The 288,358-nt window shown below is 42.2% G+C and overlaps 6 protein-coding genes and 1 long non-coding RNA gene across 21 annotated transcripts; 6 read left to right on the plus strand and 1 right to left on the minus strand.

The window, feature by feature from the left end:
• Positions 1-6,634: 6,634 nt before the first annotated feature.
• Positions 6,635-53,883, plus strand: ube4b (ubiquitination factor E4B, UFD2 homolog (S. cerevisiae)). 4 transcript variants are annotated; one of them, XM_029719411.1, is made up of 29 exons: positions 6,635-6,960; positions 10,381-10,600; positions 12,642-12,777; positions 14,332-14,422; positions 16,248-16,395; positions 16,695-16,920; positions 18,553-19,017; positions 22,804-22,914; positions 24,464-24,605; positions 26,321-26,421; positions 28,515-28,629; positions 28,875-28,958; positions 29,616-29,672; positions 30,441-30,557; positions 37,226-37,324; positions 37,425-37,538; positions 37,812-38,010; positions 39,487-39,625; positions 41,576-41,675; positions 42,010-42,137; positions 42,615-42,713; positions 45,548-45,783; positions 46,064-46,190; positions 46,388-46,532; positions 46,637-46,771; positions 47,488-47,679; positions 49,015-49,189; positions 51,165-51,311; positions 52,266-53,883. In XM_029719411.1, the coding sequence occupies exons 1-29, from the start codon at positions 6,937-6,939 to the stop codon at positions 52,331-52,333; spliced, it is 4,140 nt and encodes a 1,379-aa protein (XP_029575271.1). In that variant the 5' UTR covers positions 6,635-6,936; the 3' UTR covers positions 52,334-53,883. The 4 variants fall into 4 exon arrangements, with proteins under 4 accessions (XP_029575271.1, XP_029575272.1, XP_029575273.1 ...); XM_029719412.1 differs by having other exon boundaries at positions 14,335-14,422; positions 52,266-52,471; XM_029719413.1 differs by lacking the exons at positions 18,553-19,017; positions 22,804-22,914 and having other exon boundaries at positions 52,266-52,471.
• Positions 53,884-54,968: 1,085 nt separating this feature from the next.
• kif1b (kinesin family member 1B) lies at positions 54,969-153,957 on the plus strand. 10 transcript variants are annotated; one of them, XM_029719416.1, is made up of 49 exons: positions 54,973-55,275; positions 56,514-56,677; positions 83,308-83,384; positions 83,709-83,888; positions 87,081-87,146; positions 87,647-87,825; positions 90,039-90,150; positions 90,565-90,642; positions 90,909-90,974; positions 91,133-91,150; positions 92,505-92,580; positions 93,058-93,136; positions 93,495-93,637; positions 94,918-94,959; positions 98,581-98,792; positions 100,921-101,000; positions 101,949-102,024; positions 104,747-104,826; positions 105,399-105,505; positions 106,586-106,669; positions 106,916-107,108; positions 107,295-107,367; positions 119,759-119,861; positions 120,430-120,578; positions 123,112-123,290; positions 125,745-125,882; positions 126,923-127,177; positions 130,727-130,845; positions 131,386-131,471; positions 131,771-131,900; positions 133,409-133,568; positions 136,124-136,214; positions 136,324-136,442; positions 136,906-136,961; positions 139,207-139,315; positions 139,446-139,512; positions 139,723-139,807; positions 140,147-140,252; positions 143,330-143,444; positions 143,891-144,024; positions 144,478-144,539; positions 144,904-145,049; positions 145,297-145,563; positions 147,244-147,315; positions 147,478-147,599; positions 148,695-148,847; positions 149,170-149,362; positions 149,598-149,716; positions 150,175-153,957. In XM_029719416.1, the coding sequence occupies exons 2-49, from the start codon at positions 56,572-56,574 to the stop codon at positions 150,215-150,217; spliced, it is 5,505 nt and encodes a 1,834-aa protein (XP_029575276.1). In that variant the 5' UTR covers positions 54,973-55,275; positions 56,514-56,571; the 3' UTR covers positions 150,218-153,957. The 10 variants fall into 10 exon arrangements, with proteins under 10 accessions (XP_029575285.1, XP_029575276.1, XP_029575277.1 ...); XM_029719417.1 differs by lacking the exon at positions 94,918-94,959 and adding an exon at positions 120,145-120,177; XM_029719420.1 differs by lacking the exon at positions 94,918-94,959 and adding an exon at positions 120,145-120,177 and having other exon boundaries at positions 98,659-98,792.
• Positions 153,958-160,463: 6,506 nt separating this feature from the next.
• pgd (phosphogluconate dehydrogenase) lies at positions 160,464-170,496 on the plus strand. Its single transcript, XM_029719426.1, has 13 exons — positions 160,464-160,619; positions 161,304-161,379; positions 161,627-161,806; positions 162,187-162,252; positions 162,347-162,465; positions 162,716-162,785; positions 162,890-163,024; positions 163,299-163,488; positions 165,803-165,933; positions 167,571-167,704; positions 168,604-168,703; positions 169,316-169,438; positions 169,904-170,496. The coding sequence occupies exons 1-13, from the start codon at positions 160,612-160,614 to the stop codon at positions 170,021-170,023; spliced, it is 1,452 nt and encodes a 483-aa protein (XP_029575286.1). The 5' UTR covers positions 160,464-160,611; the 3' UTR covers positions 170,024-170,496.
• A 2,294-nt stretch (positions 170,497-172,790) lies between these two features.
• LOC115166421 (uncharacterized) lies at positions 172,791-175,489 on the plus strand. The gene is made up of 3 exons (XR_003870320.1): positions 172,791-172,870; positions 174,363-174,511; positions 175,191-175,489. It is a non-coding gene; the product is annotated as an uncharacterized LOC115166421 (long non-coding RNA).
• A 9,615-nt stretch (positions 175,490-185,104) lies between these two features.
• On the minus strand, positions 185,105-189,625 carry tardbpa (TAR DNA binding protein a). Of its 3 annotated transcripts, XR_003870252.1 has the most exons (7): positions 188,853-189,624; positions 188,363-188,526; positions 188,121-188,261; positions 187,832-188,002; positions 187,629-187,713; positions 186,662-186,808; positions 185,105-185,946 (listed from the first exon to the last, which is right to left on the minus strand). XR_003870252.1 is itself a non-coding variant. In XM_029719428.1 (6 exons), the coding sequence occupies exons 1-6, from the start codon at positions 189,091-189,093 to the stop codon at positions 186,714-186,716; spliced, it is 897 nt and encodes a 298-aa protein (XP_029575288.1). In that variant the 5' UTR covers positions 189,094-189,624; the 3' UTR covers positions 186,006-186,713. The 3 variants fall into 3 exon arrangements, 2 of the variants coding, with proteins under 2 accessions (XP_029575288.1, XP_029575287.1); XM_029719428.1 differs by lacking the exon at positions 185,105-185,946 and having other exon boundaries at positions 186,006-186,808; XM_029719427.1 differs by lacking the exon at positions 185,105-185,946 and having other exon boundaries at positions 186,006-187,713; positions 188,853-189,625.
• A 15,383-nt stretch (positions 189,626-205,008) lies between these two features.
• On the plus strand, positions 205,009-206,799 carry ciroz (ciliated left-right organizer protein containing ZP-N domains). Its single transcript, XM_029720278.1, has 5 exons — positions 205,009-205,081; positions 205,434-205,561; positions 205,891-206,034; positions 206,298-206,336; positions 206,509-206,799. Exons 1-5 carry the CDS (start codon positions 205,009-205,011, stop codon positions 206,797-206,799), a joined length of 675 nt encoding a protein of 224 aa, XP_029576138.1.
• Positions 206,800-206,887: 88 nt separating this feature from the next.
• On the plus strand, positions 206,888-210,408 carry LOC115166422 (uncharacterized). Its single transcript, XM_029720319.1, has 4 exons — positions 206,888-206,990; positions 207,611-207,816; positions 208,925-209,042; positions 209,490-210,408. The coding sequence occupies exons 1-4, from the start codon at positions 206,909-206,911 to the stop codon at positions 209,960-209,962; spliced, it is 879 nt and encodes a 292-aa protein (XP_029576179.1). The 5' UTR covers positions 206,888-206,908; the 3' UTR covers positions 209,963-210,408.
• Positions 210,409-288,358: the final 77,950 nt, after the last annotated feature.

The raw sequence follows: 288,358 nt of genomic DNA on the forward strand, positions 1-288,358 counted from the left end.
GGACCAGGAGTTTACCAACGGGCTAGATACAAGGCACTGCAAGGTGCGATCCAGGCAACCTTAAGTCTAGCAAAGCCAGACTCCCAAGTCTTGCACTGGCTCAGCTAGGTCTGGTCCAGGTCATTAGTGAGAGTTCCTTCACAAACATTATGCAGTTGAAGTTAGTGAAGGAACGCACCCTAACGACCTGGACCAGCCTTCTAGTCAGGTGCGAGACTAACCTGACATTAACCACTTTGGTCAAAGATTAGATCATCCAAAGAATATTGAGGTTTCCATTAAAAGAGCAGTTGTGATAATGATTAGTGTAATTCAGCTTGTTCTAGCTAGCCTACATAAACTACGAGGTCAGTCTTTCAAAAATGATGAACATGCTTTTTGCTCTGTGTGTATCATACAGTCGCTGGTGTGGGAACAGATTGGGAAGAAGAATTGTGATTGGACTCTGAATAGAGAAGGATAAACTACATTCTCTTATGCATCTTATATTCCTACTCTCTTTTCTCAGGAGTTATACTGTGAAGGCCAGGTCTGCAAGCAAGTTTTCAAAAATAATGTGAAGGAATGCACTTTAAGGTTTCAAATTTCAATGTCACGTACACAAGTACAGTGAATTTCCTTTCTGGCAAGCTCCAAACCCCACAATGCAGTAATCAATATCAATGTTGCACAAAAAATAAAATGACAGAACAAAAACATGAGAAATAAGAACACGAGAAAGTAAGAAGCTATGTACAGGGTCAGTTCTGTTACCATAATTACAATGTACAGTGATACTAGAGTGATAGAGGTAGATATGTACCAGGGGAAGATGACTAGGCATCAGGATAGAAGCTGTTCAGGAGCCTGTTGGTGTCATACTAGATGCACCGGTACCGCTGGCTGTGCGGAGGCAGAGAGAACAGTCTATGGCTTGGGAGGCTGGAGTCTTTAACTATTTTCCAGTCCTTCCTTTCACACCACCTGATATAGCTGTCCTGGATGGCAGGGAGCTCAGCCCCAGTGATGTACTGGGCTGTCCACACCACCCTCTGTAGCGCCATGTGATCAAGGGCGGTGCTTATTGCCATACCAAGCAGTGAAAAAGAATGTGGACTACAGGAAAAAGAAGACTGAGCATGCCCCCATTCTCATCGACGGGGCTGCAGTGGAGCAGGTTGAGAGCTTCAAAGTTCCTTGGTGTCCACATCACCAACAAACTAACATGGTCCAAGCACACCAAGACAGTCATGAAGAGGGCACGACAAAACCTATTCCCTCTCAGAAGACTGAAAAGATTTGGCACGGGTCCTCAGGTCCTCAAAAGGTTCTACAGCTGCACCATCGAGAGCATCCTGACTGGTTGCATCACTGCCTGGTATGGCAACTGCTCGGCCTCCGACTGCAAGGCACTACAAAGGGTAGTGCGAACGGCCCAGTACATCACCGGGGTCAAGCTTCCTGCCATACAGGACCTCTATACCAGGTGGTGTCAGAGGAAGGCCCTAAAAATTGTCAGACACCAGCCACCCTAGTCATAGACTGTTCTGTCTGCTACCACACGACAAGCAGTACCGGAGCGCCAAGTCTAGGTCCAAGAGGCTTCTAAACAGCTTCTACCCCCAAGCCATAAGACTCCTGAACATCTAATCAAATGGCTACCCAGACTATTTGCATTCTCAGCATTCTCTTATCTAGGTGGGTGAGGGCAGTGTGGAGTGCAATTGCGTTGTCTATGGATCTGTTGGGGTAGTATGCAAATTGGAGTGGATTTAGGGTGTCTGGGATGATAGAGTTGATGTGTCATAACCAGTCTTTCATAACACTTCATGATTACAGATGTGAGTGCTACAGGGCGTTAGTCATTGTGGCATGAAACGTTGGAGTTCTTGGGAACAGGAACCGAACCCTAAGCATATGGGAAAGAAACCCAGGTCTAAGAGCTGTAAATTATCTGGCATTGTCTGGGGCAATATTACTTGACTGTTCATTTGATAGTCCCAAATGAAAAACGTTATACTTTTTGACCATTAGTGGACACCATTGGATCATTGTTCTAAAATTGTGCGGTACATCATTTGAAAAGAAGAACACAGCAGGGCTTGGTTGACATTTTTAAGAGGAGAATTCTCACCTGAATTAATAATGGTCTATAACCCTCAAAGTCAACTCTGGACCTCGAAACCAGTTCCACTGCATGTTTTAATTGTTCCCCTCTAATCAGGGACTGATTTAGACCTAGGACAACCGGTGTGTGCAATTCATTATCAGGTAAAATAAAAAACAGCATTCTCTAGACCTCGTAGGGTAAGAGTTGAGTAGCCCTGGTCTGTAATATGGATGTTTAAGAAAATTATATTCCACATTGTAAAGGCTTAGGAAATCTTAGCAGATATCAGTCAGTAACTGGAGAAGACTTTGCCGTATTACCGGTACACAAAGTTAAATTGTGTTCTCTGTTCTGTCTTGCCATGAGGCAAGGTAGGGAGCTGAGAATAATCTAAACATAACTGGATTTGATTTTCCCAGAGTCATTAGCCTTGCTGACAAAGTCAGTTTTAAGACAAATTCTAAAGACTTCAAATCAGATTTTATCAGTCACATACACATATTTAGCAGATGTTATTGCGGGTGTAGTGAAATGCTTGTGTTCCTAGCTCCAACAGACTTGCCACAAACTTGTGAATAAAATATCAAGCATAGACTGTATAATATGGAAAATGCATTTTACATGATGAAAAATACAAATGTGGAAATGTATCACTGTCAATTAGTTGACTCCATAAATCATACAGCCTTTATGATACTCTTTTATAATACTCTCTTTTCACTGCATTTTGAGCATGAGCTCATGTGTAGCCTATAGTCAAAAGGGCTGAAAAGCAGCAGCCTAAGGTTTCAGTGTATGTTTAGTGTAGATTTACACATTCTCTGAAGATGTTCTTCTTCTGAAGAAGCAGCCATCTTCATCGACCTGGCCAAGGCTTTCGACTCTGTCGATCACCGTGTTCTTATCGGCAGACTCAACAGCCTTGGTTTCTCAAATGACTGCCTCGCCCGGTTCACCAACTACTTCTCAGACAGAGTTCAGTGTGTCAAATCGGAGTGCCTGTTGTCCGGACCTCTGGCAGTCTCTATGGGGGTACCACAGGGTTCAATTCTCGGGCTGACTTTTCTCTGTATATATATCAATGATGTCGGTCTTACTGCGGGTGATCCACCTCTACGCAGACGACACCATTCTGTATACATCTGGCCCTTCTTTGGACACTGTTAACTAACCTCCAAACGAGCTTCAATGCCATACAACACTCCTTCCATGGCCTCCAACTGCTCTTAAAACGCTAGTAAAACCAAATGCATGCTTTTCAACCGGTCGCTGCCCGCACCCGCCCACCTGACTAGCATCACTACTCTGGACGGTTCTGACTGAGAATATGTGGACAACTACAAATACCTAGGTATCTGGCTAGACTGTAAACTCTCCTTCCAGACTCATATTAAACTTCTCCAATCCAAAATGAAATCTGGAATCGGCTTCCTATTTCACAATAAAGCCTCCTTCAATCACGCCGCCAAACATACCCTCGTAAAACTGACTATCCTACCAATCCTCGACTTCGATGTCATTTATAAAATAACTTCCAATACTCTACTCAGCAAACTGGATGCAGTCTATCACAGTGCCATCCGTTGTGTCACCAAAGCCCCTTACACGGCTCCCAAACCGGCTGCGCGCGTGCACCATCGTGCATGAATTTATTTTGGCCCCCTACACCAAACACAATCACGACACGCAGGTTAAAATATCAAAACAAACTGTGAACCAATAACATTAATTTGGGGACAGGTTGAAAAACATTAAACATTTATGGCAATTTCGCTAGTTAGCTTGCACTTGCTAGATAATTTGTCCTATTTAGCAAGCTTGCTGTTGCTAGCTAATTTGTCCTGGGATATAAACATTGAGTTGTTATTTTACCTGAAATGCACAAGGTCCTCTACTCCGACAATTAATCCACACATAAAAAGGTCAACCGAATCGTTTCTAGTCATCTCTCCTCCTTCCAGGCTTTTTCATCTTTGAACTTATATGGTGATTGGCATGTAAACTTTCATAGTGTTACCACGACGACCGGCAACACAGTTCGTCTTTCAATCACCCACGTGGGTATAACCAATGAGGAGATGGCACGTGGGTACCTGCTTCTATAAACCAATGAGGAGATGGGAGAGGCAGGACTTGCAGCACGATCTGCATCAGAAATAGAAAGGCCTTCTATTTTAGCCCTTGGCAACGCAGACGCGCGCAAGCAGTGTGGGTGCAATAATTGAATAACAGATTTCTACATTTATTTTGCAACGCTTGCGCACATGACACGAGCGGTGTAGTCTATGCTAGGAAAAGCTCTGGCTTATCTCAGCTCACTGGTCACGATAACAACACCCACCCGTAGCACGCGCTCCAGCAGGTATATCTCACTGGTCATCCCCAAAGCCAACACTTCCTTTGGCCGCCTTTCCTTCCAGTTCTCTGCTGCCAATGACTGGAACGAATTGCAAAAATCGCTGAAGCTGGAGACTTATATTTCCCTCACTACCTTTAAACATCAGCTATCTCAGCAGCTAACCGATGCTGCAGCTGTACATAGCCCATCTGTAAATAGCCCACCCAATCTACCTACCTCATCCCATACTGTTTTTAATTTACTTTTCTGCTCTTTTGCACACCAGTATTTCTACTTGCACATCGATCACTCCAGTGTTAATTTGCTAAATTGTAATTACTTCGCTACTATGGCCTATTTATTGCCTTACCTCCTCACGCCATTTGCACACTGTATTTAGACTTTTTTCCCCCTTTCTATTGTGTTATAGACTGTACGCTTGTTTATTCCATGTGTAACTCTGTGTTGTTGTTTGTGTCGCACTGCTTTGCTTTATCTTGGCCAGGTCGCAGTTGTAAATGAGAACTTGTTCTCAACTAGCTTACCTGGTTAAATAAAGGTAAAATAAAAAAAGATGATCAATGCTTCCTGAAGCAGACATGTCTAGGCCAGGACTCTCCAACCCTGTTCCTGGAGAGCTACCGTCCTATAGGTTTTTGCTTCAACCCTAATCTTGCTTATCAAATTCTAATAATTAGCTGGTTGATGAGTTGAGTCAGGTCAGATACAACTGTGGTTGGAGCATAAACCTACAGTAGGGTAGCTCTCTAGGAACAGAGTTGGAGAGCTCTGGTCTAGGCTATGACTTTTTTCTCCAAAACCCCTGTCCCAGTGAACATGTCAAGGATAGGTGGACGAGAATATAATAATAAAAGAGGACTGCCAAGACTAGTTGTTGTATTAGCAGCAGTCAAAGATTTGCCAATAAGAGCCTGTGTTACCAGTAATTATATACAATTTAGTTTGTAGATCATGTGGGGATAGGATACCCACCGGTTGCAAGACCAGATTTGGGATTTGAATTTACGACCGAGGTTGCTGGCCTGCGCCTCTGACCCTAGGCTACCTTCCCCAAAAAATTTAATCAGCTAAATGTAATTTAACCAAGATAATAACATAAGTTATCACAGTTTAGTGTAAACAAGTATCATTTTGACAGATAAACGACATGACCAAAAGTATGTGTATTTTCTGCTCGTCGAACATCTCATTCCAAAATCATGGGCATTAATATGGAGTTGGTCCCTCCTTTGCTGCTAAAATTGCCTCCACTCTTCTGGGAATTCTTTCCACTCGATGTTGGAACATTTCTGCGGGGAATTGCTTCCATTCAGCCACAAGAGCATTAGTGAGGACAGGCACTAACATTGGCCGATTAGGCCTGGCTCGCAGTTGGCATTCCAATTCATCCCAAAGGTGTTGGATGGTGTTGAGGTCCGGGCTCTTTGCAGGCCAGTCGACAATCCATTTCTGTATGGACATTGCTTTGTGCATGAGGGCATCGTCATGTTGAAACCGGAAACGGCCTTCCCCAAACTGTTGCCACAAAGTTGGAAGCACAGAATCGTCTACAATGTTGTTGTATGCTGTAGCGTTAAGATTTCCCTCAACTGGAACTAAGCTAAGGGGCCTAGCCTGAACCATGAAAAACAGCCACAGACCATTATTCCTCCTCCACCAAACTTAACAGTTGGCACTATGCAGTCGGGCAGGTAGCATTCTCCTGGCATCCGCCAAACCCAGATTCCTCAGTGGACTGCCAGATGGTGAAGCATGATTCATCACTCCAGAGAACACGTTTCCACTGCTCCAGAGTCCAATGGCGGCGAGCTTTACACCATTCCAGTCGACGCTTTGCATTGCCATGGTGATCTTAGGTTTGTGTGTGGCTGCTCGGTCATGGAAACCCATTTCATGAAGCTCCCGACGAACAGTTCTTTCGCTGGTGTTGCTTCCAAAGGCAGTTGGGAACTCGGTAGTGAGTGTTGCAACCGAGGACAGATGATTCAGCACTCGGTGATCCAGTTCTCTGAGCTTGCGTGGCCTACCACTTCGCGGCTGAGGTATGGAGATTGCATGGCTGTTTGCTCGATTTTATACACCTGACAGAAACGGGTGTGGCTGAAGTAGCCGAATCCGCTCATTTGAAGGGGTGTCCACATACTTTTGTATATAGTGTAAGACCTCCCGGTATTGGGACCTCCCTTTGTAAAGTGTCAGTCCCCAGTCACGTGACACATGATCCAAAATGGCAACCTTCGTGTTTTGATCATACCTCAGTGGTTTTGATGAATAATACTTTTGTGTTTGTTTCATTCTTCGTATAATTCGAATAGATAGCACTCATTTGAGGAAACGCACGCATCCCTTTTTTTATTTTTTACTTCGAGGCAATCAAGACAAATTGCTATTTGTTTCACGAGTTAGACTATGCACATTTGGTTCTATTAAACAGATAGCTAGCTGGCTGGCAAAATTAGTAAAGCTAGCTGAAAATAAAGGGAAAACGATGGAGGAGTTGAGTGCCGACGAGGTAAGATAACGACGTAATGTTGCTAAAAACTACTATTCGTTTTTTCCAATTTGTGTCGACAAAAGTCCATGTCGTCGTTGTTAACGTTACCCTTTCAAAGGCTAATGTAGCTAGCTAGTCAGTGACACTACAGTAACGCGTTAAGCATAAAGCCGGAGATCTAACAGTAACGTTAGCTAGCCAACACACATAATTTTAACGCTGGCCTTTTCGATTATAAGGGTTTGGATACCTTGACGTCCATTAATGGGTATGTTTTGATACATTAGTAACGTTACTGGCTATTTAGCCCACACTATGTAACTAGCTAGCCTATTAACTAAAGGCAGGTAGCTACGTTAGCTAGCTAGGCGACTCAGCATAACACAGCAGGCCACCATGGCATTGTGCAACCAATCAGGGCCCGTTTTCCAAAAAGCCTCTTAACGCTAAATTCATCATTATAACCTTTGTAGGCGCGTCCTTAAATCTTTTGTTGCCAAAACTAGTATTATTAAAACGCTCGTAATCTAACACCTGTCTCACAACACTCGTAGAACAGCCAAGTGCGTCGTTAGATGCTTTTTTGCCCTCCCGCGTCGCTTTATACACAGAAGAACTCCGCTAAACATATAATCACTTGGTTTATCCGTCTCTCTGTGACCGCCGATAACTAATGAACAAACTTGACTACAAATACAAAGTTGCCAATGTCTTTGCAATTAATACAAACAAGCGATGTATACAGATATGTTTCCAATGAAAACCGAGATGACTGCATAAAAATATCATTAGTAGACTATAGGCCAACTTTAATCATATGCATTACATTTTCAATGGAGTTCTATTTTGCTACTTGTCGGCTACTGTTTGTAATTTGTCAATATATTTCATAATGTGTAGGGTAACAGGTGCGCAGTTATGTACCAAATTGGTAATTTAGTGCGTTTTGTTATTGGGTAAGCATTAGCAGTGTTGTAGTTTTTCTTGTGGGCATTGTGTATACTCACTACTTAATCACTAGGATGCGAATCAAAGTAGTGGATGTATACACTCAATAAGGCTGATGGAACGGATCATAATGTTTAGCTTAAAGTGTTTATCAACAATTATGTCTTCACATTTTAAGTGCAGCAATGTGCACACGGTGGTAGGCCTACTCACATATGTTCCCAAATGCAATTTGTGCACCACAGATGCAAGCGGTCTCATGGACAGAGATGGAAATATCCATTTAGAAAGAGTGGAGATCTAAAGAGGCAATAACTATCATGGGTTGCTAATATGACTAGGATAATGCCTTTAGCTGCTTGACAATGAAAGAAAGATGATTTGGAAACCAATAAAACAGGAGAGCACATAAGAGGAAGTCTTTATAAAATATTTGCCTCCACGTTTCTATGGGGGGATTTTGGCAATAGGCTTATTTGAAGCAAGATGTGCCTCATGAAGGAAAACGTCAAGGTTTCAAACAATTAAGGAACAGGAAAAAGATTGAAAGGCTAACAGAAGGCCTTTCTCAAAAAACCTTCTCCATTAGATGTTAACTAGCTACAAAGTAGCCTATGCCGACCTGGAAGAAACGATATGATTATTTGCATCAATCCATTTGTTTTGTAAACACCATCTCATGTGCATTACAGAAACAAGACAACCAAACAGTGCTAGGTGCCTGAATTAAAGGGTAACTACACAAAAAATTCAACATTTCTTAGAATTTTCCCTAACCTCAAAAGTGGTCTCCTGATGTGCTAAAAGCACTGTTTGTGGACCTAGAACATCCAATTTGGCTGTTTTTCTATTTAAAAACTGACAGAGCGAAAACATTTGAAATATCTGAAACCTGAGAATTTCTGACAAAGCCTCATCTATTTCAATAGTAGGCCTATTATTAGCCTACCGTAAATTCCGGACTATAAGCCGCAACTTTTTTTCCCAGGCTTTGAACCTCGCGGCTTAAACAATGACGTGGCTAATATATGGATTTTTCCCGCTTTCAATTTTTTTTTCTCCAAAAAAACACATTCTGTGACGTGCTCAGTTTTTTGGCGGCATGAAGCTTTCATTAGACCAATGAAATTGCCGAACGGGTTAAGGTCAAACAACTTTTTTGTTTACTGTTTAGATTAAATCTCAAACTTCCCATCATTCTGATTACGGTAGTCATTTTGTCACCCTCATCATGGCAAAGACACGGAGAAATGTATATGATGCAGCTTTCAAGTTGAAGGCGATTGATCTGGCTGTTGGAAATGGAGCTGCTGCACGGGAGCTTGCTCTTAATGAGTCGATGATAAGACATTGGAAACAGCAGCGTGAGGAATTGACTCAGTGCAAAAAGACAACTAAAGCTTACTGCAAATTTTTTGTTACAAGCCGTGTTTCGTTAAAGCCTGTGTAAATTTCATTTGTTTCAATGTACCGGTAGGCACCTGTGGTTTATAGACTTGTGCGGCTTATTTATGTTCAAAATAATATATATTTTTAAATTCAGTGGGTGCGGCTTATATTCAGGTGTGCTTAATAGTCTGGAAATTACGGTACTTGCACAGTACAGCTTGGATTGGCCTGACTGTGAAAAAGAAATATGAAATTTGTAATTTTAGGTCATTCAGTGTTACTGTTTGTCATAGACTTTTTCACACAGCGCGCCATTTCTTCTCCAGGCACCACAACAACGCTGAGCATTAAAGTAAGCTGCCTCAATATTTGCAGCCGTAGGTGGTAATATCTGTCTAGGAGCTGATCCGTCGTCAGTATTGTGCAATATTTCTAATGCTACCGAAAGATTTGAATGGAGAAAGCTGATATCAGTATCGGCATGCTCCAGTGGCACACTTAGCGACCGTTGTCTCTGCGTGGTGTTTTTGGAAATGGATGTTTCATCTTTGGCAGCTGTCAGAAAGATGCATTGTTAAAACATTCATTAACCTAAGTTCCATCGCTATTGAGAAACCGGGCCCAAGTCAGATTAACATGCCGTTAGCTAGCTAGCTTCTTGCTGTCATTTTATTATTCCCAAAGATGTAGGCAAACAACACCTAAATAAATGTTATCGTCTATCAGTGTTTTTTTTTTATGTCCCTCTGCATGCAGTTTGAAGAAAGTTGCTAACTAGCATTTGCACAATGACGAAGTATATGGTAACTGCTAGCATGCTAGTAAATACCATAGTGCAATGACTGGAAGTCTAACACTAGTTAGCATTGGCTCACAAAACTACCTCCAACTTCCTTCATACTGGATGCAGAGACATAACTATGGTATACATGAGTTCATCTGACTCTGGGGAAGTAGATTAAGGGCTTTAATGCCAAAATCCCAATGTATCCCTTTGACCATGATTAATGATCAAACCAGTGTCTCATGTTGGTCTGTTATACTGTTAAGTAGACTGAATCATCATTGGGTAACTAGCTAGCTTGCTTCTGTTCATTACAGATCCGCAGAAGGAGACTGGCCAGACTTGCAGGAGGGCAAACATCCCAGCCCAGCACCCCCCTCAGCACTCCCCTGACGTCCCCACAGAGAGAGACCCCCCCCTGGCCCCTTCCTGGGACCTCAGGGGCCACACCCCAGCCCCTACCACCAGCCGCCTCACATTCACTTGGGCTCAATGTCCAGAGTGTCACCCCCGCCACCTCTCCTATTGGCGCATCTGGTATGAGCACATCTTAGACAGAATGTTTAAAGATGACCAAAACATTCAGCAAAGCCTCAATCTTTTGTTAGCATGTTTATAGTGTGTTCTGTAGCTAGTTTTCACAATCTCCTACATTGGGAGCTAAACAAGTTTTGTCAGATTGCTTGCAGGCTGTTGCTTGCTGTAAAGGCATTGCTGTAGGCTAATTGGCTTTATAGTGAATGAAATAGCGGTCAAAGGCTCACTTCAATAAAATTCCCTTATCTGCCCTGCATGGATGCATTTCAGCCTCACCATTCATGCTGAGAATGACAAAACACAGGTGGCCATAATTAGGCTATAGGTCAAGTTCAGACGTTACTTTATTTAACTAGTAAGAAGCATTAGTAGGCTGAAATACTCTGCCTCTTGAGTGAACATGCTTATGTACAAATGTATACTTTCCACTCAGTTGGGCTTAAAAGAACCAAAGTTCAGAAACTTTGGTAGGCAGTCTGGTTTTAAGTAGTTCCAGGACTCAGAGCAGATGCAAAATAGGCCCGGTTGGAGTAGGCTTGTTTGTTAAGTTGATCTTGAGTGGTTTGGAAAACCTGGTAGCCTCGAACAAATAGTGACCAGCTATGGAATCACCATGAACAAGCTTGGTCTCAAGCAAAACAAAGTCTCCCGAACCTGCCATCGTGCCCTTTACCAGAAAAGTGCACAGTCACTGTGCCGTTCGTGCACCAGCCTTGGCCTGAGTTCAGCTAAGGGCACAGATGAGAGTGCTAACATTCTCAGCCAGCGGAAGTCAGAGTGGAAAGCAGTGTGGCATTCTATAGGCTATTCCCAGATTGTGGGCTTATTCTTGAACATTAAATTCCTACTGCCTCTGCAGTTAATGGCCTATTTTAGGATTTTGCTCTGAAGTCCATGGGAGATATAAACTGTCCCCCCATTTGGCATTGGTGTGAGAAATGCTGCTTTCACAAACACATACAGTACTCTAGAACCTATACTATTGAGTCATAGATATGGATGAATATAGTCTCTCCCCTATTGTTTGTACTGGTTAGCCTACTCTGGCAAAGGAAGCTACCTTAATGACTGACTGATTGCTTTAAATGAGATTCACAATGTGTAATGATGTTGTTCTCAATTTCAAGTGTTTTATTTTAAATTTTTAAACATGATAGACCCAAAACCTTTAAGTTGCCAAAATGTAAAATTATTTGATATAGGCTTTCAATAAACATAAGCTAATTTCCAATAGCTGTTAAACCGATTTCCACATGTGGTATTCTATCTCAGCATGAACTTAGCTAGCAAATAAAAATGAAATAGGGCTTAGCCTACCTTTGTGGAAAATGCTGTTAGTTTACAGCTGTTCATCCCAATTGAACACAACCAAGGTCGTGTTCAGGAGGGTGCAACAAACAGCACTGGCATCAGGCTTTAACAATAACACCCTGTGTCCATGAACTGCTTTGATATCTTTTACAGTCAGGCAGAAGACATTAATTTTCAACGGAGGCAGTCTGCACCATTGTGGTCCAGCTGCCATACTTTTTTTTACATGTCACGGGCATGTCTGTTCTACACAACGTATTTCTATCCAGCTAAATGATGCCCTGCTGAACAAGGCCCAGGTTTTCCACATTATGTTGAGGGTTCTGTAGTCAGGTGGTAATTCCTGGTCTTTCTTTAGCCATTGGATATGGGCCTTAATCAGCTTTGTCCTTAGCTGTTGAGTAGACAGGCGTTCCAATTCACACACTCACACAGCTGTGTGTTCAAGTTCATTTCTGGTGGCCTAACTTGGCTAGCTGACAAAAAAGTGCTTGTTGCCAATGGACATACTGTACATATGCAGAGAAAAGCCATGGAGGTCTAGTCAAATATACTGTATTCCTCACACACTGAGCTCTTTGGATGTGTCCCAAATGGCACCCTACTCCCTATGTAGTGTACTACTTTTGACCAGGGCCAATGGTAGTACACTATATAGGGAATATGGTGCCATTTTGTCTCCTCCTGTGTACCTTGCTTATTTGTTTTCTTCCTTTCGTACCTGTCCCAGGGGTGGCGTACTGCAGTCAGAGCAGCGAGGGAGTGAGCTCCCTCTCCAGCTCTCCCTCCAACAGCCTGGAGACCCAGTCCCAGAGTCTTTCCCGATCCCAGAGCATGGACATTGACACAGCCTCCTGTGAAAAGAGGTGAGCAACTCGGACTGGTCGATTCAAAACCGATCCTTAGCCCAGTTTTTAGAGGTTTGGCTAGGAGGTGTAAGCAATATGGAGATTCGAAGGCAAGATGAAGCTATTGCCATGATGTTTATCTACCCCAATCCTCTCAGATCTACAGGACAGGAGTGTTTAGGGGTAAGAGGTCAATTTAGAAGACCACACTGGAAATAGTGGTGAGAGAGTTTGTGAACCCTTTAGGATTTGCTATATTTCTGCATACATTAGACTTAAAATGTGATCAAAGTCCTAATAAGTGAACCTGATTAAAGAAATAACACAACCTTTTCATTTCTTTATTGAGCAAATTGATTTTGTAATAGGAATATGGGACCAAATACTACACGGTTGACAAGTTTAATACATTTAATTAAGCTGATTAATCAAGAGGTTCACATACTTTTTCCAACCAATACATTGAATTTAAGATCAATGTGCTCAATAAAGAAATTCATAAGTACAATTGTTTTTATTTGTTTAAGCAGGTTCACTTTATCTATTATTAGGACTTAGATGATGATCTGATCACATTTTAGCTCAAACTTATGTAGAAAATCCTAAAGGGTTCAAATTTTCTCTCACCACTGTAAGTCTTCTGACTTTTTTGTGTGTTCGTCAGTGATTGTATTTGTTGTCTTTTGAAGTGTTTAAAATGGTCAAAGAAATGAAACAAAGTGTAATTCAACATAAGAGAAGAGGCTAGGATGATAGTCATCACATTTCAGCTCTGTTCAATTGTTATCGCCCGGGGTCTGTCTGATCTCGTGCTTAGTGTCTCCATTCACCCCTTATGAACTCCTTACCCAAAGCTTTAATAGATGTCACATGCATCCCTTCATTCCTACTCAAGTTAGAAAGTTTAAAACTAGATACAATGTGTGCAGTGGGTTATAAAAAGATATGTGTTAAAGCTGAGCTCCGATAGGTGAAACAGTGCCACTGGCCACCCCAGGCACGTTTTGTTTTTGTCTTGAGGAAATTAGCATCCAGCATTGTATAAAAAAATACTCTGCTGTTCTATCGCATGTGCAATGGCGTCCGAGCCGTTGTAATATCGCAAATAAACGTGTCAGGTTCACCGATAAAGATTGCAGCTGTAAGTTAAGGGGAATAGCACAAAACACGAAAGCACTTAAATGCACAACAGAGGCGTACGGATTTTAGCTGTTATGAATTTACCTTGAATGCTAATTGCACATCTTAACAACAAAACCGTGCCGACAAACGTTTAAAAGCGGTGGATGGCCACATAAGCAACGTAAGTGTAAGAGATCAACTGCTGGGTGTCAATGAATGGTGGCGATTCAACATGTAGAATCGTCTGGAAATGAACAGAAAATAAGACTATGCGCATGCGATAGGACCGCCACAAGCTGATTTTAACTGTTCATCGCCACAGTGTGTTTTGTCCTTTTTGAGTTGGAGTACAGTTGATAGCCTGTTTGTGTGATCTGGTGGAGGGATAAATTGGTTGTCCCTATCTATGTTGCTCCTCTCTCCCTCTCTGTCTCTGTGCGTGTTGCCCAGCAGCATGTCCCAAGTGGATGTGGACTCAGGGATAGAGAACATGGAGGTGGAGGACAGTGATCGCAGGGAGAAGAGGGACCTGGCTGAAAAGGTAGGCAGAGCTCCCATTCCACCCCCTTACTTGCTGTACTTTAATTAGTCACTTTGGCTGTGTCTAAAAAGGCACCCACCGTCTATTCCCATGCCTGAAGGCTCAATCTGAATTATTCCACTTCTATATCATTCTCTACATACTTCAGTCTGAATCTGCCATCATTGAAAGTAATTTGTGGTGGGGGAAAAAGTAAGGATTGGATCGTGTCTAACCAATCCGTATCAAAGCCAATTATGTACTTTGAATACGGCGCTTCATTCACGTGTGTTATGACTCTGGCGCAAGTCATTGGTTTCTGGGACAAATCAGACGGTCTGAATGTGTTCACATTCTAGAGGGGTCGGGGATGGAGTCAAATCCACACTCATTGCAGAGAAGAAACGTTTGTGGGCCTGGAGTGGCATTTGGCCGGAACAAAGAATCTGGGTAGCCAGTTAATCTATTCCCTATATAGTGCACTACTTTTGACCAGCACTTCGAAGTAGTGCACGATACAGTATAGGGAATGGGGTGCTATTTCAGACACGACCTCTGTCAAGAAAAGGATCTGCCAAATGAATGGAAGTCAATGAAACACTTTTTCTGTTGGAGACTTTGTACATCAATACTTTTCACCAAATGAGCAGTGGATTCATATACTTCAGCGGTTTCATTGTGTTCGTGAAAATAAATGTCCTTTTGATACTCCTGTTAATGTAGAAAAGGAAATATATTCAAAACTCTCAAAAAAAAATACATCTTAATTTTGGTCATAATAAGTAGGTCATTTTGGATGGTCAGAGAGCCATTTTCGACTTTAATATAAAGACCTTGCTCCTGGCTGATAAAACAAAAACAACACTTGCTTCAACATTTGGTTTTTCAATTTAAATTATTATATACAATTCTTTCTACCAACAGAATTGTATATATCAGTTGAAGTGGGAAGTTTATATACACTTATGTTGGAGTCATTAAATCTCATTTTTAAACCCCTCCACACATTTCTTTTTAACAAACTATAATTTTGGCAAGTCGGTTAGGACATCTACTTTGTGCATGACACAAGTCATTTTTCCAACAATTTTTTACAGACAGATTAAAACTGAGTTTTAATGACTCCAACCTAACTGTATGTACATTTCCGACTTCAACTGTATATGGGGCATACAACAATCTCAGCTCTGTAGATTTTGCTACGAAGAGACAGAATCAATAGATCATTTATTCTGGTATTACCCCTATGTAGCTTGTTTTTGGTCACAGGTTCAGGAATGGTTAAAAAAAATCACAACATGCACTTAAAATTAACCTTACAAATAGCAGTGTTGGGCAATTATGGAAAGCCGTAGTCAGTCAATAATTAATATAATAATACTCGTAGGAAAGGTTTTAATTTTTAGCTCAATCTGTTGATACAATACAATTAGAAAGTTTTTTTAAAATTATGTGAAACATCACAATCAAAATATATGGCATGTGGAAACCAAACGAGGGTGGTCTATATAGCAGAAAAGCTGTAAAATTAAAAAAAATATATATATATATATATATGTATGTATGTCCTCCGAAAAGTGTTGGATGGCAATTTTTTTAAATAATAGCAGCAATTCTAGCGTTAATTTTCTCTCAACATTTGAGTTAATAGGCTACTTTTTGGGGGTGGACCCTCCACCACTAAAAGCAGACATTGGGTCCTAATCACCCTGCTTTTACCCAAGGACATTTTTATTTAAATGTTTTGCCGCCTATCGGTACACAGCATGGCCCCCTGGTAACCAGTCTCTTGAACGGCAATGACCGCTCTAGTTTGTAATTCTAACTATTGCTGTATCTGTCCCAGGAATCCGCTGAAAACTCAGATGTCTCTGAAGAGCAGGCTCTGCAGCTCATCTGTAAGATCCTGCGCGTTTCCTGGAAGGAGCAGGACAGAGACGTCATCTTTCTCCCCTTGCTCGCCGCCGAGTTCCACCAGAGCAGCCTCAAAGACGGTATGGCAAAGATGCATGATATTTCATATGTAGCTATGTTCTTATTGAATTGTATAGCTTTTTGCAAAAGAGTCCTAGATTATGGTTTAGGATTTCCTCATCTGAATGCAATAGCTGTAATTGTTTTTTTAAATCTTCTAACCCAATGTTTCTATTGAAATTTGAACAAAATATTTGTATTAAATATAAATCAGTTTGTGTAGTCAGTCATTTTTAATCTGTCATGTATACTATTTATGAATTTGTTTACAAGTCATCCATGAAGTGTATGTTTATAGGATTTCTCTTTCTCCTCCCAGTCTTCTCTGACTTCAAAGACCTGATTGGCCAGATCCTGATGGAGGTGCTCCTGATGTCCACCCAGTTGCACGTCCACAACCCCTTTGCCAGCCTGACTGCCACGTCCGAGCCAATCGCTGCTGCCAAATCTCTTGACCACCACCTGACGCTGATCCAGCCCTCCAGCCAGGGCAGCAGTCCCATGGCCCCATGTGCAGGCTCGTTTGGGGCCAGCTCGTTGTCCAGGCAAGTACCCCCCCAGTGGCCCCACGACTAGCCCCCAGTCCTGGGTACACATAAACTCAGCAAAAAAAGAAAAGTCTTCTCACTGTCAACTGCGTTTATTTTCAGCAAACTTAACATGTGTAAATATTTGTATGAACATAACAAGATTCAACAACTGTGACATAAACTGAACAAGTTCCACAGACGTGACTAACAGAAATGGAATAATGTGTCCCTGAACAAAGGGAGGGTCAAAATCAAAAGTAACTGTCAGTATCTGGTGTGGCCACCAGCTGCATTAAGTACTCAAGTGCATCTCCTCATGGACTGCGCCAGTTCTTGGTGTGAGATGTTACCCCACTTTTCCACCAAGGCACCTGCAAGTTCCCGGACATTTCTGGGGGGAATGGCCCTAGCCCTCACCCTCTGATCCAACAGGTCCCAGACGTGCTCAATGGGGTTGAGATCTGGGCTCTTCGCTGGCCATGGCAGAACACTGACATTCCTGTCTTGCAGGAAATCACGCACAGAACGAGCAGTATGGCTGGTGGCATTGTCATGTTGAGGGTCATGTCAGGATGAGCCTGCATGAGGGAGGAGGATGTCTTCCCTGTAACGCACAGCGTTGAGATTGCCTGCAATGACAACAAGCTCAGTCTGATGCTGTGACACACCGCCCCAGACCATGATGGACCCTCCACCTTCAAATCGATCTCGCTCTGGAGTACAGGCCTCGGTGTAACGCTCATTCCTTCGACGATAAACGCGAATCCGACCATCACCCCAGTGAGACTAAACCGCGACTCGTCAACAGGCCTACAAGCCCTCAGTCCAGCCTCTCTCAGCCTATTGCGGACAGTCTGAGCACTGATGGAGGGATTGTGCGTTCCTGGTGTAACTCGGGAAGTTGTTGCCATCCCGTACCTGTTTGGATGTACCGATCCTGTGCAGGTGTTAGACGTGGACTGCCACTGCGAGGACGATCAGCTGTCCGTCCTGTCTCCATGTAGCGCTGTCTTAGGCGTCTCACAGTACGGAGATTGCAATTTATTGCCCTGGCCACATCTGCAGTCCTCATGCCACCTTGCAGCATGCCGAATTCACGTTCATGCAGGGACCCCGTGCATCTTTCTTTTGGTGATTTTCAGAGTCAGTAGAAAGGCCTCTTTAGTGTCCTAAGTTTTCATAACTGTGACCTTAATTGCCTACCGTCTAAGCTGTTAGTGTCTTAACGACTGTTCCACAGGTGCATGTTTATACATTTTTATTATGGTTCATTGAACAAGCATGGGAAACGGTTTAAACCCTTTACAATGAAGATCTGTGAAGTTATTTAGATTTTTACGTATTATATTTGAAAGGCAGGGCCCTGAAAGGGACGTTTCTTTTTTTGCTGAGTTCGGTAGGGTTGTGTCCAAAATGGCATCATCCAATGAAATTCCTACATTGAAATTGACAGAAATGGAATTGTTCCCTTTTTGTGTGATTTAGGCCTAGTCAATGGGAAGTGTTGTCTTTTTTTAACTGGCACTGTCATGGTATCATTGAATAAAAAAGACAGTTTTATATACCTAGTTATTTGACTGTTGATAAGATTGTAAAAGAGGAAGATGTAGCCCATTTGTCAACCCATTTGTTTTGCGATGTTCACAGCCTGTACGGGTGTAGTCCGCACTCGCTGGCTTTGAATGCAGCCAGGATGATCTCTCCACCTCTCCCCACCAGCCCATCCCTGCATCCAATGGTAGCCCCAAGTCCCCCTTCCGTGGCCAACCCCCCTAGGCTCTCTCTCAACCTCCCTTCCGCCCCTCTGCCCATCTCCCAGCGCTACCGGCCCTACTCTGTCACCTCTCCCTTGGGGATCTCCACCCCCCCTAGCCCCAGCCCCAGACTGGCTAGCCTCCCTGGGCTTTCACGTGGCCCTATCACTGAAGGTCTCCCGGTTCCGCCCATCATTTTGGCCCAGGCCCCAGCCCCACCACTACCAACTAGCCCCCAGTCGGTTCCCCTCCCCTCCACTAGTCCTCATCCGCCCACCTCCATGCCCCTCCCTCTGGTACCCCCCTCACCCAGATCAGCTGCCCGAGGAGCTGCCCTCGCCACCCGGATCCCGTCGAGGTACCTCCTCAACCACGTGTGACAGAGTGATGCGCAACAAGCTACTTACTAAAACATTAACCCTACCTCCAGCCTCAGCTCCATGGCAAAATGTGTAGAATCACAGGAAATTTGCTTTAAAACTGCAACATTTTCTCTCCACTGCATGGTAAAAGTTATATAATTGCAGGAAATTAGCTTTAAAACGAAAAAATGTGCTCCGCTTCATTGAGAAATTTGTAGAATTGCAAGAAATTCGCTTAAAAATGTTAAAAAAAAATCTTTATACTGCCAAGTTGGTGTCCTACATTTTTTTGCAGTGCTGATGGGTTGACCGCGCTCATTGACATGCCCTGCCCACCATCTAAACCCCTTTTGATCCAGAAAAACCCCTGCACATTTGGCCTACATGATAATGGCCTACTTATGTAGGCCTATTGCTTGACTTATTATGGACATGCTGTATATGGGTGGTGTTTTGCACATAATTCCCAACCACAAACCAACTCCAATGCCCTGATGATTTTCACAATTTACAATCATCCTCTTTTAAATAAATAAATAAATGTATTATTATAATAATAATAATAATAATAATAATAATAATAATAATAATAATAATAATAATAATAATAATATACAGGTTTGGACATTACTCATTTTAGAGTTTTTCTTTATTTTTACTATTCTCTACATTGTGGAATAATAGTGAAGACATCAAACTATGAAATAACACATGGAATCATGTCGTAAACAAATCAAAATATATTTTATATTTGAGATTCTACAAAGGACCTTTGCCTTGATGACAGCTTTGCACACTCTTGGCATTCTCTCAAACAACTTCATGAGGTAGTCACCTGGAATGCATTTCAATTAAAAGCTTCATAGAGTTGAAGTAACAGCCACATCTCAACATCCACTGTTCAGAGGAGACTGCGTGAATCAGGCCTTCATGGTCAAATTGTTGAAAAGAAACTACTACTATAGGACTCCAATAAGAAGAAAAGACTTGGTTGAGCCAAGAAACACAAACAATGGACATTAGACCGGTGTAAATCTCTCCTTTTGATGAGTCCAAATGTGAGATTTTTGGCTCCAACCGCTCTGTCTTTGTGAGACGCAGAGTAGGTGAGCGGATAATCTCTGCATGTGTGGTTCGCACCATGAAAGCATGGAGGTGTGGGGGTGCTTTGCTGGTGACACTGTCTGTGATTTATTTACAATTCAAGGCACACGTAGCCATGCTGGTTAACTCGCCATTCTGCAGTGATATCCCATCTGGTTTGGGCTTAGTGGGACGATAATTTGTTTTTCACCAGGATAATGACCCAACACACCTCTAGGCTGTGTAAGGGATATTTGACCAAGAAGGAGAGTGATGGAGTGCTGTATCAGATGACCTGGCCTCCACAATCACCCGACCTCAACCCAATTGATATGGGATGAGTTGGACTGCGGAGTGAATGAAAAGCAGCCAACAAGTGCTCAGCATATGTGGGAACTTCTTGAAGACTGTTGGAAAAGCATTCCTCATGAAGCTGGTTGAGAGTAACTTTTAACAAGTGCAAAGCTGTCATCAAGGCAAAGGGTGGCTACTTTGAAAAATGTCATAAAATATATTTTGATTTGTTTTACACTTTTGGTTTCTACACGATTCCATATGTGTTATTTCATAGGTTTGATGTCTTCACTATTATTCCACAATGTAGAAAATAGTACAAATAAAGAAAAACCCTTGAATGAGTAGGTGTCCAAACTTTTGATTGGGTGTGTGTGTGTATATACAGTTAGGGGGGAAAAAGTATTTGATCCCCTGCTGATTTTGTACGTTTGCCCACTGACAAAGAAATGATCAGTCTATAATTTTAATGGTAGGTTTATTTGAATAGTGAGAGACAGAATAACAACAAACAAATCCAGAAAAACGCATGTCAATAATGTTATAAATTGATTTGCATTTTAATGAGGGAAATAAGTATTTGACCGCTCTGCAAAACATTACTTAGTACTTGGTGGCAAAACCCTTGTTGGCAATCAGAGGTCAGACGTTTCTTGTAGTTGGCCACCAGGTTTGCACACATCTCAGGAGGGATTTTGTCCCACTCCTCTTTGCAGATCTTCTCCAAGTCATTAAGGTTTCGAGGCTGACATTTGGCAACTCGAACCTTCAGCTCCCTCCACAGATTTTCTATGGGATTAAGGTCTGGAGGCTGGCTTGGCCACTCCAGGACCTTAATGTGCTTCTTCTTGAGCCACTCCTTTGTTGCCTTGGCCGTGTGTTTTGGGTCATTGTCATGCTGGAATACCCATCCACGATCCATTTTCAATGCCCTGGCTGAGGGAAGGAGGTTCTCACCCAAGATTTGACGGTACATGGCCCCGTCCATCGTCCCTTTGATGCGGTGAAGTTGTCCTGTCCCCTTAGCAGAAAAACACCCAAAGCATAATGTTTCCACCTCCATGTTTGACGGTGGGGATGGTGTTCTTGGGGTCATAGGCAGCATTCCTCCTCCTCCTCCAAACACGGCGAGTTGAGTTGATGCCAAAGAGCTCAATTTTGGTCTCATCTGACAACACTTTCACCCAGTTGTCCTCTGAATCGTTCAGATGTTCAGTGGCAAACTTCAGACGGGCATGTATATGTGCTTTCTTGAGCAGGGGGACCTTGCGGGCGCTGCAGGGTTTCAGTCCTTCACGGCGTAGAGTGTTACCAATTGTTTCTTGGTGACTATGGTCCCAGCTGCCTTGAGATCATTGACAAGATCCTCCCGTGTAGTTCTGGGCTGATTTCTCACCGTTCTCATGATCATTGCAACTCCGCGAGGTGAGATCTTGCATGGAGCCCCAGGCCGAGGGAGATTGACAGTTCTTTTGTGTTTCTTCCATTTGCGAATAATCGCACCAACTGTTGTCACCTTCTCACCAAGCTGCTTGGCGATGGTCTTGTAGCCCATTCCAGCCTTGTATAGGTCTACAATCTTGTCCCTGACATCCTTGGAGAGCTCTTTGGTCTTGGCCATGGTGGAGAGTTTGGAATCTGATTGATTGATTGTTTCTGTGGACAGGTAACAAGCTGAGATTAGGAGCACTCCCTTTGAGTGTGCTCCTAATCTCAGCTCGTTACCTGTATAAAAGACACCTGGGAGCCAGAAATCTTTCTGATTTGAGAGGGGTCAAATACTTATTTCCCTCATTAAAATGCAAATCAATTTATAACATTTTTGACATGCGTTTTTCTGGTTTTATTTGTTGTTTTTCTGTCTCTCACTGTTCAAATAAACCTACCGTTAAAATTATAGACTAATTTCTTTGTCAGTGGGCAAACGTACAAAATCTGCAGGGGATCAAATACTCGTGTCTGTGTGTCTGTGTGTCTGTGTGTCTGTGTGTCTGTCATTGAGAAATGAGGAGAAAGACCTTTTGCTTGCCAATGCATTGCTTGTCCTGCATGTTGTTTTTGTGAATCTCATAGCTTTGGTACTCTGACAATGTTGTCTGTAGGAGCCTGTGTGTCCTCGGTGTATCTTCAGATGAAATGTATTAATGGACCTGTGACAAGGTCAGCACTAGGAGAGTAGTCTGGTGTTTTTATTCCACAGTGAATCACAACCAGGGTTCAGCTGAAGTCAGAGGGAAGGTGAACTAGTCACATCACTCCCTTCCTGCATCCTTTCCTCAGTGTTACACCTTCTTTCCCTATCCCATCCTCTCCTATCTCTGACCCATGTGTCTCTATTTTTCCATCTGTCTCCCCATCCTCCTCCTCCTTTATCCCTCGTTCCTCTTTTCCTCCCTCTCTGCCAGCCCCCTATCCCTCCTATTCTTCGCCCTTTCTGATATGTCTCAGGACAGCAGCGACGAAGAGCCTGAGGATGAGCAGGAGGAGGATTTTACGCAGGTCCAGTTTGGGTCCAGGTATACACCGCTGCACGGCGTGTGTTCAGTAGAATCGCCGGCATGCTTCAGCAGTGTGTCGAGCATAGCCACTAACAGCAGAGTCTGCATTTCACAATTGCCCCCTATTCCTTACGTAGTGCTCAGATTTTGACCATCAAAGGTAGTGCACTATAAACGGAATAGAGTGCCATTTGGGACGTAGACAGTGTTTCACCGTTGCGGCTCTGCTGCTGCAGGAACAGGCTGAGAAACGTCGAGCCTGTAGACCAGGGGTGTCAAAGTCAATAATAATTATTATTTTACTCAAACCACTCGCGGGCCGTATGTTTGACGCCCTGCTGTAGACTCTGGCAGCTTTACGACCTCAACTGTTGTAGTTGACGCTCAACCTCAGAGAAGTAGTCAATTTCAGTACAGATCGAGGCAGGGTGCTTATCCTTGTGGTACTACTAAGAGTCTGAATTGCAGTTCTGTAAATCGAAAAGAAATATTTGCTTGCAAAAATATTGAGAATTCATTATGACTAGGCTACCACTGCAGTAGGAGAATGATATCTGGTACTCAAGCGCTAGGATCCTTGTAAATCAGCAGCCTGAGTTTGGGCCAGGATTGTAGTTTCCCAGTGAATTAGGCCTGTCATGTACTGTAGCTAAGATGTCCAATTTCTCTAGCTACATTTGAAATATGAGGAAAGGACCCAAAGTGGAGTTTAGACTGTCAACACCAGGCAAATAACCCTTGCAAGTGCGTTTTTGAAGCCACTGTTTCACTTTTCTGCAAACAATCTTCAGGTAAAATCCAAAGACCACAACTGGTTTAATTGTGTCTTCAGATGGTTTCTGTTGCTGCAAATGCTGCTTCCTGCAGCCTGGATAAACAATCTGTTAGATTGGTTGAGAACTTGCACTTTCACTCTCGCAAGACATTCGGTTCCCTGTTCTGTGCACTCAAGTCTCCACTAAAAATCTTTGTCGAGTAGCTTTGGGCAGAAGACTTATCCACAATATTCCTGCGGACTGAGGCTGTGAATCTGCTCACAGGTTACCCACTGGTCTGTCTTCGATAACAGACGACTAACAATGCATTAACTTAGACCCCAGTGAACCCTTGGGTGTGATCAGTGGAGATTCCTGGGTTGTGTTCATCAGGCATCAATTTCAAAAATGTGACTGAATCTAAGAGAGCGGGAGCAAGAAACTTGCTGGAGTTGTCCAATAAGAAACAAACAATTTTGTTTTCCCTGGCAAAATGTGGCAAAACGTTTTGCCTGCCCTAATGAACACGACCCCGCTTCAAACTGCTATTGAGTGAGATTATTGGAAGAATTTTGTAAAATCTGAGGGTGTTTAGTTAGATTTCAGACTCAAGAATTCTTGTCAATGCTGAAACGCTGCCTTGCTATACTCTCGTTAACGTTTTACATTTTATTTCAGGGGAACTGAAAGAGTTGCTTATTTACCACATTTGTCCACAGGGATTCTTTCTTAAGGTGCCCTGGTTCTGCTCTCCTGTTGTCCTGTTACATTTTGACTTTCTCTCCCATTTCCCCCCCTCTATCTCTGTGTAGTCTGGGTGTGTCCGGAGGGGGAATGGCCTGGGAATCCTGCGGTGACCGGTTCACCATTGAAGCGTGCAAGGAGACAGAGATGCTCAACTACCTCATCGAGCGCTTTGACAGTGTGGGCATGGAGGAAAGGAAGGCGCCCAAGGTAAACTGGAAATGCTGTTAAACATGGCTGCCCACCAGAGGTTTGACCCGTATCTACTCATTTGGAATCTTTGTCCTTTTAAAAGGGCAGCTAAAAACCTAATTCAAACACCATTGTAACACATTGTCCCCAAACAATACTTACCTTTCAGCTATGCTTAGTGTGGCCTCTGGTTGTAACAAATGCCCTGGGAGGAGGCAAAGTCAAATTTGCCATTCGCAACACTTTATTTTTTTTTATCACATTTTTGTTGTTTATATTAGACATAGACATAAACTTGAAAAAAACGCATGGACATAAACCTCTCCCAACACTCATCTGGCAAAACCTTATTGAATTTAAAAATCCCGACCACAATACCGCTCACAATAGCTAAGGTTCCATCCAATTGGTGACAGATTTTCATTAGAATATTCAAAAATCTGCGTAAAGAAAATGTTTTTTTCACCAAACTGATTTGTTGTGGATCAATATCTGTGATGACGCAGTGCACACAAAATGTACATGTTCGTGAAGTTTTCACATACCGAATACAAATCTGAAGTTCCATGTTTTGTATCACAACTCCGATAAGTTTTGTAACAAACTTTTGCCTTAAATACCAAATGTGCCTACTCTGGTCTTGGCACGTGTGCTCTAGCTAACAGCTCACAGATACAATGCGGGTAGGCTAGTTTACTTGATGAGATTATGGTTAAGAGCAAAAATAGTTTTTTTGTCAAACGGCTGTCAAGCATTGTTCATCATGTCACCAGAATAAGACACTCAATATTTATTGAAAAGGTGCATCAAGCTCATCACAGTGCACTTTCATCACCCTGTGAAGTTCATAATTTCATCTGTAGCCTAATAAACTGCATATTTTACTGAGTCATAGTGGGAGTACCACACACACCATATCATTATGTGACTCCAAGTTTATTTCAGTATGATGGTTATTATATCACCATTTGTGTTTAAAGGTGTTTCCACTGCAATTTCTCATTTTCAGGATCTTTTCATGTCTGTTAAATTAATGTAAAGATATGCCACAAATTAACTTTTAACCAGGCACACCTGTTAATTGAAATGCATTCCAGGTGACTACCACATGAAGCTGGTTGAGAGAATGCCAAGCGTGTGCAAAACTGTCATCAATGCAAAGGGTGTTTACTTTGAAGAATCTCAAAAAAGATATATATTTTGACACTTTTTTTTTTAGTTACTACATTATTCCATATGTGTTATTTGATAGTTTGATGTCTTCACTATTATTCTGCAATCTAGAAAATAGTAAAAATAAACACCCTTGAATGAGTAGGTATGCCCATACAGCTTGATGACAACAAATATATATTGACATAGTAAAATAAATGTGTAAAAAGAACACGTGTATATATATATATATTTTTTTTATGCTGAAACTCTCATATTAAACACCATGGTTTACAAGTTTGTTATTCTATTTTCTGTTTTATAAATGGTCTTATTTAATTATTTCATATTTTACATGTGATAAGGCCACAGAGGGCCAGAGATAACTAGACACCTGTGATAATCAGAAGGTCCCAAAAGGGCCACTAGATGTCTTTTCATAGATGACATAAAATCCTTTAACAATACCAAAATTCTGGTAGTTTTACAGGTTGACTTTGAATGTTTCCAGTAATATACACTCCCTTTGCAGCCCTAGTCACCACGCTTAACTTGTTCTTCTCCCTCCTCTGTCTTCTCAGATTTGCAGCCACCCCAGTGTCAGCCAGCTCCTCAGCAACATACGCTCGCAGTGTATTTCCCACGCCGTTCTTGTCCTTCAGGGTGCCCTCACGCAGCCCAGGTCTGCCTGACACCTTCCTGTCGCCTCTCACAATACTGTGGTCCTAATACAGTATTATTCTGTGTTTCCCCTACCATTGGATAGGAGTGTCTAGATCCCTTAAACTCAACTCTAGACCTTGAAGCCAGTTCCACTACTTTTTTTTCATTGTTCTCCTCTAATCGGGGACTGATTTTATCTGCGCAATTAATTCAGGTAGAACAGAACCAGCAGGCACCAGACCTTGTAGGGTAAGAGTTTAGTGCCCCTGGTCTAGATGTTTAACGCTGTTGCCCCATGCCTACAGTTTTAGTATTTATTATTTAAATTCATAACAATTAAGTGCAATTATTATTATTATTATTATTATTATTCTTTTTTAAGCCCAAATATTCACCCATGGACACGTGAAAGAAAGCAGTAATGAACATGTCAATTGACAATTGTGATGCCAGAAAGGCTGGATGTTGCTTTCACCTTGCTTTCACCTTGCTTTTAACTAGAGGAAAGACTGGTGTACGTGTTTTTGTTCTCTTTTCTGCATTCTCGGCACCCCTAGCAGGAGCGACTAATCTATCACCATAGCAACCCTATCACCATAGCAACTCATCTATTTCTCCTGAAGTTCATGTCCACATTATTTTGCCATATCATTCACACCTTTTCTACCCACACTCTAGCATCTGGTACACCATTGGTGTGTTTGGAAAGTATTCAGACCCCTTGTCTTTTTCCACATTTGTTATGTTACAGCCTTATTCTAAAATGGATTGATAAAAATAAGATATATATTTCATCTACAGACAAGACCTTATAATGAAAACAGGTTAAGACATTGTGTTTTTTTTAATGAATTTGCAAAAATAATGTAGTTGCCTGTTGAGCTCCGAGACAGGATTGTGTCGAGGCACAGCTCTGGGGAAGGGTACCAAAACATTTCTGCAGCATTGAAGGTCCCCAAGAACACAGTGGCCTCCATCATTCTTAAATGGAATAAGTTTGGAATCACCAAGACTCTTACTAGAGCTGGCCTTCCGGCCAAACTCGATGGTCACTCTGACAGAGCTCCAGAGTTCCTCTGTGGAGATGGGAGAACTTTCCAGAAGGGCAAACATATCTGCAGCACTCCATCAATCAGGCCTTTATGGTAGAGTTTCCAGACGGAAGCCTTTCCTCAGTAAAAGGCACATGACAGCCCACTTGGAGTTCGCCAAAAGGCATCTAAAGGAATCAGACCATGAGAAACAAGATTCAAGTTAGAACTCTTTGGCCTGAATGCCAAGCGTCACATCTGGAGGAAACCTGGCACCATCCCTATGGTGAAGCATGGTGGTGGCAGCATCATGTTGTGGGGATGTTTTTCAGTGGCAGGGAATGGGAGACTAGTCGGGATCGAGGGAAAGATGAACGGTCCAGAGCACTCAGGACCTCACACCGGGACAAAGGTTCACCTTCCAACAGGACAATGACCCAAAGCACACAGCCAAGTCAATGCAGGAGTGGCTTCGGGACAAGTCTCAATGTCCTTGAGTGGCCCAGCCAGAGCCCGGACTTGAACCCAACCAACCTGCCAGAGCTTGAGAGGATCTGCAGAGAAGGTGAGAAACACCACAAATACAGGTGTGCCAAGCTTGTGGCGTCATACCCAAGACGACTGGAGGCTGTAATCGCTGCCAAAGGTGGTTCAACAAAGTACTGAGTGAAGGGTCTGGATGTAAATGTGATATTTCTGTTATAGATTTTTAATACATTTGCAAAAATGTCAACCTGTTTTTGCTTTGTCATTATGTGGTATTGTGTGTAAATTGAGAGGGTGGGACTACAATTTAATACATTTTAGAATAAAGCTGTCACGTAACAACGTGGAAAAAGTTGAGGGGCCTGAATACTTTCCAAATGCACTCCTGTATGCACTCTTGACGTTTCCTCTCACCGTTCTCTGTACCTGTTAGTATGTATCCTCTGCCACCGCAGAATGCATAATATTGTCAAAATATAAGTGTTCCCTCGAAAGCAAATAGTGTATTTTAAAATAGAATAGCCAGGTGACACAGTCCAGATATATTGTTGGTGTTGTGAGTAAAAGCCATCCTCCTCCCCGCTCTTCCACTCAGGAGTCCTCTGCAGCAGTCCTTGCTGGTACCCTACATGCTGTGCCGTAACCTGCCGTATGGGTTTATCCAGGAGCTGGCCCGCATTACCTACCAGGAGGAGGAGGTCTTCAGACAGGTGGGGTAGACCCAGACAGACAGGCAGACTGACTAACAAACAGAAATACACCCATGGTTTTATTAGTCTGACAATGAAATGGTAAATTCTAAAACATTTGAAAATTTGCTCGAACAGTTAAAAATAACCATGTGAAATGGGAACAAAAGTTGTAGTAAGTTGTCCTGTATGTTTCACCGTGTCAATTTTTAGCTGTATCGACTAACGCCATCCTCAAAATTGCTCACCTGTTGTCTGTATTTCAGATCTTTGTTCCAATCCTTCAAGGGCTGGGTCTGGCTGTGAAGGAATGTTCCTTCGACAGTGACAACTTCAAATTCCCCCTGATGGTAAGGTGGCAACGGAGAAGTAATGTGTGCTTGCGGTGCAGGCTAAGGGTGTGTCCCAAATGGCACCTAATTCCCTACGTAGTGCACTACTTTTGACCAGGGTCCATAGGGCAATGTGCCATTTGGGACGTAGTCTTAATGTGGTCTTTTTAGATGCTGGCTCGCAGCCGGTGACTGAGCCTGTCTAACTTATAGGGGGCCGTTTGAGATGTCATATTTATAATGGATTGACTTGAGGCTGAATCTCTGCTAGCGTGATGAGCCTATCAACCTTCAGCTGACCTTTAGGCTCCAACCATAGATATAGATTTAGTAGAAGGAGTATTTCCCATTAAAATCAATGTTTCTGTGATTTGGTGGACCGGTGGCCATATTGAGTGTACTCGTGTGTTCCAGACAAATTGCAGTGTTCTGAGGGGCTTTACCTGTTCTAGGAATTCTATTTTTCTATGGCTACAACTACTCCAACTAAAGGCTGGGTAACATGATTGGACATTTTTAACTTGTCTTGTCACGCCTGTCATACGATGACTGGGGGGGGGGGGGGGTTTACACCAGGGGACCGAAACCTATGGTCATTTCATGGTCAATGTTATTAGGCTATTTCTGATGGCTGTTCATTTAACGTTCACTTACAGCGTGTTTTGTTTTCTACAGGCATTAGCTGAGCTATGTGAAATCAAGTTTGGGAAGACTCACCCCATGTGCAATTTGGTGAGTGTGTTGGAAGAGATTGAGCCATCTTTCCTATATCTTTCTTGCTCTATTACTGAGGTTGCGAACAATCTCCTCCAGTGCACCTTGTAGTCCATGGTGTTGACTCGTTCTTCTCCTTCTAAACTGATACCACTGTAAACTTGAGCACACTTAATGTTGTGAAATCTGTTGTGAATGTATTGTAATGTTAAACACTTTTATAACTGCCTGAATTTTGCTGGACCCCAGGTGGGGACCCATAATAAATACAAATACATCAAAACAATTTCACAAGCCTTTTCCCCCCGATTTAGACCAACTGCAGACAGTAGATGAAAAACATTGTTTCCATTGGCACCATAGAAAGAAGTAGTTATTTTTCTAGCACTGGATAAGTCTCAAAGAGCACCCTATTCCCTATATAGTGTACTGTTTTTGACTAGGTCCCATAGGGTTTTGGTCAAAAGTAGTGCACTGAACAGGGTGCCATTTGGGACGCATCCACTGTCTTATGTGAAGTGTTCTGCTCGAGACTCAGCCGGCCCACTTTACAGAAGCAGGGAAGAATTTGGCTTGGTTATTTTATGACAGGTTTGTCTATCTCACATTTTCGAGGAATGGGAAGACAACAAGGATGCGTCCCAATTGGATACTATACCCTTTAAAGTGCACTACTTTTCACCAGGTCCCAGTGGTACTGGTGACTTCCTTAAGCAAGTATGGCTTAGTAATTTAATGCTCACCTCATGTATGTGCCTGTCTAAACTAAAGTGTGTGTGTGTCCAGATGACGTCTCTGCCCCTGTGGTGTCCTAAGTCTCTGAGCCCGGGGACTGGCCGAGAGGTCCAGAGACTCTCCTTCCTGGGAGCCTTCTTCAGCCTGTCGGTCTTTGCAGAGGATGACGTGAGTAATGGGAATAGGGTGAAGTTACCCCTAGACACTGATGCTGGGTCAGTTTAGCATTTTCCATACTAATGCAATCAGCAATTCAAACAATGTGTGTGGGGGGAAGTATCACTGTAGTGTGTGTTGGTAGAGTCTAGTGAGTTTGCAAGGGAGTCACTGCAAAACAGTTTAAGATAAAGAAATAAATAATAAAGGGGGTCAATGTAAATTGTCCGGGTAGCCATTAGAGCAACTGTTCAGAATTTATGGGTGCAGAAGCTGTTCAGGTGCCTTTTGTTCCCAGACTTGGTGCTCCGGTACATGTTGCCGTGCGGTAGCAGAGAGAACAGTATATGACTTGGATGGCTGGAGTCTTTGACAATTTTTAGGGCCTTCTGCTGACACTGCTTGGTATAGAGGTCTGGGCCGTACGCACTACCCTCTGTAGCACCTTGCGGTCGGATGCCGAGCAGTTGCCATGCCAAGCGGTGATGCAGCCAGTCAAGATGCTCTCGATGGTGCAGCTGTATAACTTTTTGAGAATCTGGGGACCTATGCCAAATGTTTTCAGTCTCCTGAGGGGTAATAGGCTTTGTCGTGCCCTCTTCACGACTGTCTTGGTGTGTTTGGACCATGATAGTTCGTTGGTGATGTGGACACCAAGGAACTTGAAGCTCTCAACCTGCTCCACTGCAGCCCTGTTGATGAGAATGGAGGCCTGTTTGGCCCGCCTTTTCCTGTAATCCACGATCATCTCCTTTGTCTTGATCACATTAAGGGATAGGTTGTTGTTCTGGCACCACACTGCCTGTTCTAGGACCTCTTCACTATAGGCTGTCTCATCGTTGTCGGTGATCAGGCACTGTTGTCGTCAGCAAACTTAATGATGGTGTTGGCCACGCAGTCGTGGGTGAACAGGGAGTACAGGAGGGGACTAAGCACGCACCCCTGAGTGGCCCCTGGGTTGAGGATCAGCGTGGCAGACGTGTTGTTGCCTACCCTTACCACCTGGGGGCGGCCCGTCAGGAAGTCCAGGATCCAGTTTCAGAGGGAGGTGTTTACTCCCAGGGTCCTTAGCTTAGTGATGAGCTTCGTGGGAACTATGGTGTTGAAAGCTGAGCTGTAGTCAATTAACAGCATTCTCACGTAGGTGTTCATTTTGTCCAGGTGGGAAAGGGCAGTGTGGAGTGCAATAGAGACTGCATCATCTGTGGATCTGTTTGGGCGGTATGCAAATTGGAGTGTGTCTAGGGTATCCGGGAGGATGCTGTTGATGTGAGCCATGACCAGCCTTTCAAAGCACTTCATGGCTACAGACATGAGTGCTACGGGGCGGTAATCATTTAGGCAGGTTACCTTCACTTCCTTGGGCACAGGGACTATGGTGGTCTGCTTGAAGCATGTAGGTATTAGACTCAGTCAGGGAGAGGCTGAACATGTAAGTGAAGACACTTGCCAACTCGTCAGTGCATGCTCTGATTATGCGTCCTGGTAATCCGTCTGGCCCTGCTGCCTTGTGAATGTTGACCTGTTTAAAGGTCTTACTCACATTGGCTACGGAGAGCGTGGTCACACAGTTGTCCGGAACAGCTGATGCTCTCACGCATGGTTCAGTGTTGCTTGCCTCAAAGCGTGCATAGAAGGCATTTAGCTTGTCTGGTAGGCTTGCATCACTGGGCAGCTCTCGGCTTGGTTTCCCTTTTGTAATCTGTGATCATTTTTAAGCTTTGCCACATCCGACAATTGTCGGAGCTGGTGAAGTAGGATTCAATCTTATTTGTGTTTTGTCTTTTCGCCTGTTTGATGGCTTGTCAGAGGACGTAGCAGGATTTCTTATACGTGTCCAGATTGGTGTCCTGCTCCTTGAAAGCAGCAGCTCTCCATTTTAGTAACTAAGCAGACGCTCTTAATCAATTAGGGCACATCAAAGTTTTTTTCTTCCCCTAGTCGGCTCATGGATTTGAACCAGCGACCGGTTACTGGCCCAATGCTCTTAACTGCTAGGCTACCTGCCGCCCTCTAGCCTTTAGCTCAGTGTGGATGTTGCCTGTAATCCATGGCTTCTGGTTGGGATATGGTCGTCGATGCACTTATTAATGAAGTCGGTGACTGATGTGGTAAACTCATCAATGCTATCGGATGAATCCCTTACATATTCCATCCAGTCTGTGCTAGCAAAACAGTCCTGGAGCTTAGCATCCTCTTCATCGGACCACTTCTGTATTGAGCTCGTCACTGGTACTTTACTGTTTTTGAGTTTTTGCTTGTAAGCAGGAATCAGGAGGATAGAGTTATGGCCCCAGTTGCCAAATGGAGGGCGGGGGAGTGCTTTGTATACGGCTGTGTGTGGAGTAAAGGTGATCTAGAGTTTTTATCCCTGTAGTTACACAGGTGACATACTGGTATAAATTAGGTAAATCAGATTTCAGTTTTCCTGCATTAAAATCACGTGACACTAGGAGTGCCACCTCTGTATGAGCATTTTCTTATTTGCTTATGGCCCTATATAGCTCGTTGAGTACGGTCTTTGTGCCAGTATTGGTTTGTGGTAGTAAATAGACAGCTTCGAAAAATACAGAAACTCTTGGTGAATGGTATGGTCTACGGCTCATAATGAGGTATTCTAACTCAAGCGGGCAGCACCTCGAGACTTTCTTAATATTAGAGATCGCACACCAGCTGTTAATGGACGCACCATCACACAATAAAAAAAAAAAGTTTATTAAAAATAAAAACAAATTGGTGGGGGGGGTGGATCAGCACCCGATCTTACTGGACATTGCTGTTCTGTCCTGCCAATGCATAGGAAAAACCAACTAGATGTATATTATCCTTGTTCAGCCATGACTCCGAGAAGCATAGTATATTAGAGTTAATGTCCCGTTGATAGGATAGTCTCGAACGGAGCTTTTCCAGTTTATTCTCCATAAATTCACATTCACCAATAGAACAGAGGGTAGATGCAATTTTATTAATTTGTCGCCGTAGTCTCATCAGGGTGCCCGTGCGCCGGCCTCTCTAGCGCCATCTTCTCCACCTTCGAGTGTCGGGATTAGGGCCTAGTCCAGGATAATCAATGTCTTTCTCGTCTGACGAAGTAGAAGTCCTCGTCCGACTCGAGGTTAATGATGGCTGTTCTGATGTCTAGAAGGTCTTTTCGGTCATAGAAAACGATGTTGGAAACGATGTACAAAAAGTTTAGATCAGTTAAAAAAAACAAGCACAATCAGGAGCCTGTAAAACAGCCTCCATTCCAACCGGTGCCATTCACTTGATGGTTCTGGAGACATGTACTACTCTCAAATTCATACAGAGCTATGTATGCAAGAACTAACCATCCATGAGATCAAAAGGAGTTTGAAGCTATACAGTGTTTGTTTACAATTACATTGTTTACAAACAATGGATTAAAATAAGCATGTTTGGGCCTCCCGAGTGTGCAGCGGTCTAAGGCGCTACACCGCAGTGCTAGAGGCGTTACTACAGACCCGTGTTCATTCCCGGGCTGTTCCACTACCGGCCGGGAGTCGCGTAGGACGGCGCACAATTGGCCCAGCGTCATTAGGGTAGGGTTTGTCTGGGGGAGGCTTTACTTGGCTCATCGCGCCCAAGCGACTCTTTGTGGTGGGCCGTGTGTCTGCAGGCTGACCCCGGTCGCCAGTTGAACGGTGTTTCCTCTGACACATTGGTGCGGCTGGCTTCCGGGTTAAGCTGACGGGTGTTAACCTCTCTAGGGCAGGTGGCACCAAATCGTCCCACCTACGTAACAGCCAGTTGAATCCTGTGGCGCGATTTTCAAATACCTTAGAAATGCTATTACTTCAATTTCTCAAACATATGACTATTTTACAGCTATTTAAAGACAAGACTCTCGTTAATCTAACCACACTGTCCGATTTCAAAAAGGCTTTACAACGAAAGCAAAACATTAGATTATGTCAGCAGAGTACCCAGCCAGAAATAATCAGACACCCATTTTTCAAGCTAGCATATAATGTCACAAAAACCCAGAAGACAGCTAAATGCAGCACTAACCTCTGATGATCTTCATCAGATGACACACCTAGGACATTATGTTATACAATACATGCATGTTTTGTTCAATCAAGTTCATATTTATATCAAAAACCAGCTTTTTACATTAGCATGTGACGTTCAGAACTAGCATACCCCCCCGCAAACTTCCGGCGAATTTACTAACAATTTACTAAATTACTCACGATAAACGTTCACAAAAAGCATAACAATTATTTTAAGAATTATAGATACAGAACTCCTCTATGCACTCGATATGTCCGATTTTAAAATAGCTTTTCGGTGAAAGCACATTTTGCAATATTCTAAGTAGATAGCCCGGCATCACAGGGCTAGCTATTTAGACACCCAGCAAGTTTAGCCTTCACCAAACTCTGATTTACTATTAGAAAAGTTTGATTACCTTTACTGTTCTTCGTCAGAATGCACTCCCAGGACTTCTACTTCAATAACAAATGTTGGTTTGGTCCAAAATAATCCATAGTTATGTTCCAACAGCGGCGTTGTTCGTGCGTTCAAGACACTATCCCAATGGTAAATAAGGGTCATGCGCACGGCGCATTTCGTGACAAAAGATTTCTAAATATTTCATTACCGTACTTCGAAGCATGTCAACCGCTGTTTAAAATCACTTTTTATGCCATTTTTCTCGTAAAAAAGCGATAATATTCCGACCGGGAATCTGCAATTAGGTAAACAGACGAAAGAAAATATATCACTGGGTCGACTCGGGCACGCGCCTAAGTCCTTTGTCCTCTGATCGGCCACTTGGCAAAGGCGATAATGTGTTTCAGCCAGAGGCTGCCTCGATATCGTTCAGCTTTTTCCCGGGCTCTGAGAGCCTATGGGAGCCTTAGGAAGTGTTACGTTACAGAAAAGATCCTCAGTCTTCAATAAACAGAGGCAAGAAGAACAACACCTTGTCAGACAAGCCACTTCCTGCATGAAATCTTCTCAGGTTTTTGCCTGCCATATGAGTTCTGTTATACTCACAGACACCATTCAAACAGTTTTAGAAACTTTAGGGTGTTTTCTATCCAAAGCCAATAATTATATGCATATTCTAGTTACTGGGCAGGAGTAGTAACCAAATTTAATCGGGTACGGTTTTTATCCGGCCTTGTAAATACTGCCCCCTAGCCCTAACAGGTTAACTTCTCAGGGCTACGTGGGACGCTACCGTCCCACCTGCGGGACATACTATTCAACAGCCAGTGAAATAGCATGGTGCGAATTACAAAAGCGCAAAAATCTCATAATTTCATTTTCTCAAACAATCAACTTTTTTACACCACTTTAAAGATAAACTTCTCGTTAATCTAACCACATTGTCCGATTTCAAAAAGGCTTTACGGCGAAAGCATAAAATGAGATTATGTTAGGACATAAACTTCACAAGAAAAACCACACAGCCATTTTCCAAGCAGGGACATGCATCACAAAAACCAAAGATACAGCTAAAATATTCACTAACCTTTGATCTTCATCAGATGACACTCATAGGACTTCATGTTACAAAATACATCTATGTTTTGCTCGATAAAGTTCATATTTATATCCAAAAACCCCATTTTACATTGGCACGTGATGTTCAGAAAATGTATTCCCACCAAAACTTCCGGTGAATGTGCACATCAATTTACAAAAATACTCATCACAAACGTTGATAAAATTTACAACAGTTATTGAAAGAATTATAGATATACTTCTCCTTAACGCAACCTAACCTCTGTCAGATTTTAAAATAGCTTTACGGAGAAAGCACATTTTTCAATATTCTGAGTACATAGCTCGCCATCAAAGCAAGCTATACAGATACCCGCCAAGTTCTGGGGTCAACTAAACTCAGAATTAGTATTATAAATATTCTCTTACCTTTGCTGATCTTCGTCAGAATGCACTCACAGGACTCCTACTTCCACAAGAAATGTTATTTGTGTTCGAAATACTCCATATTTATGTCCAAATACCTCAGTTTTGTTCGTGCGTTCAGATCACTATCCAAAGGCATAACCGGCGAGCGTAAATCCAGACACGAAAAGTCAAATGGTTCCATTACCGTTCGTAGAAACATGTCAAACGTTGTTTACAATCAATTCTTAGGGTCTTTTTAAGATAAAACGTCGATAATATTCCAACCGGACAATAGCGTATTCATTCAAGAAGAAAAAGAAGGAACAGCGCACTGGCGGGCTCGCGCATCACCAAGTCCTTTGTCTGTAGGCAGTCCACTCATTGACTGAGCTACTATTCTCTGCCCAGTAACAGGAGAAGGATGAAACGCGTTTCTAAAGGCTGTTGACAGCCAATGGAAGCCTTAGGAAGTGCAACGTGACCCCACAGACACTGTAGTTTCGATAGGGATTCAAAAGAACTACAATTCTCAGATTTCCCACTTCCTGGTTGGATCTTTCTCAGGTTTTTGCCTGCCATATGAGTTCTGTTATACTCACAGACATCATTCAAACAGTTTTAGAAACTTCAGTGTTTTCTATCCAATAATATGCAAATATTTGACTCTGGGCCCGAGGTATTAGGCAGTTTACTCTGGGCACGCTTTTCATCCGAAAATGAAAATACTGCCCCCTATACCTTAAAAAGTTAACCAGCAAAGAAATGACTTCATTTGTTTGGGGTCTTTTCCCCCTCAGTCCAAAGTTGGTGACAAGTACTTCTCGGGCCCTGCGATCACCACAGAGAACACTCGCGTGGTCAGCCAATCCCTGCAGCACTACCTGGAATCAGCCCGGGTAAGTCCCGCTCCACTGGGTCTATCATGGCTTTTCATTTTCCCAAGTATACTTCCCTCAATTTGGCATGACAATTATTTTTTGTGTTCTTCTTTGCCAGGGTGAAATGTTTAAAATCCTCCACAACGTCCTACTGAACGGAGAGACAAGAGAGGTAGCTCTCAACTACATGGCAGCTCTGGTCAACCGCAATGTGAAGAAAGCCCAGATGCAGGTAAAGTGATCTTATCCTATATTCATTAATCTAGGAAATGTCTGAATTGAGGGTTTCTAATGCGACCATTTCAAACTAGAATATCTGGCCCCAAAGTCTGAATAGACCCAATGCTATTCTAGCACATAATCTCCCCTCTCTCCCTACCTTTCCTGTTAGAACAGTGAAAGACTATCTGGAAAAGTGTGACTGCCCCACTCCTTAAATAACAAAAAGCTGAATTGAGCTGTTCTTTATTTTGTATCTTCCCTTTCTCCCCTCATCCTTTCGCAGACGGACGACAAGCTGGTGTCCACGGACGGCTTCATGATCAACTTCCTGTCGGTGCTGCAGCAGCTGAGCATGAAGATCAAGCTGGAGACGGTGGACCCCTATTATATCTTCCACCCGCACTGCCGCCTGCATGTCAGCCCCGAGGAGACCCGGCTCAAGGCCACCATGGAAGAGCTCAAGACCTGGCTGGGCGAGATGTGTGAGTAGACACTGTAGATAATATAACAGAGCCTCTATGCATTCGAATGGAACAATTTGTCTGCTCTTTATCTATGAGGACACCACCGTCGACGTCATAATATTAACAACAATGACGATAATGTGTAATGTATTATGTTGATCACACCTAGGTTAATGTGGTATTTGTTTTCTTTCAAACGCTTAAGCTGGAGTGTCACGAGGATGGGGTTAGCACTTTTGGGACTATTCCATTGGTTCTTTTGTGCCAGACAAGCGCAATCAAATGCAGTTAAAGTATTTGAAAAAAACTAAAGTATTTGTGTGGTTTAGTTGCAATTATTAACTGAACTTCCATAGTGAGTTTTTAAAGTTGCTTTGTGTGTGTCCTGACCACATTCACATAGAAATGTTAGTTGTCAATCTATTATTCACATTGAAAGCAAGTCTAAGCGGTAGATCTGTTCTATGTGCACTGTTTCTATGCTTCCTCTCCTCAAGTAAAATTTTTGTTTACTTTTAGTAAGCAGGCAATGGCGGAGTGATTTCTACATATTCAGTGTTGCCCCGCCGCTGCTAAATCGTTGCCGCCACTCAAAAAAAAGTTTTTGCTGAGACACACTTTTAAAGGGATAGTGCGAGATTTTGCCAATCAAGCCCTTTTTCTACGTAGCTAGAGTCAGATGAACTCATGGATACCATTTTTATGTCTCTGCGTGCAGTTTGAAGTTGCTTACTAGCATTACCACCAATGGAAGTCTATACGAACAGCTAGTATGCCCGTGAAGCTACCTTAAACTTCCTTCAAACTGCATGTAGAGCAGTGTTTCCTCTGGAAAAATGTGTAGCAGTGGGGGGAAAGGTCGCGGAGGGAATGGCGTTTTTGAGGTAGGGTGTCATTTTACCACAACTGTAACCCTACAATTGACTCATGTTACATTTAGCCCCACTCTTCCGTATGCGCTCACAGCGAATTGTGGAGCTGGTAACGTACTTAACCATGCCGCTGCTAAAAACTACATTGTGACTAATTGGTTACTACTTCTACTGAAGGCTACGATCAACTATTTCTAAAAGTCACTCCCTCTACTACACCAGCCTAGATTTTTCAACACTAACAAACTTTTAAACGTCTTCCACTAGATTCATCATCATATTTCTCTCCCAAAATGATAGCCAAATCTTTTCTGATTCTTTGAGTAAAAGTGTAGTAGTCTCGTTGTATGTGATCTAGTAGTCTATCAAAGTAATCAAACCAGATATTTGTATATATTTAACATTGACTATATTTCACTAAAGTAAAACGTTTCTAACTTCAACTACCACAAAAATACTTTTAAGGATCTGAAGGAGGCCACAGTTATTTCATGGATAATTACAAAGTCACCATCTACCGTAGTTATTATTATTAGTATTACCTGCCAAATAGACAAACTGGATGTGCCATTCACCTACCTGAAAGTTTCCTAATTGTTGTCCAAATTGTTTTTGTTGACAGACAACGACCCCTCCAAGTTCTCTGAGCCCAAGTTCCCCACAGAGTGTTTCTTTCTGACGCTGCACACCCACCACCTGTCCATCCTACCGGGCTGCCGACGCTACATCCGCAGGCTGAGAGCTATCCGCGAGCTCAACAGGTACATGCACACTCACACACATGAGAACAAGTGGCCACAGCCACTCAAACAACCTGGGACTAGTTGTCGTTTTCAGCCCGACAGGGCCCGACGTTACATAATAGCAATCCTATATTTTCAAAAGCATGTGAGGCTCGTGTTCATATTTCACAACCTCTGCAGGCTTTTGGAGTTGCCTATAGCAAAATGATACACCTGATTTAAGCTACGTTATTACATGCTAGATGAGCTACCACCTCCACTTATTTTCCCATCCAGAGATCAATTAACCATATATTCAGAAGGAGATTCAGTAAAACAATGTCACATTGATTGATTATCAGGCTTTTGGTCGAGGAGTATAGACTACTATGGAATTGAAGAGCAAAATCCCCTTAAGCTATATAACATGCTAGCAAAATGATCTGATCAGTGCTGATATACACTGAACAAAAATATAAAAAACACAATGCCATAGATGTTTTAATAGAGCGCGCAATTGGCATGCTGATTGCAGGAATGTCCACCAGAGCTGTTGCCAGAGAATTGAATGTTAATTTCTCTACCATAAGCTGCCTCAACATCGTTTTAGAGAATTTGGCAGTACGTCAAACCGACCTCACAACTGCAGACCACGTGTAGCCATGCCAGCCCAGGACCTCCATCTGGCTTCTTCACCTGCGGGATCATCTGAGACCAGCCACCCAGACAGCTGATGAAACTGAGGAGTATTTCTGTCTGTAATAAAGCCCTTTTGTGTTGAAAAACAAATTCTGATTGGCAAGGCCTGGCTCACTCATGGTTCCGCCACCTGCCTGGTCATGTGAAATAGATAGATTAGGCCCTAATGAATTTATTTCCTTAAGTAACTGTAACTCAGTAAAATCTTTGAAATTGTGGCATGCTGTGTTTTTAATTATTTCTGTTCAATATATGAGCAAACTAGACTGAAGATGATCATGAGCACTCGGCTCAAGTTAGCTAACATTTTTCCAGCATAATTGTAACCAAATATAATGGAAATTCTGTGGAAAATCTCAGATTTGTTATCACGACGAGTCCCCACACTTGTCTCAAAGCAGCTTGATGGCGCTGACCAAATCAAAACGGTGCTGAAATATCAAGCTGGCCACGCATGGCTATTGCTTTAAATGTATTATAATGGTTGGATATGACTTTGGGAGTTCCAGTAAGAAACCATTTGATACATACCTTCATTTGCATTAGCCTATAACCTATTCCAATATTTGCGTTATTCACTTGATCATAACTAGGCCTAAGGTGAGTTTTCCACTCTCATCGCATTTCTAAGACGAGGGCTGTTTCCAAGTCTCCTCACTCCACTGCTGCCCACCTCCACCGCATTGTCCTCAACACCAGTTTAAATCAATATGCTGTTTTCTAGAAATACTGTGTTTTTTGGGGGGTTCGGGCTCATTACATTTCTGTGATGTTGGACCAGGCCTGGGCTCGGGGCTTCAGCTCACCAGGCTTGGGTAATACCGGGCTCCAATTTTCAGACCCTATGACAACTCTACATGGGACCATAGAATTTAGATGTCCATCTCAAGAAAGGAGTTTTCAGAGAGATTTGGCTTCCGAGTTCCAAAAAGATATTGGCTTTGGTTTTTTAAAACTTGTAATAAATGTAATTTGGTAATCAACCAGTGAAATTCCAAAATGTAAATGTGTTCATACATTAGTGAGGAGCTCATTGTTACATTTCATTGGTGATCATTTGATACATTATTGGCCTATGAGCGGAGATGATTTCATTGTGTTAAGGTGTGTATGTAGTGTATTAGTGAGTATATGAAGGCTGGAGTGTATTCGCTAGGCTCCCAACGTTAAGAACATTGACTGAAACAGGGAGCGACAAGCTGAAGTTGTCTAAGAAAGGCTTGTTTTTGTTATCCGTTGCAAGATGTTTTGAGTACTAATGAATGCGACCCTGTTTTGTTGGCATGGCAGGACCGTGGAGGAGCTGAAGAACAGTGAGAGCCAGTGGAAGGACTCTCCGCTGGCCAGCCGACACCGAGAGATGCTAAAGAGATGCAAAACCCAGCTCAAGGTTCGCTAAGACATTTTTCTTTATTATTATAATTTTTTTAATCTGCCCCTCACCGTTTTCAGGCTGGTAGGACTTAATCCACTCTCTCATCTGCTTGTGTTCTGCTTGTCATAGGTGATAATGTTTTGGTAAATTTTAAGTGTAAAAACTCGATTTCCTATTCCAATCCCGCGCCATATTTGTTTTCCGAATCATCCGTTTTGATTAATTTCTTAGATTTTTAAAAAAACAGAAATTAGTGTTGCGAACAAGAAAATAAATAATTTCAACTCGTCATGAGTTAAGGACAATATTCACCAAAAACCCTTCTATCTTTGGTCTTTGGCCCTGACAGAAACTGGTGCGCTCCAAAGCCTGTGCCGACGCGGGGCTTCTGGATGAGAACCTTTTACGCAGATGTCTGCAGTTCTACAGTATGGTCATTCAGCTCATCCTACGCATGGTGGATCCCGCCTATCCACAGTAAGACACTGCCACAACCAGGAACTGTTTTAATGCTGCAATATGAGTTCATGGCTTACTTTACGTCATATCTGTCATAATTAAAGGGATTGTGTGAGATTTTAGCAATCAATCCCTTTTTCTACCTAACCAGTCAGATGAATTCATCGATACCATGTTTGTCTCTGCATGCAGTTTGAAGGAAGTTGAAGGTAGTTTTGCGAACCAGTCATTGTCCTAAAGCTAGTTACCAATTACACTAGCTATAGTTAGCAACTGCCTTAATACTGCATGCAGGCATAAAAATGGTATCCATTGGTAAGTAGAAAAAGGGCTTAGTTGCCAAAATCTCGCACAATTCCTTTAAACTGAGGGATGCAACTTTTTTTACTAAACTGATAATTATATTATTTAAATGTTTATATTAGATTCAGCTTTGTTATTGTTTGACATGCATAAAGTGGATCAAAAACTCATATTCCTGCCTTCCCTTTGCAGCATGAGTCTACCGCTGAATCCGGAGATTCCCAAAAGCTTTGCTGCTCTGCCGGAGTTTTACATTGAAGATGTGGCCGAGTTCCTGCTTTTCGTTGTGCAGTAAGTCGACAGATTGATTGTAATTGCACAAGGCCAGACAAATACCCAAGAGTGGGATTGTTGGTGTCTATTTACCCCGTTTTACCTAAAGCAAATGATTAGTTCCGTCTTTTATACATTTCTTGGAGAATTGTTTCCTAAAATGTTAACTTCAAAGGGATGTGGCATGAGTAGGGCCAAGAGGATTTCCTGACTATGTGACCCGACCTGGAGAAACTCCTGGCTCTCTCCATTCTCTTTCCTTTATTAATATATACATGAGGAGGACCATCCTCCTTTTCATCCCTGGACAAGCTTCCTCTTTGAGTTTTTCTCAATTACTCTCCCCCTTGATTCTTGCGTACGCTCTCCTCGCCTTTTTTCTTAAACCGCATTGGAGGAGAGGATCCAAGGTCCCTTCCCTCTGACCTTCTCCATCAATGCGTTTTGAGGAGGCGGTGAGCAGAGAGGTAGCGAGGAATCAAGGAAAGATTAATTGTTTTTAACACCCCTTCCAAATGGCTAGTTATACAATATGTATAAAAGGGGGTATACCTGCTGAAAAATTGTACACTGAACAAAAATATAAACGCAATATTCAAGAATTTCACAGTTCATATAATTGAAATAAATTCATTAGGCCCTAGTCTATGGATTTCACATGACTGGGAATACAGATATGCTTCTGTTGGTAACAGATACCTTTAAAAAAAGGTAAGGGTGTGGATCAGAAAACCAGTTATTATCTGGCGTGATCACCATTTGCCTCATGCAGCGCGACACATCTCCTTCGCATAGAGTTGATCAGGCTGTTGATTGTGGCCTGTGGAATGTTGTCCCACTTCAACGGCTGTGCAAAGTTGCTGGATATTGGCGGGAACTGGAACATGCTGTCGTACACATCGATCCAGAGCATCCCAAACAGGCTCAATGGGTGACATGTCTGGTGAGTATGCAGGCCATCGAAGAACTGACATTTTCAGCTTCCAGAAATTGTGTACAGATCCTTGCGACATGGGGCTGTGCATCATCATGCTGAAACATTAGTTAATGGCAGCGGATGAATTTCATCACGGTATCTCTCTGCATTCAAATTGCCATTGATAAAATGCAATTGTGTTCATTGTCCGTAGCTTATGCATGCCCATACCATAACCCCACCGCCACCTTGCTCACAACGTTGACATCAGCAAACAGCTTGCCCACACGACGCAATACACAATGTCTGGCATCTGCCCGGTACATTTGAAACCGAGATTCATCCGTGAAGAGCACACTTCTCCAGCATGCCAGTGGCCATCGAAGTTCAGCATTTGTCCACAGAAGTCGGTTACTATGCCGAACTGCAGTCAGGTCAAGACCCTGGTGAGGATGACGAGCACGCAGATGAGCTTCCCTGAAATGGTTTCTGACAGTTTGTGCAGAAATTCTTCAGTTGTATAAACCCAGTTTCATCAGCTGTCCGGGTGGCTCATTTCAGACCATCCTGCAGGTGAAGAAGTCGGATGTGGAAGTCCTGGGCTGGTGTGGTTGGACGCACTTGCCAAGTTCTCTAACGTTCAACATTAAATTCTCTAGCAACAGCTCTGGTGGACATTCCTGCAGTTAGCATTCCAATTGCACGCTCCATCAACTTGAGACATCTGTAGCATGGCGTTGTGATAACTTCATGTTTTAAAGTGGCCTTTTATTGTCCAAAGCAGAAGGTGCATCAGTGTAATGATCATGCTGTTTAATCAGCTTATTGGTATGCCACACCTGTCAGGTGGATGGATTATCTTGGCAAAAGAGAAATGCTCGCTAACAGGGACGTAAACAAATTTGTGCACTAAATTTGAGAGAAATAAGCATTTTGTGCGTATGGACAATTTCAGGGATCTTTTATTTCAGCTCATGAAACATGGGACCAATACTTTATTTTTGTTCAGTATGCGTGTTCTTTTGCCCATCTTAATCTTTTATTTGTATTGGCCAGTCCGAGATATGGCTTTTTCTTTGCAACTCTGCCTAGCAGGCCAGCATCCCGGAGTCACCTCTTCACTGTTGACGTTGAGACTGGTGTTTTGCGGCTACTATTTAATGAAGCTGCCAGTTGAGGACTTGTGAGGCGTCTGTTTCTCAAACTAGACACTCTAATATACTTGTCCTCTTGCTCAGTTGTGCACCGAGACCTCCCGCTCCTCTTTCTATTCTGGTTAGTGCCAGTTTGCGCTGTTCTCTGACGGGAGTAGTACACAGCGTTGTATGAGATCTTCAGTTTCTTGGTAATTTCTCACATGGAATAGCCTTCATTTCTCATAACAAGAATAGACTGACGAGTTTCAGAAGAAAGTTCTTTGTTTCTGGACATTTTGAGCCTGTAATCGAACCCACAAATGCTGATGCTCCAGATACTCAACTAGTCTAAAGAAGGGCTGTTTTATTGCTTTAAATCAGCACAACCGTTTTCAGCTGTGCTAACATAATTGCAGAAGAGTTTCTAATGATCAATTAGCCTTTTAAAATTATAAACTTGGATTAGCTAACACAACGTGCCATTGGAACACAGGAGTGATGGTTGCTGATAATGGGCCTCTGTACGCCTATGTAGATATTCCATAAAAAATCTGCCGTTTCCAGCTACAATAGTCATTTACAACAAACAATGTCAACATTAACAATGTCTGTATGATCAATTTGGTGTTATTTTAATGGACACAATGTGCTTTTCTTTCAAAAACAATGACATTTCTAAGTGACCCCAAACTTTAAATATATGGGGGGTCAAATAAAATTACATGTATTTTTTGAAAAGGTATCTTCTGTGAAAATGGCTTTTGACTGACGCTTAGCATCCCCTTTCTATCCCCTGCCAGGTATTCCCCTCAGGTCCTGTATGAGCCCTGCGTCCAGGACATTGTCACTTTTCTGGTGGTGTTCATCTGCAGTCAGAACTACATCCGGAACCCCTACCTGATCGCCAAGCTGGTGGAGGTGCTTTTTGTCACCAACCCGGCGGTGCAGCTGCGCACCCAGCGCTTTTCCGAGATGATGGAGAACCACCCCCTGTCCGTCAAACAGTTGGTCCCGGCCCTCATGAAGTTCTACACAGGTGTGACTACTTGGTGCAGCATTTCGGGAGGGGCAGAACTAGACACATTGCACAATTTTAACACTTTTGCGTGAACATAAACTTTTTATTGTGCTGGCTTGGATATTTTCTTCACATTGTTCTTTCCAGCATGGTTCCATCAACTATAGTGGATGTGTAACACACCATCACAGTATGGCTCGGCTTGGCTCCACTCAGTAGTGTGCAAAAGCTATTAGAGTGGAGTCAAGTGCACTGATTCTCACATGCAACTGACTCTTGTGTGCCTTCCTTTCCACAGATGTGGAGCACACCGGTGCCACCAGCGAGTTCTACGATAAGTTCACCATCCGCTACCACATCAGCACCATCTTCAAGAGCCTCTGGCAGAACATGGGCCACCACGGCACATTCCTGGAGGAGTTCAAGTAAGTGGGCTAGAATCAAAACTTAATAGGTATTGTCATCAGATAAATACTATGGTGATAGCCTGGTCTAAAAAGGTGCCCACTGTCCGGTCATGCTGAATGCTACATGTAAAATGTACTCCGACTCAGTTTGTGTGACTTCGACTTGCTTCCGAAGGCCTCCTAGTTAGTGAATCCATCTGTTTATTCCCCTGTAGCTCTGGCAAGCAGTTTGTGCGCTACATCAACATGTTGATCAACGACACCACCTTCCTGCTGGACGAGAGCCTGGAGTCCCTAAAGCGCATCCACGAGGTCCAGGAGGAGATGAAGAACAAGGAGCAGTGGGATCAGCTTCCCAGGGTCAGTACAGAATTACCGGGGGGGAAAACATGAACGTGTTACAAAGCGCTTATTAACGTGTTACAAAGTGCCGTTATAATTCCTTACGACTCTTTCTCCCTCAGGAGCAGCAGCAGAGTCGCCAGTCCCAGCTGACCCAGGACGAGCGGGTGTCGCGCTCCTACCTGGCCCTGGCCACAGAGACTGTTGACATGTTCCACATCCTTACCAAGCAGGTCCAGAAGCCCTTCCTCCGGCCCGTAAGTACCACTCTGACCAGGGATCTAACATATTTTACTCATACTTTCCAGTCTATAAAGGGATAAATGGACGCAAAAACATAGTTTGCAAATGTTGTATTCGACAAATATGCGGTCAGAATGACTTTTACTGGTTGTCAACAGCCCCCACACAGCAGCCAAATAGAACATTGACCATATTTTTTTTTGCTGGTGTGCTCAAATGGGTAAAAAACGAAGACCGTGGAGGTGCTCTTTAAAAAGGGTAGTCTATGACTGGCAGAAAAACAGGAACGATGGTAACCACTTAACCACTTAGTAAACTGAAAAATGTATTGTGTGCTTACTTTTTACATCAAGGCACTTGTTGATTTGAAAAAGATTCTTCATTTTAAAAAGCCTTGGCATTTCGAGAGAAATATTTAAAAACATGAAAACAAACCAACTTGTTTGTTCTTGGTATCTGCCTTCATCCATTTTCTTCAAGAGTGCCATGGTGGGAAAAGTAAGCCTCACAAAAACAAAATCTAAGTGTTTTGTTTACTACGTGGTGGCCATCATTCCCTTTCTTTTTCTGCCAACAATAGAACATTACTGTGCAGCAGCATGGGAGGGATGGCAAAGTGATACATATTACTGTATAAAGCCTTCTTCAACAGTAACCATAAACCACTCCTATTCATGGATGCAGACAATATTTTTCCTTGTGACCTAACTCCCTGTTCTGTGCATTCCAGGAGCTGGGGCCTCGTCTGGCGGCCATGCTGAACTTTAACCTCCAGCAGCTTTGCGGGCCGAAGTGCCGGGACCTGAAGGTGGAGAACCCAGAGAAGTATGGTTTTGAGCCCAAAAAGCTCCTGGACCAGCTTACTGACATTTACCTGCAACTTGACTGTGCCCGCTTTGCCAAGGCCATCGCCGACGACCAGGTAAACTGTAGTAGTAGCACACCTGGCTTTCAAACATTTGGGAAATTGATTCAAATACTTTATCTGTGCCTGTTGTCGCTGGCCTTGTTTAATAAACCAATAGAATAAACCCACACTGCTAACCTCACCCATCTGGCACTCCAGGCAGGCTCAAGCAAACCGTCAAAGTATTTGAAATGATTAAGTAATTAAACCCAGGTATGTGTAGTAGTAGGCCACAATACATTTTTGTATGCACGCTCTACTGTATGTATTATCTATACTGTATAATTTCACTGATGTACAGTATTACCAGGAAGATTATTTAAATGTTTTGACCATTCATGACAAATACATTTCTCATCTAATCTAAACCCCTGCTAAATAAAGCACGTAATACATTAAAACTACTCAGAACTTACTGCAACTTGATTGTTACACACACAGAAATAGAATTACTAGAATGGACATTCCCATTCTAATCACGTTTTGCGATGGGTGGCCCAGCTATATTAAGTGTACCCATAGCAGTAAAGCAGGAAGTAAAAGCAGTTCTAGTAATTCTATTTTTATGGTTACACATGACATAAGGTGTGTCATAATACCAGGTTTGGGTAAAATACTTATTTGATTACAAAATTCAAGGCATATTGTAGTAGTTAGCTACAATACAAATCCTGGGGAGAGAATGTGTACTGTCAGCGACTGTGCTCTCAGTACAGACCATGCTGACCTTCTCAATGGTGAAGGGTCATAACGATGGAGGAATTTTGATGTCATTATTTTAGCACTATCCACTGAGTTTTTAAACAGTGCACAACATGGTTTAACACACCGGGGGTGGGTGGAGAGGGAGGTCGGGGCTGGGTTGAGAGGGAGGGTTGTGGGTGGAGAGGGAGGGTGGGGAGGTGGAGGGAGAGGGTGAGTGGTAGGGTGGGTAGTAGGGAGAGAGGGAGAGAACAATATACTTTTGAGGTTTTTCAATTTGGGTTCATATAGTGTGCTAATGACAATACAAAAAAGGTAACAGAGAGCAATGTACAATAAGGCGGACTAAGCAAACAAGGAAGTTGTGTTAAGTACATGGAGGCTGCCATCTCCATGCACCTCTGCTATTTTGTCATCATTTGATAGAATGACACACTCGCATCCCAAAGCCTCTCAGGGATAATTCCTTCAAAATGTCATTCTATTCACTAGGAACCAAATAGAAGCAAATGGTGCAAAACTGGGCGGGATCTTCCTAAATTTGTCCAATAAGAAATGTTTGTTTTTCCGTTGCAAAACGTTTTGCTGTGGTGTGTGGTAATAAATACACCCCAGGCTTACATGGTGTTCTTTCTCTCCCCTTTCCAGCGGTCGTACAGTCAAGAACTCTTTGAGGAAGTTATTTCCAAGATGACGAAAGCCGGCATCAAGTCTACCATCGCCATTGAAAAATTCAAGCTACTATCGGAGAAGGTGGAGGAGATAGTCGCAAGGAACTCTCAGTCCGAAATGGACTACAGTGACGCACCTGACGAGTTTAAAGGCAAGTGTTCAAACTTTGCAATGTTCAAACTTCACTTTCTAGTGTTTTGACATCTTTATTTCTTGTGTTACTAATTGCCCCTGACAGCAGCGGTATGTTCATTTTGATGCAATGTCCCAGTAAGACTTGAATTGTGCAGGCAGGGCACTGTTCTCTCTGCCACATTAGTAGAGCACAGTGTCTGTTCTGTACAATACATTTCTATCTGCAATGTTCTAAACAGATTATTTTCATCACTTTTTTCAGGACTTGGATAAAGAGCTGACCCCAAGTCAGTTTGATTGGGACATAAAAGTAATGAGAAGACCCTCTATCGTGGTTAAATTTCTGACATTTTACGCAAAGACAGCTTAGATTGGGCTATCAAATAACCACTGATTTAATATACTCTGGGAGGGGAATGCAGGCCGCGTACTTCCTTTTGTGTGACTCAAACCCAAATCACATTTTATTTGTCACATGCGCCAAATACAACAGTTGTAGACCTTAATGCAAATTACTTACTTACAAGCCCTTAACCAACAATGCAGTTTTAAGAACAATGAGAGTTAAGAAAATATTGACTAAATAAACAGAGTAACACAATAACGAGGCTATATACAGGGGGTACAGGTACTGAGTCAATGTGCGGGGGTACCGGTTAGTCAAGGTAATATGTACATGTAGGTAGGGGGTAAAGGGATTATGCATAGATGATAAACAGCGAGGCGCAGCAACAACATAAAAAGGGGGGGGGGGGGGGGGGGGGTCAATGCAAGTACTCCGGTACGTCTTGCCATGCAGTAGCAGAGAGAATAGTCTGACTAGGGTGACTGGAGTCTGACCATTTTTAGGGCCTTCCTCTGACACCGCCTGGTATAGAGGTCCTGGAGAGCCAGAAGCTTGGCCCAGATGTACTGGGCTGTACGCACTACCCTCTGTAGCACCTTGCAGTCGGATGCTGAGCAGTTGTCATACCAGTCAGGATGCTCTCAACGGTGCAGCTGTAGAACCTTTTGAGTATCTGTCGGAGATCAGGCTTACCACAGTTGTCGTCAGGCAAACTTTCGTGGGTGAACAGGGAGTACAGAAGGGGACTAAGCACGCACCCCTGAGGGGCACCCGTGTTGAGGTTCAGCGTGGCAGATGTGTTGTTGCCGACCCTTACCACCTGGGGGCGGCCCGTCAGGAAGTCCAAGATCTAGTTGCAGAGGGAGGTGTTTAGTCTCATGGTCCTTAGCTTAGTGATGGGCTTCGAGGGCACTATGGTGTTGAACGCTGAGCTGTAGTCAATGAACAGCATTCTCACTTAGGTGTTAATTTTGTCCAGGTGGGACAGGGCAGTGTGGCGTGCAATTGAGATTGCGTCTTCTGTGGATCTGAGGTGTCAACTTACTATCCCGGGTTAAAGAAAACCCTCAAGTTTTATTTTTAAGTGTGTAACATGTATAAAACCCTCAGACAGCAAACTCAAGATTTCAATATAAGGGAATGGGGGATACCTAGTCAGTTGTACAACTGATTGCATTCAACTGAAATGTGTCTTACACATTTAACCCAACCCTTCTGAATCAGATAGGACCCAGCATTTAATTTTAAGCTCATTTAATTTTCTTAATGATTTCCTTGCATGTGTTTCTGAGAAGTCTATGCTTTGATTTGAGAATACAGACACATGCATGGAAATATACTTGCAGACTGCGTAAAAACACTGTCTGAAGAGAGGAAAGTGTGTCAATTTTTGATGAATTTCATTAATATATAAAAAAAAAAAAAAAAAAATCAACACCTCATTCAAATGCGACACAATTGTTCTCTCACATCCTGGTAGGAATACTTTTACACAGCTCAAGGCAAATTTCTATATTTTTATTTTTGCATATCACATTTAATCCACACAAAAAACGAATGTTGCATAAATGGGAGGGCTGCAACGAAGGCGAATAAATACATAATTGAAGATACAAATTACATTTGTGTGTGTTTGTTTCCACAGACCCTCTGATGGACACCCTAATGACCGACCCTGTGATATTGCCCTCTGGGAACATCATGGACCGAGCCATCATCCTCCGCCACCTTCTCAACTCCCCCACTGACCCCTTCAACAGACAGCCACTCAACGAAAGCATGCTGGAGTCACGTATGTGTACACACACCGGTATCAAAGTCATAACTACTTAAATTGCAACTCCCTATACTCATAGCCTGCCGTTCAAGATGTTAGTTTGATATGTGAGGAAAAGGAAGTACCCACCCGAAACAAATTTTACTTAATGAAAATTGAGACTTCTAAAGGCTTGGCGAACCGAACGAGTGTGCTCGCGTACACCCTTAAAATACCTTCGATTGAAAAACGAGAATACAGTAGTAGTACTGTTTGTTCATCATGTAACACCGTAGCCGGAAAACACTTCCTCAAAATAATGAATTTAAGATATCTCAATAAATTGTCATAAGTTGATGCTTTTTGCAGAGGAGAATGTTTGGTGCAGTATTTCTCAAGTGAAAAATGTGCATGAAAACGGGTCTTCTATCGTTGAATGACAACAAACACTTCATTGAAGAATCGCTACTGTTGACCAATCACGGACAAGGGCGTAGACTACCGATTCCGGACTTTGGCTTGCCTTGAGTGGAAAAAAAACTGCTGAAGAAACCCTTGTCGAAGGCCAAAACAAATAAAAACATCACAAAATGTTGTCATAATATATGCATGAACCGTTTTGGATTGGATGCATTAAGAACAAATTCTTATTTTCAGTGACTGCCTAGGAACAGTGGGTTATCTGCCTTGTTCAGGGGCAGAACGACAGATTTTTACCTTGTCAGCTCGGGGATTCGATCTTGCAACCTTTTGGTTACTAGTCCAACGCTCTGACCACTAGGCTACCTGCCGCCCCCCGCCCCTTCTCAACTCTCTTGCTTAAAAACATTAATTAATTAATAAAGTGGACCAGCACTCGACAGTTGGAATTGAAGTATTTATTTTTTTCTTTTCTTTTAGGCAACATGTCCTACTAGCACACTTTATTAACTATATGGGTCCCCATGGGTTTGTGCTCACATTCTGCTCTGTCATTGTCTTTATTCACAGTCCCTGAACTGAAGGAGAGGATCCAGGCATGGATGAGAGAGAAGCAAGGCCAGGGACGTTTCCTCTAATGACAGCCCAACTTCAACCCCCCCCCCCCGCCCCGCCGTCAGTAAGGGATGTTGCCACCATTAATTCACCATGCCTGAAGTAAATACCATCAAGAACGGGGGGAAACGCAAGAGAGAAATAAATGAAACCTGATTTTATTTTTCTTCCCTTTATCCTTATTTTTTCGGGTCATCATCTGAAGGCCCTTAGCTCTAAAATGAAACATAATAAAGTTAAGACTTTTAAAAGGTTTTTGCTCATGACTTTGTGTATATATCTACATATATACGTAACACTGCAAGGATAAGCAGTTGTCACAGCCTACAGGTCTTAGCAGCAGAATGCATTTCTTCATTCATTGTTTATTTTCCCTCGGTTTAGCAACATTATGTATACTTTGTTAGCTGAATTATTACATTTCAACTTTATGAAGGGGCAGATACATTTAGGATTGGGATACATTTTGGTTGTCTTGGTGGTAACTTTAAACAAGACATTGAAAAGAAAGTGGCTGAACTAATTCACAATATTGTTTATCATAACCATACAGTTTACAGCACAACATGCACACATCTTGTGCCGTTTGCTGACGAGGCTTGGGAAATGAGAATACATATTTAAAAATGTAGCTTGAAATGAGCGTGCTAGATTGTCTTGTAGACAAACGAAAACTAATTGTGGGCTTAATTTGATGAAAGTGGTAAGTGAAGCATTAGTTTAAATGATGTATGGTTGGTTAGTTTGGTTGTGTCTCCCTGTTGATGACATTCAAGTGAATAAAATTTTGTTTGCATGGCCTATAGTTCAAAACCTCCCCAAGCGCCTCATGGCAAACCCTCTTACGATGGAGCAGAACGGTCACAAGACAATGTAAAGCATCTTTGTAGCATGAACACCATTTGAAAAACAGCAGGATATAGGAACACATCTCCCACCTCAAGATGTCTCTCAAAGCTCACTGTTTCTTAATCCTTACCCAGGTTGCTGACTTAAATGCCCAGACCCAATTCGCTCCGTCCCTCTCCTTAGCCCTAAACCTTCGAAGTTTGCAGATCTGAAGGGTCTGGAAAGGTATAAACTGTGTAGTGTATATTGCTTTTACTTTATGGATTTGCAAACATCGAAGGGTCAGGGCCAAGGGGAAGGGTTAGGAAGTGAATTGGGAGTGGCTAACTGTAACCTAAGGTTCGCACACATCTCACCAAATGTTGATCTCAATGTTTTTCTATATGTAAAATCAGTTCGCAAATTAGGTTGAGGTGCCAAGTGCTCTCGGCCAGCAAATGTTATTTGTGCGTCTGAGCCCTTTAAAGGAAAACTCTACTCAGCAAAATGCATCAACATGACGTGGCAAGTGACACTTTGCTTCTTGATAGTCCAATATCTTAACTTGACTGCTGATAAGCTAAACATTTTGGGACTGTATCAACAATTGACTAATGGAAAAAAATGCCAATATAGTTTGAGTGGATTTTACCTTTAACTGTACAGGAATTTGTTTATTTTACCCACATACCTGTTTTGGAATCCAGGACTTTGAATTGAAATAAATGATGCACACAGGTTTACAGCTAGTGTTGAAATTACTTTTTCAACTGGGATCGGTTATTTCATTATATTAAGCAAAATGGGTTGTTTTATTGATTAATCTATAGAAATGGACCTTCATAATATTACATTTGGATAATATAGATCTATTGAATTCATATGCGTAACTGTAATGTAATTGTTTTCCAATTGGAACAAATTAAAAAAGAAGCATGTCAATGCAAATAGGTGCAAAGGTATTAAACTCTTCCTCTACTTTCAAAGAAGTTTGAGCACAGTCATCCTTAAATACTGCTTTATTCCTTTGAATGAAAGTTACCATTGTTTATCAATGGCTTGATTCCAAACTAATGTTCACGCACACTTCCCATGCGCCTGGTTGTCAAATACAAGTAGGAAGGCAGGGTATGTAAACACCTTGATTATTACTACCGGTAATTAACTAGCATTACAGGGTACAGGAGTTGTCCAGCAATTATTCAAAAATACATAAATACTATGCAATTGTACAATAAACATTTATTTATTGAAGTTATAATAGTCAGTCGTTCAGGCATTGAAGGTGTTGGGAGCCTTACTTTCCAGGCTGAAAAGCTGCAACAAAAGGGTTTGCCTGTCTCACTACTATACTACTACAGCTGTTAATGTTGTTTCAGTGACATGACCTTTGACATTTTTTTCAAGGATCACACTCTTGATCAGGGGCAATAATCATTCATATCTGTGGTTGGAGTTCCTATGTCTGTGGACTGTTAGAATCGGATAGGGCAGAGACGCATGCAATTGATTTATAGTGAAATCATTAGAAAAATCATGAGATGCTTGAGTCTGTAGGGCAAGGTCTATCTATGTCTGTGAAGATTTCTATGAATTACTGTGTAATACCGTGTAATTACACTAGTTCTTGTTAGGGGGCGCCTATACACTTTGGTCCCTGTCTAGACCTTCGTAGTGCGGTGACAGCGGTACGGGGAGCGGTAAGAAACCCTGCAGTATGGCGTCACGACCAAATGCAACGGCCCCATCGTATTTCTTGGAGTTCTATTGGCTCCCCAACGCATTGCTCATGCATTAGTCTGATTTCATTGGCTTATCAAACTGACAATCAGTCTAGTCGAAAGGGAGTTGACGTAATCTTTTCAGTAAATCAAGGTACTCTATCTGTTCTTTTTTTGCTTGTGTGCAGATATACGACCGCTTTTCATCTGAACTGGAAAATAACCTCATCAAGGAAGCAACGAATGCAGTGGAAGCCTGTCTGGTGGAGACTTAAACACTGCTATAATGGGTGTTTTTCATAAAAGTGGGCTTGACCAATTTTTTGCGAGCATACTCTGATGAACAATATTATACTTAATTTGAACGCTTATTTGTTTTCGCTACTTTTCTATGGTCTTCGTTTCGATCTTCAAAAGTAAGTTGCCTAAACATTACCTGTTTAATTTCATACCGTTTTTACTGTAGAGCGAGCGACTTTTTGTTGTTGTTGCTTTTCCTTAAGATTAATGTAGTAATCTATATTCTGATCGCAAACGTTTTCAAGACTTTGTTCTGATTTGATATCAAATAGACTACCTATGCACGATGGTATTGTTACAAATGATCCTAAATCGAATATCCTGCGCGTGAAGTAATTTTCGCGAACGGCGATATAAGGCCATTCAAATCAAATGTCTTTATAACGCCATTTTTATCCGCAGATGTCACAAAGTGCATTTACAGAAACCCATCCTAAAACCCCAAATAGAAAGCAATGCAGATGTAGAAGCCCCGTGCCTAGAAAAAACTCCTTAGAAAGGCAGGGACCTAGAAAGATCCCTAGGTTTGATTTCGACAGTACGATATCAGCTGGTTTTAGTAATGGGCCTACATTGTTTCACTTAATCTTACAAACATTTGGTATATGTTGCCAAATGCTTTGCAACAATTTCTAATGTTTTCCACTAGCCCTTTTCAAATTTCGAAAATATTTTTTTCTGCACATTTTTCAATGTGTAGCCAGGTCTCTGTGCGTTTGTATATACCAAATATGGTAGATAGAATTGCATGGGCGTATGCCTCGGCTAGTAAATGGCTGACTGCAAGGACATGGTGAAAACATCAGATTTCTGCTAGTCGATGCTAGGCCCTTTTCTAGAGATTGTACAAACTAACAATCCTAATGAAATTGTCAGTATGTAGACTAATAGCTAAGCCTAATAGGCAGCCTGGCTATTAGGCCGCTTACTGTCTTTATTCAGACATGTATTTATGTAGCATATCGGTGTAATGTAGCCTCAATGCGATGAGTCGGCCATATTGTAGGCTCCTCTAAACTAGTCTGAGCATTTGGCCTACAAACTGAGATAATGGGAATTAGGTTTTGTTATTTGACCCTTTAGTGCCCTATACTTGTAATCTGAGAGAGATGCATAACATTTCAGATTTTAATGACGAGTGACATCCACTTGAGACATTCTGTTGCCGTTTCTCCAGTTGCTTTGTATTATATTTAAATGTGATGCTATTTAACAGCTTGTCAACATTGTGGCCTTATCACATATTTTACCCCTAGTATCGAATCTAACAAATCATCCCTTTTTATTACTTATGACAACATGCATTGAATTTGTATGTAATTCAAAAGTAAAGTAATAGTTTTTCTTTCTTCAGGAGAGTCATTTTTGGATTCATACTACTGGGTACTGGGTGAAAGTCCTAAACTGCTGCCATGTCTGGGGCATCTGTGAAAGTCGCTGTCCGAGTTCGTCCCTTTAACTCGAGAGAGACAAGCAAGGAGTCAAAATGCATAATTCAGATGCAAGGCAATTCTACCAGTAAGTAACACACACACACAAACATACACACACATATGATATCGTCATGATGTTTTGGACCACCTGACAGATAGAAATCTAGCTTCATGACACATTGGTTTCCACATGCCCAAGCCAGCTCTGTACCTTAGGGGTCTTGGTTGAAAACAGTAGAATGAACAAAGTGAATGCATCAGTGTTGAAAAGAAACAGCCTGAAAAGGGAAGGGAAGCTGTTCTGAGTGAATTCCTCTTTGTAAAGAGATGCATGCCTGAGGAGCCTCAGTGTGAGAAATGCTGAGTTGGTCCATTCTGACATAGTTTGTGTCCCTAATGGAACCTTATTCCCCATATAGTGCACTACGTTTGACCAGGACCCATAGGAATCTGGTCAAAAGTAGTGCACTATGTAGGGACTAGAGTGCCATTTGGGATGCAAACAGAGCCTGCTCTTTGGGCTTTCTCCCTCTTTCTATTCATCTATGCATTGTCCCACAGTTGGGACTATTTGATATTGGTAGCAGGGCTTATCACTGGTCTGGAGTGTGTGGTTATGTCATCCCAGAGTTGACGTGGAATACTCCAGAAAACACAAGTTCTACTCCACCCAGCCTTTTGGTGCACCTTCGAGGACAGACAGTAGAACTGTTTTGAGAACATGCTCTTTTATATTAGGTGGATATTTATTCCTCATGATGGACTGTGTTCATATATAGAAAATAGACAAACTATGAAACATCAAAGTGGATGTTCCAGTATATGGAAAACCAACAGTTATGATATAAAGCAAAACTGTTTTCAAAGAGTAGTTGGACCTCTGTGCTGGTACCAGCTCAACCATAAGCATTCCTGTCATTTAGAAAAGCGCTCTCTACAAGATGTTGAGGTTGAAACAAACAAAATGACCTTAATTGCTATTCAGTTGCTGTGTCAGCAGATGGAATTTGTCCCCATCCAATAGCATATAATGGGAATCAATGATTCAGATGGATGTTGTACAGACATATTTAATGTGCTGCCCAAAGCTAAGGTCTAAGTGACAGCACAGCACAGCAATATCACATTTCTGTTAGCACAGAGAAAATGAGGATAGCGCTATGATGTTGAATATAGAGATGCGCTATTTGGAAAAGGAGACGTCGCTGTCATGTTTTTTCCTCCTCAGTAATATAGTCATTTGGATTTATCCAATGTAACAAATCAATTTGGACGTTTTTAGGCAGTGATTCACCATGTCCACTTGTGACTATGGGTCACCAGGTTTTTTTAAAGGGATAGTTCCCTCAAACGCATCCACATTTTTTCCCCTATGTACTGAAAGTGCTCGGTCTTGAAAACTTGACTGTTGAAATGCAAATAAAAATGGTATTGTATTAACAATGGACTAATGAACAAAATACGAAAAGGTACTTTTTGAGTGAACTATAGTTATTCCAAAACCTGTCGTTGAATGGCACATTAAAACCCTCATGAGACAAACGCCATCTCATTCATGTCATATGCCTTGTTATAATATTGACCTGGTACTAAGAGTCTGTAACACAACCCTTTTCTCAACCTGTTCCATGAACCGGTTTTGATTTGCCTTGAAGTTCAGTTGTCGCCTTTAGTCATTTGTGTTATTTCAATCACACCAGCTGGTCGTTGATTGCATCCATCAGTGCCACACTTGCCTGCACTTCCTAAGGACCAAACCTATCCAAAGGAAAGCTTTTAGCGGAATCCTGAATCTTTTACTTCACATCCTGGTGTTTTTTCATTAGGCCAATGACACTTTGAGGTGACTTGTGGTGTGTAGCTGAGCTGTGGTATAATGTTTTTTTGTGGGGGGTGAGTAGCAGAGTAGCAGAGGGGGAGAGGGAGGCTGCAGCAGTCGTGCCTCTCTTCCTATCACATGCACAGATTGCAGCGCCGTACTCCATTGCAGATGGTATAATGAGAATGTTGTCTTGCCCATGGCAGGCAGGCCCACACGCATTAATAGTCCAGACTGTCAGCCAATGAGAGAACATGCCTTTTATGTAGGTCACTTCAGTGTTTCCCTAACATTGTATAGGTGAGTCTCCCTACCGCCGCCTAAAAATGTGGATATGGATTCAGTTGAAAAATTGGGTTAACCCCCTAGAGTCGATGTCCGCCCCCCCACGGAAATCTAATTAGCGTTGGGGAAAACATCCCCATCAAAATCTGTCTGTTTAAGCTAGAGATATCTATTTTTTGCATGGGCTGCGTCTCAATCCACCACATCCGCCAATGGCAGCCTTCCACATCTGCGGTGGAAGGTGGCCGAACTACAGCGGTGTTTGTCAGACCGTCAGACATCCCGAAAATCGTTCTTCTCACAAACGTCTGTAGCGTCCGAACAGTTTGGGCTACACTCTAATATGGCCCCTCTAACGAAAGGTGAGACTCTCACAAATGCGTGTATGTCGGTTGTTTTGCTCTAATAAAAACAAATGAATGCAAGTGTATATATGGAAGTAGTTTAGTGCCAAAACAAATTGGTTAAATATGGGTAAATTAAAAATAAATAAAAAATCACTTCCTGTTCTTTCTTATCTCTCAGATATAGGACCGACACCCAACAAACTTCCTTTTGATTTCTTTGACTGTTTTTCCATGCATGAATCTGTTATTCATTGCTAATAGCATTAAGGCCAAATGCAATGTTTCATCAAATATTTATGCCTAAAGGGGTCCTAAAATTCAAAATCAAATAGCTAAATGATCCTTGGTATGATGATCTTAAAACAATTCCTTATATTAGATTAGTAGAACCCCTTTTTTTGCTGTGTGAAGAGCTCTGCCAAAAAGCATTGAAGATCGGTTCTCTGCAGTCTTCATTAATATACTGAACATTTCTGCTTATGCCCTATCCATCAACTGTTGACATGAGATTTAACCCTCTTAATACTTACAAAGATGTACCTAAGATGCTATAATTTTATTTATACAATTGTTGTATGGGAAACACTGAGTTGGGGCTATATAATGATGCTTCTATCACTACCTAATATAATGCGCCCCTTCCTGAAAATCTCGAAAGCCATTACACAGAGGAATGTTCTACCACTGTACACTTTGATGTTTTGGGAAGGTATTTCTCTCATAATTGAAGGCATTCTTTGATCATCTCTGTGGCGCTGAAGGAATAGAACTGAACAATTGAACAAAGCCTTCCTTCTGTTTACGAGGTTGTACATGAAGCACAGGTTTTGAAGACTGCAACATGTGTATATGGATGACATGTCATTGTTTAGCTAAGATTAACTTCGTTCCTGCAATGCACCATCAAATTATGGTATTTTACAGAAGTCCCACTTGAAAACATCTGGGCCGTATTCACAGTGTTTCAGAGTAGGAGGCACTGCTGATCTAGGATCAGTTGAGCCTTTTAGATCATAATGTGCCCCGATCACCCCTGTCCATTCACTATTATCTAAAAGGAAAAATCTGATCCTAGATTATCATTCCTACTCTGAGACCTTTAATAATCCAGGCTCTGTTTTCGTGTGTGTGTATAGCAAAATGTCCTTCGATTGTGTTGTATTTTTGCTAGCCTTTAGATATCGTTGTAATTTAAATGGGATGGAGAGAGGCCTGATTTACAGTAGGGTGTCTGTCTACGGATAAGCCTGGTCGGCTTGCTGAGAGAAAGCAGCTGTGTTTTTTTACTGGGCTGTGATGCTCCCCTTATTGGTGTCATTCTGCTGCCACCCTCCCTCAAGGTGTGTGTGTGTTCATTTGTGTCTGTGTTATTAAGGGCATGTGCCATCACTCTCCCTCTTTGCTTTCCTCTGATTATACAATGTGCAGGGGATGAATTCAAGGCCTCTGCGAGCGGGGTGATACTAAGCAAGGTCTCTTTCAGTGGAGACCTGTGCTCAGACATACCATTGCCAATGTAATTAGCCGGAAATGTCACAAAATGGGCTGCGGCGCTAGCTAGCATTGGCACACTGTATGTGGACAGATCGCATGAGTTTAAAGCCTACCCTTAATGATGAGCCTGATGTGCTGCTCACAATGGTCTATGTGTCTTGTTATGTAAGCCATGTGTTCTATTTCCCCCCCCCCCCCCCCCCATCACTCATATATGTAGCGGGGTGGTTTGCGGCTGTATCAAAGAAGGTTCACTGCTACGCTATCGCAAGGCTAACAGTGTTAGATTACAAATGTACTGTGTAACATGGTTGATTGCCGCAGCAAAGAAGGTCCTCTGATATGCTATTGCTAGGCTAACAGTGCGGGCTAGGCTAATGCTAACCTATTAAATGTGCATGACCAGATTCACGTCTAAGGTGCTTAAAGGGATACTTTGGGATTTTGGCAATGATGCCCTTTATCTACTTCCCCAGAGTCAGATGAGGCGTGAATATTATTTGTATGTCTCTGTGTCATATATGAAGGAAGTTAGGGGTAGTTTTGCGAGCCAATGATAACTAGCGTTACCCACAGACTTCCAGTCATTGCGCTATCTACGAGCATGCTAGCAATATCCCTATCAAGATGCACTATGCGGAAATCGCTCCACCATTTCTTGGTTGCAAAAATTCTAAAAGTTCACCTAATTTCAGTTTTTGTGACAAAACAAACAAGTATAGCGTAGACAATCATTGTTCCATCTAAACCATTGTTAAATATATTTTCAGCTGTTTTGAAGCTGGTGTACAAAACAAAGTAAAATATGCGAAAACAAAATTTAAGAATGGGAAGCATAGAAATGGCGCACACGGAACAGATCTACCGCTTCTTAGACTTGCTTTCAATGAGCGTGACAGTGCATTCGGAAAGTATTCAGACCCCTTGACTTTTTCCACATTTTGTTACAGCCTTATTCTAAAATGGATTAAATAAAAATAAAAAAATAATCATCAATCTACACACAATACCCCATAAGGACAAAGCGAAAACAGGTTTTTAGAAATGTTGGCAAATTTATAAGAAATAAAACAGATACCTTATTTACATAAGTATTCAGACCCTTTGCTATGAGACTCGAAATTGAACTCGGGTGCATCCTGTTTCCATTGATCATCCTTGAGATGTTTCTACAACTTGATTGGAGTCCACCTGTGGTCAATTCAATTGATTCAACATGATTTAGAAAGGTACACACTTGTCTATATAAGGTCCCACAATTGACAGTGCATGTCAGAGCAATAACCAAGCCATGAGGTCGAAGGAATTGTCCGTAGAGCTCTGAGACTGGATTGAGTCTAGGCACAGATTTGGGGAAGGATACCAAAACATTTCAGCATTGAAGGTCCCCAAGAACACATTGGCCTCCATCATTCTTAAATGGAAGAAGTTTGGAATCACCAAGACTCTTCCTAGAACTGGCCACCTGGCCAAACTGAGCAATCGTGGGAGAAGGGCCTTGGTCAGGAAGGTGAGCAAGAACCTGATGGTCACTCAGAGCTCTGGAGTTCCTTTGTGGAGATGGTTGTCCTTCTGGAAGGTTCTCCCATCTCTGCAGCACACCACCAATCTGGCCTTTATGGTAGAATGGCCGGACGGAAGCCACTCCTCAGTAAAAGGCACATGACAGCCCGCTTGGAGTTTGCCAAAAGGCACCTAAAGACTCTCAGACCATGAGAAACAATATTGAACTCTTTGACCTGAATGCCAAGCGTTATGTCACTTGGGCATCCGAGTGGCACAGCGGTCTAAGGCACTACATCGCAGTGCTGGAGGCGTCACTACAGACCCTGGTTCGATTCTAGGCTGTATCACAACCGGCCGTGATTGGAAGAGCAGAGCACAATTGGCCCAGCGTCGTTCGGGTTTGGTCGGGGTAGGCTGTCATTGTAAATAAGAATTTGTTCTTAACTGACTTTTTTTTAATGGTGGTGGCAGCATCATGCTGTGGGGATGTTTTTCAGCGGCAGAGACTGGGAGACTTGTCAGGATCGAGGAAAAGATGAACTGAGCAAAGTACAGAGATATCCTTGATGAAAACCTGCTCCAGAGCGCTCAGGACCTCAGACTGGGGTGAAGGTTCACCTTCCAACAAGACAACGACCCTAAGCACACAGCCAAGACAACGCAGGAGTGGCATTGGGACAAGTCTCTGAATGTCCTTGAGTGGCCCAGCAAGAGCCCGGACTTGAACTCGATCAAACATCTCTGGAAAGACCTTAACATAGCTGTGCAGCAACACTCCCCATCCAACCTGAAAGAGCTTGAGAGGATCTGCAGAGAGAAATGGGAGAAACTCCCCAAATACAGGTGTGCCAAGCTTATAGCCTCATACTCAAGAATACTCAATGCTGTAATCCCTGCCAAAGGTGCTTCAACAGAGTACTGAGTAAAGGGCTGAATACTTATGTAAATACATTTGCAAAAACAATTCTAAATCAGTTTTTGCTTTGTCATTATGGGGTAGTGTGTGTGTGTGTGTGTGTGAATTGAGGGGGAAAAAGTTTAATATATTTTTAGAATACGGCTGTAATGTAACGATGTTGAAAAAGTCAAGGGGTCTGAATACTTTCCGAATGCACTGTATATGCACTCTTCAGGTTTCTGCTCACCGTTCTCTGTACCTGTTAGTGTGCATCCTCTGCCACTGCAGAATGCAAGAATATTGTCAAAATACTAGTATCTTCCCTCAAAATACACTCCTATTTACTTTCAAAATAGCATTGGCCAGCTGACTCATTCCAGGTATGTTGTCTGAGTAAAGCCAAATGTATACACTACACCAGGTAGTACGCGCAAAGCTGTCGGGGGTACGCCAAATAAAAATGTGATTCACATAAAATGTAATTTTAAAAAAATCACATTTTCAAACAGTCCATTTATATTTTCTAACGGGGTGAGTTTTTTTTTTCTCGCCTGAGTAGCCTTGTTTCACTGCCAAAAATAAAATGAAACCCGTCTAGTGTTCAGCGAAATAACACAACGTCAAATACAGGTAGCCTAGTCAAATAATTAACATCCAATCACATTAACCGTTACTCACTCGCGGGAATTCCACTAATGGTCCGTATGTAGCCAAACATAGTTGCTGCTCATTCCGTTTGCTCGAAAATTGTTAAAAAAAAGTAAGGCCTGTGTCCATAGAGACACATACCAGCTCTACTGGTAGTACTGCTCCTACCAGCAGTACTAAACCTGCACCTGTTGGCACAAGTAGTTCTGCTTCCACGAGCACATCCAATGCTAGCATCAGTAATTCTACATTTGTTGTTAACCCAGCTAGGACAGACAATGACAGTTGTGAATCTGATGCAGCCAAAGAGCTACTAACCCCCCCCCCCCCCCGGGAAAGCACCGAACAACAGACAGGGACGTTGGACCATTGACGAGGCGCAAATATATGAGAACAACATTGATTTGAGGTTCACTTATATTGGGAGTAGTGCCTTTCCGCAGCCACAGTGTGTTATATGTGCGAAAGTACTTATCTCACAACTCGATGAAACCTTCACTTTTGTGCAGACATTTAGAAACAAAACATGCCAATTTAAAAAAATTAGCCACAGTTTTTTTTTTTTGGAGCGAGAATAAAGATGACTTTCAAGTAGTAAGACGTATAAAAGCAACAGATACCATTTAATAAGAAGGGGCTAGAAGTGTCTTATATGATGAGCTACCGAGTGGCTAGGACAGGCAAGCCCCATACTACGGTGAAGGACTTAATTCTTCCTGCTGCCGTGGATATGGCTGGGGGAATGCTGGAGGGAAAAGGCCCCAAAAAACTACAGACAATGCCTTCATCAAACAACACTGTTTCACGACGCATCAGTGACATGGCAGGAGATGTTTTGAAACAATTAGTGCTTCACATACAAGCCAGTGAATTCTATGCGTTACTGCTGGATGAGTCAACAGATGTGGCGGGCCTGGCACAGCTCCTGGTATATGGCCGTTACGTTTATGGGGGGTCAATTAAGGAAGACAGCCTCTTCTACAAACCAGGACAACAGGAGAGGATATGTTTAAAGTACTGGACAGCTTTGTGACATCAAATGGACTTTGGTGGTCAAGATGTGTTGGTATCTGTACTGATGGCGCAAATGCTACAACAGGGAGACATAGTGGAGTGGTAACGTGCGTGCAAGCAGTTGCTCCCGACGCCACTTGGGTACACTGCAGCATCCACCGAGAGGCTCTTACTGCCAAGGGAATGCCTGACTGCTTGAAAGACGTTTTGGACACTACAGTAAAGATGGTTAACTTTGTTAAAGCAAAGCCCCTGAACTCTCGTGTATTTTCTGCATTATGCAATGATATGGGCAGCGACCATGTAACGCTTTTATCACGGGGCAATGTATTGACACGTTTCTTTTTTTTTTTTAATTGAGAGACGAGCTTAAAGTTCTCTTTACTGACCATCATTTTCACTTGTCTGACCGCTTGATGACGAGTTTCTCACACAACTGGCGATCTGGGTGATGTTTTTTCTCGCCTGAATGATCTGAATCTAGGATTACAGTGTGCGGGACAAAATTGGGGCTATCATTTAAGAAGTTGGAGCTCTTTTCTGTCTGCATTAACAAGGACCACACGCAGGTCTTTCCATCATTGTATGATTTTCTTTGTGTGGAAATGAACTCAAGCAGACGGACGATGTCAAACGTGATATAGCGAAGCACCTGAGTGAGATGGGTGCACAATTACGCAGGTACTTTCCGGAAACAGACGACACAAACAACTGTTTGTTATCCCTTTCATGCCCTGCCTCCAGTCCACTTACCGATATCTGAACAAGAGAGCCTCATTGAAATTGCAACAAGCAGTTCTGTGAAAATTGAATTTAATCAGAAGCCCCTGCCGGATTTCTGGATAGGGCTGCGCCCAGAATATCCTGCCTTGGCAAATTGTGCTGTTAAGACACTGATGCCCATTCATACTTCTACATGGTGAAGAGGAGAGAGAGAATTATTGCAGTGGTATTCATAGTTGGGTTTGAATTAATGTATTTATTGGTTCTTTTAACTTTGATAAGAGAAATTAATTGAAGGTAATTTCTTGATGTAAAAAAATCAAAATGTCCCCTTTTAATAATTTCATTTGATTTTGGCAGGGGTGAGATTGCTAGAAATTCTGCTGAAAAATTTGGGGTGCCTGTTCAAAAAGTTTGAGTACCGCTGCATCAGAGATTATTCTCAGTTTAAACCTTAGAAGTAGTATGTCTAGAAGGGCATTCCCATTCTAGTCAAGGTTCTTTGATGCGTGTACCGGACTGGCGGCCATATTGAGTGTACTGTCAGTGCTGTGGTCTGAGCGGCTTAGTCCTTTCTAGTCATTCTATTTTTATGGTGTAAACATCATAGATACACCGTAGAAGGTAAGGTCACAGCATTGGTTCCACCACCATTTCCCTTCCCATGGTCAGCTAAGTGTGTGTCCAAGTTGACCTTCCAGAAAACCCTTCAGGCATTGACTGGGATACACCGTCCGTCAGTGACACTCAAATTGTGATGGCTATTTGCTTACATAGACGTCAATCAAAACCCACTCCACTTATATGAATGGGGAAAACTAAGGGTGGTTGATACAACACAAAGAGACGAGGAGGTGTCAAAGTTAAGCCCGGGCGAGATTGGCCAAGGGAAGGTCATAGTGCTATTGAGCTTTCTGCAGACGAGGACGATTGACCTGATTAGGAAGTGTAATCCTCCAGCTCGCCTGAGGTCGCCAGGTTTGGCAGCAAAGTAATCTTCCTCCTCGCAAGTGCACACACACCCACTCAGGGTGTGACATTCCTTGCCTCACCTCTTCCCATGCACCCTCAGCGGGGTCGAGACCACCGGATGCATCCGGTTTTCAGGGGAAATGGAAAGAGAGCATTTAATGCGACTTCTGCTTTTGGATGGTAACAATGGAATACTCCATCTTAACCCCTCCACATTTACTGGATTGGTTGAAAAGTTCAGAAGACAACCTCCCCCCGCCAGAAAGAAAGGCCGCTCAGCTGTTTCTTTTACCCCTGATACGTTAGCTTACATACTGTCATTGTTAGGCTGTGTCCCATCCCAGGCCCATTCCTGACACACATTTGAGAGAGGTGGATAAATAGACACGCGCACACACACATGACCTGCTAATGAGAAGCAGACAGACTGTGGGTGTTTCTCAATATGCCTGCTACCGAGCTCCACACTCTCATACTCTGACTGTATTCTCCGAGGACCCTCTCTTGAGTAAGTTCTTGTGAGGACGAGAGTGTGGAGAACATATAAAACATTACATTTGAAAAGCACCCTACTGTATTCCCTCACGCTGCACCTCCCAATTCACTGAACCTTCTTCAGCCAGGACAATGGCAACAATAGACGAAGATATACACAAATCAAACCTTTTACTTCATAATTATCAGCTAGGTATGTGAATTGGAATAATCTAACTGGCCAGATAAAACGAATGTTATGCAAGGTAGATGTCTTCGTGGCTATCTGGCTAGCGAACAGTAGTAGTTAGCCCTATTGACTTATTATGGGCTTGCGATCTACGGTATGTAGGCAGGTTAACATGCCAAAATTAACACTGTGTATTAAGTTAATGTATCAAGATAAAATATTTTTGTCAAGCAACATATGAGATGTGAATTAGAAACATTTCATTCTGAAGTTGGCGTGTATTTTATCAGACTTCAGCTCAAACGATGTCCGCCATTGATTGACTTTTTGCGTCCTTTTTTACGTGGTTGCATCATTCCTTTGCATACTTCCTGTTGAAGCTTGCATCGATGCATGCTTCAAAATATGTACTAACGGAGTACGTATTTGAGAAGCGTTAGTTCACACAGATGGTGTGTGTGTTCTTGGTTAATACTGTGCCAAGTCTTGAGCATGGTCCAGCAGCGTATTATGCACAGGGATAGGTCACTCAAACACTTCATCATTCCATCATCAGTTTTTGCTCTTGACTGCTGACATGCAACAAAAAGTGATTGTATCAACAGTGATGGTGAACTAGCCCATCTCTTCATGGTATACACATTCACTATATTATTTTGATGATAATGACAGCACAGAAATCCTATTTGAGTTCTGAAGTGAGTTCCAGAGTGTGGTTTGTTTTGGTGTAAATCTTTTTATTTTATTTTTTTTGTCCATGATGTCAGCCATGATGTTTTTCTCCCTGCCTTTTAACCATTGCAGCTCCAGTTTCTGGGAAATCCTTCGTCGCAGATGTTGAGTGAGCAGAAGGAATGCGTCACGTCTGCCTAGCAACCAGACATGCCTATCTGAATCAATAACACATCTTGTGATGGCTGTAGGAAGCCATTACACAGTCTCTGTTAACCCTTTGTTGATCTGAGATACTGTAACACACACACACACACACACTTCCTGGATCTCATTCAGGCATTAAATATCAGTGTTTTATCTCTGATTTTTAGCATATATCTAAGAAGCGTTGCCAAGAAATGAACCTTGATATAGAATCTTTGCTACTTCGCTGTTACCACTGAATGCTGCTTCATCAACAACTATTTGGAAAGTAAAAGTGCAATTGAGAAGAGCATGGCAGTATGCCTACCATAAATAACTGCTTGTACACTTGCTCCCCAGGCAGAGGTCAGAAAGGTTGAGATGATAAACAACTGCTCTCAGGACGTTGCTGTTTTAGCTTTCTAGCTGACCTGGCTTGACTTGTTGTGGTATTGCAACTTATAAGTTGTGGTGTTTTTCCCCCAACCACGTATCATGTTTAGTTTTGACGGGTATGAGTTTGAATATGCAGGCTAGTGCCTAATCCCAAATGAACCCCTATCCCCAACGCACTATGCACTTGTGGAGATCCAAGAGGATTGGATTGGTGTAAGCAGCTACTGTATGCACACTACAAAATCTTTAACTTTTGAGTCAAAATAACTAGAAGGCTACAGTGCTAGCTAAAATATGATACAAGTACCACCTAGACAAGGGATGGGCAACTTTTGATGGGGGTGGGGGCCACAAAAAAAGTCTGAATTCAACATGAGGGGCCACTGTGGCTCGCGTGTCTGCGTACCCACATCCATACCCACATGCAGCCAGAGCCAGCCCTAACCTAAGTGAATTGCCCCTTAGGGCCGTCTCTGACTGCCGATATTGTGGACGTGTGCCTGAGGCAGCGGCATTACAGCTAGACCAGCCAGGCCACGGAATATTGTATCTTATTGGCATAGCTTACACCCCAATATTTTTTTTTTTACTGAGGCTTGCATATTTCTCACCTTTTTTAGAAAATTATATTTTCCAATATTGAGGTTGTGTGCAACTGTGTTTTTTAGCTTGCTATCAGTTCCCTCCTGTAATTGAGTCAAGTGTGTGTGTGTGTGTGTGTGTGTGTGTGTGTGTGTAATGGAGAGCTGTGTTCCTTCTTGCAGAAGATGATGGATGTGAGGAAAGGCGCTAGAGTGGTAATGGGGGAAGGGGTATCCAGCCATGGTAGCAGCAACAGAGACGGTGAAAGTCGTGCATGAGCACAGAGGACCAATCACGTGCAGGGGAGCGTGAGGCAGCATCACACAGGCGCCCAGACAGAAATGATGGGATTTGTGTTAGCACTGCAGGATTTGAAATGCGAGAGGCACACACACCGTCGCGCTGAAGAGGAAAAGAACGAGTCGAAGAACGAGAGCGGAGCAAAAAGATTATATTCACTTTGTCCTCGCCATCTCGACCCCTAGAGGTTGTTGATTTTGTTTTTGTCTGCGACCGGCACGTCTCCCGCCCCTCGCCGCTTCGGTGGTGAAAGACTGATGTTGATTGGACACCGCTCCTAGATGGAAGCGTTCTTATTGGCTGTCAGCCACCTCATAAAGCAAAGCCACGATCCATTAGCTTTATTAATATGACTGGAGAGAATGGCCGTAATCAGATGGGTGAGCTCTGAAGATTACCTCACAACCCAAATCCCTCCAATTTAGAATTGTAGATGCAGTTTAGTTTGAGTTAGGAATGGAATGAGGAAGGTGGACTGATGTCCTTACCCTTGTAGGCATATGTAATGTGACTATAATAAGAAGTGCATGGCTAAGGGATGCGCTGGTCCAAAACAGAATTGGATATGAATTTGCATCAGTTTTAGGGGGCTGCAGTGAAGGAGAACCTGGATACACACTCATATTCAAAGTGAAGCTCTCTTGAGAGGAAGTATCCCTTGTAACGAAGGGATATACAGTACACTCTTAGAAAAAAGGTGCTGGGCCTCCCGAGTGGCGCAGTGGTCTAAGGCACAGCATCACAGTGCTAGCTGTGCCACTAGAGATCCTGGTTCGAGTCAAGGCTCTGTCGCAGCCGGCCGCGACTGGGAGACCCATTGGCCCAGCGTTGTCCGGGTTAGGGGAGGGTTTGGCCGGGGGGGCTTTACTTGGCTCATCACGCTCTTGAGACTCCTTGTGGTGGGCCAGGCACCTACAGGCTGACTCCGGTCTTCAGTTGAACAGCGTTTCCTCCTACACATTGGTGCAGCTGGCTTACGGGTTTAGCGAGCGGGTGTAAAGAAGTGCCACTTGTTTCAGAGGACGCATGACTCACCATTCCCGAGCCCGTTGGCGACGAGACGATTGTAATCACGAAATTGGGGATTTTTTTGTTGATTTTGTTTTACATTTCTAAGAGTATGTCTGCTTTGAAGAATGTAAAAAATTGGTCAAGTGAAGACTGGGGGTCTATCCAGCATGCAGGCATATAAAGTCAATTGCTCCTCTATGGAGAAAAATATATTTTACCATTGAATCCTTCAAATTATTCATATTCAGAAATATGATATTCAATTCTTTGGATTAATGCTGATCCAATGTTCACTTTATTTAATGAGAAGATTTTTTTGAATAATGTCTCTGACTAAAAACTAGTTTCGCCCATATCCATCTTCCCATCCCGATGATGCAATCAACTGCCTTCATTTTGCTGGACCCCAGGAAGAGTAGCTGCTGCTCTGGCAGCAGCTAATGGGGATCCATAATAAATACAAATCAACAGCAGATAATGGTGCATTTGTTTTGAGGTTGAGTCGCTCTGACTTGCGAGATGTTAGCTGCGTTACTTAAGGCTGGTAAAATGGCTCAACTTTCCCACATTCTCAGCTGAATGTGTTTTTGTCTGAGTTCAGACCAGCACTACAGTTCTCTTTGCAGACCTTGTTTCTTTTCCTCCCACAGACTAAGAGCTGAATGCAGAGACTAGTGGGGGAGCTTTGTAGTCCAGGCACGGGCTGCCCGGTTGTGGGGACCATGCTTATTTTGTATTATTCATGAGATTGGGGAGAGAGTGATGAGGAAGTGTTGTTTTTGAATCCTTAATTAATAAATGGACTATCTTCCTCCACCTCCCTCCGGTTTTCTTCTCTCACTGGAACCTCTGCCTTAAAAAAAACGGTGCTAATACCCTCCAGCTAATTGAGATCACACATGCACACAACGCGCGCGGTTCGTCATTTCCATCGAACACAGAGAGGATTCTGGAGAAGAAATTTAGTCATCTGACATTAACCTTTACCATCAACCTGTTTATCTTCCCTGCAATTATAGAAACTAAAACTACTGTAGCTTCCCTGTAAAACGTTTCCCTGCATTATCCAAGCCTTTGCAAAGTGTTGTGATTATGAAGCTTACATAAAGCAAGTCACTTTAGAGTCCGCCTTTTCTCAGAGGAGCTGAAGAAATTCAGGTCACTCCTCTGTAAAATGGGCGCATGTTGTGTTCGCTGGATGTCAGGAACCATGTACCACACTGGCGCTGCTGCCCACAGTGATGTATTGTGGGTGGAGTGTATGATGATTAACCAACCGAAAGCTGTGCAGAGTGTAGGGAAAACTAGTATATCTGGGGAAGACGTATTTTCACAAAGACAAATAAACAACTGAGATTGTGTACATTTGAAAAACTGAACCCCAAGTTATATTTATCCAATACCAGAATTACAATTATTTATCTCCATCCTTGTATCGTTCATAATGGCTTTGTGATCACTGTTCTGGAATGTCTAAGACGTTCCCATAGCTCCAAGGCCAGATATGTATGGTCATTTTAGAGATGACTACAGGAATATGAAAAAGTCAAAATACTTCCTGATGTGGTAAAAAAAAATCTGCCAAAAAGTCATCCAAACTAAGCAGACAGTCACCCTGTCATGTTCCCACCATCGTAAATATGAAGAGTACAATTTACCGCAATCCCTATATGCCCATTGGCCCACATTCAAATTAATTTCAGGAATTGAGCGTATGCCTTGGTCTTGGGCAGCATTGAAGGACAGTTTAACCTGTATCAGCTGGAATTCTTTCCAGGACAAGGAGCTAATTTTAAAGTGGTATTAGCTTTAGTCGAGGTACAGTGTGTCTTGGTGAGTGAACAACACCTCTCCTGGCATATCCAGTTTAGTTTTGAGGTACAGCTTGTGAGAACTCCTTGAAACCATTTAATTTAACAAATATTCTTTTCATCTTTTTTTGTTTTCAGTACTGAATTTTTCAATGTTAATGTTTTTGACAATATGGCTTAAATGAGAGCCTATCAGTCTAAACCAGATGTTTAAAATTATGATAAAATCTCCAAAAAAAATTCAATGATTTGTGTGTGGTCAAAACTAGGGCTTTAACTGTTGGTTGACTTTAATTTTTAAGCCCTTTTGAAGATAGTTTGAATGATGTTATTTTTAGGGCGGTAGATGCCAGACTCTCCTGACATTACTGTAAGGGTGTTACTGTAGACCTCGGGCAGCCTCACAGGACACAGGAAGTGTTTGGAATGAGCCTTGACCTGAGGGGGAAATAATATCCTCTTCTCCTTGAGGGGGTGCACCTGCAGGCGTGGGAAATAATATCCACTTTGGATGTCCTCCATGAGACCGTGTTCCTCTCTGAGCTGTGAAAACAGCTGACATCTCCCACATGTTTTAAAAGGATCCCCTAGCTATCATCTTCTATAATGTCATACAAAGGTACAAACGACATGTGCTTTGCAAATGTGTATTTGCTTACTATGGATGTTTTTCAATGATTAGAAATTGATGTGCAGTTTTCATGTATTTCATTTTCATAATGTCTGGTTGAATTTAAGGTTTACTTTAAAGATCAAATCCGCATTAGGGGAAATGGCGCCACTATTCTGCTGTCCTATCAGGTGTGCAATGATATCCGAGTGAGGAAAAACTGTTTGTTTGCACTAACTTTGTTGTTGTAATAGCCCAAAGGGACATGTCAGTTTCACAAATGAAAGGAGCTATATGTAATGTTTTTGCAGTGTAATTTCAGAAAATGTCCTTAATATATCAACAGTAATAGTGGAATGATAGTGTTTCACAATATTTTTTTCCCAAAAAATGTTATTTGGCCCACACAAAATTGCGTTCTTCTTGGTCAACAAAAGAATGACCATCTCTTGTTGTCAAATTGGCTGGTGCCGGCAAATCTCTTGTCAATTCAACAATGGGCCACGCCACTTGACAACGAGATTTGCTGGCCCCAGTCAATTTGACAACGAGACGGCTCATTGTTGAATTGTTACATGCAGTACCTCTTAAGGATTCCAGCTTTTAATGTTTTAATTGTAAAGTTGTGCAATGTAATCACTGTCCTAGAGTAGATACTTGAGCAGTTAGGGCCAACATTTCCCATCTTGTCACAAAACTATGCAAAACCTTTGAATGAAACATTGCTTGCCTTGCATGTTTTCTCTCAGGCCTGACGTTCTAGAAGCCTCTCTATAGCCTTTGTGATCCTGGCCTCAGCGAGCCTGCGTAAGCTGCTAATATCACTAGGCCGCTCGGCGTGCTAGGCTAGCAATGTGTCTGTGGGCTGGGGGGCTGTTTGGTCCTTGGGCTATAGGAGTGTAGATAAGTGTGTCGGAAAGGTTGGGCGGCTGAAATCTCCCCATTCCTTCCTGTCACTGACAGTCTGTCGGCATGCGAAGCACCAGCTGCCATCTGGTGCTGTATAAATAGACAGCACTCTCGGGCTAGAGCAGCTGTCGAAGGTTAGGCTGGCCCTGCTCTCATTCCCAGTGGTTTCCAGCTAGACAGACAACCCCACCTGGCCTTATCAATTCACCCTCTCTCAGCACTCCCTGAAGATGTCACACAGAAAGGCATAATACTCTGTTTATTATTTTGTTGTCATGGAGGACTGATTGGACTCGAGTTGATAAATGAATGGCATGCTTTGAGCACTACTGAAAAGTGCTATTTACATGTGAAAAGCGAATGCCATATGCTGCATTTGCTATAGGCCTATTGTTTGTTTACCTTTTAGTTGGTGACACTTTGATATCTTGCTAATATGCAGCTGTTTAAAAGGCAAATCCACAGATGAAACAAGAAATAGAACGGGTGCCCCGCCTCTGTTTTGGTAAAAAGCTGAGGGATGGGCCTGGAGATATGTAACCACTCAGGTTAATAGACATAGTAATGGAAGCAAGGACTGACCATCCATGATCTCAAAATGATGATTAAAACCAATGTTATGAGGCTATACAGTGTTTGTTTACATTTACAATGTTTACAAACATTGGAGAAAAACAAGCTTATATTTTGGGTTGTCATGGAGTGTAGCAGTTGAACTAAACTCATGAGGCATTTAAGTTATATTCTTCAAGAATCAATGGCTATACACTACCGTTCAAAAGTTTGGGGTCACTTAGAAATGTCCTTGCTTTTTTAAAGATAAGCAAAAAAAAAAATAACATCAAATTGATCAGAAATAAAGTGTAGACAATGTTCATGTTGTAAATGACTATTGTAGCTGGAAACGGCAGATCAAATAAAAAATTGAAAAAAGCAATATCTACATAGGCATACAGAAGCCCATTATCAGCAACCATCACTCCTGTGTTCCAATGGCACGTTGTGTTAGCTAATCCAAGTTTATTATTTTAAGAAGGCTAATTGATCATTAGAAAACCCTTTTGCAATTATGTTAGTACAGCTGAAAACTGTTGTTCTGATTAAAGAAGCAATAAAACTGGCTTTTAGACTAGTTGAGTATCTGGAGCATCAGCATTTGTGGGTTCGATTACAGGCTCAAAATGTCCAGAAACAAAGAACTTTCTTCTGAAACTCGTCAGACTCGCTCAAACTTAAACTTGCGCCTTTTTTCAATGTTGATTTGAATGTCATTGACAAAACAGAAGTGTCAATGATTCTCCCCCCCCCCCCCCCCCAAACATCCTTTCTGAATTCAAAAGTAAACCTCAAATGAATCATGTAGTTTTTCAAAAGTTTCTGTAGTCTGAGTACATTATTTTTGCTGGTAACGGATTACTGGTAATCCCTTTCATGTAACGTTACTCCTCAGCCACCCTGTCAATTGTCTACTTGTGTTCCAAATATTTTCGAATCCAACTTTTTTACAGCCGTCGTAAAGATAATTTGTTTTTCCAGTCTATAAACCGAGTTTACAATAAACGTGCAACTCTTGCAGCCTTTTATGCACAGTTTACATGGACCATGAGGGAGAAATGTGCTGTTGGCTGCAGTCACTCTCAAGCGCCAACAATGCTTCTCCATAGAAAGTTTCCTTTTTATTAAAGTGGCAAAGTAATCATAACGGGGGTACCGTAACACTATGTGAAAAGGGTCATTGTCGAGGGGAACCGGCCGCATAAAGGCCTGTCATAACAGATTACCTAATGTGTTGTACAGGCTCTGTCGTCGACAGCAAGTACTGTATTCACTGCATTGTTCTCGTGTCTTCCTGTGTTTTTCTCTCTCCCCTCACCCAGTAAAAGGGAAAGTGATGTGAATGGCATGCAGAGTGGAAATGGAGAATTCTTCAGTGGGGGATTCAATGCCTCCCCCTAGAGTTGCAATAATTACTCTTAAGTATTTCAATAAAAAGCAACGCTATTAACATTTAATAGGATTATACAATGTTGTCGTATTGGGGATGTTTCGGTTTTCTCTTTGCGGCTTATGGCCTACATGGTCTGAGCCAAAGTGTATGAGCAAAGAAATTAGATTTTGGTGGGACTGCAGATCTCAAGTTAAGGTAAACTCTTGGCCGCCTAGTTGTGAAAAAAATCCGCCCCACTGGCAAAATGAAGACGATACAAAACAAAAGGCTATTGTGTCCTTATCCTGTTTGGACCAGACTTTAGCGGTGGTTGTTTCCTTAAAAGAAAGACAATAGCGTACAGGGTTTAAAAGGCTTGGTCCTAGTATGTGCTGTATCCAAGGCGCTAAATCAAATCCCACACATGGCTCGGTCTCTGTTTTGGAGAAGTTGTGAGTCCTCTGTTGTGGCTGCGACACGCTCAGCTGTTTGTCGAGAGCATACGGCTGTTGGTCAGACACTAGTTTGAGCCTGTGGAGTTGAGCTGTGTCCAGCGAGAACTCTACCACCTGTGCTAAGGCCCTGAGCGACAAGCAGACCATTGCCAAACTGAGAACGGCACGCTGAGTATGTCGGCGGCGGGCGAGTCAGAATGTGTCCTGTCCTATTCTGTTTCCTCTTTTAAGATGGAGGGATCAGTATCAGTGTTGCTCACCCTCTGTTTTAAAACATGGACTCAGGGCTGTGACTTTTTACTGGGCCAATCATGGATAAACAGAAACCAAACAGTAACACACGTGTGCAGTTGACACACAGTATTGTATGGTGGATATATTCACTGAAAAGTATTCAGGGATTGAACCGTTACCTTACTCAGTCCATATGCACACAGGCCCCAGGGAAACCATAAAAATTGCTCTGCCTCATAGAAAGGAATGTATGGTAATTACAGTTCTCTACGGTTTATTATTTCAATGGATATCTGGGTCCTTTTTTAGGCGTTTTGCTTCAGTTTTGTTCTTTAAATATGAGTTTATCTAGCGACCTTCGCTCCCTATAACACTGCGAGCACTGTCAGCGGCGCATTCACTAGTGGGTATTGATCGAGACCAGTGGAAGCTAGCAGGTCCTTGGAGGGTCATCGGAGAGGCAGACGCGTTCAGCCATTTTAGGCTCTGCCTCGCCTGCCTGGTAGTCTCAGGTGCCTCTCTATCACCATCTGGGGCTCAAAGAAATATAGAGCCCAATTACTTGTTGAGCATCCTGTCACAAAATGGCTGCCAGCATCACCAAGCTGGTTGTCTCACTCACACTAAATTGGAGCCCCCCTGCATCACATCAGGCAACCTATAGGTTCTGGAAGAGGAACTAATGACCCCCCCCCCATTGCCTTTCATTGAACCAGGGCACTGAGTTGTGGGTATGTCCCAAATGGTACTCTATTCCCTATATAGTGCAGTACTGTTGACCAACGGTCCCTGGTCAAAAGTAGTTCACTATATAAGGAATAGGGTGCCATTTGGAAGGTACCCTGTGAAGTGCTTGGCCTCACTCATTCATTGTCACTCCAGCTGTGGTTTGTATGAACTAATGATCTTAATATAAAGAGGATGTTTTGGTGTGTACAGAGAGGAAGAGCCGACGCGAAAGGCTCCACTCCCGTCAAAATCTGTCCACGCCAGAATACAGCGAGAAGCAGACCAACTGGGGATTTTTTTGTATGGCGGTCTGTGAGAAAGTGTTGGCTTTAGTCAGCAGATTTGTATTGCTAATTTGCTAAGGCTTATTTGATCAAATGTACGTTTTGCAATGTTTAAGTTGTGACTAATGTACTGATATAAGTGGCCGCACATGGCAACTTTGAGGAAAATATTTTATATTGGTGTTGTCTGTTCCCACCTGATCTCACATCCTCCTGCCTACCTTTCTGCCTTTCCGACAACGACTCCTGTTATGGCAGTGTGTGTCCCATCCAAATTGTCATGGCTCATTTCCTGTGAGTGGGCCTGAAGGACCCGAGTTCATGCAAAAGGTGCCTTGGTATGTGCCTGATCTATAAGTCCATTTAGACTCCTTTCCATTTCACAAAAATCATGTTTTCGTGGCCCAGTGTGAAGGAGAATTTAGCAGGTGAAACATGCAGTACTTTCATTAAAATTGTAATGTATTTTATCTTCATATTCTGAAAGACCCTGTTTTTAGTTATTGTTTTTTAAACGCATAGCCTATGGCTCAGAGCCAGTATTCATAAAGCGTTTCAGATTAGGAGTGCTGATCTTGGATCAGACCCCGATCTGAAAGGCAAAACTGGTTCTAGATCAGGACTCCTACATTTTATTTGTCACATGCTTCGTAAACAACAGGTGTAGACTAACAGTGAAATTAGGGATGCACAATATATCGGTGAACATATCGCAATCAGCCGATATTAGCTAACAATGCCAACATCGGTATCGGCCTGATGTCAAGTTTAATGCCGACGTAATAACGCCACGTAAAATGTTGCGCTACACGTGCAACACAGCATTCCTAACCTAGCCCACACAATGTCTGCTGTGTGGATCGAGCACTCAACAAGTCGAGCGGTCATTTGAAATAGCTAAGAAAATTTCAGCGAGACAAGCTTTAGCTTGGTACCTAGGTAGCACCAATACAACTAGCCTGAAAACAATGACCTGTAGAAACTGCAGTCATGTTCATTATTCTTAGCAATGATTTAGGAATCCTTGTGAGTAGCTATTAGCTAGGTTGCCACTTGTTGTTTTCCTATTGAAATTGAACTTCAGTTCATGAAAATAAATAGCTAGCCAGCTGCTTAACTCTGTTGCCCAAAGCTAACGTTATAAGCAGCCAGCTAGCTTCATCTGGTTAACGCGGTCCGGTTGAGCATCACTATGTGTTGTGAAGCTAGCCACAATAAGGATTCTGCACGAGTGGAATTTGCGGTTTGCCTTCAAAATAAACGTATGTCATTGACAGTGATGCAAATGAATACAAATAGTAGAATTTATGCAATACTTTTATTTTAAAGTCTAACCGCTAAGTCCACTATTGTGGCTAATCCTTATTGTGGCTATCTTCACATAGATGGGTCCAACCACCATTAATCAAATAAGAACTGTCTTATAAATTAGGGTTATTTTAGATGACACCTAGCTATATAGTTAGCTAGCTACCTATAGCTACTGAAACAGATTATGTCGTTATTTGACACGTCAAATAGTGTTATTTGTCTTTTTTGACCCGCAAAGACCCATACGGCGTTCCATAGATATCCTGGTTGAGAATGAAACGACTGAACAAATGAATAACGAAACAGCAAGTAAGTGAAAGAAATAGGTTTTGATTATGTTTTACTGGTAATGGGGACATGTGTAAATGCCAACAAAATAACTTTTTGGTCAGTGTGGTGTGTAACCTATATTTAACTAGGCAAGCCAGTTAAGAACAAACTCTTATTTACAATGACGGCCCGGACGACGCTGGGCCAATATTGTGCGCCGCCCTATTGAACTCCCAATCACTGCCGGATGTGATACAACCTGGATTCGAACCAGGGACTGTAGTGACGCCTCTTGCACTGAGATGCGGTGCCTTAGACCGCTGTGTCCGTGTGTGTGTGTGTGTGTGTGTTAACTATTTAACTGTACTAGAATGCTTAAAGGGCCGCAAAAAATGTTTATCGGTTATCAGTAGAATTTTTGGGGGCAAGGAAAATATCGGTATCGGCCAAAAATGTAATATCGGTGCATCATTAACTGAAATGCTTACTTACGGGTCCTTTTCCAACAATGCAGAGTTAAAGATCAAGTAAAAATGGGAACAATGACACGAGGAATAAATGCACAGTAAATGACAATAACGACTAAAAATAACATGTTTATCTACAGGGAGTACCAGTTCCGAGTCGATGTGCAGGGATACGAGGTAATTTGAGGTAGCTATGTACATGTAGGTAGGGGTAAAGTGCCTAGGCAACAGGATAGATAATAGACTGAGCTGTAGCAGCAGTGTATGTGGTGAGTGTGAAAGATGCTTTATGAATATGGACCCCGATTATTAAGTAGCTTAATGTTGTACTTACGAATCCTAACACTTTCAAGGTGTGCCTTTTACGTGTTTAGCCAACTATAATGGATTGGAATGCTGAATATACCTCTGTGGGAAAATAATTGCATTTTATTGTCCATAAACCTGGATTTACTCTCAAGATAACTTTTTCGCAGAAGGCAAATTGGAATGTTGAGAGGGGGAGAATGAGAGAGAAAAAACACGGAAAGCAATGTGCAGCATCCTCCTGTGCCGTGTCAGCAGGGTTGTCATGGCAACCAGAATCCAGTCCCGTACCTGTTGCCATGGTTGAGATGGGCAGAGACGGTGATGACGTCGTTCATTAGACAGAAGGACATGTCTCCCATTTTAAATTCAGGATTTGATTCAGTGCAGTATTTTGCAACAAAAAAAGCAACCTGTGGGAGCCTATATTTTCCATTCTCTAGGATGTGCGTATTGATGAATATACCGGATATTACTTATTTTTTTGCTCCACTCTATCTTCTAAAAGCCAAAGATTTCCTATAACACACACACACACACACAACTCGCACACACTGCACGGTGTGATTGATAATCAAACAATGAGACTGAAGGGCAGGGTAGGTGAGTCATAGTGCATTACATGGAGCATTCTCCCTTTCACACACAGTATGCCCCCTGTCTTATTAACTATGGTTCAGGAGCTGCAGGACATCCAGGTCAAACACTCTCTCCTTTGGACATGTGATGATGACCACTTTGTGTTGTAGATGAGAGTAGTGAGGGGTTCATCAGGAGTAGTTGAAGTGTGGATCATTATGTCAATGTTTTTCTCCAAATAAAGAGTCCCTGTATCCTGCTGCCAGCTTCACATGGATGATGTCACCTTAGCCCCACCCCCAAAGGAAAGCGCATACAGTGAAGAATTATGATTTCAAGTTACATGTGTATCGTTGTGGTTGCTCGCCAGAACTGGAGAAGCCTTATAGGCTACCTCTGCTGTCTATATTGATGAGTACTTTCTGACAGTTGAAACAGTCAACAGGTTCCCATCTCAGTCTGCTTGTGAAGTTGTTCCTCTTCCAACAGACTTGTCTCCCTCCCTCTTTTTCTTTTTTGATATCCTGGCCCTATTAGAGTGACGCATGGCTAAGGCCAGATGGATACGAGGGAGCTGTTCTACTGCGAGAGAGGGGCAGGGATGGGGAGAGGGAGGGAGTGGGCTGAGGCGCTGTGGCAGGGTGCGTCGTGAGCATGAATCGCCTCCAAAGGAATAAAAGAACATGCGTTCCCTCCTCTAATGCAGGCTGTAGTGAGTGAGCCATCTTCCTCACTGATGCGGAAGGTCAGCCAGGCCCATCTTAGCCACAGATTCTGTGGGTTGCTTTCCAGGACACAGATTAAGCCTAGTCCAGGACTAAGAAGCATGCTCACTTGCTAAGTGGAGAGTCCCATTGAAAGTCCTTTTTAGTCCAAGATGAGGTATATAATCTGTCTGGGATACTGGTCTAGTGTGTCCGTCCCAGTGATAGCTCCCCACAATAATACCCAACTTTCCTCATCTCTTCTCCTTGACTGCCAACTGGAATAGAATTTATTGACGTGCACACAGACCGGTGTAATAAAACTAAAAGGGACGAAGCCCTCAGCCTTTTGACCTGTTGGAGTGGCGCCCTGTGCCCCAGTAAGGCAACATGCTGTACGCTAGACCAGGAACAGATGTGAGCATTGGCTAGCCTTTGCTAGCGCGTGTCACTGTCCTCATGCCCGAACCTGGAGCTGGGAGCCTCTCCTGGCCCAGACTCATCAGCTGTGTCCCAAATGGCACCATATTCCCTATGAGCCCCGGTCAAAAGTAGTGCACTACAAAGGGAATAGGGTACCATTTGGGAATGAACCATCATCAGCCTGTTATTACTGCTGAGTGGGCGGTGTGGCATTGGAACAGAGCGGAGGCAGTCCCCCTCATTAATAGCCCATGTGGATTGTTCCAGGAAAGGGGTAATAAGGGGTGTCTGTAACGTAAATCCTGTACATTTCAATTTCCACCCCCTGGGCTCCGGTTTCCCATTGGACATGGGTCAAAGGTGAGATCGGGCTTAATTTAGCCCCCTCGCCTCGATGCCCAAAAAGGAAGGGGACCTGTGACTAGATGATTAGCGAGGATAGAATTAAACTCTTACCTGAGCAATTTTAGTACGGCCCTTAAGAGTCTAATATAGGCTACGGAGGCCTAAATCGAGCAAGGTATGCTCGTTGACTATGCAAAGTTGATGGAGTTCACCTCTCTCTCTTCTGAGGAGACACTGACATTCTGTCGCCATGTGACATGATATGCAATCTCCTTCCTCCTCCATATCACTGCATTATTGATCAGTGCACCGCCATCTTCTCCACACACACACACACACACACACACACACACACACACACACACACACACACACACACACACACTGAGCACACACGCTGAACACACATACTACAGGGGATTTCTCAGTGTGCAGAGGCCTCTTAAGTACCCTCGGCTGAAGTACCCAGCTTTAATTGGTCCATTGACTTTGAATGCCATAGCCCTAACACTGGACCTCATTACTGTATTCTAACAACGACTGGGCTCTTGTCAAAAGTAGTGCACTATATAGGGAGTAGGGGGCTATTTGGATCACAAACTGTCTTTGGAATGATGTGATCCTTCAATATAGTTAGCTGGGTTTTTCCCCCAGTCATCTGGGCTGCTGGCGTCAGTTGCTGTTGCCACTCTGTTTGGTTCGTTGCTAGGCCCCGAGCGCACTCGTCACATTAGTCAGTATCCATTTTTCCGTTTGCCCTGCCCTCCCCTCCCCTGCCCTGCCCTCCCCTCCCTGACCCACCACTTGGACAACGGAGGTATGCGTTTGTCTGGTTAGCCTCAGCTAAGTCCCCTGGATTGGCACGAAGTCCGGCCAACTTGCGCACAATCTGTCAAGGGGACTTGAAGCAACAACCGGGTCGCTAATATCTTCAAATATCCCCTACAGTATATTCCTCTGGGACTCCCCACTCTACTCTACTCTCCTCCCCTCTGCAAGGGGCTTAGCTTTCTGTTGGTGTGGAATGCTTGGATATCTGTACTGGTGGGACTAGGAGTGCTTCCCAAATGGCACCCTATTCCCTACATAGTGCACTACTTTTCACCAGACACCTATGGTGCCTGGTCAAAAGCAGTGGACTATGTAGGGAATAGGATGTCATTTGGGAGGCAGCGTAGCAGGCGTGTTTGACATGCCAGCTAGGCTGGGCAGAGGAGAAATGTTGTCATTGTCATCCCGTATACATTGACACGTCAGGGGACAGATTAGCGAAACACATTGCTAGCTTTGCTGTGATGTGTAGAGACGGAGCATGTTACTGTATTGCCATTCCCACTGTATGCAAACATGTTTTAGTATCTGCACTGATTCATTAACAGGAACTTTACAGATGCATGATCTCTCAACCACAAGGAAATAGGCAAATATAGTTGCACATGTCTTGCAGTAGATATCTACCATGTTTTAATTTGATATTTGCAGATATCTCATTTGGATTATTTGAAGGTGTTATTTTGTAAAGGGGTAAAGATTTATTACAGAAATGCTAGTATTTTGTGTCTATTACATACTTTATAATATACATTTCCTGCTTGTATATCTCTGAGTGTAGACAGTATTTATTCTAAGGCAACAAAAATGCATTATTTTTACAAATACAGTAAACTCCAAATAGTTGAAATAGCCCAAACCCTCCATCGCGCATACAATATTTTGCAATACTTTGCACTTGAAGTTAAAATACAATAAATTGGAAGTGGTTAAACTTATCTCACTCTTACACAATAAATGTTATCAGCCTTGTGATGTAATGTGTTTGTCTCCTCCCCAACAGTTATATCCAACCCCAAGAACCCAAAGGACCCTGCAAAGTCCTTCAGCTTTGACCACTCCTACTGGTCCCACACTACGGTGAGTTTGCTTTCCTCTTGCCTTTGTGCTGCTTTTATCCTAAATGGCCTCCAAAATGGCTGCCAAATTGACACATTGCCTAAGCCGAACGGCATACTGTTGAATTGGAACACACCATGAACTGTACTGTAGTTCGACATAAACATGCGTTTAAGTGTGGTCCTCAGTTGGTAGAGCATGGCACTTGCAACACCAAGGGTTGTGGGTTTTATTCCTGCTGTGGCAACCCAAATGAAAAAAAATTGTGTATGCATGACTATATGTCCCTTTAGATGAAAGTGTCTGCTTAAGGACATATATTATGTTTATTTTTCTCTCTTACAGCCAGAGGACCCCACCTTTGCCTCACAGAGCCTTGTGTACAATGACCTTGGCAAGGAGATGCTGCAGCATGCCTTTGATGGTTACAACGTCTGCATCTTTGCCTATGGCCAGACCGGAGCTGGCAAGTCCTACACCATGATGGGCAGGCAGGAGGAAGGACAGGAGGGAATCATTCCCCTGGTATGCTCCTCTCACCTCAATCCATCCTCCTTAGCTCACTTGAATAACTGTGCAAAGTTCAATGTTCCAATAACATTTTCACTTGAGCACAGTTGCCTCCGTGATCACAGACTACCATTGTGGGAGCCATAGAACAGATTCAAGAAATGTCTAAAACAAATTACATTTACTCTGTTATGTGTTCTTCAGCGTAGATCAGTGGTTCCCAAACTTTTTATAGTCCCGTACCCCTTCAAACATTCAACCTCCAGCTGCGTACCCCCTCTAGCACCAGGGTCAGCGCACTCTCAAATGTTGTTTTTTGCCATCATTGTAAGCCTGCCACACACACACTATACAATATATTTATTAAACATAAGAATGAGTGAGTTTTTGTCACAACCCGGTTCATGGGAAGTGACAAAGAGCTCTTATAGGACCAGGGCACAAATAATAATAATCAATAATCCTTCTCTTTATTTAGCTTACTTACATAAAATCTTATTTGTTCATCAAAAATTGTGAATAACTCACCACAGGTTAATGAGAAGGGTGTGCTTGAAAGGATGCACATAACTCTGCAATGTTGGGTTGTATTGGAAAGAGTCTGTCTTAAATCATTTTCCATTTTAGTTTTCATGCTAGTGAGAGCTGAGAATCCACTCTCACATAGGTACGTGGTTGCAAAGGGTATCAGTGTCTTAACAGCGCAATTTGCCAAGGCAGGATATTCTGAGCGCAGCCCTATCCAAAAATCTGGCAGTGGCTTCTGATTTAAATTACATTTTCACAGAACTGCTTGTTGCAATTTCGATGAGGCTCTCTTGTTCAGATATCGGTAAGTGGACTGGAGGCAGGGCATGAAAGGGATAACGAATACAGTTGTTTGTGTCGTCTGTTTCTGGAAAGTACCTGCGTAATTGTGCACCCATCTCACTCAGGTGCTTCGCTATATCACGTTTGACATTGTCCGTAAGCTTGAGTTAATTTGCACACAAAACAAATCATACAATGATGAAAGACCTGTGTGTTGTCCTTGTTAACGCAGACAGAAAAGAGCTCCAACTTCTTAATCATAGCCTTAATTTTGTCCCGCACATTGAATATAGTTGCGGAGAGTCTCTGTAATCCTAGATTCATATCATTCAGGCGAGAAAAAACATCTAGATCGCCAGTTGTGTGAGAGACTCGTCATCATGCAAGTGGACAGACAAGTGAAAATTATGGTCAGTAAAGAGAACTTTAAGCACGTCTCTCAATAAAACATTTTTAAAAACGTGTCAATACTTTGCCCCTTGATAACCAGCACACTTCCGTATGTTGTAAAAGCGTTACATGGTCGCTGCCCGTATCATTGCATAATGCAGAAAATACACGAGAGTTCAGGGGCCTTGCTTTAACAAAGTTAACCATCTTTACTGTAGTGTCCAAAACGTCTTTCAAGCAGTCAGGCATTCCCTTGGCAGTAAGAGCCTCTCGGTGGATGCTGCAGTGTACCCAAGTGGCGTCGGGAGCAACTGCTTGCACGCACGTTACCACTCCACTATGTCTCCCCGTCATAGCATTTGCGCCATCAGTACAGATACCATTAAATGGACTTTGGTGGTCAAGATGTGATGTCACAAAGCTGTCCAAATATCCTCTCATGTTGTCCTGGTTTTCAGTGGTTTGTAGAAGAGGATGTCTTCCTTAATTAACCCCCCATAAACGTAATGGACATATACCAGGAGCTGTGCCAGGCCCGTCACATCTGTTGACTCATCCAGCTGTAACGCATAGAATTCACTGGCTTGTATGCAAAGCAGTAATTGTTTCAAAGTATCTCCTGCCATGTCACTGATGCGTTGTGAAACAGTGTTGTTTGATGAAGGCATTGTCTGTAGTTTTTTTGGGCCTTTTCCCTCCAGCATTCCCCCAGCCATATCTGCAACAGCAGGAAGAATTAAGTCCTCCACAATAGTATGGGGCTTGCCTGTCCTAGCCACATCGGTAGCTCACCATGAAGTGATGTAAGACACTTCTAGCCCCTTCTTATTAAATGGTATCTGTTGCTTTTATACGTCTTACTACTTGAAAGTCATCTTTATTCTCGCTCCAAAAACTCCCGTGGCTTATTTTTCAAATTGTCATATTTCTAAATGTCTGCGCAAGAGTGAAGGTTTCCCGCGAGAGAGTAACGGTTAATGTGATTGGATGTTAATTATTTGACTAGGCTACCTGTATTTGACATTGTGTTGTTATTTCGCTGAGCACTAGATGGTTTAATTTTATTTTTGGTAGTGAAGTGAGGCTACTCAGGCGAGGAAACAAAACTCACCCAAATGTATAGCCCCGTTTGAAAATATTAAATGTACTGTTTGAAAATGTGAAGGTATATATATATATATATATATATGTATGTATGTATGTATGTATGTATGTATATGTATGTGGTGAATCACCCCCGACAACATTGCGTACCCCAGTTTGGGTATATTTGGCCTAGATCATGTCCTTAGTTATGCTCATATCCTTAGCCCCAGTTTGGGTATACCTGGCCTAGATCATGTCCTTAGTTATGCTCATATCCTTAGCCCCAGTTTGGGTATACCTGGCCTAGATCATGTCCTTAGTTATGCTCATATCCTTAGCCCCAGTTTGGGTATACCTGGCCTAGATCATGTCCTTAGTTATGCTCATATCCTTAGCCCCAGTTTGGGTATACCTGGCCTAGATCATGTCCTTGGTTATGCTCATATCCTTAGCCCCAGTTTGGGTATACCTGGCCTAGATCATGTCCTTAGTTATGCTCATATCCTTAGCCCCAGTTTGGGTATACCTGGCCTAGATCATGTCCTTAGTTATGCTCATATCCTTAGTTATACGAGAACGAGCAAGGCTCAATAGTATTGTCCCATTTTATTTCAACCATATTTGGAAGTTTCATGCTGACCATTCACATTGATTGGATACCTGAGTATTAAATTCCGCCCATCCCAAAGAGATTGGAAGTGCTTTGGCTCACAAACAAGCAACCGTTTCTCTCATTGCCAACCTCTTGTATGCATTCCACCTCTCTGCCGGCAGCACTTACTGCATTAAGATATTTCTCCCCTGGTTTTGGCATCTAACATTCAAACTATTTGTGTTATCTATCGATCTGCATCTCCTCTCTCTTCCTCTCTTTTAAATGCTCCTAAATGGCAATAACACATTTCTTCCTCTGCCTCTTAGCTCTGTGAAGAACTATTTGAGAAAATCAATGACAACAACAAAGACGAGATCTCGTTCTCAGTGGAGGTGAGTCCCAGACAGCATTGGGGCAAAATCCCCCCCCCGAAAACTTTCTTTTTTTTCCTTCCACCCTTACCTCAGCCCCTCCCCACTCCTCTTTCTGATATAAGCCTACCCTTCCAAATTGTAGCCCTGCAGTGACTACCTTGTTCTTATATCCAGAGCAACCTCAAAGTATAGTGGTTTCCCTAGCAATGCTTTACTAGCAGCGCATATTAGCTCAATCTTCCGTGTACTCAATGCTTAAGCAAATTCAAGTCTTTGAAATGGAACACCAAGTGATCCATATTGAGCATATACTGTGACTTCTGCATTACAAAAAGTAGCATTTCAACACTATAAATGGCATTACTACTGGATTGGGGGAGGGGGAGTTGATCCTGGATCTGTACGTAGTGGAAACTTCATCCCGTAGCATTGCTGTATGTTTCTGATGTCAAGGCTTCACTGTAGCTTTAGTCGGCCATGGCCAATAGATACTCATACTGTAATGCAATCACTTCTAGGTCAGCTACATGGAGATCTACTGCGAGCGGGTGCGGGACTTGCTCAACCCGAAGAACAAAGGGAACCTCCGTGTGCGAGAGCACCCCCTGCTGGGGCCCTACGTGGAGGACTTGTCCAAGCTGGCCGTCACCTCTTACAACGACATCAACGACCTCATGGACGCCGGCAACAAGGCCAGGTCAGCGTCAGGACGAGACCTACCCAGGGGCTTTGTCCCAAATGGCACCCTATTCCCTATGTAGTGCACTACTTTTGACCAGAGCCCAGGGCTCTGATCAAAAGTAGGCCCTAAATAGGGAATGGGGTGTAATTTGGGATGCACGGAGGAGTGCGTGGGGACGGAGGCGGTTGGACATAAATGCACACAAATGATCATATAATTTAAGAATCAAATAAGAAACAGTTCTTTAATGGATTTGCTTAAAAAGTCATGCTTTTCAGTGAGTTGTTTATCCAGATTTGATCCTGTTTTAAGCTGAGTAGTAGTTGTTGAGTCCATGTGGTTGATTGGATTGTTGTTAAAGCAGTAGCTTGGTCACTGTTCCCAAGCTCTCAGGCAGGTATCTCTTCTTTTGGGACAGAGTGTGTGTGTGTGTACATGCCTACCTTGCTGCGCATGCGTGTGTGTCACGGGAGTGTGCGTTCTCGTGTGGAAGAGTGAACCCTGCTTTAATCTTCTGCTGTTGACTCGGAGAGCTTATGTCTGGAACGTGGGTTGTAAAGCCCATATCTCCTTAGTGTATATCCCACATGTTTGTTAGGGTTGGGTGGTATCCAGATTTTCATATCATCATACCGTCCTTCTCTCATCCTGTGATTTACAGTCTTACCGGCTTAGTACACAAGGGGGCGCCAAAAAAATGCAAAAAATCCCATTGGGCGTCTGTCATCAGAATGCTAGCAAAATTAGCACAGGTAATAGTGAATTCAATGGAGGCTGCTAGCTAGATTTGCTAACAAGAACCAAAAAGACAAATAAATTGCGAAGATGGGCAATCCAGCTCATAAAGTTAAACGTGTGTGGGAGCTACCGAATATGTTTTGAGTTTGGACATTTACAAGGGAATGTGAACGAGAGACATTATGCAAATGAACAAAGTTTTGACCCATTATTGTCTGAAGAAAGAACAGTACTGGCTATGGAGCATAGTGTACAAATGTGTACAAGCTGTGTCTGTGTGGAGTCTGGAGTCATTAGTGCAACGGGCCTGCCTGCTCTGTTTGGAGAAGAGGGGGAGAGGAGAATGAAGAGGAGAATAACACAAGGAAATCAAGATCGCAGTGGCAGCTGTACAGATTTCTCAAACATGGCAGAAAGCTAGCACTATATTCTGCTCGGCATTAGACTCATTTTATGCTTCAGTTGCACTTCTCCACTCAGAATGCCCGTTCGTGAAATCCAATCTATCAGCAGACAGCGCTCTGACTGATGTGTAGCTACTTTTTCTGGTACTTTTCAGTTTAGCCTACTTTTCACGGGTAAAGTGCAAGATTAACTTTAAGCCAAACATTAGAAAGAATGTAGTCATCTACATTTCCTATGATACTCTTTTGGAATATGATGGCCATGCATTGTTTTTGCAAAAAAGACCTTGCTTTTTAATTATAAGCTTATTTATTTGTTTAGCTGCCAACCAATAGCGTTCAACTTCTGTTGTCATCTGATGAAAATTAAGGTATTTTCTGCCGAATGTGTTGCACAAATGTATTTTCTGTGAATGCAAACTTTAGTACGCCTCTGATCACTCTATTGAAGCAAAAAAAACAACTGACTTTCAATATAAAACGCGTGCGTCCATTGTCAATACACAGCTGGACTCACCTGCTCCTGCTTTCTCTGGTTGTGCTATTTACAAACGCTTGACTGGCTCAACTGTTCTGGGTAACTATGGTAAGTTTCATGAAGAACGTAATCTGCTTTATCTCCTAATAAGTTGACTGCAGTTATTTACTTAAAAAGTAGCTACAAATATTAACATTTATTGAAAAACGTCAAATTGTTTCGACGGTATTCAAAAACCATCCCGTGGTCATTTCAAAATACCCGATATACGGTATACCGCCTAAGCCGTGTGTGTGTGTGTGTGTTAACAGCTTTAAAGCTTGGTATGGTATTGAAAATGTCTTAACCAGGGATTTACTTAAATACTGTATTAATGATGTTTTGGATATTTTATTGTAATTATGGGAAATGCAGAAGTACTGAATGTATTGTACGAAAGTCTTTCCTTGAAGAACAATACTCTGAACACTCAATACAGGACGAAATACGTGCCCATATAAGTCTTACGTCAACATTCAGACCATTTCAATATACTTTTTAGATAGCAGTACGATGGGTTTCACATCTTTCCATTTGGTGTGATTCAACTAATGTCAACTCTGTTACAGGACGGTGGCAGCCACCAACATGAACGAGACCAGCAGCAGGTCCCACGCTGTCTTCACCATCGTCTTCACGCAGAGGAAGTACGACAGTGAGACAGACCTCTCCACAGAAAAGGTGAGAGGAATGGGATCCCAATTTGACCTCTCCACATTTCCTGTGATTATGATGGAGAGACAAAGGAGCCACTGTCAGTATACACACAATGTCTATTGTAGTGTGATACTATCAGATTTCTGTGTAGAAGTCGCTCTTCCATTGACTTGACAAAAGTATATGTTTAGGTATTAATTGGTTTAGAATTGCAACTGTTTTGGTTATTAATATTGTATTAGTGTATGCAGTTTGTTATGAACTAGTTGTATTGGGTAAACTATTTAGCTATACCTGCAATTTCCATGATTAGGATATTATTTTTCTTACGGTTTATTTTGAATGTAATTAAAGAAAATAATAAAGTGAGGCAATTGATGGATTTTGTGTGTGTGTGTGTTAGTCCTAAACTAATTGTTCCCATCTAACCCGTTCCAGGTCAGCAAAATCAGTCTGGTGGACTTGGCAGGAAGTGAGCGAGCTGACTCTACTGGAGCCAAAGGCACCAGGCTAAAGGTAGGACCCTTGTAGCTCAGTTGGTAGAGAATGGCGCTTGCAACATCAGACTTGTGAATTCGATCCCCGCTGGGGCCACCCATATAAAAACATGTATGCATGCGTGACTCTAAGTCGCATTGGATGAAAGCATCTGCTAAATGACATTATTGTTATTATGGATGTAGGCCACTCTTCAGCAACATACCACAAATACACCAAGTACCTATGTATTTCTTTAAGGGTCTAATTAAATTCATATTTGCTATGTGGCTTGTCTTTATTAGGAGGGAGCCAACATTAACAAATCTCTGACCACATTAGGGAAGGTCATCTCTGCCCTGGCTGAGGTGGTGAGTACCGTCTCTCCATCTCTCTCTCTCTCTCTCTCTCTCTCCTTCCTCTATCTCCCCCTCCCTCGCTCTCCCTGTCATCCTCTTCCTCACGAGGAAGGCATGTTGTAACTTGGTCTGCTCTTCTGCTCTTCCCCTGGTGTTACTTGCATACCCAGGATTACACTACCAGCAAGGTAAACCCTGTGTGTGTTCAGTCATTTCAAACCACTGATCCCTCCAAAAAAAGACGGGTTATGGCAATATTTTGTCTGTGCTAAGGTGTCATTTTGTCACCCGACCATTTTTCTCCATTGACTCATCACCTTCATTTTATCTGCAATGGACCCAGACTATCTGCATGGAGCCATCTTGCACTGATTATATGCCCACTCACAAGACTATGAATACACACTCACACACACTATACTGACACTCACACAAAACCCACACACTTTCACATACACGCGCATACCGACACAACACAAACGCACACATGTACTTTCACACTCATCATATGCTGCTGCTTCTCTTTTCTTTATTTTACTCTAATTATACACTGAGTGTACAAAACATTAGGAACACCTTCCTAATATTGAGTTGCACCCCCCTCCCCCCTTTCGCTCTCAGAACCGCCTCAATTCTAAATCAATTCATCGGGGAATGGGACTCTACAAGCTGCCAAAAGAATTCCACAGAAATGCTGGCCAAAGTTGACACAAATGCTTCCCACAGTTGTCAAGTTGACTTGATGTCTTTTGGGTGATGGACCATTCTTGATACACATGGAAAACTGTTGAGCATGAAAGCAGCGTTGCATTTCTTGACACAAGCCGGTGCGCCTGGCACCTACTACCATACCCCGTTCAAAGGCACCTAAATATTTTGTCTTGCCCCTTCACCTTCTGAATGACACACATTCACAATCCATGTCTCGAGGCTTAAAAATCCTTCTATTCTGTTTCCTCACCTTCATCTACACTGATTGAAGTGACATCAATAAGGGATCATAGCTTTCACCTGGATTCACCTGGTCAGCCTGTCATGGAAAGAGCAGGTGTTCTTAATGTTTTGTACACTCGGTCTATACCCCGATGCCTAGACGCTTTACCCAGCCTTCATGTACATATCTACCTCGTACCCCTGCACAGTGGTCTGGTCCTGGTACTCCCTGTATATAAGCTCCATTCTTGTGTATTTTATTCCTCTTGTGTTACTATTTTTAGCTCTGTATATTGTTGTGAAGAGCTCATAAGCAAGCATTTCACAGTAAAGTCTACACCCGTTGTATTCGGCGCATCTGACGAATACTTTTATTTTACTTTTTGGAGGAACCGACACATTTGCACTGGAACAAAATCATCAGAATTCAGGCCTCTTCCATCTTCACCACCGCTAATGCACTTAGTGTGAAGATGCTGCCATTTTACAGTAGACTCTCCCTTCAGCCTCTCCTCCCATCACTCTTTCCATCTTACATTGGGAAACTAACATCCATCCATCCATTTCTGTTTGTTCACCACCCTCTAACATTGGTTTTGTTTGACACAGAGCAAGAAGAAGAAGAAGACTGACTTTATCCCCTACAGAGACTCGGTTTTGACATGGCTGCTTAGGGAGAACCTAGGTAAGAATAGATAAATCATGCCAACTATGTAACTGCATTATATGAGAAATACATTCAGAATCTAGTGACCGTAATGTATGTAAACCATTAAGCGAATGGCATATGCCTGTCAGTCAAGATGAATACCTGCGTATACTATAACATGATGAAGAAATATTACTCTACTCTTTTTAAAAAAAAACTGCAAACTGTATTTCAACATAGGTAGACCATTAGAAGTTTCATTGGGCATACTTGTGTGTGTAGATCCAAAATGCACATTCACCTGTCATTGGGAGCACATTTCCAATGTATCAGCTCAGTCTAAGAAAAAACTGTATAGCAATGAGTATCCATACAATAACACTGTAGAGTTAATCTTTTTTGATGTTTTCACGGGAATGACCTTGTATGCACCTTGTCATGTAAATAATTTTGTACGCGATTTGTGACAAGGGAATTAATTTGTTCCAATCTCTTTTTCTCTCACTCACTCAGGTGGAAACTCCAGAACAGCCATGGTAGCCGCCCTCAGTCCTGCAGATATCAACTATGATGAAACCCTCAGCACACTACGGTAGGGCTCACCTCTTTTAAACAACACAAAATGCAATATTACTGTAAAATTTTACTGTATGGTTTCATTGTGTTACTGTAATGCAGAGTGAGATTTGGTGGGGCTAAATACATTAGTAGTTATTATAATTGTCTTAAGTGAGATTTCTCAGGAGGCAATTAAGTTGACTATCTGTAATGCATTGTGGGTAAATAGTCTCTGACTGATCTACATAGTAATGAGTAGTTATTTATGAGGCAAGGGATTTGTGGGTCAGTCAGTTGGCAGTTGCCTTCAACATCAGCTGCAGTGACGAACAAGCCCAATTCTACGTCAATATTATTTGTAGTAAATGTGTTTTGCTCACTTTCTTTGCTAGCTACGCTGACCGGGCCAAGCAGATCAAGTGCAATGCCGTCATCAACGAGGACCCCAACAACAAGCTTGTGCGCGAGCTGAAGGACGAGGTGACACGGCTGAAGGACCTGCTCCGCGCCCAGGGCCTGGGAGACATCCTGGACAGTGAGTGTGCCACATCACAATGCCACCTTCCGTCACAAAGTCTTCATTTCAGACGAGCATTTCGGCCTTAGGTTGCCCGAAATTTCTCTTTTCTCCCGAAGTGTGCACTTGTTCACTTCCCTTCATGGATTTGAAAGGAAATGATATATGGAAAGTCTTTGTAGACCAGTTGGATGCTTTAAAATGTGTGGGGAGTAGTGAGCGAATACACACTTCAGAAGGAAGGATAGACTATTGGGATGTAGTCTTGTTCTCAGTGGCCCAACACAAGCTGGCAATATCCCCTCTCTCTCTTCTTCACTCTGATCTCCTTTCTCTAATTCATCATCTTTGTATCTGTTGTGTTACCTGTACACTACTGCCTGTTCTCTACATGCCAAACTAGATGTAGCATGACATTGAAATCGTACCTGTCGTGTCATTGTTTTAGCTCTAATATGACGAGGCATGATTATTGTTTTGCAATAAATAAGCACACGATATATGTTAGGTATTGATTTCTTGAAGTTAAGACATTCAAAAACATTAATGTTGGGATCCCGAGTGACGCAGCGGTCTAAGGCACTGCATCTCAGTACTTGAGGCGTCACTACAGACACCCTGGTTCGAATCCAGGCTGTATCACAACCAGGCTGTATCGCAACCGGCCGTGATTGGGAGTCCCAAAGGGTGGCGCACATTTGGCCCAGCGTCGTCCGGGTTTGGCCGGTGTAGGCCGTAATTGGCCCAGCGTCGTCCGGGTTTGGCCGGTGTAGGCCGTAATTGGCCCAGCGTCGTCCGGGTTTGGCCGGTGTAGGCCGTAATTGGCCCAGCGTCGTCCGGGTTTGGCCGGTGTAGGCCGTAATTGGCCCAGCGTCGTCCGGGTTTGGCCGGTGTAGGCCGTAATTGTAAATAAGAATTTCTTCTAAAATAAAGGTTAAATAAAATAACTTAAAAAAAATGAAGACTGTTGATTGGTAGACGCTAAATCCCCAATATATGCATCTTAGATGGTAGTTTATGGCAATGGTTTATGTTCATATTACAATAGCTACACATACATATATAAAGGGTGGTTATTAGATGAATTAGAGACATAACACGTCATCTCATTAATGTGTGACTTAATGAATAATCCACTGTTTAATGTCTACTGCATGTTCAATGGCATGTAATCTCATCCTCATCAAGCATTCCCCTTTCCTTCTGCCCAGTCAGAAATGTCTTTAATCTTTGCCTCCCAGTTAACTTCGTCTACTAGTCTCACCTCTGATCCTTATCTTCTTCCTGCTGCCCCTCAGTTGAGCCTATGGGTGATGATTGCCCTGGAAGTGGAAGCAAATGTGTGTATATTTGTGGTGGGGTTCACTCTCGCCCTCACTCGCTCTCGCCCCTTTTGCTACTGATAGCTAACCATTGCTGTTGCACCCACCCTTTTCCTGAAAACAACCCTCCTGGTTTTGCATGTAAACGCAAAAGATGATAAGCCTAAATGTACGGACTCTCAGACGTGCAAGCGTTTTGATTACATGCTATTTGGGAAGGGTTAGAATGCCACTAGGTTAGCATGCTTTTGCGCTTGCTATTTGTTTTGAATGATGGGCGTGAGGCAGAATTATTAGCTGGCTCAAATCCAAATACACACAGAAAGAAGTATGTGGACACCCCTTCAAATTTGTGGATTTGGATATTTCAGCCACACCCGTCGCTTACAGACATCGGCAGTAGAATGGCCCGTACTGAAGAGTTCAGTGACTTTCAACATGGCATTGTCATAAGATCACCATGCGCAATGCCAAGCGTCGGCTGGAGTGGTGTAAAGCTCCAATGCATAGTGCCAACTGTGAAGTTTGGTGGAGGAGTAATAATTGTCTGGGGCTGTTGTTCATGGTTCAGGTTTGGCCCTTTAGTTCCAGTGTAGGGAAATCTTAACGCTTCAGCAAACAATGACATTCTCGACGATTCTCTGCTTCCAACTTTGTGGCAACAGTTTGGGGAAGGCCCTTTCCTGTTTCAGCAGGACAATGCCCCGTGCACAAAGCAAGGTCCATACAGAAACGGTTTGTCAAGATCGGTGTGGAAGAACTTGACTGGCCTGCACAGAGCCCTGACCTCAACCCCATCGGGATGAATTGGAACCAGTGGAGGCTGCTAAGGGGAGGACGGCTCATAATAATGGGTGGAATGGAGTCAATGGAATGGTATCAAACACATGGAAACCATGTCTTTGACGTGTTTGATGCCATTCTATTGGCAGGTAGCCTAGTGGTTAGAGCATTGGACTAGTAACCAAAAGGTTGCCAGATCGAATCCCCGAGCTGACAAGATAAAAATCTGTCGTCCTGCCCCTGAACAAGGCAGTTAACTCACTGTTCCTAGGCAATCATTGAAAATAAAAATAAAATGTTCTAAACTGACTTGCCTAGTTAAATAAAGGTAAAAAATAGATTCCAGCCATTATTATGAGCCATCCTCCACTGATTGGAACACCGACTGCGAGCCAGTGCCGACCTCACTAATGCTCTTGTGGCTGAATGGAAGCAAGTCCCCGCAGCAATGTTCCAACATCTAGTGGAAAACCTTCCCAGAAGAGTGGAGGCTGTTATAGCAGCAAAGGGGGGAACAACTCCATATTAATGCCCATTATTTTGGAATGAGATGTTTGACGAGCAGGTGTCCACATACTTTTGGTCATGTGGTGTATATCCCAACCAAGACAATAGACAATATCGTGCTTTAACTTCTAATGCCATCTTAATTACTCGTCTGTCTTTTCCCCCCACCCACATCATTACTTACCATTTGGGTCCTTAACCCATCTTTGAAAACTTTTTCTTGCCGTTGAAGCTTGTGTTGTTTTACTAATTATCCGTTGCAGGTGACAATGTTCAAGACATTAGAATGCTACTAAGTTCTCAAATTGAAGCTTTGAGCTACAGGAGGAAAGGTGCATGCTCTCATTTCTATGTAGCCGATTAGATGTGTGTTATCTAGACGTTTGCTGTGTTTCGACGGAATTCAGTCCTCTTGTAGCTAGCATATGCTCTATTTTAGCTGTATTCCCCAAACTCCTTACCCTTTCCCCCTCTCCTGTCCTTTGGCTGCTCCACATTGCCATTATACACTCTGGTAATAATTTAAGTGTATGCTCTCCATACTATCTGCAAAAATTGCCTGCATGGGAGCATAACGAAATAGATGGTAATCCGCTGCTGTTCAGTGGCCATTTTTACCAAGTATTTTCACCAGATTTCCTATCATTCGAATTCCATTTTTAGTCAATACGTGGAGGTTTCAGTCTGTCATAAGAGACCCTGTCTTCCTGTGAGGTTTAGAGGGCAGTCACCTGAAACGCCCTTGAGGCCATTTTGTAGTGAAGAGCTGGCTGACATTTAGACAGGCGGCTCTGTCTGTCAGTGTGTGTGTGTGTGTGTGTGTGTGTGTGTGTGTATGCGGGTGTGTTTTCACTTGTTCTTGTGTGTGGGGTAAGTTGAAGTGACTCTCACTGCAGTCTGAACTTTGGCAGCATGTGTCTCCATCTATATCACTTCCAAACAGTCATCCCGCCCCCCTCCTCCTCCCTGGTCCTCTGGCTGCCTATAACCCCCCTCCTCCTCCTCCTCCCTGGTCCTCTGGCTGCCTATAACCCCCCTCCTCCTCCCTGGTCCTCTGGCTGCCTATAACCCCCCTCCTCCTCCCTGGTCCTCTGGCTGCCTATAACCCCCCTCCTCCTCCCTGGTCCTCTGGCTGCCTTTAACCCCCCTCCTCCTCCCTGGTCCTCTGGCTGCCTTTAACCCCCCTCCTTCTCCCTGGTCCTCTGGCTGCCTTTAACCCCCCTCCTCCTCCCTGGTCCTCTGGCTGCCTTTAACCCCCCTCCTCCTCCCTGGTCCTCTGGCTGCCTTTAACCCCCCTCCTCCTCCCTGGTCCTCTGGCTGCCTTTAACCCCCCTCCTCCTCCCTGGTTCTCTGGCTGCCTTTAACCCCCCTCCTCCTCCCTGGTCCTCTGGCTGCCTTTAACCCCCCTCCTCCTCCCTGGTTCTCTGGCTGCCTTTAACCCCCCTCATCCTCCCTGGTCCTCTGGCTGCCTTTAACCCCCCTCCTCCTCCCTGGTCCTCTGGCTGCCTTTAACCCCCCTCCTCCTCCCTGGTTCTCTGGCTGCCTATAACCCCCCTCCTCCTCCCTGGTCCTCTGGCTGCCTTTAACCCCCCTCCTCCTCCCTGGTCCTCTGGCTGCCTTTAACCCCCCTCCTCCTCCCTGGTTCTCTGGCTGCCTTTAACCCCCCTCCTCCTCCCTGGTCCTCTGGCTGCCTTTAACCCCCCTCCTCCTCCCTGGTTCTCTGGCTGCCTTTAACCCCCCTCCTCCAGTTTGTACATGTTAGCAGTTTTCACACCAGTATACATTTTGGAGTTAAAGAAGCAAAGTGCAATACATTACCATTATGACATATCGTACTTAGTTATGTCACTGATTTGAAGTTGGTAGGTGCATTGGAAAAGCGTATTGCCATTCAAATTTAATTCCCAATTGTAATAATAAAATGGAGGAATCTGTTCATTGGCCACAATAATGTGTCCTTTTCAGATTATAAGTCCTGAAAATTCTCGGACAAAATAATGTCATGCAAAATATATATATATTTTTTGTGGCCATCAAACATAATGAACAATTCGATTTGTCATTTTGCGAGACGTTGAATGGAATGGTTTACAGATTTCAACAAAAACAACGTCCTTTAACTTTTTAACCACCTGGGGAGAAAACTGCTGCTCTGTTTAACTGACCATTGTGCTGGTTGTCTGTCTTTTATCCTTTGATGTGCAATGTGTGTCTTACACTGGTCTTTCCTCCTGTCTCTTCTGTCTCCCTCTCTCTCTCTCTTCCCCATATTCTCCTTTTCCTGCCATTTTTGTGAACCTCCTCCCTTTCCCGGGATCCCTGCCTCTCTCTCTCCTCTTGTTGACTCAGACCTGAAAGACATACACAACAATAAGCATAGATACTTGCTAGCCTCAGAGAACCAACGCCCTGGCCATTTCTCCACAGCCCCTATCGGCTCCCTGACAGCCTCGCCGTCCTCTGGCTCGCTCTGCAGCCTAGTTGGCCCGCAGTCGGTCACCAGTATCCAGGAGCGCATCATGTCCACCCCGGGAGGGGAAGAGGCCATCGAGAGACTCAAGGTACAGTGTTTCCCCCCCCACCCCAGTACTAGCTACACTGAACAAAAATATAAACGCAATATGCAACAATTTAAAAGATTTTACTGAGTTACAGTTCATGTAATGAAATTAGTCAATTTAAATTAATTCGGTCCTAATCTATGTATTTCACATGACTGGGAATACAAATGTGCATCTGTTGGTCATAGATACCTTTTTAAATAAAAAGCTATGAGCGTGGATCAGAAAACCAGTCAGTATCTGGTGTTACCACCATTTTCCTCATGCGGCGCGACACATCTCCTTCACATAGAGTTGATCAGGCTGTTGATTGTGGCCTGTGGAATGTTGTCCCACCTCTTCAATGGCTCTGGTCTGCGGTTGTGCGGCCGGTTGGATGTACTGCCAAATTCTCTAAAACGATGTTGGAGGCGGCTTATGGTAGAGAAAATTCAATTCTCCGGCAACAACTCTGGTGGACATTCCTGCAGTCAACATGCCAATTGCTCTCTCCCTTAAAACTTGAGACATTTGTGGCATTGTTGTGTGACAAAACGTCACATTTTAGAGTGGCCTTTTGTTATACCCAGCACAAGGTCCACCTGTATAATGATCATGCTGTTTAATCAGCTTCTTGATATGCCACACCTGTCAGGTAGATGGATTATCTCGTAAAGAGGTGTTGTAAAGATATTTGTGCCCAAAATTTGAGAAATAAGCTTTTTGGAATATGTATGGGATCTTTTATTTCAGTTTCTGAAACATGGGACCAACACTTTACATGTTGCGTTTTATATTTTTTACATTTAAATTCCATAATTAAATGGCATTGAAATGGATGAGACACCCTAAACTATGTAAGGACATAAACAGTGAACTAAACCAATATAGTCCCTATCTTTTCCCGAATTTTCAGTGAAAAGATAGGAAGTCCAGAATTGCCCCATGTTCTTAGTCTGTTTTCTCAAATGGAAGCCCTCTGAAGATGTAAGAAACATGCATGGAGGAATATAACATTAGTGTGAAAACTCAGCTCGGAAAAGTGCAGCAATTTTGTTAAACAATGGTTTTCAGTCCATTTGATGTCAAGACCCTTTTGGGAAAGCGGCCCCCTTACTAATATCTTCCTCTCAAGCTATCAGTTTTCAGATTTTCTTTATCTTCCCTTGGCTTTCCCCCTCTCACCCTCGTTAGCTGCTGACGAGGGAGCACATAGGATGGCAACATACAGCCATTACGAGCTGCAGTTTCCATGGCTACCGTGGTGCCAGTCTGTCATCCAATGACGTCGGGCGCCGACGCAGATGGGGAGGAAATAGGACCAAAATAGATCTGGTCTTCGTGGCCATTAAGTGTAAAAAGCGTCAGAAAATATCCTGAGTGCACACTGTGTGCTCATATTAGGACAGTGAAATAAATAGCTTATCAGGATCATATGCCTGCTCCTAGTCTGACATTCAATGGATAATGGAACTTCGTGTTGCCATGTGTCTTTGGGAGATTCATCAGCGTTGTGTAACTGAATATATTTTGGTGATTTTTCATGTGCATCCCTCAAACAAAACATTTTGTAAAAGATGTTCATAATCTGCTGAATCTCCTTCCGGTGGCCCATCCATGAGCCGTATATGCGTCCCAAATGGTACCCTATTCCTTTTAGTGCACTCCCTTTTATCAGAGCCGTATGGGCTTTGGTCAAAACTAGTGCACTCTCAGGGAATAGGGTGCAATTTGGGACGCAGGCATGGACTTTTTATTTTGAGCCAGGGGACAGTGTCTGTATCCAGAACAACAGATGGTAGGGGTGTTAACCCTTTACAAAGGATGGAGTTGAATTTATTGGCTAATGGCCATACTTCCTGCTTTTAGAGCCAGATGGTCGTGAGCAAGCCAGTGGTGCTAGTAGGGATGAACAAGGAGAGAATAGCACAATGGCAGGACTAGGGAGCACGTGACATTCCCAGATTTTGGGTGTTTTGGCTTGACCCCCAGTTAATTCTTGATATTCTCACCATAAGATTTTATTTTGAGTTAAGTTCTTCAGGATATAGAACCTACTAAAGAGGTGATTTTATCATATTAGGTGAACCGAATAATAACAGAATGCTAAATGTATTATTTTTCTTGACACTCCCCAATCTGTCCTCAGGAATCTGAGAAAATCATTGCTGAGCTCAACGAGACCTGGGAGGAGAAGCTTCGGAAGACCGAGGCAATACGAATGGAGAGGTCAGTGCGGGGTCAAAGCCCCATGATGCCTTTTCTGTCTGTTTAAGGGACAGGAAGCAAGACAGAATATATACACATTTGCTCATCCACTGATGTATGTCAGGAGGAGACAATTGTTTGGTTTGTATTTCATTGCGTGACAACTTGAGTTGATAGAATGCTGTCACAAAGCGTATCATGGTAAAGATGAACACTAGCACCCAACACTTAATGACCTATACTGAGGATATACCCAATACACATTCCTATATTTCTCTATGCATTGTGGGATCATTATGCATCTTCCTGCAAGTGCCGCATTCTATCTCTTAAAGTAACACCAATTTAAATTCCTAGCGACAATTTATTGCATGGTGGTGATGACGTTTTCAGTTCAGATTCTACTGTAAAGAATGTAACCATCCCCACCACCAATGTAATAAGGGACACATGGACATGTTTCTAACATCACTCTCTCCTCTCCTCTAGGGAAGATGTGTTTCTAACATCACTCTCTCCTCTCCTCTAGGGAAGATGTGTTTCTAACATCACTCTCTCCTCTCCTCTAGGGAAGATGTGTTTCTAACATCACTCTCTCCTCTCCTATAGGGAAGATGTGTTTCTAACATCACTCTCTCCTCTCCTATAGGGAAGATGTGTTTCTAACATCACTCTCTCCTCTCCTATAGGGAAGATGTGTTTCTAACATCACTCTCTCCTCTCCTATAGGGAAGATGTGTTTCTAACATCACTCTCTCCTCTCCTATAGGGAAGATGTGTTTCTAACATCACTCTCTCCTCTCCTATAGGGAAGATGTGTTTCTAACATCACTCTCTCCTCTCCTATAGGGAAGATGTGTTTCTAACATCACTCTCTCCTCTCCTATAGGGAAGATGTGTTTCTAACATCACTCTCTCCTCTCCTATAGGGAAGATGTGTTTCTAACATCACTCTCTCCTCTCCTATAGGGAAGCCCTGCTGGCTGAGATGGGCGTGGCTATCCGTGAGGATGGCGGCACTCTCGGGGTCTTCTCTCCTAAAAAGGTAAAAGGATATGTGCCATACCGGGGTATTACGAAAGCAGTAGGTTTTTTTTACTTGCTACACCAGCGCGAGCAGAGCGCGAGCCACTCCATCTAGTGTTCTTGGTTTGAGCCGCGAGTCGAATTCTTAAAAATAGAACCAGAGCGCTGCTTACTCCCATGTTTCCTTGAAATCAATGGGGGCGTCTCGCGCTCTGCAAAAGTTACACGTCTAGTGTAGCAGGCAGGGTCAATTCCAGTTTCAGGAAGTGTACTGAAATTCAAATTATTTTCAATGCTTTTCAATTACGAAAAAGTTTAATTTAGTTTACTTTCTGAATTGACTGGAATTGAAATGGAATTGACCCCAACCCAGCAGCAGACCTGGTAGACATTTCAGGATAGAGATTCTATTTAACACACAGCGATACAGGCGTGCCCAAAATCTGTCTTGCCTACTACTTACTAAAACTACTTACTGTGTACTAATCGTACTCCATACTATTTAGAGCGTACTGTTTAGTAGAAATGAATGCAGTAAGCAACAAATATCAACATACTAGGCTTACCCATCCTGATAATGCGTCATTTAAAGTGCAATTGCGTTGATTTCCGCTATTTGTTAATTTGGTTGCAGTGCATCCCCTTGTCTCATTATCAGCTGTTGTCAAACACGTGAGTGTAAAAAGACTGTTCTCTTCCTCAAAAGTATGCAGCCAATTCAACTAGATGAAAGGCCGAAATGAGTATAACATCCTGGCATTTAAAGCATACCTGAGTTTCGGTTTCGAAGTTTAACATACTATAAAACTTTAAATTGTCCGCATGCATAAAATGCCTAATATTTAGAATGTAAGTATGGGTGTTCGGCCACTGTCTCTCGTACTACACTACCTTTTACCCATTGTTGCTTCTTTCCATTTGAGTGTGTCAGTTCTTCCCGGCGCCATCCCTCAGCTCTCACTTGCTACTCCATACATTCCTTTATTTTCCTTCTCTTTTTCCCTTCCCTTCTTATCTGCTTCCTCCATATGGTAATGTTTAGATGGGCCCTGAAAGGCCCAAGTCCTTGTTTGACGAGGACTTTGATTGTTTTTCAACTAAACAGGTTTGTGAAATCAAATCAACATTTTGATTTCTACCGCTCCCCCGCTAGATAATCCAAATGATAGCCCCTGACACACCCCATAGAGAGTGACCCAGGTTTAGCATTTGTAGAGCTTAGTAATGAATCAAAATGCCTGTGGCCTTGTATCCTCCTCAGCAAGATCACACATGTACTGCTATTGTATTGTAGCATTATTTGATGAGAAGTATTATTTATTGATCTACACCACGGTAATGTATTTGTATAATAACCTTGAAAACCGCTTTCTAGATTAGCACTCTCGGTGGCCATAGTATTGCTAGTAGAGTTTATTAGCAGCTGTATTACCGTATCAGAGGTTTGTTTACGAGGTTGTAGAACGTTCAGGTAGAAATGTATTGTATAGAACAGTTATGATTGTCTGTCATGAGTCATGTAGAATAGGGAATGGTCGGCTCTGTTCGTTCCATTTCACTGAAAGAATCCACCCATGATAGATGCTCCTACAGCTACAGCCTTAACATGAGAAGGTCCATTCAGTCTGTTAGCTCTTTACATGGGGAAGCCTTCTGTGCCTGACAGACATGTTGAAATCACAGCCCTATCCACGTCATCTCTGTGAAGAGGACTAAATTGTCAGTCGTCCAGGCCTCACTCAATCCGTCAGCTCCGCAGACCGATTGACGCTATAGAGACAGACGGGGCTTATTGAGTAGTGGTTGAGGAATCTGTCTGTACACCTCTGCACTCGCCCCTCCCTTTCTCCCTCCTACCACCCATCTCCCCCGCACAGGCAGGCAGCTTTCACAAGTCAGGAATGAAAAGAACAACAAGTGCTCTCGTCAGTGGAGTCACGATCGAGAGGGAGATTAGATTAGTCATCTCTGCCACATCGGCTGTAACGAACGCGACTGTCCATTGAAGCAAATTGATTTGATATCAGAAAATCCCCTCTTATGACTTTGAAGCTCCCCCTTCTCCTAGGACTTTAAACCCTCCTTCACTGCTAGGAGTTTTGTTTTCCTTCATTTCACTAATTTTTTTCCTCCGTCCACTTTCTCTCATTTTCACCTGCTGCCTCTCCATTGGTTAGCTTTTCGTAGAGAGGCCTTGTGAGGCCTTGTATGCTGATTTGCTTGCTAATGGGGTATTTTCCCCTAAGAAGGTTGGTGGCTCAGTGATGTTTACTGTAGCATTGATGTGTTTCTAGTGGTGTCTATCAGACAAAGGTTCAAATATTAGTAATTTTCTTTCAAAAGCAAGCTCAATAACTACGCTTGATTGAGCTTGCCTGGCACAATGTACTAGGCCTAGAAGTGAACATTCCTCACATCCAGCACTCCAGGCAGGCACAATCAAACGCATCAACATTATTTGAAAGAAGAGAGTAAAAAACTATTTTGAGCCCAGGTCTGGTGTATATCGTGAAACTAGACTTCAGAACTCGTGAGGATGTTATTGACATTACCTTTTACATTCCACTTTCATAAAGGGGTATTAATCAATGAATTTGTATCAATCATGCAGATGTGAACTTAATATACCTATGAAATGTGATTTCCTGAATTTTTCTGTATTTCACACGTATTACTGGTGCAAGTACTGTATGTGAACAGTGTCTTACTCTTGAACTCCGCTCAACTCTCCGTCTCACTAGACCCCTCACCTGGTCAACCTGAATGAGGACCCGTTGATGTCAGAATGTCTGCTGTATTACATCAAAGACGGAATCACAAGGTAACTCAGCGGAACACAGTAGGGAGAAGTTGCCCCATAGACACTGATCTTGGGTCACTTTTGCATTTTCCCCATCAATGGTTAAGGTAAGGATTTGGGAGGGGAAGCTGATCCTAGGATAAACTTCACCCCGGAGCCAGAGGAACACTGAAGCTTCACAGTGGAATGCTGTGTAGAAGCTACTGCAAAACATTTTAATCAAGGATTTTTTTTAGTTCTCTCACGTCTAACTTTTCCAGTTTTTTTTTTTTCCTGTATTTGGCCTGAAAGGTGGCATGTCATCTGCCTTTGATCACCAGCGTATTTGATTGTCTCGAGTCAAGTCGCTTACCTCTGGCTCTCCTTTCCCACACAGTAGTCTTCCTATAAAGTATTAAGTTATCTCAGTACCTGAGGTGACAATAATGAGTAACAGGAGCCTAGATGAAACGACATGAAGCACCTCAGAGGAGGTAAAACCCTGTTATAAGCAAACATTTTAAGCCATAGCTTTGGGTTGTCACTTGCTAGTTAAAATGGTCGCCCACTCTGACACTCAGTCACAAAATGTCCTCCCTCACTTGTGCCGGCAGGGTGGGCCAGGCGGACACTGAGAGACGGCAGGACATCGTTCTGAGCGGAGCCCACATCAAAGAGGAGCATTGCATCTTCCGCAGCGAGAGGAACGCCAATGGAGACGGTGAGAGAAACCATGTGGGGCTTTGTCACTGTAAATCAGTGACGCCAAGTGTCTGCATGGGCTCAAGTGTGGCTGCATGAGGAGGTTTCGAAAATGTTTGTGGCCAGAAGACGGACATTACACCTCAGTTTTCAGTAAATTCTTCTGGCAAATGATACTTCTGCATGTTTACAAATGGTTGTCTGCAAAAATAAATAAACACCCTGGATCACTGAAGCACCTTGTAAAGAAGAGGCTGCCATTTCCTGACCAGGCCTAACCAATGCCACTGTCAATATATTGTACTGTAATTTCCGGACTATTAAGCACACCTGAATATAAGCCGCACCCACTGAATTAAAAAAAAAAAAGTATTATTTTGAACATAAATAAGCCGCACAAGTCTATAAGCCACAGGTGCCGACCGGTACATTGAAACAAATGAACTTTACACAGGCTTTAACGAAACACGGCTTGTAACAAAAAATAAAAAATTAGCAGTAAGCTTTAGTTGTCTTTTTGCACTGTCAATTCTTCACGCTGCTGTTTCCAACGTCTTATCATCGACTCATTAAGACCAAGCTCCCGTGCAGCAGCTCTATTTCCTTTTCCAACAGCCAGATCAATCGCCTTCAACTTGAAAGCTGCATCATATGCATTTCTCCGTGTCTTTGCCATGATGAGGGTGACAAAATGACTATCGTAGTCAGAATGATGGGAAGTTTGAGAGCGCTCAATTTAATCTAAACAGTAAACAAAAAAGTTGTTTGACCTTAACCCGTTCGGCAATTTCGTTGGTCTAATGAGCCAAAAAACTGAGCACGTCACAGAATGTGTTTTTTTGGAGAAAAAACAATTGAAAGCGGGAAAAATCCATATATTAGCCGTGTCATTGTTTAAGCCGCGAGGTTCAAAGCCTGGGGAAAAAAGTTGCAGCTTATAGTCCGGAATTTACGGTACCTATAATTTGTAGCTCATTTGTCTTGTTGTATTTGTGTAGAATTTGGGCAGAGTCAGGCATTCATATTAGAAGCGTTATTCTGATTGGTTGGTTTAGGGATTAATACTGTTCGCTGTATCGATGTGTTTTTTTGTCTCCAGTGGTTGTCCTGATGGTGCCTTGTGAGGGATCGGAGACCTATGTCAACGGCAAGCGAGTTGGAGCGTCAGTGCAGCTTCGCTCAGGTGTGTATTCCCCACAGCTGCATATGCAGTTGTATTTCATGAAGCGTTTTCAGGAATGTTCTCTCTTCATTTGCAAGTAAAGTGAAGGATCTTCACATTGACATCTTCTCCACTGATAGAAAGAGACTGGAGAAGGTGTTGACGTGAATTGCTATTCAATGACAGGAATTCCTGAATCTCTTACTTCTTGGCTTTTGAGCGCAATGCCTGTTTTGTTTCGACCTTGCGCACTCCCTCTTGTCACAGGAAACCGTATCATCATGGGGAAGAACCACGTGTTTCGGTTCAACCATCCGGAGCAGGCGAGGGCCGAGAAGGAGGAGAAGGAGAAGGAGACCCCAACAGCAGAGACCCCAGTAGAGCCAGTGGACTGGACCTTTGCCCAGAGAGAGCTGCTGGAGAAGCAGGGCATCGACATGAAGCAAGAGATGGAGAAAAGGTATGTACAGGACCGAATACAGTCATGTTGATCTCATGGACTGTCAGTCCTGGCATACTTAGCTTAGTCTACGAATTTGAGTGATTACGTTTCCCTAACTAGCCCCATCCCTTATATTTGTACCAAACCACGTTTTTGAATAATTGTGTATACAATAGGATTTAATTTGTTTTTCATTCATTCTAGATTGACTGAGATGGAGATCTTGTACAAAAAAGAGAAAGAGGAGGCAGACCAACTTCTGGAACAGCAGAGACTGGTAAGCCTTGAAACCTTTAGCAAATGAACTCCTCTAACCTGTAGCTTAATTCCGTTTTTTTGTTGGGGGGGAAACAAAATACCTGATAGTTTTGTTTTTGTGTTGAGATGAAACGTGCTGCAGGATACAAAGTTAAAGCATGGTTGTCCTATAATAACTTTGCGGATAGTTCATTTTGATAGATAGTTTTGTCATTAGACATTATTTTCCCTGCTTGCTCTGTTGAAGTCTGACTAGCACTAATTTCTCACTGTGCTGACACCTTTGAGACACTTCTATTGTATGTATGTGTGTGTGAGTGATGGAGAGAAGCACTTACTTTTTACTTAGCATGTCTGTTCCTCTTGCATGGGTGTGTGAATCCACTATCTGGTCTGAGATAGGGAAGAGCAAGCCCTTGACTCCTGATTTCGACCAACTTGCTGAAACAATTTGATTCAGAGAGAATTATATTGCAAAGCATTTTTCCCTGTTCCAAATCCTTATTTTCACTCTTGTGTCTTCTAGGTTTGAACTGAACCTTGCAAAACAGAATTTTTGTAAATTAATTATTGGATTTGTAATTTTTTTTAAATTATGACCTCAATTCAAATGAATTGAATTAATCAAGTACCAACTCATTGGCTCAAGAAAATGACAGTATAATTGCCAGTGATCTAGCTTTGATAACACTTTACTGCTTTTGCATGGTTCATGTTTTGTAGCATGTTTTCTTCACTTCCATTCCCAGGCTAAGTTGCAGAGATAGACAGTTAAACTGGTCAACGATGTGGCTACTGTGGAATGCCTTGGTTTAGACTTCTATTCTAGTTTTTTGCTGTTTTGTGTTGAGTTTCTATGCTCTTCAATGCAGTTGCTGATATGTACAATGCATTGTGATAACCAAGAGTCCTGCTGTAGTACTTTTTGAAGGCTAGCGACAATGTGGTTTCTCATTGACTTCTTTTGTCACTTCCTTATGCTAGCCTCACCTGTGCCTTTGTAAAGCACACTGAGGACATAACTCAACTGAATTATCAGTACTCGGGTTTTAATCAACGAATCACTAAAAATACTTTAATTCTCTGGTGGTTTATGAGCATAACTACAAACGTATGATATTCAGACTCCTACTGCATACACGTATTTGTACACGTATTTGTACACCTATTTCCAACCAATGTCTCTGATCTAGTCGCAGATACAGTCATCAGCTTCCTGTTCTCTCTGGTTGTGATCTGTAATGTACTTTGTCTACCAAAATGAGAAACTGCATTTTCTTCCAACTAACGTCTTCCGTGAAGTGGATGCATTAACACTTAACCTCACTTTTCTGTCTGTCCTCTCTACTGGCTTTCCAATAAAACTGCAAGACTACTTTTGTCCTCTCAAGCACTGCTAACACTAGAGCAACTCTAAAACCAACTCTAAATCTTCTTTCACGTGGACTTCGAATGGGGAAAGGCTACCAAAATGTGTCTGCCTTTTTTTTGCATGCCTTTGTAGCATGTTTGGGATCCCGCTTTCAAGTGCCCGTATCGTCAATTATGAAGAGGAAATAATACACAACAAATCAGATCAACACCTGTCCCCCTTTTTCTGTTCATATTCTGTGTCTAATCATGATAGTCATGCTTTACATTTACTTTTAATATCAATATGCAACATTGGGAATGATATTGGCCTACCTGATTGTACATTTTCTAAGTACAATTTTGCAGATAAATGTGTACAATATTTCCCCATTTCAAAATATGAGGGCGCTCCGCAGTGGTTACTCCTGATGGTAACATGTTCTTCCAGCACTAGAACATGCATAGAAAAGTTACATCCAAGAAATAAGCAACATATTCTATATAAATCCATATAATTTTACACTAAAGAGCACAATTTTATAGGATTCTTCTGAATTCACTCATTAGCCTGAGGTCAGAACCAATGCGCAAACCAAGGTCTTAGATCTATAAAAAGAAAGTCAATGGAAGCCACTGTCAGTATTAGGTTTTTGTTTAAGCTGGTTTGTCCTTGAATTTGATGAATGATTTCTTCCTAGACTTATTTTTCTGGGCATGGAAAGTGCATGTCCTCCTCAACTTGTCATACATCTTGTATAATTATGATGTATGCGAAAGTTTGAGGGTGTTTTTATTCTGACCAAAAAGTATATTGTTTTACACTGAAAATGGTTAGAAAAACGTATGCGGATGTAGAAAATGAGTAATTATATACATTTCAATTCTACCCAAGAACACCCCGTGGCAATAGAAGTTCCCATGTTGCATATTCATACTTGTATCCTTTCCTTTTTTTAAAAGCCATCCTTCCTCTTTTTGATTTCCCATTTTAATTTCTTCATTTTGTTGGGAACCTCTTTGGTTTGTTTCCTGTTTTGTTTTTTCAAGGATGGCGACTCTGATAGTGGCGATGACTCAGATAAGAGGTCTTGTGAGGAAAGCTGGAGACTGATCACCTCCCTGAGGGAAAAGCTGCCTCCTAGCAAGCTGCAGTCCATAGTCAGAAAGTGTGGCTTGCCCAGCAGTGGGAAGCGTCGGGAGCCTGTGAAAATGTACCAGGTTCCCCAGCACCGACGCATCACCAAGGATGCCAAGTGGGTCACCATCTCGGACCTGAAGATCCAGGCAGTGAAGGAGATCTGCTACGAGGTGGCCCTCAACGACTTCCGCCACACACGCCAGGAGATTGAGGCCCTGGCCATCGTCAAGATGAAGGAGCTGTGCGCCGCCTACGGCAAGAAGGACCCCAACGAGCGGGACTCGTGGCGGGCAGTGGCCAGGGACGTGTGGGACACGGTCGGGGTAGGCGACGAACGCATCGAGGATGTTCTCACCAACGGTAATGTGGGAAGAGGCGGAGGGGGAGCAGGTGTGGTGGCCGACCCCATGGATGACCTCAAGGTGCACATTGACAAGCTGGAGGACATTTTGCATGAGGTGAAGAAGCAGAACAACATGAAGGATGTGGAAATCCGTGCCCTCAGGAACAAGATGGTCAAGATGGAGAAAGTCCTGCCACTCATCACCCCAGAGGGTCAGACTTCCAGCCCGCCTACCACCAGCCCCCCTGCTAGCGCCCCCAGAACCCCTAGTCCTCGGGAGGGCCGACCCCTGGTGCAGGCCGAAGGGGAGGAGGGCGAACTGCAAACTGCGGGTGACGACTCCACCCTCCGCCGGGGCCATATGCGCTGGATGCGGCAGGAGCAGGTGCGCCTGAAGAGTCTCCAGCAGCAGGAGATCACCAAGCAGCTTCGCCGGCAGAGCGGCCCCCACCGCTTCATCCCGCCGGAGGACCGCAAACTCCGCTTCCCGTTCCGAAGCAATCCCACGCACCGCAACTCCTGGAGTCCCGGCACCCACATCATCATCACCGACGAGCGGGTCATTGAGCTGAAGGTGCCAAAAGAGGCCTTTGAAGAGGAGGAGGGGGGGGGTCAGGTGCAGGCTGAGGAGGGGGGAGAGCCCGGAGAGAGAATGGCGACTCCTGTTAGTCAAGCCACCTACCCCCAACAGCCGAGCCCCTCCCCGCAGCCACGCAGATGTAAAGACCTGGAGCAGGGCCCAAGCCAAGGCCAAGGCCAAGGCCAAAGCCAGGGCCAGAGGCAAAGCCATAGAAACAACCAGCAGCAGCAGCATCAGCAGTCCCATGAACGAAGCCGCAGCAACTCCTTCAACCACCGCCGAAATTCTGGTTCTATGGACCGCCGAAACTATGGTTCCATGGACCGCCGATCCTCCGGCTCCATGGAGTCCTTGCAGTACTCTGATAAGGGCAGGAAGCAGCAGCAGGCCTTCTATCAACCCCGGCACCATTACCAAAACCAACAGGCCCAACAACCCCAACCACACCACCAACAGCCCTGCCACTACAACAGCATGCCCTATGGCGCCAACACCAACTTCACTAGTTACCAGAAATATCCCCAAACTGACCAAGCAAACCATCAAAGCAATTTTCAGGCACCACCTCGAATGCGCAGGCAAATGTCTGCCCCTAATCTGAAGGATCTGAAGGCTAGCCGAGAGACGGCAGTGTGAGATGGGGCTAGTGGGAATGAGGAGTTCTGTACTTTTAGTAGACAAACACATTACAGATCACAACACCTCAAAATAATTGTCCACAGTGAGACAAACAGCTAGAACTGTGACTCTTTTTGCACTTGAACAGTGTGTTGGTTGATCCAAATTTCAATGGTATGTGTATAATGAAAGCACAATTGACCATTTCAATTGCATAATCTATCTATGCCCTTCCTCCTGTATCCGTTGTGCTGCACTGGTTGCTATTTCAACATATGCAAATGAGGAGAGCTGTTGTAAGGAATCAAAGCCAACACAAGATAATGGGACTTTTTGTGTCATCCTTTTTAAATAATGATAAATCATCATACATTTTGAATTCATTCAGACAAATGATTTTCATGGTTGATCATCTGCGTTTTACACTGTTTGCCGTTTTAGTTTTGGTTTATAATGAATGTTATTTTAGCTATTATAAAGATTAACCCTTGGCTAGGGCAAACAGGGTTGTTTCTAAATCCTTAGTTCAAACCCTTTACCTTGGTGTCTACAAAGTGCCCAACATTTACAGTCAAACAGTATTTACTCTCTTCCTTAAGAAACCCAACTCCAGGAAAAATAACACAAAATATTCTCACCCTTTTTATTTAATTTGGTACACTAACCGGATCTGCCAAGTGTACATTTACAATGTTTGTTATATCATTTCGGGACAGTAAGTGTTCTATCATAATTTACCATGTCACAATTGAAAGGTTGTTGACCTGTTGTTATTGTCGATATGGAAGTTAGCAGCTAATTAAGCTACACATCAAAGTGACTGTGTAATACAATATAATCTGTATGTAAATTAGATTATGCATTCATTGTGAATTAATTTACTGTGCACCACCAACACTTGACTGCCTTTTGAAAATGAATGAAGACTGATAGAATGGAATCAAAGAAGTGCCTTAATGATTCACTAACATGTCATTAACATTGCTCTGCATTTACAATCTGGTATCAAAGACCTTCATTGGCTCTGTCTCCCTATAACTTTTTGATTCAATTTTAACACTTGCATACTAAATGAATACCTTAAATTGCCCTATACTTGTAACCACTAGTGCTGAAAATGTACCAAATTAACGAGTTTGGTGAGACAATGCCTTAATATTCCTTTTGGCCACCATGAGTAAAACAATGTAAGCCTCTTGTCTTCATAGTTAGTGTTAATGAAAGGAAATAGGTATTGTTACTTATGATATGCGACTGCCACCGTACATTGTATTTCCAAAACTCAATTGCACTTCCTTAAGTCATGAAGAAGTTGTACTCTCAATCGTATTACAAAAAAGTGAGAGAATATGGACAGAGATCTGTCTTAAGCACCGTTTTTTTTGTACTCTATTGTTTGAAATGTAGATGTTGATTTCATGATATCTAGCGGAACATCATTTTGTTAAGACCAACTGCCACGGGTCTTGCTTTCCCACGGGGATGTGTTCTATGTACAGTACTAAAACTGCTTGTGCCCCAAATGTCACTTTATTTCCTCCTTAGTGCACTACTTTTGATCATAGAAGTCTGGTCAAAGGTAGTGCACTATGTAAGGAATAGGGTGCCATTTGGGAAAGAGCCTGTGGATTCTGGGTAATGTATTAGATTGCCATTTATTTATCTCTGGTTCAGTGACTCACACCCACAAAAGGCAGCTTCTTAGGGAGAGGATGTCCAACCAAGGGTTACCATGGTTTCAAAAGACTCACCCTCAAAAACTTGGGAGTAACACAAAGAATGAAAGTCTTTTGCATATTGCATATTTCAGGAGAAGCATCATTGTCCAATTGGATTTGACTCGAATATGTGATTTCATAAATTGTGGGCTAGTAAGTTTGTAAATCTCACCTTCTACTTAATGGGCAGTACATTTTGCTGTCGTGAATACATGACACATTGAATGCCATTTCCATCTGTAAAGAATGGAATACGTACACATCTTGTTCGGTTTCCCACACATTCATTCTTAAGGAATAGTTTAGTGATTAGAACACCGCCCTGAAAAAATGTATCCGATACCATGCATTTATCTCTATCAATTACACTGTGTAAACGCTGTTGACAGACTTCAAATGAGATAATTATTTCCTCATGAGTTTGCCACTAATGCTGTTAGTTGACTCTCTTCACTTCCGAGTGAGTTAAGTATTCTTATCTCCTATACCTTAATAGCTTACTTCGCTGCCTATGCCTGAAGAGAACCTTGTGATTTCCAAATGCAATGGCCAACGCCTATGTCTAAATGACTTTCTTTAAAGAAAACATTTAATTCAGGATGCTTAGGCCAATGCATATCACAAATCTCTATCTGAGCTACAGTATGTTATTGATAACTGTAGATAACAGAATAATATAAAGTTCTCAAAATACTATTTACTCTACCGTTGTGTGTAATGCAAACCAAATGGCAAAAATCTATAGGACATTTTCTTCAACCGTTTACTTTCTTTCCATTTAAAAAGTGCTCTTGCTTCTATGACTGTCTTTGCATGCCTTCAAGTCAATGCTCCAATAAATAATGTTATTAACGCATGCATCCGGTGCTGACAGCTTCTCAAAATATTACCTGGAGAGCTGGAAAAGTAGTCAATGAAATGGACAATGTACAGCTATATTGTTCTTTTGAAATATATGTTATGTTTGTCTGGTCAGTGTTGTTAGTGTATCTGAATATGATATGAAGTGCCTCAATATGGCTGTGTATCAAGTTGTTGCCTCGTAAAAGGCTAGTACTTTGTGCAAAAAATATTGGAACTTCATTGTTCACAGGTTTTATCAAGGATATAATGCATACGTTTGTGTTGCTGGAGATCTATTTTCGAAGTATGACTGAAATAAAATGTTACAGATGCAGGCCGTTGCTTGGTGTTCAACTTGTTTACTTAAATTAATCTTACTGGGTTTCCCCCAAAAAATCTACAATTTCTCAAAGGCCAAGCAGCCTCGTGTGAATTGATATTGAACATTTGGCTGTACGTTAAATAAGATCTGAGGGCAGGATCTCATGATACTCAGTATCAGCATACTATTAAGTTTCATGGCAAGAAAACATCGCATTAAGTGGATTGAAATTGCTGAGGAAAACAGTTATACCGTTGGAACGAAACAGCCTGAGGTTATCATCCCCACACTAGCTAGGTTTCTGTCCAATTAGCGACAGATTCTCATGTGAATATTAAAAAATCAGCATAAAGAAAATGTTATTTTTCCACCAAACGGACTTGTTTAGTGCGTGATTTAAGTAGTTCCCACAAAATGTACTTTTTCTCATAAATTTACATGTGCCGATTAAAAAATCTAAAATTCAATGCGTTTCCATCGCATTTTCAACTGATCGTTTTGTCGCAAACTGTTGAGTTAAATAGCAAATGTGCCTACTCTGATTTTGGGAAGTGCGCTTTAGCCACAGTTCGCAGTGTGGGTAGGCTGTGCGGCCAGGTAGGCTAGTCTACATGACGAGATTATTATGGATAAGGGCGAGAATATTTCTGTTTGTCAAACGATAGTCAAGCATCCATTATCATGTCACCAGTATAAGACCCTCTATTTATTGGAAAGCTGCACCAAGATTACCCTGCACTTTCACCACCCAGTGCAGTTCATAACTGATTTTAATCTGTAGCCCAATAAACTCGGTTTCCCGATTTGTAGTGGGAGGACCACACATAATATCATCGCGTGACACCAAATTTACTTCAATATGAGGGTTGTTATATCAATATTTGCGCATAAAGGCGTTTCCACCGCCATTTCTCACATAATACATTTTACCAACACAAAAAGATCCCACCATGTCGAACGAACACATGATCTGGCGGCATTTATACAATTGTACCGAAACTTCCAGTTTCCATAACAGCTGTTGTGATTTTATTTTGTACGGTTTGACTTTACTCGCATAAAAACGGTGGATGGAAACGTGGTTAGTGTTATATAAAGCACATTCTTTATGACCATATACTCTATGTTCCGTCTTGTTTTGTGTTTTCGTGTATCAGAAAAACATTTAGCTTAATTAATCTAATGACCTCGATAGTTCATAAATGAATGTCCTCAACAGTTATCCATTTCTTGAATGAAATGGTTAATTGACCCAGAACTCACACAGGATACTGTTTAGACGTAGTTTACGCCAAATAAATCAACAACCTGTATCTTAACTCACTAATTTGATGCACTGTAATCGAGTAGTCATGATTTATGCAGACACAGTTCAGGCTCCAGTACTTGAATTGATGAAGGCTGATTAAATAAATAAAAACTTTGTTTAGAATTTGAATTACGTAGCATGATACATCACACAAAGGACTACACATTGTCTTCATAATTAGAATAGTATTTGTTAGCCGTGGTCCGCTATTACCAAAAAATAGTACTTTTTGGTTCGTTTTTACAAAATACACCAAGTCGGTGCAGTCTGAAATAATGATATTCCAAAAAGTTTTTCCCAAAGAAAGTTCATTCTTTCTATTAGACTAGAGGATAGTAATTGTTGCTTCAAACTTTAAGAAATGTACCTTTTAACTTGTGGTTTTCCAGATGTTAATGGAAGTAAGACATTTAGGTTTTTCACTTTAATCATTTCTATGTGATGATATACTTTGAACATACCATCACCACATTTCCATCTTGACATACTGAACACCTTGACAGATAGTGTGCATATAAAAAGCTATTATGAATTAGATTTAAAAAGTCAGATTTTTCATATGAAATCCAAGCATATCATACCTGCAATATAAGAGTGAAGGGGATATAGTGCATGCAAATAAGAGTCGTTTCCTGTTTAAACGTTTTGGAAATACTTATTACCAATTATATTTTAAAGTATTATCTTAATTGGAAAGATTTTCTTTTGTCTTTGTAAAGGTGGACTCAACATGGATAAAGAGAGTCTTTGAGACCCAAATGGCACCCTATTCCCTGTATAGTAGGGCTGGGATGATACATTTTTCCGGGGGGTAGTTCAGCTTTAATATTGCCGATAGAATGTGGCTTCCATCGATGTAATTGTCTGCATCATTTCCAATCCCCCATATATAATTTTTGGTAAATGTATACAGTACCAGTCAAAAGTTTGGACACACCTACTCATTCAAGGGTTTTTCTTTATTTTCTACATTGTAGAATAATAGTGATGACATCAAAACTATGAAATGACACATGGAATCATGTAGTAACCAAACAAGTATTAAACAAATTAAAATATATTTGAGATTCTTCAAAGTAGCCACCCTTTGCCTTAATGACATCTTTGCACACTCTTGGCATTCTCTCAACCAGCTTCAACTGGAATGCTTTTCCAAAAGTCCTGAAGGAGTTCCCAAATATGCTGAGCACTTGTTGGCTGATTTTTCCTTCACTTTGCGGTCCAACTCATCCAAAACCACCTCTCTTGGGTTGAGGTCGGGTGATTGTGGAGGCCAGGTCATCTGAACCAGAACTCAATCACTCCCTTTCGTGGTAAAATAGCCCTTACAGGTGTCTTGGGTCATTGTCCTCTTGAAAAACAAATTATAGTCCCACTAAGCGCAAACCAGATGGCATGGCATATCGCTGCAGAATGCTGTGGTAGCCATGCTAGTTAAGTGTGCCTTGAATTGTAAATAAATCACCAACAGTGTCACCAGCAAAGCACCATCACTCCTCCTCCATGCTTCACGATGGGAACCACACATACGGAGATCATCCGTTCACCTACTCTGCGTCTCACAAAGACATGAAGGTTGGAACCAAAAATCTCAAATTTGGACTCGTCAGACCAAAGGAAGTATTTCCATCGGTTACTTGAACTCTGTGAAGCATTTATTTGGGCTGCAATTTCTGATGCTGGTAACTCTACTGAACTTATCCTCTGCAGCAGAGGTAACTCTGGGTCTTCCTTTTCTGTGGCGTTCCTCATGATAGCCAGTTTCATCATGATGGTTTTTGCGACTGCACATGAAGAAACTTTCAAAGTTCTTGAAATGTTCCTGATTGACTGACCTTCATATCTTAAAGTAATGATGGACTGTCATTTCTCTTTGCTTATTTGAGCTGTTCTTGCCATAATATGAACTTGGTCCTTCTGTATACCACCCCTACCTTGTCACAACACAACTAATTGGCTCAAATGCATTAAGAAGGAAAGAAATTCCACAAATTAACCTTTAACTAGGCACACCTGTTAATTGAAATTCATTCCAGGTGTCTACCTCATGAAGCTGGTTGAGAGAATGCAAAGAGTGTGCAAAGCTGTCATCAAGGCAAAGGGTGGCTACTTTGAATAATCTCAAATGCATAAAATATATTTGGATTTGTTTAACACTTTTTTTTGGTGACTACATGATTCCATGTGTTATTTCGTAGTTTTGATGTCTTCTATTATTCTACAATGTAGAAAATAGTACAAATAAAATAAAACCCTTGAATGAGTAGTTGTGTCCAAACGTTTGACTAGTTGTGTGTGTGTTCAAAAGTTTGGGGTCACATAGAAATGTCTGTGTTTTTGGAGGGGGAAAAAACACTTTTTATGGACAAAAAAAATAAAATTGAACAGAAATACAGTGTAGACATTGTTAATGTTGTAAAACACCAGTCTCAACGTCAACAGTGAAGAGGCGACTCCGGGATGCTGGCTTTCTCGGCAGAGTTGCAAAGAAAAAGCCATATTTCAGACTGGCCAATAAAAAGAAAAGATTGAGATGGGCAAAAGAACACCGACACTGGACAGAGGAACTCTGCCTAGCAGGCCAGCATCCCAGAGTCGCCTCTTCACTGTTGACGTTGAGACTGGTGTTTTGCGGGTACTATTTAATGAAGCTGCCAGTTGAGGACTTGTGAGGCGTCTGTTTCTCAAACTAGACTCTCTAATGTACTTGTCCTCTTGCTCAGTTGTGCACCGGGGCCTCCCACTCTTTCTATTCTGGTTAGAGCCAGTTTGCGCTGTCCTCTGAAGGGAGTAGGTCACAGCATTGTACCAGATCTTCAGTTTCTTGGCAATTTCTCGCATGGAATAGCCTTCATTTCTGAGAACAAGAATACGAGTTTCAGAAGAAAGTTCTTTGTTTCTGGACATTTTAAGCCTGTAATCGAACCCACAAATGCTGATGCTCCAGATACTCAACTAGTCTAAAGAAGTCCAGTTTTATTGCTTCCCTAATCAGCACAACAGTTTTCAGCTGTGCTAACACAATTGCTAAAGGGTTTTCTAATGATCAATTAGCCTTCTTAAAATTATAAACTTGGATTAGCTAACACAACGTGCCATTGGAACACAGGAGTGATGGTTGCTGTTAATGGGCCTCTATACGCCTATGTAGATATTCCATAAAAAATCAGCCATTTCCAGCTACAATTGTCATTTACAACATTAACAATGTCTACACTGTATTTCTGATCAATTTCATGTTTTTTCGATGGAGAAAAAATGTGCTTTCTTTCGAAAACAAGGACATTTCTGAGTGACCCCAAACTTTTGAACAGATATATCTCTTCCTAGTGTCACAGAAACAAAACATTTAACTCTGCCTTAATGTTAGAAACAAACATTTATGTTGTCATCCAAAGACACTTACATTTATTTTTCAAGCTGTAGCACAGAATATTTTGCATAGAGCAGGTTTTTAAAGGACCAAAGAGTTTGGTCTTCATGTTTTCATTACAGTATAACATCCAACATTGAGTCTGTTTCTGCTTATTGGTGTGTGTGTGTGCGATATGAAAGGCGACATTGTTCGCCTGAAGACACTGAACAAAAAGCATGATGTCATCGGGACAACCGTCTCCTGCATGAACGACACCCCTCATTGGATGACATTAGACTCCGCTTCAACCAACCTCTCCAATCTACCAACCTCTTAGATCATTTAATGAATCAGTTTGAAACGTGCAAAATGAATGTTCTTTTAATTGTCATTTTGTGTTAGCATTGCAGTTGCTAGGTTAGACATTGAAAGGGTTATGAAGCTCAAATGTATCTCATGAAAATCGACAGTGGTGTGTGACTCCCAAGCTTACCCCTCTCATCCCTTTTTCCCCATTAGCCTGTTTCACACGAAGGGCTAAACCAAGCAGAGTAGGACCGAGCTGGCCTGGTTACGTATTAACCATAGTTGCTGGAAAATATCATGCGAAAAGGAAACATCTGAGCCAGCGTAGTTTTTGGTCCTATAGTGTGAATCAGGCAACCATCTATCTTGATCCCCGCAGGACCTGCTAGCTCTGTCATGGTTGTGGTGTTGTTGTTAATGATGGTGGTGGTGGTTAGGCCCTCCTCCTGTCCTCCCGTCCTGTCTGTCCATTGGCTGACGGGCGGTGTCCGTTCTCTCCTCTTTGCCCTCTGCTGTGCTTTGCAGGTCTATGAGAGCAAGTTGCAGGAACTTCAGAAACAGGTGGAGACCTGTTCACTGGCTGTGGAGACCCCCGACGAAGAGGAAGATGAAGATGAGGAAGAGGAGGGTGCGTTCTTCTTTCAATCATGAGCAACAAGGAATAGAATTTCACTGCTGTTCATGAACCAGGGGCCATATTCGTCAAGCATCTCAGAGTAGGAGTGCTGATCTAGGATGAGGTCTCTCCTGTCCATGCGATCTTGTTCATTAGAACTCTGAGACGCTTTATGAATACAGGCCCAAAAAGCCATTTCAATTAGTTATATTGAGCTTTTTTAATGTGGTCCTGTACTGCACCTGTGTGTTCTTTTCATGAGCAAAATGTGTGTTGTCATGTTGACTGCCCATAGAAATCACCCACTCATCAGAAAAGATTGATCAAGGTAACTGAACTCCAAGTAAAACAGTCTTATGACTAATGATGAAACATTCCAGTCTTCCTAACCAGCACAACCACATACATTTACTAGTGTCCAAAACAACCCGCCAACATCCCAACATTGAACCCATGAACAATACTTAACATGTACGTACAGTTGCGTGTGTGTGTGCATGTCTCTGTGGCTCTGCGTGTGCGTCTTGTGTGGATTTGAATATATTTGCCACTCTTTGACAATGTCCCCTATCCCCTGCAGTGCCCTGGACACAGCATGAGTTTGAGCTAGCGCAGTGGGCCTTCAGGAAATGGCGGTACCATCAGTTCACCTCGCTCCGCGACCAACTGTGGGGCAATGCGGTCTACCTGAAGGAGGCCAACGCCATCAGTGTCGAACTAAAGAAGAAGGTAACTATTGTCACAGTATACACTCCAATTCAGTTTAAAACCTAATTTAAACTGTTAATAATAATATTGAAAATTATTATTATATTCTGAACAAAATTCTATCAAATTTGGTACGGTGTCTGAAACACATGTCCATTGGGGTTGGGTGGGGTTCGCATACACACCTAGTGTCAAAATAGCTGATGCAATGGCTACATAGCAATAGTTTTAAGTAGCTTCCTCTCCCTGTTTCCTCACTGTCTCCTCTGCATTTATGTGAAAACACAGGATAGGTGAAAGTGGTAGATGCGTGCTGATCCGCTTTCATTATATTTACAGTACCATTCAAGTTTGGAAACACCTACTCATTCAAGGGTTTTTCTACATTGTAGAATAATAGTGAAGACATCAAAACTATGAAATAACACATATAGAATAATGTAGTAACCAAAAAAGTGTTAAAAAAATCTAAATACATTTTAGATTCTTCAAAGTAGCCACCCTTTTCATTGTGACAGCTTACAGCTTTGCACACTCTTGGCATTCTCTCAACCAGCTTCACCTGGAATGCTTTTCTAACAGTCTTGAAGGAGTTCCCACATATGCTGAGCACTTGTTTGCTGATTTTCCTTCACTCTGCGTCCAACTCATCCCAAACCATCTCAATTAGGTTGAGGTTGGACGATTGTGGAGGCCAGGTCATCTGATGCAACACTTCTTGGTCAAATAGCCCATACACAGCCTGGAGGTGTGTGTTGGGTCATTGTCCTGTTGGAAAAACAAATGATAGTCCCACTAAGCGCAAACCAGATGGATGGAGTATCGCTGCAGAATGCTGTGGTAGCCATGCTGGTTAAGTGTGCCTTGAATTCTAAATAAATCCCAGACAGTGTCACCAGCAAAGCACCCCCACACCATCACAGCTCCTCCTCCATGCTTCACGGTGGGAACCACACATGCGGAGATCATCCGTTCACCTACTCTCCGTCTCACAAAGACACGGCGGTTGGAACCAAAAATCTTAAATTTGGCTTCATCGTACCAAAGGACAGATTTCCATTGGTCTGATGTCCATTGCTCGTGTTTCTTGGCCCAAGCAAGTCTTGTCATCTTAGCTGAGTGGTTTAGTAGTGGTTTAGTAGTCCTTTAGTCGTGGTTACTTTGCAGCAATTCGACCATGAAGGCATGATTAACGCAGTCTCCTCTGAACAGTTGATGTTGTGTCCGTTATTTTAATTCTGTGAAGCATTTATTTGGGCTACAATCTGAGGTGCAGTTAACTCTAATGAACTTATCCTCTGCAGCAGTGGTAACTCTGGGTCTTCCTTTCCTGTGGCGGACCTCATGAGAGCCAGTGTCATCATAGCACTTGATCGTTTTTGCAACTGCATTTGAATATACTTTCAAAGTTCTTGACATTTTCCGGATTGACTGACCTTCATGTCTTAAAGTAATGATGGACTGACGTTTCTCTTTGCTTATTTGAGCTGTTCTTGCCATAATATGGACTTGGTCTTTTACCAAATAGGTCTATCTTCTGTATACCACCACTACCTTGTCACAACACAACCAATTGGCTCAAACACATTAAGAAGGAAAGAAATTCCACAAATAAACTTTTAACTTGGCACACCTGTTAATTGAAATGCGTTCCAGGTGACTACCTGATGAAGCTGGTTGAATGCCAAGAGTGTTCAAAACTGTCATCAAGGCAAAGTGTGGCTACTTTGAAGAATCTCAAATATAAAATATATTTTGATTTAACACTTTTTTGGTTACTACATCATTCCATATGTGTTATTTCATAGTGTTGATGTCTTCACTATTATTCTACAATGTACAACATTTTATAAAGATTGAAAAACTCTTGAATGAGTAGGTGTTCTAAAACTTTTGACTGGTACTGTACATAAGATGATGTCACAGGGAAGGACACCACAATGTTTCAAATCAGCAGCGATGGACACTCACGTTTTATGTGTTGCAATCGCAACAATACATTCCGTGAAGAGGATAGTTGGAGAAAATGCTGAACACAACCCTTCAAATTATGGATGTTGATCTTTGAGATGAAGATGAACACATGGTATGCATCCCAAATGGACCCTATTCATTTTATAGTGCACTACTGTTGACCAGAGCTCCCTGGTCAAAAGAAAAGCACAATAAAAGGAAATAGGGTGCCATTTGGGAAGCCTGCGGTCACCGTACTGTTGCCGGTCTGTATGGACGCGTCCCAAATAGCAAAAGTGCACTACTTTTGACCCCTAGTAGTGAACTGTATAGGGATTTGGGTACCATTTGGGGGGGGGACATGGTCTGCCTGATCTAGAGGAGCTTGGGATTTCTATTCTAAGTATAGACATGTCAGGTTGTAGGAGCAGGGTGATGGATGGTAGAGGGGAAAGGACTTTCAGGTTTCCTACTGCTCTTTATTTATCACAAGCTTCTACTCTCCTATTATTTATGCCCTTTGGCGTTCTTTTCGTGAACATAGGACTCCACCCCCGCCTTCCTTTTTGACTTCTCCTTCTCCCACTCCCCCATCTTTCAGGTGCAGTTCCAGTTCGTATTGCTGACGGACACCCTGTACTCACCGCTTCCCCCGGAACTGTCGCCCCCCGAGCTGGAGAAGGAGCGCGACTCACGCCCGTTCCCCCGCACCGTGGTGGCTGTTGAGATACAGGACCTGAAGAATGGCGCCACGCACTACTGGTCCCTGGAGAAACTCAAGTAAGACCCTGGGTCATGTTCATTAGGGCACATTGTAGCAAAACGTTTTGCAACAAAATTAAAATGAGTGTTTCTTATTGGGCAGTTCCAGGTAGTCCCTCCTTTTTCTTCCATTTAGTACCTAATGAACACAAACAACCCTGGTCTCCTAAAGTAGTAAGTTAGTTGATTCTGGGGTCAATCCTGGGTCAGCTACAGTCATTTTAGCAAAGGGGGTTGAAATTCAGTTTATAAACTGGAAATTGCCCGTTACTTTGGATGTTAAGACACAGGTTTCAATTCACTTCATGAATAGAGTTGATTTGGATTCATATGATATTGTCACAGCTTACCTTGATTTTGATGCACACTTATGATATCCGTGATGCCATCCCTCTTTGCATCCTTAAGGGAGGTGTATGATAAAGGGTACAGGGCCTATATTCACAACGCTCGCTGATCTAGGATCAAGTCACACCTGTCCATATACTATTCGTTGTTATCGAAAAGGCAAAACTGATCCTAGATCAGCACTCCAGTTATATTGGTGCTGTATCTAATAAACTAAAGTGTATGTGCATTGATTTTAACCTGACTCAATTGATCTCAAAACCCACAATTATAAATGTGAAAAACCCTGCATACTCCTCATTGATTGATTTAATTCTTATTAATAACCCCCATAAAAATGTTTTTGCACATGAAATGAGTCTTTGCATTTGTCAGCGATCATTGTCCCATAGTATGTATTAGAGATACCAAACTGCAAAAAATGAATCCCTGTGTAAATAAGAATATACATTTTAAAACGTTTTCTCCTCAGGGGTTTGTACACAACTTGTTACGCACTTATTTACCGTCTCCTGTATTCCAGGCCCTGAGTTGGCTCTAAAACGTTTGTCCTCCATTTTTGATTGCAGAATCATTAACCCATATTTTTTATCTGGTACTATCCCCAAGGTTTGGAAGGTGGCCCATGTACTACCCCTTCAAAAAGGTGGTGACCCTTTGTGACCTAAATAACTATCGCCCATTACAAAACATTCTTGCCTAGCTAAAATGTTAGAATCCTTGATTAATTCTGAAATGTATCAGTCGAATTTTAGACCAGGTCACAGCGTCTCTGCTGCTTCACTTGTTATAAATGATGTAGTAAATTGTAAGGCAACATTGTGCTGCCCTTTTCATTAACCTGTCAAAGGCCTTCGATACTGTGGATCACTCTACTAATTCAATACTGTGGATCACTCTACTAATTCATTGGTAAAAAATCTGGCTGACAAACAGCACGCAATAGAGCAGGACACAATAGAGCGCATAAAAATAACTTTAAGCATATGTACTTTGGATGGTGCCCATATTGACCGTGTCCCGACCTACAAATATCTGATCATCTGGATAGTCGAATGCTGTCTTTTAAAAAGCATATTGATGAGTTCGTTAAGAAGCTGAGAATTGCCTCCCGAGTGGTGCAGTGGCATAAGGCACTGTATCGCAGTGCTTGAGGCATCACAACAGACCCGGGTTCGATCCCGGGCTGTGTCGCAGCCGGCCACAACCGGGAGATCCATGAGGCGGCGCCCAGTGTCATCCCAGGTTCGAGGAGGGTTTGGCCGGCCGGGATGTCCTTGTCCTTTCGCGCTGTAGCAACTCCTGAGGCGTGCCGGGCGCATGCACTCTGACACGGTCACCAGTTGTATGTTTTTTTTCCTCTAACACATTGGTGTGGCTGGCTTCTGGGTTAAGCGAGCAGTGTGTCAAGAAGCTGTGCGGCTTGGCAGGGTCGTGTTTCGGAGGACACATGGCTCTCGACCTTTGCCTCTTCCGAGTCCGTATGGGAGTTGCAGCGATAGGACAAGACTAACTACTAATTGGATATCACGAAATTGGGGAGAAAAAGGGGTAAAAATCTAAAATAAAGAAGCTGAGAATTTAAAATTGCTTCTATAGAAGAAAACTGATCATTCAGTTGACGCTCCTACCGGTCCGAGACTATGGCGACATTTTCTATATATGAATGCAGCTGCCACTTCATTAAAGCTTTAAGATGCATTTTACCGTAGCGCTCTTCGTTTTATTACGGGCGACTAGTTTAGTACACGACTGCGTTCTCTATCAGAAAGTTGTCTGGCCCTCTGATGTAACGTAAGTCAATATTTATTAGATGTATTGGGTAAAAGAGACCTTGGTCTTAACATGACTCGCTGACAAAATAACGGTTAAGAAGTTCTAATAATAATAAACTTCACACTAGTTGGCTAAGCTGAACTGAGCCAAGCTTTACCGCGTTGGCCTGGTTACACATTCGTCTACCATAGTTGCTGGTGTGGAACAGTGCTGGAAAGGAAAAGGTGGAGAGAAAATATCCACGGCAGTTCAGTACTGTTCAGGTCGGCACGATAGGTTGATGGGAAAACGGTATGTGTGGAATGAAGCGAAACTGTGGTCTAAGTGGAACTCTGATATGATTTGCAGGCAGAGGCTGGACCAGATGAGAGAGATGTACGACCGCGCCGGGGAAATGGCTTCCTCCAATCAGGACGACAACGAGGGGGCTCTGACTGGAAATGACCCCTTCTATGACCGCTTTCATTGGTTCAAATTGGTGGGGAGGTACGTACGACGCAACACTGGCTACAACAATTCCTTTGTTACATTTTTCTTGTTAGAATTCTATTTGTCACTTCTGCTGTCTTTGGTTGGGTATTTTAGATGTAAAGGAGTTGCTTTATGGAGTTGAAAAGCAAAGCGGTTGGTTTTGTTATGTGGACGGATACCCTCAGCTGTTTTGAGGAGCTTTCATGAATCATTCATGAAATGGAATCCATTTACACTTCCACGATTCCATTATTCATTTTTATGTCTGTGCTGTTGGATTGATTCATTTTCTGTCCTTATAGCCTCATGTTTTAATTATTTCACATCTTTCAATAAGCACATTTCATTTATGTTTTATGTTGATAGTGTACATTCTATGCCCTTATGATGTTTTTTATTTTTTTGGACCCTTACAACATTTCACTCTTCGTTTGTTATTTTCATTTGGTGATTTATTTATTTTTCTTTAATTTTATCAATGTCATTTCATGTATACAGTATGTCCTTGTTTTGTTACTAACCACTATGTCTACGCCTTATGTTTTTGTACAAAAACAAATGTTGTAACAATTATGTTTGTTTCTTGTGATGTAGTGTTTCAGTTAAATAAGACTAGTACTAGTCGTAAAGTTAACACTAGACTACTAACAAATGTAAGTAAGCTTTTGTTCTTATAATTCAAATGCTGTTTCTCGTGTTAACATAACTTTATCAATATGGACAGTGTCAACAATATACATGTTAGCAATTTAGCGGACGCTCTGATCCAGAGCAACTTACAGTAGTGACTGAATACATGTAACTTTTTCGTACTGGTCTCAAACCTACAACCCTGGCGTTGCTAGCAACGTGCTCTACCAAATGAGACCAGTCTATCCCTCTCCAACTGTGCACCATGACAGACTTTAATCTTCAAGTCAGTCTTTCACATTACAGTACAATCCACTCAAGCCAAACTATAACTCTCCTTTGTTAACTTCACTTGGCTGCTTGCCTCCCTGCATCCCATCACCCTCCCTCCCGGCCCTCCCCTTGTACCCTTCCCTCCCCCTTAGCTCCCCCATCTTCCATGGCTGCGTCAACGAGCAGCGGCTGGCCGACCGCACGCCCTCACCCACCTTCTCCACGGCCGACTCAGACATCACAGAGCTGGCGGACGAGCGACAGAGCGAGATGTCGGACTACTTGGACGACGAGGCGTTCGTGGACGACACCAGCTCAGACGCTGGCACCGAGGAGGGCTCGGATATCTTCAGCGACGGCCAGGATCCCTTCTACGACCGCTCCCCCTGGTTCATACTGGTGGGAAGGTTGGTGACCACCCATGATGATGATGATCTGAACCACCATGACATTACACAGGCTCTGGAAGAGGGGGTGGGGAGAAGAGAGTGCTGGCTCATTTCACTCAGGGGCAAATACTAACTTAAACTTAAATTCAATGTTCACTTAGTCCACATACAGTGAGCTCCAAGTATTGGAACAGTGCATATTTTGTTTGTTTTGGCTCTGTACTCCAGCACTTTGGATTTGAAATGATACAATGACTTACAGACGCACAAATATCATGCTCCCCCCAAAAATGCTAACCTCCCGTTATTGACAGGTTAACATGTCTTGGGGGTATAAGATTTGTGCATCTGTACATTTCTCACTCATCATTATTCACTATTCATTCTGTATTATCCGTAATCATGGCAGCATCCACATTAATGTTGAAGGGTTCATGGCACATATTCTATTCTTATTTACCATAAGTGACTCCAAAATGGCACAGTACATTATTTACCATTAATTTCTATTGGGCACAAAATCATCTGAAACAACCAAAGCAAACAGCAAATGCATCACATTTGGAGCCACAAGCTTGATGTAGTCATTGCGTGCTATGAATATGGGACCAAATACTTAACTTTTTACTACTTTAATACAAATATAAGTGAATAAGTCCCAATAATTTTGGTCCCCCAAAATCGGGTGACTATGTACAAAAAGTGCTGTGATTTCTAAACGGTTCACCCTCAAATTAAATCTGACAGTATGCACTTTAACATCATTGTATCATTTCCAATCCAAAGTGCTGGAGTACAGAGCCAAAACAACAAATGTGTCACTGTCCCAATACTTTTGGAGCGCACTATAAGTAGAGTTTTCACTTAGTCATGCATTGATTTCCCCATAAGGGGGGTGTGTGATAGTTAGCGCTGTGAAGCGTAGCTTTGGAGGTACAAAAGGCGTCTTTTTTAATTTGGCTACCATATACGATTCTAGGGCTGATGATATAATTGAAACGTATTCCCACCCATCAAAATGATCTTGTGTGCTGAGTAGTCCACTTACACCTCAAACTGTGAGGTTTTTTCAAATGTCTCATTCATTGAATTGAGTGCTCTGAACTGAGTGTTTGTGTGGCTGAATGTTTTAGTCTGACACAACCAATAAAACATAGAAACAAGTTATCACTTATTCATACTGTGAGTCTCAAACATCCCCTCAGTGTCAATGATGCAAGGATATCTGAGACATGTCTCCTCGGCTGCATCCCAAACGGCACCCTATTCCCTATAAAGTGCACTACTGTCTTTATTGCTGATTTTAAAAAGTAGTGTGTAGGGAATAGGGTGCCATTTGGGACCCTTTTCTATGTATTGCAAGATGGTAGACTGAAAAGAAGCATAATGTGTCACACTGCTATGGAGCAGTGTCTTATTTGTAAGGCCTCATTTAGAATCAAGGCAGGCAGAGTAGAATATTCTAGAATTAGAATAGAGCCAGCACCGTCATCCTCCAGGCGTGTTATTTCATCTGTAGATATAGAATGTCATTCTATGACATTCTATTTCTATGGCTTAATACCGCTCTGCTCCAGATGCCACCATTTTCTGCTCCCGGGTGAAGTTTCCACTATGTACAGATGTAGGATTAGCTTCCCCTCCCCCAATCCCCATTAGTAGAGAAAATGCTAAACTGACCCAGTATACAATAGGGGCAACTTCACCCTACAACTCATCTGTTTTTGTGGTATCTGTAGTGGCTAATTCATTGTCTATTTGTTTTGGTGATTATTATTTTTCATCTTCATTACCTTATTTTATTATATTTTATTTTTATTTGAATTGTATTTTGCTTTGCTTTCTTGTCAATGTCCGTAGTCATCTTTGTTAACAGTATACAGTACCAGTCAAATGTTTGGACACACCAACTCATTGAAGAGTTTTTATTTATTTTTTACTATTTTCTACATAGTTTTGATGTCTTCACTATTATTCTACAATGTAGAAAATAGTAAAAAAAAATAAAGAAAAACCCTTGAATGAGTAGGTGTGTCCAAACATTTGACTGGTACTGTATGTGTGATACAATGGCAATGATATCAATTACCCATATAATAACAATGATGACGTTAATAATTGTAGGAGTGGAGGTGATACTGATTTGAAATTCACATTAATGATATCAAGTAAATAACCTTAGTGGTAAAAAAAAATACTACACATATGTATTTATAGTACATCTGAATAAACTCAGTTTGTATTTCAGATGTCATAGCCGCCGCATCTGGTCTCAGGTTGCATCCCCAATGGCACCCTGTTCTCTATATAGTGCACTACTTTTGACCCGGGCCCATAGGGATGAAAATTAGTGCGCTATTTAGGCAACAGGGTGCCATTTGGGATCCAGTCTGTCAGACGGCAGATCGATGCAGGCCCAGCCAGTCTGTCCTGTTAACAGCCCTACCTGCGTCATCATGACTAAAGATATTTCAGCTATATTTCTCCTCTCTCCATCGCCTCAGCTTTGAGTTCTCCTGCACAGGGAGGGGAAGAGTTAGGGCAACGGGGGCGCTGCAAATCAACCCCCACAAAGCAACAACACGTCAATGTGTGACTAAAGCCCGTCGACATAACAAGCGAGTCGGCACTGGCTGCTGCATTTCAATTTAGCTAGTATTGCTGTTTTACCATTCAACAACATGCCTGAAAGAGATTGTTTGTTTTTATTTTTGCTGCAATATCATTTTAGCAGTTTGTCTATTTTTGTGTTTGTCTATTCTGAAGTATCTCTTAATTTGTGATAGAATGCATATCTCAGTTTACCATAAGGTCACATCCCAAATGGCACCCTATTCCCTATAATGCCCTACTTTTGACAAGGTCCCATAGTGCACTACTTGTGACCAGAGCCCTATGTAGGAAATAGGATGCCATTTGGAACATGGACTCAATCACTTCGGTGATCATCTGATGAGTGTAACTAAAAGTGTGCCTCTCGCCCTTGCACGAATGTCAATTGAATCATTGCTATGAGTCATAGTGATTGGTTATTGGATCATTAGATCTCATATTACACCCCTTCCATGTGACTAGGATGTATTGTCACGCCGCAGATGGCTCAAGCTTAACTTCTTTAGGGCCTGCTCTACTGTCATTGAGTCATGGTCAAATTCATTTAAATACCTATTCATTCACTAAGGGTTAAATCCTAACTTCCGCTTCAGTAAAATGTTCACTTAGTTTCGTTTCTTGACTTCAGTGGATGTTAGGAATGCCTCTAAAAGACACTTGAAGAGCTACTTACATAAGGACTCCATAACATTGTATATTTATAACCCATAGATACAGCACTCATAAGCAGTATATGGTTTACTGATGCAGTATGTAATGTGCTATGAACGTGTTATGAACCCTTTAACTAAATGTTACCGCATTCAAATTAAGAAAGTAATAAAATAACCGCTTGGCCTTTTTTATTGACTTAAATAGAAGTTAATTTGACCAAGCCTTGTGAGGCAAAAGCAGACCCCAATAGGGGCTTGTAGGGTCAGATCCTCACCTCTCTCCCCCCTCCTTCCCCCATAGAGCCTTTGTGTACCTGAGCAACCTGCTCTACCCCGTGCCCCTGGTCCATCGTGTCGCCATAGTGACGGAGAAGGGCGATGTGCGTGGTTTCCTGCGTGTCGGTGTCCAAGCCATCGCTGGTGCGTACTGCTCCATCTCTCTCTCTCTTTCTCTCTACACTCACCCTCTTTGACAAGACTCTCAGGCCTGGGTCTGTATTTACAAATCGTCTCAGAGGAGGAGTGCTGATCAGCGATTAGGTCCCCCTGTCCATTATCTAAATGGCAAACTTATCCTAGATCCGCACTCCTACTCTGAGACTCATTGTGAATTCAATTAGTATGTTATATACTGTCCAATCCTGTTCCTTGAGTATGTATCCAGGTAGAATGTAACAGAATGTGTGTACAGAATGCGACATGGCACCCTAATCACAGACCACATTCACTAAAACCACAACAAAACAATTTTATACAAGAAACACCAGATCTAACTCTACAATGAATCAGAATGACTGGAAGAAATGTTGAAAGGCCCTCGGTTTTCTAGCGACCTGAGAGAGAATTCTGAGTCGACTGCTTTGTGCTCTTTGAAGAGACGAGTCTGCTCTTGTCAACACCACGTTAATAACTGGGACTGACGAACGCGATGACAATGACTTGTAAAATGTGTCTTTGTAGCTGACGAGGAGGCCCCAGACTACGGGTCAGGAGTGAGACAGTCGGGAACTGCCAAGATATCCTTTGACGACGAGTACTTCAAAAAGGTAAGGCCACGTCAGACAAACTCATTTTCTTTTAAAAACGTTATGGCCGATTTCCCTGGATTCAAAAGCATGTTCAATGGGGATTCTCCATTGTAAGTGCTTTTTAGTCTAGGACTAGGCTTAATCTTGTCTACATTCCATACACCTCCCAATAAACGTATCTTTTAATCAGCGACATTTTCCCAGTGTTTTTTTTCTTTAAATGTTCACTATCAAAGCAGCTATATGCTAATATCTCACTCCCTCTGTCTTTCTCTCTCTGTCCCTCTTTCTCTCTCTCGCTCCCTCCCTCCCATCAGAATGACTTTCCTTCCACAGTCATGACCCACTCTGGCCTTTCTCTGGAGGAGCTGCGCTTCGTGGAGGGCCAGGGTCAGAGTTCAGAGATCATCACCCCCTCCGAGGAGCAGAACAGAATCAATGACATGGGTAAGGAAGGAGAGACCGGCGCAGCTCCAAGACCCTCTCATAAGTATTAGGCCTACATCTCGCCGGCCAATGGCTTGAATTGAGTGGGAATTAATAGTAGCAGACAGTGTTGTCCCTAAATTATTTTCTTGTTGGGGCTCTGCAAAGGCACCCAAATTAACATCCAGGGCCTCTTAAACCAACATTTTCAACCAAATGTTTGTAGGCGGGGGAGGGTGGATGGCGTCCTGCCTCTACAATGATGGGGGAAACACTGGTGGCAGATATTCTTATTGAAGATGGAGGATGAATTGAAATAGGTTGATACAAGAGTTGGAAGATGCCTTCAGTCATAAAAATCAAGTAGATTTAAATTACTAAAGGTCATGGGGCAGCAGGTAGCCTAGTGGTTAGAGCGTTAGGCCAGTAACCGAAAGGTTGCTAGATCAAATCCCCAAGCTGACAAGGTAAAAATCACTCTACTTCTTGGTTAAATAGCCCTTACACAGCCTGGATGTGTGTTTTGTCTGTCTGCCCCTGAACAAGGCAGTTAACCCACTGTTCCTAGGCCGTCATTGTAAATAAAAATGTGTTCTTAACTGACTTGCGTAGTTAAATAAATAAAAAAATTTGGGCTAATGTGAAACTGTGAGTGTAAAGTGACATCTGGTTGGTGCAGTCATATTTAGTTTCCCTGTGAAGGAATTTACAATCGTCCACATAAGCCATTTGATAGAAAAACATAATAAACTTTGACCATAAACCTTCCTTTCATTGTGCACTTTATTGAGCTGTTGAACTGTAAATAAAGAGGGAAGGAGGAGAGGGAGAGTGAAAAATATGGAGGGAAGTAGAGAGAGTTGGTCTAGCAGTTAAAGCCGCTGTCTCTGGCACATGTATGATCCCCCTGCCCGCGTTGAATAGAATCCCGGCCCTACCAGCCTTCTCACCTCTGCATCTACCCACATCCCCCTTCCCCTTATACCTGTCTCTATCAATAAAACACTAAAATCCTGGCCTCCCGAGTGGTGCAGCAGTTTAAGGCACTGCATCGCAGTGCTTGAGGCGTCACTACAGCCCGTGGTTCGATCCCAGGCTGTGTCACAGTAGGCCGTGATCGGGAGACCCATGAGGCGGCACACAATTGGCCCAGCGTCGTACGGGTTAGGGGAGTGTTTGGCCGGCCGGAATGTCCTTGTCCCACCGCGTTCCAATGACTCCTTGTGGCGAGGCGGACGCATGCAAGCTGACCCCGGTCGCCAGTTGGACGCCGTTTCCTCCGACACATTGGTGCGGATGGCTTACAGGTTAAGCGAGCAGTGTGTCAAGAAGCATGGCTCTAGATCTTCGCCTCCATAGGGGATTTGCAGCGATGGGACAAGACTGTAACTACCAATTGGATATCATGAAATTGGGGGAAAAGTAAATGTAAGAAAATTGAGGATAACACACATTTTACATTGTGTTCATCCTGGTATGTATCTGTCCGCTGCATGTTCTAACCCTTTGCTGTGGGTGTTTTGTGACAGACCTGAAGCTGGTTCAGGGGAACTTGGTTGACCCTAAGCTTAGTCGCGAAGAAGGACTGGCCGGCCAACTGGAGGTGGGCAGTATCTTTACCTTCCGTGTGACCGTGCTCCAAGCCAGCGGCATTCTCCCAGAGTATGCCGACATCTTCTGCCAGTTCAAGTGAGTTGGTCGGCTGTTATCAGATCTGTCCTCAGATCAACCTCACAGGCCCCGGAGCATACGCACACCCTCCGGGGCCTGTGAGGTTGATCTGAGGGCATATATATATATATATATATATATATATATATATGTGTGTATATATATATATATATAACCGTTCAAAAGTTTGGGGCCACTTAGAAATGTCCTTGTTTTTGAAAGAAAAGCACCTTTTTTGGTCCATTTAAAATAACATCAAATTGATCAGGAATATAGTATAGACGTTGTTAATTTTGTAAATGACTATTGTAGCTGGAAACGGCTGTTTTTAATGGAAATCTACATAGCCGTACAGAGGCCCATTATCAGCACCATTGAGTTAAAATGGCACATTGTGTTAGCTAATCCAAGTTTATCATTTTAAAAGGCTAATTGATCATTAGTAAACCCTTTTGCAATTATGTTAGCAGAGCTGAAACTGTTGTTCTGATTAAAGAAGCAATAAAACTGGCCTTTAGACTAGTTGAGTATCTGGAGCATCAGCATTTGAGGGTTCAATTACAGGCTCAAAATGTCCAGAAACAAAGACATTTCTTCTGAAACTCGTCAGTCTATTCTTGTTCTGAGAAATGAAAAATATTCCCTTCACAAAACAGCGCAAACTGGCTCTAACCAGAATATAATGAGGAGTGGGAGACCCTGGTGCACAACTGAGCAAGAGGACAAGTACATTAGTGTCTAGTTTGAGAAACACAGATGCCTCACAAGTCCTCAACTGGCAGCTTCATTAAATAGTTCCCACAAAACATCAGTCTCAACGTCAACAGTGAAGAGGCAACTCCGGGATGCTGGCCTTCTAGGCAAGAGTTGCAAAGAAAATAACATATCTCAGACTGGCCAATAAAAATAAAAGATTAAGATGGGCAGAAGAACACCGACACTGGACAGAGGAACTGCCTAGAAGGCCAGCATCCCAGAGTTGCCTCTTCACTGTTGAAGAGCACTGTTCTGTGAAGGGAGTAGTACACAGCGTTGTACAAGATCTTAAGTTTCTTGCCAATTTCTCGAATGGAATAACCTTCATTTCTCAGGACAACAGTAGACTGTCAAGTCTTTGAGTCAATTGGAGGTGTACCTGTGGATGTAATTCAAGGCCTACCTTCAAACTCAGTGCCTCTGCTTGACATCATGGGAAAATCAAAAGTAATCAGCCAAGACCTCAGAAAATTGTAGATCTCCAAGTCTGGTTCATCTTTGGGAGCAATTTCTAAATGCTTGAAGGTACCACGTTTATCTGTACAAACAATGGTATACAAGTATAAACACCATGGGACCACGCAGCCGTCATACCACTCAGGAAGGAGACACGCCAGTAAAAAACCGCCAGTAAAAAAAGCCAGACTACAGTTTTTAACTGCACATGGGGACAAAGTTTGTACTTTTTGGAGACGTCCTCTGGTCTGATGAAACAAAAATAGAACTGTTTGTCCATAATGACCATCATTATGTTTGGAGGAAAAAGGGGGACGCTTGCAAGCCACCGTCCCAACCGTGAAGCACGGGTGTGGCAGCATCATGTTGTGAGGTGCTTTCCTGCAGGAGGGAATGGTGTACTTCACAAAATAGATGGCATCATGAGGTAGGAAAATTATGTGGATATATTGAAGCAACATCTCAAGACATAAGTCAGGAAGTTAAAGCTTGATCGCAAATGGGTCTTCCAAATGGACAATGAATCCAAGCATACTTCCAAAGTTGTGGCAAAATGGCTTAAGGACAACAAAATCAAGGTATTGGAGTGGCCATCACAAAGCCCTGACCTCAATCCTATAGAAAATGTGTGGGCAGAACTGAAAAAGCACGTGCGAGCAAGGAGGCCTACAAACCTGACTCAGTTACACCAGCTCTATTATTCTGACATTTCACATTCTTAAAATAAAGTGGTGATCCTAACTGACCTAAGACATGGACTTTTTACTAGGATTAAATGTCAGGAATTGTGAAACTGAGTTTGAATGTATTTGGGTAAGGTGTATGTAAACTTCCGACTTCAACTGTAGATATTCCATAAAATCAGCTGATTCCAGCTACAATATTAATTTACAACATTAACAATGTCTCCACTGTATTTCTGATAAATTTGATGTTATTTTAATGGAAAAAGAATGTGCTTTTCTTTCAAAAACAAGGACATTTCTAAGTGACCCAAAACTTTTGAAGTGTGCGTGCGTGCGTGCGTGCGTGTGTGTGGAACAGAAGTACCGATGACACTTAAGGCCGACAGGTACAATGGTTTAATTCTTGTTATAAGCATGTATGAGCCTTTATGATGTCTTATTATAATATATTATAAGGCTTATATGTGATATGTAACAAATTCCAAATGGCTGTTATTTAGTCAGGATCGTTATGAGAGGATGATAATAAGACTTTATAAGGGTAGGGTGTTAAATACAAGTCATAACAACAGCATCATACCTGTCGCTTTTCATTTGTATCGACCTTTTAGTAACACTTTACTTAAATGTACAGTATTGTTATTTGTAATCACGCATCATCTGTTGGCTCCTCAGTTTCCTCCATCGTCACGATGAAGCCTTCTCCACAGAGCCTCTGAAGAACACTGGGAAAGGAACACCTCTGGGCTTCTATCACGTCCAGAATGTGAGTGAACGCACGCTCACGTACACAGCACACAAACGTCTCAAATACACAAAGGTATAGAAATATGACCCAAAGCTGATTCATTTTCCCATTCCCTCCTGTTGTGTAGATTTCAGTGGAGGTGACTGAGTCGTTCATTGAGTACATCAAGACCAAGCCCATCGTGTTTGAGGTGTTTGGTCACTACCAGCAGCACCCTCTGCACCTGCACGGTCAGGACCTCATAAGGTAGGTTGAATGGTCACCGCACACATACGGTATGCTCCAGGGTGAAGTTTCCCTAGATACAGATCCAAGATCAGCTTCCCCTCCCCCAATCCTAAAGGAGAAAATGCTACACTGATCCAAGATCGGGATCTAGGAGCTACATCATGCCACACCCCCACATACCTTTATTAATGATTCATTGGTAATGATGGGTTGTTTAGTAGTAAAGTAAAGCCCGCTCTCTCAGCTGTCCATTTGTTAACAAGGTCTTTTGCTACTGTAGTACTACATAATTGTTTTCCAGACCAGCACACCATGATTTGTTGTCTCTCTAATTAACATTAGCCAGAATGTCTTAAGGCTCACATCCAGCACATTAAAAACATCACATTAAAAGCTCAAGTAATGACATTTTTTTTTTAAAACATACAAAAAGCAATTCAATTTAAAATACTAAATGTGTAATCTTTTTGTTTGTTTTTAGTCCTCCTCAGGCTGCCAGGAAGTACTACCCTATTCCAATGCCCCTGTCTAAGCCAGGTAAGGATTCTACAGATACAGTATCGTGAACAGCATTGCAGAAAATCTTGCCATCCCTTTATCCAATGATTTTTTTTTAAATCGCCACAACACTGTGTATCCAGTCACAACTGCATGTCTCATATCTTCCCCTCTTTCTTTCCTTTTTTTGACATTTTGTTTTCTGACCCATTTCCTTGTCACTACTCACCCACACCCTCTATGTCCTTCCCGTTCGACTAAATCCATATCCATCTCTCTCATTCTCTTTCCCGAACTCTCTTCCACTCACCCACATTTTTCTTACTCCCTCTCTCTTCCATTCACTCCCACCCCTACGCCATATGACCAACCCCCCCACCCCGTCTCAGACCACGCCCGTAAAATAGAGTTGATTCGTTACCTGATGACTGGCTCCGTGCCCGGCCAGGTGCTGGACACACTGTCCGAGCATGCCAATGCCCTAGCATCCACGGCAGTGGCCAGCCTGGAGGACGGGGCTGACCAGCTCTCTCACTTCCCCTTCCTTCCCATGCCCACCAGCCCCGTGCTGACTGTACCCAGGCACCATGGTTGGTACAGCGGACATTAGAACCGTGAGAGTAGTTAGCTGGGAGTAGCAGCAGTATGCGCTGTACTATTAGCCTGGTCCCAGATCTGTTTGTGCTGCATCGACAACGACCGTAGGCGAGTTGACTATATACACACAAACAGATGTGGAATCAGGCTACTCTACTGTAGCCCTGTGCTGTGCTTTTGTTTTGCTTTGTCTTCTGGCTGTAGTTGGCATAGGCCGGTGTGGTTCAGTGGTGTGGTGCATCCTAGTTTTGTCTGGTCCAGTTCTAGTCCTAGTCCCCTCCATTGTCTCTCACATACCAACCAGCCACATACCTTTTAGGGCTGGGAATTACCATGGACCTCACAATATGATATCATCACCATACTTAAAGAACCAATAGTCTGGACACACCTCATTCCAGGCTTTTTTATTTAGATTTAGTTTTTTTCTACATAGTAGCATAATAGTGAAGACATCAACATTATGAAAAAACACATATAGAATCCTGTAGTAACCAAAAAAGTGATCAACAAATCAAACTATATTTGAGATTTTTCAATATAGTCACACTTTTCCTTGATTACAGCTTTGCACACTTAGCATTCTCTCTCAACATATTGCTCACTATGTGTCTGCTGCAGAGAGACGAGACAGCATGAGAACACAGGCCTAAAGCTGTTTGGGCTTCAGTTCCATTACCTAAACACACACAAACAGAAAAATGTATGTTTCCTTTTAACCATCTCTGGCATTGTTGAGTGAATAGTTGAATAGCAAATCTCTGCTGTAGAAAAATGATGTTAAAAGCGAAGGAGGTAAATCAAATGATATTAGTCACATGCGCCGAAATACAGCAGGTACCTTACAGTGAATTACTTACGAGCCCATAACCAACAATGCAGTTTTTAAAAATACGGATAAGAAATAAAAGTAACAAGTAATTAAAGAGCAGCAGTAAAATAACAATAGCGAGACTATATACAGGGGGGTACCGGTACAGAGTCAATGTGCTGGGGCCCCGGTTAGTTGCGGTAATATGTACATGTAGGTGGAGTTATAATCATGATGTGGCAGTTTGATAACTCAGCAGGATATACAGCTTCTAATGTGTAGTCTGGGATATAGCCTCCCCATGTCACCTAGTGTAGTGCTATAGAATTGAGTATTTGTGATTTGCCTTTGGACAGGCTGTGTTCTAGTGTCACTCCTTGATAGTTTTTAAATGGAGATTGCCGTGTTCTCGGCTTATTTAAATTGTAGTGGATTTAGAATTGGACAGTTGTTTTGTACCTTGTGATATAAGCCCTTCGAGTACAGTGAGGAGTATTCATTAGTGAATGTTTACAGGCTTATAATACCACATTAGCGTGTTACAGCAGTTTCCGCATGTCATCGTCACTATCCGTTTAACCATTGTTTACGTACACCACAGCTCCAAGACAAATCTGAGTGTGTAATAGTAGGACACGTACTGTACGTGCATGATTATCATCCCCTGTTCATATTCATTTTTCCAAGAAATGCAGAATTCATGTATCTCTCGAGTTTATTTCAGCAGCCCCCTCTGTTACCACATGCTATTGAGATTGTCTAATGGGTTTGTGTGCGCGTGTCTCTCTCTCTCTCTCTCTCTCTCTCTCGCTCTCTGTCTTTCTCTGTCTCTCTCTGTCGCTGTCTCGGTCTCTGTGTGTGTGTGTTTCCCCCCAGTACCAGCCACCAAGCTCAACACCATCAGCAAGTCCAACCTGGGCCAGTGTGTGAGCAAGTACGACCTGCTGGTGTGGTTCGAGATCAGCGAGCTGGAGCCCACCGGAGAGTGAGTGTCCAAGTCTGCGCTCACTCACGGTCGCATGCACACGAGCATACACACATGCGGACGCATGCACATACAAACACAGGGGTTTGGCTGTTCCAGACTTATGTTTGTCCCTGGCTTCTTTCCGTAGGTACATACCAGCTGTGGTGGATCACAGTGGAGGACTGCCCTGCCATGGAACCTACCTACTGCATCAGGTACAGTACAGTGACCCCTCAGGGCCCATATTCATAAAGCGTCTCAGAGTAGAAGTGCTGATATGGAATCAGTTTTGCCTTTTTGATCATAATTCATAATATTACATGATTTGACTGTTTATGATGGTATCGCTGTTGATATTGACACGTTCACAGTCATTGTGTCTGGGCTACTGTGATACTGACTGATACTGTTTCCTTGTGCTGCAGGGGATTCAGCGCCGGATCACCGTCACCCTCATCCACGAGAAGGGCAGCGAGCTCCACTGGAAGGACGTGCGTGAGCTGGTTGTTGGTGAGTGCTTCAAAATAAAGGCAATACACTATCCAACTGAATTAATTCATTTTATTTGAGAAATGTAAAATACATATGGATTTGCCTCAGCTATGTTAGCACAAAAATACACAACTGGCCTACCCAAGGACATTGGTTCCAGATATTTGAAAAGCGGCAACTATTTTAAATTGTGTCTAAATAAACAAAGAAAAGCTATTAATAAAAAAAAAAAATCAAGTCACTTCATGAACTGACTGATTTTAATTCAATTTGACTCAAACCCCAGTGTCTGACGACGTTACCGGAGAGACAGGGCTTCATCATCATGAGAACATCCTGTGTTGCTTGTTTCCTCAGGTCGGATCAGGAACAAGCCAGAGGTGGACGACTCGGCAGCAGATGCCGTCCTGTCCCTCAACATCATCTCGGCCAAAAATATCAAATCATCCCACAACGCTAACAGGTACGCCAGTACTGCCCTACCAAGCAAAAAGGCAGTAACTGCTCATTTGGTCTAAAATGAGTTAATGTAATTTTTGCTACATTAAATACATACTTAATCATGTGGACAAGTATCCTGCCTGTATTGTGTTTTGGAGAAAATGGGGGTCATGTTAGCAGTAACTACATAAAGTTACTGTGAAACCAAGGTAAATAAAAGCCATTTTTCTCAGTTCCACGCTATGGTGCTACACTGCCCTACCAAGCCTTTTTGCTTGGTAGGGCAGTGTAGAACCATCAAATTGCGCTAGCTCCCCAATCGAATGCCTAGGTTTTAGCTCATGGTGTACAGGCATAGAAGATAATCATACAGTATAAGAATATTATGTCTTTGGATGGATTATATGAATTTTCTTCAAGGGTTGGTTTCCCAGATACAGATGAGGCCTACTCCTGGACTGAGAAGTATTTTCAATGGAGATTCTCAAGTAAAAGTGCCTTTGTAATCCAAAACTAGACTATAGTGTATTTTATTTAGTAGTCTAGGAATTCTAATTATACATGATTATCTTTGTTGTACTGTATAGTGAAATATGGTAATGATATTGAATTGGCATGCATGTTGTCTGTGAGAAGTAGAAACACAATACCCGTTTTGTTATTCATAACAGAATAACTGTCCAAATTGAAAGGAATCGTCACTGTCTTCCTGGCTAGAAGAGACAGCAAAATGGCCCATTTCAGTGTTTGCGTTTTTCAGCTCTGACATTGGATGTATGTACACATACATCGTTGCATGTGGGCAATCACATTCATTTCCAGTGTTAACATTCTGCTCTCTTTTTTGATTTACTTCATTGTTTCTGTTGCTTGACTCTCTGCTTTCTCTCTCTCTGTTTTTTTTTCTCCTGCTGCGGCTGGACTCTTGATTTTGCTCAGGCTTTGTCTTGATAAGGATATTGCTAGGTACCAGCAACCAAGGAACATAAAGCGTCGTCTCTGAAATAAGCTTTATGGTTCTCTTTGGCTTTTTATAGACATTGGGGCGAATCCTACCTTGCAATTAAGTCATAATTGTCACTTAGTCACGCATTGATTTCAATGGGAAGTTAGGATTTGCCCCTTAGCCTGTAGTAATAACTCTTAATTTGTGTTCTCTTGTCTTACACCTTTTGATATCACTCCCATTGGTTAATATCCTTCTAGCTAGTACAAACCTATTAGCTTGGAAATGTTCTTTTCTAGAGCTCTTTGATTGCGCTCATTTGTCAATTCATCACATTGTGAAACGAGGACGGTTTCGTCCTTTTATCATCCTATTATCACGGCTATCATAGCCTATTATTCACCCTTTTGTTAACTGAGGCTTTTCTGACTTCGGAGAAGGTCACACTGCTAAGTCCCTTTGTCTTGCACAAAAGCAATAGGAATCTAAAGACGAATTACTGTAAAACATGCTATCCCATGGCTTAGTGGTGACTTTTCGGTATCGCTCCATATGCAAGTTTAGCTACTAGCTATTAAACGTCCTTGTAGCATGCGCTACTAATCTGCTAAACCTGCGTAGTGTGTCAGCCATGGTGAGTCCTAGAGGGATGAGGGCAGGGGCAGGCGAGCTAAAGGTGAGGTAGTGCCCCCTGGTGGTTAGTAGAGACAATTTGTACATAAGTAGTGAAAAATACACCTTCCGCTACTTTCATTGCAAACCGTTGGTCTGTTGCTCATTGACGGACCCCAACAAAGTCAATGGATCAAAATGTAATTTCCCCATGGGGGAAACAAGTTAAAAAAAACATGACACAGTCGTCACAAACGAGTAGGCGCAGCACAGATTTACACTGACATTTAAGTAATTTAGCGGTTATCTTATTCAGAGCGTCTTGCAATCAGAGCCATTCGTTTTTTTTTATCAACCGCACAATTGGACTGTGAAGATTGTGACATTTCAAGAGTAGAACACAATGGAATGAACCCTTCTGTATATGAGGTGTCCTCACTCCCAAGGGTGGATGCATCCCAAATGGCACCCTATTCCCTGTTTAGTGCACTACTTTTGACCATACTTAATTTCCCTTCATAATAATTCAATTGGCCCTTATCTATAAAAAGCTTAAGCACTCAAAGCTCTTGACAAGCTTTTCACACTTGTTGTAGCGTGACACCTGCTCAAAGCGTGCGTGCTGTTCAGGTCTCACCTCCGTGTTTTTCCTCACACCGAGTCGTCACCAGGACCGCGTGTGTAGCGCGGTAGCAGTGCTTGCCCTTCCACAACCATACTTCAGGGATTAATTGGTGTGTCATATAATGCTTACAATCCAGTATTATCCCCTCTTCAATTCGTCCATTTTAATACAGCTTTATTTTCCCCTCAGAAACAGTTAGAAAAAGCAAGTCAGGTTACAAATATTAACATTTGTAAGGTATGGCTGGGCTCTATTTTCTACTCTAGTATATGTTTTGGTAACAGTTGGGGGGAGAAAGCAGTAGATGACACTGACATTTACTTCAGTTACTCCCCATGGCTACTTATTAACTTAGTTACAGCTAGGCTACTTCCTATAATATGTGTCTGGTTGTGTCCACATGCCATACAGACCTTTGTCTATTACGAAATGATGTTCTGGTAGCATTTGCAAAGTCTTTCAAAATACTACTAGCAATATCATAGCAATAGTTGATGTGCAATATGGTTACCTAAATTGACCCCAACCCCAGTGATTTTTCTCTAACCTTCGGTGAGTAGATTACGCGGCTACATCAGGCTATATTATGAACTGTTGGTTGCTAACTCTCACACCTCTATTGTGATATAAAGGAGAGAACCTTGGAGGAACCACAACCAGCCTCATTGTGACACTGAACAGCCATTTTAGAAATGTCCCACACAGTTGAAATGATCCACCAGGGTACGTCCAAAATGGCAGCTATTACCTATACAGTGCCCTACTTTTAGCCAGAGCCACAGACACCCTATTGCCTATAATACACTACTTCTAGTGCACAAAAGTAGTGTGCTTTACAGGAAATAGGTTGTCATTTCAGACATAGCCTCAGTCTGTAAACGTGGAGACACTGACCTCTTTCATCTTTTCCTCTCAGGACCTTCTACAGATTCGAGGCTGTGTGGGACAGCTCTCTGCACAACTCCCTTCTGCTCAACCGAGTCACTCCCTACGGAGAGAAGATCTTCATGACCCTGTCTGCATACCTGGAGGTCAGCCCTGTCTGCCATTTTGATTTTACTGTAGCCACCAACCTAGGGAATCCTGTCTCAATAATGAATTGGTATTGTGTAATTGTGTATTAATAAAACATAATCTACCATCTCTAGGCCTACTGTTTAGGATTTAGGGATTTTATTTGCCGATGACAATTATCATCAATGAAATACGTTAAATGATATCTATAATTGATAAATGTCAAGGGCACTTGTAGGTAAATCAAACTTATAAACATGTACGACTACAATACAGATATTCTTATTCGGCTGTACTTAAAAGGGCTGCATACATGCAAATAAGGATGTATTGTGAATAAGGATGTATAACAGCCCCATAAGCACTATATACAGTAGTGTTACAGTATCCACTCCAGTCATTTACAGTGCTCTGCACTGAGGAGCTTGAGCGCTAACATGCTAACCGTTTCTCCACTCCATAGCTCGACCACTGCATTCAGCCTGCCATTATTACCAAAGACATCTGCATGGTCTTCTACTCCCGAGACGCCAAGATCTCCCCTCCCCGCTCCCTGAGGAACCTCTTTGGAAGCGGCTACTCCAAGACCCCTGACTGGTAAGGCATCTGACAGTCATTTTGTGTCCACCTTCTGTATGACTCGTAGACAGCTGTCAGATATCTCTGTTGACAAATAAGCAGCTGTCAGCCATTTTGTGTCCATCCTTTACATGACTCGTAGACAGCTGTCAGATATCTCTGTTGAAAAATAAGCAGCTGTCCACCCTTTATCACTCCAGTAGAGGCTGCTGAGGGGAAGACGGCTCATAATAATGGCTGGAACGGAGCAATAGAATGGTATCAAATACCATTCCAACAATTCTGCTCCAGCCGTTACCACGAGCTGTCCTCCCCAATTAAGGTGCCACCAACCTCCTGTGTATGACTAATACACAGCTGTCGGTTATCTATGTTGACAAATAATCAGCTATCAGCCATTTTGTGTTCAGCCTTAAGATACGACCTTGATGAACAACACCCTAATATAGCCTCTTGTGTTCCGTATTACAGCAACAGAGTGACTGGCATCTATGAGCTGAGCTTGTGTAAGATGTCTGACACAGGAAGCCCAGGTTAGTGCAATCTCTCTCTCGAAACACTGTTGGTATTGGGATAAAAGCACAGTTAGCCTTATCTATGAACCCAACTTAATAGCACAGAGGATAGCTAAAATATACCCCCCAAACATACTCCTCTCCACTCGCCTGTTCTCTATAGCGCTTGTGTGTGCTTGGTATAAGTCCAGACAAACAGTTGTGTATTGATATAACAGCCACCCTCAGAGGTAGTGACGTTTCAACCTTCGTATGTCTTAATCAGAGCTGGTTTAAATACAAGACAGGATCCAAGCTGTCTGCATGCTCTCTCTCTCTATAGCTCTGTCTCTCTCCCCCCTTCCACTCTATACTGACAAGTGCATGTTTGTTTGCTACTCAGGTATGCAGCGGAGGAGGAGGAAGATTCTGGACACTTCTGTGGCCTACGTCCGGGGAGAGGAGAACCTGGCTGGCTGGAGGCCCAGAGGAGACAGCCTCATCTTGGAGCACCAATGGGAGCTGGAGAAAATGGAGCAGCTGCATGAGGTGACTGGGCACTATGAGAGCGTTGAGGGCAAAGGGAAGCCTGAAATGGCAACAACAACAAAAACCTATAGTGCACTAATTTAGACCAGAGCCGTATTCCCTATATAATGGATTATTTTTGCTAGAGCCCTATGTCCTGTATAAGGCATTACGTTTGACCAAAGCCCTCTTCTCTGTATAGTGCACAATTTGGATCAAATTAATTTCAAACTCTCTCACGCTTCGTTCCTTTTCCTTCCCCTTCCAGGTGGAGAAGACGCGTCACCTGCTGCTGCTGAGAGAGAAGCTGGTGGAGACTGCTCCAGCTACAGGCCCTGGGGGGCCCACCAGCAAGTCCCTGAGCGAGTCACTGTCCCCTAGCATGAGCAGCGGCACCCTGAGCACCTCCACCTCCATCTCTTCCCAGATCTCCAGCACCACCTTTGAGAGTGCAATCACACCCAGCGAGAGCAGTGGCTACGACTCGGCTGACATCGAGAGCCTGGTGGACCGCGAGAAGGAGCTGGCCACCAAGGTGAGGAGGGAGGGAGGAGAAAGCAAAGATCATTTTATAAATGGTCTGAAACTGGGAGGGATTAACCCGAACTTGTCCAATAAGAAACACTTGTTTTCAGTAGCTACGGTTTGTTACGGTGTGCACTAATAAATACACCCCAGGGTTATATTCATTAGGGCATGCAACGGAAAATGTTTTAAAGGAAAACGGAAATTAGTTTCTTAAGTCCAAGTAGTCTCTCTGTTTCAGTCCATTTTCTTTTGTTTGATGACTAATGAATATGACCCTGTTTTAATGGTTTACAAACTGTACCTGCTAAAGTTGTACTGCACATGGTCCCCAACAAAGAAATGAGAATGGGTGGGGTGTTCCAGAAAGCAGGGTCAATGAGTTGGCCAGCTAACTGACCTAAATACAGTGCATTCGGAAAGTATTCAGACCCCTTGACTTTTTCAACATTTTGTTAAGTTGCAGCCTTATTCTAAAATTGATTCATTTGTGTTTCTCTCTTATCAATCTATACAGAATACCCCACAATGCCACAGCAAAAACAGATTTTTTGAAAATGTATTAAAAATAAAAAACATAAATATCACATTTACATAAGTATTCAGACCCTTTACTCAGTGCTTTGTTGAGGCATCTGTAGCAGCGATTACAGCTTCAATTCTTCTTGGGTATGACGCTACAATCTTGGCACACCTGTATTTGGGGAGTTTCTCCCATTCCTCTCTGCAGATCCTCTCAAGCTCTTTCAGGTTGGATGGGGAGTGTTGCTGCACAGCTATGTTCAGGTCTTTCCAGAAATGCTCGATCAGGTTCAAGTCCGGCCTCTTGCTGGGCCACTCAAGGACATTCAGAGACTTGTCCCAATGCCAATCCTGCATTGTCTTGGCTGTGTGCTTAGGGTCATTGTCCTGTTGGAAGGTGAACTTTCACCCCAGTCTGAGGTCCTGAGCACTCTGGAGCAGGTTTTCATCAAGGATATCTCTGTACTTTGCTCCGTTCATCGACACAATCCTGTATCGGAGCTCTATAAACAATTCCTTCAACCTCATGGCTTGGTTTTTGCTCTGACATGCACTGTCAACTGTGGGACCTTATATAGACAGGAGTGTGTCTTTCCAAATCATGTCCAAACAATTGAATTTACCACAGGTGGACTCCAATCAAGTTGTAGAAACATCTCAAGGATGATCAATAGAAACAGGATGCACCTGAGCTCAATTTTGAGTCTCATAGCAAAGGGTCTAAATACATATGTAAATAAGGTTTTTCAGGGGTTTTTATTTGCAAAACCTGTTTTTGCTTTGTCATTAAAGGGGTATTGTGTGTAGATTGATTAGGAAAAAAATATTTCATACATTTTAGAATAAGGCTGTTACGTAACAAAATGTGGAAAAAGTCAAGGGGTCTGAATACTTTCCAAATGCACAATATTTGGAAATTTAAGCTTGAAGTTGCCCCAATATAATTGTCTTACCAGAGTTATCGTCTGCTTTCTCGAGCAGCCCACTGGTTTGTTGTGAATTTCAGCCCAGCGCTGGAATAACTCATAGTAGAAAACTGTATTGTCCCTCAAGGGGAAATTGGTTTTGCGGCAGAATCATATCCATAAAGTCAACAAGAAACATTTAGCAACGAATAGGACACAATGTACACAACATAACATTCACCATATTATCTGTTGTCCTGTAGTGCCTTCGCCTTCTGACCCACACTTTCAACAGTGAATACAACCAGGTGTGCAACAGCATCAGTGACTGCAAGGTGAGATACAGTAGAGGTGGATAACAAGCTGCAATGCCTTAACAGAACAACATGACATTGTCTGCCAACTAAGTTTCACCAAATCACTGTGGTTACTACTGTCTTAATCTCCCTTCCTTGTTTCCTCTCTCTCGCTCTCTCTCTCTCTCTCTCTCTCTCAAGCTGTCAGACATCTCCCCCATGGGCCGTGACCCGTCGGTGACCAGCTTCAGCAGTGCCACCCTCACCCCCTCCTCCACCTGCCCCTCTCTGGCCGACTCCCGCTGTAGCTCCGTGGATCAGAAGTAAGACTCTATTATAGTAGACTCCATTATAGTAGACTATAGTAGAATACATATAGTGGACTCCATTATAGTACAATATAGTAGACTATAGTAGAATACATATAGTAGAATCCAGTAGACTATAGTAGAATACATATAGTGGACTCCATTATAGTACAATATAGTAGACTATAGTAGAATACATATAGTAGAATCCAGTAGACTATAGTAGAATACATATAGTAGAATCCAGTAGACTATAGTAGAATACATATAGTGGACTCCATTATAGTACAATATAGTAGACTATAGTAGAATACATATAGTAGAATCCAATAGACTATAGTAGAATACATATAGTGGACTCCATTATAGTACAATATAGTAGACTATAGTAGAATACATATAGTAGAATCCAGTAGACTATAGTAGAATACATATAGTGGACTCCATTATAGTACAATATAGTAGACTATAGTAGAATACATATAGTAGAATCCAGTAGACTATAGTAGAATACATATAGTAGAATCCAATAGACTATAGTAGAATACATATAGTGGACTCCATTATAGTACAATATAGTAGACTATAGTAGAATACATATAGTAGAATCCAGTAGACTATAGTAGAATACATATAGTAGAATCCAATAGACTATAGTAGAATACATATAGTAGAATCCAGTAGACTATAGTAGAATACATATAGTAGAATCCAATAGACTATAGTAGAATACATATAGTAGAATCCAGTAGACTATAGTAGAATACATATAGTGGACTCCATTTGAACTGAACACACCCCTCCCATTCTAAATGACATCCAGTATTGACCACTCCATATAAACCAATAACACTTGAGCTTCATCAACCTGGTATACACGTTTGTGCATAATTGAGGGAGTGGCATTTTAAGCCTCCTATATACTGTTACAACCATTTAAAACGGTCATAAGAAATAGGCTAAATATTCATGTCCGAGCCACAGGTTTGTATACTATATTCTGGGACACACCCTACAGTTAAAATGTTTATGAAGTGCTTCTGAATATGTGATAGTTTTGAATATTTAATTCTTAGTAGCATCAGACTGACACTCTTCATTGTTTCCCAGGACCCCAGAGGCCAATTCTCGCGCCTCCAGCCCCTCCTGCTCGGACTATGAGAACTTCCCCATGGTGCCCACCCTGGAGACGTCTTATCTGGCTCGAGCCGGCAAAAACGAGTTCCTCAACCTGGTGCCCGACATCGAGGAGATGAGACCAGGGTAACTGCTATGTCCTCGTCCCCTCGTGTTAGCAGTGGGCATGATGATGACGATGACTTCATTGTTTTTTAATCATACGGCATGCAAGTATGCATTACACATAGACAGCACGTCACAAACGTTCCAAACATAATGCGTTAGACACACAGACATACAGTATTCACGCAGACAACCATATATCACAATACATTTACATAGAGTATAGGCTTGGTGAGTGGCTAGACTAACTCCTATTGTTAACACTGCATGTTCGAGTGGTTGTCATAGTTTCATAGCTAAAACCCAATGAACCGAGCTGAGCCCCTGTTCTCTCCCACCACAGGTCTGTGGTGTCCAAGAAGGGTTTCCTGAGCTTCATGGAGCCGCGGTCCAACTCGTGGGTGAAGCACTTTGTGGTGGTGCGCCGGCCCTACGTGTTTATCTACAACAACGACAAGGACCCGGTGGAGAGGGGAGTGCTCAACCTGTCCACTGCCCAGGTGGAATACAGCGAGGACCAGCAGGCCATGCTCAAGGTGGGCCCACATGCATGTGCGCACACAAACACAAGCGACTTTCACCTGTTTGGCATGTACAGGCATTTGAATGGGTCAACACTTTACCCACGCACGATGTGGAGTTTTAAGAGTAGAACAGGATTGATACGAGCTCTTCAGGTTGAACGACAATGGCACATAATGCCCTTACATCTGTAAATGGCTTGCCACAAGGGTAACTAACTTCCTCGTGTGTTATTTGAATCCTCTGTAGACACCCAACACATTCGCTGTGTGCACAAAGCACAGAGGGATCCTGCTCCAGGCCAACAATGACAAAGACATGAACGACTGGCTATACGCCTTCAACCCGCTTCTAGCGGGAACAATAAGGTACTGTACACATTCCCCTAACTAGAAATACAACATTGTCAGCTATTTAGGACCAGTTTCCTTGTACCCAGTTCATGCTTAGTCCTGGAGTAAAAAAAAATTCTCAATGGAGAATGTCTATATAAAAGTGCATTTAAGTCCAGGCTTGATTTGGGTCCAAGAAACCAGCCCTTAGTGATCTAAGCATTACCATTGAATAGAACCCAAAGAAGACTACTGAGAGTACTGATGTTAAGGCTCTGATGCTACCCATAGAGAAATGATTTCATTTTCTATAATTGTTTATTTTGATATACCTTTGCCAGTAAAATAAAGTATAGCTTCTTGCTTTAGTGTACGTTTACAACATTTTTCCAGTGCTCTAATCTACAATTTTTTTTAGCCCAGCACCCAACTTGGTGGGATATATACGCATGCTGTTTTTTGCTTACGGTTGTTGTTTTTCCTTCAACTCACAGGTCCAAGTTGGCGAGAAGGCGCTCTGGTCTGCTGAAGAACTGATAGAGTTCGTCTGTGTGCAGGAAAACATGGCTCCTATTCTTCAGACTAGCCTTGGAACACACACCAAGTGTTAACACTTATTAACCATTGTGATTCTTGACGGTTTTCTCTTGTACGTAGACTTGTGGCTTAAGTCTCCTCTCAAGCAACTAAAAGTTTCAGTTCCTGAAAATCTGCTTACCCCCCTATCCAACCCTCCAACACCCCCAACTCTCCCCCCTCTCTATTTCCCTCTCCCAGCCTCTCGTGTTTTCGTTTGGGATTCGTTTTCGTGTTTTGTTTCGCTTTGTCGTCATTACCCCTCCCTGACCCCTCTAACTAGTAGCATGTCGTAATAGTCTACTTGTATGTGCACGATTCTTCAGAAACAGGTTCTGACCACTCTCTTTAAGTTTACTAATTGTCTGTAAAGATTGTCTTTATCAGTGTTAGCTGTCTATCAAGAATATTTTTATTTTATGCGCCCGCATGACAACAGCAGCATTCCTCAGGAGAAGACCAGGTTTGCTTATTTTACACACCAAAAAAAATCACAAATATGACAGTTAAAAAACTACTGGGAAACAAAAAAGATGAGGAACTACATGAGAAATATCTGTTTATGCTCTCCAACAGAAAGCACCGCTGGTTCCAGAACTATTGCTGCTAGGGAAAACAGGTTTTCAGTCTACGAGACTTTGCGTTGGGCCTCTGCCCCTCTTAAAGTATAATCTAGCCCTCATACACCCCCCACTCCCCTGAATTTTTGTGTGAAATACCGAACGGGAAAACAACAATTGTTGGTAAAGATTGCCATTTTCAGTTAGACATTACTGCAGCATTGGAGAAACACTATTGTTATCCACGTGGTATCCATGTCCCACTGTTTTGACCTCTGTATACACAAATCCACCCCAAATTTAAGCATTGCTGTCTGTCTACCTGCAAGGACTTTCAAAGCGATTTGGCGTTAGTTGTATTTCTAATGTCATACTCCTAACGAAATAAACACGATTCAGTAATGAAAATATTAAATTGGACTATTCCCATGGAAATACATTACTGAACACCCCTCTACTCTTTTGCCAGTTCAGCTGTCCTTGATACCTCAATCACTGAATAGATAGATAAATAGAGCAGGAATATACCAAGTCACCGATAGAGGGAGGAGGAGGGGGGACAGTACTGTGAGGAGAATGTCATTTGTACATAATGTTCCAGGATCCTTGTGCTAGTCGCCTCTCATTAAGAATTTAAAAGACATTCCTCTTAGAATTTGTTAGTCTTACTCTTAGTGCTTTTCCTACACTGCTCTATGTAGGTTCATGGCTATTCGGCTCACATAGCCACACTGGACCTCAGCATTTATTCAGTGTTTTATCATCGCATCCTTGTGTAACAACTAAAGACATAACACAGTGCAAACGAAGGAACCAAGGGAACTAAGTAGGGTTGAATAGCCTTGACCCCCTTGGTAGTTATTTGGTGAAGGTTGTAGTGTGTTGCCTTGCCGAAATAGACCAGATGATAGCCTGTATCTGGTCCATTCACTCTCATGAAAACCATCAGGTACTGTGTTTCTTCGGGTGAAATGGTGAACGAACAGGGTGGGGGGATTTCCCACAGAATCCCATACATTTTGCTTTTGTTATTCTTTCTTGAATCTAAACCTAATTAACTCAGCTAACTACTCATAAGTTATTTTTTTATTAGCACTGTTGATTATTTTATACTATGCGGTCATTCCATAATGGATTTTGATATGAAATAATGGAAGAAATGCGAAAGGAGTGAAGTTTTATCCAGCTATGTTTTAACATTATTTTGCACATTTACATATAACTATAGCAAGACTATAGAGCAGACCAGACATATTCAAGCCAAGATTGATTGAATCTTAGCGCCGGCAGTAAATACGAGGTCTTCTAACGTAAGTATTGATAAGAAAGTGACAAGGTTGATGGGTTACCACCCAGCTAACACAGAACGTATCACAACCTAAAAAACAAAAAGTTCCCGTAATGTTCTGGGAACCAAAAATGTGTTAGCTGGGCAGTGTGCATGATGATGTGTTGAGTATCTCTGAGACTGCTAATGTTTACTAACTATAGACCACTGTCTGGGCTCAAAGGGATAGAATATGCTCTGATGCTTTTTTCTGATATTATTTCTGGAAATATTTGTTCTGCTCGTCACGATAGGTCAACTGCGGCCACACGTTTTAGGTCACTAAAAATTATGAAGTGACATTAAAATGGGGGCTCTGTCTCTACATTTGGTTGCTTTGTACTGTACTGCACTGTACTGTATGTATGTAAAGAATGGAATATTCAGAGGGCTATGAGATGGCTCTGGCCAACCAACCAGTAGTCACTTTTGCCCTCGGCACGCTGAAAAGATGAGTTGAAGTTTGAGTGTGTAGAGACAGTGACAATTGTGGACAACCCTCTGTGTTTGGGGCTTCATAAAGTTATTGCTAAAATTATGACATTATCATTTTTCAGTTTGGAAATTCATCGACAACATTTTCTCAGAACGTATGAAAATCGCTGAAAGACATTCTGCCCTCAGGTCAACCAACCTATAGCAGGGCAGATAGATAAACCTTTGGCTCGTTGTTGGATTGTTACTTTAAGAGCTGCAGAAATGGTTCTCCATGTCAGGGTATCCGTACTGAAAAATGATCAGTTGTAGGAGGACAAGCTTTCCTCAACCTCCAAGATTACAGAGCAGCCTCTATGCACTGATCAAAAGCAAAGTTTACCTCCCATTAACTTCACTGTATTGAATAATGACATGTATGAGCTAATATTAACATATTGATATGATTACCTGTCAAAGCAAAGATTTCCACTTGGCAACTAATCTATATGATAGATATTATTATGGATTGTTTCATCTGTATTTATCGTTTTGCAATGTATATATTAGTTTGCAGCTCTTTGCACAGAATAATAAAAGGTATAACTAACTGATCAAATAAAGTCTGCTCAATTTCAGTTGTTTCACTACAAATGAACCAAATGACGGCGTGCAGCATTTGCAAGCGGAGGCCGTTTGAAGAGAAAGTTGAATGTACTATCAGGATGTTGCTGTATATTATTTCCATTCTCAAAAAGGAACTAAAATGTAACCCATTTGAGCCCAGTTGTAGGGAGATGGGTCACTTTAGTGCTTCCTTTTAGAAAGTAGTCTGAAATAAGTTTGCTTTTGAACTTAAACCATAGAAGTGATAGCTAGCCATCTAGAATGTTGCGCTTTTTGTTATTTCTTGTTTGTTTTTCTAATATCAGGGAGTATATTAAGAAGTAGCTATTGTTGTTAGGCATCCAAAATTACAGTATACCATTGTTTCTCAAGATGTCTTCACCTCAACGCTTTCCCATGCTGCCTTTAAAACAAAACTAGCCATGATATTTTGCATCATCCCCACTGACCCCAGTCAGAAGACTTATTTGTTTTTAACTGACATTCCTTCTGATTTGTTCACAAAAATGACAAACCACGACATTATCACTGTACATTATTTGTCAGATTGGCTTCATTTTCATACTTATTTTGTAAATATCTGTGTTGTATGGGGCTTGAATTAAAATGTAAATATGTTTCCTGTATTTGTAATAATCATAATCCATTCGCTGTATAGCCTAGATGTGTCATGCAGATGTTCTAATTCTGTGTATGGTAATCTTGCACCATTGAGCTGTTTAGTGAATGAGGTAACAATAAAAGTACAACAACCCGTGCATAAGCAGAATAAATTAAACCTGTTTGTCTCATCCTTTATCATGCTACTGACTGGGGTAATTTTGACCCCAGAGGCCTATTTTTAATCATATTTCAAAGGTTGTTTATTCAACATGTTTTTCATGACTTTGTCAATCAACTTGATTAATCTCACTCATTATTTAGTGTTCCTGAATCAATATGGACTTAATCAAATACAAATCCTTTGGGGTAATTTTAACCCCAGCCAAAACAGTATCCTGTCTATATTAATTTGATAAATATGACCTTTTATTTGAATCTGGGTTTCTCTGGTGACCTAATACCATGTTATCCATACCATCAGAGGGTGAAGGGGATCTGTAGGCCTCTTTTGACCAGATACACGGATCATCTGCAGAGATACAGCCCCTTAATTACAGTACCAGCCAATGATTAGAACTGTCCTATACCAGGTATGACTGAACAAAATCAAAATGACCTCAGATTAATAGTTAGTTATTTAGCACTATTTGGACTGAAATTATAATGGAATAATTATGGTTAAGGTTCCAGTCCCAGCACTTGCTATCAAAACATCTATGTGGTATGATAACTTGGTACAACTGCAATACAGAAACCTGATACACAAGTTGTATTTACACAGGCAGCCCAATTCTGATATTTTTCCCACTAACATCTCAACTTTTCACATCAGATAAGCTTTTTCAGAGCTGATCTGATTGGTTAAAAGACCAATTACTGAAAAAAAGATGAGACTTGGGCTGCCTGTGTAAATCAGAAACAGTTTGTCACCTTCTGTCATGAAGAGCACATGTTCAATTTCATAAACATGTTTCTGCATCTTAAGATGTTAAATAAAAAAATAACTATTAAGTGCCAAAAAAAGTAACATGGTTGACCGTAACAGGGTTGAAGAGTTCATCTTAAATCAGCCATAAATCCCCTCTTAACAGGGGAATGGAAGCTTCTTGTGTGCAACAGGAAGTAGCAGTTGAATGCAGCTTCATAAAATAAAATGACATTGCTCAAACATTTCTAGCCTGTCTATCTAGGGGTAACAGGGTTGAAGTGTTATGCTTGAACCACTCAGTTTCCCACCAGAAAAAGGCCAAAAAGAGTAAAACCACCTCACCTGCTTTTACAATATGATTTGACTTAGATGTTCAATGTTTCTTATGAAATATATATTTTTTAAAGGAATCGATTCACTATATTAAAACGATAGTTCAGTTCACTTAACAGGGTTGGCCTTAAAATGAGGGAAAGACTTAAATGAATCACTAATCACATGAAATGACTACAAATCAAAAGAAATGACTTTGTCAGAGCAACAAAACAATTATGGTGAAACTTGGAGAAATTGTTGGATTAAATGGTTTGAAATCTTCCAAGAAGTGACACAGGGTTGGAGGTACATGTCAAAATGCTGAATATTGGCACTTTAGCAAGTCTTTATTCTCAAAAATAATGTATATTTATTGAATTCTCCATGTGGTCTATATTAAAGGGCAATTCATTTAATATAACAGGCTTTTACAATTCAGTATTGGTACACAATTTCTACTTAATATTAAAAAGAACTATAATAAACAAAAAAATAAATGCCATGTGTAACGTGTTGGTCCCATGTTTCATGATCTGAAATAAAAGATCCCAGAAATGTTACATACGGACAAAAAGCTTTTCTTTTTTATTTTATTTACAAGTTTGTTTACATCCCTGTTAGCGAGCATTTCATGATCATTATACAGGTGATCATTATACAGGTGTACCTTGTGCTGGGGAGAATTAAAGGCCACACTAAAATGTGCCGTTTTGTCACACAACATAATGCCACAGATGTCTCAAGTTTTGAGGGAGCATACAATTAGCATGCTGACTGCAGGAATGTCCACCAGAGCTGTTGCCAGAGAATTGAATGTTAATTGCTCTACCACACGCCTCCTCCAACATTGTTTTAGAGAACCGGCCTCACAACCGCAGACCATGTGTATGGCGTCGTGTGGGCGAGCGGTTTGCTGATGTTGTGTTGTGAACAGAGTGCCCCATGGTGGCTGTGGGGTTCTGGTATGGGCAGGCATAAGTTACAGACAACGAACACAATTGCATTTTATCGATGGCAATTTGAATGTACAGAAATACCGTAACAAGAGTCTGAGGCCCATTGTGAGGCTCATTTTTTTAAGGTATCTTTGACCAACAGATACATACAGTTGAAGTCAGAACTTTACATATACCTAAACTCAGCTAAAAAATAAACGTCCTCTCACTGTCAACTGCGTTTATTTTTAGCAAACTTAACATGTGTAAATATTTGTATGAACAAAATAAGATTCAACAACAGACATAAACTGAACAAGTTCCACAGACATGTGACTAACAGAAATGGAATAATGTGTCCCTGAACAAAGGGGGAGGTCAAAATCAAAAGTAACAGTCAGTATCTGGTGTGGCCACCAGCTGCATTAAGTACTGCAGTGCATCTCTTCCTCATGGACTGCACCAGATTTCCCTGTTCTTGCTTTGAGATGTTACCCCACTCTTCCACCAAGGCACCTGCAAGTTCCCGGACATTTCTGGGGGGAATGGCCCTAGCCCTCACCCTCCAATCCAACAGGTCCTAGATGTGCCCAATGGGATTGAGATCCGGGCTCTTCGCTGGCCATGGCAGAACACTGACATTCCTGTCTTGCAGGAAATCACGCACAGAACGAGCAGTATGGCTGGTGGCATTGTCATGCTGGATGGTCATGTCAGGATGAGCCTGCAGGAAGGGTACCACATAAGGGAGGAGGATGTCTTCCCTGTAACGCACAGCATTGAAATTGCCTGCAATGACAACAACCTCAGTCCGATGATGCTGTGACACACCGCTCCAGACCATGATGGACCCTCCACCTCCAAATCGATCCCGCTCCAGAGTACAGGCCTTGGTGTAACGCTCATTCCTTCGACGATAAACACGAATCCGACCATCACCCCTGGTGAGACAAACCACGACTTGTCAGTGAAGAGCACTTTTGACTGTCCTGTCTGGTCCAGCGACGGTGGATTTGTGCCCATAGGCAACGTTGTTGCTGGTGATGTCCGGTGAGGACCTGCCTTACAACAGGCCTACAAGCCCTCAGTCCAGCGTAATGCGGACAGTTAGCACTGATGGAGGGATTGTGCATTCCTGGTGTAACTCGGGCAGTTGTTGTTGCCATCCTGTACCTGTCCCGCAGGTGTGATGTTCGGATGTACCGATCCTGTGCAGGTGTTGTTACACATGGTCTGCCACTGCGAGGACGATCAGCTGTCCGTCCTGTCTCCCTGTAGTGCTGTCTTAGGTGTCTCACAGTACGAACATTGCAATTTATTGCCCTTTATTGTCCTTGCAGCATGCCTAAGGCACGTTCACGCAGATGAGCAGGAACCCTGGGCATCTTTCTTTTGGTGTTTTTCAGAGTCAGTAGAAAGGCCTCTTTAGTGTCCTAAGTTTTCATAAGTGTGAACTTAATTGCCTCCCGTCTGTAAGCTGTTAGTGTCTTAACGATCGTTCCACAGGTGCATGTTCATTAACTGTTTATGGTTCATTGAACAAGCATGGGAAACAGTGTTTAAACCCTTTACAATGAAGATCTGTCGAGTTATTTGGATTTTTACAAATTATCTTTGAAAGACAGGGTCCTGAAAAAGGGAATTTTCTTTTTTTGGTGAGTTTATATTTAAACTCAGTTTTTCACAATTCCTGACATTTAATCCTAGTAAAAATTCCCTGTCTTAGGTCAGTTAGGGTCACCACTTTATTTTAAGACTGTGAAATGTCAGAATAATAGTAGAGAGAATGATTTATTTCAGCTTTTATTTCTTTCATCACATTCCCAGTGGGTCAGAAGTTTACATACACTCAATTAGTATTTGGTAGCATTGCCTTTAAATTGTTTAACTTGGGTCAAACGTTTCAGTTGCCTTCCACAAGCTTCCCACAATAAGTTGGGTGAATTTTGGCCCATTCCTCCTGACAGAGCTGGTGTAACTGAGTCAGGTTTGTAGGCCTCCTTGCTCGCACGCACTTTTTCAGTTCTGCCCACACATTTTCTTTGAGTGATGGCCACTCCAATACCTTGACTTCGTTGTCCGTAATCCATTTGGCCACAACTTTGGAAGTATGCTTGGGGTCATTGTCGATTTGGAAGACCCATTTGCAACCAAGCTTTAACTTCCTGACTGATGTCTTGAGATGCTGCTTCAATATATCCACATAATTGTCCCTCCTCATGATGCCATCTATTTTGTGAAGCGCATCAGTCCCTCCTACAGCAAAGCACCCCCACAACATGATGCTGCCACCCCCGTGCTTCACGGTTGGGATGGTGTTCTTCGGCTTGCAAGCCTCCCCCTTTTTCCTCCATACATAACGATGGTCATTATGGCCAAACAGTTCTATTTTCGTTTCATCAGACCAGAGGACATTTCTCCAAAAGGTACGATCTTTGTCCCCATGTGCAGTTGCAAACCATAGTCTGGCTTTTTTTACTGGCGGTTTTGGAGCAGTGGCTTCTTCCTTGCTGAGCGGCCTTTCAGGTTATGTTGATATAGGACTCATTTTACTGTGGATATAGATACTTTGTACCTGTTTCCTCCAGCATCTTCACAAGGTCCTTTGTGTTGTTCTGGGATTGATTTGCACTTTTCACACCAAAGTACGTTCATCTCTAGGAGACAGAACGCGTCTCCTTCCTGAGCGGTATGACGGCTGTGTGGTCCCATGGTGTTTATACTTGTGTACTATTGTTTGTACAGATGAACGTGGTACCTTCAGGCATATGGAAATTGCTCCCAAGGATGAACCAGACTTTTGGAGGTCTACAATTTTCTTTCTGAGGTCTTGGCTGATTACTTTTGATTTTCCCATGATGTCAAACAAAGAGGGACTGAGTTTGAAGGTAGGCATTGAAATACACCCACAGGTACACCTCCAATTGACTCAAATTATGTAAATTAGCCTATCAGAAGCTTCTAAAGCCATGACATCATTTTCTGTAATTTTCCAAGCTATTTAAAGGCAACTTAGTCACAGTCAGCTTAGCGTATGTAAACTTCTGACCCACTGGAACTGTGATACAGTGAATTATAAGTGAAATAATCTGTCTGTAAGCAATTTTTGGAAACTTAGTTGTGTCATGCACACAGTAGATGTTGTTACCAACTTGCCAAAACTATAGTTTGTTAACAAGAAATTTGTGGAGTGGTTGAAAAACAAGTTTTTATGACTCCAACCTAAGTGTATGTAAACTTCCGACTTCAACTGTGTCTGCATTCCCAGTCATGTGAAATCCATAAATTAGGGCCTAATGAATTTATTCCTATTGACTGATTTCCTCATATGAACTGTAACTCAGTCAAATCTTTTAAATTGTTACATGTTGCGTTTATATTTTTGTTCAGTCTATTTTCGTGGAATGAACCAGCCCCTACCACTCCCATTGTTTTGCTGTTATTCTAATTCTGGCTATGGGGGTTAGTCAATAAAGAAATCTAAGCCATATTGTAGGTCATTGTCTCTCAGGATCAAAATATGACAAACATTTTGTTGATAAAATTAAGTATATTTAAAATGTTACATGGTGTCCTGAAAATAGATTTATATATTGCTTTGAGTCTTGCTATATCCAGTAGTTTCAGTAGTAAGGTAATCCATGTATGTAAAATATGTTGGTAGTCTGAGGGTCTTTAAAAAAACGTTACACATTTTCTAACACAAAATGGTATTCAGAAAAATTATGACGAGACTATTGGATCACATACATTCTTATTTCATCGTTCTGAAGTTCTACATTTATATTACATTTCAGTCATTAAGAAGACACATTCAGAGCATATGGTAATAAAAAAAATAAAGCTCATGGTTATACAATCTTATGATGATCATGGAAGAGGAAAGTATTGTCCCCTCTTTGATTTGTTCAAATCAGTGAAACGATCTCAAATGAAGGTACAGTTGGGGACATTTCTTTCATGAATAAAGACTTTTTTGCCACCTATTTCCTGTTAACGTTTCCTCATATTCCTCAAGTTTCCCAGCTCTCCTGCTCTTTGTTAGAAAGAATGAGTTTCATATTCAATTTCTGACACCACATTGGCTACATCATGTGGTGGTAGTTCTGCATGATAAACTACAATAATAGTTGTGTACAGGTCCGGTAGTATCATTTTGACATGTCATGCTGAAAATATTGTCCTCAAAGGAGAGAAGTGAAGATTGGGTCAGGCAACAAATATAACTTTAATAGTAATGTATAACATTATTTGGAATTAAACTCAAAGTGCGTTTGGAAAAAGGTTGTTAGATTGTTTTTATATTTTTATTGGGGGTCAAACATTGTGGGGCCAAATGATTAGATTTCAATTTTGTCCAGCCGTGTTGAAATTTGTGGGAGTGTAACAAAGTTATAAGAGTGACAGGGGGTTTAAACCAATGAAATATCTGATATCTCTGCTCAGTTTTTCTCCACGAATGAGAACTCGAGAACGATATGGCTTGAGCTCTTTGACGTCATCTCACATAGGCGATCCTTTGGCTTGGGTGAATTTGAGGTTTCCTCTTCAAATTGAGAACGAGGAAGTACCGTGGAAATCTCAAGAAAATCCATTGGCTGTGTGTGTGTGTTACTTGAAGACGGATTATTTTCCTTACCAGAAACATGGCAGAGTGAGTATTGCACAGCAATGCATTATTGTCTCTGAGAACTGAATTCATATTCTTTCAAACAGCTGGCGATGGGTAAACCATCTATTTTTGCTAGCTCACTCCACTTATTTCATTCACTTTAGCTAGCAAGCTAGTTAGCTAACGTTAGCTATCCAATACCACCCAGCAGTGTAATATGGCTAGCTAACGTTGCATGCCTGGCATTAAAAGGGCAGTCTGACTTAATCTACTAACTAGCCTAGTTAGCCACCAAGCCACAGAAACCTCTCTGTTTAATAACTCTTTGATTTAGCGTTAGTAAACGTTGTTAGCTAAGTGATTTGACAATGCACGCGACACAACGACATAGGTCTAGTAAAATAACATTAAAATGTATCCTCAACCTTGAATAGTAAATGACATGGTAATCTTGTATAGTTAAGGGAATCCTGGCTATTTAGTTAACTCTTTCCTACATGATCATGTCAATCAACTTTGAAATTGTCTAGTCAATTTATATAGACATGGCTTTAAAATATGCTACCTAACGTTGTAGAATTGATTCAGAGTAGGCACTAACGTTACAATATTGGACAGGCTTGTTTTTCTTGCTTGAGAGGCACCCTCTTGTTTGTTCAGTCTCAATCCAGATGCCCTAACTAACAGATACCAGGACTCTTGACTAATATCATTTTCTTTCCACAGAGCAGATATTGCGTTGATTGGTTTGGCTGTCATGGGCCAAAACATCATCCTGAATATGAATGATCATGGCTTTGTGGTAAGTCTCATTGCAGTTTATACAGTTACATACCCCCTAAATAGTCTGCAACACAAGTGGTAGGCCTAAACATTTTACAGTACATTGTCTTTGCCTTGCCTAAACTGTCTTACATCTATCGTAGGGTTGCAAAATTCTGGTAACTTTCCCAAACTTCCCAGATTTCCCCAGGATTTCTGAAAAACCTGGGAATTTTATTAAAGTTACCAGAATTTTGCAACCCTAATCTAACCTGTTCTTTCCATAGGTCTGTGCATATAACCGCACTGTCTCCAAAGTGCATGATTTTCTGGCCAATGAGGCTAAAGGCACCAAGATAATAGGAGCTGAGTCCTTGGAGGACATGGTGGCCAAGCTGAAGAAGCCCAGGAGGATTGTGATGCTGGTCAAAGCCGGCCAGGCGGTGGATGACTTCATCGACAAGCTGGTCAGTGGCACAAACAGAAAAACAGGGTAGAAATTATGAGTCATGCTGTGGCTGTCAAATGTATCAAGGCTTTTTCAGTTCACCAAATCAGGTAATGGCTGGCTTGGATGCATTTGGGGTATTGAAATACCACAAAGAAAACATTTAGAACTAGTGAAATTTAGTCCCACGGTTTAAAATCTCCGGTAGCTTTCCCAAAACTTTCCCAAAATTAGGAGGGAAAAAGCAGGAAATCTGTAATCCTTCAAACAAGATTTCTGGAAAATTTCGGAAATGTACAAATTTGCAACCATACAGTCCCTAATGTGGCTCATTTGGTTGTGCATGGCACTTGCATTATAGTAGATTGCCCCCTTCTAACAGCCCATTTTCCTTCACAGGTCCCTCTTCTTGAGGCTGGGGACATTATCATTGATGGCGGCAATTCAGAATACAGAGACACAACAGTAAGTTTATCAGAAACACCCATTTCAAAGCTATGGTAGTGTCAGTGTCAAGAGTGTGGTCTCATGGTAGTGTCGACTGTGTGTGTGTGTCTAGCGGCGCTGTAAGAGTCTGAAGGAGAAGAACCTGTTGTTTGTCGGCAGTGGAGTCAGTGGAGGAGAAGAGGGGGCTCGCTACGGACCCTCACTGATGCCAGGGGGACACAAAGAGGCCTGGTGAGTTTTTGGGACTCTACCCTTCCCTCTGCTATGGAGGGGTTGGGATTGATGGTTGATTATGACTGTGTCCCAAATAGCACCAGAGTACACAGACTATAATGAGGAGGAGGAGTAGTGATCGTCTGTGAGAAAATTGTCTTAATCATACTGTATTTTTAAGCTTTCCCATATTGTTCAGTGTGTCCACAATCAATGATTTAATTATCATTATGAACTGTTAAAATGTGATATTTTTTTACTCCTATAGGCCACACATTAAAGAGATTTTCCAAAGCATCGCTGCCAAGGTGGGAACAGGAGAGCCGTGCTGTGACTGGGTGAGCAGAATTTATTTTTGATGTCCACGGGATTTGGCACAAAATTGCACAACTTTCCCTCTTCCCTGGCTCTACATACCATTTGAAATGTGCTGTTTTGACAGGTTGGTGACGAGGGTGCAGGCCACTTTGTGAAGATGGTCCATAATGGTATTGAGTATGGGGACATGCAACTGATCTGCGAGGCGTACCACCTCATGAAGGATGTCCTGGGTATGGACCACGACGAGATGGCACAGGTGAGCCATTCAAAATGAATCAAAGTTTATTTAAATTATGAACCATTCCAGACACCCCTGATGACTTTCCGCTTTTGACTCCACCACCAGTCATGTAATAGATATGTCTTTTAGAAAAGAGACTAAATGTCCGTAACTTGAATAGCATAAACCTCGCCATGAAATAGTCTCCATAGTAGCTAACTACAACAGCTGTTGATACTGTGATGTCATGACGTATTTTAGTTAATTATTGTATTTGTCAGGTTCACTTCTGCTCTTGGGTCTCCCTTAGGCTTTCGAAGACTGGAACAAGACGGAGTTGGACTCCTTCCTTATCGAGATCACAGCTGGCATCCTCAAGTTCAGAGACACCGACGGCACTCACCTGCTGCCTAAGATCCGGGACGCCGCCGGGCAGAAAGGCACAGGGAAGTGGACGGCTATTTCGGCTCTCGAGTACGGCACACCAGTCACCCTGATCGGTAAGAGACGGACAATAGTCATGACGTCTCCATTTGGAGATTAATCGTTTCTCTATGACGTTTCTCTCTGAGGCTAAAAGTTTAGATTGCCACCAATTTTGACTGACATTTTGAGTCAAATCAAACTTGTTTTGTGTAGTCTACAACTTGTCAGCAAAGTGGTTATTTTCTATTTTGGACCCGGTTTATTTTCAGTTGTACCACTCTTTATTAACAGCCTGGCCAAGAGACTTGTATCCCAGCCATGTTGGCGTAGTCATGATACAGGGTTGTGTTCATTAGTGCACACCGGGCAATAGGGCAATGGAAAACGAAAACAAGCATTTCTTATTCAATAAGTTCAGATACTATCCCGTTTCACTCTGTTTCAGAACATTGGCTTCCATTTTGTGCATACTGAAGAATTTTTATTTATTGAACCGTTATTTAACTAGGCAAGTCAGTTAAGAACAAATTCTTATTTACAATGACGGCCTACCCCGGCAAATCCAGACGACGCTGGTCCAACTGTGCGCCGCCCTATGGGACTCCCAATCACAGCCGGATGTGATACTGCCTGGATTCTAACCAGGGACTGTAGTGACGCCTCTTGCAGTGATACCCAGCCCGCAAACTACTTAGTACTCTAGTAGTGGTTTAAGAGCTGCTAATGTTTAGCCACATTAACTGACCCCAGCAGTAGTGGCTGAGTCTTTGTTCAGCTGAATGTGATCAATGAAGTGTCTGCTGCCTCCCTTAGAAGATTGGAGGCTTTTCTAGTCACACCACCTCATCTCAAGTGACATAAGGGTGATTTTCTATACTCTGAGTCTGCTGCTGCTGCGATGGGCAGCGTCTCCTAAAGGTAGCATCAGGTGGTGTGGTTATTCCAGGACAAAGCTGCCTCCAGCTAAAGACTAAAGTAGTGGAGAGACACGTCTCCTAAGTGATATGATCAAACTGGTTTACACTTGAGTTGACAACCATGTCATAGGCCTGTTATTCAGTCTTACTCACCATTTGAAAATGGAACCACAAGATTTGCTATAGAAAGGGCTACTTTTTTCTGCAACAGAAAAGGAAGACTTTATACAATTTTTGCTGGGTGTTATTGGTATTTAATGTTGTCCCTGTATCATCAGTACTGGGAGGTCCTGTGTGAATGATAGCGGAGAGAACAAAAGGGCTCATTGTGAAAGCGGAGAGCTGGTGTCGGTGGCCAGGGAGAGAGTGGACACGCCGTACAGGCAGGCTTGGGGGGTGGATTTCAGCTCTCAATAGGGTTGCGTTCAATGCGGAGTCGGGCGCTTCGTTTAGCCTTACTCATTGTGACATCTTTTTCTCTTCTCTTCCCCCTCTCGCCATTGCATTGCATCACTGTGGCAATATTTAGCAAGTCATGCTTACCCAACCTATTTTTTCATCATGTGGTGGGAAGTTGTTCCTTTTTTTTAATGTGGCAAGCCCTGCTTTTACAATAGAGCGCTGGCTACTAACGCTGAGTCATAGGGTACCTTTGTGTTGTGGGCGGCATTGTGTTAACTTTGTCGGCTAGGAACTGTGCCAGCTGTAGGCTTGTCATTATGTTTGGTATTAGTATTAAACTTGATGATTAAGGTATAAACGGGATGCCTATTTGATCAAAGATATAGAAGGGCAGAATTTTTGGGGGGAAATATTGGAGTTGTCTGTCAGTGTCTAGCTTATAGAGTGTAGAATACAATCCCTTAATGTCTAATTCATGAAGGAAGGAGAAACCCGCACTCACCTTTTCCTTCCTGCCTTTTGAACCTGCTACCCGAGGACCTTTTGTCACGACAAACATTTGAGCTGAGCATGCCAATTTCAGCTAGGCTATCAATTATCTTTGACAGATCACAGCTGTTTACTGGGTCATTCCTTACGGAACTAGAACAAAAAAAATACCAGGATTTGGGAGATTTTCATGAAATGTAATCCATAGTAGGGTCCTTTACATTTCATGAAAATCCCCCAAATCTTGTTATTTTCTTTGTTGTAGTTTTGTGAGGAATCGCCATACGAGGACTCGTAGGGTGATTGCATTTAATAGAAATCAAAAGGGAGAACATGTTTTGAGGTAGACCTTGACCTTCTACTTGATCTTGTCCAATTTCCTATTGAAAGCATTTTCCCCATTTTGTGCCCAATGACCGCGACCCGGTTTGTGACCAAATAATGTGTTGCTCTGTATCGCTGGCTCGCTCTGCCTCTCGCTCGCTCTCTCTGCCTCTCGCTCGCTCTCATGCCTCTTTCTCTCATTCCTCTCATGCTCTGCCTCATCCCTCTCTCTCTCTCATCCTCCTCCCTCTCACAGGCGAGGCTGTCTTTGCCAGATGTCTGTCGGCCCTGAAGGACGAGAGAGTGGAGGCCAGCAGGAGCCTGGCCGGGCCCCAGGGAGCCAAGTTCAACGGGGACAAGGCCTCGTTCCTTGAGGACATCAGAAAGGTAGCCAGGCTACAGATGTCTGGGTTTCTGGGGCAATGCTGTAAAAACAAGAGTTCATCCACATATCACTATTAAAGCGCTTGTCATGTTTTCTCACCAATAGCTGAGGAAAATCACGTTTTATTTGTAATCAGCCAAACAGAATATTTTGAACATGTTGACTCATGCTCCCGAGTGGTGCAGCGGTTTAAGAGCTCAGGGCAAGAGGCATCACTACAGTCCCTGGTTTGAATCCAGGCTGTATTCCATCCGGCCGTGATTGGGAGTTCCATAGGTCGGCGCACAATTGGCCCAGCGTTGGCCGGGGTAGGCAAAACAAAAAATGCTATAGCTAATTGGTGGACTCCGGCTTCCTCAGTTATAGACTGTTTCCAAATAATTTATTTCATATTGTTTTCTGAAAACTTGAGTCAAATCTCTCGAAAAAAGAACTGGGACAGGTAGCGGTTGAATGATTGCCACTTTATGAAAAAAAAATGTTGCCACTTTTTTTGAAGTACTATCTTTTACATCAAGCGGTAGTAAAAAAATAAAGTGGAGAGGGAAAAATCCCATGAAGTAGCAATATTTTGAGAATATTTTTTTCTTTTGGGAATGAAGTTGCAGTTATATTTCAAGATGAATGTAGGGATTTGGTTAAGTGCAAGTCTCCCTGGCTTCCTGTTGCTGTACACTCCACTGTTGAATGCCTGAGTGAGATGACCTGGGGAAACTAGACTTTAGAATTGGCTTAAATTAGAAGGAAATCTTTACTCTCTTAGCACATAATAACCATTTTATTATAAGTATTAGAACCTGGAAAAGGTTGTGCCAAAGATGATTTTCAGAAGGAACCGTGGTTACAAACAGACAGGCATATTGTGTGTGGGTGGTTAAAAAGTAGGGGCAAAACAAACAAATGGCCATCAATCTAATGATCTAATACACTCGTTCAAACAGGCGTCACTGAACACTCACGCTTATCAATTTAATGATCTAATAACTCGCGCACACCAAGTTTTCCCCAGACCATTTCAGACTATAGACAAACACTCTTCTAATGTCCATGGTGCGTTATGAGCACAAAAAAATTATCTTGTTAATGTATGAGAAGAGACCTGGGGTTGAGTCCCTGTCTGTCTGCTCTCCGAATTCGCTACAACATTCTGCTGCGTAGCCTAGGCCAACACCTTGCAGTAAATCTGTGCATAATGGCAACTATTAACGAACGTATCAATGGAGCTTTACTTATAGTAGTATTTCCCCTTATGGCAACTATCAATCTGATTATAGGCTCGTAGGCTTCTTGAGTACACCCAATTCGAAAGTCTAGTTTCAGCAGGTCATCTAACTGCAGGCATTTCAACAGTGGCGTCCACAGCAACAGGGAGACCTGCAAATCCCCTACTTTAATCTTGAAATATAACTGACTTTATTCTCAATTTTGACTTTGTTCTCTAAATATTGCCACTTTGTTAAGTGCTATTGTGCAAAAAAAAAATATATATATATATATATGATCAAGTACCACCACTTGTCAAGTAAAATTCTTATTTTTTTTTAACTCTTCTGTAAATGAATCATGGATATGGGAACAGAATTTCTCTGCTAATTATCAGTTACTTTAAGCAAATGGTTTTGTCTTGTGTCCTGTTCAGGCCCTCTATGCCTCCAAGATCATCTCGTATGCCCAGGGCTTCATGCTGCTCAGACAGGCGGCCAAAGAGTTTGGTTGGTCCCTAAACTATGGCGCCATTGCCCTGATGTGGAGAGGAGGCTGCATCATCCGAAGGTAAGACCTCACACACCATCATCATTAAAAGGCTGTCAGAGCTCCATTTACGAACGTGTGGCCACAGTGTGAAGCCATTTGTTTTATTCTTGCTGCCACAGAGTGTTGTAAGGCAGGGTTGACGATGCCACAGGGAATGTGAGATAAGATTTCCTGGAAAATCGGAGTGGGACAAGAATGAGGAAATGTCTCTCCTAATCAGGGTTGCAGTCAGTAAAAAAATAAAAGTTTGAAATTAATATCTTCTCATTTTTAGTGTATTGAGAAGTCATTTAATCATGGATGCCCTTTTGTAAATGATTGAATTGGAATGTCAGTTTACATCCTGAATTGACTCAATTTGATATCACCCTAACTCTGGTGTGAAGTCATATTTGTTGTATTCTTGCTGCCACAGAGTATTGTAATGCAGCCAGCTGGTGAGTCAACCACAAGGAAGAAGAGAAGGCTTCCTGGAGAATCGGAGCCATATAAGAATGAGGAAATGTTGGTTTTAATGTGCAATGTGGGAAAGGTGTTGCATAAACCTTGAGCAAACAGAAACCATTCATCATAACTTCTCTCAGCCCTGTGCCAAACTACATCCGTCATTACTTTTCAAAGTGCAATGCGTTTTAACTGAGAATATGGTCTTGGTCAGTAGGGCGGAGCCGTCTAAAGTAGATCGGTCCTTACCTGAGTGTTCTACAGAGCGAGTAACACTCCCGTCTGAAATGGTTTTATCCTTTTTCAGGGATAATAAAACAGTGACCCTGGGTCATATTCATTAGGGCACACTGTAGCAAAATGTTTGGCACCAGGAAATGAAAATAAACGGTCTTGTAGTCCCTCCCTATTTCAGTCTGTTTTGTTTGGTGAGTAATGATGCGAGTATCTCTCTCACCGTCTCTTTTGTCCAGTGTTTTCCTGGGGAAGATCAAAGAGGCTTTTGACAGGGATGCTGAGCTGCAGAATCTGCTGTTGGATACCTTCTTCAGTAATGCCGTACAGGATTGCCAGGTACAGTTAAGGAGAGTAGGGTTAATCTGCCCTGAAATACTTATCTTGGGTAATTTTTTACCTTTTTCCCCCAATAATGGTTAAGTTTAGGATTGTGGGAAGGGAAGCTGATCCTCAATCTGCACCTAGGGGAGTAGGAAGTGATGAAAGCCCACCCCTTTGTGGTCACGTTAGCAACACATGGCTGTTTCCTCTTTGAAATAGAAGTTACCACCCCACTGCTATATTGATACATACCATTTCCCAGCCCACAAAAGGAGAATATGATGGGGCTGTTAGTTATTGGTGGAAATGTGGTTTTGGAATATAGATGATACGCATGTCATGGGCTTCTTATTCATACTGCAATCTAATCGCAGTGTTGTACATGGTAGGGCCCAAGACAGGGCAACATTTACAAAGTTATACTGTATTTGGTCTCTGCGTTAAATAAACCTCTTGTAGCTATCTAATTATGCGATTATAAGTGTTCATGTCATATTGCTTTGCAATGATCTTGTCTAATAAACTTGAAATAACTGTATTCACCCTGATGTTCCCAAATCCCAGAGGGTTAGCGATTATTCTGTGTGCTTTTGTTCATGCGTGTGCTTGTCTTTGTCATGGCTGTAGGACTCGTGGCGCCGGACGGTCAGCATTGGAGTGCAGCAGGGGATCCCTATGCCTTGTTTCACCACCGCCTTGTCCTTCTACGACGGCTACAGACACGACATGCTCCCGGCTAACCTCCTCCAGGTAACAACACATTGGATGCCACGGTGGAAGCGTCTCCTCTTACCATGCTTAAGGAGCAACTCAGTGACACAACACACCACTCTCTTCAGGGCACAAAGCTCCCCCTACAAGAACATATGTCAAAGTGAAGGAGATTAAAACGGTCTTGTCACGTGTGGATGTTAGCTAAGGGTAGTGTTTGTTTAGATGCAGGGGGAGGCTGGTGGACTTTAAGACCCTAAGACGATGATGTTACTACCATATTTAAATGGATACTGCAGCCTTTAGGCCCAGCTAGCAAGGAAACGTTTTACAAAGTTGTGAAAATGTTGCAGAACATTACAAAAATGTTATGTGCCAGCCGGGCTGTTCTGGTGTCCACTCTTCTGCGAGAGCGTCTTGCGTCGCTTTATTGGCAAAAATATAGAAGGTATAAAACAACATTTTACTGAGGCAACTCTTAACCCTGTGTTTTTGTCACTTTAGGCCCAGAGGGACTACTTTGGAGCGCACACGTATGAACTGCTGTCAAACCCTGGCAAGTACATCCACACCAACTGGACAGGCCACGGTGGCAATGTTTCCTCTTCCTCTTACAACGCTTAAGGAGCAATGCTGTCTCAGACAGACGCAGACGGGCAGAGGCAGAAGGCCAGAAGAGACGAGGGGCATTTTCTAGCTCAAGAAGATTTATGTTAGATGTTACTTCTCTAAAACCAAGCATCAATATTTAAAGACCCCTTCCTTCAATCAGACATATTGTATCTTAAGATTCTTAAAAGGGGTTCTGATGTACTATTAGTTTTATTTATGATGAAGTGTGAAAAGTAATCATTGTATGTGAACACTTCCACTGTGAGGTTGGTAGTGCAGTGCTTAGTACTGTAGGGCCCATTGCTACAGACAGACACAACAAAGAGGGAAGTCACAAGGGTTTCGCCCCCAAAGCTTACACCACAAGCTGTCGGCTAGTTTCTCCAATCATGTTCGACCCAGAGTTCACACAGGTAACACTGGATTAAGGTTAACCATTGCACTGTACTGTATTAGGCTAAATAAAGATTTAAATCCCTTTGTAATTAGCTTTTGTGGTCCTTACACTCCAGCCTCGAGCGGGAAACAGGATTCAGGTTTTGCTCTGTTTATAACCACCCAGGGTTACATTGGGCAGAACGAGACGTCAACTGCGGCAATGGCCCATGGTACAGTAATAAACTTTGATAAAATGACCCTGATAAGTCAGTGAGAGCATCTCTCTTTCATGAAATCCATTGAAGCCTTTGCTTACCAAATTATCACAATTCAAACCAATTGAACGTTTAGTGATCTTTTGTTAAGTTGTAGGCTGTGCAATTTCCAGTAGGTGGCCCTAAGACACTTGTCCCTGTGGCTCCTGGATATCAATCATGAAAACACCGATTGACCATAGACTCATATAGTCTGAAATGTGGCTTGGAAATTATTTAGTGGTTTTATTCAAGTCCATCTTGTCAGTGCAGGTTTGTTCTTACTTTGAGAAGGTGTTGAAGGGTTTTGGATTCTAAGGTTATTGAACTTTTTCAAATGATTGATAATGCATCTAATTTGTGTACAACTTCACAGTATGGAACACTTGAGCGGAAAAAGCTAAATCACATTTGTGGAGAGAGCGGAGTTGGTGTCTCGCCTATTGGCGAAGGCAATATAGTTCACCTGTTGTTCAGATCTCAATTCACTCTGCTCAGATCTTCTCACTGTCTTTGGCTTATAAGTGAGAAACGCTACATCTCAAGCAGGCACACAGTTTGTTCTTCCTTTAGTATCAGCTGTAGCACTCACCTGTTGAAATCCATAGGGCAATTCAAAGCTCATTTGCCAGTGCACCAGATGCACCTGTAGCTTTGGTCTTTGAGGCCATTGTTTTAGGCTTTAATTACCCCTCATTCAGCTTCTCTCTAGCCATCCACCGTCACTTACTTTGGGCAGTTAGGTTCTTCCAAGAATACCTTCATTGGCCCCCATTTTAGCAATTGGTTCCTGCTTAACACTGGCACTGGCCATATCTGCCATGTTTCTTTCAACTATCTAATCCTTTCAGATCAAGGTAGAGGGGTTTGGAGAAGTGCATAGGAAATGTAGCCTGGTCCACCAAAATGTAAGATCAGGATGGTTGAACGAGGCTATAAGAAAGGAGTCCACTTTCGAGTATTGACATTCAGTATGGAAGATGTACTGTCATTGTCAATCCTTCTGATGGTTAAAGGAGTCTTTATCTCTGTAGGCTTGCTGTAAATACATTTTGGTGTTCCTGTTTAGTTAACTTGAATCTTTTACTTCTTACATGACAAACAAGGTGACACAGCGTTTTTGCTATGTAGGCCTACAGATGACAATTATCATAAGAAGATACCCTCCTGGCTCTTCCGTTATCAAAGTTAGGATCGTCATCACCACTCAACCCATTTAGCATAGCTTTGCTATTTGGATTCAGCATTCAGACTTTGTTAATGATACTCTTCTCCTTTTTTGAATAAATATTTGTCTGGTTTGATCCTTTGTTTATGCCCACGGCCTAATTAATCCATCGGAAAAAGGAACATCTCGACAATTAGGGGCTTGCCGAGGAGAGAATAGTGTTCTAAATTACTGTTAATGAACCGCGGAGGTTGTATTAAAACGTGGGAGGCTGTTATAGCTCTTTGATGGCAGCGCAGGTGGGTGATGGTGTGGAGTCATCCTTCAGACAGTGAGTCCCAGATGGCACCCTATTGAGCACATTACGTTTGACCAGGGCCCAGATCAAAGTAGTGCACTGTAAGGAATAGGGTGCCGTTTGGAATGTAACCTGTTCAATAATGCATTATACAGTTGTGTTGAGGAAGACACGAGAAGAACCCATATTCCCAAAAACTTGAATAAAATTGGGTCCTGCAGCATACTACCTTCTTGTGGTTTTTATATTACACATATTGTTGGGGAATGTATAGGCCTGCAATTCCTTCCAATCTGAGAAAGAGGAATGGGTGAAAGCTATATAGGGTTCAGGCAAGGATGAATTCAGATCAGCGTTAACCCTTGTTAGCCACATGCATAGCTTTTCATTGCTTTTGTTGGTCAAATTGGTGAGCAGCTGCTCTTGTGGTCATTGTCACGAAACCACAACCGTCCTATCCCACCCGCGTTAGAAGTTCAGAATGAAAAAGAGTAGGCTATATATAAATAATGACACTCGTTTAAAACCAATAAACGAAAACAAATAGGTATTCATATCTGCCTAATCGACATGCCAGTGTTCGAACTTGTAACGCGGCTGCATGGGATTTTTACTGATGCGTCTTGGTGCATCCAATGGCAATGTCCGTGATAGGTAACGCCAGGAGCCACTTGTGGATGTGACAGCTCTAACTCAGTTAATAGGGCTGTGTGCAATCCATAGCGCTGAAGACCCCGCTACAGCGCAATTGAAATGTAAAGGTAATTTCCAATTGAGCCGACATATGCAGCGCTTACCAATGAATGCCGTAGGCCTAGATTCAATCAGATCAACATTAACCTGCAGCAAACGCCAATTCCATAGCATATCATTGTTTTTCGTTACGGTGATGTCGGAGGTGCAACTGGACCTATCATATCGTTGAGCAGCTGTTCCACATTGCAGAAGTTTAGCGTTACAGCGAGATTACATTTTTTAAAGCGAATGTTCCTGCATTATCGGAGACCACATTCACCGTAAACACTGTATATGTCGGCTCAATTGGAAATTACCTTTACAAAATGAAACATTGGTTTCCTTACCCTCTAAATCAATAGACAAACTATGACATAAATTAATGCTTTGGTTTAGTTTCCTTGGCACTGTTTCCACATGCTTTTATTTTATTTAATCTTTATTTTACCAGGTAAATTGACTGAGAACACATTCTCATTTACAGCAACGACCTGGGGAATAGTTACAGGGAAGAGGAGGATGAGTGAGCCAATTGTAAACTGGGGATGATTAGGTGAATGTGATGGTATGAGTGCAAGATTGGGAATTTAGCCAGGACACCGGGGTTACTCTTACCGGCCATGATTGGGAGTCCCATAGGGCGGCGCGGACGTCAGTGTAAATACGAATTTGTTCTTAACTGACTTGCCTAGTTAAATAAAGAATGACAATACGTGCCATGGGATCTTAGGTGAGCACAGAGAGTAAGGACACATGTTTAACATCCCATCTGAAAGACAACACCCTACACAGGGCAATGTCCCCAATCACTGCCCTGGGATATTTTTGTATTTTTTTTTTTTAGACCAGAGGAAAGGGTGTACCAAAACCACTTCCAGTAGCATCTGGTCTCCCATCCAGGACCAACCCTGCTTAGCTTCAAAAGCAAGCCAGCAGTGGGATGCAGGGTGGTATGCTGTTGGCTTACCACCCTAATGTTTTAGCATTTGTGGCACAAATCCCATTCAAGTCATGGGGCCAATGATTTGGACATGGTGTGCAAAACATGCAAATATCTGTCCCATGACTCGAATGGGATTTGTGCCACAAATGCTAAAACGTTAGCATGTGGAAACGGTGCCAGGGGAAACTAAACCAAACCATGGATTGCTTTTGTGATACAGATTGAATAGAGCCCTTAGTTTTGAGATCCTTTCCTAACTTTCGTCAGACTTTTGTTATTTTGTCCTTACCATTTATTTTTACAATTATGAACATATGCCAAATTGATACTTCATCAGTACATAATTACTTAGAGGAGATGTTACAAATTGTGGGGGAGGGAGGCTTTTAAAGGAAATTACATCCACTTAATTGTGATGTCTAATTCAGAGAGCATACTGTATTGACATGTTTTTTTTTAAATCTACTTCAGTGTATTAATAGGAAATGGGCTCATTTTGCTAATTACTCATGTCTATTGCGTCAAACACCCGTGTGTGTGTGTGTGTGTGTGTGTGTGTGGTCTATAAAAATAAGGCTTGTGCCACGAGACCTGCAGCAGCTTCAAAAAAGTGATGATCATGAGGGTGCTGGTGAGTTTAGTACCCTTCGTCCTCATGGTGTGGAGTGGACAAGAGACAACGGCACTTCCCATAGAGGATAACCTAGGATTGCTGCGCAATCAGGTGAGTTGATAATATTCACTCCTTATTAAACTCAATAGCGTGTTTAAAGGTTTGGTATGAAAATGTTAGTTTCTACATATGTCAATTTAGACCTTTGGGGACAGCTCATAGTTTTGTGGTAAAGTTCTAAAGTTGAGCTTTGACACCACACTTGATGCTGCATGTTTGTTGTGTTGTAATATCAAGCATGAGCCATGAATTGCAACCACAAATGCCGATATTCAGATTAACTCCAGATAGTGGTTTTCTGGATACACGATTAAAGTCGGTTTGATTCGCAGGTCAACGTGTCCTGGCTGGCAGTAGTTGACACGTGATTTAGGCCTCTATTCAATCTGTAACGCTGAAGCATTAGATTCGACGATAGAAATATAAAGGTCATTTCAGATTGAGACAACATATTCCGCGTTTACGGTGAATACAGTCTCCGCTAAAGTGGAAACATTGCCGTTAAATTCTAATCACGCTGTAAAGCTAAAGTCCCGCGATGTGGATTGAATAGAGCCCTTAGAAACCGTTCTGACAGCAAACCTGGCTGAGAGGAAGTCATCCATTGGATGCAACCTAACAAGGACTTAATCAAGTGTCAACTCCCTCCATCCAGGATCATGTTGTGCAAATCATATTCACCTATATAATTGATTTAATAATACATGGCAAAAATGTATGTTTGGTCCAGGAGTTGACTGTGGAGCAGAGGGACCTGTTGAAGATGTTGTCGGGGCTGAATGGGCTGACGCCAGAGTATATGTATCCTGATCAACAGCTCCACAGAGAGCTGCAGGACAGATCTCTCAGAGCTCAAGTTCCTGCCAGAGTGAGATCCCCCTGTAAGAAGTTCTTTTGGAAGACCTTCTCATCCTGCTAGTGAAGGCACTGGCAGACAGCTGCTGACAGTCACAGTCCACACCCTGGCCTCTTAGCCGCATTGCATGAGCGATACTCAATGACTATGAATAAACTGCAACTAAAGAAAAACGAATTATGATTGATGACTGTGTGACGCAGTATCTCCGCCTATACTCTATCTCTCCTATAATGTAGGGCAGGCAAGTGGTATTATCTTACTATTGCAGTGGTCTTTCTTTATGCTTTTCAGGGAATGTTTGAGGTGTAGAATTACAATTCCTTGCTGTTAACATTTTGCATGGATTGAACATGGTTTATTGTTACTGTATCAGCAAAATACAACACTACGAAGCCTTCATACTGTCATTACTATTAACATCAACTGAATTGAACTGAGAAAAGGCTGTAGCCTAGATAATTGCTTACCTCACATTTTGGCTTCTTGCCTTGCCTAGATGGTGCCTTCGGAAAGTATTCAGACCCCTTGACTTGTTCCACATTTTGTTACGTTACAGCCTTATTCTAAAATTGATTGAAATATTTTTTGTCCTCATCAATCTATACACAATACCCCATAATGACCAAAAAAAAAAAAGTTTTTTGACAGTTTTGCTCATTATAAAAATGAAATATCACATTAACATAAGTATTCAGACCCTTTACTCAGTACTTTGTTGAAGCACCTTTGGCAGTGATTACAGCATCAAGTCTTCTTGGGTATGATGCTACAAGCTTGCCACACCTGTATTTGGGGAGTTTCTCCCATTCTTCTCTGCAGATCTTCTCAAACTCTGTCAGGTTGGATGGGGAGCGTTGCTGCACACTTACCTATTTTCAGGTCTCTCCAGAGATGTTAGATCGGGTTCAAGTCCGGGCTCTGGATTGTCCCGAAATCACTCCTGTATTGTCTTGGCTGTGTGCTTAGGGTTGTTGTCCTGTTGGAAGGTGAACCTTCGCCCCAGTCAGACCCTGAGGAGCGCTGTGGAGCAGGTTTTCATCAAGGATCTCTGTACTTTGCTCTGTTCATCTTTGCCTCGATCCTGACTAGTCTCTCAGTCCCTGCTGCTGAAAAACATACCCACAGCATGATGCTGCCACCACCATGCTTCACCATAGGGATGATGTCAGGTTTCCCCCAGACATGACGCTTGGCATTCAGGCCAAAGAGTTCAATCTTGTTTTCATCAGACCAAATAATCTTGTTTCTCATGGTTTGAGAGTCTTTAGGTGACTTTTGGCAAATTCCAAGAGGGCTGTCATGTCTTTTACTGAGGAGTGGCTTCCGTCTGGCCACTCTACCATAAAGGCCTGATTGGTGGAGTGCTGCAGAGATGGTTGTCCTTCTGGAAGGTTCTCCCATCTCCACAGAGGAACTCTAGAGCTCTGTCTGAGTGACCATCGGATTCTCGGTCACCTCCCTGACCGAGGCCCTTCTCCCCCGGTTGCTCAGTTTGTCTGGGTGGCCAGTCGTGGTGATTCCAAACTTCTTCCATTTAACAATGATGGAGGCCACTGTGTTCTTGGGGACCTTCAATGGTGCAGAAATATTTTTGTACCCTTTCCCAGATCTGTGCCTCGATGTGTCTCTGAGCTCTACGGGGACAAGTCCTTTGACCTCATGGCTTGGTTTTTGCTCTGACCTGCACTGTCAACTATGGGACCTTACACAGACAGGAGTGTGCCTTTCCAAATCATGTCAAATCAATTGAATTTACCACAGGTGGACTCCAATCAAGTTGTAGAAACATCTCAAGGATGATCAATAGAAACAGGATGCACCTGAGCTCAATTTCGAGTCTCATAGCAAAGAGTCTGAATACTTATGTAATTAAAAAAATATATTTATACATTTCTAAAAACCTGTTTTCACTTTGTCATAATGGTGTATTGTGTGTAGATTGCTGAGGTTTTTTATTGAATCCATTTTAAAATGAGTCTGTAACGTAACAAAATGTGGAAAACGTCAAGGGGTTTGAATACTTTCCGAAGGCACTGTTTATGGGTCATTTGCATTTCTTAACTCATGAAACCACACTATCCTTAGTTTTACGCTAACAATATTTTGCTCATGATGTGCCCCTTTCTGTCCCATAATTTGGTCCATTTACCATACCTGTTTGACTCAAAAGCACTCCAAGGCAAAATAAACCGTTTCAAACAATGGGCAACATTCATTCATGCATGTGAACTAACAGACCACGTACAAAGAGGTCAAGTTTGAACGTCTACTGAATTACACCCTAGTATCTTGTTTATCATACAGCCTATCCAATGGATGGCCACTAGTTATTTTATAGATGTCCATGCAGAAAAATATACATCTTAATTTCATTAACCTCATACCTCCAGCACTCATATATAGCCCGAAATCATCATCCCTGAGATCAGTTAGAAGATTGAATCCAACATGTCATGTCAGCAGCATGTCATACACGCCCAGCATACAACCCACACGACCAGTCCACCAGCTCTGGTGAGTTTAATCAAATCAAATCAAAGTTTATTTGTCACGTGCGCCGAATACAACAGGTGTAGACCTTACAGTGAAATGCGTACTTACAGGCTCTAACCAATAGTAAGAAGAAAAAAAAAAGGTATGTGTGTGTGTGTGTGTAGGTAAGTAAAGAAATAAAACAACAGTAAAAAGACATTGCAAAAATAAGAGTAGCAAGGCTATATACAGACACCGGTTAGTCAGGCTTATTGAGGTAGTATGTACATGAATGTATAGTTAAAGTGACTATGCATATAAGATAAACAGAGAGTAGCAGCAGCGTAAAAGCGGACACAATGCAAATAGTCCGGGTAACCATATGGTTACCTGTTCAGGAGTCTTATGGCTTGGGGGTAAAAACTGTTGAGAAGCCTTTTTGTCCTGGACTTGGCACTCCGGTACCGCTTGCCATGCGGTAGTAGAGAGAACAGTTTATGACTGGGGTGGCTGGGGTCTGTGACAATTTTCAGTGCCTTCCTCTGACACTGCCTGGTGTAGAGGTCCAGGCAGCTTGCCCCACTGATGTACTGGGCCGTACGCACTACCCTCTGAAGTGCCTTGCGGTCAGAGGCCGAGCAATTGCCGTACCAGGCAGTGATGCAACCGGTCAGGATGCTCTCGATGTTGCAGCTGTATAACCTTTTGGGGATCTCGGGACCCATGCCAAATGGAACGTAATTCCCGTTTTATGCACTTTTCCCTCTATGCATATTATGACCCTGAATTTAAGCATGGTAATACCATGCTATTCGTTTGGGGTGGAGATTAAAGAAATGTAAATGTGGTGTGTGTCTACAGATACACCGTATTCTGACCTTGATTTAATTCCCTAATAATTCCATCACATTTACACGCGATGAAACAATGGAAAAGGAACATCTTTATATATATAATATATAACACCATTCACCATGCACTGTAATTTACAAATTTATCAGAGCTATTGATAAGAGCTAGGTAAATGAGTAAACCGTTTGGATAAGGGGATTTTAAATATAAATGACAATTGTTTTAGATTTTACCTTACGATCGCTGGAGACGTGAAACCAGTCTTAAGCCATCAAACTGAAGCATATCAACATGTCACCTTTTCCACAGTGAAGCTCATGAAATACGTGCCTTATAACTTGCAAGGATTACATTTGGAGACCCAAGATATAGGCTTCTGTAGCCATGAGCAAATGACAGCGCAGCACCAAACCTACGAAGTTTATTTATGATTTCTAGAATATTTTATTATATTCCCGGACTTTTCACTCTATCGTGTTAAATATTAGCCACTATCAATTATTAGTAACCACCGTCAATTATACCCTCATACACTTTAGCTACCTGGCGCAAGATGACTGGATCGTTGTTATCACAGTTCCATTAGTGAGGTTTATTAGGGTAGATTCATAGGACTATTGTACACTTTTCTCACCTTCCAATATTGTATGAATTGAACAATTTAAATAGGTAACTTTCAGGATGAATCAAACCACAAGGCTCGCTAAACCAGTTTTTTATTTTTTATAAATACAGTTGAAGTCAGAAGTTTACATATGTAACAGTGTATGTTCCGTCCCTCTCTTCGCCCCAACCTGGACTCGAACCAGGGACCCTTGCACACATCAACAACTGACACCCACGAAGCATCGTTACCCATCACGCCACAAAAGTCGCAAGGGGAAACCCTACATCAAGTCTCAGAGCGAGTGACGTCACCGATTGAAAAGCTATTAGCGCGCACCACCGCTAACTAACTAGCCATTTCACATCGGTTACAGCTTAGCCAAATACAGTGAGGGAAAAAAGTATTTGATCCCCTGCTGATTTTGTACGTTTGCCCACTGACAAAGAAATTATCAGTCTATAATCTTAATGGTAGGTTTATTTGAACAGTGAGAGACAGAATAACAACAAAGAAATCCAGAAAAACGCATGTCAAAAATGTTATAAATTGATTTGCATTTTAATGAGGGAAATAAGTATTTGACCCCCTCTCAATCAGAAATATTTCTGGCTCCCAGGTGTCTTTTATACAGGTAACGAGCTGAGATTAGGAGCACACTCTTAAAAAGACACCTGTCCACAGAAGCAATCAATCAATAAGATTCCAAACTCTCCACCATGGCCAAGACCAAAGAGCTCTCCAAGGATGTCAGGGACAAGATTGTAGACCTACACAAGGCTGGAATGGGCTACAAGACCATCGCCAAGCAGCTTGGTGAGAAGGTGACAACAGTTGGTGTGATTATTTGCAAATGGAAGAAACACAAAATAACTGTCAATCTCCCTCGGCCTGGGGTTCCATGCTAGATCTCACCTCGTGGAGTTGCAATGATCATGAGAACGGTGAGAAATCAGCCCAGAACTACACGGGAGGATCTTGTCAATGATCAAGGCAGCTGGGACCATAGTCACCAAGAAAACAATTGGTAACACACTACGCCGTGAAGGACTGAAATCCTGCAGTGCCCGCAAGGCCCCCCTGCTCACGAAAGCACATATACATGCCCGTCTGAAGTTTGCCAATGAACATCTGAATGATTCAGAGGACAACTGGGTGAAAGTGTTGTGGTCAGATGAGACCAAAATGGAGCTCTTTGGCATCAACTCAACTCGGCGTGTTTGGAGGAGGAGGAATGCTGCCTATGACCCCAAGAACACCATCCCCACCGTCAAACATGGAGGTGGAAACATTATGCTTTGGGGGTGTTTTTCTGCTAAGGGGACAGGACAACTTATCAAAGGGACGATGGACGGGGCCATGTAGCGTCAAATCTTGGGTGAGAACCTCCTTCCCTGAGCCAGGGCATTGAAAATGGGTCGTGGATGGGTATTCCAGCATGACAATGACCCAAAACACACGGCCAAGGCAACAAAGGAGTGGCTCAAGAAGAAGCACATTAAGGTCCTGGAGTGACCAAGCCAGTCTCAGGACCTTAATCCCATAGAAAATCTGTGGAGGGAGCTGAAGGTTCGAGTTGCCAAATGTCAGCCTCGAAACCTTAATGACTTGGAGAAGATCTGCAAAGAGGAGTGGGACAAAATCCCTCCTGAGATTTGTGCAAACCTGGTGGCCAACTACAAGAAACGTCTGACCTCTGTGATTGCCAACAAGGGTTTTGCCACCAAGTACTAAGTCATGTTTTGCAGAGTGGTCAAATACTTATTTCCCTCATTAAAATGCAAATCAATTTATAACATTTTTGACATGCGTTTTTCTCGATTTCTTTGTTGTTATTCTGTCTCTCACTATTCAAATAAACCTACCATTAAAATTATAGACTGATCATTTCTTTGTCAGTGGGCAAACGTACAAAATCAGCAGGGGATCAAATACTTTTTTCCCTCACTGTACATTTAAACTCAGTTTTTCACAATTCCTGACATTTAATCCTAGTAAAACATTTCCTGTTTTGGCCAGTTAGGATAACCACTTTATTTTAAGAATGTGAAATGTCAGAATAATAGTAGAGAGAAGATTTATTTCAACTTTTATTTCTTTCATCACATTCCCAGTGGGTCAGAAGTTTACATACACTCAATTAGTATTTGGTACATTGCCTTTAAATTGTGTAACTTGGGTCAAACGTTTCAGGTTGCCTTCCACAAGCTTCCCCCAATAAGTTGGGTGAATTTTGGCCCATTCCTCCTGACAGAGCTGGTGTAACTGAGTCAGGTTTGTAGGCCTCCTTGCTCGCACGCACTTTTTCAGTTCTGCCCACACATTTTCTTTGAGTGATGGCCACTCCAATACCTTGACTTCGTTGTCCGTAATCCACTTGGCCACAACTTTGGAAGTATGCTTGGAGTCATTGTCCATTTGGAAGACCCATTTGCAACCAAGCTTTAACTTCCTGACTGATGTCTTGAGATGCTGCTTCAATATATCCACATAATTGTCCCTCCTCATGATGCCATCTATTTTGTGAAGTGCACCAGTCCCTCCTGCAGTAAAGCACCCCCACAACATGCTGCCACCCCTGTGCTTCATGGTTGGGATGGTGTTCTTTGGCTTGCAAGCCTCTCACTTTTTCCTCCATACATAACGATGGTCATTATGGCCAAATAGTTCTATTTTTGTTTCATCAGACCAGAGGACATTTCTCCAAAAAGTGCAATTTTTGTCCCCATGTGCAGTTGCAAACCATAGTCTGGCAATTTTTACTCGCGGTTTTGGAGCAGTGGCTTCTTCCTTGCACTTTTCAAACCAAAGTGCGTTCATCTCTAGGAGACAGAATGCGTCTCCTTCCTGAGCGGTATGACAGCTGCGTGGTCCCATGGTGATAATACTTGCATACTATTGTTTGTACAGATGAACGTGGTACCTTCAGGTGTTTGGAAATTGCTCCCAAGGATGAACCAGACTTGTGGAGGTCTACAATTCTTTTTCTGAGATCTTGGCTGATTTCGTTTGATTTTCCTATGATGTCAAGCAAAGAGGCACTGAGTTTGAAGGTACTTATGTATGTAAACTTCCGACTTCAACTGTATGTGAGAATGCTATTCATTGACTACAGCTCAGCGTTCAACACCATAGTGGCCTCAAAGCTCATCACTAAGCTAAGGACTCTGGTACTAACACCTCCCTCTACAACTGGATCCTGGACTTCCTGACGGGCTGTCCCCAGGTGGTAAGGGTAGGTAACAACACATCTGCCACGCTGATCCTCAACACGGGGGCGTGCTCAGTCACCTCCTGTACTCCCTGTTCACTCATGACTGCACGGCCAACGCACGACTCCAACACCATCCGATGACACAGCAGTGGTAGGCCTGATCACCGACAACGATGAGACAGCCTATAGGGAGGAGGTCAGAGACCTGACCGTGTGGCGCAAGGACAACAACCTCTCCCTCAACGTGATCAAGACAAAGGAGATGATTGTGGACTGCAGGAAAAAGAGGACCGAGCATGCCCTCTTTCTCATCAACGGGGCTGTAGTGGAGCAGGTTGAGAACTTAAAGTTCCTTGGCGTCCACATCATCAACAAACTGACATGGTCCAAGCACACCAAGACAGTCGTGAAGAGGGCACGACAAAACCTATTCCCCCTCAGGAGACTGAAAAGGTTTGATATGGGTCCTCAGATACTCAAAAAGTTATACAGCTGCACCATCGAGAGCATCCTGACGGGTTGCATCACTGCCTGGTATGGCAACTGCTCAGCCTCTGACCGCAAGGCACCACAGAGGGTAGTGTGTAGGGCCCAGTACATCACTGAGGCCAAGCTTCCTGCCAACCAGGACCTCTATAGCAGGCGGTGTCAGAGGAAGGCCCTAAAATTGTCAGGGACTCCAGCCACCCTAGTCATAGGCTGTTCTCTCTGCTACTGCATGGCAAGCGGTACCGGAGCGCCAAATCTATGTCCAAGTGGCTTCTAAACAGCTTCTACCCCAAGCCATAACACTCCTGAACATCTAATCAAATGGCCACCCAGACTATTTGCATTGCCCCCCCCCCTCCCCCTCTTTTACGCTGCTGCTACTCTGTTATTATCTATGCAGTCACTTTAATAACTCTACCTACATGTACATACCTCAATTACCTCGACTAATTGGTGCCCCCGCAAATTGACTCTGTTCCGGTACCCCCTGTATATAGCCTCGCTATTGTTATTTTACTGCTGCTCTTTAATTATTTGTTACTTTTATTTATTTGTAGGTATTTTTCTTACCTGCATTGTTGGTTAAGGGCTTGTAAGCATTTCACTGTAAGGTCTAATACACCTGTTGAATTCGGCGCATGTGACAAATAACATTTTATTTGGTAAATAGCTCGGGATAAGGTTGGAGAAATGTAACCACTTTAAAATTCAAGGACTGACCATCCGTGAGATCAAAATTAGTCTTAACCATGGGCTCTATTCAATCTGTAGTGCTAAAGATCCGATTTATAGCACTACTGACAAATAAAGGCATTGTTTCTGCAGTCGTGAAGACCACATTCACGGCTGCATATGTTGGCTTGACTGGAAATTACCTTTACATTTTGGCACAGATCTTCTGCAATATGGATTGAATCCAGCCCTGTGTCAAAGGTCAAATAGGGGGTGCTTATTTTTGTCCTGTTTCACACATGTACAAGTGTGTGGTGTGAAATGGAAATGTGTTTTTTGCATATCCCACTCCCCCGAGACAACCTCAGAGTGGGGTCACGGCCAGGGATCAGCCATTATTGATGGGGACCCTGGAGCAATTAAGGGTAAGTGCCTTGCTCAAGAGCAGATCAACAGATTTTTCACCTAGTCGGCTCAGGGATTCAAACTTTAGGTTACTGGCCCAACTCTCTAACCGCTAGGCTACCTGACGCCCTGTTTAGAGGCTATCGTGTTTGTTTTACTCCTTTGTTGATAAACAATGTAATTGTAAACAATCTTATTTTGGGGCCTGATGGGTTTAGATCAGGGCTCTCCAACCCTGTTCCTGGAGTGCTACCCTCCTGTAAGTTTTTGCCCCAAACCCAGTTGTAAATAACTCGATTCAGCTTATCAGTCAGCTAATTATTAGAATCAGGTGTGCTAGATTAGGGTTAGAGTGAAAACCTACAGCAGGGTTTCCCAAACCCCCACCAATCATCAAGCTTGGATTATTTGGAACAGCTGTGTAGTGCTCGGGCAATAACCAAAACGTGCACCCAGGGAGGGACCCAGGACCAAGTTTGGGAAACCCTGACCTTCAGGATAGTAGCTCTCCAGGAACAGGGTTGGACAATTGAACTAAGCTCATGAGGCATTTATAAATTGTATACTTCACAAACCAATGGGTATAGATCATGAATTTAATAGTCAAAAAATGTATGTAGCAAGTGCAGATTGCCCCTTTAAATCAACACTGCCTTTAGCTGACATTTTGCTGTCAATTCGTTTTTACATATTTGAATGATTTACGCAAATTCAAAAGTTCTTGAATCTATTAAATGAATGAGACTCAGATGCCACATGAAAAGTTGTGGGCCAGACTTTGTTACGATTTGCTACCACCTGGAGGTTGAAATGTTATTAGCCATATCAAAGACAGTCAATTGGGTATGAGCCAGTTAATAAGGAAATTGCACCTATTTTAAATGAGTTTGCCTGGCTGTCACTCTCCAATTGTCTAAATTCAACAAATGACAGAGTTGATCTATAAAATATATTGCCTTAGGGCTGACTCAAATGTAAGAGATTGTGAACTTTGCAACAATTTCTGACTCTGCACCAAATATGGTGCTGGCTGCTGAAAGACTATATAACCTTGACTAAACAGAGAAATACAACAAATTATTACAAATTTAAAACTTTATTTTACACTTCAGTGAACTAAAAATAAGAGTTCCATATCTGTACACAAGTGACAATTCATGAGGGGTATACTACAAAGTAGGTTCAATTAGTTAGCCAGCTAACTTTGATAAAGAACCAGAAGCTAAACTTAGATATGTGTTTTTGGTTGTTGAGTCAATTAGACCATGCCCAAAGGTTTTCAAAATATATAGGCAAGTTAGCTGGCAAACTCATTGAACCTGCCGCTGGCGCGTTCAAGAATTTTCCAAATATCTAAAACCCTGTAAAACTGAATCAAGTCACTCCCCTTTACAGCCTTAAAATAATTTGAAGGTCCCGTAAATCCAACAAAAATTGTACATTTCGAACCACATAAGAGATCTATGGAATACTTTTAATAAAAGCCTTTAACTTAAATCTTTCCATTTACAATAACTGATGGCTGTATTGGGACAAAGGATAAATTAATGACACAAAAGGAATCTTTCAGAAGTAAGATTTAAAGAGTCGGGTAATTAAAAAAAAAAAAGAACTCAACAAAAACATGGTCACTAAATAGCAGGCAATTCATTATATAAATTAAATGTTGGCGTTGCTTTTAAAATGTACTTGTTTGAAGGTATAAAACTAAATACCTCTGCCAAATTTGAGAATGGTCTGTTATAAATTTCAGTGGGGTGATCCAAGGGGTCTTGTTAGTGAGGTGAAGAAGTCCCTTTCCAGGCATAAGGCATTCTGCAGCCCCCAACCAACAGTGCAAACTCCAGTCTTCAGCTTCCCGAAAATTGACTTCACTCTGGGGTTCAGATGTAAACCTGGGCCAGCCGTGTCCAAGGTCCCTATACATGCGAATTAAAGTGTTGGCAGTACAATTAATGTTAAAAATAAAAAGTCACTGTAAGGTAGGCAAAATACCTAGTCAAATTTTATTTGAGAATTCCCTTTGATTCACAAAACATATAAAATGCATTCAAAAACACTTCAACAAACTTTCAATAGGGACTCGTCAAACGCTCGCCACTGCACCCTCTTAAGACACACGAGTTCACTTGCACATCACTCCTCCAAGCTCCCCCAGTGCTCTCAACACAGAATCACCAACAGGTCACATTTTCACACAAAGGGGTAGGTAGGAACAAGAAGAAAATAAAGCACACAGCATTCACATCAAATCAGACAGCAAGAAAGGATACAAATATCCATAGCGCTACACATTCCACTGTATTTAAGATTAAGTTTGATAGAAATATTAGAGAAAGGAGACTTTGGGGATCTCAATATGCGATAAATGTCCTTTTGATGGTCATATGGAACACACTCGTACTTGCTTCTTCCTTTCACACTCGCACAAAGCCACAGGTTATTCTTAACTCTCGCAGACATCTGGCCCTTCAGCATCGCACAACCAGTCCTCTTCACACTTGCTTTCTTTCCCGTTCGCTCACTCAGTCTCACTCTTTGGCCACCACCAATCGCATTGTTCTCAAAAGCGATACAAAAAGCAGACAAGATTTGTATATCCATGAAGAGGGGAGAAAAAAAGGCAACACCCACCGTCTAACACAGTATATGCAGAGTGAAGCTGTGTCTTTTGATGGCAAAGCATTTACACATGGGAAGAGGGGTACCGATACTGAGTTTGGTCGAACATTGCTGCCAACGAGGGGCTTCTTCCCGGGAAATTCGAAAACAGTTGGTTAACTGTTGAAGAGATTTTCATGAAGGCGTTTCCATAAAACGGTAAACAAAGATACAATCAACTGCATACAGAGATTAAACATCAAACCCAATTCAACACCATTTTACCATATACACGTGGTTGAGGGGGGGGGCTGTCGTGATACTCAGAAATATCTACTTAGCATGCAGTCATCTGATGTCTTATACAAAATAACCTTTTCTCAAGAAAATAAAAAAAAACTATGTGTAGTAGTTTACCACCAACTATACACTTCAACCACTCTGCACTCATTTCCTACAGAATTAGTCACACACACACACCAAATTAATGTCTTCTTTAACAAAACAACAAAAAAGGCAATAGTTTTAAATAGCAGGGACATATGATATGACTAACTCTTTCTTGCCCCTCAAAATACTTACCAGATTAATCTAGAAATAAGACTTTCAATCAAAGCTCTCTACATTCCCCAACCTGATGACTTTGACTCCATAGAGGTGCCAAAGCCAGAGCTGAACCCACTGCCGGAGGCAGAGTTAGTGCCTGCAGCCCACCCAAGACTAGCTGAGCTGGGGCTGCTGTAACTGGTGCTGCTAGAACTATAGGCTTGGCTTTGATCTCCGGTGGCACTTGTCTGCCCGGCGGCGACGGCGCCTGCCACATTGGTCTGACCCTGCTGGTTAGCCAGCATACTTTGCAGAGCGGCGGCCATCATGGCTGGGTTAAGGCTAAAGCCCCCAAAATTCACCCCGCTACTGCCACTGCTTGGTAGCCCTCCACGACCACCGCCATAGCCCTGACCCCCGAACCCACCAGCCCCACGATCCATCATTTGCCTACTATTATTGTGCTTAGGCTCGGCGTTGGAGATGTGCACGCTGACACCCTTGATGATCAGGTCCTCTCCGCACAATGCTGAGGCAACCTAGAGAGACGGGGACGGGTGGAGATGATTCAACACGCAAACCAACCAGTGTGTAATCTGCGTACCACGTCAAAAGTCTTGACCCAACAGGTTGAGGGATGGCCATAGGAAAACATACCTGGTCATCTGAGAAAGTGACAAAGGCAAACGCCCGGAAGGGTTTGGGAATGAAGACGTCGGTGACCTCGCCATACTGCATAAAGAACTGCCGGAGCTCATCAGTGGTAATGTCCTCTGTGCAGCGGCCAACAAAGATTTTACAGTTGCGCATGGGCTCATCAGGCCCTGTCTATCATGAAAATAAAAGAGAAAGCACTTGAGTATTTTACCTGCACTGGGAATAGAACAAAATGGAGACTTGAGGAAAGGATTCAAATGAGAGTACTCCTTACATATTGATTAAATACCTTAGAGTTTGGTAGTTTGCAGTCACACCATCTTCCATCGATCATGTGTCGCTGAGAAATCACTTTGGATTGAGTCTCATACTCAGTGAACCGAACAAAGCCAAACCCCTTTGAGTTCCCAGTCTTGACATCTCTTTTGACCTGCAGAGAGGCAGAGATTGAAAAGTATGATTATTGACACGCATGGTTACCTCCATGACATGCATCAACCATTAAACCAAATGTTGATAAGGTTGTGTTACCTGCACCATGATGACTTCTCCAAAAGTGGCGAAGTAGTCTTTCAAATCTTGCTCAGATGTTTTCCATGGCAACCCAAGGATAATGAGGTCTGATGTTCTATCAATACCTCTCTTCATTTTTACGGCAGAGACAGCATCCATTTCATCCATCTTCCTTTTGTTATCTGACACAGGAATGCAAAGTGTTGTAAGATGATACAGCGATAAGACAAAATCAAAAGGCAGTCAAGAAAAATAATTGGTCATTAGCCTAAACACAAGTAAAATAGCTAACTTAGCAATATAAATGTTAAGTAGTTCTGAAATAGTCTAGTTAACTAAGGCCAATAAACTTTTCGTGCACCAACTTTAGTTAATGGGTAACTCACTAAATGAGGATGCACAGCTACTGTTACAAGTAACGTTACTAGCTAGTTACGCATGACTGTGCACACTGTACAGTCAGTCAAACGTAGCTAGCTAGTACTGGTAGCTAGGTAGCACACCTTACCTTTTGGGTAGTTGACAACGTACACCAGACTACCCCAGTCATTCTCAGGTGCATGCAAGATGCCCTCAACTAGACGGACGCCTCGCATGCACTGAGACGCAGGGCTCCTGTAACGTAGGCCGCACGCCCCGGGAAACTGGGCTGCTACTGTTGACAGCAAAACAGTGCCATCATCCTCAGATGGGATCTCCATTGGCTCTTCGTTTTCATCCTCACCCACGCGAATGTACAACTCTGCCATGGTCTCAAAAGTAGATTAGCAAGTAACGTAAACTAGCTAGCTAATGGCTAATTCACGTTCACAAAGCTGATGGCGCACGCGGGGTTGTCAATTGTTAGCTAGCAAGCTAGTTGGCCTAGCAATATTCCAAAGGGCTTCTAATCTAGCTATTTTAATAAAATGACAAAGACACAAGTTATAATTTATACGTTCACGGGCCATACGTCTATTTTGATGAAAAAAAAACGAGATTTGGCGTCTGAGAGCTGAAAGGGCCCTCTTTTAACGGGCTAAAAAACAACGCACACTTGCAAAATGACAGGCTAGCAGCAGGATCTCGCCCGCATACGATACAAAAATATTGGACTCAACTTCTTTACTAGTTCAAAAACGAGGTCGACCCGGTTCTTGAATTAAATTATGCTTTATAAATCATAAAACCAGCATAACTACACCTGAAATTTGTGAGACGAAAATATTATATGAAAGTCGTCAGATAATCTCCTTTACCTTCAAACTTCTAAAATGTCCGCTTTGCTAGTACACAAATGATGACGTCAGTTTCGTACGGTAACAAAGGAACCTTCAAAATAAAAGCCCACATTTCAACCAGTTTTGCCCACTGGGTAGATTATTAGGTAAGTAGTTAATTAAACTGGGATAGTCACCTAAAGTTCTTAGGGCCCGGGAGAAGAGCCAGAGTCTCAAGCCCTCTATTCTCATTCTGTGGACCAACACCTCCATGTACTCTGAGAAGCATTCCACATCTCCCTCTGAAAATACATTTAATTTCAGTGGGTTGGTTCTAGTGTTGCAGGCTACCTGTGATTTACCAAAGTTACCAGAATCTTTGGTAATTTTGGTAATTTATACTTGAATAACTTTTTTTTTAAAGTATTAATATAGTATACATTTTGTGTATGGCTTGTGATAGCAGCCACGCTTTAGATGTTGTAAGAATTATTTCAGATTTATAGTTATTATTTATAGTTATTATTATTCCTCTTACACCGTTTAAACTAGAAACGCCGTTCAAACTTTAAAAAGTGTAGACTGGTCAGGAATAGTATGCTTGCATAAAACGTTGTATACTTTAAACTATTACATTTTTTGTCTCATGGGATTTCCTCAGCATTCTAAAGGTTCCATTGTGACATCATAACACCCAACATTCTATTCACTGTAAAAAATGTACCTTTTGACACAAATCAGCTACTTTGAATACTTTCCCAACAATTTAGACAAAAAGTTAGAGCATATGAATTCTGCCTCTACTTCTCTGCTATTCAATTCTGAAACAGAACTACCAACAAAAAATGACAGCTGTTTTAATAAACCCATCAACTACTTTTCATCTCAAGTTTTACAAACAACTGAAATTTTACTTACCAGCACTTTAGCCAAAAACCAAGAGGGAATGACATATTGGTCTACTTCACTTCTATTCAAATCTGGAATCGGAACAGAATTATCTTCTACCAATCAAAAACGACAGCTGTTTTAGTTCCGCATCAACTACTTTTCGTCTACACTTTTACAAACAACTGAAATGTTGACCACTTATCCAGCACTTTAGACAAAAACTTAAATGGTATGACATCTTGGTCTACTTCTCTGCTATTTAAATCTGGAATCAGAACAGAACCATCTACTACCAATCAAGAGATACAGCTGTTTTAGTAACCACATCACCTAATTTACCACTGCCATGAATTAACTGCCATGGAACTTTTCAGAACTTACAAATTCTAACAATGGGGGGTCACATAAGACTTATTATGCCACACAGTACTGTTTGTTCACAAATAGTTAGTTATCTTTTACCTTTAGTACTGGTCTGTAGTCTGCCTTGCACAGTAGTAAACCCCCATCCAGCTGGCGGCGCTGATTTGCAATTCTTTGCTCGCCACCCCACTAGTACCAAGCAATTTTAAAAAATGTGTTGATTAGAACACTAAAGTAAGGTTGAAGAATACTTTGTTTTGATTTCAAACATTCTTTGTATGGAGTAAAGAAATATATAATGACTTACACAACACATTCACAAATCTTATTAGACCGAAAATGTCCATTCATCCATATTCCATAACTTTGCATCTTTGCATCCATCCATCATTAGGTATTTCATCCCGTGTCCTTAATTTATTTATCTATCCATTTATTTATATATCCTATTTATTCATCTATCTATCCATCCAGCCATAACTTTACTTTAACAACTTTATCATTTAATTAAGAAATACATGTATGGTTGAAGGGAGGTTACTATAGCTAAAACAAACGTCTAGACATCTTCCACTAGAGGCACCATCATATTTCTCTCCCTAAATGGTAGCCCACAATTTTTCTAATTCCTTATGAGTAATTATTGCAGTTTGTATATACTGTAGTTTTCTAGTAGGAGAGTGTATAAAAGTGTAATAGTCTTATTTGTGATGAAATATGTGATCCAACTGCCCCACACTCCATAGTAATAAGGTTGATATAGTAGTCTATCAAAGTAATCAGACCAGCTATTTTAACATATTTAACTTGGACAATATTTCACTGCTTAATTAAGTAAAACATTTTAAACTTCTTACACTACCACAAAAATGCTTTGTGAAGTTGCAAAAATATTTGTGATGGAAAATTACCATCTAGTTTATATATTTTTACATTTACATTTTAGTCATTTAGCAGACGCTCTTATCCAGAGCGACTTAGAGTAGTGAATACATACATTTCATAAAATGTTTTCCCTGTACTGGTCCCCCGTGGGAATCGAACCCACAACCCTGGCATTGCAAACACCATGCTCTACCAACTGAGCCACACTGTGTCCAAGAGTTTCGAGTGGCTAGATCATATGGTTCAAGAGAAAATAGCCTAATTAATTAAAAAAGCAAATAATCAACAATGGCATTGTTAGGTGTGCTTTCTGAAAGCAAAGCACAACTTTAAAAACTGTTCATACTTCTTCTTATTCCGCTGGAACCTCTAGTTCCAAAACTGGAAAAGTGACCAACACCAAAACAACTTTAAAAGGAGCAGGCTGGCACTGGTCAGTGTACTTACAGAATTTTGGTACCTACTACTACTAATGATAATACTTTTCACACTACAACCATATTTGCATAAATCTCAATGCATTACAATGGCTATAGACTTGAATGGGAAAATGCTATCCCTCTGGCTCCCCCATAATTTGTATCTGATTGTAATCAATGGCCATTTTTATGGTGCTTATAAGCAAATGCAAGAAGGAATTTGTGATTTTTTAAAATATATATACAGTACCAGTCAAAGGTTTGGACACACCTACTCATTCAAGGGTTTTTATTTAATTTTACTATTTTCTACACGGTAGAATAATAGTGAAGACATCAAAACTATGTATAACACATATGGAATCATGTAGTAACAAAAAAGTGTTAAACAAATCTAACTATATTTTATATTTGAGATTCTTCAAAGTAGCCGCGCTTTGCCTTGATGACAGCTTTGAACACTCTTGGCATTCTCTCAACCAGCTTCATGAGGAAGGCTTTTCCAACAGTATTGAAGGAGTTCCCACATATGCTGAGCACTTGTTGGCTGCTTTTCCTTCACTCTGCGGTCCAACTCATCCCAAACCATCTCAATTGGGTTGAGGTCGGGTGATTGTGGAGGCCAGGTCATCTGATGCAGCTCTTCATCACTCTACTTCTTGGTCAAATAGTCCTTACACAGCCTGGATGTGTGTTTTGTCTGTCTGCCCCTGAACAAGGCAGTTAACCCACTGTTCCTAGGCCGTCATTGAAAATAAGAATTTGTTCTTAACTGACTTGCCTAGTTAAATAAAGGTAAAATAAAATATGCCACGGCTGTCAGCCAATCAGCATTCAGGGATTGAACCATCCAGTTTGTGAACATATATGTTTAAAAAATTGTTTAAAAAAAATTAAGACCACTTAAAAACTACAATGTAGACTGGTATATTCACAATATTGGTCTGTATAATCTATATGTGGTGTCATTTCATGGGGGACTGGATAATCCAAAGTGTTGCTGGGCTTTTACTCCACCCATTCCATTGCCCTCAATGCAATACACTGTATATTAATTCAGAGGAGGCTGGTGGGAGGAGCTATAGGAGGATGGCTCATTGTAAAGATTTAACCATGTGTTTGATACGGTTCCATTTATTCCATTCCAGCCATTACAATGAGCCCATCCTCCTATAGGTCTTCCCTCTAGCCTCCACTGTATGAATTACATATTGGCTTATAGAGAAAAAACTATTACTACTATTATTGATGTACAAGTGAGATTGGGAGTACTAAGTAGGGTCTAAAGACTCCTTAACACACAGCCAACACAACACAAGTCTCTGAATGTCCTTGAGTGGCCCAGCCAGAGCCCGGACTTGAACCCGATCGAACATCTCTGGAGAGGCCTGAAAATAGCTGTGCAGCGACGCTCCCCATCCAACTTGACAGAGCTTGAGATGATCTACAGAGAAGAATAAGGGGGAAACTCCCAAAGTACAGCTGTGCTAAGCTTGTAGCATCATACCTAAGAAGATGTGAGGCTGTAGTTGCTCCCAAAGGTCCTTCAACAAAGTACTGAGTAAAGGGTCTGAATAATTTTGTAAATGTGATATTTCAGTGTATTTGCTAAAAATCTGAAAACCTGTTTTTGATTTGTCATTATGGAGTAATGTGTGTAGATTGATGAGGAAAAAAACTATTTCATCCATTTTAAAATAAGGCTGTGGTAAAAGGGGTTTGAATACTTTTCGAATACACTGTATATCAAATCAAATCAATTGTTATTTGTCACATGCTCCGAATACAACAGGTGTAGACCTTACCGTGAAATGCTTACTTACAAGCCCTTAATCAACAATGCAGTTCTAGAAATAGAGTTAAGAAAATATTTATTAAATAAACAAATGTAATTATTTAAATAAAAAGTAGCACAATAAAATAATAATAACGAGGCTATATAGAGCGGGTACCGGTACCGAGTCTATGTGCGGGGGTACATGTTAGTCGAGGTAAATGGTGTTATTTCATCGGTGACTTAGAAACTTCCTTGTTTTCCATGAAAACATACATGAAATGAGTTGCAAAATGAATAGGAAATATAGTCAAGACGTTGACAAGGTTATAAATAAGGATTTTTAATAGAAATAATAATTGTGTCCTTCAAAAGAATCCTCAATTTTTAGCAGACCTTTGGCATTCTAGTTGTAAATTTGTTGAGGTACTCTAAAGAGATTTCACCCCATGCTTCCTGAAGCACCTCCCACAAGTTGGATTGGCATGATGGACACTTCTTACGTACCATACAGTCAAGCTGCTTCCACAACAGCTCAATAGGGTTGAGATCCAGTGACTGTGCTGGCCACTCCATTATAGACAGAATCCAAGCTGACTGCTTCTTCCCCAAATAGTTCTTGCATAGTTTGGAGCTGTGGTTTGGGTCATTATCCTGGGTCATTACTATTTAATGAACCTGCCAGGTGAGGCTTGTGAGGCGTCTGTTTCTCAAACTAGACACTCTAATGTACTTGTCCTCTTGCTCAGTTGTGTACCTGGGCCTCCCACTCCTCTTTCTATTCTATTTAGAGCCAATTTTCTCTGTTCTGTGAAGGGAGTAGTACACAGCGTTGTGCTAGATCTTCAGTTTCCTGGCAGTTTCTCGCATGGAAAAGCCTTCATTTCTCAGAACAAGTATAGACTGACGAGTTTCAGAAGAAAGTTATTTGTTTCTGGCCATTTTGAGTCTGTAATCTAACCCACAAATGCTGATGCTCCAGATACTCAACTTGTCAAAAGAAGGCCAGTTTATTCCTTCTTTAAACAGGACAATAGTTTTCAGCTGTGCTAACATAATTGCAAAAGGGTTTTCTGATGATTGATTAGCCCTTTAAAATGATAAACTGCCAATGAAACACAGGAGGGTGTAATGCTCGGGCGTCGTGGGTGAAGAATCAAACACAGGAAGCAGCGAATACAGGGTAGTGGCTTTTAATGGGCCAAACGGCGAAAAACACAAGCCACCCCAAACAGCGATGAGAGCGCACACAAAACAAAGTGCCCCAAACACAGGGGAAAACACAGTCGGCGCAAAACCAACGCACTAGCGCAAAAACACAACCAGCGTGTACACAAGCATACAACAGATAAACAATCCCGCACAAAGAGCAGGCGGGCCAGCTCATATAGCCCCGCTAATCACCCCCACTAAGAACAGGTGCAAACAATAACAGAAAGGGGGAAAACAAAAATGTAATCAGTGGCAGCTAGTAGGCCGGTGACGACAAATGCCGAGCGCCACCCGAGCAGGAGGGAGCGCCACCTTCGGTGGGAATCGTGACAGTACCCCCCCTGACGCGCGGCTCCTGCAGCGTGCCGACACAGGCCTAGAGGACGACCCGGGGGGCGAGGTGCAGGGCGATCCGGACGGAGGCGATGGAAATCCTTCAACATGGATGGGTCCAAGACGTCTTCCGCCGGCACCCAGCACCTCTGCTGGGAGTTGTAACCGATAACACACCTCGTTTATCCTCCTCAGGACTTTGAAGGGCCCCACACACTGCGGCCCCAGCTTCCGGCAGGGCACGCGGAGGGGCAGGTTCCGGGTCGAGAGCCAGACCTTGTCCCCCGGTACGAACACGGGTGCCTCACTGCAGTGGCGGTCAGCACTCCTCTTCTGCCGTCCACTGGCCTCCTTCAGGGATTCCTGGACAGCTCTCCAGGTCTCCTTGGAGCGCTGTACCCATTCCTCCACCACAGGAGCCTCGGTCTGGCTCTGGTGCCATGGTGCCAGGACCGGCTGGTAACCCAAAACACACTGAAAGGGTGACATGTTAGTAGAGGAGTGACGAAGTGAGTTCTGGGCTAACTCCTCCCAAGGAATGTACCTCGCCCACTCCCCTGGCCGGTCCTGGCAATACGACCTCAGAAACCTGTCCACCTCCTGGTTTACCCTCTCCGCCTGCCCATTACTCTCGGGGTGATAACCGGAGGTCAAACTGACCGAGACCCCCAGCCGCTCCATAAACGCCTTCCAGACCCTGGATGTGAACTGGGAACCTCGATCAGAGACAATGTCCTCCGGCACCCCGTAGTGCCGGAAGACGTGGGTAAATAGGGCCTCCGCAGTCTGCAGGGCCATAGGGAGACCGGGCAACGGGAGGAGACGGCAGGACTTTGAAAACCGATCCACAACCACCAGGATCGTAGTGCTCCCCTGAGACGGGTGAAGATCTGTCAGGAAGTCTACAGACAGGTGCGACCATGGCCGTTGTGGAACAGGGAGGGGCTGTAACTTCCCTCTCGGGAGATGCCTAGGAGCCTTACTCTGGGCGCACACCGAACAGGAAGAGACATAGAACCTCACGTCCCTAGCCAAGGTGGGCCACCAGTGCTTCCCCCTGAGACTCGGAGCGGCACGTACATGCGACCCACGGGACACTGTGAAGGTGCAGGTTCCAATACTAACGCCCGCTCGATGTCCGCGTCCACCTCCCATACCACCGGTGCCACCAGCCTAGACGCTGGAATGATGGGAGTCGGATCGATGGGCCGGTCCTCAGTGTCATAAAGACGGGACAGCGTGTCGGCCCTCGTGTTCAGGGAGCCAGGTCTATAGGAAATCGTGAACCTAAACCGGGCGAAGAACATGGCCCACCTTGCCTGACGCGGATTCAGTCTCCTAGCTGCCCGGATATACTCCAGATTTTGATGGTCGGTCCAGATGAGAAAGGGGTGCTTAGCCCCCTCAAGCCAGTGTCACCACACCCTCAAGGCTTTTACCACCGCTAGCAACTCCCTGTCCCCCACATCATAGTTACGCTCCGCCGAACTGATTTTCTTCGAAAAGAAAGTGCAGGGGCGGAGTTTCAGTGGCGTACCCGAGCTCTGTGATAGCACGGCACCCACCCCAGCCTCGGATGCGTCCACCTCCACTATGAATGCTAGAGACGGGTCCGGGTGCGCCAACACGGGTGCTTCGGTGAACAGCACCTTCAACCTCTTGAAGGCTCCGTCCGCCTCCGTCGACCACCGCAAACGCACCGGCCCCCCCTTCAGCAGTGAGGTAATGGGAGCCGCTACCTGGCCAAAACCCCAGATAAACCTCCGGTAGTAATTGGCAAACCCTAAGAACTGCTGCACCTCCTTCACCGTGGTTGGAGTCGGCCAATTACGCACGGCCTTAACGCGGTCACACTCCATCACCACCCCCGTGGTGGAAATGCGATAACCCAGGAAGGAAACGGCTCGTTTGGAAAACACACATTTTTCAGCCTTAACGTATAGGTCATGCTCCAGCAGTCTCCCAAGCACCTTGCGTACCAGGGACACATGCGTGGCGCGGGTGGCGGAATATATCAGAATATCATCGATATAGACAAACTGCCTGCCCGTGTAGGTCCCTGACAATCTCGTCTACAAAGGATTGAAAGACGGCTGGAGCATTCTTCAACCCATACGGCATGACGAGGTACTCATAATGGCCCGATGTGGTACTAAATGCGGTTTTCCACTCGTCTCCATCCTTAATACGCACCAGGTTATATGCGCTCCTGAGATCCAGTTTTGTGAAGAATTTTGCTCCGTGAAATGATTCCACCGCCGTAGCAATGAGAGGTAGCGGGTAACTAAACCCCACCGTGATAGCATTTAGACCTCTGTAATCAATGCACGGACGCAGACCTCCCTCCTTTTTCTTCACAAAAAAGAAACTCGAGGAGGCGGGTGAGATGGAGGGCCGAATGTACCCCTGTCCTAGAGATTCCGTGACATATGTCTCCATAGCCACCGTCTCCTCCTGTGACAAGGGGTACACGTGACTCTTGGGAAGCGCAGCGTTAACCTGGAGATCTATCGCACAATCCCCCTGCCGATGAGGTGGTAATTTGATCGCCCTCTTTTTACAAAAAGCAATCGCCAAATCGGCGTATTCAGGGGGAATGCGCACGGTGGACACCCGGTCTGGACTCTCCACCGACGTGGCACCTATGGAAACTCCTAGACACCTCCCTGAACACTCCTCTGACCACCCCTGGAGAACCCCCTGTTTCCACGAAATCCGGGGATTGTGATCAGCCAGCCAGGGGACCCCCAGCACCACCGGAAACGCAGGCGAATCAATAAGAAAGAAACTAATCCGTTCCTTATGATTCCCCTGCGTTACCATGTCCAGTGGAACCATAGACTCCCTGACTAGCCCTGACCCTAATGGCCGGCTATCTATGGAGTGCACGGGGAAGGGGGAATCTATCGGCACTCGCGGAATGCCCAGTTTAATGGCGAGTCCGCGATCCATAAAGTTCCCAGCGGTGCCTGAATCGACTAGCGCCCTATGCTGGGAAGAGGTAAAAAAATCAGAAAACAAAATTAATAAGAATACGTGACCAACAGGGGGTTCTGGGTGAATTTGGTGCTGACTCACCTGGGGTGACCGAGAAGTGTTCTGCCTGCCCTCTCGACTCCCAGACTGACTCCTCCAGCACCGGTCGGCCGTGTGTCCTCTCCGACCACAGCTGGTGCAGGAGGAGCCACTTCCTCCGGTGCCCCTTGGCACAGCCCCCCCTAACTCCATAGGAGTTGGGGCGGGGGTGCACGGAGGTGGAACAGACAGGACCCTTTCCAAACGCCCCGGCAGCCAGCAGATTGTCCAGTCGGATAGACATATCAATGAGCTCATCAAGAGAAAGAGCGGTGTCCCGACAGGCTAGCTCCCTGCGGACGTCCGCCTGGAGACTACACCGGTAATGGTCTATGAGGGCCCTGTCGTTACACCCCGCCCCAGCAGCCAAGGTCCTGAACTCCAGGGCGAAGTCCTGCGCGCTCCTCGTCTCCTGCCTGAGGTGGAACAGCCGCTCTTCCTTCCGGAGGGTGATCGAACACGGCCCGAAAGCGGCGGGTGAACTCTGGGTAGCTCGAGACCGGACCATTCCAGACAGCATTGGCCCATTCCAGAGCTCGGCCCGTCAGGCAGGAAACGAGGGCACTCACGCTCTCCTCTCCCGAGGGAGCAGGTCTGACGGTGGCCAGGTACAGCTTGAGCTGGAGCAGAAATCCCTGGCACCCAGCCGCCGCTCCATCGTACTCCCTCGGGAGCGCCAGACAAGGCGCGCCAGAGTCAGACGCAGTGGGAGGCGGAGGTGGCTGCGTCGGAGGAGCCAGAGGTGGAGAGAGGAGACCACTCCTCTCCCATCAATCCATCCTCTTCATCATCTGATCCATCGCGGATCCGATTCGGTGGAGGACGGATGTATGGTGGAGCACGCGTTCCTCCATCGAGGGAAGGGGGTTGGCCGCTGCTCCTGCTGACTCCATAGTCGTGGTGCGGGATTCTGTAATGCTCGGGCGTTGTGGGTGAGGAATCAAACGCGCGAATACAGGGTAGTGGCTTTTAATGGGCCAAATGGTGAAAAACACAAGCCACCCCAAACAGCAATGAGAGCGCACACAAAACAAAGTGCCCCAAACACATGGGAAAACACAGTCGGCGCAAAACCAACGCACTAGCGCAAAAACACAACCAGCGTGTACACAAGCATACAACAGATAAACAATCCCGCACAAAGAGTAGGCGGGCCAGCTAGCTCATATAGCCCCGCTAATCACCCCCACTAAGAACAGGTGCAAACAATAACAGAAAGGGGAAAACAAAAATGGAATCAGTGGTAGCTAGAAGGCCGGTGACGACAACCGCCGAGCGCCACCCGAGCAGGAGGGGGCGCCACCTTCGGTGGGAATCGTAACAGAGGGATGGTTGCTGATAATGGGCCTCTGTACGCCTATGTAGATATTCCATAAAAAAAATCTGCTGTTTCCAGCTACAATAGTCATTTACAACATGAACAATGTCTACACTGTATTTCTGATCAATTTGATGTTATTTTAATGGACAAAACATTTGCTTTTCTTTCAAAAACAAGGACATTTCTAAGTGATGCCAAACTTTTGAACAGGAGTATACATATTGGCTTCTAGAGAAAAAATGATTCATTATGCCGATGTAAAAGTGGGGTTCGGTTAGTACTGGATAAAACGAAGTGTTGCTGGGCTTTTATTCCACCCACTCCATTCCACCCACTCAATGCAATACACTGTATGTGAATTACATATTGGCTTATAGAGAAACAACTATTATGTGCTGATGTAAAAGCGGGGTTGGGAGTTCTCAGTAGGGTCTGTAGAATCTATATATTGTGTTATTTCATGGGGTACTGGATAATACGGAGTGTCGATAGGCTTTTACTCCAACTATTCAATTGGAAAATCTGTATCGATATCAGTTGCATTTTTCTATGTGATATTGATATCATACGAATGTTAGCTAGCTTGCTATGGCTATCCAACCATTGAACTCTTCCAAGTCAAGGCAAGCTTTTTTAACTGCTAAACTGCTTGCTGACTGTACACTATACTGCATGATTGTGGCGGGTTTACTAACGCGTTAGTTTTAGTAACTATGTTGACTATGACGTTACTAACGTTGTTAGATAATATGTTGACAGTGATGTAGGCTGTGTGTAGCGGTTAGCAGTTATGATATGAAGGTTTGGCTTGGAAAGGTTTCTTCCTCTGGTCACAGACAACTGATGTGTTGTGCACTGAAGTCCACAAGCGAAGGGAAAAGGAGCACGTAGCTGCGAGAAGGAATTATACAATGAGCAAAATGTTCATGCTGTTTGTATGTGGCTGCTATGAAAGTGAACTGTGTTTGTGTGTGATCATTTAGCCGATTCTGTTTAAAAACGTTTCTTAAACGGAAGCAAACTAAATGTGAATAAACAACAATTTGTTCAATAGAAACTCTCGTTTGCAACTGTTGGACTAGATCAGCTAGATGCAGGCAAGAGTGTGAAAGGCGGTATTGAATGTGTCACTGTGTCACCTTGATTAATCCAACTTTTCTCTCGAAATGTGAACCCACATTATAAACTTTAATTCGTAGGCTAGATTGTAGCAACCTCATGATGGGTATAGGGAAAATTTGAGTATCGTGTAGTAGCCTAAACCTATTGATGTAACATTGAGCTGGGTGAATGAAATATGAATGACAGTCATCCAATTTGCTGTAATAGAAATAAGGCCATGCTCATCAAAAATATTATCGTCCTCCCTTATCTTAAACATCACCAATCACCACTGCTCCCATATACGCTACATTTATCAATAGATGCAGTGTAGATTATGTTTCTTTTATGTAAAATTGACTCAGTAGGCAAATGAATTTGAGAGACTTGTCCACTTTATTCATGAATCATGGCTTTGCCTATACTTTATTGAGATTATGATCAAAAATATAAACATATTGCTTAACTTTGTACATGCTGTTAATCAATGAGATTTTGTAAAGTAAAGTATCAAAACATCCCTACAGGTGTAGCCCTACTACACCTGGCTTGTCATAATCACTTCCCCCTTTACATTCTTCAAAGGACTCAGGTGAATTTTCACACTTGGATATATCTGGTGACTGCTCTGATCCTTTGCTTTCATTTCCCTGGTATTTACTTGTTATATTTCAAGACAAACACAGCTGAGAATGCACTGCACCTATAAAAACCCACACAACAGTTTGCCTACCTCAATCACAAAGTGGCATGGCTTGGACTATGCTTGGTGTCATCCTTACTATGTAAGTACTAAAGTTTAAAATTGATACTCACTTTTGTGTTTCTTTTTTGTTTTTAATTACCAATATTTTAGGCTGTAACGTTGGCCTAGGTATAAAGTCGATATAAATTCATCAAAGTCATTCTTTATTATATTTTATGCCAAAATGGCTATTTACTGTATGTGTTAGATAATGTCTTGGCCTGCATGTTTTGTATAATCTGTTTATCTACACAGGAATGCTTAAACACTTCAAATTAAAGTATTTTCTTTTCTTACAAGAGTGACTATTGATTTATTTGACAGTAGGACTACCCTATTTGTCTAAACTATTCTGCCTTGTTTTCTGTAGTTGTTTTGTCCTGCCTATCAAAGGGGGTGTCTTGAAAGTTCAGAAAAGAGACTGGATGGGGAACCCACCAGCAACTTTAACAGGTATGGTTAATTGATCTATGAAGGTTTTTTCCCTTTCTAAGCTATATTTAGTTTTATGTAAGAATTGTATGTCAGTGTTTGAGGCAGGAAAAATAACTAACTAGGGTTGCAAAGGGAGGGTATATTACTGGAAACTTTCTAAGTTTACCAATAAACTACCAGCATTTTGGTAACTTCCAAGTTTTTATTTGTATTTTATCAGATGACATAGTGACCCCTTTGGGTACTTCAGATTATCACAGGTGTCTGCAATTATCGCTGGCCCTCTGTGTGGCCTTATCACATTTAAAATATGTAAAATGATCAAATAAGATTATTATAAAAATAAAAATAGAATGACAAAGCTGTAAAACATGATCCTAAATATAAACCATCAACTTAGTGAACACTATTGGTGTTTAATATGAGGGGTTCAGCATGAAATATCCTTTATTTTTTTGTACACACTTTTATTTATTTTACTAATTCAATATATATGTCTTTGTTGTAACAGTTTTGTCGCCAAACTGTCAATAGTTGGAAGAGTTGCAAAGTTAATTGAAACCTAGAAAAGGACATTTACTAAAGTAAATGTGGTGTGCTTGGTAGTCTTGAAATATTTATGGTTGTGAAATAGTAGTAGTAGTGGTAGTGATGGCAGTAGTAATTATAGTAATAGTAATGGTAGTAATAGGGTTTTCATTGGCTATGTGTTAGTTATAGTGACCTATTTTGGGTGGTTTGTTGGTGTGGAGTTATTATAGTGGGTTATAGCAGGCTAGTATATTGTGCTAGAGTGAGTACTATAGCACATAAGCCATATCATGTGTTTTGAAGCTATCAAATGTATCTGTGGCAGTCCTTTCAGTTCAGAATCTTGAAGCCTGCATTCCGCCATACAACAAGCTTCATTGTTTTTAAAGTACCATGAATTTGAGCAAAAGCTGTGTTTGAAGCTATCGAAGTAGAGTCAGTTTGGAATGGAACTTTGTTTTGTTGCTTGTAGCATAAACACCTCAGTGGCAAATCCAAATGTGGCCTTTGAAGTCTATAGAGCTTTCATGCCTATTTAAAACGGTTGTGAAGTCAGTATAAAGCCCCAGGTAGCTCACTTTCTGAAGTGATTTGTTTGACAATCAGATGAAAATATCATGACTGGTTGTGCTCATGCCACATTAAAATGTAATGAATTGTTACTGTTCAATGAAGTCTTTACTATTAGGCCCATACATTATTTGAATCAGCTGTGTAGTGCTAGGGCAAAAACCAAAATGTGCACCCCTTGGGGTCCCAAGGACCGAGTTTGGGAAACACTGCACCACTGAAAAGGCACCTAATTGGTGTAACGACCCACGTACATGTCAACGCTGGTTTGGTGTTTGTAGCAGTTTGTAACAGTTCAAGAGCAGTGACAAATCCAAATATTTCCTATTCAAGCCTATGCAGCTTTTATGTACATTTAAAATGGTTATAGTCGGAGTGCGAATTATGGGGGATCCACTCTGGTTATGGTTCAGAAATGATAAATGGTATCAAAAAGCTGTATACAAGGAACCTATTCCAGACCGGTCTGCATGTTTTAAAGTTTGTGTGGCGTTTCTAGCTTAAACGGTTGAAGGCCTGAATGTTTCCCATTCAAGTCTATGGCAATTGAAATGCATTGGGATCTATGCAAATGTGGTTGTAGTGTAAAAAGTATAGGTAGTATCAATTGTTTTTCAAGCAACCTGAAGACAGTCAGCCTGCCCGTTTTAAAGTTGTTTTGGTGTTAGTAGCTTCAATGGTTCAAGAGCAGTGGTGAAACCAAATACTTCCCTTTCAGGCCTATGGAGCTTTTATGCACATTTAAAATGGTTAGAGTTCAAAAAAGTATAAATGGTATCAAAATCGGTATAAAAGGAACCTATTCCAGACCGGTCTGCACATTTTAAAGTTTGAATGGCGTTTCTAGCTTAAACTGTTGAAGACTAATTACATGTCAACATTTACCCATTCAAGTCTATGGCCTCTGAAATGCACTGAGATGTATGCAAATATGGTTATAGGGTCCAAAGTATTAGTAGTATCAAAAATATGTTTTCAAGCACACACCAGTGCCAGCCTGCATGTTTTAAAGTTGTTTTGGTGTTGGTAGGTTTAAGAGTGTTGGAGCTAGTGGCTTTATTTCCAGTTAAATAAAAAGTATTAACAGTTTCTAAAGTTTGGCTTTGCTTTCGGCAAGCACACCTAATAATGACATTGTTGATTAGATGCTTTTTTCACTTACCATTAGGCCACCAAGGCAATTCATTGCCTGGGGCCTCACATCATCAGGGGGCCTCGTGAAAAAAAAGTTGCAACTTACTGTTGGGAGTTAGGATAGTAGATTACACAATATTGCAATTTAGGGAGTTGGTAGTGCATCAGCAGTTTTCCTCTTGTTATGTCAATCACTGACAGTCACTCAATTAGCCCATGTCAGCTAACATTTTATAGATTGCTACGTAAATTAGTCTAGCCAGCTATCTAAACTTGTAGTAATCATGGCTGATTCCTGACCAGGCAGGAAGGGCAGCTCCAGGGGGCTCCTCTCTAGCCTTTTGGCTAGTCAACCAGATAGTATGAACATGGCAGAAGTCTAGGTGACAATTGTAGAATAGCAGGACGTATGGTTTATCTACTAGAAACTCATGGACAATACAGAGACATAGAAAATGAATAGGTCTACTAGGCCTACGGTATACAAATATATATTTTTAATTCAAGTATAAATCACCCAAGTTACCATAGATTGCAATAGATTGCCTGTTAATGACCAAAATTACATAAGATTCCGGGAACTTTGGTAAATTACAGGTAGCTTTGGAACACTAGAACTAACCCACTGAAATTAAACATATTTTCAGAGGGAGATGTGGAATGCTTCTCAGAGTACATGGAGGTGTGGATCCACAGAATAAGAATAGAGGGCTTGAGACTCTGGCTCTCAGGGGCCCTAAGAATTCAAGGTGACTATCCCAGTTTAATTAACTAATAACCTAACAATCTACCCAGTGGGCAAAACTGGTTGAAATGATGTCATTGCAACCATTAACTGGTTGTAATGACGTTGTTATTATTATGTCAATTCAACCAGATTTGCACAGTTTTGCCTACTGGGTACCAGCTATGTTACAGCTTTTTGTGAAACATTTCAAATATACTTTTTGGCATTAAGCTACATCACATATATCTTTCATGAACATTTCACATTTTGTATTCTACATGAGCGGTTGTGTCACAGTCAAGATTAGACTGCATTATTATGATGTATTGCCCTTACGTTTGTTTAGTAATGCCTTTTCATCCCTCTGTCCTCAGTAATCAGCCTTGCCTTCCTGGATCAGCTGAACCTCCAGCTGTCTGCATGTGGATTCTCACTACACAAAGATCCTGACAAGAACTACATCTTTAGAGTTATGTACAATGGCTGTTTTGTCCAACATCAGGTAAGATAGCAGCAATGTAGGACTTGGCTACTTGGCTATGTCCCGATTCTGCACCCTTCTCCTTATTCACTTCGAGATGATCTTGTAATGAAAAGTTATTTACAAATGCAATACATTATTATTATTATTATTATTATTAATTAAGTGTTATCTTGCACACTCCTCATCAGACATGAATTAACAGTGGTGGAAACTCCCTTCAGCCAATGCTCAAATGTGTTTACACAAATGTGATGGGATGTGTGCAAGATACATTGTAGCTATTAGGCTACCTTTGCCTGACCCAGTATAACCCCTTTTTGTTTTGTGTGATGGTTACATCCTAGCAGCAGGGCAACAATGTCCTTGTGCTGAATTTGGTGAAAAGAATCAACCGGTTTGGAGGTCGAACTCACAGCTTCATAATGAAGTGTCCAATGGTTCCTGAACCACCCAACAGAGAACACATTCAGTGTGATCCAGACGACATACAGGTAAAGCTTTACAATTCAGTGATGTACATTAGCAATATCTCTGTGAATTCAAATAAAGTATTTAAAGTGTGTGTGTGTGGGTGGGTGGGTGGGTGGGTGTGTGGGTCAGTGGGCGATTGGGATTGGGCAGGGAGGTGGCTGTTTTGTACATAAGTTTACGATACCTTGAATAAAAGGCACATTATCCTGCACCAAATGGTGTCTTTGTTAATGATCATTGGTGTTGTGACCATAGCTGAAAATGACATACGGTATTCCCACAGGTGATCAGACAGATCCCACTGGACAGCTGGAACAATGAGGTTAACAAGTTATACATACACTGTACACTCTGTGTCTGTAGTCATTTACTGCATGCATCAGATCGTACAATGTGCTAACACTATGTGTGTATGTATGCGTTTGTGTGTGTGTACGTGTTGTGTGTGTGTGTACGTGTTGTGTGTGCACATGCACGCATTTGTCCGTTTACAGCTTCATTGGTCACTTTCCCTGAGGGGTAATCTAATTGTAGCCCTTGAGGATGCTAGCTTGATCCAGGTATACGCTGACATTAATGGAGCAAGCATCACAGTTCAAGGCAAGAGGAGAGAAATCTTGAGTCCTGTGACAGTAAGCTGCCACATTGTGGCCATTCAAGAAATTACAATGGAAACCAATAATGTTACAACCTTCTGGAACCAGCCTGATCGCTGTGTCCACCATTCTGATTCCACCAAGTTAATAATGTTGGTGACCTGTAGAGAATTATTTGCATTTCAATGACGTATTTGGCCATCCATAAAAGGAAAATACTTATTGTAGTTCTCAAATGGATGGGCAACTTCAGATTGTTGTAATTGTTTGTTCTTGGATTAACTTTAAATGACAGGTAATGGAAACGACAGGGGAATTTCTTGCCTTGAAGTTGGTCAGTGGACAGTATGCCTACAGTATGGAAGCTACCTGTCCAAATGGTGGGTCACGAGAAGCAACAATCATTTACTTTGTTTAGACAATCTGGTATCAGTTTACTTAAGCTATGGCCTAGAACTGTAACACGTGTGACATGATGCTTGTTAGAAATTATGGGTAAAATTGTATTTTAAGGTAAACATATTAGTCACTAATTTGTCATTTATAAGTGTCTATATAATTAGCTCATAAGGCATTTATTGTGCCTTATATCAATGAAGCCATGATGTATAACATTTAAAAGTAGTTTAAAATATGTCAGTCATGTCAGTGTTTTTCACTGTCATAAACTGTCACAGGCATGATATCATAATAGTTATGCAGCTTGTATCCCATCAAGTTTTACTGAAAATCCAAAACAATTTGATACAGTTGTGGGCACTAAAACATTAGGTTGTGCTGTGCTATTGGCAGAACAATCGCCACAATGCACAATGCACTCTATTGTCTCCTAGTGATAGCTTGCCACAAAAACCTGTACCAGTTTTTTTTTATGGACTCGCTTTTTGATGCCTGAAACCACTGAATGAAATTGAACACGAATGTAATGTTAATTTCAAGTATCTCTATGCCCACAACGTAATGCCACCTCCTCACACACCCTCCCTTTTGATGTCCATAGTGGTGTCAGTGTCCAGCCCAGCAGCAGAGGACACTATAGTGCACATTTTTAAACGGTGCATGGGTTTGACAAAAAGAGGAGGCTACGAGAGTGACACCCTAACAGTTAGCAGTGTTTCTGTGAACCAGACAGAGAAGTTCACTGTCTATGAGACCCATGACTTTGTCCAACTCAGCATCCCTACAGCCCTTATCATACAGGTCAAGGTAGGTGTGTTTCTGTGAACTATTTTTCTGACCATTTGGTGTAAATTGATGTGGCTATTTAGCAGACGTTTTTATCTAAAGCGATTTACAGTTCATAGTGACACATGGCTGATGTGAGAATCACTCACAACCCTGCATGTACTAGCATGCACACAAGACTGTAAGTCGCTTTGGATAAAAGCGTCTGATTAATGGCCCATATTCTTCTTATTATTATTATTCTCTAACCGACTGAGCCATAGCATGCTTTCGGAAAGTATTCAGATCCCTTGACTTTTTCCACATTTTGTTAGACCATGAGAATTTTGTTTCTCATGGTTTGAGAGTCTTTAGGTGACTTTTGGCAAACTCCAAGCAGGCTGTCATGTGCCTTTTACTGAGGAGTGGCTTCCGTCTGGCCACTCTACCATAAAGGCCTGATTGGTGGTGTGCTGCAGAGATGGTTGTCCTTCTGGAAGGTTCTCCCATCTCCACAGAGGTACTCTAGAGCTCTGCCAGAGTGAACATCGGGTTACCTCCCTTACCGAGGCCCTTTTCCCCCGATTGCTCAGTTTGGCCGGGTGGACAGCTCTAGGAACAGTCTTGGTGGTTCCAAACTTCTTCCATATAAGAGTGATGGAGGCCACTGTGTTCTTGGGAACCTTCAATGTGCAGAAATGTTTTGGTACCCTTCCCCAGATCTGTGCCCTGACACAATCCTGTCTCGGAGCTCTACGAACAATTCCTTTGACCTTATGGCTTGGTTATTGCTCTGACATGCACTGTCAACTGTAGGACCTTATATAGACAGGTGTGTGTCTTTCCAAATCATGTCCAATCAATTGAATTGACCACAGGTGGACTCCAATCAAGTTGTAGAAACATCTCAAGGATGATCACTGGAAACAGAACGCACCTGAGCTCAATTTCGAGTCTCATAACAAAGGGTCTGAATACTTATGTAAATAAGTTATTTTTATTTTTAATAAATTAGCAAAAAAATATATATACTTTTTTTGCTTTGTCATTATGTGGTATTATTGATGAGGATTTTTTTTTTATGTGGAAAAACGGAAGGGGTCTAAGTACTTTCCGAATGCACTGTATATAATCAAATCGTCTTTTACAGAACTGCCCCACTGACGACCGGCTTGCACAGCCTTTCTATAGGGTAGACGTTGTGCTCACGTTCAAGGAGACTAACCACAAAATGTACTGGACTATGGAGAACACTCTGCCATGCACAGGTGAGGGTGTGCTCAGTAACAGTGACAGAAATGTTATGATCAACATTAAGCCTCTGATGTAACTCTTACAATTGAAATAAAAATAGTAAGAAATATGCACCATGTTAGCTACAGCAGCCCTGCCACTTGTTTTGGTATACAGCTGATGAATTGAGCTTGTAGTAATGTAACCCCTTTCAAATATCATTCACTTGATAGTTTTAACATATTTTTAAGCTGTACATTCTTTGTTTACATTGTTGTTTGTAAACAATGGAGTAATATAAATATATTTTGGGTTATGATCGGGTAAGACAGTTGTGCTAAGCTCATGAGGCATTTAAAAGTTATATTCTTCAAAAATAAATATCAATCATTTAAACTACTTTTTAACAGATTCCTTGATCCAAGACTGTGCCTTTAAAGTGTCCTTTTGTAGCTAATGTTTTTAATTCTGCCTTTTTGCAGAGTCCCCCAGACTGCTATCAATCTCCCCTATATATTATCATACTTCAACAACATTGGACCCTATTTTGACATACACTACATCAACCCCTGCTTCCTATACCACAGTGCCCTTTAGCTCGTATTCAACAATGGACCAACAGTTTCTATCAACAGAGAAATCTCAGGAGGGCACCTCCACCTTCCCAAAAACAACATCAATTGAGAGGACTCAGGCTGAAGAAACAGGAAGAAAATCATCACCCACCAGTTCCTCACATACACAGACCTCTGGTTCCATTATCTACTGGAGTAATGTGACATCAATGACTCCAAGTACAACAAACAAAGCAACACAGGACAAATACCAACAGACAAACAGCACAGGTAGAGTGCCAAGGATCATCCGTTACAAGTCAAACAGAACCAGTAGAATTCCAAGGAGCAGCTGCCACAACTGCCACAATGCAGGCAGAATTCCAAGGAACAACCAATAGAAATGAAACAGCACAAGTAGAACTCCAAGGAACATCCGTTACAAGTCAAACATCAAAGGTGGAATTTCAAAGAACAACCATTGCAAGTGAAACAGAACATGTGGAATTCCAAGGAAGAAACACTACAAGTGAAATAGGACAGGAGGAATTCCAAGGAACAACAGTTACAAGTGAAACAGGAGAGGTGGAATTCCAAGGAACAACTGTTTATAACTGACACAGCACAGGTGGGATTCCAAGCAACAACCATCACAAGTGGAACAACACAGGTAGAATTCCAATGAACAACCATTACAAGTGAAACAACACAGGTAGAATTCCAATGAACAACCATTACAAGTGAAACAACACAGGTAGAATTCCAATGAACAACCATTACAAGTGAAACAACACAGGTGCAATTTCAAGGAACCACCGCTGGAAGTGCAACATTGCAAGTTCTTAGAAACAACCACTAGACAGGTAGAATTCTAAGTATCAACCACTATTAGTGAAACAGCACAGGTGGAACAACTGCAGCAAGTGAAACGATGCAGGTGTAATTCCCAGAACAGTGGCAATTAGTACAACAGATCAGGTACCATTCCAAGAAGTGACTGTTACAGTTGAACAGGTGGAATTCAAAGGGGCAAACGCTACAAGTGGGACAGCGTGGGTAAGATCCAGAGAGACAACATCTACAAGTGAGGCAACACATTTGCAACTCCAAGACAGCAAACAGATCTGAGGTTATTTTCAACTCATCCCCAACAACTGAGACAAAACCACATTTTTTTAAATGTTTTAACCAGGTAGGCCAGTTGAGAACAAGTACTCATTTACAACTGCGACCTGGCCAAGATAAAGCAAAGCAGTGCGACACAAACAACAACACAGAGTTACACATGGAATAAACAAGCGTACAGTCAATAACACAATAGAAAAAAAAGAAAGTCTATATACAGTGTGTGCAAATGGCGTGAGGAGGTAAGGCAATAAATAGGCCACAGTAGTGAAGTACTTACAATTTAGCAAATGAACACTGGAGTGATAGATGTGCAAGTAGAAATACTGGTGTGCAAAATAGCAAAAAAGTAAATAAAAACAATATGGGGATGAGGTAGGTAGATTGGATGGGCTATTTACAGATAGGCTGTGTACAGCTACAGCGATCGGTAAGCTGCTCAGATGGCTGATGTTTAAAGTTAGTGAGGGAACTATAAGTCTCCCTATAAGTTGTTACAGTTATTATTCCAAATTCCTGTTCAAGCGAAGCCAACCAAACATCCCACTGTGACTGCACCACCAAATCAAATCAAATCAAATGTTATTGGTCACATACACATGGTTAGCAGATGTTAATGCGAGTGTAGCGAAATGCTTGTGCTTCTAGTTCCGACAGTGCAGTAATATCTAACAATTTAAGAATAAGAATATGTACATATAAATATATGGATGAGCGATGGCCGAACGGCATAGGCAAGATGCAGTAGATGGTATAGAGTACAGTATATACATATGAGATGAGTAATGTAGGGTATGTAAACATTATATAAAGTGGCATTGTTTAAAGTGACTAGTGATACATTTATTACATCCAATTTGTTATTATTAAAGTGGCTAGAGATTTGAGTGAGGGGTGGAGATGTTGTTTCCTACCCTCACCACCTGGGGGCGGCCCGTCAGAAAGTCCAGGACCCAGTTGCACAGGGCGGGGTCGAGACCAAGGGTCTCGAGTTTAATGACGAGTTTGGAGGGTACTATGGTGTTAAATGCTGAGCTGTAGTCGATGAACAGCATTCTTACATAGGTATTCCTCTTGTCCAGATGGGTTAGGGCAGTGTGCATTGTGCAGTGTGATTGCGATTGCGTCGTCTGTAGACCTATTGGGACGGTAAGCAAATTGGAGTGGGTCTAGGGTGTCAGGTAGGGCGGAGGTGATATGATTCTTGACTAGTCTCTCAAAGCACTTCATGATGACGGAAGTGAGTGCTACGGGGCTGTAGAAGCCACAGATTGGACAGGCCAAACAGTAACTACCCCAGCATCCTCTGCATGGTCCTTTGGTGAAGGAGAGGCCCAGATAGCACAGACTGTACCAAGGTCTGAAATCCCAAACTCATCCACCGACAGTCCCATTTCGAGCACCAAGGATACGGAGGGGACCAGCCTTTTTCAAATCAAATTGTATTAGTTACATGCGCCGAATACAACAGGTGTAGACCTTACAGTGAAATTCTTACTTACGAGCCCCTAACCAACAATGCAGTTGAAGAATAAGAAATAAAAGTAACAAGTAATTAAAGAGCAGCAATAAAATAACAATAGCGAGTCTATACACAGGGGGGTACCAGTACAGAGTCAATGTGCGGGGGCACCAGTTAGTTGAGGTAATATTTACATGTAGGTAGAGTTATTAAAGTTACTATGCATAGATGATAACAACAGAGAGTAGCAGCGGTGTAAAAGACCGGGGGGCAATGCAAATAGTCTGGGTAGCCTTTTGATTAGATGTTCAGGAGTCTTATGGCTTGGGGGTAGAAGCTGTTTAGAAGCTTTTTGGACCTAGACTTGGAGCTCCGGTACCGCTTGCCATGCGGTAGCAGAGAGAACAGTCTATGACTGGGGTGGCTGGAGTCTTTGACAATTTTTCAGGCCTTCCTCTGACACCGCCTGGGGTAGAGGTCCTGGATGGCAGGAAGCTTGGCCCCAGTGATGTACTGGGCCGTACGCATTACCCTCTGTAGTGCCTTGCAGTCAGAGTCCGAGCAGTTGCCATACCAGGCAGTGAAGCTCTCGATAGTGCAGCTGTATAACGTTTTGAGGATCTGAGGACCCACTACAGCCTCGTCGATGAGAATGGGGGCGTGCTCGGTCCTCTTTTTCCTGTAGTCCACAATCATCTCCTTTGTCTTGATCATGTTGATGGAGAGGTTGTTGTCCTGGCACCACACAGCCAGGTCTCTGACCTCCTCCCTATAGGCTGCCTCGTCGTTGTCAGTGATCAGGCCTACCACTGTTGTGCCATCGGCAAACTTAATGATGGTGTTGGAGTCTTGCCTGGCCGTGCAGTCATGAGTGAACAGGGAGTACAGGAGGGGACTGAGCACGTACCCATGAGGGGCCCCCGTGTTGAGGATCAGCGTGGCAGATGTGTTGTTACATACCCTTACCACCTGGGGTCGGCCCGTCAGGAAGTCCAGGATCCAGTTGCAGAGGGAGGTGTTTAGTCCCAGGTTCCTTAGCTTATTGATGAGTAGGGGCCTGAGGTCACACAGTGTGCAGTGAAATCTGTGAATGCATTGTAATGTTTTTAAAATTGTATAAACTGCCTAAATTTTGCTGGACCCCAGGAAGAGTAGCTGCTGCTTGGGCAGCAGCTAATGGGGATCCATAATAAATACAAATCCAACTGACCAGCATTTCAAAGCACTTCATGGCTACAGACGTGAGTGCTATGGGTCGGTAGTCATTTAGGCAGGTTACCTTAGTGTTTTGGGGTACAGGGACTATGGTGGTCTGCTTAAAACATGTTGGTATTACAGATTCGGACATGGAGAGGTTGAAAATGTCAGTGAAGTCACTTGCCGTGAAGACCTGGCAGCAGGTTGGTTACAAAGGTAGCAGGCAGCTTATGATAGACCAACCCTAACTGCAATTCACTAACCCTAGTCATTAGTTCCTATAGCTTAACTAGCGCATAGCCTAACTACAGTAGCCTATGTAACGCAAACTTGTAGCATTGCAAGCACTAGGCAGCTGGTTTGTGATTTGAAAGGTGCTGTGGTGGTCACTAGGCCTACTGTTGAGGGTTGATTACACAAGCAGAAGCATAGCAACCTCTCTCTGCCAGCCACTGCCCCGAGGGCAGACATTATCCAGACGCATTCAAGCCTGCAGTTTAGTAAACATGTCTCAATCCAACATGGCTTGGAGCTTGAGGGACCGATGCTAAGAGGAAAGCTCCCACAGTGGTGGGACGAAAAAGTGGGACTAAAACGCCTGAAAAGAAGTCATGGAAACTCCTTCACGGTGATGTTTTATCCATTGGGATTTGTATGCTGGGGGTGAGGTAAACATTCAAATTAAATGTGTAATTGTAGTTTATTATAATCATGTTTAATATTTTTCTTGTGATATTACTGAAATGCAATGGTGCATATTGCTTGATACAGTATATCTCCTTGCAATGCATGGACAAATCTGTTGATTGTGTTGTATTGCCTGATGATAGTAGCCTACGGTGGATTTCCTACCCCAGAATAGTGCATATTATTTTAGGGTTATGCATCCTGAGCTCCTGTTTTCTTGCATAATCCAACATCTGCTTTGAAACAGTAACATATAAAGTACTAGCTTATTTTAGTTTTTAATCAAATAAATTAAGCAAACCATCTGGTGTAGACTTTTCACGTTTGAAGTACTGTGTGATTTTGCAGTAGCTGCAGACAATTTATTGGACAAAAGAGGGCGGTATTGTTCATATTTTCTCTTGATTTTAAAAATGAATGGGTTGCATTTCCAGAGGGAAGCTCACAGTTCTGCTAAAACTGAAGGTATTTTAAATTTTTATGTAATTTTGACCTCAATTCTGTTTTTCATTTATTCTTTGTTTTAAAAAACGAACAGAAAAATACACATTTGATTGAACTGAAAGGTCTAATTGAATAGATCTATTTTATTGATACTGTATCATGGCCTATTATCCAGAATTTTCATTAAAGCATCCAAATTAATAAATAATTACTTTAAAAAATAATTTATGGTAACATTTCTTGACCATTCATAGTGAACCAAATCCTGTTAATAAATCTAATTGGTCTTTGTCATGACAAATTTGAGTGAAACATCCCTATCCATTTTGTACACCTTGGTTATTTTGCCCTCATCCTACGCACTGGAGGCTCCATCCATTATACCAAAGCACTGTTACGCAGTAAAATGCATCATATACAATGGGCTGTCAAGCAGAAAATCTAAACTTCCTTGTGCCTTTGGTCCCCATCTGGCATATGAACTTGTGAGCAGGAAACATGACAGTGCTGCAAAGTACACCAACATCCTACGTCCATGTGTCTTCTCTCTGCCATTGTGTCCACCAACATCCTACGTCCATGTGTCTTCTCTCTGCCATTATGTCCACCAACATCCTACGTCCATGTGTCTTCTCTCTGCCATTATGTCCACCAGCATCCTACGTCCATGTGGCCTCTCTCTGCCATTATTTTATCTGTATAGACTATTAACTGTCTTTACAAAGTAAAAAATCCCTTTCATGTGTTTGTGTGTCTTTTTTTGTGTTTTAATTTCAGTCAAAGCATATGGTTTGCACATCTGGGAGATACTCACCATGATGGCACCCAGCCCCCACACTGCGTCTGTGAAGTGATCCATACGTGGTCTTCACTGCTATTGCAAACAATCCCTTTCTTGATGGGCTATGTTCTCAGAGGTATTTTAATGTGTTAGGTGAATAAAGAAATGTACACAATTATTGACATATTTACAGAAATAAAGTTCAACTTAAAAAAATCCAGTCTCAAAGAAGGGCAAAAAGCTTCTACAGTAGTAGTTTTGTTAGTGCATTGCAACATAGACATGTACATTTTAGCCTTTGAGTTTGAGAGAGTTGAAACAATGCACAGGCGTCTTCAGTCTAGTGTGCAATTACATTTTACAGGCACCTGTGACTAATCTGGATGTCCTTACATAACCTATTTCACTTATGTCATCATTTCTTGAAACTGTGGATGTGCTTCTACTGTAAAGAACTGAAGTGGGATGTCTTGAGATCGCTCTGTAGCCTACTGTGCATCTGCTTTTCCTCATGCCTACAGGCCTGGCTGGTTGGTGAAACCAATGAACATACTCAATCTACTCTGCTGCAGCCTAAGGACTAATACCATTTCTCCAAGACAACAACACTACATGAAGATAACAGTAACATACACAAAGATGTTGGCTGTGCCATATTTTCTCTACTTTTATTTTGGTGTTTACACATAAAACACAAGTACACACAACACTCCCCCCCCAGAAGTCAGTGGAGTATCACAATGTTGAGTGAAGGTCGATTGGAGATCCTGTTCAGCAGCTCACAGCTCAGTGGAGCAGCTTGTAGTGCCATTGCCTCACATGTTTTGGAGAGGTGAATAGGGATCCATGCCACGGGGGGAATGAGGGAGAGGGGAGGAAGGGGATGTGGGGGTTTTCGGTGGTTTCACTGGGCCTCTTCATCTCGCTTGGAGGGTAATTACAAAATCACGGGTCAACCATGCATGTAACCACGGTTACGTTGCACAGTAGCAGATGTGCTCGTGGCATTATCGGGTGCGAGCGCAAAGGTAAACAAAAACAGATGCAGCTGGTTGCTACGGACCCTCGCCAAACTTAACGCAGCCTAATTGTTCCCATGTGGGGATGGCAGAGCTGAAGCAGTAGTAAAAGGGGGGATATGCCCCGTTTAAGAGATGCCCATTGGTTTTCAATGGGAACATTTGTGAATGGACACGGGTTGTTCTTGAATTGCTGTGGCATTTGCGTCCCTTGCCTTTGCAACCATGAAAAACAGTTTAACGTGACAAATAGTTATACATCATACATGTTTCAGTTGTATTGAACTGTGTATCATTGATAAAACATAACGCCTAAGACCTTTATACTGCAAAAAAAAAAATTATGCATTGTTTATAGTACTTAGGGCAAGTCAATTGGGTTGTCCCAGTAGTGATGAGCAGAGTTGTATGACATGTGGGGTGGCAGGTAGCCTAGTGGTTAGAGCGTTGGACTAATAACCGGAAGGTTGCACAGATCGAATCCCTGAGCTGACAAGGTAAAGATCTGTTGTTCTTCCCCTGAACAAGGCAGTTTACCCACTGTTCCTAGGCCGTCATTGAAAATAAGAATTTGTTCTTAACTGACTTGCCTAGTTAAATAAAGATAAAATAATGTGTTGGGGATTTAGAGATATTTTATACAAATATGATAACCCGCTGGGCACACCACGTAATTTCAACATGAATAATTTGGTAATATTTTGGTTGAGACGTTGATCAATGAGATTTCAACCTAAAGTATATTCACTCATTCAAAAAGACAGCCAAAAGTTTTTGAATTCCCAATGTGTTATCACTATGCTTTCATCCATCTGAAAGCACAACCAAATTCCAATGGAAAAACAATGTCTGACTTTCGGTTTAGTTGTCACCCGAATGTCTGTCACTGCACCTTCAACCATTTAAAAGCACAGCAAAGTTCAACTGGTAATACAATGTCAGATATTTTTTTTATTTATACAACAGATTAATGTGATATCACTGTGCTTCAACTCATAGTAGAACCAAATGACCTGGATTGCAGTTGAGATTACATTAAAAGTACATGGTACAAGTGAAAATTTGCATTTGAGATTATGCACAGATTATTACAGCAAGTGTGAAGATCTCTTCAGACCTGCAACGACCTATGCATGCTATCTTGAACATGCACACTTTATATGATTACATAAGAAGAAGCGTATAGTTACAGTAACCTCAAAAATGTGGCCATGGATGTGGCCATGAATGTGGCCATGGATGTGTTTAAGGTTGAATGTAACATTTGTTTGTGAGATAGCTTACATTTAAGGCTATTTAATGTATTACAAAGGTAATATTTAATTTTGTTTGGTTGACAACACAACCAAAAATCAACATTTAAAGATTTGGTTGAGTTGGGGATGTGAATCCAACATATTTGTTAACTTATCGACAAGTTAATAGGCTATTGATATTGAATTGTGTTGGTTGTCAATGCAACCAAGAATATTTATCTTCTGCTTGGATAGTGCCATCTGTGCCACTGACTTAGTCTGGCTTTAATTCCTGTTTGTCTACAAATTAATAATTGATACAGTGCCTTCAGATAGTACACCCCTTGACTTTTCCAAATGTAGTTGTGTTAGAGCCTGAATTTAAAATTGATTAAATGAGATTTTGTGTCATTGGCCTATACACACACAATACCCCATAATTTCACAGTGGAATTATGTTTTTAGATGTAAAAAAAAAGGTTAAAAAAAAATGAAAAGCTGAAATGTCTAGAGCCAATAATTATTCAACCCCTTTGTTATGGCAAGCCTAAATAAGTTCAGGAGTAAAAATGTGTTTAACAAGTCACATAATAAGTTGCATGGACTCTCTATGTGCAATAATAGTGTTTAACATTATTTTTGAATGACTACCGCATTTATGTACCCAACACATACAATTATCTGTAAGGTCCCTCAGTTCAGCTGTGAATTTCAAACACATATTCAACCACAAAGACAAGGGAGGTTTCCAATGCCTCGCAAAGAAGGGCACCTATTGGTAGATGGGTAAAAATAAAAAAGCAGGCATTGGATATCCCTTTGAGCATGGTGAAGTTATTAATTACACTTTGAATGGTGCATCATTAAAACATTTGCATCCTGTAGCACTAACTCCAAAAATGTTTTGGGACACTGTAAAGTCCATGGAGAATAAGAGCACCTCCTCCCAGCTGCCCACTGCACTGAGGCTAGGAAACACTGTCACCACCGATAAATCCACGATAATCGAGAATTTCAATAAGCATTTCTCTACGGCTGACCATGCTTTCCTCCTGGCTACCCCAACCCCGGCTAACAGCTCCGCACCCCCCGCAGCTACTTGCCCAAGCCTCCCCAGCTTCTCCTTCACCCAAATCCAGATAGCAGATAATCTGAAAGAGCTGCAAAACCTAGACCCGTACAAATCAGCTGGGCTAGACAATCTGGACCCTCTATTTCTAAAATTATCCGCCGCCATTGTTGCAACCTCTCTTTCGTATCGTCCGAGATTCCTAAAGATTGGAAAGCTGCCGCGGTGACACTCTAGACCCAAACTGTTACAGATCTATATCCATCCTGCCCTGCCTTTCTAAAGTCTTCGAAAGCCAAGTTAACAAACAGATCACTGACCATTTTGAATCCCACCGTACCTTCTCCGCTGTGCAATCCAGTTTCCGAGCTGGTCACAGGTGCACCTCAGCCACGCTCAAGGTACTAAACGATATCATAAACGCCATCGATAAAAGACAGTACTGTGCAGCCATCTTCATCGACCTGGCCAAGGCTTTCGACTCTGTCAATCACCGTATTCTTATTGGTAGACTCAACAGCCTTGGTTTCTCAAATGACTGCCTCACCTGGTTCACCAACTACTTCTCAGATAGAGTTCAGTGTGTCAAATCGGAGGGCCTGTTGTCCGGACCTCTGGCAGTCTCTATGGGGGTACCACAGGGTTCAATTCTTGGGCCGACTCTTTTCTCTGTATACATCAACGATGTCGCTCTTGCTGCGGGTGATTCCTTGATCCACCACTACACAGACGACACCATTCTGTATACATCTGGCCCTTCTTTGGACACTGTATTAATAAACCTCCAAACGAGCTTCAGTGCCTTACAGCACTCCTTCCGTGGCCTGCTCTTAAATGCTAGTAAAACTAAATGCATGCTCTTCAACCGATCGCTGCCCGCACCCGCCCTCCCGACTATCATCACTACTCTGGACAGTTCTGACTTAGAATATGTGGACAACTACAAATACCTAGGTGTCTAGCTAGACTGTAAACTCTCCTTCCAGACTCATATTAAACATCTCCAATCCAAAATAAAATCTAGAATCGGCTTCCTAATTCACAACAAAGCCTCCTTCACTCACGCTGCCAAACATACCCTCGTAAAACTGACTGTCCTACCGATCCTCGACTTCAGCGATGTCATTTACAAAATAGCCTCCAACACTCTACTCAGCAAACTGGATGCAGTCTATCACAGTGCCATCCGTTTTGTCACCAAAGCCCCATATACCACCCACCACTGCGACCTGTATGCTCTCGTCGGCTGGCCCTTGCTACATATTCGTCGCCAGACCCACAGGCTCCAGGTCATCTATAAGTCATTGCTAGGTAAAGCTCCGCCTTATCTCAGCCCACTGGTCACCATAACAACACCCACCCATAGCACGCAATCCAGCAGGTAAATCTCGCTGGTCATCTCCAAAGCCAACACCTGCTTTGGCCGCCTTTCCTTCCAGTTCTCTGCTGGCAATGACTGGAACGAATTGCAAAAATCGCTGAAGTTGAGACTTATATCTCCCTCACTAGCTTTAAGCATCAGCTATCAGAGCAGCTTACCGATCGCTGCAGCTTTACACAGCCCATCTGTAAATAGCCCATCCAACTACCTACCTCATCCCCATATTGTTTTTATTTACTTTTTTTGCTCTTTTGCACACCAGTATTTCTACTTGCACATCATCATCTGCACATCTATCACTCCAGTGGTAATTTGCTAAATTGTAATTACTTCGCTACTATGGCCTATTTATTGCCTTACCTCCTTATGCCATTTGCACACACTGTATATACACTTTTTCTATTGTGTTATTTGTTTATTCCATGTGTAACTCTGTGTTGTTGTTTGTGTCGCACTGTTTTGCTTTATCTTGGCCAGGTCGCAGTTGTAAATGAGAACTTGTTCTCAACTGGCCTACCTGGTTAAATAAAGGTGAAATAAAATTTAAAAAATAAATCAATACACCCAGTCACTACAAGACACAGGTGTCCTTCCTAACTCAGTTGCCTGAGAGGAAGGAAACCATTTCAACATGAGGCCTATAGTGACTTTAAACAGTTAAAAAAACAGTTACAGAGCTAAGCACAGGCAAAATATTAGAGGAAAACCTCTTTCAGTCTGCTCTCCAACAGACACTGGGGGACAAATTCACCTTTCAGCAGGACAATAGCCGAAAACACAAGGCCAAATATACACTGAAGTTGCTTACCAAGACGACATTGAATGTTCCTGAGTGGCCTAGTTACAGTTTTGACTTAAATTGGCTTGAAAACCTATGGCAAGACTTGAAAATGGCTGTCTAGCAATGATCAACAACCAACTTGACAGAGCTTGAAGAATTTGAAAAAGAATAATGCGCAAATATTGTACAATCCAAGTGTGCAAAGCTCTTAGAGATTTACCCAGAAAGACGCACATCTGTAATCGCTGCCAAAGGTGATTCTAACATGTATTGACTCATGGGTGTAAATGAGACATTTCTGTAATTCATTTTTAATACATTTGCTAAAACTTCTAAAAACATGGTCTCACTTTGTCATTATGAGAAAAACTCAACAAAATGTTGAATAAATCAAGGGGTATGAATACTTTTGGTTGGATTCATGTCTACATCTTGACCAAAAATCTAGAATAGGACTAAATCAAATCAAACTTTAAAATGCACTTTAAATACAGTTTGATTTGATTTAGTCCTACTCTTTAAAGCTGCTATATATAACTTTTTGGGCAACCCCACCAAATTCACATAGCAATGTGAGTTATAGATTTGTCAATCTCATTGAAAGCAAGTCTAAGAAGCGGCAGATCTGTTCTACGTGTGTTAAGTTTTGTTTTTGCTTTTTTTTTTGATGTTGTACATCAGCTTCAAATAGTTGAAAATACAATATTTTGGGTTCTGGAAAATATATTTCACAGTGGTTTAGATGGCACAATAACTCTCTACACTATATTTGTTTATTTTGTCACATGAACTGAAATTAGGCTAGTAGAATTTTTACAAATTTGTAGACAAACTGGAATTAAGCCAGACTAAGTCAGTGGCACAGATGGAACTATCCAAGCAGAAGATACATATCCTTCATATGTTGATATTTGGTTGAGTTGACAACCAAACACAATGAAATATCACTAAATATCATTACATTTTAAATCAGCCTGAGCTTGAAACCCTATGCCTATTGTATTGTCTATTTTTAGTTTAATTCTGGGTTGAATTGAAACAATAGCTGTTGATGATTTCGCAAATACTATATGGGCCTAAATAGTATCATTGATGATATACAGTATGAGTAATAAAGTATGGTCACAATTTATTTGCTGTGTAAACCTCTCCTTTCGAATGACTTCGATAGCAACAGAGAATCTATTTCATTTTTAAGTGGAGATCTCTCAGCTATCATTCTCATGATAGCACATTGGTAATAGTCAATGCTAAATATCATAGCTAAGCAGGGCTTAGTTAAAACCCTGGACGGAAGACCAAAGGTTAGCTGTAGATAAATAAATTATCCAGTAGGAGGTGCTGCCCAGCTTTTAGTGGATATAACATTGAATATCTGACGTTGTTTTAAAGGTACAAATTCAATACAAGGTTTGTCTATGTTGAAATTTGGTTTCAAGGATGACATAGTGTGGTTGAAATTTTACCCTCAAAACATCAGTTGATGACTTTTTCAAATGCAATATATTTTCTACGTAGATTCCACATCACAATACATTGACAAATGACGTTGAATCAACGTTGTTTCAATCAGTTTGTGCCCAGTGTGCCCAGTGTTTTAGTAAGTTTTAGTAAGTTTTATGTCATTGGTGTTACCGCCTGGGAAATCACTCATTACAAAGATATACTAGGACCTTGAGCATTTCCTCCAGTGGCAAACAGTTATCGTGGGAGGAGTCGATATATATAAAAAAAATAGCTAATCATACTCCTTTAGTATGTCATCAATTTGAGGATTCTATTGATCATTTGGCATGTCTGAATAGAAAGTGTCATTTGTGTTACTCGATGAGCTGAATTTTTTCCAAAATGCCATCGCAATTCAAGAATGACCCACACAGTATCTGGAGGATTAGTGGTTTTGTGTGTGTTGTGTATTTTTGTGTGTCTTGTGTATTTTTTTTGTGTGTGTGTGTGTGTGTGTGTGTGTGTGTGTGGGTGCGTGCGTGCGTGTGTGTGGGTGCGTGCGTGCGTGTGTGTGTGTGTGTGTGCGTGCGTGTGTGTGTGCATGCTGATTTACCAGATCATTAGAAGAGGGGAAAGAGGCTTGACCTACTATTTCCTTTGTTGTTTGGTCAGGAAAGGGACGTTATTGTAAAAGTACCGTAAGCATAAATAGTCCTCCCGTTTCCATGACAAAGTCACAAACACTGAGCACTGAAAACAAAAGACTAGAAGACTATAAATCCAACCACTGTCAATTTTGTTTAGTTTTCAGTGTTTCAAGATAAATATGGTTTCAAAACAACACATCCACTTTTCCAAGGAGAAGGGGAAATCTGATCATTTTTTCCATTATTTTTTTTACTTGGCCAGTTTCATATTCTATATTTTCCAGCCCACTCTGCCCTGATTAGTAATGGGAATATCTGATACCTTATTTTTTTACCATTGGGTCAGGAAACTCCTACAGCTGTAAACTTGTTTTTATAGCCGTTGAAAGAAAGGGCATTGTCTCAAAGTACCAAGGAGCAGATAGTTTATTATAGCCTGTCCAACCATCAAAATCAAGCACGCCAACGAAATATCTCTCCAGCTCTGCCTTTGGTAACAATGCACCATGGGTAGGTAATAAACAATGCATTATGTGCGACCATAGGGTCAGCTGCGATGAACGATATCAAGAGAAGATATCATTTAAATGGCCTTTCTGTTTTCTAATGCAAAAGCTTTTTTTCAACAATTCAAAATCTGAAAGTAAAGAATTGTTGAAATTGCAGTAAATGTAAGTTCTATTTGAAGGCAATGTTTGGTTGTGGGTTCACTTAAATGACCAATGAGTTGAGGTTAGATTTGGGTCTGAAAGGATATTGTAGCAACCTTAGTAGGCCTGCAACAGCTAGCGACCTCATCAACAGGTTCAAGTCTCTTCGTGTAATAGCTAAGGTGTTGGATTGACAATCGCAGGGACCTGGGTTTGAGTCCTGGTCAAGCTATCCCCAAAATTCTCTACAATATCATGTCCCAAATAATTACATCTCCATGTGGTGTTCATTTCAATTGACCAATTGAATTTCACCCAGCTTTCACTGTAAAAACCAAGCATGGACACAGCAGGGCAAACATGGACAAGAAGGAAATCATCCCTCATCACTGAGTATCACTGAGTCATCTCCTCATCGCTGATGGAGACGCCCGTTAGAACCCAGACAAGAGCTGCTGCCTTATCACTTCTAATACGAGAGCAAACACAGGAGTCTTTACAGCATGTTGTCTAAGCGAGCAACGCTGAGCAAGATTACTGGGGCTTTTTAGAAGCCAAGAAGAGACACCATGAAGTAGTATTTTATCTTTGCTTGCCTTTCTGTGAAGGCTGGGGATAAAAGAGCAGCCTCCGCGAGCTGCGTCTGATTACGATCTAATTGTTAACATTCACTGTGTCTTATTATCTGCCTGTTGTTGCCATACACAGAGCAGTTAGGGGCCTTTTTAGTGTTGGCAAAGATTTGAAACGAGAGACTCGTTGTTACTACCCTGTGCGTTACCGAAGTACTAGTTAGCGCTAAGGTGGCAGGAGAGGAGCCCCCAGCTCGACAACAACAACAACAACGAGAGCAACATCAACAACAAACAGGAATTGATGGCGAGCGTTTATTATCTGGTTTAATTGCTCGTCATCTGGAGGATCTGACAGTCGCGGTTAATGAGAGAGAGAAGAGGCACGCGCTGTTGGCAGCAGGCTTCATAGAGAAAGGGTGGTGTGTGGGGAGTGGAAGGGGGTTCTTGGGGAGGGAGGGCAGAGAGCATTCCAGCTCAACAGAAGCAACGGAGGCACAAGCGGAGGCTGCCAAATCATTTCTTTATCACATTATCAAAACAGTTCTGAGTTTGAGTTTCAAGGGCTTTTCGAGCATCGTGTTAACCTGTGTGTCGTTAGCCCACGTCACCGCACGCACGCGCGCACGGGCGCACACACACACACACACACACACACACACACACACACACACACACACACACACACACACACACACACACACACACACACACACACACACACACACACACACACACACACACACGTCAGCCCTGATGTATACTGTAATCAGATGGTTAGCATAGACAGGATATCACAGAAATGTAGCCCCTTCCTCAATTTCTCATCTGGGCTGCAGGCCTGGCCAATGTCCAAGTAGGGACCTCCCTGACATGTGCAGTGTCACGCACACACAGGCAGGGTTCACCAGAACAAGCATCAGGACCAGACCCATAACAGCAGGCCTATAGGGCTTAAGAGCTGTTCTTTCCTTTCCGCATGCACACATTTAGTTTTCTTGTTATTTTAATTTAGGTAATGGGAAACTAAAATGCTTTGAACCCTATTTAGCCATATTCTAACTAGCTGCTGGGTTTCAGGGAAAAGTCAAAGACACCACTTATCCTTCACAGCGAGATAGCATGTTTGAGGTTAGGAATACAGTTTCATTTTGTTTCATGCAATGGGAATGTTATTTTCTGTAATGTTTCCATGACAGCGTCGTGAGAGCTGTAGTGTGGAGACTGGCCAAGACACTAGGTGGAGACAGAGGAGCCAGTGACTGTCACGTTTCTCTCCACTGTAGATAGCGGTGTACTCTGACTCTTGCATCTTTCTTGTGCTGGTGCTCTAAGAGGAGATGGTTATTCATTTGGGAATGCAACGTCAAACGTTTTAACACATTTTGTAAGAAAGCAAAAATGTGTGTTTCTTTTTAAACAAGTCCATGGAGACCCTCCATGTTTCAGTCTGTTTACGTCCATTTGGTGCCTTATGAACACAACCCTGGTTCTATCACACATGTTCTATGGGCCTCATTTATAAATATAAATATAAAAACTGAACATGGCATATTTGTATTTGTATTTATTATGAATCTGCATGCCAAGGTAGCAGCTACTCTTCCTGGGGTCCAGCAAAATTAAGGCAGTTATACATTTTTAAAAACATTACAATATATTCACAACAGATTTCACAACATATTAAGTGTGTGCACTCAGGCCCCTACTCTACTACCACATATCTAAAACACAAAATCCATGTGTACATGTGTGTATAGTGTGTATGTTATCTTGTGTTTGTATGCATGTGTCTGTGCCTATGTTTGTGTTGTTTCACAATCCACGCTGTTCCATAAGGTGTATTATGGAATTTTACTGCTTGCAGGAGTTACTCGATGTGGAATAGAGTTCCATGTAGTCATGGCTCTACGTTGTACTGTGCACCCCCATAGTCTGTTCTGGACTTGAGGACTGTGAAAAGACCTCTGGTAGCATGTCTTGTGGGGTATGCATGGGTGCCTGAGCTGTGTGCCAGTAGTTCAGACAGACAGCTCGGTGCATTCAACATGTCAATACCTCTCAAAAATACAAGTAGTGATGAAGTCAATCTCTCCTCTACTTTGAGCCAGGAGAGATTGACATGCATATTATTAATGTTAGCTCTCTGTGTACATCCAACGGCCAGCAGTGCTGCCCTGTTCTGAGCCAATTGCAATTTTCCTAAGTCCCTTTTTGTGGCACCTGACCACACGATTGAACAGTAATTCAGGTGCGACAAAACTAGGGCCAGTAGGACCTGCCTTGCTGACAGTGCTGTTAAGAAGGCAGAGTAACGCTTTATTATGGACAGAATTCTCCCCATTCAAGCTACTGTTGTTTCAATATGTTTTGACCATAATTATTTACAATCCAGGGTTACTACAAGCAGTTTAGTCTCCTCAACTTGCTCAATTTCCACATTGTTCATTACAATATTTAGTTGAGGTTTAGGGTTTAGTGAATGATTTGTCCCAAACCCAATGATTTACATTTTTTTGATATTTAGGACTAACTTATTCTTTGGCATTCTGAATAACTGCAGCTCTTTGTTAAATCAGAGAGGTGCATAGTGTTGAGTCATTCGCATACATAGACACACTGGCTTTACTCAAACCCAGTGGCACGTTGTTAGTAAAGATTTTAAAAAGTAAGGGGCCTAGAAAGCTGCACTGGGGAATTCCTGATTCTACCTGGATTTTGTTGGAGAGGCTTTCATTAAAGAACAACCTCTGTGTTCTGTTAGACAGGTAACTCTTTATCCACAATATAGCAGGAGGTGTAAAGCCATAACACATACGTTTTTCCAGCAACAGACTATGATCGATGTCAAAAGCCCCATTGAAGTCTAACAAAACAGCACCCACAATCTTTTTATCATCAATTTCTCTCAGCCAATCATCAGTCATTTGTGTAAGTGCTGTGCTTGTTGAATGTCCTTCCCTATAAGCATGCTGAAATGCTGTTGTCATTTTGTTTACTGTAAAATAGCATTGTATCTGGTCAAACATTTTTCCAAAAGTTTACTAAGGGTTGGTAACAGGCTGATTGGTTGGCTATTTGAGCCAGTAAAGGGGGCTTTACTATTCTTAGGTAGGGGAATAACTTTTGCTTCTCTCCAGACCTGACGGCACACACTTTCTAGTAGGCTTAAATTGAAGATATGGCAAATAGGAGTGGCAATATTGTCTGCTATTATCCTCAGTCATTATCCATCCAAGTTGTCAGACCCTGGTGGCTTGTCATTGTTGACAGACAACAATAATTTTTTCACCTCTTCCACACTTACTTCACGGAATTCAAAATTACAATGCTTGTCTTTCATAATTTGGTCAGATATACTTGCATGTGTAATGTCAGCGTTTGTTGCTGGCATGTCATGCCTTAAGTTTGCTAATCTTGCCAATGAAAAAATTATTAAAGTAGTTGGCAATATCAGTGGGTTTTATGATGAATGAGCCATCTGATTCAATGAATGATGGAGCGGAGTTTGCCTTTTTGCCCAAAATTTCATTTAAGGTGCTCCAAAGGCTTTTACTATAATTCTTTGTAATTTATCCTTGTTTCATAGTGTAGTTTCTTCTGATTTTTTATTCAGTTTAGTCACATGATTTCTCAATTTGCAGTACGTTTTCCAGACCTATTTGCCATTTTTATTGCCTAATCCCTCTCAACCATAACATTTTTAAATTCCTCAACCATCAATGAGGATTTAACAGATTTTACAGTCATTTTCTTAATGACAGACGCTTATAAGAAATCCTGCTATGCCCTCCGACGAACCATCAAACAAGCAAAGCGTCAATACAGGACTAAGATTGAATCGTACTACACCCGGTCTGACACTCGTCGGATGTGGCAGGGCTTGAAAACTATTACGGACTACAAAGGGAAGCACAGCCGCGAGCTGCCCAGTGACAAGAGCCTACCAGATTAGCTAAATTACTTCTTTGCTCGCGTCGAGGCAAGCAATGCTGAAGCATGCATGAGAGCATCAGCTGTTCCGGATGACTGTGTGATCACGCTCTCCATAGCCTATGTCCGAGTAAGACCTTGAAACAGGTTAGCATTCACAAGGCCAAAGGTCCAGATGGATTACCAGGACATAGGCTGGATTACATGAAGTAGTATTTGATGGATTACCAGTACTTCATGTACTCGGAGCATGCACTTCACTAACATTTTCATCCTGTCCCTGACCGAGTCTGTAATACCAACATGTTTCAAGCAGACCACTATATTTCCTGTGCCCAAGAACACCAAGGTAACCTGCCTAAATGACTACCAACCCGTAGCACTCACGTCTGTAGCCATGAAGAGCTTAAAGCTAAGCTAAGGACCCTGGCAGTGTGGTGCCAGGATAACAACCTCTCCCCCAAAGTAATCAATACAAAGGAGATGATTGTGGACTACAGGAAAAGGAGGGCCGAGCACACCCCAATTCTCATCGACGGGGCTGTAGTGGAGCAGGTTGAGAGCTTCAAGTTCTTTGGTGTCCACATCACCAACAAACTATTATGGTCCAAACACACCAAGACAGTCATGAAGAGGGCCCGACAACGCCTATTCCCCCCCATGAGACTGAAAAGATTTGTCATGGGTCCTCAGATCCTCAAAAAGTTATACAGCTGCACCATCGAGAGCATCCTGACTGGTTGCATCACTGCCTGGTATGGAAACTGCTCGGCCTCTGACCACAAGGCACTACAGAGTGTTGTACGCACGGCCCAGTACATCACTGGGGCCAAGCTTCCTGCCCTCCAGGACCTCTATACCAGACAGTGTCAGAGGAAGGCCCTAAAAATTACCAAAGACTGCAGCCACCCTAGTCACAGACTGTTCTCTCTGCTACCGCACGGCAAGCGACACCGAAGCGCCAAGTCTAGGTCCAAAAGGCTTCTTAACAGCTTCTACCCCCAAGCCATAAGATTCCTGAACAGCTAATCAAATGGCTACCCGGACTATATGCATTGTCCCCCCTTTTTATGCTGCTGCTACTCTCTGTTTATTGTATATGCATAGTCACTTTACCTCTACCTACATGTACATATTACCTCAATTATTTCAACTAAACTGTGCCCCCGCACATTGACTCTGTACTGGTACCCCCTGTGTATAGCCTCGGTACTGTTATTTTATTGTTGCTCTTTAATTATTTGTTATTTTTCTACTTAATTTTTTATATTTTTTACTTTCTTAACAATTATTTTTCTTAACTGCATTGTTGGTTAATGGCTTGTAAGTACGCATTTCACTGTTGTATTCGGTGCTTGTGACCTAAAATTTGATTTGATGTGAAAACATATTGTATGACCTCTTATACACTATATTAGGCCTAGCCTTTGGAACTTTGGTTTCCTAAATATGGCTACTAAATTGTGATGACTACATCCGATGGATTTGGATACTGCTTTCAAACTAATTTCTGCAGCATTAGTAAAGATGTGATCAATACATGTTAATGATTTCATTCCTGTGCTGTTTGTAACTACCCTGGTACAGTGCCTTGCAAAGGTTTTCACCTCCTTGGCGTTTTTCCTATTTTGTTGCATTACAACCTGTAATTTAAATTGATTTTTATTTGGATTCATGTAATGGACATACACAAAATAGTCCAAATTGGTGAAGTGTAATAAAAAAAATGACATGTTTAAAAAAAAACAAAAAAAAACGGAAAAGTGGTGCGTGCATATGTATTAATCCCCTTTGCTATGAAGCCCCTGAATAAGATCTGGTGCAACCAATTATCTTCAGAAGTCACATAATTAATTAAATAAAGTCCACCTGTGTGCAATCTAAGTGTCACATGATCTGTCACATGATCTCAGTATATATACACCTGTTCTGAAAGGCCCCAGAGTCTGCAACACCACTAAGCAAGGGGCACCACCAAGCAAGCGGCACCATGAAAATCAAGGAGCTCTCCAAACAGGTCAGGGACAAAGTTGTGGAGAAGTACAGATCAGGGTTGGGTTATAAAAAAAACTGAAACATTGAACATCCCACAGAGCACCATTAAATCCATTATTAAAAAATGGAAAGAATATGGCACCACAACAAACCTGCCAAGAGAGGGCCGCCCACCAAAACTCACGGACCAGGCAAGGATGGCATTAATCAGAGAGGCAACAAAGAGACCAATGATACCCTGAAGGAGCTGCAAAGCTCCACAGCGGAGATTGGAGTATCTGTCCATAGGACCACTTCAAGCCGTACACTCCACAGAGCTGGGCTTTACGGAAGAGTGGCCAGAAAAAGGCCATTGCTTAAAGAAAAAAACAAGCAAACACGCTTTGGTGTTCGCCAAAAGGCATGTGGGAGACTCCCCAAACATATGAAAGAAGGTACTCTGGTCAGATGAAACTAAAATGTAGCTTTTTGACCATCAATGAAAACGCTGTCTGGCACAAACCCAACACCTCTCATCACCCCGAGAACACCATCCCCACAGTGAAGCATGGTGGTGGCAGCAGGATGTTTTTCATCGGCAGGGACTGGAAAAGTGGTCAGAATTGAAGGAATGATGGATGGCGCTAAATACAGGGAAATTCTTGAGGGAAGCCTGTTTCAGTCTTCCAGAGATTTGAGACTGGGACGGAGGTTCACCTTCCAGCAGGACAATGACCCTAAGCATACTGCTAACCCTAAGCATACAGCACTTGAATGGTTTAAGGGGGAACATTTAAATGTCTTGGAATGGCCTAGTCAAAGCCCAGACCTCTATCCAATTGAGAATCTGTGGTATGACTTAAAGATTGCAGTACACCAGCAGGAACCCATCCAACTTGAAGGAGCTGGAGTAGTTTTGCCTTGAAGAATGGGCAAATATCCCAGTGGCTAGATGTGCCAAGCTTATAGAGACATATGCCAAGAGACTTGCAGCAGTAACTGCTGCAAAAGGTGGCTCTACAAAGTATTGATTTTGTGTGTGTGTGTGGGGGGGTGAATAGTTATGCACACTCAAGTTTTCAGTTTTTTTGTCTTATTTCTTGTTTGTTTCACAATAAAAAATATTTTGCATCTTCAAAGTGGTAGGCATGTTGTGTAAATCAAATGACACAAACCCCCCAAAAAATCTATTTTAATTCCAGGTTGTAAGGCAACAAAATAGGAAAAATGCCAAGGAGGGTGAATACTTTCGCAAGGCACTGTAGGTTGATTGATAACCTGAACCAGGTTGCAGGCTTTCTCTTCAGTGGGCAGCCTGATGAAAGCCAGACAATATTTAAATCACCAAGAAAATGTTCCTCTCTATTGATATCACATACATTATCAAGCATTTCACACGTTATCCAGATACTGACGGTTAGTACTTGGTGGTCTATAGCAGCTTCACACCTGTAGCCATATTACTTCAACAGTATTTAACATGAGATCATATCTAAGCTTTACAGGAATGTGGCTCCAGATGTAAACAGCCACACCTCCACCTTCGGCATTTCTGTATTTTCTGTTGATCTTATAACCATGTATTGCTACCCCTGTATCATAAAATATACTATCTAAGTGAGTTTCAGAGATTTTCAGAATATGAATGTCATCTGTTACTAGCAAATGATTGATTTCATGAACCTGGGCTATTAACGTGGGCTATTTTTAACACTTTTCTGGGATGCATTATTGTTTTCATTGCTTTACTGGGAAGCTTAGCGGAGGTAGAGATGCTCGGGTTATTTATGTTAGTGCAGGGTGAGCTGCACACAGTGGACTTCCTCCTAGGGCACACCACCTCAGTGCTAACAGTATAACTCTGGTTCATAGGCATATGATTACTGAATACAATAACTGTAAAAACTGCAGAGGCATTCGGGGCAGTAAGAGGAATATAAATTAGGTTACTTACATAATGTTTTCCAACTCCCCTGGGATAATGTACATTTGCTGAAGCATTATGACAACTCAGCAACACAATGGTAGGGATTAAATGAGCTGGACTTGGGTCATTGATAAGTCATTGTCTCAATATGTCCTTATAAAGCTGTGAAAGGTTTGTGATTTGGGTGGATGCCATCCTCCTTATATAAACTTTGTCTCCAGAAGGTATCAAAATTGTCAATAAATGTTACACCCACAGAGCTGCAAGTGAGAATGTGTGTGAGAATGTGCATGAGAATGTGCTTACCTCCACGCAAACTTTAGACCATGTCTACTCACATTTTCTAATGGTTTAAGTATTGTATTGCAAGCAGGCAAGTACTGTAGGTAGGCCTAGGCTATTTTTTGCAAATGGGGGATATGATGACACGCTTTCCTAAAAATATAATAGGAAAACATAATAAGAAGATGCAGCCATTTGCCGTTAGTGAGGAGAGCGAAAATATTGTTTCTGTTCTTGGAATCTAAAATAATTATACATAGGAATCTATTTCCTATTATTTATTTTATTTTCATAACCATTGCATAATAAATATAGTGGTAACTCGCCTAGCCACAGTAGCTTCACCTTCAAGTGGGCGCTAGCAAGCATGCTAGGTAGTGCTAGGTATCAACGGCCATTGTCAGCCAATCCTGTAGGGGTTGGAAGCTATGATGAGCTTTGATTGGTTACTCTCGCTGCGATATTGGACAAGATTTGCATTCTGCTTTGCCCAACATTGGTCCTGCCCTGTTCAGCTCCCTCGCCCATTGAAAAAGAATGGGAAGCCGTTGTTTCACCTCGATGCAGTCACTAGTGTATAGGCCCCATAATGCCCCATATGTATAGGCCCCATATTAAGTGTGAAATTTATGCAACGGTTATAACTAAGGCCACAGGGCTGGGACTTTTCTCCCAGTTCACTGGAATACAGAAGCCAACTGGTGCACAATGGTATTGCATCCTAAAGAGATCTGGGGCCAACCCTGCTCACAATTAAGTTGCTACTGTGTCTTCATCATTGGCCAAAGAAATCACATTTAGGAGGTCCTTTTATCCAATTTATTATTTTATTGCTGTGACAGTGTGGCATATCAGGATATATATATACACTACATGACCAAAAGTATGTGGACACCTGCTCGTCAAACACCTGCTCGTCAAACATCTAATTTCCTGTGGTGGCCCTCACGAGAGATAGTTTCATCATAGAGCTTGATGTTTTTGCGACTGCACTTGAAGAAACTTTCAAAGTTCTTGAACTTTTCCGGATCAACTGACCATTATGTCTTAAAGTAATGATGGACTCTCGTTTCTCTTTGCTTATTTGAGCTGTTCTTGACATAATATGGACTTGGTCTTTTACCAAATAGAGTTATCTTCTGTATACCACCACTACCTTGTCACAGCTGATTGGCTAAAACGCATTAAGAAGGAAATAAATTCCACAAATTAACGTTTAACAAGGAACACCTGTTAATTGAAATGCATTCCATGTGACTACCTCATGAAGTTGGTTGAGAGAATACCAAGAGTATGCAAAGCTGTCATCAAGGCAAAGGGTCGCTACTATGAAGAATCTGAAATATAATATATATATATTTTTTCTTTTTTGGTTACTACATGTTTCCATAAGTGTTATTTCATCGTTTTGATGTCTTCACTATTATTCTATAATGTTGAAAATAGAACAAAATTAAGAAAAACCCTTGAATTAGTAGGCGTGTCCAAACTTTTGACTGGTACTGTATATATACTGTATTTTCCTGCTGTAGCAAACGGTGTCAAATTAAAAACCCCTATATATATTTGAGCTAGTTTGCTACAGCAGGAAAATAATCCTGCAGCAAGAGGACATTTGAATTATTATGTGTATTATAGTTAATTGACATTTTTGTAGGGGTTGATACATTTTTCGTTATGGGAAATCAACTCAAGTGGAAATGACCAACTTTAAAAGCCTTTTTAAAACTTAAATACACTACAAGTTTGCATTTCCTGCTGCGCAGAAAAATTCTCAGCAACAAAAGAGTGATCAAATTAAGATTCTACATCTGCACCACAACCATTGAGTCTGAATTTAACTTGCATTGGGTATATACCCTGCGAAAATGACAAGATGGGAAATAGAAGATTTCAAATCGAGTCTTGAATAAATCTGAATGTACTGCACCAGCAACAACGGGAGAAATAATCGCTTAACTTTGAATGGAACAAAATATTGTTGAACAGAAATTATATTTTTTTAATAGCTTAAATTTGTTAGTTCTTTATGAATTTTGCCTTACTAAATCTAATACATTTCCATATGCCTTGTACAGGCATCTGTGTATGCCTCACAAAACCCTGTGACTTGTGCATGTACCCCAGTATACTTTAGCTGTCTAGTGCTGTCCGTTTCAGGAGCTAGACACACAATTACTCCTTTCAGGGAGATGTTCTCACAAATGTTGCCTCCGTATATGCAGAGTACTTTGCTCTATGCCCATAAACAGTGCCAATAATAGACAAAACTGACAATTTAGATGAAGAGGAATAAGCATAAAAGCATGAGGTGCGTAGAAAGTGCATGTCACAATTAAATGACTTAATGGGTGAGGGTCCCCAGATAGATCACATGCAATTTACATCAAGAGTCAGTGTAGTAAAGACTTTGTAAAACTTACATTGAAATTCAATTAGAGTGTTGAATGCATAACCAAAGCCGTGAAAAATGAACTCATTGGGGGTCCCTTTTCATTTTTGCCCTCAGGCAAAAGAGACCATTAATTTAATACATTACATATTTTTTCACATTAGCATTTTTAAGTTACTGCACATTTCAGTACTAATGTACCCTAATACAATAACAGAGGCTGCCAGAGACTGCATTATACAAACCAAGTAAGAAACTCAGCTACAGTTGTTACCTTGAGTAGTCAGGCCACTTTCAATGAGTGAAGCTTGAAAAACAGCGGAAAAGGACTCTATTGTTTCATTGATTCATCGTATGTTAAGTTATTATTTTGCTGCAGGCGCCGCTCATGTTTCAGAGGTTGGAGAAAATAGCATCGACTTCAGTTGCAAGCAGTTGGCACTTCTTCATTTAAGATATTATCTCACAACAGTGGATCTGCACCCTTCAATCAACCAGAAAGTCAAAACAAAGCATGGAGCCCTTTAGATCCTCAACCCTTAAGAGAGATTCTAATTAAAATATATTTCATTAACTGTTCCAGCATGGTAAATATACATTTACACAGTGTCAGTACACTTTATAACACATTATGATTCCAAGTATAATTACTGTGTAACAGTAGCTCTATGAGAAATATGGTAAAATGAAGCAAAGTTGTTTACTGGTTGGTTCAAGTGTGGCCTGTAATGTCAAGCAGGTCAACAGCATCCTGAGGCTACTAGCTAGTAGCAATTGGATGTACAATCTATATACAATCTTTCCACATTATGGCCCTTTTAATGGTATTGCTTTAGAATATATTCTTTGTTTAATCTTGACTTAACCAAGTGGGTTAATTAACAACCAGTTATTGTTGTCCATAATGACATTTGCCAAGGGTTTGTTGCAAGGAAGATTTAAAAGAAAATTGTTCAACCAATTCACATATAATTTCATTCACACACAAAGGAATGGGCCAGCATTAACTTACTGCAGCTACAACAGGCAGGTGTACAAGATAGGTCTAGTTTGATACAGAGAGGATGGTGTCGGTGAACCAAAATGGTACAGACCATATTAATTTGGGAGTGGTTTGAGGCAAGACAGGTATAGGGAGATGTTATGTGTGTGCACATTTTGACATTTTCTTTTCCAAGGGGGCCATATTAAAATATATCACACAGATGATATACACTTAAATAAATGTTCTTCAGAAGTTTCTAGTTTTCTTCATTCTCTTATTGTCCCTTGCCCAACAACACTCATTGGTAAAAAAAAAGAGAGAGAGAGAGAGAGAGAGAGAGAGAGAGAGAGAGAGAGAGAGAGAGAGAGAGAGAGAGAGAGAGAGAGAACAACATCAACAACTTCATTTGAGAACAATGTACAGGGCATGTTTTGGACAGGCAGTGCTGGAGATGATTTAATAGAAAGTGGACAGCTGTAGGGAAATGCCCCCCAAATTAGTTTTCCGGTATAAGACAAGAGGAGGTTTGAACACTTAAGCCAATCTGGATGACTCCTCCATCTAAGGGACAAAGGAAACCAACACAGCCATTTTCACACATCTCTAAAAATAACAGCATGGGGGACGTACACGTGTGGCAGAAAGAGGGGGGAATAGAGTTGTTAGTCAGGGAAAATCATGTATTATTAATGGAAACACTGTGAATGTAGTGCTTCTTTTCCTTGTTTTCCGCCAGCATTTTTCCATTTGTCTTGTGTTGCTACATTTTTTAGTTTTTTTTTCTCCCCACATCGGAGTGATGTTACATATAATTACTGACTTTGCACCAAAAGCACATCTGACACCACTTGGTTAGCAAATTAGAACATTTCAGAGAGGGAATAAATCTCCTGGGACAGAAGGGCATAGAAAGAGTGAAAGTAACGTAAATATTACATGCACTTCCCCCGGAAAAGTGACAAAATCATTTGAATTAACAGAAAAGATGTGAAGCCTAATTGAAAAGTTCTTATTTATATATTTATGTTTAGAGAGCTCATCAAGTTTCCGAGAACAGGATGCTCCTTGGCCACAAACACGGCATCATCATCTTCCACAGAAAAAGGCCAGGAAATGCTGAAGTGCGTTTTTGATTTATTTATCTTAACCCAGACGGATACTCCAAGCATTAGTAGGATTTTGCCATTTGGTGGTTGAAATAATGGATGGAATGTTCATTCATTTTTTATCCCTGCATGTTGTGTGAAGGGTAAACATGCTGTTTGAGATGTCTTTTCTCTGCTCAACTGTGTTTTCTCATTGTTAGCCTGAGTATAGGGTGTAGCACCTAGTCACAAAAGTGCATACAATGTATTCAAACTGAACCGTGGAAAGCATTAGATGCCAACTTGACTTTCCAATAATTCTCAAGCCCTCAAGCATCTGTTTTCTTGACTAAAAATATTTTTATTTTACAATACATTGCAGGAAGACCCATGCCATCATGGAGCAATATCAGTCAGTACATGAAAAGACAATAGTTAATTATTAATATTTTCCATGAGGGAAGCTGTTGTGAGGGCCCCATATCTCAATGTTGTTACAATGTCATATAATTAACCATCTTACACTCATTGCTAACCTTCAGTCAAGTTCAAGGCAAGCTGTTTAGTTTAATTGAGTGTTAAATAATTCTGTGTGGTCGCTAACTTTAAAGCTAAAATCTGGAAAATGCCACTTTGGACCACCACTAGTTTTGGTATACAGCTGAAGGATATGGCTGGGTAAGGTTATTCTTCAAGAATCAATAGGTGAATATCAAGAACGTAAATGACCATTGAACAGAGTCCCAGATCACCTTTAAAGCAATTGTTGTTTCATAATAACTACTGTGTAATATAACAATGGCTATATGTTTAAATTACCACTGAACAGATTTCCAGATTGTACCTTTAATGTCATTGGTTCATAATGCCCCAAGTTGTTTTCTACTATCTTTTATCTCAGAGAGCATTTCCCCAAATAAATGTAAACAACTGACTGCAACAAGCAGGACTCATCATCCTTGATGGACTAAGTTATGCCACACCCGTACCTCACCACCAGCCATGCAATACAATGCTCTCACTTCGGACCCAGACACCAACCCACACACATCTTCTGATGGTGTGTTCTGAATCATTTTAATATGTCCTAATAACGCAGAGGGTATGATTGTGCTTTGCAAGCCCTCGAAGATGAAATATGTTACATTGGGGCCTGATAGTAAAGGATATTGCTTGCCGTTCATACATAATTGAACACTCTTGAATGTCAAACCAGTGGGAGTAAATGCAAGAGAAGCAACAGTACACCTCACCACAAGGTACACAACATCCTCTCAATTCTGAGTGAATGAACAGAAAAGGACATGTGTTATGTGGTATACCAAAGAACCGGGAGGAGCTTGACGTGAGCCGGTACAGCATTTGAGAACCATTGGCAAAATACAAAGATGTAATGGTCTTCTTATAGCATAGCCTTTAATAAAGCAAATGTTTCCCTGGCCTGACCCTACTGTTATTGAGAAATGTGTTGCTGGAAGTTTTGAGGATTGGGGTGCAAGCCACTAGTGTGTAACGGTCGTCGTACATAGTGGACCAAGGCGCAGCGGGTTGAGTGCTCATATTAACTTTTATTAGAGACACGTAACAACAAAACAAGAAAACGAACGAACAGTATTGCAGGCTAACACAGCAGTGCAAAAACAACTTCCCACAAGGGACATGTGCAAACAGGGCTACCTAAGTATGACTCCCAATCAGCAACAACGATGTACAGCTGTTCCTGATTGAGAGCCATACCAGGCCAACACAAAGAAAAAAGAAATACACAACATAGACAGATCATAGAAATACAAACATAGAACATAACCAAAAACCCCGGAATACTCTAAACAAACACCCCTCTACATAAACACATATCCCAACAAACCCCGAACCACATAAAACAAACACCCACCTGCCACGTCCTGACTAAACTACAATAACAAATAACCCCTTTTCTGGTCAGGACGTGACATAGTGATGTGTTCAAATCAATAAAATAAAATAAAAATTTAAAATATTAGTGACATGCGCCAAATACAACAGGTGTAGACCTTACAGAGAAATGCTTACTTACGAGCCCCTAACCAACAATGCAGTTTAAACAAGTAAAATATGGATAAGAATAAGAAATAAAAGTAATTAAAGAGCAGTAGTAAAATAACAATAGCCAGACTATATACGGGGGGGGGGGGGGGGGGGGGGGGGGGGGGGTGTAGTCCAGAGTACAGTCCAGGGTCCTCAGTGACAGGCTTCAGGCAGAGGTATTCAGTGGGGGTGGACTGGTCAGGTAGGGGACTAAGGCCTGAGCCTAAGCCACCTCCACTGTAGGAGGTTTGGGGGGGGGGGGGGTGTAGCACGGGAGCCGTCAGTGACGGCAGCCACCCTCCCTTCCCTCCCTTTAATTTAGGGGTTTATTTTTTGGGAATTTTTGTTGTCAGGTGCATCTGGGGTCTGCACCTTTGGGGGGGGGGGGGGGGGGGGGGTACTGTCACGTCCTGACCAGTAAAGGGGTTATTTGTTTGAGTTTGGTCAGGACGTGGCAGGGGGTATTTGTTTTATATGGTTCGGGGTGGTTGTGTATGTAGAGGGGTGTTAGATTTATGTATTCCGGGGTTTTTGGTTATTGTTCTATGTTAGTTTATTTCTATGTTCTGTCTAGTCGTTTGTATTTCTGTTTTGCTAATTGGTGTTGGGGCCTTCAGTTGGAGGCAGCTGTCTATCGTTGCCTCTGATTGAAGGTCCTATAATTAGGAGTATGTTTGTTTTGGGGTTTGTGGGAGATTGTTTCTTGTATTGCTGTTTGTTGCCTACAAGACTGTTTTGTCGTCAGTTTATCGGTTTTTCGTGTTTGTTTTGGATTATTCAAAAATGAGCATTCACGTACCCGCTGCGCCTTGGTCAATCTATTACGATGACCGTGACACAATGTGCGGGGGCACCGGTAAGTTGAGGTAATATGTACATGTAGGTAGAGTTATTAAAGTGACTATGCATTGCAGTCGGAGGCCGAGCAGTTGCCATACCAGGTAGTGATGCAACCAGTCAGGATGCTCTCGATGGTGCAGCTGTATAACTTTTTGAGGATCTGAGAACCCATGTAAAATCTGAGGACCCATGCCAAATCTGTTACAAATATAACAAAATTGTCACTGGATATTGTAACATCATATTAATTATACTAACGGCTTTGTGTATCGAATTCAAACTTGGTTGTGGAATTGACTATCAACTGACCTTACGTATGCCATGTACTATTACTCCAAACCCAAAATGGAATAACATTTTCAGCCAGAATTTAGTTTCAGCAAACAATTTCCAATTGTAGTAGAATGTAAACATTTAAATTCCAGCTGCATTTTATTGGCTGCCTGTAGCTAAACCACAGGTGAAAAGTTTTAAAACAACATCTTGTTGGATTTAAATCTCTCAATCTTGTAGGTCCACTTCCCCTACTCATGTGTGTCTAGCTCTCCTACATAACAAAAATAATACAGTTTAATATAGAATACTGTAGAATTCTGTGTAAACTGTAGCATAGTGTAGAATTCTATACTACACACTGTAGCATCCCTCCATCGTGTAGTGTTTACTATAATATTTTTTGTATACTGTAGAATCGTATACTATACACTGTAATATCCCTCGATCAGGTAATGCTTACTTTAGAAAAATGTAGATTGATTGGACTGCTAGGTAGCTTTACTGCTAGCTGCTTCCTTTGGCAATGCTGGTTTAATTTGAACGTGCTGGTCTTGGGGAGCTCATGCCAGGGATTTCCTCTCAGGTTCCCCCTCGATCATGTAGTGTTTACTATAGTATGTTGTAGCATACTGTAGAATAATGTACTCCACGCTGTAGTATCCCTTGATTGATTTTATTTAACTATTTAAAAACACAATACAACCATAAATGTGGATACAATGCATTTAGAAATTTGTCGAGCATAACCCTAAAAGTAAAAAAAGTATTTGTATTCTGGTTCAAACACCCAATGTTACACATTTACAACTAACTCACATGAAAAAGCAGTATAGCATACTATGGCCTAAATACTGTATTATTACTATATTTATATACTATAGTGTTTTTTGTGGACATGACTGTAGTATACTATAGCATTGACTGTACTATTTTTGTTAACTTTACTGTTCTCACGCCCTGACCTTAGACGTTTATTTTCCTCTAGTTTGGTTAGGTCAGGGTGTGATGTGGGGTGGGCAATCTAGTTTTTCTATTTCTTTGTTTTGGCTGAGTGTGGTTTCCAATCAGAGGCAGCTGTCCATCGTTGTCTCTGATTGGGAACCATACTTAGGCAGCCCTTTTTCCCTCCTTGAGTTGTAGGATCTTGTTTTTGTGTAGCTGCCTGTGAGCAGCCCAGAACTTCACGTTTCGTTTTCTTCTGTATTGTTTTTGGTGAGTTTCTTATTGATTAAACATGTGGAACTCTAAGTACGCTGCGCCTTGGTCCATTCATTTTGACGAGCGTGACGACTGTAGTATTTACTATACTGTTTTTGTGGACATGACTGTAGTGTTTTATTCAGACATGACTGTAGTATATTATAGTATTCAGTTTAGTGTTTTTGCGGACATGACTAGTGTTTTTGCGGACTTTACTGTAGTATACTATAGTATTCATTGTAGTGTTTTTTTGTGGACATGACTGTAGTATACTATAGCATTCACTGTACTTTGAGAACTTTACTGTAATATTCACTGTAGTGTTTGTGCGGACATGACTGTAGTATACTATAGAGCCTTGCACAGGCATTCATTTTAAGCCCGAGCCCTACCCATGCCCGATTGCTGCAGTTAAATTTAAAGCCCTGCCCAAAATCAGAAATAACTTCTTAAGTTAGTAACTCCATTAGCTGCTCCTCTCTGTCATGAGAGAACAGTTAGCTACTTTTCGTCACTCTAAACTCTGACAACACAAGGAACATTATTATTTTCTGTGAAATAATCTCTCCTGTATTTGACGAGGTTGAAGCGCTTGACACCATGTTATGATCTTAGATATGACTGTACTGCGCAGCAGAGCACGAGCAAATGGCTCAAATTCAAAATGTTAATGATCAATTTAGTGATACCAGAGCCCTACCCGTACCTTAGTCATTGATGAAAAAACAGGCCCTACCCAGCCCTAACCTGATGTAAATTGTCGGGGCGTTGTCGGGTAGCAGAGCTGTAGTATTCACTAGTGGTTTTTGTGAACATGACTTTAGTATACTATAGTATTCACTTTATTTAAAGACGGTCACCTTATCGGAAGGTGCTGCCAATAAACTGCCTGGACCTCAAACCAGCAATGCCTCTCCAAACCAAACAAAAGGACATTATTGCAGTGGCTTTACACAATGAACATCTTGAATAAAGTTGCCGGGATGTCATCACGTGTCCTACGTACACTTGTAACAACCTAATCATTACGAAACTTTTATTTGATCAGTGCCACACGTAGCAAATAAGCAATTACATTTTTTGTTAACCAAATTCAACACTCATTGACCTCCATACAAAAACTCCTCCCTTGGTGTGCGAGAAAACACCACCTGCTGGAGAAGACAAATTTTGGGCCCCAGTTACCCCTCCCGCGTCACCTCTTCCCCTCTGTCTCACCTGAACATGACCAAAGTGTGCTTATACATTTCCTGCATGTCCTCCCCTAATAAGGGTGCCCAGGGTTACACTGACCAAAACTTTGGCTCCTAGCCTGTCACACAGCATTCTTCAGTTACAAAATTGTAAGTGATTGAGGTTTAGGTTAGGGTTATGGTGATGCCCATCTACTGTGGGACTCCAGTTAAAGAGCAGGCGGAGGCAGAGATGCAATTCAGTTAATGAGTCTTTAAAAACTCAGCAAAAAAAAGAAACATACCTTTTTCAGGATCCGGTCTTTCAAAGATAATTCATAAAATCCAAATAACTTCACAGATCTTCATTGTAAAGGGTTTAAACACTGTTTCCCATGCTTGTTCAATGAACCATAAACAATTAATGAACATGCACCTTTGGAACGGTCGTTAAGACACTAACAGCTTATAGACGGTAGGCAATTAAGGTCACAGTTATGAAAACTTAGGACACTAAAGAGGCCTTTCTACTGACTCTGAAAAACACCAAAAGAGAGATGCCCAGGGTCCCTGCACATCTGTGTGAACGTGCCTTAGGCATGCTGCAAAGAGGCATGAGGACTGCAGATGTGGCCAGGGCAATAAATTGCAATGTCCGTACTGTGAGACGCCTAAGACAGCGCTACAGGGAGACAGGGCGGACAGCTGATCGTCCTCGCAGTGGCAGACCACGTGTAACAACACCTGCACAGGATCGGTACATCCCAATATCACACCTGCGGGACAGGTACAGGATGGCAACAACAACTGCCCAAGTTACACCAGGAATGCACAATCCCTCCATCAGTGCTCAGACTGTCTGCAATAGGCTGAGAGAGGCTGGACTGAGGGCTTGTAGGCCTGTTTTAAGGCAGGCCCTCACCAGACATCACCAGCAACAACGTCGCCTATGAGCACAAACCCACTGTTGCTGGACCAGACAGGACTTGCAAAAAGTGCTCTTCACTGATGAGTCACGGTTTTGTCTCACCAGGGGTGATGGTTGGATTCGCGTTTATCGTCAAAGGAATGAGCGTTACAGAGGGCTATACTCTGGAGCGGGATCAATTGAGGTGGAGGGTCCGTCATAGTCTGGGGCGGTGTGTCACAGCATCATCAGACTGAGCTTGTTGTCATTGCAGGCAATCTCAACGCTGTGCGTTACAGGGAAGACATCCTCCTCCCTCATGTTGTACCCTTCCTGCATGCTCATCCTGACATGAACCTCCAGCATGACAATGCCACCAGCCATACTGCTCACTCTGTACGTGATTTCCTGCAAGACAGGAATGTCAGTGTTCTGCCATGGCCAGCGAAGAGCCCGGATCTCAATCCCATGGAGCACGTCTGGGACCTGTTGGATCGGAGAGTGAGGGCTAGGGCCATTCCCCCCAGAAATGGCCGGGAACTTGCAGGTGCCTTGGTGGAAGAGTGGGGTAACATCTCACAGCAAGAACTGGCAAAGCTGGTGCAGTCCATGATGAGATACTGCAGTACTTAATGCAGCTGGTGGCCACACCAGATAGTGACTGTTACTTTGATTTTGACCCCCCCTTTGTTCAGGGACACATTATTCCATTTCTGTTAGTCACATGTCTGTGGAACTTGTTCAGTTTATGTCTCAGTTGTTGAATCTTGTTATGTTCATACAAATATTTACACATGTTAAGTTTGCTGAAAATAAATGCAGTTGACAGTGAGAGGACGTTTCTTTTTTTGCTAAGTTTAGATTCAGGTAATGGAGATGATACAGGACAGGGAATCATTGACTGTGGTTGACATGAGACTCATCTTGAATTAAGACTTGGTTGGCTTTGTGTATATAGTGTGGTTTATCTAAAAGGAGACACAGAAAGGTGCAAATAATAACGGCAATAACAGCAATGAACATACAATTAAATCAGCTGTTAATGGCAATTATCAATGACAATATGCAAATGAAATAAGCATATAAATTACGCATATACGCTATGCATAAAAGTAGCAGCGATTGACAATGAATGGCCAGAAAGGGAGTGCAATAGCATGCAGCATGGTAGGCCCGAAACTACAGCAGGCTAATTTATCAAAAGCTACATGGCACATCATGGCAAGCAAACAAACAATATAAAGCTAACAAAAGTAGCAAGCATAGCCATAAAGCAGGCCTAGTCAGCATAGGAAAGGCAATGCAAAAAAGTGCAACAATTTTTAACGTGCCCATTAACACTAGAAACACCAAAGAGAACAGATCAATAGACTCAAAATTGCTGTTTGACTGAGCCATTAGCATTTCACAGCCATTAGTGTCCGATATCAACTATACAAAACAAACAATATCCTCTTCTATAAGATAAAAGGCTTGTACTGACATTTCAATGACGCATACTGGTTGTTGTTTGAGAGTTGTTTGTCATGCTCAACTACTCAGTTCTGTCTAGGTGAAGGATCCAGATTGATAGGAAGTGCCCTCGAACCTAGTATTTATTTATTTATTTATAGGGGACAATGCACATTAATCAACATCAATATTACAATAATGCAACATCCATGTGAATGTGCCGGGGATAACCAAAAGCTGATTTGCACCCGTAGTACCTGGGCAGGTAAGGGCCTTTACACAGCCACTATACAAATACTCACTAAAACAACACAAAATACAAATACATTACATCCAATAATATATCATTCTAACAACAACACCGTTATCATCAACTGTCGTCTTACATATGAGGAACCACAGATAATTCATGTGTACAGGTTGATAGATTTGAGCCATGTTTTCAAATTAAATTAAAAAATACAATAATCAATGCAGCTTCTCAAGTCCATGGGCATTGCATTCCAGGATATTGTAGCTCTAACAGAGAAGGCAGATTGACTGATTTTACTGAGTCAAAAAGGGACAACACAATCCCCTCTAGTTACTGCCCTTGTTATCCTGGAGGTGCTTTCCTTGAGCATGATATGCCGGCATGGGGTGGAGGGGCAAGACCATGCAGGATCTTAAAGGCTTGCATCTGCATATTGCTTAAAGCTGAAAGCTATCCAGACTAAATAAATTATGTTTGTAAATGATTTGACAATGGTGGTAACTGTTATCAAAAATCTTTAGTGTTTGTTTGTAGAGTGATTCAATTGGTTTCAGAAAAATAGCTCCTGCTAGTGACCAACATGTGAGGCAATATCTCAGATGTGAGAAGATCATAGCATGTGTATATATAGTTTGGTGGCCTCCAGAGGAAGGAAAGGTCTTATAAACCTAAAGTTGGATAATCCAAACTTCACCTTGTTAACCACCTTCTTAACATGTTTCTTAAATGTCAAGTTGTCCAAATGACACCGAGATACCTGAAGTTAGACACAACTTTCAGATTCTCCCCATTAACAAGAACAGCTTGTTGGGAAGCATCAATGGATTTCTTAGAGAAGTACATACACATACAAACCGTCTTGTCGATATTTAAATGCAGGCAAGAATTAGTCATCCATTTAGAAACATGTACCATAGCTTCAGTTAACTTGTTAACAACTAGTTGTCTATTTTTTGAGTGTACATACAGAACTGTATCATCTGCATACATCTGCATGTTAACTTGTGGGCAAGCAAGTGGGAGATCATTTATAGATGGTAAACATAAGGGGACCTAATATTGACCCTTGTGGTACCCCAATCTTATAGTAAAGAGTCCGACTGAGTGTCCCCCAAACGAACCCTTTGACTTCTGTTTGTCAGATAGGAATACATCCAAATAATAACTTCAGTGGACACATTTAAGGGAGGATAGTTTGGATAGAAGGACCTCATGATTCACAGCATCAAAGGCCTTTTTAATATCCAAAAAGACTGCTCCGACTTCACCACTTAGATTATGTCCAGGTTAGATTTAATGCACTCCAGATTGTAGCAATTGGCCATTTCGGTAGAATGGTTCGTTCAGAATCCAAATTGCATTTGATGTATGGAGCTGCCCTGAATGAGGTGATCAGTTAGATGATCAGCCACCCATCTTTCAACTACTTTTTATAGCACTAGAATAATTCTTATAGGCCGGTATTTTTCCACCAGTGTTCGGTCACCAGATTTTAAAGCAGGTATCACTGCAGCAGACTTCAAGCATTGGGGAAGAACACATATTTGATGGGAAGATTAACTACATGTACAATAGTGGCAAACAGAGAATATTTGTCTCTCTTCAGGAATACAGTGTCTAGAGCAAATACATATTTTGTTCTAGAGCTCCCGAAGAAGCTAATAATACTGTCCACCGCTGAAGCTGAGATTTCAGGAATTCTGAATATTGTTTTTTTATTTATCTATGGGAGTGAGAACTGGTCTTGAAAATCTTTGAGCCAGTTCCCTGACAGTCAACAACAAAAAATTGTTAAAGGTGGTGGACATGAAATCGGAGTCTTGAATTAGAATCCCATTAACCTTTAATTCAGGATGTTTTTTTGACTTCTCAGCTCCTCTCCCTGTTAGTTTGAGATTTTTCCAAATCACTTTGCCATTTCCGTTTGATTCATTGATCACTCTAAGAAAGAACTCTGCTTTTGCTTTTTTATATACCTTCTTATTTCTCAGTGATGCAAATATACGTCTGTCATCATTCTGACCAGACCTCAATGCCTTTTTCAAGGAAAGATCCCGTTCTCTCATCTGCCTCCAGAGGTCCTCGTTGAGCCATGGTAGAGAAGTTTTCCGTCTTGGGTTACGTTGAAATTTCCTAGTTAAACAGGTATCCACTTTATCAATAGCTGACAGAAATGTTCTGTATCCAGACTCGATCTTCATTGCTTAACAGATCAGAGCAGTCAATTTGACTTATAGCTGAATCGTAGTAACTCTTCTCACATTTCAGGATTTTTTTTATCTTACTGTTGCACATTAATATGGTTCTTACTATATAATGTCAGCAAAAACCCTACAGTGAATAGTACAGTATACTGTAGTCACGTCCGCAAAAACACAACAGTAAACTATAGTCATATCCTCAAAAAAATTATACTGAATACTATAGTATACTAGTCATATTCGTAAAATCACTGCAATGAATACTACAGTAAAGTCTGCGAAAATCACTACAGTTAATGCTACAGTCGTGGCCGCAAAAACTCTACCGTGAAAATTATAGTATACTACAGTAAAATCCACAAAAACACTACAATGAATACAATAGTTTACTTCAGTCATGTTCGAAAAAAAACACTACAGTGATTATTACAGTATACTACAGTCATCGCCGGAAAAACACTACAGTGAATAGTACATTAAAGTCTGCAAAAATACTACAGTATGCAACAGCCACGTCCACAAAAACACTACAGTGAACACTATATTACACTAGCCATGTCCTCAAAAACCCTTCAGTGAATAGTACAGTATATTATAGTCATATCCACAAAACACTATAGTAAATACTACAGTCATGTCTGCAGAAACACTACTGTGAATAGTACAGTAAGGTCTGCAAACACACTACAGTGAATACGATAGTATACTGCAGTCATGACTGAAAAAACACTACAGTGAATACTAGTCATATCTGCCAAAACATTACAGTGAATACTACATTAAACTCAGCAAACCACTACAGTGAATACTAAAATATACTACAGTCATCTCCGCAAAAACATTACAGCAAATACTACAGTCTGCAAAAACACTACAGTGAATATTATAGTACAGTCGTCCGCAAAAGAAATACAGTGAATACCAGAGTAAAGTCAGCAAAAACAGTGACTACTATACTACAGTCATGTTCTCAAAATCAATACAATGAATACTACAGTCATGTCTGCAAAAACACTACAGTGAAAACTATATTATACTACATTCATGTCAGCAAAAACACTACAAAACAGAACAATTAATACTACAGTAAAGTCTGCAAAAACACAACAGTAAATACTTTACTATACTAGAGTCATGTCCACTAAAACATAAGTGAATCAATTCTGCAAAAACACTTTATTGAATTCAAGAGTATACTACAGTCATGTCAACAATACTACAGTAAATCCTACAGTATACTACAGTCATGACCGCAACACTACAATGGATACTATATTATACTACATTCATGTCCGCAAAAACACTACAGTGAAAACTACAGTAATATATGCAAAAACACAACAGTAAAATCTGATAAAACACTACAGTGGATAATTTAGTATACTAGAGTCATGTCAACATAAACACTACAGTGAATACAATAGTATGCTACATTCATGTCCGCAAAAACACTACAGTGAATGCTACAGTAATGTCTGCAAAAACACTATAGTGAATACCACAGCTAAGTCTGCAAAAACAGAACAGTGAATACTATAGTATACTACGGTGATGTCTGCAAAACCACTGCAGTGAATACTATAGTATATTAAGTCATGTCCGCAAAAATACTACAGTAAATCATAAAGTATACTACAGTCATGTCCGCAACACTACTACAGTGAATAATATAGTATACTATATTCATATCCGCAAAAACAGAACAGTTAATACTACAGTTGTAATGAATACTCAGGTAGAAAAAGGTGTAGATTCACACGCAGAGTGCGGCCGGTGTTTATTTCGCCTTCACAGAAGGCAGGAATCGTGGTCACAAGCAGGCAATGGTCATACACAGGTAGGCAATACCTCACAAAGGTACAAACAGAATGAACTGAACTAAATAAGGAGATGATGAGACCAGGTGAGTAACTAACACAGTAGTGAAATCAATATACAAAAATGAAAGACAGGGCTATGTTCAAGAACACAAAGAAACAGGGCTACGTTCAAGAACACAACGAAACAGAACACAAGGTTGACTAAGAAAATGAATACAGAACCTTACAACAGTAGTGCAAAAACACTACAGTAAAGACTACAGTAGAATCTGAAAAAACCCTACACTAAATTCTTTAGCGTACTAGAGTCATGTCCACAAAAACACTACAGTGAATAAATACTACAGTAAAGTCTGCAAAAACACTACAGTGAAAACTACAGCATACTACAGTCATGTCCGCAAAAAGTCGACAGTGAATTCAAGAGTATACTACAGTCATGTCAGCAACAACACTACAGTAAATCTTATAGCAATGACCGCAACAACACTACAGTGGATACTATATTATACTACATTCATGACTGCAAAAACACTACATTGACCACTACAGTAAAATCTGCAAAAACACTACAGTAAAGACTACAGTAGAATCTGAAAAAACACTAAAGTGATACTACATCATGGCCCCAAAAACTCTACAGTGAATATTGGAGTGGATCTGGTTTCCGAGCTGGTCATGGGTACACCTCAGAAACGCTCAAGGTCCTAAACGATATCATAACCGCCATCGATAAAAGACAATACTGTGCAGCCGTCTTCATCGACCTGGCCAAGGCTTTCGACTCTGTCAATCATCGCATTCTTATCGGCAGACTCAACAGCCTTGTTTTCTCAAATGACTGCCTCGCTTGGTTCACCCACTACTTCTCAGATAGAGTTCAGTGTGTCAAATCGAACGGCCTGTTGTCCGGACCTCTGGCAGTCTCTATGGGGGTGCCACAGGGTTCAATTCTCGGGCCAACTCTTTTCTCTGTATACATCAATGTCACTCTTGCAGCTGGTGATTCTCTGATCCACCACTATGCAGACGACACCATTGTGTATACTTCTGGCCCTTCCTCGGACACTGTGTTAACAAGCCTCCAGACGAGATTCAATGCCTTACAACACTCCTTCCGTGGCCTCCAACTGCTCTTAAATGCAAGTAAAACTAAATGCATGCTATTCAACTGATCGCAGCCTGCACCTGCCCGCCCATCTAGCATCACTACTCTGGACGGTTCTGACTTAGAATATGTGGACAACTACAAATACCTAGGTGTCTGGTTAGACTGTAAACTCTCCTTCTAGACTCACATTAAGCATCTCAAATCCAAAATTAAATCTATAATCGGCTTCCTATTTCGCAACAAAGCATCCTTCACTCATGCTGCCAAACATACCCTCGTAAAACTGACTATCCTACCGATCCTCGACTTCGGCGATGTTATTTACAAAATAGCCTCCAACACTCTACTCAGCAAATTGGATGTAGTCTATCACAATTCCATCCATTTTGTCACCAAAGCCCCATATACTACCCACCACTGCGACCTGTATGCTCTCGTCAGCTGGCCCTCACTTCATATTCATCGCCAAACCCACTGGCTCCAGGTCATCTATAAGTCTTTGCTAGGTAAAGCCCCGCCTTATCTATGCTCACTGGTCACCATAGCAGCACCCACCTGTAGCACGCGCTCCAGCAGGTATATTTCACTGGTCATCCCCAAAGCCAACTCCTTGATAGCTGCCTTTCCTTCCAGTTCTCTGCTGCCAATGACTGGAATGAAATGCATAAATCCCTGAAGCTGGAGTCTTATATCTCCCTCACTAACTTTAAGCATCAGCTGTCAGAGCAGCTTACCGATCATTGTACCTGTACACAGCCAATCTGTAAATAGCACACCCAACTAGCTCATTCCCATCTTGTTATTTATTTTTTGCTCCTTTGCACCCCAGCATATCTACTTGCACATTCATCTTCTGCACATCTATAATTTCAGTGTTTAATTGCTAAATTGTAATTATTTTGCCACTATGGCCTATTTATTGCCTTACCTCCCTAATCTTGCTACATTTGCATACATTGTATATAGACTTTTCTATTGTGTTATTGACTGTACGTTTGTTTATCCCCTATGTAACTCTGTGTTGTTTGTGCCACACTGTTTTGCTTTATCTTGGCCAGGTTGCAATTGTAAATAAGAACTTGCTCTCAACTGGCCTACCTGGTTAAATAAAGGTGAAATAAAAAATAAATATATATATTATAGTATACTACAGACATTTCTGTGAAAACACTACAGTGAATACTACAGTAAAGTCTACAAACACTACAGTCAATATTTTGGGATACTACAGTCATGTCCGCAAAAATACTACAGTAAATCCTACAGTACACTACAGTCATAACTGCAACAACACTACAGTGAAAACTATAGTATACTACATTCATGTCCGCAAAAACACTACAGTGAATACGATAATATACTACAGTCATGAGCGCTAAAACACTACAGTGAATACCACAGTAAAGTCTGCAAAAACATTAGAGTGAATACTACATTAAAGTCCGCAAAACACTACAGTGAATACTACAGTCTTCCCTGTGGCTCAGTTGGTAGAGCATGGTGTTTGCAACGCCAGCATGGTGTGTGCAACGCCAGGGTTGTGGGTTCGATTCCCACGGGGGGCCAGTACAAAAAAAAATAAAAATAAAATGCATGAAATGAAACATGCATTCACTACTGTAAGTCGCTCTGGATAAGAGCGTCTGCTAAATGACTAAAATGTATAGTATACCACAGTCATGTCCGCAGCAACACTACAGTGAATACTTTAGTATACTACAGTTATATCGACAACACAGTCAAAACTATATTATACTACATTCATAACCGCAAAAACAATACATTGACCTCTACAGTAAAATCTGCAAAAACACTACAGTAAATACTACAATAGAATATAAAAGAAACACTACAGTAAAGAATACAGTAGAATCTGAAAAAACACTAAAGTGAATACTTTAGTATACCATTGTCACGTCCTGACCAGCAGATGGAGCTGTTGTAGTAGTTTGGGGGTCAGGACGTGGCAGTCTTGTGTGTGTGTTTGAATGTTCTCTGTGTCTTGTGACTCCTGATCAGGAACAGCTGGGGATCGTTGTTCCTGATTGGGAGTAATATATGTAGGAGTATGTTTATCACTGGGGGTTGTGGGTGGTTGTTTTTGCACTGCGTTTATAGCCTGTAAAACTGTTACTGTTGTCACCTTTATTGTTTTTTCAAGTGGATGCTTTACTCTTTTTTGGTAATAAATAACCATGAGTATTCACATACCTGCTGCGCCTTGGTCCATTTATGAAGACAACCGTTACAGAACCACCCACCAAGGGACTAAGCAGCAGAAGAGGAGGAAGCCACAGGAGAGAAAAAGGGAGGAATGGACATGGGAGGACGTCCTGGACGGCAAGGGAGCCTACACCTGGGAAGAGATCCTGGCCGGAAGAGATCGCCTCCCATGGGAACAGGTGGAGGCACTCAGGAGAGTGGAGGCAGCTGGACAGAGGAACCAACATGAATGTTATGCTGGAACACGGCTGGCGAGGAAGGGGGGGCACACGGGTAGCTTGGCCAGGCCAGGGAAGAGCCGTAAGCCAGCTACCCGTGACTACAGGGAGGTGCATATGAGGTGGAGGGCGCCATGTTACGCTGTGGTACGCACCATCTCACCTATACGGACGCACAGCCCAGTTCGCCCAGTACCAGCGCCCCGCAGGTGCCAGGGCAAGGGGAGCATCGAGCCGGAAGGGGTGATGCCAACCCTGCACTCAAGACCGCCAGTGCGCCCTTTCGGTCCGGTGTTTCCCGCTAGACGCACTAGCATGGAGGTGCGTGTCTCCAGGCTGGCACGTCCAATACCAGCCCCACGCATCAGGAGTCTAGTGTGTCAGCCCAGCCTCGCCAGTCAACAGTCACCAGAGCTGCCCGCCAGTCAACAGTCACCAGAGCTGCCCGCCAGTCAACAGTCACCAGAGCTGCCCGCCAGTCAACAGTCACCAGAGCTGCCCGCCAGTCAACAGTCACCAGAGCTGCCCGCCAGTCAACAGTCACCAGAGCTGCCCGCCAGTCAACAGTCACCAGAGCTGCCCGCCAGTCAACAGTCACCAGAGCTGCCCAACAGTCACCAGAGCTGCCCGCCAGTCAACAGTCACCAGAGCTGCCCGCCAGTCAACAGTCACCAGAGCTGCCCGCCAGTCAACAGTCACCAGAGCTGCCCGCCAGTCAACAGTCACCAGACTGCCCTGAACTGCCAGAGTGGCCAGACTGCCCTCCGGTCCAGCCCGAGTGGCCAGACTGCCCTCCGGTCCAGCCCGAGTGGCCAGACTGCCCTCCGGTCCAGCCCGAGTGGCCAGACTGCCCTCCGGTCCAGCCCGAGTGGCCAGACTGCCCTCCGGTCCAGCCCGAGTGGCCAGACTGCCCTCCGGTCCAGCCCGAGTGGCCAGACTGCCCTCCGGTCCAGCCCGAGGGCCCCTCCTGCCCTCCGGGTCAGCCCGAGTGGCCCGTCTGCCCGGCGCAGCTATCGGCGCCATCAAAGTGGGCGACGCCGAAGGTGGAGCGAGGTCCACGGCCTGCACCTGAGCCACCTCCAGGATAGGTGGGTTGGGGAGGGAGGGTGTAGCACAGTGCCGTCGGTGACGGCAGCCACCCTCCCTTCCCTCCCTTATTGTTTAAGGGTTAGTGTTTATGGGTTTTGTTGGTGATTTTGTTTGTTGGTGTTTTGTTTTGTGGTTAGGTACATTCCAGGGTCTGCACCTTGAGGGGGGGGTACTGTCACGTCCTGACCAGCAGATGGAGCTGTTGTAGTAGTTTGGGGGTCAGGACGTGGCAGTCTTGTGTGTTTGAATGTTCTCTGTGTCTTGTGACTCCTAATCAGGAACAGCTGGGGATCGTTGTTCCTGATTGGGAGTCATATGTAGGAGTATGTTTGTCACTGGGGGTTGTGGGTGGTTGTTTTTGCATTGCGTGTTTTTGTTAGCCTGCAAAACTGTCATTTGTCGTGCTTATTGTTTTCTTGTTTTTCCGTGTTCAACGTTTGTTAATAAATTAAGAAAATGAACACCAACTCTGCTGCATATTGGTCCACCTTTTCGGACGACGATTTCGCTATATCGTCCTCCGACGAAGAAAGCCGTGACAACCATAGTCATGTCCACAAAAACACTACAGTGAATACTACAGTAAAGTCTGCAAAAACACTACAGTCAATACCTTTCTATACTACGGTCATGTCTGCAAAAATCCTACGGTAAATCCTACAGTACACTACAGTCATAACTTCAACAACACTAAAGTGAAAACTATAGTATACTACATTCATGTCCGCAAAAATAAAACAGTAAATCCTATAGTATACTACAGTTATATCCACAACAACACTACAGTCAAAACTATATACCGCAAAAACACTACATTGACCAATACAGTAATATCTGCAAAAACCACCACAGTAAAGACTACAGTAGAATCTGAAAAAACACTAAAGTGAATACTTTAGTATACTAGAGTCATGTCCACAAAAACACTACAGTGAATGCTACAGTAAAGTCTGCAAAAAACATTACAGTGGCTACTACATCATGGCCGCAAAAACTCTACAGTGAATATTATAGAATACTACAGACATTTCTGCGAAAACACTACAGTGAATACTACAGTCATGTCCGCAAAAATACTACAGTAAATCCTACAGTACACTACAGTCATAACTTCAACAACACTACAGTGAAAACTATAGTATACTACATTCATGTCCGCAAAAACACTACAGTGAATACGATACTATACTACAATCGTCCGCAAAAACACTACAGCGTATACCATAGTACATTCATGAGCGCTAAAACACTACAGTGAATACTACAGTATACTACAGTCATGTCCACAAAAATGCTACAATGAATGCTACAGTAAAGCCTGCAAAAAGAGTACAGTTAATACTACAATCATGGCCGCAAAAACTCTACAGTGAATACTACAGTAAAGTCAGCAAAAACACTACAGTGAATACTACAGTAAAATCCTCAAGAACACTAAAGTGAATACTATGGTATACTACAATCATGCCGCAAGAATACTACAGTATACTAGAGTCATGTCCGCAAAAACACTACAGTGAATACTATAGTATACTACATTCATGTCCGCAAAAACACTACAGTGAATGCTACAGTAAAGTCATCAAAAACAATACAGTGAATACTACAGTCATGTCTGCAAAAACACTACAGTGAATACTACAGTAAATTGCATTATAAAGTATACTACATTCATGTCTGCAACAACACTACAGTAAATACTACAGTTTACTACCGTCATTTCCGGAAAAAACACTTCAGTTAATACTATAGTATACCACTGTCATGTCTCCAAAAATGCTACAGTGAATGCTACAGTAAAGCTTGCAAAAACAGTACAGTTAATACTACAATCATGGCCACAAAAAGTCTATAGTGAATACTATAGTATAGTACAGTCATGTCTGGATAAACACTACAGTTAATCCTACATTAAAGACAGCAAAAACACTACAGTCAATACTACAGTAAAGTCTGCAAAAACACTACAGTGAATACTATAGTATACTAAAGTCTTGTCTGCAAAAACACTACAGTGAATACTACAATAAATTCTGCAAAAATACTACAGTGCATACTATAGTATACTACAGTCATGTCCGCAAAAACACTACAGTGAATAATACAGTAAAGTCAGCAAAAACACTACAGTCAATATGACAGTAAAGTCTGCAAAACACTGCAGTGAATACTACAGAATACTACAGTAAAGTCTTCAAAAATACTACAGTGAATACAACATTGAAGTCTGCAAAAACACTGCAGTGAGTACTATAGTATATAAATATAGTAATACTACAGTATTTACACCATAATATGCTATAGGACTGTTTTATGTGGACTCTCTCTCTCAACCTCACTCTCTCCCTCCCTTCTCTGTGATAGCCATGCACTGACGGTCCGGGGAAGAGCTGTCTATGAAGATATAGCCTGACTTTGGTACTAAATGAAATACAGAAGAACGCTGGATCGAGGCTATTTATTTCCTTTTGAGACCTAGTCTGTTCAAAGATAAATGACTGCCTGTCTACCAAGCAAAGAGCCAGCTTTATATTTCTGACGTTTTCGTGTTTAATGTGCTGTATATTTTATATGGCCCATCTTTATGCACTCGCTGTTTAAATGTTATTTTAAAGCTCAAATGCAGTTATTGATGCTCTGGCTCGAGTACATTATGCATTATTTGTTAGTAAGCACCATTTTTGCATATTGACGGTAACAAGAAAATGCATGTATGGAAATTCTAATATAAATTGACTTATGTTTACGGGGCCCAGATTCTGCTCGCTAAGCTCTTTCTCAGAATAATATATAGTTCTTTAAATTTCTAATCCTGGGGACCACTCTTAAAGACACCCGCTTGAGGGAAAGGACACATTTCTGGACCTTTAGTTTTTAAAGACTTTTATCTTATATTACAGGAGTGACAGATTGTGCCTCTTTCTATGGCTTTTATGCTTTGTTTCCAAAGCCACGCGGAGAGGAAGCGCTATGCCAGGAGGAGAGAGCGTCTGATATTGATAAGGATGGAGGGTGGAGAGGAGTGTACTCCAATGTAATGCAGCTTTATGGTTTCCTTTTTTCATTTAGCATGAGCAGTTTTTATGATTTCATGGCTTCGATGAATGGGAATGGGGAATAGAGAAGCAGAGTCAAAGGGTTGATGCAAAGACGCACTGAAACCACCCACAGAAAACAGTCTTTTAGCCATGATCCAAGCAAGGGGACTCACTATATACGGTGCCTAGTGAAAGTCTACACACCCCTTGCACAGTCTTCACATTTTGCTGCCTTAAAATGTTATATTAAAAGGGATTCAATTTTTAAAAAAATCCTACCAATCGATACGACCTACTCCACATTTTCAAAGTCCAAAACAAATGATTGAACATTCTTCCTGGGGCCTGCGTATGTCTTCTCACCCCAGAGTTAGTACTTGGTGGAAGCACCTTTGGCTGCCATTACAGTGGGTAATCACTTTGAATAAGATTCTACCAACCTCTAAAATGATTTGTTTTTTCCCTCATCAATCCACACACAATACTCCATAATGACAAAGCAAAAACAGAAATATCACATTTACATAAGTATTCAGACACTTTACTCAGTACTTTCCAGAGATGTTCGATCGGGTTCAAGTCCGGGCTCTGGCCATGCCACTCAAGGATATTCAAATCAAATCTAATTAAACTTTATTTATCACATGCACCGAAAACAACAAGTGTAGACCTTACCGTGAAATGCTTACTTACAAGTCCTTAACCAACAGCGCAGTTCAAGAAGAGTTAAGAAAATATTTACCAAGTAGACTAAAGTAAAACATTATAATAAAAAGTAACAATAAGAATAACGAGGCTATATACAGGGGGAACCGGTACCGAGTCAGTGTGTAGGGGTGAAGTGACTATGCATAGATAATAAACAGCGAGTAGCAGCAGTGTAATGTAAATTATCCGGTGGCGATTATATTAATTGTTCAGCAGTCTTATGGCTTGGGGGTAGAAGCTGTTGAGGAGCCTTTTGGTCCTAGACTTGGCACTCCGGAGCAGAGAAAACAGTCTATAACTTGGGTGACTGGAGTCTCTGACAATTTTATGGGCTTTCCTCTGACACCGCCTATTATATAGGTCCTGGATGGCAGGAAACTTGGCCCCAGTGATGTACTGAGCCGTTTGCACTAGCCTCTGTAGCGCCTTACGGTCAGATGCTGAGCAGTTGCCATACCAGGCGGTGATGCAACCAGTCAGGATGCTCTCGATGGTGCAGCTGTAGAACCTTTTGAGGATCATGGGACCCATGCCAAATCTTTTCAGTCTCCTGAGGGGGAAAAGGTTTTGTCGTGCCCTCTTCACGACTGTCTTGGTATGTTTGGACCATGATAGTTTGTTGGTGATGTGGACACCAAGGAACTTGAAACTCTCGACCCGCTCCACTACAGCCCTGTCGATGTTAATGGGGGCCTGTTCGGTCTGCCAGAGACTTGTCCCGAAGCCACTCCTGCTTTGTCTTGGTTGTGTGCTTAGGGTCGTTGTCCTGTTGGAAGATGAACCTTTGCCTCACTCTGAGGTCCTGAGCACTCTAGAGCAGGTTTTCACCAGGGATCTCTTTGTACTTTGCTCCGTTCATCTTTTCCTCGATCCTGACTAGTCTCCCAGTCCCTGCCGCTGAAAAACATCCCCACAGCATGATGCTGCTACCATCATGCTTCACCATAGGGATGGTGCCAGGTTTCCTCCAGACAGGATGCATGACATTCAGGCCAAAGAGTTTAATCTTGGTTTCATGAGACCAAACAATATTATTTCTCATGGTCTGAGAGTCCTTTAGGTGGCTTTTGTCAAACTCCAAGAGGGCTGTCATGTGCCTTTTATTGAGGAGTGGCACTCTACCATAAAGGGCTGATTGTTGGAGTGCTGCAGAGATGGTTGTCCTTCTGGAAGGTTTTCCCATCTCCACAGGGGAACTCTGGAGCTCTGTCAGAATGACCATCAGGTTCTTGGTCAACTCTCTGACCAAGACCCTTCTCCCCCGATTGCTCAGTTTGGCTGGGCGGACAGCTCTAGGAAGAGTGTTGGTAGTTCCAAACTTCTTCCATTTAAGAATGATGGAGGCAACTGTGTTCTTGGGGACCTTCAATGCTGCATAAATGTTTTTGTACCCTTTCCCAGATCTGTGCATCGACACAATCCTGTCTCTGAGCTCTCTGGACAATTCCTTTGACATCATAGCTTGGTTTTTGCTCTGACATGCACTGTCAACTGTGGGACCTTATATAGACAGGTGTGTGCCTTTCCAATGACTTGAATTTACCACAGGTGGACTCCAATCAAGTTGTAGAAACATCTCAAGGATGATCAATGGAAACAGGATGCACCTTAGCTCAATTTTGAGTCTCATAGCAAAGGGTCTGAATACTTATGTAAATAAGGCAAAGGGTCTGAATACTTATGTAAATAAGGCATTTCTGTTCTTTATTTTCAATACATGTTTAAAAACCTATTTTTGCTTTTTCATTATGGGGTATTGTGTGTAGATTGAGGAGATTTTTGGGGGGTTAATCCATTTTAGAATAAGGCTGTAACGTAACAAAATGTGGAAAATTTGTCAAAATTGCTCAAGCTTAGTAAATTTGGTTGTGAATCATTGATGGACAGCAACATTCAAACCTTGTCTCTGACTTTCAAGCAGATTTAAGTCAGGACTGAGACTGGACCACTCAGGAACACTCAACATCTCTTGGCAAGCCATTCTGGCATGTCTTTGGCAATAACATTTGTGTAATTGTCCCTTTGAAAAATAATCTCAGGGTATTTTTGATTAATTAGGAACATTTTCTATAATGTTCTTTCCCTTTGAAAATGTGGAGTAGGTTGTGTAGATCTGTAGGATATAATTTTTTTTTTATCCGTTTTTAGATTTCATTTTAAGTTAGAAAAATGAGATTCCAACCAATATCACCATTTAACAAGGCTCATTTATGTACATGGTCTCAATCTGACTATTTGATCAAAACTAACCAAAAGTTAAGGTTAGGTTTTGAAATATGTAATCTTTCTTTTACTTGGGTTCACATGATTTCCAACCTAATTTACTCAATCAATGTCCAACTGATGCTCAGCTAGAGTGAAAAGTAAAGAGCTGTTGCTTTAAAGCTAGGTTCTGGGATTTGAAGACAGGGTATACGGCTTGACTTTCTTATACAGAGGGCAAGGGGGGGTGGAGTTGTTTTTTTACTACAGTCAAAAGATGCTTCCACAATGGACAATAAACAATTAACTATTCTATTTCATAAGGAGACACGTTTTATTATGAATGTTAATATTTATTATAATCCACTACTGCTACATAATGTCCTCTGATACAAAACATTGCTGGTCTCACTTTAAACTAACAACAACTTTAAAGGAATAGTAGCTGCAACAACAACAAAAAATACTTTTAAAAAATGTGTATAATTATAGCACAGATATTGATTATTCCTCCACAGTTTTCTTAATCTTAGCCTATCTAGTAATTGTAGAAACACCCAAGTTTGGTAGCCTATGCTGTTGGATGCACTTTCTGGCCAAGGCCATGGCGAGTGACAGCTCTATCCGGGGACAGGCCACCAAAATTGTGGTCTGTCCCCAGAAATCAGGGACGTCTAGTCACCCTAATTCCATTTCACTAAAAAGTTACTTCAATATCAATCCGGGAATGCTAGTGATGGCTAGCTATGCTAGCTATGCTACCAGTCTGTTTTATTGAGTGTTAGCATGCTAATAGCATACCATGCACACAAAAAAAGTATATTTATAAGGGGTATCCAGTAGGTTGATAACGATATCAGCCAAATTACCGTATATTGTAGTTTAAGAGAATTAACTAGATTTAACAAGGCAAGCTTGGGCTAATTTGAATAGACGACAACGGAATATTTTTACATCCGTTCCCCAGTAGAAACTATGTGACCGCCGTGAAACATCAAACTTTGTTAAGCTATCCGGGTTCACCAATGACACGAGCTAACTTTACTAGAACCAACATTTGTCAAAATAAAAATAATACATTCATGGCCACAATGTATTTCATATTTAATCAATACATTAATTTGTTTCTCTACAAGGCAAACACCCTCAGCTAGCTGCTACTACTGTAGCTAACTAAGCCAAGTAGCTAGCTAACCCACAAACAGCGGTGAAACCAGATGGCACAAAGTAGCTAATATAACAGCTGTTGCCTGGAACACATTTTAACTAGCTAAAATTAGCCAGCTACACTGAAGCACATGGGAAGAAAGCTAATAGGTGAAAGAAAATACTTTTACTGCCACCACAATGTATTTAATGTTTCATCCATACATTAATTGGTTTCTCCCATTGACTGTTCATGGATTATCCACGAGTCAAACACCCTCAGTTGGCTGATAAGATAAAGCTAAATAAGCCAGGTAACTTTTTATCCAAAGCGAATTACTGTCATGCATGCAAACATTTTACATTCCAGGTGATCCATGGAATCAAACCCCCTATCTTCGCATTGCAAGTGCCATGCTCTACCAACTGAGCTCGGTTTGGAGGTGGCAACAATGCCCTACACACATCACCCTACAAGCTACAAGTTATATCACTGTCCAGTACACCCTTGGATATAAAGTTACTTGAGTTTGAGGGATGTCTTTACTTCAAAGGGAAAAACATGTTTTATTTGTATTACTTTACAAACAGGTTTTTTTTGTGATCATTTTTTATTTATTTTGTTTATACATTTAAACATAGACAGAGACAATACATTAAAAAATAAAAATAATAAAAACATTTATCAATGTTGATATGCAAATATTATTGGGACAGTTTTTGGACACTATTTGACACTTCAATTCTGTGCAAAACACAGGAATAAATGACCGTGGAGCAGAAGAGAGAAGAAGAAAGATAGGATATGTCCACAGGACACATTAAATAAACCCTATGGCTGCATCCGTCCCTTGATCCTCACTTAACAAACTCAATTGTGATCCCAATACCGATACTACTGTTTTCAGCATCCTCTCCTCAGAAACAGAACCCCAACTCTTTACCTTTGAATGAGGTTCTATTTTTTTATTGTATGCATCTTGGATGCATAAAGGCTTTATTAGGGGAGCTTACAGACATAATTGCGCAGAATGAGACTTTTTGAATCTGTTTAAATGATTTTAAAGGCGGAGTGGAGAGCCCTGATTCCCTGATTTATTGTGCTCTTACCTTGGATTGATGCTTTGCTGTCCCTTCTCCGTCCCTTCGCTGCTTTTACTGCGTCGTCTTGTATCTAGAGATGTGGCGTCCCAATAAAGAGCCTTTTAACATTTGCTTGGTTTTCTATAAACAAAGTACAAAAAACTGTTAAAACAACTTATGTAAATGACTTTCTGAATTTAACAGGATTCCCAGCTATTTACACAGTGTGTATAATATCCTGAGAATATCATATGCATATGAAATGCTGACACACCTTTTTGACAAAATGTTTTAAGTTTAGGTTATATACCATATACATATTATATGAAAATATATGGAGCTCATTAAAGATATATTTTTAAGCATCTTTCACTCTCTTCATGAAAACTGTACTGTATTCTTATTGGAGCTACAAAGGCACACAATGTTGGATATAGCATATCCATGCCAACTGCTGTGAATGCATTAGAATACATATCTTAACCCCCATTATCATTTCTAACTTCCCTTCAGTCAAGGGCTCTGCATTGTATTGGTATCTAAATGAGGACATGGCCTGAAAGCAAGAAAAAGAGTTACAGGGACAGGTAGGGCACCAAGTAAGACATACATTTTAATCAAATGTTACACAGAACAACTCCAAGGCCCTAATACAAGTGGGCTTATTGTGAGGGGCTCTCATTTGGACAAACAAGATGACTGCATCTTTCTCTAACTATCAACTCCAGCCGAGAAGCGCCTTGTGATACAGGCCTGTAAAATAAGTGATGTTTGTAAAAAGGGACATTTCTGCTCACTAAGCACTTCTACAGGGACGCTCCAGAGTTTTTATGTGCAGGTTCATGAGCTCCCAAAGCTAATGCATGCTGACACAATGTTTTGATATCATTACAACATTATACTCACCATTTTTTGAGTGAAAGAATTCCAGTAATTCATAAATATATTTATGTCAACTGCACTTAATATTGATTTTGTTAGTGTACAGATTCAATAATAAGGTACAGAGTGCATGAATATTTAAATATAATCTTCATTTCTGCATCTCCTAATGGCTTCTTCTCCTCTACACTCAATTTAAACACAATTTGGGAACTATAATGTATTGAAAATGACTGGAATTCGGCTATAAATCATATGGAGGAATATTGTGGACCTTTTATAAGATAGTTCAATATTAGTCCCTAGAGGGACCAGCACAATTAGATTCCTGTTTTACAACTTCTCAATTATCCTCCCCCTGCTATCATTTCAGGAGATAGTGTTCTCACCCTTCCTCCTGCCGCCCAATTTCCCCTGTAGAAATGTGAAAAAACCCTGGCTAAATGGACTAGACAACAAAGAGGATTGTTCCAAAGGAGCAAAGGTCAAGTCGCAGGCAGAAAACTACGTTGCCTCAGCTTTGCCATGCAAATATATGTACAGATCTAGGATCAGTTTCCCCTCCCCCAATCCTAACCTTAACCATTATAGGGAAAATGCAAAACCCAAATTCAGTGTCTACACACAAATCAACACTGGATTATCTCTCTCCTGCCGTCTCTCATGCCGAAACCAATGGTAGGTATACAGTCAGATATTATTTAAAGCTAATGAATAAAAGTTAGAGTAAGGAGATGGATGCTTCAATTCAAGCTAGTGTAAATGAACACAACCCCTCTAATAGGTGCGTGGAGCCACAGTGTGCAATCCATATGATGCCTATCAATAATTCATCCATGGTTTGCCCTTTTGGGAGGCATTAAGGTAATGTGAAGAGCAGTCAGTCCAAATGGTTTGCAAATCCTTTTTAAAAGTATGTATGGTAACACTGAACACTGTTTTTGGTGTAATTAGCATTTTCTAGTGGTTTCAAAAGTTGGTATCACATGTATTATTTTTATTTCATCAACATTACATAAGTACAATTGAACTACAAATTATGTGAACACGCAGAAGTACGAAGACTCTGCAGACATAGCGCTCAGTTAAATGCAGACATGCTCAGTTCAAGACACGCTCAGTTAAATGCAGTGTTTAGATGCATTACACATATTTTTATTAGCAATGTGGTTCAGGGTGAAATGCAATGCAGACAGAAGAACATAGACAGAAGAGTGTAGTGCTAGCCTGGCCACTAGTCTGTTTCTGTTCTCTTGCCAGTCTGGCACCCAGGCTGTGGTAGTGCAAAGCCTCAAAATGTATTACTAGAAGGGCCACAATTTCACTGGAACATTAATGGGTACCCTCAATATGGCCGCCGGTCCACCCATCACAGAACATTGATTTGAATGGGAATATCCATTCTAGTAACTACATTTCTACAGTTGCAACACAGGCACCCAAGTGGACTAAAATGAGTAGGCAGTCACAGTCCCCTCACGTAGAAACCACGGCTCACATGTATTTCACACTTTCTCAATCTAACAGCTGATAATGGTTTGTTGTTGGAACTTCCTGTGTATGCATCATCATCTCAGAACATGTGGTTCCTGTTCACAAATCACACTTTGTTGTCTTCACTTGCCCTTCCAAAAAAAGGCCTGCTTCAGCATTAATACATTGGCAATTCAGAGATAATCTTATGTGTCTTTGTGTTATACTCAAACATGTGGATGTGATTTGAGAGAGAAACAGGCTCTCGTTATCACCTACAAACAATCACTAGCTAAAGACTCACCGCTATCAGAGCAACCAGTGGGAACAGGATGTTAAGTGTAACCATGTACAGTGCAGTGTCACAATTGGCTCTCAGTCCAACTTAGTTATGATGTTCTCAAAATGTACCGTGTATGGATAGGATGTGATATAGGCCTAGAATTTGTATGACTCTAGTGCTCAGTGATTAGGATAGAGCCATATTATGTAAAGGTGGCCAGCTCAGGCGGCTAATGGACTCCCTGTCTCTATAAGTTATCGATGTAGCCTTTTGTGCAGCAGGGTCGCACATAAAGCCCCCCCTTTTTAATTCACAGTCACCCACGGTCATGCTAAATGGTTGATGGCGGAATTGGAGGCCCTGCTTTATTCCAGTACACACACACTTCGTTCCAAAAATGGCTATTCACATTGATAAAGGATTACAAGGTGTTTCTCTGGGGTGTTTTCACAAGGTTAAATATCTCTACTGATAGTGTCTTTCTGCTGGTGTTCTAGGAAATTCTATAACAGCGGATTAAACTCCTAGAAAATATCTACAATTTCATTGCATACTGACTGATATATTATTACATGACTCATTTGTATGAGGTTTTAATGTTGGATTCAGCCAGGTCACCTGTGTTACAAGTCAGTATTCGATGTCCATCCATGTCTGAGGACGTCAGGAGAACGGCCAATTCGGGCAACAGTGAGCAAACTGTTGCCCGAGCAAACTGTAACCGAAACCTACTGTTACGTAGGTTTCGGTTTTGCTAGGGTGTTGTGGACGGAGATGGAAGATGGGCATAAAGGTTGCAATGTTGCATGTTTGAATCTAGTGATATAACGTTTTTTTTTTAAGCCTATCCCAACCTTAACCTTAAAAATGCGGCGTTAATGCCCAAAATTAACTTTAAACACTTCGAATTTGACATTTGGAACAACTTCGGAATTTGACATTTGGGAGACATGGAGGAACGTCTAATTCTGACGTGAACTATCACTTACAAGGATTGTAAATATGAAAATATTGCAAATATACAGAAAAGAAAGACATCACACATCCAACAATATTTTAGGAGGTTGAGTTGTTTTGTTGACAGTTGAGTGTAATGCCTCAAACACATATGGTGCTGCAAGTACAGCTGGCAGCAGTGGTCAATAGCATTTCTAATTCTGGCTTCATACTGTAGCATAAAAGCATGGCTTGGAAGCCTTTCATGTTAATTGTGTCTGTGTTTCTGAAAAGTTCCTTAAAACAAAGACGCCAGGCCGGCTTCCTCTGCCAAACACTGATTGTACAATAGTTCCCTTGTACGGCACTTCATTTTTCCTTTCTTGAGTAGATTATTAAACATTTACCATTCTTTGTAATAGCCTCATTTCTGTCAGTTTTCATATTTTAATCCGGTTTTAAGGAAAACAAGATACATTAATCAAATATGACAGAACACACTCTTAATGTAATCATGCAAGGGAATATGAATTGCAAATGCCTCGCCACCCCTTCCCCCGCCCCCACCCCTCTTCCCCCAAATGTACTTCCATTAATGTTACAAAATAAAATAATCATGACCATTTTAAATAGAAATCAACTACATGGAATATGGCGGAATATTTTAAAACTGGGTTTGGGAGAAATGCGCTGAATGCGGCGGCTTAACATCAAAAGCCAGCAGCTTTGTGCTGTATGAACAAGGACTGGCGTCCGGGGAAAGGGACTCAGGACAAATGCAAGATGACACATGCATCGTCAGGCCCCATTTCCTCACCGATCGAGATGGAACACAAGTTTCCTGTGTCAAGAACAAAGATTCTCCTTTGCTTAAATGGCTCCACTAATGGTACTTCAGCAGTCCCTGGTCTCCCCTGCTGCAAGCTGGGTTACAGAGGAACAAGACTGCCGAGATTTCTCTTGTATACAGCTCAGCTCAGATTGGGAGTGCAACCAAGAGTAAAGGCCTTGTTCACTAACAATCAGTAACAGGAAAGTTGTGAACAATCTGCATGGCAAAATGCATGTTCGGATTCGCTTGTTAGATAAGATCATGTTTACTGGGTAAGACGATGAGAAACTCACCTGGATATTGGTTTAAACACTCTCCCGCAACAGGGAAATGGAGTGACTTCTCTGAGTCTAGAAACTACTAGTCACTTTTTAATTTATTGGACAGAGGATAAACAGTGGGAAAGACAGGAGGAGAGGATGTCGAACCCACATCAACACAGGTGGGTAGGTGAGGTCTAGACCATGCAGACCACATACTGGTCACTTGTCTTGATTAGAAAACCTTGCAGGATACTGTATTTAATGATGAAATTATCTAGGGCCTATCTAGATTTGTTTTCTAAATATCATAGAGACATGTAATCAAATATGTCACTGCTTGTTTTTCCATGGTTGTAGACTGGACACAAACCGCGGGCTATTGTAATACAATGGACACCTCTTGATGTACTGTATATGGCAGTGCACTGTGTTCTGAAAGTCTCCAATATTGTATCCACCCACAATAAAAACGTTGCCTTAAAGGGGAAAGATGATGCGATGGAACATTTCAGAGACATTGTCTTTAACTGGAGAAGCACCTTTCACAACAAGTCAATATCCAGCACAGAGGAAAGGGCCCCTAATTAGATTAATTTGCCTCTTGGATCAATGTTTTCCTAGGGATGTGAGTTATAAAGTCAGAGTGGGGCATCAATAATCAAAACCAAATAAAGATGCGTGTTTGAAGAAATATATCTGAAAGTGCTCATAAACCCTATGCTAAGCACGCAAAAAAGAGATATGAATATTTAAAGATGGAGGGAAAGAAAATAGCTCAGGTAGGAAAAAAATAGGCAGTTTTTAAAAGGCCCGACCTTGGCCGGGGCCGGACGGGAGTGGAGGAATCCTTTAGAGGGTACCTCGTCCATACTTAGCGAAAAGCAGATAATTCGTTAATGTCACGCACTTGTTGGAAATGGCAGATAAATGGATTTCGGCCATTATTTGCTGCCTAAGTGAAGTGAATGAGGAAGCGTCGCCGAGAGGACAAACTCAGTTATGACTGATAAGTGTCTAAAAGCTAATGAAGGCTGGCTAGGCCAAGGTCAATGGCTGCCAGTGAGGTACCTGCATTGCTCCGTTGTCCTGCTGCTTAAATAAAGAGGGAAATATACATTGAGCTTTTAACACCTTGAAACATAGGAGAGACTGAAATATGAAATATGGGCTTGTAATGGCTTTTTAATGACCGCCCCCCAGCCCCCTATTCTGGCCCAAGATTGGAAATCGGAGGTGAACCTTGATATCACTGCGCTAAGTGCTTGTAATGCACCGTAACTTCTGGCCATCCTGTTGAGTGAGACAGTTCTGCCTTAGGAGATAAATGCTGCGGTCCCGGACAGGGTCCTCTCCCCTGTGGGAGGACGCTGCACTCACAATGTGCCCACCAACATTTGGACAGAAATTTGGGGCCTTATTCAGTTGAAACTGCTACATACTCAGACAGTTTCTGGGGTTAGGAACAACAACTTTCTTCATAGGCTGGGAGAAGTGATCATTGTACATATAAGGGCCCTTTGAAAAACTATTTTGAACATTTCCTTGAAGTTAATATTGTGTTGGATTCAATAGGTCAGATCAAGAAAGGAGGTGAGCAGAACACACAATATATTCCCTGTGGCTCAGTTGGTAGAGCATGGTGTTTGCAATGCCAGCATGGTGTGTGCAACGCCAGGGTTGTGGGTTCGATTCCCACGGGGGGCCAGTACAATTTGTATTTTTTTTTAAATGCATGAAATGAAAATGAAATGTACGTATTCACTACTGTAAGTCGCTCTGAATAAGAGCGTCTGCTAAATGACTAAAATGTAAATGTAATGTAAATGATATAGGGTCTATAATGCTTTGGTTGTCACTCACTTTTTGTAAGCCCTCGCTAGAACATAGAAACTTTTCGATCAACCTTTTATGCAAAGTCCAGTTAAGAAACCATCATTCTGAACAATAATAGAGCGACAGAACCTCACATTGGTGTAATTGTTCACGTTAGGTCAAATATCCCATATTCCTCTGACTCTTAGCTGGACCCTCATTTTGAAGAGCTACACTAACAAACAGACCAATTAACAAAGTTGTGGTGAATAATCACAAAATGATTACATCGATGATGTCCACAACGTAATTTTGGTTGTGGCTTCCCTTTGCGCCACCACTTGTTTAATGTCCTTTGAAGACCTATATTACACCCCAATTAGATGGCACTCTTGTTTCCTTACATCAAGGGCTTGACTCTGCTAGCTTGTCACCCTCCCTCGGCCCAATCAATTTCATTACTCCGGTTACAGCCCCAGCCCCGGCAAAGCTGTGCCCTTAAACTTCAGCTCCTGCGCCGATCGATCAATAGCCCACGTCCCTGCCAAGGTTCCATTTAAAGTTCATTTATTTCAAGCCATCATATAAAACAAGACAGAGCATCGATGCAGCCCCACTTTGTTTTATTTGACTGAAGATTTCCAGCAGCATGACACTCCAATCTGCTCCCTTTCCACTCTAAGGGCTGTTCTGAGAACAGGTGGAAGGAGGGTCCTTTTGGAATGGAGCATGTGCTTACTGAATTTCAGTAAGACCTGGATTAATCTGAGTGGATGGTTCATTCCCTTTGCATTCCTAGGATGATTAAAAAAGCTCACAATATATGGCCTTTTTCAATCAGGACTGGGTCCCACTCCAGTCTTTTTTTGATTGTAAGCACTAGTGTCTATGAAATGATGTGTCTCAAGAAAACACTGTGACCTAGGCGAGTGCGGCATGCTGTGCTGTGACCAGTGCAGGGAAAAAAAGGCTGCATCTGTATAGGGCGTTATACTAATCACTGTCACCTAAAGTGTGACGTCTGGGTTTAGGCTTGGCTATCGTTTAATAGCCATTCCATGATGTAGCAATAGGACTTCAACACAAAGTCACAGAAGTTAACAAAGTTATGAACCCTGATCCATGAAATATACAGTACACACTCTTGAAATGAGCGTAACAATAAACTATAATGTGCTCAGAAACACCCAGAATTCAACACACCTTCAGTGAGCCATATATTTCCCTGTACACCTCTCCCTGTGGATTCCATAAGTCACCAGTTAATTAATTTAAAAGATGAATGGAATATAGTTGGATCTGTCCCCTCCATTACATGCATACTGTATATAATGTCTATGCAGCTTTGGTGCGCAATTACACACAGCATTTAGTTTAAAATTCATAAGGCCTAGATAGGAGATGATCATCCTTAAATAGTAAAAGCCTGCATTTCCAACCTACCTCCTTATCATTCATAGCTTGATAAATAAGTGGCAGAGTTAGGAGAGTTTTGGGACCAAAATTAATATTGAGAATTTGCCTTGAATATTGTGATCATTCCTAGAATTCACTCATATCAAAATTAAAAGTAAAAAAAAAAACTGTTCAACCTTCCAAGTGGTGCAGCGGTCTAAGGCACTGCAGTGCAGTACTTGAGGCATCACTACAGACCTGGGTTTGATGCCAGGCTGTGTCACAGCTGGCCGTGACTGGGAGACGCATGAGGCGGTGCACAATTGGCCCAGCATCGTCCGGATTAGAGGAGGGGCTGGCCGGAAGGGATTTCCTTGTCCTATCGCGCTCTAGCGACTCCTTGTGGCTGTCCGGGCTCCTGCAAGTTGACTTCGGCAGACAGTTGAACGGTGTTTCCTCCGACCCATTGGTGCAGCTGGCTTCTGGGTTAAGCGAGCGTGTGTTAAGAAGTGCAGTTTGGCGGGTCATGTTTCGCATTACTTGACGCATTACTTGACCTTCGCCTCTCCCAAGCCTGTTGGGGAGTTGCAGCGATGAGACAAGATCGTAATCATGAAATTTGGGAGAAAAATTGTGTAAAAATCGCAACATAAATGTCCATTCAACTTTGCTTGAATACTGTCTCTGGAGTACCTGATGGCTATCCTTCAAACCCATTTTCTTTGCACATTGTAATATATAATATAGTATATAGCAGCATGTGCCATTTAGCAGACGCTCCAAAGCAACTAACATCAGTGAGTGCATACATTAGCGCATGTTTTTTTTTACATGAGCCAGCTTGGGCCAGCTTGGTTTGGCTTGGCTCAGTAGTGTGAAAAGCGCTCTAGAGAATGCTCTTTGTAATGATGAGTCATAGTTGACAATCTAACCTGGGCATCCCAAATGGCATCCTATTCTCAATATAGTGCACTACTTTTGACCGGGACCCATATGGCTCCGGTCAAAAGTAGTGCACTACAAAGAAAACAAGGTGCCATTTGGGACGCACTACTGGCAGTGAAGCTTGAGAACTCAGCCTTCCAATCATTGCCTCATTTCTGCCACATGAACGTGACATCACGGCCTGTCACTGCACGTGTCTTGAAGTTCACCTAGCATTTTTCCCTTAATTATAACTGTCACTAACAATCAAACAATTCCCTCAGCGCAATGTCGCTTCTCGTCCTGAGTGACACGGTGACTGTCTAATCTGGCTCAATTCCTTGCAAACAAAAATGCCACATTTCTGTCTCCAATGGTCACAATTCTGATGGGATCAGGTGAAGCGGTTTCTTACTTCAGGTGTTGGATAGTATATACTTAATTGAATGGGAAGTCAGAGGAAAAAAAAGGTATGTTATTGGAGTGTGTATTATGTGTGGCTGTGGCCGCATCACACGGCTAACCCTACTGTATTAGACTTGGCAGTGAAATCCAAATCTCTGGAAGTGATTTCTTGCAAAGCTGGCCCAAATGAAACCATCTTGTTTTGATCAGGGATTCTGGCTGCGATACCAGCAGTGGGAGCTGTGAGGACTTGGCAGTCGGTTAGCATCGCAGACTGTGGCACTCGTACAAAATACACAAATATTTCCACAGTAATTATGTGTCAAGTTAAACACGCAATTGAGGGCTTGGGCTGAATGTGTTGGAGGAGGTGGGGGGACTGGGGTGAGGGCACAGTGTTAGTTGGACGCCAGGGATTGAGTGAGACCCCTAGCAAGACAAATTAGGCCATCAGACTTTGATGGGGTTCAGAATTTTTGGCTACAGCAACGTAATGGACCGCATTGTAATTGTGAACGCTCTATGGATTGAGTAACATCATGTGGTCTTGGCACGTTCCTTCTCAATGGAGAGAGGCTCTTCCAGTTCACAAGATTTCCAGTTCAACTTCAAAGGTTGGGTGGACAGCCAAAGGACTAAGTAATCGTGAGATCATTGACTTGTCTTTTTGCGGTCCCCTGTTTTTACAGGCACATTTGTAAATCTACATTGGCACCAGTGCTCTACACTGAAATACGATCACTGTCTTGTTCCACAGTTCAACTAAGGCAGCTGGAATACGGAATGATAGAAAGTTAGAAAGATGGACTTCAGAACCACTGTGTTCTGACATATCAGTCAGAATAATACAGGAAGAATCGACCACTGAGACTAATCCCACTTCCCTATCTATCTGTGTATATAAGAGATATTCTATCATAAAAGGAAACAAGTAACACGTGACTTAAACTCAACATTCGGTATCAACGCAATAAGGATGACATAACAGCCATACTAACGGCCCAAGACAAATGACCATAAACTTAAACTTAAAGTAACCCCATAGATATAGATCACTGATACAGTATATTGTCTATGAGTAACCCCGTTGATAACGTATGAAGTCGCGACAAAGGGCCTTGATGTGTTGTGAAAAGTGTTGTGTCATTCCTAAGTAGCATTATATAGGCTTTATGTAGGCTTTATGATCTGAAGCTGTGCCCAGGAAGCTTTTCTCTCAGCTGTAAGTCTATGACGCACTCATTACACCGGCAGCTACAACTCTAATCCACCTCTACTCTCTCTCCTCACTCAGATGGATCCGGCACTGTGACAACGCTCCTCGGAAAGAATACGCTCATTAGCAAAAAAACAGCCAACAGTAGATCTCCCCCTGTCTATTAGTGTTACATTTACTTCACATATGACAGTGATTCATCACAAATATTAGCTTGGATGGCGAATCCTGTCGCTTTACACTTCTATTTCTGCTGTGACAACCATTAAATCACCTGCCACAGCTACACTACACTAATGCCACTATACCTCGGATGTGGAACCTTTATAGGGCTTCCTCATAGGCCCCGTACACACTCATGTTGTACAACTGGTGCACAACGCATTTGATGTGATGGGTGGGATACAACTGATATGTTTGTGATCGGAAAAAAAGATTGCCGTTGTATCACAACCATTATAGCAAATGCGTTGTACATCTGTTACTACTTTCAACAAATGCCTTCCATGGGCAGACTGACTGAATTAAGTCTTAAATTCTTGCAGATAATATCACTAACAGAAAAATATATTTGTCAACTTTTATCTTCAATATCCTCAGAACAGAGTTCTTAAAGTTAGCCTGATATGAGAGAACAGCTGATCAGAGAGGAGTTCAAGAGCTTGTTGCCCAAGTGTCCTCAGATCCTCAAAAGGTTCTACAGCTCACCATCAAGAGCATCCTGACTGGTTGTGTAACCGATGTGTAATGGCTAGCTAGTTAGCGGGGTGCGCGCTAATAGCGTTTCAATCGGTGACGTCGCTCGCTCTGAGACCTTGAAGTAGTTGTTCCCCTTGCTTCGCAAGGGCCGTGGCTTTTGTGGAGCGATGGGTAACGATGCTTCGAGGGTGGCTGTTGTCGATGTGTGCAGAGGGTCCCTGGTTCAAGCCCAGGTAGGGGCGAGGAGAGGGATGGAAGCTATACTGTTACAGTTGCATAACTGCCTGGTATGGCAACTGCTCGGCCTCTGACCGCAAGGCACTACAGAGGGTAGTGCGTACGGCCCAGTACATCACTGGGACCAAGCTTCCTGCCATCCAGGACCTCTATACCAGGCGGTGTCAGAGGAAGGCCCTAAAAATTGTCAAAGACTCCAGCCACCCTAGTCATAGACTGTTCTCTCTGTTACCACATGGCAAGCGGTACCGGAGCGCCAAGTCTATGTCGAAGAGGCTTCTAAACAGCTTCTACCCCAAGCCATAAGACTCCTGAATATCTAATCAAATGACTACCCAGATTTTACACTGCTGCTACTCTCTGTTATTATCTATGCATAGTTCACTTTAATAACTCTACCTACATGTACATATTACCTCAATTACCTCGACTAACCAGTGCCCACGCACATTGACTCTGTACCACTATTGTTATTTTACTGCTGCTCTATAATTATTTGTTACATTTATTTTATGTTTTTTTTAATCTTATTTTTTCTTGTTTTCTTAATTATAATTTTTTTTTCTTTAAAAAAATTAACTGTGTTGTTGGTTAGGGCACTGTAAGGTCTACACGTGTTGTATTCGGCACATTTGATTTGATTTGATTTAAAGTGAAAAATAAACAAAAGTATTTGAGTACCACTGGAGCGCTGTGATACCTACCACATATGGTACGCTGACATTCTGCTTTCACAGGCAGCCTCGAGCCTCTGTTCCCTCTACCCCGTATGGTGTGGAATTTTGTATTTCCTGAGGTATTTGTCTCTTATTCTTGAAAAAAACTTTGTGTCTGTTTTTGTTTTCCTGCTCCTTTTTGTGTTTCTTTCAAGAAACGCTATGGGAATTGAGAAACAGTAGGACCCACTCTATTTCTTATTTAAATGCTCACATTGTCTATGCCAAAACACTGATTTCTCTCATTCTGAATCTACACAAAGTCCACCTTCCCAGGTGTCTGCTACAGATGGTGATAAAATGATATTTGCCTTTTGAAGGGTGTTGTCTTGGGTTTTCTTAAATCCAATATTTAGGATATCCTTGGCTAGATTTCAATTATTATGTATTTTCCTCAAACTTACTAAGTTCCTGGTTGAATTGTCCTTTGTCACAAAACATTGCGCTCTAGAAAGTTTAGTGCAAGGTATAAATTATTTTTGAAGAGTTAACGGTGACTGTCTGGCTGAATTTTCATCTAAATATTTTTTATTTCACCCACTGATCAACATTGAGCAACGTCAAAATGAATCATCACTGTGATAGAAGTTTAGACCAATGTTCTCAAGCCCTGTGAAGCCAACAGGAAGACCCTGAGACCCTCAAGAGGTCCTAGAAAAAGCAGAGGGATAACAAACATTTACAAAAACGACAAAATGCCATCAGTAAGCACAGAATACCTAACATGATATGGAAGAGCACTGTTGGCACACTAACATGTTTTTGAAAAATCTAAATCAAAATGCAATTTCATCCTTGGGTGTCCACAATAAATGCATGTTTATGGCTATAGCACAGCGGTTCCCAAACTTGGGATCAGGACACGGTGTTGGATCGCATGATCTATTAATGGGGTTGCGAGGGGAAAATAAAACATATCTTTGTAATTTCATAAAATGCAATGTCTTGCAACTGTAGCCTATGTTGCAATGTTTAGAGATTCGAATCCATTCAATTAGACTCGTAAGAATATACTTGGACCCTGTTCGTATGTGTTAGGAGGGCACGCAATAGCCTAAAAATATATGTAAGCCTATACTAAATAACTTTTCAAATGGTTGAGGTCACTGGAATTTCCTTATGCCAATTTGTGTCATGCAAACCTTTGCATAACCTTTGCTCTTTGAAATGTTGTATCCGAATCAGAGCGCACTTGCATTTTCCCAGAGTCTCAGGGCACCAGAAACTAAAGGTTGAGAACCCCAGGTGTTTATTACAGCCCAGATTTAGCCAAGCCAATGCTCATCCATCTTAAACGTTTGGGGTATCAAAACGCATCCTATCAAACGCATCCTAATTAGGCCTACAATCTTGTCCAATACTTTGAGTGTCTTTGTGGGCTATCATTTTCAATGTGCAATTAAAAGTAGCACACTGAACCAGTGTTATTGAACAACATCATCAGGGCAACATAAAATTTGAGAAAGATTTTCAAAACTATGTCTGCTTTAGGCCTACAAGTCAATCCTTCAATCTGGCTGTCCACAGAAGCTCCATGCTGGGAGTTTATGGGCTGTGGTGTATTAAATTATACCAGTAGGGGTCGCTTTAGCCGTACAATACTGTGTTCCTTTATAGGTGTGAAAGGGATGCCTTTTCACCCCTAAAAACAAACTTTTACTGGAGGCATCTTGATCAACAATATTTTCCACACGAAAAGTGCAATTTTTTCTCACACCCTTTAAAGTAAAAGTAGCCTAACCTATAAATGTCACATTTTACTGAAATTAATGTTATTGGCTATTGAAGTAAAATATTATTATCATCAGCCTATACATGTGCACTTTTCAAACATACTCAAACTTTATGTAAAGATGTAATGAGCTGATCTGCATATTTACAATTAATTGCTATTATTTTCAACACCAAACATTACCATAAATAGCAAAGCAATCGTTTTACCCTCAAATCCATGTAGCTTGTGCCATCCAGGTCCTGCAATGACATGTGGAGCTCTGATATCCTCTGAGCACACTAAACTGGTTTTGGATGCAAGGGTATGCAAGGTTATTGTGAGTTACGGGTTGCAATTAGTTTAACAAATAATATGTCTTCAAATGCGGCCATTTCTATGTAAATCCCGGTAGCCTACTAACGCTCTAATCTTTTAAACAATTAATAAGGCTGGCTCATGTATGGTGACGCGCGCGGGTCAGGGTCAAGGTGTTACTCAAATTTCGTTTCATTTGCACAAAGACAGACAGACGCCCGCCCTAATGATAGTCAATATTGTTAATGACAAAGAAAGGATCCTTTTAGGACACAGACGTCCTTAAAGTTGTCTGTCTCTGCTTAAACTCGCAAATGTGGAGAGCTAGGGTGTTTTTGCAATGCAGCAATCTGCTGATTTGTAATTTAAGATACAGTAGGCTACTTTGAAAAGGTAAACTTCAAGGACTCGGTCATTTAGCAGTTTACCTGTGTAATCTGAGTGGCTGAGTTTGTGCCTTACGATTGCCAGTCGAGAGGGGAGAAAATACAGACGAGATTTTTTCTCCTCGTTTGGCTTTAAGCAGTTTACAGAAAATGAAGCATTTTAAAATAGCTGTAAAAGACTGAGGTGCATCTGTCTATTCTATATTAAGCCATTCCTATCAAAACAACGCAGGGTAATGTATTTAAATACAAGTCCTATTATTTTTATTGTTATTTTGCATTTTCTCATTCCCAGCCTCGCATCTTTGGCCACCAGATGTGTCTCCACATTGAATAATTATTTCTCCTCCCCAGAGTCAAATAAATGCAATCAATATGAGTATTGCTCTCAGGCCTTGAAATATTACATTAATGTTCCATGTGGTGACATTTTAGCTGGAATTTTCAAATACATCATGAAGGCTCAAATTAATATTTATCAGCGAGAGGCTTTTATGCTTTGCAAAACAGTATTAGCGTGAACTCGAATAATCTCGTCCTATAGTCTAAGCATGGTAGAAATGGCATTTAGGCCTACCGTTAATGTATTTTAAGCTTTAACAGCTCTATGTGTAACTTTTCGGATATTCTCAATGCTATTGCTGCATATGCATAGCCTATTAGTTGCAGAGGATTCCGTTTCTTATTTCTGTAATTTAGCCTATATTTCTTCCAATAAAAATGGTTTGTTATCCTCAAAATGATCATTCATTTGCTGACATTGTTTGTAGATATTGTATGAGTAGTTCTATAGGAAACTTAGGCTACTTCTTCAATAACAGACACCAGTTTGTGCTTGTGATTCCAGAAATCTTTGAATATTTAACGTCACATAGATGAGCGGGTCTCACTAGAGTGAGGGGAGGGGGACTGTGATGATAGGGGGAAGGTGATAGCCCATGTCAGGGGACGCGCCGTTGAGAATTATTTATTCAAGTATGTTAAACTATTTGTCCTTCCTATCCTTGCTGATCAGTGCAGAAAAGCGCAGGAAATTCAAAAAAGATCAATTTCTCGATATGTACTTGAACTCTCAAGATAAAGGCGGATCCACAACATAATGCTCTTGCACACCACTCAGCAAAGACATTTGATGAAGATTGTGTTTTACGCACGGTTCCTTTGCAAGGCATCGCAAGAATCATGCTGTCAATCTAAGGAAATTGTTATGCATCCTTCACCGCAAGGAATTGCATTCTATCGTTTATTGATCTGTTTTAAATTATTCTTGTCATTGAACCCAAATTTATTCTACCATTGATCTTACAGGGAAAATATGAAACGATTTGGGGTTGCTCTTTGGTGACCCCCAGGTCAAGGAGATTTTAACATTGGTCTTATTGAGCTTAGCATATGTCGCCTCTCTTAACTGAAGCTGCGTTTATGCGCTCCCACCTTTCCCGCGCTGCCCTGCCTAAACGCACAAAACATCCGTTAGGACGTTAAAACAAGAAAGTCCAGCGAATCCCTACAAAAACTCTATAAAGAAAACGTCTGTCAACCAATAGCCTGTATGGGAAGGAAATGTAGCTGTCTATGGGTCATTTTTGCTTATACACCTACTCTTATTATTCCCACTGGCATCAGACTGCTGTCCTTCCCAGACAATTCCAAATGCAGGACTAGAAAGGGGATTCGATAATGTGTTTGGAGAAATTGATCAGGCAACTACTTGTCTGTGCTGCCCACTTACTTAGCAGTCCCCTATATTGTCTCTATAAACTAAAGTGTGGTAGGCCTATGTGTTAGGCCTATTATGAATGAAATCATTGGACTTTCATATCACCCAAAATCCCTATGAAAATTATACATAAAATAAAACATGACTTGGTCAGGTTAGGTGGCTATGCAAGAGGTTTTGTGTGATGCTGGGTGTAAACTTGTATTTTTACGATGAGTAATATGGAGATTAAACCCACTCTCTTTACCGCTGAGGAAGTACCCCCTCTCAAAGGCAAGGCATGAATTACTTTGTGAATATATCTCGTTGATATATTGATTGAGTGGTTAGAAACGGGTGTCAGAGTCCACTGAGTGTGTGGAAGTCAATAGCCTGACAATATACAGTATGTGCTCCACAGTAGCTATATAATGATATTGGGTCATTTTTGCATTTTCCCCAGTAATGGTTAAGGTTAGGATTAGGGGAGGTGAAGCTGATCTTAGATCTGTACCTATGGGAAACTTCACCCTGGAGCTAGCCAAGCTGCAATAAAGCAGCATCTCTGTGCCTCCAAGAGCTTGTACACTGAGCCAGGTGTTGCGGTAACAGAGTTCCCCCGTGGCCTACTGATGAAGAACATCTGGAGTGCTTCTGTTCCGCCACTTCTTTCCTGTCCCCGATATGACCAGGCGATGTAGCTAACAGTGCGATGCATGTCGACACATGGCTCCAAGGTCCCTTGACAGGGTATGAAGTGCTCCAATAGTCATACCTGGCAATGCTGCCCTGTTGACATTGTGCACCGGGTTTCCATATGTGTGGGACTGGTGTCAGGTGCTTGGGCTCAGAGCCTATTTCAATGAGGTAACCTCAGGGATGCTCTTGGAACTGTTTCAGGTCCAAATGGACATCAGACGCAGAAGTAAGAAAGAAGCTGGAATGACCCGTATTCATAAAGCATCTCATAGTAGGAGTGCTGATCTAAGATTCGTTTTTGCTTTATAGATCATAAAAAGATTACATTGGCAGGGGGGGGGCCTTTCAGCACTCCTACTCTGAGGCTGCGTTTAGACAGGCTGCCCAATTCTGATATTTTTTTCCACTAATTGATCTTTTGACCAACCAGATCAGCTTTGAAAAAGATCTGAAAATATATCAGAATTGGGCTGCCTGTGTAAACGCAGCCTTTATGAATATGGGTCCTGATGGCTAAGGATCAGACTCAGGTAATAGCACAGGTGAACATAACCCCTTAAACCTGTTAGGGACAGACGTTCCGAAAGCGAAACGCCTCACCAATATCCAATGGTAGAGCGTGGCGCGAAATACAAATACCTCAAAAATGCTATAACTTCAATTTCTCAAACATATGACTATTTTACACCATTTTAAAGACAAGACTCTCCTTAATCTAACCACATTGTCCGATTTCAAAAAGGCTTTACAGCGAAAGCAAAACATTAGATTATGTCAGGAGAGTACCCTGCCAAAAATAATCACACAGCCATTTTCAAAGCAAGCATATATGTCACAAAAACCAAAACCACAGCTAAATGCAGCACTAACCTTTGATGATCTTCATCAGATGACACTCCTAGGACATTATGTTATACAATACATGCATGTTTTGTTCAACCAAGTTCATATTTATATCAAAACCAGCTTTTTACATTAGCATGTGATGTTCAGAACTAGCATACCCACCGCAAACTTCCGGTGAATTTACTAAATTACTCACGATAAACGTTGACAAAAAACATAACAATTATTTTAAGAATTATAGATACAGAACTCCTTTATGCAATCGCGGTGTCAGATTTTAAAATAGCTTTTCGGTGAAAGCACATTTTTCAATATTCTGAGTACATAGCCCGGCCATCATGGCTAGCTAATTTGACACCCACCAAGTTTGGCCCTCACCAAACTCAGATTTACTATAAGAAAAATTGGATTACCTTTGCTGTTCTTCATCAGAATGCACTCCCAGGACTTCTACTTCAACAACAAATGTTGTTTTGGTTCCAAATAATCCATAGTTATATTCAAATACCTCCGTTTTGTTCGTGTGTTCAAGTCACTATCCGAAGGATGACGCGCGAGCGCATTTCGTGACCAAAAATTTCAAAATATTCCATTACCGTACTTCGAAGCATGTCAAACGCTGTTTAAAATAAATTTTTATGCTATTTTTCTCGTAAAATAGCGATAATATTCCAACCGGGCGACGTTGTATTGATTCAAAGACTGAAAGAAAAACATGGAGTCGTCTCGTGGACGCGCATCTCCATTGTCATTGTTCCCTGCCTGACCACTCACAAAAACTCCTGCTGTTTTTCGCCCAGAGACTGCAGCGACGTCATTCCACTTTTTGGCGCCTTCTGAGAGCCAATGGAAGCCTTAGAAAATGTCACGTTACAGCAGAGATGCTGTATTTTCGATAGAGAGGCCACAGAAGGAGAACAAATTGTCAGACAGGGCACTTCCTGTATGGAATCTTCTCAGGTTTTGGCCTGCCATATGAGTTCTGTTATACTCACAGACACCATTCAAACAGTTTTAGAACCTTTAGAGTGTTTTCTATCCAAATATACTAATTATATGCATATTCTCGTTTCTGGGCAGGAGTAGTAACCAGATTAAATCAGGTATGTTTTTTATCCGGCCGTGAAAATACTGCCCCCTATCCCAAACAGGTTATTAAATGGCAGTTGTTGTGAAGAGAGAATACCTCAAGAACAGTGGCGGTCGGTGCCGTTTAAGATTAGGGAATAAAAAAAAAAATATGAGCATGGCCTTATTTCTATTACAGCATATTGGACGAATGTCATTCATATTCCATTCATCCCAGCTCAATGTAGCCCGGGGCAGCAGGTAGCCTAGGGGATAGAGTGTTGGACTAGTAAAAAAAAGATTGCAAGATTGAATCCAAGAGCTGACAAAGTAAAAATCTGTCGTTCTGCCCCTGAACAAGGCAGTTAACCCACTGTTCCTAGGCCGTCATTGAAAATAAGAATTTGTTCTTAACTGACTTGCCTAGTAAAATAAAAATGTAACATCAATAGGTGTAGGCTACTACATGATACTCAGATTTTCCCTATAACCATCATGAGGTTGCTACAACCTAGCTTATGATGTCTGCACCCCAGCGGGAAATCTAATTAGCATAATACAAAAACCCGATGTCTCATGTCAGACCATGAGACATCCCGAAAATCAGTCTTCCACAAGCGTCTTGTGTCACGTCCTGACCAATATTTAGGTATTAGTTGTATTATATTTAGTCAGGACGTGGCAGAGGTATATTTTGTTTTGTATTATGGGGTTTTGTGTGTGGTGTAGTGGGGTGTGTTAGTTGTTGGTATAGGTTCTAGGTTTGTTTTTCTATGTATAGTTAATTGGGGTTGGACTCCCATTTGAAGGCAGGTGTGTTGAGTTGCCTTTGATTGGGAGTCCTATATAGTAGGGTGTGTTTGTCTTTGTGTTTCGTGGGTAGTTTTTTGCACTGCTAGGTATAGCCTGCGAAACTGTCTCCTGTCGTATTGTCTGCATTTCTTGTTTTTCCGTGGCCAACGTCTTTAATAAATATGATGTTGAACACGCAACCCGCTGCGTATTGGTCCACTTTCTCTGACGATAATTTCGCTATATTGTCTGACGACGAAGAAATCTGTGACAGAACTACCCACCACAACAGGACCAAGCAGAGGAGGAATTCTGGCAAGGACTGGGGAACACGGCTGGCAAGGGAGCCCGAGAGGCAGCCCCAATAAAAAAAAATTGGGGGGGGGGCACAAGGGCAGTTTGGCGGGGCGAGGATGGAGCCCCAGGCCAGCTCCCCGTACCCTTGTTGGGCAGAGACGAACTGGACAGGTCCCGTGCTTTGGGGTGATGGGTACAGTGGCGAGGCCGAGCATCTTCAGGCCAGTGCGCGCAGTACCAGCACCCCGCATGTGCCAGGGGAAAGTGGGCATCCAGCCGGTAGGGGTGATGCCAGTCCTGCGCTCAAGACCGCCAGTGCGCCTCGACGGTCCAGTGTTTCCCGCTAGCCTGGAGGTGCGCGTCTCCAGGCTGGCACGTCCTGTACCAGCCCCACGCATCAGGCATCTAGTGCGTCAGCCCAGCCTCGCCAGTCTGGTGCCGCCAGAGCCGCTCGCCAGTCAGGAGTCGCCAGAGCCGCTCGCCAGTCAGGAGTCGCCAGAGCCGCCCGCCAGTCAGGAGTCTCCAGAGCCGCCCGCCAGTTAGGAGTTGCCAGAGCTGCCCGCCAGTCAGGAGTGGCCAGAGCCGCCCGCCAGTCAGGAGTCGCCAGAGCCGCCCGCCAGTCAGGAGTCGCCAGAGCCGCCCGCCAGTCAGGAGTCGCCAGTACCGCCCACCAGTCAGGAGTCGCCAGTACCGCCCACCAGTCAGGAGTCGCCAGAGCCGCCCGCCAGTCAGGAGTCGCCAGAGCCGCCCGCCAGTCAGGAGCTGCCAGAGCGGCCCGTCTGCCCGGTGATGCCAGAGCAGCCCGTCTGCCCGGTGATGCCAGAGTGGCCCGTCTGCCCGGAGCTGCCAGAGTGGCCCGTCTGCCCGGAGCTGCCAGAGTGGCCCATCTGCCCGAAGGGGTCTGTTTGTGACCCAGAACCGAAGGGGCCTACCTGCGACCCGGAACCAAGGGGGTTGGCCTGCGACCTGGGACTGAGGGAATCTGCCTGTGACCCAGAACCGGGTGAGTCTGGCTACGATCCTAAATTAGAATTAAGTAACTGTGACTGTAATGAGTCTGCCTACAGACCGGGACCGAAGGAGTCTGCCTAGCAAGTCTGTCTACGGTCTGGAGGGCAGTAGGCCAGAACCGGAGCCACCTCCAATATAGGTGGGTTGGGGAGGGGGGGTGTAGCACAGTGCCATAGTTGACGGCAGCCACCCTCCCTTCCCTCCCTTTAGTTTAGGCAGTTTATTTTGGTATTGGGTTTTCTTTTTGTTGGTGCATTCGGTGTATGCACCTTTAGGGGGGGGGGGTAATGTCACGTCCTGACCAATATTTAGGTATTAGTTGTATTATATTTGGTCAGGACGTGGCAGAGGTATATTTTGTTTTGTATTATGGGGTTTTGTGTGTGGTGTAGTGGGGTGTGTTAGTTGTTGGTATAGGTTCTAGGTTTGTTTTTCTATGTATAGTTAATTGGGGTTGGACTCCCAATTGAAGGCAGGTGTGTTGAGTTGCCTTTGATTGGGAGTCCTATATAGTAGGGTGTGTTTGTCTTTGTGTTTTGTGGGTAGTTGTTTTTTGCACTGCTAGGTATAGCCTGCGAAACTGTCTCCTGTCGTATTGTCTGCATTTCTTGTTTTTCCAGGGACAACGTCTTTAATAAATATGTTGTTGAACACGCAACCCGCTGCGTATTGGTCCACTTTCTCCGACGATGATTTCGCTATATCGTCTGACGACGAAGAAATCTGTGACATCTTGGGACTCGTCATTTTTATCAAATACTAGTTTCATATATTTTTTTGATACTTCAAGGGGTCTTAAAATTCCAAATCAAATTGCAAAATTATCTTTGGTATGAACAGCTTAAAACAATTATATTTAGCTTAGTAGAACTTACACAATAATTATGACAACTTCCGGAGGATGTCCTCCAACCTATTAGAGATCTTGCAGCATGAAGTGACGTGGTCCACCCAATCAAAGGATCAGAGAATTAATCTAGTACTAAAACCATCAACTACAGCTAGCTAGCACTGCAGTGCATAAAATGTGGTGAGAAGTTGACATAAAGAGTGAGAAAGTCAAAAGTTCAAAAGTTTTGAACAAATTTATTTATTTAAAAATGAAAGAGAAGCAAGAGAGACAGAGAGAGCTATTTAGTTGTAATTTTTAACTTTCACTTTCATTTAGCTAGCAATTGCAGCTAGCTAGTTTAGCCTACTCAAACACGCGGCTCAAACAGAAAGGGATGCTACACTATGTATACAAAAGTATGTGGACACCCCTTCAAATTAGTAGATTCAATTATTTCAGCCACACCCATTGCTGACAGGTGTATAAAACCAAGCACACCGCCATGCAATCTCCATAGACAAACATTGACAGTAGAATGGCCTTACTGAAGAGCTCAGTGACTTTCAACGTGGCACCGTCATAGGATGCCACCTTTCCAACAAGTCAGTTGCCAAATTTCTGCCCTGCTAGTGCTGCCCCGGAAAACAGTAAGTGCTGTTATTGTGAAGTGGAAACGTCTAGGGCTCCGCCACGAAGTGGTAGGTCACACAAGCTCACAGAATGGGACCGCCGAGTGCTGAAGCCTGTAGCGTGTAAAAATCGTCTGTCCTCGGTTGCAACACTCACTATCGAGTTCCATACTGCCTCTGAAAGCAACGTCAGCACAAGAACTGTTCGTTGGGAGCTTCATGAAATGGGTTTTCAATGGCCGAGCAGCCGCACACAAGCCTAAGGTCACCATGCACAATGCCAAGCGTCGGCTGGAGTGGTGCAAAGCTCGCCGCCATTGGACTCTGTAGTAGTGGAAACGCGTTCTCTGGAGTGATGAATCACGCTTCACCATCTGGTAGTCCGACGGACAAATCTGGATTTGGCGGATGCCAGGAGAACGTTACCTGCCCCAATGCATAGTGCCAACTGTAAAGTTTGGTTGAGGAGGAATAATGGTCTGGGGCTGTTGTTCATGGTTAGGGCTGGGCCCATTTGTTCCAGTTACGGCTGTTACGGTGACCGTATTACAGCCAAACCGGTGGTGAGGTGTCATTGACAGCAGTCAAATTCCACGTGACCGCTTAGTCACGGTAATTAGGCTTCTCCAAGCTCTGATGCTGCTGATGATCATTAGTAGCCTACCAAACTTGCTAACCGCCTGGTACTCAGCACTCTATTGTCCCTCTAATCACTCTGACATCAATGGAAATGTAATCGAAAATCTAATCAAACACTTCATAAGAAGGCTATAGGCTATGCAATTCTGTGAGAAAATAGAGTGATAGGTTCTATTAAAAAGAGGAGGTTCCCATCAGCTTTCTATAGGCTAGGCCTACTATATTTTATTTCTCAACTTTCGTAATACTAAGCACATTGCTTCTCTTTACATCAGGAGTATAGCCTACCTGGCTGGCATGAAAAGGAACCACGGGAAAAGCATAATCCTTTCGCTATTTAAGTGCATAAATGACATATATTTTTTCCCCCTCTTTCGAGTTCTTCCTTTATTTTCAAGATGCACCTCTGAACTGTATAAGGACGCACGCAGTTGCGTCCCAAATGTGTCTGTCTTCACTTGTAGCCTATGAGAAAGACCCGATCACGTGACAGAGAGCCATCTGAGTGAGAGGTGCTTCGAGCACGCAGCCAGGAAAAGGAAATTATAATTATTATATTCAGCCCAAGGGCACAACGGCCACAGGCCGCAAAAAGCATGGATTTTTTTAGGGGGCATTATGGCCACACAAAGGGGATACTGCCTGGAAATTTGAGGCATTATCAAGTGCTTGTCGAATTGTGAGTGAGAGACTGATGAAGTGTGTACAGCCTGCGCAAAAACAAAGCAGAGCTCATGCCTTTCATGCAACTTCAAATCATCATTAGAGTCGCGTCATGCAGCCTTAGTTTTTATCTCAACTACAGTGATATAAATAACTCTAAATTAAGCATATAGGAGTACCTGTTTCTTTGTTAACTGCTCAACGCAGAATATTTGCATGTCCCCACTCCCTCAAATCATTTGGAGAAAATATCCTTTCTATTGTATTCAGCTATGTTCAATTGTATTCTTCATACTAAAAAAATAATATAAAATAATGCCAGAGAATTCTAAGCAAATCTTGTCTGCTAAATGAACTATTGTAGCCCATAGCCATATGGCATAGCCAGATCAGAGCCTAACAGAAGGACAACTCATGGTATGCTATACTGTTCTTCTGAAATAGACAACATTTTCTTTAGACCCGTCTAAAATATATCATGGATTTTTTTCAAATGTAGAAGTTCCAAAGGTCTGTGTCAGTGGATGGTAGGCAATATGTGGAAGCCAGGAGATTCTAAATGTCTTTATGTTAATTAACGGTCAATTACGGTGAGACCAGCAGTTATTTGCTTGACAATCACCAGCTGACAAAATATCATGACCACCACAGCCCTAGTTCCAGCATACAATGACATTCTAGACTATTCTGTGCTTCCAACTTTGTGGAACAGTTTGGGGAAGGCCTTTCCTGTGAAATGGTTTGTCAAGATCGGTGTGGAAGAACTTGACTTGCCTGCACAGAGCCCTGTCTTCAACCCCATCGAACAACTTTGGGATGAATTGGAACGCCGACTGCGAACCAGGCCTAATCGCCCAACATCAGTGCCCGACCTCACAAATGCTCTTGTGCCTGAATGAGACCAAGTTCCCGCAGCAATGTTCTAACATGTAGTGGAAAGCCTTCCCAGAAGAGTGGAGGCTGTTGTAGCAGCAAACAGGGGACCAACTCCATATTAATGCCCATCATTTTGGAATGAGATGTTTGACGAGCAGGTGTCCACATACTTTTGTTCATGTAGTGTACAAACAGCATGATCAATTTGCTCGTTAATTCCTTCTCACATCTACGCGCTCTCCTCCTCTCACCTTTACCCTTTGCTTTTAGACTTCAGTGCACAACACATCAGCTGTCTGTGACCAAGCAAAAAACACTTCCAAGCCAAACCTTCAAATCATAACCTCCACACACAGCCTACATTGTTGTCAGCATATTAGCTAACGTCATAGTCAACATAGCTACTAGAACTAATGCAATAGTAAACCCGCTACAATCATGCAGTACAGTGTACAGTCAGCAAGCAGTTTAGCAGTTACACCGGCGGGCCCCCGGTGGCAATAAATGTATAAAACCAAAAGCTTACCTTAACTTGGAAGACTTCTAGTGTTGGATAGCCATAGTCAACTAGTTAACATAGCATCCCTCTCTGTTTGAGCAGGGTGTTTGAGTAGGCTAAACTAGCTAGCTGCATTCGCTAGCTAAGTAAATGAAAGTGAATTTTTTTTAACAAAATATAGCTAGCGCTCTCTCGCTCTCTCGCTCTCTCGCTCTCTATTGCATCTTCTTCACTTTTGAAGAAATTCATTTGGAAGAAATTAAAACTGTTCAACTATTGTTTTCTTTCTCTTTGAGTCAACTACTCAAAGAGAAAGAGAGATAAAGGAGGTAAAGGCAAAAAAAGGCCATAGTGGCAAGTAAATACAATATAGCAAGTAAAACACTGGAATGGTAGATTTGTAGTGGAAGAAAGTGCAAAGTAGAAATAGAAATAATGGGGTGCAAAGGAGCAAAATAAATAAATAAATAAATACAGTAGGGGAAGAGGTAGTTGTTTGGGCTAAATTATAGATGGGCTATGTACAGGTACAGTGATCTGTGAGCTGCTCTGACAGCTGGTGCTTAAAGCTAGTGAGGGAGATAAGTGTTTCCAGTTTCAGAGATTATTGTAGTTCGTTCCAGTCATTGGCAGCAGAGAACTGGAAGGAGAGACGGCCAAAGGAGGAATTGGCTTTGGGGTTGACCAGAGAGATATACCTGCTGGAGCGCGTGCTACAGGTGGGTGCTGCTATGGTGACCAGTGAGCTGAGCTAAGGGGGGACTTTACTTGCAGGGTCTTGTAGATGACCTGGAGCCAGTGGGTTTGGCGACGAGTATGAAGCGAGGGCAAGCCGTGGTGGGTAGTATATGGGGCTTTGGTGACAAAACGGATGGCACTGTGATAGACTGCATCCAGTTGATTGAGTAGGGTATTGGAGGCTATTTTGTAAATTACATCGCCGAAGTCGAGGATCGGTAGGATGGTCAGTTTTACGAGGGTATGTTTGGCAGCATGAGTGAAGGATGCTTTGTTGCGAAATAGGAAGCCAATTCTAGATTTAACTTTGGATTGGAGATGTTTGATGTGAGTCTGGAAGGAGAGTTTACAGTCTAACCAGACACCTAGGTTTTTGTAGTTGTCCACATATTCTAAGTCAGAACCGTCCAGAGTAGTGATGCTGGACGGGCGGGCAGGTGCAGGCAGCGATCGGTTGAAGAGCATGCATTTAGTTTTACTTGTATTTAAGAGCAGTTGGAGGCCACGGAAGGAGAGTTGTATGGCATTGAAGCTCGTCTGGAGGGTTGTTAACACAGTGTCCAAAGAAGGCCAGAAGTATACAGAATGGTGTCGTCTGTGTAGAGGTGGATCAGAGACTCACCAGCAGCAAGAGCAACATCATTGATGTATACGGAGAAAAGAGTTGGCCCAAGAATTGAACCCTGTGGCACCCCCATAGAGACTGCCAGAGGCCTGGACAACAGGCCATCCGATTTGACACATTGAACTCTATCAGAGAAGTAGTTGGTGAACCAGGCGAGGCAATCATTTGAGAAACCAAGGCTACTGAGTCTGCCGATGAGGATGTCGTTGTTGACAGAGTCGAAAGCCTTGGCCAGGTCAATGAATACGGCAGAACACTATTGTTTCTTATTGATGGCGGTTACGATATCATTTAAGACCTTGAGCGTGGCTGAGGT

This window comes from Salmo trutta, chromosome 28 (assembly GCF_901001165.1).
Source record: "Salmo trutta chromosome 28, fSalTru1.1, whole genome shotgun sequence".
In the NCBI taxonomy this organism is placed as follows: Eukaryota; Metazoa; Chordata; class Actinopteri; order Salmoniformes; family Salmonidae; genus Salmo; species Salmo trutta.

Excerpts from the sequence above, each read along its gene's own strand:
- tardbpa (XM_029719427.1), bottom strand. The coding sequence starts at position 189,093 with ATGGCAGAGTTGTACATTCGCGTGGGTGAGGATGAAAACGAAGAGCCA. Across the intron at positions 188,262-188,362 it reads GAGAAGTCATCATGGTGCAG|GTCAAAAGAGATGTCAAGAC; the intron begins GTAACACAACCT and ends GCCTCTCTGCAG. Across the intron at positions 187,714-187,831 it reads TCACTTTCTCAGATGACCAG|GTTGCCTCAGCATTGTGCGG; the intron begins GTATGTTTTCCT and ends CCGTCTCTCTAG.
- ube4b (XM_029719411.1), top strand. The coding sequence starts at position 6,937 with ATGGAGGAGTTGAGTGCCGACGAG. Across the intron at positions 14,423-16,247 it reads AGAGGGACCTGGCTGAAAAG|GAATCCGCTGAAAACTCAGA; the intron begins GTAGGCAGAGCT and ends TATCTGTCCCAG. Across the intron at positions 26,422-28,514 it reads GGTGCCCTCACGCAGCCCAG|GAGTCCTCTGCAGCAGTCCT; the intron begins GTCTGCCTGACA and ends TCTTCCACTCAG.
- ciroz (XM_029720278.1), top strand. The coding sequence starts at position 205,009 with ATGGAGGTGTGGATCCACAGAATAAGAATAGAGGGCTTGAGACTCTGG. Across the intron at positions 206,035-206,297 it reads GTGATCCAGACGACATACAG|GTGATCAGACAGATCCCACT; the intron begins GTAAAGCTTTAC and ends GTATTCCCACAG. Across the intron at positions 206,337-206,508 it reads TGGACAGCTGGAACAATGAG|CTTCATTGGTCACTTTCCCT; the intron begins GTTAACAAGTTA and ends GTCCGTTTACAG.
- LOC115166422 (XM_029720319.1), top strand. The coding sequence starts at position 206,909 with ATGGAAACGACAGGGGAATTTCTTGCCTTGAAGTTGGTCAGTGGACAG. Across the intron at positions 206,991-207,610 it reads GGAAGCTACCTGTCCAAATG|TGGTGTCAGTGTCCAGCCCA; the intron begins GTGGGTCACGAG and ends TGATGTCCATAG. Across the intron at positions 207,817-208,924 it reads CCCTTATCATACAGGTCAAG|AACTGCCCCACTGACGACCG; the intron begins GTAGGTGTGTTT and ends CGTCTTTTACAG.
- pgd (XM_029719426.1), top strand. Across the intron at positions 161,807-162,186 it reads ATGACTTCATCGACAAGCTG|GTCCCTCTTCTTGAGGCTGG; the intron begins GTCAGTGGCACA and ends TTTCCTTCACAG. Across the intron at positions 162,786-162,889 it reads GAGAGCCGTGCTGTGACTGG|GTTGGTGACGAGGGTGCAGG; the intron begins GTGAGCAGAATT and ends CTGTTTTGACAG.
- kif1b (XM_029719416.1), top strand. The coding sequence starts at position 56,572 with ATGTCTGGGGCATCTGTGAAAGTCGCTGTCCGAGTTCGTCCCTTTAAC. Across the intron at positions 92,581-93,057 it reads GCTGCTTAGGGAGAACCTAG|GTGGAAACTCCAGAACAGCC; the intron begins GTAAGAATAGAT and ends TCACTCACTCAG. Across the intron at positions 139,513-139,722 it reads GAACCTACCTACTGCATCAG|GGGATTCAGCGCCGGATCAC; the intron begins GTACAGTACAGT and ends CTTGTGCTGCAG.